Source organism: Globicephala melas, chromosome 9 (genome assembly GCF_963455315.2).
Source record: "Globicephala melas chromosome 9, mGloMel1.2, whole genome shotgun sequence".
Taxonomy (NCBI): Eukaryota; Metazoa; Chordata; class Mammalia; order Artiodactyla; family Delphinidae; genus Globicephala; species Globicephala melas.
The window spans coordinates 61,278,736-61,509,083 of NC_083322.1; the positions used below are offsets into that span (position 1 = coordinate 61,278,736).

Below are 230,348 nucleotides of genomic sequence, written 5' to 3' on the forward strand. Positions count from 1 at the left end.
ACCCTTGGGCACCCACAGTTCAGGGCCAGAAACAGCAAGGAGACACCTCGGATCAAAATCAATAAAAGAGCTCCCTGGGAAGTAGCTGGAGAAGGAAGCCCCAGAGAGCGGATATATAATCCAGCCTCTACTGATGAGGCATTTCTAAAATCGATTGCCTCATCCCTCACTGGCAGAGGTGGCCTCTGTCGGGTTTTAGAGGTTTCCTGGGCACTTCCAATCAGCTCTCTGCTGGGCCACATCATGAAATCACCACCCTAATGCCAAAGCCAGCAGTTATCCAACGCTGAGGTTGTTGCTCCCACCGGGGCGTGGGGAGGTAGGTGGGGCAGGGTTCCTAGCAGTGGAAGGAGGACATCTCAGTGCCCTTGAACATACTGGAAGTGCCACCAGAGTGTCAGGCCATTGGGCCAGCGGGGAAAGGAAGAGATTTGATAGAGAGCCTGAGGGGCCCCGGAATTCCATTGAGAATAATCATGTTCTTCTCCAGGAGGACACAATGACTGTGGCTCCTCTTGAGAACTCTAGAGCCAGCATTTGGGCCTGTTGAGAGCAACAGAGTCCTCAGGTCAGTCTCTTACCGATTAATTATCAGAAGGCAAAGATCCTATTTTCTAAGAGGTTCGTCAGTTGATCAAAGAAGTCTAACTGAGAGCACTGGAGTGGCCCGGGCTGTCTCCAGGGTCTGGCCACCACCTGCCCTCTCCCCTGCTCCACCCCCTGTCTGGTCCATACCTCTCTGCTGCTGCTGGCTTGGTGTTTCTGGTTTCAAGCCTCCCATTGCTTTAGAGTAACTGTGCATTGCTTCTGTTAATTTTGGTATCTACAGATTTGTCCAGCTTCAGAACCCAAACTCTAATGACTGCCCTATATTACTGTGCTAGATTCTATCTCCAAAAGGTGTATTTAATGACTGGTCTAAAACCTCAGCTCTCAGTTTCTAGCAAACACCTTGAAGTAAAAGAAGGCTTGGCCCAGGAGTCAGGCAATGTGGGCTCTAGTCTTGGTTTTCCACTTAACTTATAGGTTTTTTATGTCCCCTGGGTCCCTCAGTCTCATTACCTGGATATGAGCGGATTGGATACAAAGAGCTCTGTGATCCCTTTTGGCTTTCCTGAAGTCAGCTATAGGTCAGCTGCAAGGTAGGGATCCTCCACGGGCCACTGAGAGCACCAAGCCTTCCAGCCCCAGTGCTGGGAATGACCTCAAAAGGGATCCCAGTGGGGTTCCTGGAAAACATTCCAGTTCTTTTAACACAGCTCACTCCATATCCCTCTGGAAAGACTACACAGTGCCTCGTCAAAGTCCTTCCAGTGGAAACTAGCGTGGATCGCTATTGCATTCTCCTTCCCAAGGTCCATTCCCTCTTCCTCTAGTAATGGCACCCTAGCTTTCCCTTAAGGAACTATCTTCTCTCTATTCCCAGTCCTCGAGGGTTGAGCTCCAGGGATAGGCTCATGAAAAGCTGGGCAAATAGCCTATTTTTCACCCCAGTGGTTGACTGATGATTGGACCAAGGACAAAAGGCAGACTCAAATCAAGACTTTGGCTGGAGATGCTGGTGGCCTTTTGGCCTCCTTATGAGAAGAGTCTGTTGGAATGAAGCAACACAGAGGGAATCAGAGCTGGGAGCTGAAGAGGGGATAATTGTTGAGAACATCATCTGAGCCCCTAGATCCAGCCATGCATGAAAGCCTACACCTGGACTTTTTAGTTACCTGAGCGAATAAATCCACCCCCACTTTTTGTTGTTGTTGTTTAAATGAGTTTGAGTCGAATTAGGTGTCAGTAATGTGTTCTTTGAACTTTCTGCTTTTCTCATTCATGCATGCCCCTCTGTCAATGTTGCCAAATCCTAGCCAATTTTTTTTTTTTTTTTTTTTTTTTGCGGTACGCGAGGCTCTCACTGCTGTGGCCTCTCCCGTTGCGGAGCACAGGCTCAGAGGCCATGGCTCACGGGCCCAGCCGCTCCACGGCATGTGGGATCTTCCTGGACCGGGGCACGAACCCGCATCCCCTGCATCGGCAGGCGGACTCTCAACCACTGCGCCACCAGGGAAGCCCCCTAGCCATTTTTGATTAAAAGAAGAGGAAGGGGAGGAAGAGGAGAAAGAAGAAGAAGAAAAGGAGAAAGAAGGAGAAGGATAAGAAGAAGTTGTGAAATCTAAAAGCTGCATGAAAGGCAAGGTCTAATGTAGTGCTGGTAATTAGATAGCATTGTTGCCACCACTCCCTGCCCTGTACCCATCACAAATATCACTCATTTATAAGAATTCTTCTCAATGCAGAATTCTTGACAGCCATTGCCAATCGTTCGGAGTTGCCTCCAACCTGAAATCTATTTTCCAACAAAGCTAAAGAGACCTACATCAGTACACTGGGACTGGGACTGGGAGATGGTTTAAACCAAAGCAGAGGATTAACTACCATGGCCTGTCTGGAGGACACTAGTTGATCACAAAGACAGAAGCAACTTTGATATACTGGCAAAATCCAACAGTGCTAATAGTTAGCCCTGAGCTACTGCCAGGGTCAGCCCTTGGGGAGGGGTCTCAGAGACAAAAGCATAGAGTTTGGTTAATTGGCCCCTGGAGCTGAAGCATGGGCAGGAGAGGTCTGGTGGGTGCCATCTTAACCCAGAGGGCTAGGCAGCCTCACATGGCAGCCTTGGGGGGGGCTCTGCCGTGGCCCACACCCAATGTCAACACATGATGGTGAGCCCCACCTACACGCCAACTGGCAACTCAGGGCTCCCAAGGCTGCCAGTTCTGAGCAGGTAACATTTTCTTGGGCATAAACCTCTGATAACAACAAGTGCTGGTTCTTTCTAAGTTGGCACATTTCTAATTCTGAAGCTGACGGATGCTTTTCTCACTCTCCCAGAACTCAGAATCAACTTGACATTTCTAAAATTACATTTTGAAGGCGATGAATCTATAAAGTGCAAATAGAAACATTCTGGCTCTCTCCCGTAAATGTGAATATTCTTTCTACATTAGCTGGGACAGGGGGAGTGGGGAAGGGAGACTTGCACCTCCGAAGGATGAAAGTGTTCAAGGAGCAGGTGCTCTCTGAATGTCCCTGAGAGTTCAGAGCAGCTTCACAACATGGGATGAAAATTAAGCAGAAGCAAGATTGGGCATGAAGAGGTGAGGCACCTTCGACTTCTAGACGAAGACAGCCCGGCCGCGAGGTGGGTCCCAGAGGAGGCCCCCTGGCTGGGCCGGCACACAGGACACTTAAAAGAGAATCAGGCAGGGCTTCCCTGGTGGCACAGTGGTTGAGAGTCCGCCTGCCAATGCGGGGGACACAGGTTCGTGCCCCGGTCCAGGAAGATCCCACATGCCACGGAGCAGCTGGGCCCGTGAGCCATGGCCGCTGAGCCTGTGCATCCGGAGCCTGTGCTCCGCAATGGGAGAGGCCACAACAGTGAGAGGCCCACGTACCGCTAAAAAAAAGAAAAAAAAAAAAAAGAGAATCAGGCGGCAGCTTCTTCTCCTTAAACTGGAGAGGTGTTCGAAGGGGCTTTGTGTGAGCCACGATGGAAACACACCTATCAAGAGGGATCAAGAGCCTGGCCGAGAGGACTGCAGATGGGACAGGGAATTGAATCTTTTTTTTTTTTTTTAACAAAAATGTAAAAATCCAGGGAGAAAATGCCTTTTTTTTTTTAAATTGTAGCAAAGGCTGTCCAATGACCACAATCCTCTTCTCCCCTTCACCCACAGATCAACCATAAAATGCAACCTGTTAGTATTTAAAGTGATCCATTCAACAGAAAAGAACCCCGCACCCCTTGCCCTCCGCCAACCAAGCTCCCTGGGCCTCCAGCCTGGACAGAGGGAGTCAGGCCCTCCTGCTTCAACGCCTTACAGTGGCTGCTGTGGGTTTTTACAGCTGCAAACAAATGTGACCCAGGATGAAACCACGAGGCCTTAATCAACATTCCACACAGGGCAGCTGCATTCAGCAATCATTAATCCAGTGCTTACAAGGTGCCTCCAGGGTGCTCATTAGTGGGGAGACAGAGAAGATTTGGGGAAATAGAGGCCTTGTTTTCTGGGATTGCAACACCCGGTGGTAGAGGCACAGGCAGACAGCACAGGCCTTCTGAGGAGATGGGAGGCCAGGGACAGAGATGAGAAGCAGTTCTCCAACGGAAAACTACGGGCTACACTTTGAGAGGTCCCTGTGGGGGAGACGGGGTCTGAGGAAGCTCCTGAGGGGTGGGTAGCATCGTGAAGGTGGCTGAGGGCACGGAGCCGGGCCATCCTGGGTAGAGTGTGCAGCAAACGCACAGGCCGAGAGAGAGGGAGGCTTAGGGGCACAGCAAGCCCTCCTGTGGTGTGGGGGCAGGGTAGTGAGCTGGGGCCCTGGGGAGGTACACCGATCTCCTCTAAGACCACGAATACCAGGCTGAGGAATCTGCTAAATGAGATTCTAACGAAAGACACCCCTGTGGAGGGACGTGCTGCTCCGGCCCGGAAGTGAGCTGAGCTGAACAAGCCACATACGCACCGCCGAGTCCCCGGTGCCATCTTACCTGCGTCTCCTTCCGCTCAGAGGAAGGAGCGCCTTCTGCAGGCTGGGCGCCAGGCTGGGCCTCCCCTGAGCTGGGCAGGCCCAGCGTCTCTGTGCACGTGGAGAAGTGGCCCCAGGAGACCCTTTAGGGGCTGGGGACTGAGGCTGCAGGCGCAGCAGACACCTCCCAGCCCAGCTGAGCTCGTAGAACCAAGGCCTTGCTAGTCCGTCATAGACTCCGCCCCGACTCAGTGAAAGGCGTGGAACACGGGCTTCTGCGGATGTGTGTGGCTTCTCAGCCCATTACCGGTGACACGGGCGGGAAGAAGAGGCGGCAGCCCTGGAGTCTCTGACAAAGGTGGACTATCTGAGTCGCTTATGTGTCCGCACGCAGAACTGCCGCCCTCACCCCTGCCCGCGCTGGCAGGAGTCCCCGCCCCTCCCCCACCGCCGGACCTGGGGGATGCATGGGTCACGTCAGCAGCTTCATGCAGGTGGGACCCGTCCTTCTTCCCCGTCCCTCTCCAGCCTCTACTACCACAGCACCTCCCCACTGAGTCCACACGACAGACTCATTTATTAACTTGACTTTGCATGTCAAATATCTTTTCTGTTTAATTAAAAAAAACAGTTAATATCACAAGGGGCTCCAGAAATACATGCTTTTGAATTCCAGCCATGGAGAGGACTAAAGGAGAGCTGGGATCTGCAGGTGTGGCTGCTTTCCGCAGAGGGATTTGTGCAGCCCCGACAAGCTCACTGCCCGAGAGAGAACCCACCGCACAGCAGGCAGGGGCCGTGGGACAGTCTTTGGTCGGCGGGAGCTTCACCCAGAGCTCTCCGGAAAGTGGCTCGGCAGGAAGAGGGTGTCTCCCTACAGCCCCCCGCTAAGGGGGGGCACGGGCAAGGGGGTACAAGAGGAGGCATTTAAGCCTCCCTAGCCTCCCGCTGCCTCTGAGGCTGTAGGCCACCTTATTTAAACCTAACAAAAAGTAGGTTTATGATTTGAACTTGGACCTTGTAGCAGCCCAGTGACACGTCGGCAGCCATGATGCAGTTGTGGGCAGGAAAACGGTGGGCCTGGAAACTGCTCCTAGACCACCCTGTATCGTCAGGTCCACATAGAGAACACACAGGAACCCTTTAGACCAAATAAAAGTAAATAATCATACCAATATAAACAGGGCCTTCGACCCTTTCATTTTATTAAAATGGCACGTAAATATTAAAACAGCATACTGATCGCTTCCTACATCTGCAAGCCCCCCCGGGTGTGCTGATTTGGAGCCGCCTGTGGACTCCTTCCTGGAGGCTGCAGACTCATGCATTCAGCAATTCATGTTCTTTGTCGGTTTTCCCAACAGCATCAGGATTTGATAATGGGTCGAGATCGGCGAAAAGGCTGAACCAGGCAGTCAGGTCCGAGGAGGGCTTAGCAGGCTCTGGGGAGAGAAGAGCAAACATGAGCACACCTACCTTGCTAACTCCCACCTCTGCCAGGCTGCAGGCAGGTGGGCTCAATCTGACAAACCTCATTGCTCTTTGTCGCTAAGCCTTGTTAGGGTATTCCATGCCCCCCGTTGGCCGGCTGGCTGAGCAACATTTTTAAACCACGGTCTTTACACAGTTCAACGCACAGTGATCCTTTGTGTTAACCCACACCTGCACCTCCACCCAGCGATGGCCACTGCCCGCAGAGCTGCCTGAAACCCCAGGCCCCATGCTTCACCACCACCAGGAAATATCAGTCATTTCAGAAATCAGACTGAATGTCTCAAGCAAGGTGCTTCCTGGAGGAATCTTTTCAAATCTGCTGGGTTAAGAGAAACACCGTGTGTTACTCTTTTCAGCCTTCAAAGCAACAGGTCCAGAAGGGGGGAGGGGGGAGGGGGGATGGCACCTAGGCCTGACTGCCCCTCTTCTCTCAAGGTCACTGCCTTCTTTAACCCTCTCCCATCAGAGGAAGGGGGCCTGTGACAGGCCTCCCCTTCCGCACTGGGCTCTAAATTGCCCCCATACCCCTTACACTCCAGCCTCAGTGGAACAGCTTTCAGCTGTCCTTTCACCGAACCACCTGCCCTGACTTCTTGAGTGCCACGATTACAGAGCCTAATTATTTTCCAGATGAGGAGAACATTTTCAAAAGAGTGCCTGATGCAAGTGATTTACAAATAAGTTGGGGGCTCCTCTCTATATAAATCATTCCACATGAGAATCTAAGTTCATTCGCTTGGATGACCCATGCTTTTTTTTCTTTCTACAACGGATGGCAGTATCAAAAGCATAAAGTAAATGTCTCTCTGACAGGTTATCCTTCTAGCTGAGAGCAGCTAGGAATGTGCTTGCCATCTGGGTGAAAAGAGTCTCAAAAACTATTGGTAGCACAAGTTGCTAAAAGTGGTTATATGACAGTGATAGAGAATATTGATGGGATTATACCAACATACACAGGGCTTTTGATCTTTTCACTAAAAAGCACTGAAACATTAAGACAGTATACCGATCACTTTATACTTCTGATTCTCCTCCCTTTGTTTTTCAAAGTCTCTTGTGGATATATTATTTTATAATGAGATAATAATGCATCTATTACAGAGATAAGCTATTGCAAGCAAGACTAGTTAGTAACTGTGCAAGTTATTATTATGTAACATTAATTTCACACTGTGTGCAGTTAGCCCCCAAAACACTTGGGTTATTTTGATATGATAAACTGAGACTTCAGAGATCTCAATACAGCTTGGCGGGAGTGGGGGAGACATCATTTTTTTTTAAAAAAAGAGAGTAATTTCTCTTTCTTTAGTCATGTAGGAGGTCACACAAGGAAACTGTATGGGGCAAGATTGACTTAGGAGGATTAGTGTGTTCTTGATAGAGAATATCAAGATATCTTAGATAGGGAGGGTGGGAGGGAGGGAGGCGCAAGAGGGAAGAGATATGGGGATATATGTATATGTATAACTGATTCACTTTGTTATAAAGCAGAAACTAACACACCACTGTAAAGCAATTATACCCCAATAAAGATGTTAAAAAAATAAAAAGAAAATAAAAAAAGATATCTTAGAGACAGCACCAGTGAAAACACCCTCCCTGCTCACCTCCCCTTCCCAGCACCTTCACATGGTGGGTGTGGCCCTGCTGTGAAGAGCCAGGTAACTATACCTCAGGGGCTTGGGGGTCCTCACACTCCCCAGACCTCCACTGTGGGAGGGAAAACCAGGTGCAACTATTTGCACAACACCTAAAAAACATCAAGGGAATGCTTTCTGATGATAATAAAATTGACACTTCCTTTAACTTCCTGTGGTCAACACAGGGAAAGTGGGTGATGACCAAAGAAAGACAGAGAGCTGCAAATACAGATGAGATCTTCCTCAGGCAGATGTTTTGTCTCAAAAGAACAGATTTCACAAGCTCGAAAGGCCCTCTTTTGACAACTAAGACACCTGGCTCTTCATGAAAAGCACTAACCAAATGCCTTGTCTGGTGGAAGCAATGGTATTTTCAGCTAAGGATCGCCAACCTCAGTGGCCTTTTCTCCCTTACTGTTGTCACCCAATCTTGGGGAGCACCCAGTCACATGGAGATAGATGTTTGAGTCTTCCTCATTAGATTTGATAGAGGGAGTTATGAATTAGGACATTAAGCCAGGAAAAAAGTTAGAATGTTAGTTCCTAGGATCATGCCGAACTCTCCACCCATGCAGCCCCTCCTCTGAACCCAAGGTGCTCACATGGAAATTAGTAAAGAAATAAAGAGAAGGGTGTTAGGCCAGTGAAAGTGAAGGCAACTGTCATTTAAGGGGGGATAGAACACTGTATTACCTTTCACTTCAGGGCTACTGCCATTTGGACTGCTTGCCTTTGGTGCTGCCCATGGAGGAGAAGTAGTATTGACATTGCTCTCTGACCAGCCTAATGTTCAAAACCAGAAGACGTTAGATCTAGGAAAGGGCAGTTACACTGCCCCATCAGTTCCTGGGGCACACACATGGCTCTCAACTCCGATAGCCTTCAAAGAGAGAGAGGAGGGTGGTGTGCAAAGACCCTTCTCCCATGTTCCTCATACCCGGAATATGTTTTAGGGGAGAGTGGATATGTATAATCATGCCCACCTTAAGAGTATGGGAAACTAGGGGAAAGACTGCATTTTGAAAAGCAAATGAGAAACTGCTAAGGCTAAAGCATGTTTGCTTTCAGTTTTATACCCATTTTTCTTACCAAGTGACATCATTTCATGGTCACACCAAAGATTATCAATAGTGTTGCAAGGAAATCAAGTGCCTTGTTTTCCTGTCACAAATGGGGAAAGCTTAAAAAAGTGAATACCATTAAATGTAGCAACAGAACTAGGGAATGGCTGGTCTTCTCTACTTCCAATATGATCCAGTTCATTTATTTTCCGTACAGCTAATTTAAATTGGGAAGTTTAGCTAATACAGAGAAATAAATGGCAGTCCAGTCCAAACATACAAGAGGAAAGAACCTCCCCTTAACTTGATGTCGTACCCTTACAAATGACATTGATCTTGTCTAACCCACTGTTCTGAAAGGCCCCCCTGTGCTCTGCCTGCCCCTAATGATTAAGAGGCATTCAGCAGTCCTGCTTTGGGAGAAGCAAGCCTAGTTTCCCCCCAGTATTTACTGTCTGTGCTGGATGTTTCAGCATGACTCATTTAATTTAGAACTTTACCATATACTTCTTTTGCACGTCTGCTTTAATTCTTCATGTGTTAAGTCCTGTCTTCTCAATGAGACAGGGAACTGTTTCTTCAATGTGCTCCATAACACCTAATGTGGTACAGGTAGGTGTGTGTGGGTTAAGTCCATTGTTGATTCTCATTGTGAAACGTCAGATGAGGCACCACTGTTGGGTCCAAATGGTTAAAACTGTATCCTTTCACTGGGATGCTCTGGTCGCAGTGTTTCCTACAGAAAAGCTTTTGTCTCTGATAAGGCCCCCATGAGACATCACGTTTAGATGGCAGAGTTCAGTTGGGGCAGTGAAACCAAATTCTGAAGCAAGCAAGCCACTCAGTAGATGCCACAAAAATGATAAGATGTAATGCTGTTTGTTTCCCCTACCATTCTAAGATTTGTGATAAGGGACCTAATTATAGAATCATACTATATTGATTAGCTTGTACTTTTGTTTCATCTCCTAGAGTTCTGAGCCCCTTGAAGGCAGGGACCATGTATTATTCATCTTTACATCCTTTAGTGCACTACCTGGCACACGATGGGTGTTGAAATTAAGACAAACTATTGAAGAACTCTTTTAAATCATGAGAAGTACACTTACGAAGCTTTAAGAGATGGCAAAGCAATGCTTGGCGCAGTAGATGCTATAATACTCACTGGTTGATTATTTCATTTTAGGCAAGTAAACACAAACATCTCTATGAAGACTAACCAATGACAAGTGAAACAGGTGGCCCGTGACCTATTTATTGGGCGTAAAATAATGAAAACATAGAGGGTTTAAAAAGTATTGTTATCCATTGGAAAGGTACTTGAACATGTTGTTAACATAATTGACAAACAACGAAAAGCACCAAATTTTAAAGGAACTTTTTGGGAAGATGGAAATGTTCTAACACTAGACTGTGGTGATGGCTGCACAAAAAAAAATTACCAGAAATCCTTGAACTGTTCTCTTACAATGGGTGAATTTCATGGTATGTAAATTATAGTTCAATAAAGCAGTTTTTAAAAATGACCCGTATTGGGCTTCCCTGGTGGCGCAGTGGTTGAGAGTCCGCCTGCCGATGCAGGGGACACGGGTTCGTGCCCCGGTCCGGGAAGATCCCACATGCCGCGGAGCGGCTGGGCCCGTGAGCCATGGCCGCTGAGCCTGTGCGTCCGGAGCCTGTGCTCCACAACGGGAGAGGCCACAACAGTGAGAGGCCCGCGTACCGCAAAAAAAAAAAAAAAAAAAAAGGACCAGTATTTGGTGTAATCCAGGAATAACATAACCTCCCTGTTTCCTAGAAAATTGGCCCATGGGCATTTTCCTTCTACACCCAAATCACATAAATAGTGGTAAACGTAGAAAGTTAAAATTGGAGTTTTGTCATGTGCCAAATAAAGCTCAAAGAGGAAGCATCTAACTGGGTCAGTTTTACCTTTTTCCCTACAATCCTCTTCTGGACACCAAATGTCAAGACCCACCTGTGCTCTGCAGAGCCTGTGTAACTTTTCATCAACGCCTACAGCCTGGCCTCCATCTCTTAGGGCAGTGGTTCTCAAAGTATGGTGCCCATGCCACTGGCAGGGGCATCACCCACTGAATCAGAATTGCTGGGGATGGAGCCCAGGGAAGCACAAATCCTTGGCATCTGTCATGCAGTGTAGTGTGAGAGGCCCTGCCACAGTGGTCTCCAAGGAGCTGCCACGGTCGCCATCTCTGTCAGGATCAGGGTCATCTTGGTTGAAGTCAGAGCCGGGACAAGGAGAGAGACCCTCCTCGGAAACCGAGAGGTCTGCTTTCAGGACCCCGCCTCACAGGTCCTGGAGCTTTAAGCTCCTTGACCTCGTCAAGCTCTCTGAGTTCAGGGAGGCCCACACTTCCAGAAAGATCCTGAACAGATGCAGAGAAAAGGCAGGTGAGGGGTATGGAAGTCCACCGCTCCCGGATCTCTGAATGCTATTTGAAACAGTGGGGACACGAGAAAATTCTTCCCATTTCAAAAATATGCACAACGTTTGTTTTTTAAAGTGGTGGCAGAGAATGCTGGAAAAGCGGTGGTTCAACCACTGTCTTTTTCAGAGTATAAAGTGGAACACTTTCCTACAGGAGGCAGAAATAAAGCCACATACCAAAACGGAGCTCCCCTCACTTGATGTGATGGGCATGTTCCCAAATGGCTATAAACAAATAAAATGACTGTATATCAAGTCATATTTTTAAAGCACCAGAAATACAAGTTGTATTTTTAAGCCTATAATTTAAAGGATTATAATGGCAGACTCCTTTGTAAAGACAATGTCTTCTAATTGGATTCCTTTGTAACTATGGATTTTTGAATATTGCTCATCTAAACGCTCACGAACATGTGGAAGTGATATGTGGAGTGTGACATGTGGAATCTATGGGTTTGGGGGCTTCTCTGCAGCAGAGGACGTGGAGAAAAGGATGAGGGTAAAGACATCCCCCTTTGGGAACTAAGATGATGGGGAAAGTATACCTCAAAGTTTCCCATCACTATTCCCTTGTCCCATAACGTGAAGCAGAAAACAGCAGCCAGTTTGCCAAATCACAATCTCTCCTCAGAACAGCTATTAAGCATAAGTCTAACAATCCAACTATACGCACATGAGGGAAGAAAATGCTACAGTTGTGACACCAGCTCTATACATATATTTTAAGCAAATACTAAACTGAGCTGCAGTTTCACCCTCACTCATAACACTTTGGGAATTATTTAGGGGAGGGGTGCAACTAGGGTAATTATGTATGGAACGCCAAGCCAGACTTCAAAGGTCTTGGCTTCTATCAGGAAAAAAAATGCTATTTAACGAGAACTTACTGTTGCTAATATTCCTGTAATTGCCTTCAACTGTTCTCTAGTTGGTATTAATTAGTTGGCTGAGGCGTTTTTAACAGGAAGGTGTGGCTGGAAAGATGTCTCCCCATCTCAGAGAAATTGTGTCAGGAGATGGGTGGTGAAGAGAGGAGGCAGGAGAAGCTGAGAGCTCTGTGAACAAGATGCCGAGCCTAGCCGTCGGCTCCTGTGATATGTCAACTGTGCTACCCGTTTGCAGGAAACACATATAAAATTTTATTGGAGCAATCCTGCCCCGCTTCACTTACATAAGGGAAAATATAAATCAGCCAGAAATAACACCGGCCAGCTAGAGCAGCAAGTAAAGCCAAAATAATACCACCCAGAGCAGCACTTCACCATGAATGTAATATTTCACTAACTGGGAAAGCAAAAGCCCAGGCTGGGTTGACGAGCACAGCCCAGGGCGCTCTGGGGTGGGGTTGGCCATGAAGGGGAAAGTGGGAAGACCATGGTCTTGGTGGCCAAGCACCAGCCTGCTGTCCACACCTTCTCTGAGCCCCGGTTTCCATACCTGCAAAGGGTGGATAAAAATTCCTGCCTCATTAGGTTGTTGTATGGATAAAATGGGATCCTGGTGGTGAAACAAGGGAATACAGAGGCTGTAAAGAGCAGGCCCTCAATAAATCTAAGTTGAACCTCGATTTCTGAATAAGTCAGCTGACATGAGAACCAACCCCTGAGATTGTCTTAGGACTGTTTTCTTTCCTATTAGTGATTCAATGTCAGTTGATCTCTCCCTTCCTTTTTGCCTGCCATCCATCCATCCATCTACCCATCCATCCAGATGTCTCTGTCGAACATCTCTTCTAGGCACTGAGCTATGATCGGGAAATATGATGGTAAGCAACACAAACATGGGCCCTGCCCATGACGACCTAAAGCAGACAAAAAATTAAATCAATTTTACAATGAGGTGAAATAAGAGGAATGATTAAGTACTGGGTGTAAAGGGAATGGAGAGCAGAAACACCTAATACTGACTGCGGGGGGAGTCCCTGGAGGAAATGACACTGAACAGGAGAACCTGAAGGATGAGAAGTTAGCCAAGCAGAACAAGCAGAACATGCAGGTGGGTGGAGTGCTCCGAGAGGAGGGGAGGGTCAGACTCCTCTGAGGAGTTTAGACCTTATGTGAATGGTGGATAAAACCACAACAGCTTGGCAAGTCGTGAGACCTTTCTGGGGTCCCTTGATTTCCTCATCTATAAAATGACGGTAGAGTAGACGGTCACCAAGGTTCCTTCTGTGGACTAACGGAGGCACTTAAATTCTGCAGATACCCAAGACCTGGGGATGTGCCCAGCAGGCTTAGAAAGTGCTGCTTCTTTGATGGAACAAACAACGCCAATGGCTCATGCTCTGTTCAGGTTATCTTTAAATGCGGCCCAGCAGCCTCTTCTTTCACATTATTCCATTTGAGTCCTGGAAATATGTTAGCCTGGAGCAAGGCTAAGCCAGAAACAGCAAGAGGAGAGTTCTGGTTGAGGAAAGGTGACTCTAAGAGAATGATCACGCTAAGCTTTCCATTACACTGGCTTTAAATGGAAACCCACCCAGATGGCAATAGCACCTCGGAATTAGGTAAAACAAAAGGATATCCAGAAGGAACAAAGGGCTGTATGTTTGTGAGAATCTGGAACAAGACCCCTAACTTTGGTTTGCAGAATCCTAAATTAAAAGATGTCCCGGTGCACTTATTTTGAGGAGATGGTTATCTTTTCAGTATCAGCGTCTGTTTCTAAATTAAATTTTGGATGTTGGTGGGGAATTAAGAAGAATGTTTAATGAGGCCCGTCAGCCTTGCCGGGTCTCTACCTCAGGCAGCCCCTCTGGCTGGCCCTCTTCCTACTCACTTTAAGAGGCCTCAGGAAGGTACAATTTTCTCATCACTGTATGACACAGAAAACCCCAGCCCCTATCATGCTGGCAACTTCAGAAACCCTTAGAAGGTCTAGCTAAAATTAACTCCTTAAAATTTTTAAGCACAACTTGATCCTAAATGTAAGTTCCTTTGTTTTGCTCTCCTAGAGGCTGAAGTAGGTGGGGGAAGGAAGATATCATTGTTCTCTTACTAAATCCCCCTTCCTTTCTACTTCCCCAGAGCAAAGGAGAAGAGTGAGGACACAGGCCAAAGAGGAGAGGAAGGCAGAGGAGAGCAGAGAGATAAGGAGGCGAGAAGACTGAAGAGGTGGAGGAGGGAGGGGGAGGGAGGGGGTTTGGAGTGCGGAAGGGAGCTGAGGTATCAGCAGCTGTGGCCTGGAGCCACCCACCTCTGTCCTCTGAACACTGCCCCTGAGGATACAGCTCTGCCTGGACCTTACAAAGAGCTACAAAGGTGGTGGAGAGACTGAGCTAGACAGCACTACAGTGAATGAGGGGGCGATGGCTAGCACAGGCGAAGATTTTTGTAGACAATCTCGATTTCACATATTCTATTCTGGAATGTCACCCAACTTTTGTGGTTGACACAACCCTGCCTTCCCACACCCACATGCCTCCTGCACGACTGCATGGTTTCCCCCCCGTCCCTGTGCACAGCCAGGATGCCCAGAACCAGGATAACAGTCTTTATAAGCCCTGCTCCTCCAGAAGCACCCAAGGCAAGGCCTGAGGGAGCCCGTCCGGGAATCGCGTTTGCCGTCAGAGACATGGTACTTGGAGGCAACAGAACAGAATGGGGAAAGGCATGGATTCCGGAGTCTGGCGGCTCAGGCCCACAATCCGGCCTGCCTCCTACCAAGAGGTATGATCTCGGGCAAATTACTTACTGCCCTGTTCCTCAGTTTCCCAGGCTGTAAGCTGGAGATGATGCCAGTACCTGCCTGGGAAGGGTGTGGTGAGGATGAAGTAAGTTAACACACGTAAAGCACATGGGAGTGCTTGGCCCACAGCGCATGCCATAGGGAGAGCTGGTTCTTATTATTTTACCACGATAAAGGGCAAAGTCACAGAAGCAAACAGTTTTAGACCACAGCATCTCTGAAGTAGGGGTTAACCCAGGGATAAGAAGATGACATTTGTGGAAAAGTAAAAAGCTCCTTCAGATGACTTGGGTCTCTCCTGATAGATTATTTAGTGAGTCTATCTAATACCTCGTATTACAGATGAGAAGGCAAAGGCCCAGAGAATGAGTAGCCTGACCAATTGCTGCAAAGTGAGTGCAGGGAAAGGAGTTTACAGAAATAAAACCCAGGCTCTGAACCCTCTACCACTGTTTGCCTTGCTGAGCCAATATGCCAATGAGCCTTCCTACTCCACGTTTAGTTTGACTACTTACTTATATCAGTGGTTTATTTGATTTAGTTTTTGAGATGATCTGGATAATCAGGGGAAGTAGTTTCAATATGAGGTGTCAAAAGTTTAATAATTATTTAGATTCTTTTGCAATTCATGTGTATAGATGGGTTTTCTAGACCATGGATGCAATGGAAAAAAATCTAGAGCCAACATCCACCTTTTGCTCTTTTTTTAGGAGGTTGGAGGGAGTCCTGACAAAAGCACAGAATATGGTTAGAACTGGATTACATGATCAATCATCAAAGCAGGGAGCCCACTCTTTATCTGTACACGTGTTTTGAAGGTTTTCTGAATTAGAGGGCATCACTGGGGCAGAATTGTTGGGGCTGCCTGCTGGTAACCTGTAGGTGTATAGAAGCTGAATGGGCTTCCTCTTTAAAACACTGAAGTTCACTTTTCTTTCTGTCATTTTGAGTTCCATAGACATTCAATTTATGGCTGTTGGCATGCAAAGGAAACAGGATAACTCAGAGGTTACAAAAATAACTCCTTTAACATTGATCTTGGTAGAACCCCAGCAGAGGAAAGGAAACTTTTAGCAGCCAGAATGGTCCCTTTATGGTAAATCAGATCATGTCCATCCTCGGTCCAAGATGCTGTGATGGTTCCGAGTTCTTCCAAAGGCTATGAGGCCCTATGTGGCCCTACCCGTCTCCTCTCCAACTGCCTCCCTCTCTCACTCCAACCCCGGTGCTTCTCCTGCAGACCCTCGACCATACCTGATCTACCCTGTTGTTCCCCCAACACTATCTCTGGCTCTACTTTTTCCTTTTCTCCACATCGTTGGTCACTTTCGAAGCTACAATGTAATTTTATTATGTTTACTGTTCATTATCTCCTCTTCATTAGAATGTGAGTTCCAGGAAGGCAGAAGCCTTGTCTGTTTTGTTCTCAGGTGAATCACCAGTGCCTGGCGCCCAGAGGACTCAATAAATATTTGTTGGACAAATGAGAAACTTGCTAAAGTGCTACTGGGGTGGTAACCTCCACTGAGACTCTGTTTGCCTGAGAAATAAATGGCCTCCCTTTGAAGTACCTCTTTCTCTTTCCATAGCGCGAGCTTGCATCTCTCTTGCCGTCAGATCACCTCCCTCCCTCCTTGGACCCAAGTGTGGTCGTGTGCCTTTCTCCTGGCCATAGGGCAAGGCTGAAGTGCAAAGCCCACAGCCACCACACTTGTCCTAGCTCTCAGGCGGAGTTCTGGGGACAGCGCCCTGGGCCTGAGCTAGGATCTTCTTGCTCTACCTGCTCAGGAAGAGGGCATGTGGCTCTGACTGCTCAGTGTCAGCCTGGGGCGCTCACAACAGAGTGACACTTGGCCACACCAGCGAGGGAGAAGCACTGCCACCACTGCTCCTGGGCAGCAGCAGGGGCCCTGGTGTCTCCAAAGCTGGGGGCGCCAGGGGGATTCATCCTCCAGCACATCTGGAGAGTCACCAGCAGCCCCCAGCTCTGAGCTGTGGATCCCACTCCGGCCCCTGACTCTCCCACGCCTTGTTAGTGCCTCTGCCACAGGTGGGTGATGGTGAAACCCAGTCTTTGTCAGCCTTGCTCATCTGAGGTCCCAGCAAAAGAGGTGGTGAAACCCAGGGGTGAAAGTCGGGGCAGAGGTGTAGTTTTGGATTGCAGTTATCCCTCCTATCTCTAACTCCATTACTGAGAATAAATGAGATGGCTACAAAATAGGACTCAATAAGGATGATGAAAGGAATCATGTATTTCATAAAAAAGAGTGAAGACTTTTCTTTTGGTCTTGCCTACCAACTCTTGTCATGTCCGTGATCTCATCTCCAAAGACCTGAGGTGTTTTTTTGTTTTTTTTAATTCAATAGCCCATAATTACTTAATCATTCCAGCTCTGCCACTTGTTCTCAGCTTTACGAGCCAGATAAACACGTTGTTTATTAAAGGAGATAGCCTAAATTCATGGAAAAACCAAAACAATTTGAGAATTTCTTAACAGTGATTCCTGTCTTACAATTAAAGCATGAAAGGAGGAAAAAAAGTGTTGAACTACTAAAATGGTTTCCTTCTCAAGGTTTGTTTAGAAACTCAAACTTCAAAATTTAAATTTCAACCTGAGTGTTAGTTTTTGCACTCGAAATCAATGTGCTCCCCACGTAAGCAATTCTTAACCAGTATGTGGGCTGCTGGTGAGCCTCGGAGTACCTTAAACCCTTACCAATGCTGCCGACCACTTTTGATCAGTGTGAAAACTCTACTTCTGCCGTGGTCGGGCTTCAGGGGACTGTTGGGCCATGTGTTTCAGGCAGAACAGGAACAGCTGAGCTGAGGGCATACTCAGGGTACTGGTAAGCCCGGATGGAGAGGGAAAAAGCACCCAGAAAGCTCCGTGTCTACGGGAACGTGGAGAGTGTTGCCTCATGAGTATGTGGGAGAACTCAGCTAGGGTGAGTGCCAGGAAGAGATAGCAAAGTCAACAAGCCACAACTGTGAAGGCAATCTGATCCCTCAAGTGTGCCATGAAAAAGTCTAAAATCAAAGTAAGACAGTAAGACTGAGAACCACCCCTCTAGCCTTTGATTAATAGGAAATGTTAACAGGAGGAGAAAATTATGAGAAGAAATAGATTTTAAACCCTAATACATATCTTAAAGCTGGAACGTGATTCTGAAATTTGAGCTAAAGAGTCACTGAATATAAAAGGAAAATTTAAAAACAAACAAAAAAGACACCGGCTATATTTTATCTTATAAAACACCAGTTTTATAAGATAAAACCCAGAAAACATTTAAAAAAGATATGAAAAAATAGGCCACTGGATTTCAAAAAACAAAAAATGAACCAACAAAAAACCCCATTTCAATCCCTGTGGTACATACCTTCCAGTGAGGCCTGTAAGTCTTTCATATTTTGATCTAGAAGCTGTGAAGGAAGGAATCCTGAGCCTGTCTGGGGCTTGGGGTCTGGCTCTCCTGGGGCCGCAGTGGGTGCTGGCTCCTTCACCCGACTGTCTCCAAACACAGCAGCCCACTCTTTGCTGAACTCGCCCTCTTCCAGGGAGGAAGCGTTGAAGATTTCACTCAACAGCAGCAGGTCATCTTTGTCAGCACCTTCAGGTTCCAGGGTCCCTGCCATTGGGCCCAGGCAAGCTGATCAAAGCAACAGAACACGAAACATATCACCACCAAGGGCCCAGGCCCTAGGGAATAAATGTAGTGGGGGTTGGGATGGGACAGACCAGGTGATGGCTAGATTTTTTTAAAAGTTAATCAAAATATAAATTAATTCCCTTACAGCCTCTCAAGAAATTTTGGAATTAAATTTCTAGTCCCACTGAAACCAAGCAATACCCTGTGAGGACTTCCTGGGGACAGCCCCACCGCCCATGTCCCCTGCCTCTTGTTCGTATAAAAGCTTTAGTCTCCTAGGCCTTCCCAGAGTTCGAAAGAGTGAATTTAATCAGAGAAGTAAAAAAACAAAAACAAAAACAAAGGAACACAGTCAAACAAGACAAAATAATAATAGCTGAGCCATAAAACAAAGTCAAAGACCTTTAGTTTCTCCTCAAGGGTTATAGATAATATCCTGAGCCATATCCTTGAGTTGTTTTACAGATACTAAAACCCCCACCCAGTGGAGGAAGTTAACTGCATGCTGACCACCAGCATGTAGACAAGTTGGAACCAGAAGGTTGATGACTGAGATTCCTGTAATATCACCTTGTTACCTTACCATCAACCAATCAGAGAAGTGTATGAGTTGATCAGACACCCTGCAAGCCACACCCCTAAGCTTGCCTTGAAAACCCTTTCACTAAAAGCCATCGTGGAGTTCTGGTCTTTTGAGCATGAGCTGCCTGTCCTCCTTGCTTCGCTCTACAATAAATGCTGCACTCTCCTTCACCACAACCTGGTGTCAGTAAATTGGCTTTGCTGCTAGTTGGGCAAGTGGACCCTTGTTTAGTTCTCACTCATTCTCTTTCCTTCAAAGCAAGTCCAGTTTCTGAGCCATTAGAATTGCATTGAAATAGTTTCCACAAAATTCTAGAGTGTTGGTTTCTCCTTAATATAAAAGCACATTTACCACCAATACATTTCTCAGACATGAAACAAAGCCAGGATTGAAGGCATGTTGGAGATCTTAGTTCCTTGTTTGTATAGCTTCCCAAATCTTCCCATACAAGCCCCAAATTCACAACCAACACACCATGTGGCAGCCTGCCCTGCCAACCAGGATGAGAAGGGGAGCCTCACCATGCCCAGACTGACCCAGGGAGATGGGAGCAGAGGTATCAGGAAGTCTAACAATGACCAAGAAAGACATCCTTGCTTCCCGTCTCATTTGCGGCACCCCAAGTGCATAAAACAAAGGAAAAGCGGGTCTGGTTTGCCTGAGGGCAGCGGTGAAAGAATGACAGGAAAACAGGGCAAATCACACACGGAACCACTAGAGAATGAGCTTCACAGACCAAAGACACAGCCCTGGAGGGTTGGAGTGAGCACTGGACCAAAGGAGGAGCCCCTGGACCTTCCTTTACTTGCTGTGTGACTTTGGCAAGACCCTTAACCCCTCTGGGCCTCTGTTTTATCATCTATAAAATTTTATTAATAATGCCCACTTGAATATCATCAGGAAGATCAAAAGAAATACAACTGAAACCTCATTGCCAGTCCAGAAGGAAGACTTTTGAGATTCATTCTTAGAATATGAACAATGACAAACTACTAAATAGTGAGTACAAGTAGAATGGGGGCATTACTATCACAAATCCTATAACCTTTCATTGAGTTTTCTACATATTTTGAAAACCAAGAATTGATGATTTTTTTAAACTCTGGCTTTGTTATGGTGTCTAACTGCCACTTGGAAACTACAAACATTTTTGTTGTTAAGTCATGAACAGAGGGAACAATCATGATTTACATTTTCTCTGAGCTAGATGGTAATGCTGACACTGTCATATTAAGTGAGGTGAACAGGTTTCCCTCAAATATATGAGATAATTTTTAAAAAGCCTTCACATGAATTAGATAAAGCTCTTATATCTCTGTCGGCTTTACTGGATCTATTTTCAACTATACTTTATAGAAAGATCTATGATAGAGGGGATTTTGGATGTGCTGTGCAGACTGGCTATCCATCAGGGAGGGGAGGGGTCCAGGCATGCTCATATCACTGTGGTTTAAAAATAGTGGCGAAATACCACCTTAATTGGACAGCTGTCTAATTTAAGCATTCTTCTTGTTTGTGTTATCACAGAGGTTTGCACTAAGATATAGCCTGTAGGTGTGGTGGTGAGAAGATTGGGAAAATGGCATTTTACTAAACAAGCTTCTGAGACAGTTCTGTAGTGACAGAGTAGTGCAGGAACCACTTAGGCCTGTGCGTGGTAGGGAAGGCAGGGCAGGAGAGGTGAGGCAGCTCACCGCTGTGAACAAAGGAAGGAACCTCAGCTGTGACAGGGTGTGTCCATCAACATGCATTTGGGTGTCCTTCCTCCCTCCCCCTCAGTCTCTCTCAGCATCACCCTTTTTACATCTATTAACTTAACAAATCTCTCTACTTCCTACTTTCAGTTGGGTCCTGAATGCCCAAATCTTTTCTCATGGTTTACTTTCTGGCCTGACTGAAACCAGATGATTGCTGAACCAAACTCCTTTTATTGGAAACAATTCAAGTCGATGTACAGACCCTAGAGAAACAGATGACTTTAAAGGACCATTGAAAATTATGTGCATTCCTCCCAAAGTCACTTTACAGCTCTCCACTGAGTCAAAGCCTGGGGGAGCCTTCGTTGCTTTCATCTAGATGTCAATCCAGGGAAAATCACAACCAACATTAGCAACTACAAATAATAAACCTTGAGAGCCTTTCAAAAATAACCACAGACTGGAAGAGCTCTTTGTGTTTACTGTTTAGGTTTTGTGCGATGGTATTTAGAGTAGACCTCTTTGGGTTTTGCTAACTTAGCATCCCTTTCTTCCTCCTCTTTAGTTTCCCTTCGGGGAGACACCTTCTCCTCTGATCCTGGTGAGATACCACTTAAGATGCCTCACCACCTCATCCCAGGTGGATGTGTGACCTAGGCTGGCCAGAGTCTTTCATTTCTCAGTGCATGGTGACTGGCTCAGGGATGGGCTTCCCTGAGTTTGGAATATGGAAGCTGGAAGGAAAAGGGGCTCTCTTCTTTGGGATTCTAAGTTCTAAAGATGCAGAACTGAAGCTCCCAGTGATGATGGAGCCAAACAGGGAGGAAAGAGTCAGAAACAGAATCCTGACCACACTGTTTAAGCCCTTGGATACAGCCTTGCTTAAAGTCAATCCACCTAAGTTACATGGACCAATATCCATACATTCTTTTATTCTCTTTTAATTTTAAAGCTAAACTATTTAGAGAAGGATTTCTATTACTTCCAACCAAATGATTCCCAACTAATAATCTATCCTATCCAACTCAGATTTAGTGACTGAAATAAGAAAAGGACCCACGGGGAGGATGATACTGTCCAGAGCTAGTTCTGAATTGAGATTTAGTCTAAGGTCTACCATTGAATGTGGTCTATTACTTAGTGTCCTGGTTATTTAACAGTTAAAGCAGGCTGCACTGTGGATATTTTCTCTTTTAAGAAAACTTGTTAGCTGAAAGCAATGACACTGACACTGACTTGAACCTGAAAACAGGGAAACCTCCTAATTATTGCCCTGATAATTAAGATGCTTGAAATTACTGTACATAACTTGTAAGAAGATCACAAGTGAAAAAGGACAGGTTTAGGTCTGTAACCAGACAAGTCAAGACTTGAAAAATAACACTAGTCAGTTGGCTCTTAAGAATCATGCTATCATTTTCTCTGGAAATAATTCAACTCAACTGTGAGAATATGAGGACACACAGAGATACGATAAGCTCTTTGAGAGAAGCCTGGTGAGAGTTACAACTGGAGTCACAGCCTCCACCGTGTACATGAGCAAGCGTTGCTCCTGAGTTACGGAGCCCCACCCTTTGTCTTAAAGAATGAACAAAGAGATTGCAGGGGCCAAATCCACAGATACTCCTTCCAGCCCCTTTCATGCCCTTGCTGGCTCTCAAGTCTCCATGTTTACTTTCCTATCAGTAACCCAACCGCAGATAGTACTACAAAAATAAGGGGCAACACACGTGACATACTCAAATTCTCACTGCTTGGCCTCCAGCTCTACGACCCTTCATGCACTCCCTCATCCTTTGCAAGATTAGCCCTCCCTATGCTCTCCCCATGCTTGTGGGAGCCTGCTCTGCTCCCAGTATTATTCCAACATCAGCATCTGTAATTGTTCATTCTCCAAGGCTTCCTCTCCCTGACCTCAGGTGTGTGCACAGCCAACAATGTCAATCTTCACTTGATGGTGCTGTCTCTCCCCACACACCCCCTGTCAACTCACTGTCCTAGTTTCTTCTTTCTTCTACAGCCACACACTCTACTTTGTCACCACTCTTTTTGGGGCTGTCTGTAATCAATTTCCTGCCCCCACCTACACTGAAGTGGCCCTCTTGAAGGTTAACAGAGAGATCCTCATGGCAGATTCCAAGTCCCCTTTCTCAGGCTTTGACCTCTGTAGCACTTTGCACTAATGCCCGCTCTGGAAATGCTGTCATCTCCTGTGAGTCCCCATCAAGTGGCTCTCTTGGATGTCCTCCTATCTCCTTGATAATACTTTCCCTGCTGCCTCTTCCTATTCTGGTTGCCCTTAAGATTTCTTCCTAAGCCAACATCTCTCTCTTCCCTACATTCTCTACATAGAAGATCTCATTTGTTCTCATGGTTCCAGCATTGCTTGGGAGCATTCTCAAATCTCCATCTCCAACTCCAACTTCTTTCTTGAACTTGGATGACAAATTCCTACCTGGGGGCCCTTAGGGGTTTGCCCATTGGCGAACCTGCTGGCGCTCCATAAAAGGCACCCTCCTGTTGTATACCTTTGCTTAATTCAGCTGTGAGGTTATGACTCCCTTCCTCAAAAACCTTCAATGGCCCCCTCTGACTCCTGAGTGAAGTAACACTCCTTATGGTGGGTTCAGGACCACTACAGTCAAGCTTTAAGGCAGCTCTTTCAGCAGCTAGCCGACACTGCCTTCAGGGAAGCCTACGATTCAGCAAAACTCCTCCGACTGCCATTCCTCAAACATGCTTTCCTGCCTTCCTGCCTGGGAACCTGCTGTTTTCTACCAATGAGATGCCCAAAGAGAAGAGTCATACTCAACTGAAAGGGATCGTATAAATCATCTCCTCTAACTCATTTTACAGATGAGGAAAAATACACCCAGGCTAGGTGACCTCAAGGTCATATACTTTATTAGTTATAAATTATCTGGCTGGAGACCCATGGTCAAATTGTTTTTTCAGTGCACCACACTGCTTTCACTTCAGAGCCTATTAAGGATCTCATATATAAACAAATATTTAAGTTTTGTAAAGTTTGTAGGGTTTCTGAGGTCATATGGCTCCACTGGTAGCTAGGCAAAGCTCACAGCTGCAGGCACCATGGCAGAATGGTCGAGATGACAGAACCACTTAGCACGTTTACCCTGCCCTGCCCTGCCCAAGGATTCAAAAATAAAAACCCTATGCCTCTGGGAAAACATTCCCTAGGAACAATGATTCTGACCCAGTGAGTTTTCATTGAGTGAAAACTGACCTTCAGAGGAAGCTCTCAAGTTCAGACTGAGTGTGGGTGACAGAAACCTAATGTAGGAGCCAGGTGACAGCCCACTCGGGTGATATTTTTGAAATCATACTGAGGTTCATGACCTCAGCAGAAATTAGGAACACAGAAGATGGAAACATAACTACACAGACCCAAAATGAGAGCACAGGAAAACAAGTAGATAAATGTCACAGAAGTTCCCTTCATCTGTGTGTGAAACAGGAAGACACTCTGGTTTGCTCCCTGGTCCCCACTCTCAACATTATGACTAATTGTAAAGGCCACACGCTTGAAACACACATGAAAAACCCCAAACACCAACACTATCCTCACACTTGGGTAGGAAACCACCTTACGAAGCTGTCTAACAAGAAAAATAGTCTTCATTATAAAAGGCTCTGGTAACAAATTGTACTTGTTTGGAATTCAAGAATACTGCTTCTAAAAACTCCCTTCTGGTGAAAAAAGACATGGATAGTAATAGCAGATGGAGGAAAACCCACCCTGCCCACTCTCTGGGACACACACACACACACACACACACACACACACACACACACACCAAACAAAAAACAAAACAAACAACCCCTCCCCCATCAGAGAAAAAAACCCCAACAATGCTAGACCCAGAGTAGGCACTCAAAAAATACTTTTTAGGGCTTCCCTGGTGGCGCAGTGGTTGAGAGTCTGCCTGCCGATGCAGGGGACATGGGTTCGTGCCCCGGTCCGGGAAGATCCCACATGCCGTGGAGCGGCTGGGCCCGTGAGCCATGGCCGCTGAGCCTGTGCGTCTGGAGCCTGTGCTCCGCAACGGGAAAAAGCCACAGCGGTGAGAGGCCCACGTACCACAAAAACAAAACAAAACAAAACAAAACAAAACGAATACTTTTTGATGAGCCTGCTCCTCCATTGTAGCATTAGAGCTTAACAAGCAAGCAGTATTACTGGAAAACTTGATACCTGGAGCAGGGGTAAAGCTACATAGAACACTACAGACTATAAGGTGATCCAATAAGAACAGTATTTGGTTTTAAGGTACACCATTATCTCATGAAAGGAACCAAGCCAGCAGTTTTCTCCCTAGGAGACTGAGGGAGATAGGGAGAAGGGAAAGTTTATGAGAAAAGATAATGAGCTTTGTGTTTGACACATGGCTGTGAGGAAGCAATGGGACCCCTAGTTAGCTACATATATATATATATATATAGGTAAGTACAGGAGACAGTTCTGAATGACTGGGCAGGACCTGGGTGCAGGGACAGAAATGCATATTACTGCTCCAGGCTAAAGCTTCTCACCCAGACATATGGGAGCTAGTGAGTGAGTGTCTCAGTCATTTGCTATTGGCCAGAATTTAGAATCGCAAATCTGGAGATAGAAACCGAGGAAGCAGCCAAAGACAAACATTTCCATTGTAATATGAACAATCAAACCATTTTAAAATTGGTCCAGTTAGTCCTGTCCTAGAGAGGGATATTTTGGATAAGGCCGAGTTAGGAGATTTAGGTGAGCTGAATTCATGTAACTCTCTTCTGCTTTATCCCACCACTTTCTGTTCAGTTATCTGAGAGTTATTTTTCTTGGCCCAACTTTGAGGAACACAAGGCTTTACATGTTATAACTTGTGAATTGAGACTAAGGACTGTCACATGTGGTCACAAGGTGATTTCAGAGCCACTTTCAAGTACCTCAAAATGTCACTCAGTTTCTTTTTCATTTAAAATGTTTGTATAAACTGGCCAAATACTGGTTTTCCATTACCTTATCTATTTAGTAGGAGAAAACACATTTCATTATGACACTGAGTCGGAGTGATTTTCTGGGCCACGGCTCCTGAAGAATTGTGTCCTTGCTGTAGACAGAAGCGGTCTGCTCTCTGATAACACTGTACCAGGGCTTAGCCATGACTTGTCCAACAGAATCACCACTGGGGGTGAACCAGCCTCCAAGCAGCAGGGTGCTAGAGCTTACAGCTCCCCCAGCCCTATAAAGTCAGCCATCCCTGGATTAAGCTCTTTTTATTTGTTGATTGTTTAATGTCTTACATATTATAATCAGTATTTTAATTCAGGATTTGGGCCTTCTGGCAGTTTTCCGAAGGGCACACATTTGGAAGTCAACTAATTAAGAGTATTCTTTTCTTCCATCACCGCAAGTTCTCTGTACACCGAGAGAATATTTTTATACTCGTGGCCATGTTAATTTTTAAGCTGATGCTACCCCTGGGGCTGCGGACGCATAAGAGGCAGATAGAGGGAAAGCACGGCTGGTGACTCGGGGGGGGGGGCTTTGTGGGTTGGCAGAGATAAAGGGAAAGGAGAAATTATGTGACACTGCATTTAACCAAGAAAATTTGTAAATCAATTTTTCTGCCTGAGAACAAGTACACATTTTGAGGAAGAGCACATTCATCTCTTTATCTTCCGAATTAAGTCGAGTGCTCAAAAAAAAAAAAGTATATGAGCCACAATTCTAGGAAACAAAGATTGTAACTACAAACCAATGAGGTGTTTTAAGTAAGGAGAAAGATATCAATCTTATTCCAACATATCTTGGCACATGTGTTAGAAGAAGCTCATGAAAGTAAGCCTGTATCTTGGGCAGTTAGCATTTCTGACTTAATTCTGTGAAGAAAGGCATGGCTACTGGGTTAGTGTTGTACCACTATAACCAAGTTTAAAAAGTCAAAAACCAAAACCAAGAAACTTTTTTTTGGAAGAAGCAGGGAAACACGAGACTATAGACTCAAATGTGCTTGTGTCTGTGTAAAGAAACACTGGAGGGATGCACTAAGGGATGGGAATGTTGGAATAGAGAGGAGAGTGGGCAGCAGCAATGGGAGTGAGAGGTTTGCTTTTGTTTTTTTTACTGTATACGTTTATATCATTTTGATTTTTGCACCAACGTGAATATACCACCTACTCAAAAATTATGTTTATTAAAATAATGAAATTAGATAGGAGATAATAAAAGCAAAGAGCAAACTATATAAATAAGAGGTTGGGAATAGGATAAATCATATTCCTATCAAAATAAATTGAAGCTTATGTATAATTATAAATAATCTGTTAAATGTTAAGACTTGCTAAAACTAGGTGGTGGGTACCTATTACTTGTTACATTATTATCCTTATCTCACCTTTGTAAGACTGAAATATTTTCCCCCTCCAAACAATAATTTGTTTAAAAGCACTTTAATTTCATCAAAATATTCTATCCTTAAGCCAAGGGAGAAACATTCTTATGAAAATATAGGCCATGTGATGGCAATCTGCATTAATTATTTGCTTTTTTACTTTCATACCCTGGTGTGATTTCAGTATTTACAAATAAGTAGACATTCTGATAAATATGCATGGACATTCATGAAATACTGCACAGTGTGTTGCCTAGAATGAAAAATTAGTAAGGAAAGTGGGTTTCTGCCCTCAAGTTTATATGCCTTAGCCTTGGAAACTTTTTTTTTTTTTTTTTAAAGCCTTGGAAACTTAGTGCTAGAGTTGTGATGCCTTTCCAATTTTGAAAAAAACTTTAACCAACGTCCTGTTTTCCAGAGTTTCTCCTCTCACACTCTGGGAATTAAATCCAAATCAAGCAAAGACTGAGTAGAGAAAATCATCAGCCCTAGGTAACTGGGGCTGGCAGGATGACCTTGCCCCACTTCTAGTCCTGTAAGAAACCTGTAAGACCAGGGCAGACGGTATGCCAGCCACCCAGGGCAAGGGATGCTCTAGAATTTGGCTGAGAATCTCAGGGGTAGGATGGAAAGCAAAGGCTATGACCAAGCTGAACACACTCAATTTCTTGGGATTGCTTAAGACTAGGCATGTCTCATCCAAATCCATAGTTCTGGAATCTCTTGTGGGGGGTTATTTAGTAAATGATTTTAGGTCTGGTGAACTTGGGTGTGGGACCTGGCCAGGCAAGCTTTCCCTGTGCATTTAACTAAGGTTCAATGAAGATAAGCACAGTACATCAGCAGGGCAACATTTCTTTCTTTCTTGTTTTTTTAATTAGATTTTTCTTTTTTTTTGAAAATTGCCTAAATGCATAATTTATAATCTATTTATTGATTTTAAAAAATTTATCTATTTTTGGCCACACTATGCGCGGCACGTGGGATCTTAGTTCCCCAACCAGGGATCAAACCCGCAACCCCTGTAGTGGAAGTGCAGAGTCTTAACCACTGGACTGCCAGGGAAGTCCCAGCAGGGCAACATTTCTAGTCCTACCATCTCTGCTTACCGTTTGGAGAGTGTCCCTGTGTCAGAGACGATGAAAGACCCTTTGCATACTTGATCTCCAATCCTGGCAATAACCCAGCAAGACTGTTGCTACTGGCTCCAATTTACAAATGAGAACAACTGAGGCTAAAAGAGTTTAAGTATGAAGCAAGTTACTTAAGGCCATAGAGATCATTTCTAGGAGAACCATATCTAAATTCAGGTCTGTCTGATTCTGAAAGCCATGTTTTTTTTCTACTCCAGCATTCAACCTCTGACATAATAGCTTTTAGCTTTAGTAGTTTGAACATTATGCAATTACACTAAAGATGACAGATCTACACATACTATTTGTGCTTGAGCATATCTGAAGTCACTTATAAAGACAAATGACAGTCACCTAAAAACAATTGCTTGGGAATGCAAAGCTATTCAAAAGATAAAAATTACATTTTCCTGCATGTAACAACAGTATTTAAAATATTAAACAAATTATAACCCCAAAGAAATGCATAAATCTTACCACCTTCCTCGAGTTTCATGTCTAATAGTTCATCTATAGGTTCATTAGAGGAGAAGAAAGAAAAGAAAATTGAGTCATTTTCATCTTGTAAGGAGTTTGAGTCAAATTACTAAAATTGAGTTGTTTTCCTTAATCTAGACTACCTGAGCATGCATTATGTATAGAGCTTTTGTCTAAGGCAGATAAAACACTTTTTCCATCTTCAGCTGTAAATATAACACATGCATTTGGTTATCACCGATTCAGAAAGGTGTGTGTGTTCATATACTAACGCTAAGGTAAATACATGGCTTCAGGAAGAAATAGTATCCACAAACTCACTCACACAGAAGCAGAGGTCCTCAGATGATAATTTACCCAAGCTGCTGGCTCTCAATGAATGCTGAGTTAACAGCCCTGAATCCTTGTTTTGTTTGGTAGAAAACTATATGACACTGATCAACAATTCTCCTTCTACGGACAAATGTGTGACTTAAGTACCAGAAGATCGAGTGACGGTGAGCTAAGGAACCTCAGCCACGTGGGCCTGGCTAAAATAAAAGGGCAGATTACGGGTGAAAGAAGCCAACCTGTAAAGGCGACATTCAGCGTGATTCCAACTATATGACACTCTGGAAAAAGCAAAACTATGGAGACAATAAAAAGATCAGTGGTTGCTAGGAGTTTGGGGGAGGGAAAGTTGAATAGGTGAAGCAACGGGGGATTTTTAGGACAGTGAAAGTACTCTGCATGTGGTGGATACATGGCATTAAACATTTGTGAAAACCTACAGACTGTACAACATCTAATGGAAACTATGGAATTTGAGAGATAATAATATGTCAGTGTTGGTTCACTGATTGTTTACCCTGGCGGGGGATGTTGCTAGCGGGGGTGGCTATGCATGTGCGGGGGGCAGGGCATATATGGGAACTCTTTGTACCTTCTGCCTGATAAAGTGTGTGCGTGTGCGTGTGTACGCACAATATAACGACCTGAAAACCTGGTTTGCTCATAGGTACATTAGACTTTCTACAGGTCCCAGAATAAAGGACAGATCGCACTTCATTATAATGGATTCCATTCTGTGTATATATAAAATAAGGAAATCAACATTTATGATCTCAAAATATTATGCAGCTACCACAAGCAAGTGAACATACGGCACAGAGAGAAAATCTGATCCCCCTGTACTGTCACATGTTGTATAAATAAACGATCTCTATTGATAATTTGAATAGAAATAGAATCAACTGGAGTTTACATTTTTCCCACAAAACTAAAATTTTTCTATTCGATTACTTAGATTCCCACAGGATTCGTGCTGTCAGCCCTGCATGATCCTGAGGCTGGAGGGTGATACAATACACCCTTACAATATTGTAAGAGTCTCTGACAATACAGTCAGAGACTCTTACATGGCCAGCCTGCCTCTCTGGCTTCTTCTACCACTTACTCCCTCCGTCAACCTCTAGGACATTGTTCCTCTGACCTTCCCCCCGGTCCTCCCTGGCTCATAGTCTTTGCCCAGGCTGTTTCTTTTGCTTTGATAGGTCTTGCAGTAGCCTTGACTTAGCCAGTTCCCCGATGCCCTCGAACAGGTGAAGTCACCCTAACACACAGGCCCATCGCCCTTGCAGCCCACACCCAAGTTGGAGTTGCCCAGTTACTTGTGTAATTGTTAGGTTACCACCTGCTTCCCCTTTTGACTGTAAGCCCCATCCTGGAAGGGTCCATCACCATGGGCCCAGAGCCCTGTGCTGTGTCCGCCACAGAGGTGGCTCTCAATTAACATCCGCTGAACAAATGAACAAGTACGTGAGTAAGTGAAGGCATACAAGCACGAAGGGATGACACGAAGCCAAGCTGTAGAGGCAAAAAAGTGGTAGTTTTTTTTTTTTCCCTGTTGAAAGACAGATGGGGGAAAAGCAAAGGAAGCAGTAAATGGGAGAAGAATAAAGTAGGTGATGTGGTTGGCAAAGTAGGAAGGAAGACAGAGTGTGAAGGGAAGAGATGGAAGAGAGGGGGAGTTCTAGGGTATAATCTGCCCCCTCCTGTCTCCTGGAAAGGCTGCCCCAGCAAAGGGCAGAGGCAGATACATTCCGAGAGGGCCAGGCTGAACAGGCGGTTGGGGTAATTTTAGTTCTCTTCCTATTACCTATAAAACTTTCCCCTGCATCTCCAAGAATTTGAGTCCCAGTGAAAGGCTCAGCTTTCCATCCTGAGTTCTGTCACACTTTACCCTACCCCATGCTCCTCATGCGAGAACGCACCAGTGAATGAATGGGCTGTAATAGCAGAAGGCAGGAATAGTTGACAAGCCCTTCAAAGCACACTGTCTGGTCCACCAGTGCTCTGATCCCTCTTCCGACCACACGAGGGTCAGTACGCCAGAGGGATCTGGTGCCACTCAGTACTGAGCAGGCCCAGGAACCACCTGGAAGAGCAGTGTCTGAGCTCTCCCATCTGTTCCCAACCATGACCAATACACACCCCATGACACAGCCAAAATCGAACTCTCCTGATGTCATCATGTAATCTCTTTGCAACCACCTCTACAGCCCAAATGGCAGTTACAACTCGTAATGGTAATAGCAGAAATGTTATCACCTGTTGTAAAAGAAATAGTATCAATAGTGATGCTCCCCTGACAGGCTGCTGCTGAAATGACTAATGATGCTGTTTTCTAGTTCAAAATATACAACCTCTCTCAATAACGCTATAGGGTCAACAGCACTGATATTTGAAAATTTAAAACTTAAATGATAGGAAGCAAATTAATATAGAATTTTCTCAATTGGAAAAAAAGGTCTAGAAGAAGTTTACCGAAAAAGAAAATGAGCTGGCTGTTGTGCAGCAGTATTTCAGAAGCAATTCTAAATAAAAATCGAAACTTACTCTTAAAACTAGAGGATTCCTTGTGCTGGTTTTCATCCTCTAATGAAATTAACCTTAAAATTAAAAAACAAAGTTTAGTAATGTTGTTCTGAAAATGTTATACTTATGATAGAGCCAGATTTTCTGTACAATATCTATTACTGTACGTACACACACACACAATATGAACATACAGTCATTTACATGCTATATATTTTTGGAAGAAGAAATAAATTTGCTGGCTTTCTTCTGTCCCTGTACTAAAACTGGTTAGTAGTATCTTAATGTCTGAATTTAGTTTCATGCCAAGGCACATATTCTGTAAATATCTAGGTGGGCAGTTATGTATAACAAAGATAGATACTTACAGTTATCACTTTAAAAACATAGTTAAAAAACTGATGGACAAGCAGGTGTTTATTCTGATTCGTGGTGTTCCAGGAGAGGATACCTCAGGAGGTTAGCTAAATTACATAAGGCTGAAAGCAGGATCATTCTCAAATCCACAAGACTGTTGCCTACTGAACTCTCACTATTCATGGGTAAGATGATGGCACAGATACATCACCACCCTGAGATTCAGCTGGTGCCTCTGAATCCCCCTCCTAGCAAAGTGGTTCACTTTACCTGCCATTTCTGAACAAAATTCTTATTAAATTTCATTGTCATTTAAACTAGTTACTTTTATACTTTTTGAGCTTTAAAAAAGGAAGTAATAAAAATAATGAAGAAATATGAAATTAATTAAAACTAATCACCCAAAACTAATCTTCGGTAGTTCCTCTCTAAGTAAAAGTTAATGCTTTACTTTGATTGCAGTAACATATATGGTGAAAAAAAGGCACCAGAACTCACTCCAGGCCCTGCCTCTTACTATACTAGGGGCCATGGGCAGTCCCTTAACCTCTCTGAGCCCCACTTCCATTATTAACACAACAGGGAAATGCCTATGTTAATTACATGGAGGGTCATCATGAGAATGAGTTGAGATAACATGAATAAAGCACCTGGCATTGTGTTTCATACACAGTAGGTGCTCACTAAATGGTAGCTAGCATCACCATTACTAACAGTAATAGGTTAAATTGCTTCCCCCTCATATAGTCAATTGTACTAGATTCAGAGCACATTCTATAGTTGTTCCTACAGTGAAAAATTGTCTTTGTTCTGCACTAAAGAAATTTTCTAGTATTTGCTTTAAAATTAAAGAAGGCGGGCTTCCCTGGTGGCGCAGTGGTGAGTCCGCCTGCCGATGCAGGGGACACGGGTTCGTGCCCCGGTCCGGGAGGATCCCATGTGCCGCAGAGCGGCTGGGCCCGTGAGCCATGGCCGCTGAGCCTGCGCGTCCGGAGCCTGTGCTCCGCAACGGGAGAGGCCACAACAGTGAGAGGCCCGCGTACCGCAAAAAAATAAAAAAATAAATTAAGTTAAAGAAGGCTACCCTTGGTGGTAAATACTTCCGTCAGACAAAAAAGATATTTAAAACCTGATTTAGAAACACAGTAAAAATGTAAACCTGTTTTAGCACAAGATTGTCATCTAAACTTTTTTGTGTGGAAAAGGAAGAACAAATGGAGGTAAGGTAATCTACTAGGTTAGCCAGCTCAAGATTAACCCCATTCCCACGGGCTATGACATCTCAACAGAAAAAGACATAAGTTCACATGTAAACCTCCTCCTTGCTGTATGAGTTGAGGAATCATGCAGCATATATGTTGAAAAGTTCATCTCAGTGTTTAAAAATGACTGGAGGAGGCTTCTCTGTAAAGAGGCAAGAAATGATGATGGAGAGTCACTTCCTGCGCTCAAAGCTGCTCTCTGCTTCACAGAGGAGGAAACAGAAAGTCTGCACGTAGAAACAAAATGTCAAGACCCAACACTTGTGTATCATAACACCTGAGTACTACATGTGTTGTGAGGTAAGCTAATAAGTTATTTCCTTCTATGAGAGAAAAGCCGGGGATTTCCTATCTAGGACAGGATCTTGTAACTGATGGTGACAAAAGGAATAGATGGGGTGCAGAAATCCCAGAGAGCAGGAAGCTGGGTCTGAGGCCAGGGAGTACTGGGGACCTTTGCCCTCTCTTGCCCCAGCCAACTCCTCACAAGTTGCCCTTCCTAAGACCCCAGAAAGGGGTCTCTTCTTGGGATAAGTGAGTCCCGGCCTAGCAGGAATATGTGAGGGGAGGAGTTTGGCCTCAATTTTAGTACATCTATTCAGAGAAGTGAGGAAGTAAAGCAGTCACCCTGTGTCAGAAACCCTGGCAGACTCGGTCTGCGAGGATGGCGGTGGCCTTACCTGTGGGAAGAAAGGTTTGCCAAGAGAAGGAGCCGTGACTTACTGACTTGGTTCCTCCACTGAGGCCTCTGCACTTTCCTGCTGGGCAATCTTCTTCCTTTCTTCTTTCTCAACCAGCTTTTTCATAGGGTCTTGTAAGCTCTTGATCAGGATAATAGGAAAGAAAACAAAAGACAATGAAAGGTCAATTAAAAACTCAACTGCCACTGGTCCCAGTAATCAAACCCTGAATTAGAGGTTTGGGGAGGTAACCTTGAACCAAACAAGTGGACAGAAAGGAAATGTTGGATGTTCTCAGACCTATCCAAGAAATACTAGCTTATAAAGGAGAGTTGTTTTGCCACTAGATTTATGTTTTTCCCTTTTGTGATAAGTTATTCAAAAGAAGGCCTTTTGGCTATTGCTAACTTTATGTTCCATCTTTAACATGCAGCTAAGATAAACATTCTGTTCTGCTTGCAGCCCACACACTGACAGAGTAGAAGCTTTCTCTCCCCCAAAGATGAGACAATTTTATTTTTAATTTTGTTTGCTATTTTGCAATATAAAACAGCTTATTTTTTAAAAAACAAGAGGAAACAAACCCTTTTTTTTAAAACCCAAAATGGTGACTTAACAAATTCTGACAAGTTAACTCCCACGAGTGGACAGAGCAGGTGCGTCCAAATCTTTGTAGGTTAAAAACGGGTGAGAGTCTTTTTTTGGCACATAATTTCTTTGAGCGACTGTTCTTAAAGTTTATTAAATATTTAAGGAAAGGTGTTTTGTTTTTTTTTTTAAAAAAAGCAAAAAGTCCCAAGGAACTGTACACCAGTGACAAAGCCTGAAAAAGCAAAACATCCCTGTAACAACTGAATAATGAGTTATATACAAAGATCTCCATTTCTGGCCTAATTATAATACAAACAAAAAAGAAATATCTCAAGATACTTATCCTGCTTATATTCTCAGAACTATTAAAGTCCTCATCCTTTGGGTCTTCACCTCTCTGTTCCTGTCTCCTTCCCATCCTTCACTTTTCTAGTATGACACACACACAGAGGAGGCAATAACTTTTCATATGCCAACTTGGACTGATTACTGATGGCTGACCGGAGGGCTGGTTGAAGATGGTCTGAAGGCTGAGTCTTGGCAGTGGAGCTGTGACTGGTTTTGGTGTCTGCCATGGACACTAGATGGACACTGGTGTCACTCTTCCTGCTAGAATAATTTTCCTATAACACCCAGGCCATCATATTACCCTTTTTCTCAAGAACCCATTGTAGTTTCTTATTTCCTTCCATTTCTAGTCTAAACTTCTCTGACCAATTTAAAAGATCTTCTAAAATGTGACCCTATCCTACTCTTCCAGATGCATTCCCGCTAACCTCACATGTCCTTCCGTTCAATTAGGCTTCTCTCCTCACGGTCTCCTGTGTGCTAGCTGCTCCCTTCCTATCTTTGCTCAGTCTGCTGCTTTAACCTAAAAAGCTCTCTCTACCTATCTGTCTATCCTCAAAGTCCTATCAGTCTCTGCAAAGTCCAGACCAGTTACTACCATTTTTCATAAAGCGTCATTCACTGAGCATGCCAAATTCAAGAACGTCCTTCCATCTCCAAACTGCACTTACAGTTTTATTAGTATTTCATTATACATATCCTGTATTATGTTTTGTCTTTTAAAAATATTTTTTAATTAGAAAAGTAATAAAACCACATGTAGAATGTTTGGGAAGTAAAAATTACTCGTAATTCCATTTCCCTAAAATAGTTATTATTTTTATAATATTTCCTTTCTGTTTTTTTTCTTACTCATACGACTTATACAATTGGAATCCTTGTTTGTAGAGTAGATATTTTTATAGAGCATAGATGCCCTCTTAACCAATTTAAGGTATGTAGATATTTCATAATTAAAACAATTTGAGTGCAGAATATAAAGAAGATTTTATATATCTTAAACATTTAATATTGAATTAAAAAAATATAAATGTTTAATTTATATTGCCAATATTCTAAGGTAGGGCTAAATGTTCTCTTTGAATATATGTCCCCTGATTAGGATTCTGATGCATTTTCTTGCTTAAACCACATCCATAAGGCACTGCCATAGTTTTTAATGATTCCCTATTTCTGGACATTTAGATTAGTACACTCAGTCAGCACATCCCAAGGCCAGGGGCTGTTTTGGGTGCTGGGGATACATGGTGCACAAGACAGACAAAATCATAAGCTAGTGATGGATCCAGGCAGAGAACTGATATAGGGGGATAGAAAGTGATTGGGTCATAAGGTAGCAGGTAGCAGGAATGTCCTCTCTTAGAAGTGATATTTCAACTCAGAGCTAAATGGCAGGAAGGAGCCATCCACGTGCAGCTCAGGAGAACCACGGGCCCCAGGTGCAAAGGCCTAGCGGTAGGAACAGCTTGGCTTGTTTCGGCTGTAGAGTAGTGGGTAACGGGACAAGTCTCATGAGACTGGGATAAAGAGGTTAACAGGGGTCACAAAAGGAGAACGTTCCTTTACCCACATTCCTCAATACTTAACATTTTGCCCCCATTAGTTTCCTTATACTCTTTTGCTCTTTCTGTCTCTCTACTGCATGACAACTAAATGGACTCTGTGATCCTTGGCTGGAGGGGGAAATGCTATGAAGGACAGCATTGGAACAAGTGAAGCAATTGGAATATGGACCATAGTCTTGGTGTTCTTCATATATATGTGTGTGTGTGTGTGTGTGTGTGTGTGTGTGTGTGTGTACACCCAAAGGCATCTGGTAAAAGCTGGGCACGTGTGTGTGTGTGTGTGTGTGTGTGTGTGTGTGCATTTTGGAAATGTGCAACCACAAGGAGTAGTTGAACAGATGTCAAGGACTTTCTCTTTTCAACTGAGCTGCCAATCACGGCACTCACACACACACTCATACACACCCCACTTCCAGCAGTTTTATTCTCTAAAGAGTGGTCCAGCCCTGGTCAAAGTGAAGCCAGGAGAATTTCCAGAGAAGGCTCCGCCGGCTCCAAGTCTTGCTTTTAGATTCTGTGACGCTTCGCTCAGGCCTCCTGGTTTGCTCAGTTATCTTCTCTCTGCATTTCCTTTGTATCAATCAGCAGTGGCAGGGCCAGGACAGCTGCTCTCAGCTGGCCATGTCTAGCTGCCACAGTGCTCGCCTAAGCCCCTGAGATGCCCTTGACAGCTCCATGGTTATCATCCCTTCTGTCTCTAGCCTGACCTCCCCTCAGAACCACACTCCAGCAGCTCTCAGACAACCCCTTTGTGATGTAAACCACTTATTCCTTCTTTTCAACCCCTGCTCCTGTTGGGCCATTAGCAGGCACTCAATTGTTGGCCCCCTGTCACCACCATCACAGTTAAGTCACTATTGTGCTTCACCAACAGAATGGCTGCAGTTCCAATTGCTACTTTATTATTAATAATTCCTGTGACAATCACTCCTTCCTTCCTTCTATTACCATTGTCCTTAAAACAATTTTGTTGTTGCCACTCAAGAGAGGTGCTGTGTATGCACCTGTTGGTTGATAAATTAATGTACATAAGGTTAAACTGCAAAAATTAGAGCTCTTTAGCTCAGGAATTCAAAGGCTAGGGAAATAATGTGAAAAGGCTTATAAAATCATAAGCAAAATTAATACTGAGCACATGGGCTTATTTATTAAATATTAGAATTTTGAACTAAGGGGACTCGTGTGTGTGTGTAGGTTGTGTGTGTGTATCTTTACTGAGATATAATTCACATACCACAGAATTCACTCATTTAAAGTGTACAATTCAATGGTTTACAATATAGTCACAGTTGTGTGATCATTAACACAATCAATTTTAGAACATTTTCCGAAGGCGTCTCTTGAAGCAAGAGAGAGTTTTAGATCAAACTAAGCTATATGTTCCTCTACAGAGCAAGGGAAAAAACCCTGCAACACCACATATGGAACTTGTTTCTTACAAAAGATGGTACACATTGAAGATATAAAGAGGCTTAGAGGAACTCTGAAACATTATGGAGGACAAATCATGTCTGCTTTCCTCCTTCAAGATCAGTTCCCGGGTGTGACTGTCAGATACAGGATATTCTACATGGTGAATCACGACGTTTTCCAAGGTTTGATTATAAAGGCCCAACTGGGGGCAGGCGGGTAGAGGTGAATTCTTCAGATTAAAGTCCAAAACTCAGCTGAAAACGCTTAACCCTGTAGCATCCTTAAAAGTCAGAGGTGACAGCATCTTCTGTGTGACGTGAACATCTGCTCAGGCAAAATGAATCTAAGAAGCCTGGCTGACTGTGCAGACAAGGCAGCCATCAGATGGAAGTAGTTTGAATCACTGGCTGATGGAAGCCATGTTCAAATCCATGTCCAGAAATAAAACGTCAAAGCATTCTGTTTCTAAACCCCAAACCTTCTAGGCCCTTCATTAAAATTGCTTGGGAAAATCACTATGAATTAGAAGCAATACAACATCATATAAGACTGAAAGGTTCTCTGTGAAGGAGGGAATGTTTTTAGACCAAGTAACCTTTCTCTGTTAAGGCTGCACTGACATGCTAATAGTTTCCATCAATGCTTAAATGGTTTCAGGAAGCACACACACAATATGTAAGATCAGCGTGACAGAGGAAACTTACAGACCGAGCTTGCAAAAGTGTCTTAGAAAGGAAACAGCTTAATATAATAAAGGGAGTTACTACTTCCTGTATTAGGAAAATAAAAGCAACAGCAACATTCATCTGAATGAAAGCAAAACTACTCAGCAAAACAAATTTCACAGGCAAAAGAACAGCAATCAGCCCTCATCTAACGACCTAAATTTAATGTTTAACTTTGACAACTGGGTAACGTTTCCTCTAATCTTATTACTTTTAATTTTCTTAGGCTACTTCCCATTAATTACACGATATGTATATAAAGGTGCCAAATAATTGTTTATAAAAGGAAATAAAAGTGCTCAAAATAGCACGGCATGGTTAAAAGATGCTGAACTCAGTTGGGTTTGTGTATATTTGTGATTTTATAATTAGTAGCACATGAGGAATAAAAAGCAGAGGCCATGATGATGTGTATGAGCCACATAATTTATGGACATTTAGCTCACATGTCCTCCCCACCCATGCAGCTATAAATTTATAAAGGCACTGTACAAGGAACACAAATTAATCTAGGACCAGAAGGTACTCTTGAATTCTACTGTAGAACAAAAAAGTTAAACAGTAAAACTACAGAAAAATAAACACAATCTATTCTTTAAAATAAGATGGAGACTTCCCTGGTGGTGCAGTGGTTAAGAATTCGACTCCCAGTGCAGGGGATGCGGCTTCGATCCCTGGTCAGGGAACTAGATCCTACACGCATGCCGCAACTATGAATTCGCATGCCACAACTAAGACCCGGCACAACAACAACAACAACAAAAAAGATGGAAAATTAGTACTGGGAAGGCATCATAGTGTACTAGAAAGAGATGGACTTCGGAAATAGTTCACGTAGTGCTGTGCCCTGGTAAAGGGTCTTCACCCCCGGGAGCCTCTCTTTACCCATCAGAACAAAGGAGACAAGTAAACCATCCTTGGGACATTGTGAGGATTAACTGAGATAATGTCTTTGCAGAGTACCAAGCTCATAGTAAGCACTCAAAACGTACTTTCTTATCAATGACTTTTAAAGATCTAAAAGGAATTAGATGTCTTAAGGGCTCATTTTGTGTTACGTACCGCATTCCATGTTTCATACATCTCTCAAAACCCAGATAAACACTGTCCTTCCGATTTCCTGACATGGACATGGAGATCAGGGGAGGTGAAGTAATTTGCTTAAGGCCATTCAACCATTAACAAGGAGAAGAAACATTTAAATCCAGGTCTTTACAATTCTACAACTAGTTAAGAAACTGTATTGAATAACCAGGCCAAGAATATCTACAGAACTCCCCTTTCATATGAAGTACCAAGGAGATGGAGAGGGCTTCATTTCAAATTCTAAAGGAAGGGCCATGGTATTCGAAGACTGACATATACAGGATGCTTTTCGCCTTCAAGCAAATACTTGGAGGATATGGGGAGGGGGAAGGGTGAGCTGTGACAGGGCGAGAGAGAGGCATGGACACATACACACTACCAAACGTAAGGTAGATAGCTAGTGGGAAGCAGCCGCATAGCACAGGGAGATCAGCTCGGTGCTTTGTGACCACCTAGAGGGGTGGGATAGGGAGGGTGGGAGGGAGGGAGACGCAAGAGGGAAGAGATATGGCAACATATGTATAACTGATTCACTTTGTTATAAAGCAGAAACGAACACACCATTGTAAAGCAATTATACCCCAATAAAGATGTTAAAAATAAATAAATAAATAAAACAGCCAGGACATGGAAAAAAATACTTTAAAGTGCTATTTTTAATTGAAAATTTATAGCTGTACTTTTTTTTTTTTTTTTTTGTGGTATGCGGGCCTCTCACCGCTGTGGCCTCTCCCGCTGCAGAGCACAGGCTCCGGAAGTGCAGGTTCAGCGGCCATGGCTCACGGGCCCAGCCGCTCCACGGCATGCGGGATCCTCCCGGACCGGGGCACGAACCCGTGTCCCCTGCATCGGCAGGCGGACTCCCAACCACTGCGCCACCAGGGAAGCCCTATAGCTGTACTTTTTAAAGGTGGCGATTCTGCTTTCTCTACCCTCCTGCCTCACAGCCAGAACACCACCTGAAAGAAGTGCTACAAGGCAGAGTGAAAGAAGCATAAGCATCCCTGTTTCCAGATCTACCATGTACTGGGCATGTGTCCTTGGGCAAATTACTAGACCTTTCTGAGCTTCAGTTTCCTCATTTGAAACATGGAAACAAGAACAAGTATGCCCACTTCCCCAAGGCTACTTTGAGGATTAACTAAAATATATGCACTTTCTATATGTCAATGCTGAACCTAACGTATTATTCATTATAAGACCCAACCTTGGTACATTAGAGTCCCACGTACCATGACAAATTCTTCTAGACATTATTGCACTTCACCCTTAGCAGAACGCCTGGCATAAAGTAACTACGCACACAATGCTAATATTTTTTCCTTTTCCCTCAAGGAAGAGGTGGAAAATAAGAAGAGGTGGTGAGGAGAGAAGCATCTTACTGTTGTGAACAGGGCCTGGGCTACCAGCTGCCCTGAAGAACCAATGTCAGTCATCAAGGATGAATGGATGACCAGCCACGCTTGGGTGTGTCCCCATCCAATCTGAAATACCTCAGATTTCAGTGGTAGCCACGGTCAGTCTCTCTACCGCTCCTCTCCCAGTGACCTGGATGCAGCCCAGTTTGCTGTTGGCAATGATCTGTCCTTCCGAGCAGCTTGGGGAAAAACATCATTCTGCTAAATGCTGTGTAAAGTAAAGACACTGAGAAAAAACTTGAAAGTCTAAAAGGATATTCTGGATGTTCACCATGAGTAATTGCCATGTTGGGACTGGCAACTAAAATTGCATTGCAGGGATATTTACCCAATTTTCATAAAAACTATTATGGCTTTATTTTCAAAGCAAGTAACTACAGAGCCATGTGGCTTGTCGGTAAATGTTCAAGTGATTAACTGAGAAATGGGGTGGGTGGAAGAAGGCTGTGAGGCATACGAATTTGAGAAAAACAAAATTTAGAAAGAGATGTTTTTTGAACTGTTAGAGCTAAAAGCATTTGAGTCTGTAGAATGATGTTCCATATAACAGTGCTAAGTCCTAGACCCCAGGAGAGAGAGGAGGGAACAGTGGCACATCCATTTCGATGGTTATTTTTGAACATGCACAGTTAGGTTTTCAAATTCAGGTTTCCTTAGAGTTAAAATCTTGGCACAGACCAAGAGCCACTTGCAAAGCCAAAGCGCATTTTTTAGAATTAGCCCTGTTACAGGGGTGGGACACCCTCTTGCTTTTCTGGGGTGCAGGCCGGCCCTGCCCTCTCCTATCCCTGGTGGGAATGACCTGAGCCCAGACCAGGGTCTGCAGGGCAGAAAGGCTGCCAGAGCGTCTGGGGGAGCAGGGAGGGAGGAGGTTGGGTTTCCCTGGGCAAGGTTAGTGAGACCTCCTATTCCACTGCCATAAAGTCTTGCCTGTGCAAAACTAATAACCTAGGGTGAAAATGGTGCCTAAGAAAGTAACTGAAGCTGGGCTCCAGAACCTGACAACCACAACAAAACCTTCTGTATCGATACCGCCAATGGCTGTCTTCTGGATCCACTAACAGAATGTTTAGTAAGTCCATCCCTCCCCATGGAGCACCAAGGCTGCCACAGTCACAACCACCACCACCACATGGCTGGGCAGTGACAGAGCTAGACTCAGAGCCAGATCTGGCTGGCTCCAGGGCTTGTGCTCCCACATGCTTTGATTTATCCCATAACCAGAGTCAAAAACCGGCTTTCCTCCCCACGACACTGCAGTGGGGCACATCACAGGACTACACTCAGCTACTGACCACTGCCATTCAATATAGGTCCTCATCTCTTCACAAATACCAGTGCAGAAGGACATGCCTTCCCTTCAACCAGCTCCCAGGGAGCGTGTCCACGTCTTCAAAGGGCCCAATGCTCACTTCTCTATAAAGACATCCAACTCAGCGCATGTGCCAGCACGTCAGATAGGGGAGAAAAGGCCACTGGTACAAACAGAATTTTAGATTTTCCAATGAAAAGCCACTTGACTCCTGAGGGCTATTTTTTTTTTCTGTTGCCTGTTCTGGATATGTGGAGAAATGTGTAAGTAAGTGACATCCTGAAAGGATGAAGCAAACATGACCACATTTGAAGGCTGGTAATTTAAGACAGGTACTGCTTTCCTATAGACAGCATTTCTTTTAGTTTTCTTCCAAAAAAAAAAAAATGTTTTAAACTCTTAGTCTAAATGACTTTCTCTAAAAAAGCTTTCAAGATAGGGCTAGTCACATTCTGTTCCTATCCCCATGACTTGATAATTTCTACCATGTAAAAGACATTCCCGAATGATGTGGAATCAGTATAAAATTAACACACTAATGATAATTCATGCAAAAGTATATGTTAGTAGCATTGCAATGAACCAATAAATATTTATTGCTTGAAAATATGAGATTAGGGAATTGCTTCTTTTATGGGAAACCACTCAAAAGATAGTCTTTCAACTTTCAACTTGAGCTGTTACAATTATTAGATTAACAATTTTTTTGTTAACTTTAAATTTCAAGGCTAAATTTTCCATAAAGTTAAAATGCTACAAAAATGTATTTATCATGAAATCAGAATGATGAAGGAATATGCCAATAAATGTAGAATCAATATAGTCAGGCCTGAATAAAAACGTAATAGCTGTTGTCACATAAAATAGTACCACAAAATATTCCTAAAATGTCAAAATCGTCACTTGGAAAAATTTCAAGTTGTGTGAGGTGAAGACTCAATTCACTTTTCTAATAAAAATATTATACAAGAAAGAATTACACATATTTTCTAGAGAAAGGCTCATTAGAAATAAAACGAACTTCTGGGACACGAGTTACATCTCTGTAATTCTGCAGCAAAAGACTCTTCCCTCCAAACAGGATGCACTGAGTGTTTAACACATTAATTATCATCCTTCATCAAGCATAAAACTAACAGTCAGGAAATACAGCTGCAATAGCACAATTATCAACACACTCAGACTACGCCCCACAGCAAAGAAAGCAAATGGGTTGCTTTTCATTAACAGAGCTTGGCACACCTCCCCAAAGACAATGTTTTCTTTCCAGCCAGCATCCCAAAAGGCATTTAAGGGGCTATTTGCTTAGGTAAATCCAAAGAACAAGTACACCATGAAAATATTTAATTAAATTTCAAAATATTCATTATTGATATACAGTGCCACTCATATATATACATATGTGTGTACACATATGTATACCTATATGTATTGAAAGATGATTTGATCAAGCCAAAATCTTTTATATAAAAGGCTTGTATTTTTAAAACATTATTAGTGCAAGAGGGTTGGTAAGTAAGGTTATAGTCCATGCTTGACTGTGATATATAAGGTATTCATGGTTTTCGTTCTCATAGTTTGTGGCATACAGTATGATATGCAACGCGCCTCCATCTGTGCAGTAATGGGCTGGGTGATAACAGTGTTCTATGACACGGGTTTGAGTCCATATAAAGAAAGTAATTAGCTACTAGCTTCAGATTCTAATATAACATGTCATCACTGAAAGCCTAGATGAATAGCATTCTAAAGAGATAATAAAAGCATAGTTTATTTGGTTTACTTCTGGACACTTAACATCCTTAACATTATTATAATCTTATTACACCTTAACAGATGTATTATTACTCCTACCGAATTTATATTACAATTGAACTATAAACTGTTCCTTAAACCATAATTTAAGGAAGGCTTGGGGGATGTAAAAGGCAATGGGTAGGGGCTTCCCTGGTGGCGCAGTGGTTGAAGAGTCTGCCTGCCGATGCAGGGGACACGGGTTCATGCCCCGGTCTGGGAAGATCCCACATGCCGCGGAGCGGCTGGGCCCGTGAGCCATGGCCGCTGGGCCTGCGCATCCGGAGCCGGTGCTCCGCAACGGGAGAGGCCACAACAGTGAGACGCCCGCGTACCGAAAAAAAAAAAAAAAAAAGGCAGTGGGTAATCATCTGCCCCAAATATTTGGAATTATATCTGAAGCACTGCCATCAAACTTTCACTAAATTCCCTGCCCAGAAAGCCTCTAGCATAATCAGCTTGGTCCTCTCTGCAGGAAAAACATCACAGCAAAATTTAAGGAGTCATATTTTCCTCAGCACAGAAGGCCAGGGATACACATAGGATTCTTCTATGCTTGTGGCACAACTTCAATTTCATGATTTTATACTGTACTTTATATGCAATTAACTCAAATCTGAACCTCTTTAAAACTGTATCTGAGATAGGCATTATCTCATCTTCCATCTGGCCAACTTGTGTTATGTACAGTTGTCTTTCAAATGACTGATAACCTTTGTATTCATTATAATATAAACTCTGACACACATTTATGCCCTAAAACCTAACACTTGCTGCCTTACCAAAGGTTAATCCATGGGATTCTGCTCAGGCCTGTGTAAGAAATGTGAGTAGTGTGAGTTATAATAATTTTAATCAATCTGCCTTGGTCGGGATAGCTGCTTCCTAAGGCGCCGAAAGCAGCAGTAAATCACAGAGAAGGCATGCAGTCCTTACCAACAGCTGTAACATAGCCAGTGTGATAAGGAAGGCTGCGGGTTCGCTGTGTGCGGAACATCTGGCTGGACCAAGGACGATGCACAAGAAATAAAAGGTCCGTCCCCTCAAGTGCTTATAGTTCAACTGTTTACACTATGCAGCATGTCAGCAAGCACCAGAGAAAGAGTAAGTGACCAGCTGACAAGGGGATCAGGAAAAACAAACTCGATGGCCAGGGGATCTGTCTGGGGTCAGGTCAGGTACATAACAAGGTGAGGGGACTGTCCTGCGTTCCTCTTGGGACCTCCAATTAAAGGGTCATGGTCTTAAAGTGTTTCTGTCTTAGTACTTTTGTAGATGCAGTGACATTATAAGCATCTCAAAATCAAAGAGGTGTTTTAAGGCAAAAGAAAAAAGAAAAATCTTCTTAATGTTTTGTCAAGCAAAGTGACGAGACCTACTTACAAACTGCCTGAAAAATTAAAAGGAAGGTAATTTCAAGGTGAAGGTTAACTAGTTCTTTCCTGGTCTCTTCCTTTCAGAGATACGACCTGGCAACAAAGCACCCTGTGTTCTGTCACCAGTCTGAAAATCCTTTTAGAACCCAAATCCCTTCCATATCTCGATATGTATTCACCCTCAGCAACCATTACAGAGCAAAGTGATTCCACCTTCAGTTGTAATACTGAGAACCTGACATTTTGCATGTATTACTTTTGGGTTGAGAAATCATTGAGTTTAATGTTGCTTCTTCAATTAGAAAATATGACTGCAGTGTTAGGAAAAAATCATATTCTATATTGGATGGTACTCACAGAATAAAATGATATTTGTTAGAAGTAAGGGAAGAAAGGAAAATGCCTTCTTAAGTGAGTATATTTTAAGTTAATAAGTAAAAAGTAATAAAGTGTACTAGACTTACACAACTTTCTCTTTAGCAACGTCAAACAAGTATTTTAAAGGAGCAGGGCCAATCATTAGGCTCAAGTTCACCACAATTCATCTCCCAGTAACAAGTACCAAGGTTAAACCTGTGTTTTTGGATGGCTGTGGCTTATTGTTGTATTGAATACTGATGTGGTAAAAAAGACCCTACTAGGGGGCATAATTCTCTCTTTGACATTTAGAGTCTGTTATAATAATGATGCTTGCTTCAACAGACATTGCTGGTGATAGAAACAAATCTTTACTTTTTATGAGATTTTCTAACGGCCTCTCTAGCTCTCATACCTTTTTTTCTTAATGTAATATTTATTTATTTTAATTTTTTTTACATCTTTATTGGAGTATAATTGCTTTACAATGGTGTGTTAGTTTCTGCTTTATAACAAAGTGAATCAGTTATACATATACATATGTTGCCATATCTCTTCCCTCTTGCGTCTCCCTCCCTCCCACCCTCCCTATCCCACCCCTCCAGGCGGTCACAAAGCACCGAGCTGATCTCCCTGTGCTATGCGGCTGCTTCCCACTAGCTAGCTATTTTACGTTTGGTAGTGTATATATGTCCATGCCTCTCTCTCACTTTGTCACAGCTTACCCTTCCCCGTCCCCATATCCTCAAGTCCATTCTCTAGTAGGTCTGTGTCTTTATTCCTGTCTTACCCCTAGGTTCTTCATGACATTTTTTTTTTCTTAAATTCCATATATATGTGTTAGCATACGGTATTTGTCTTTCTCTTTCTGACTTACTTCACTCTGTATGACAGACTCTAGGTCTATCCACCTCACTACAAATAACTCAATTTCGTTTCTTTTTATGGCTGAGTAATATTCCATTGTATATATGTGCCACATCTTCTTTATCCATTCATCCGATGATGGACACTTAGGTTGTTTCCATCTCTGGGCTATTGTAAATAGAGCTGCAATGAACATTTTGGTACATGACTCTTTTTGCATTATGGTTTTCTCAGGGTATATGCCCAGTAGTGGGATTCCTGGGTCATATGGTAGTTCTATTTGTAGTTTTTTAAGGAACCTCCATACTGTTCTCCACAGTGGCTGTATCAATTCACATTCCCACCAACAGTGCAAGAGGGTTCCCTTTTCTCCACACGCGCTCCAGCATTTATTGTTTCTAGATTTTTGATGATGTCTAGCTCTCATACCTTTAACGTAGTGAATTCATATGGCTGATAACCTTTGAAGCTCTCATGGATGGCTGCCATAGTGTGAGAAGTTTTCTCCCAAAAATGGAGCAGAGTGGTCTGTAAAGAAAGACAGTAAAGCTATTAGCATTTTAAATGCCCAGATCTAATCAGGGGTCCTAGAGAAAGAAGTGTGCCCATCTGTGGCTTTCAAAGTTGTTTTTCTTAAAAAATATTTATTTATTTATTTATTTGGTCGTGCTGGGTCTTAGTTGCAGCATGCGAACTCTTAGTTGCAGCATGTGGGATCCTGTTCCCTGACCAGGGATCGAACCTGGGCCCCCTGAATTGGGAGCACGGAGTCTTAACCACTGGACTACCAGGGAAGTCCCCCTCAAGGTTTTCTGAAACACGATTTTTACTTATCTCTGCAGCCTTGTTTCCTACTATGCCCCTACTTACACCCTGTATTTCAGCCAAACTTAATGGCTCCCTGTTCCCCTACAGCTCATGCTGCTCCACCACCTGGGACATTCTCCTCTCCATTCTCTTTGTACTTGTCCCATCTGATCCATCCTCCAAAACCCAGGGCTAGTCATTAACAATGGACTTCTGTGATTCCCTCAATGGATTCCATTTCTCCCTCTTCAAGCCTCCATTGGATTTTGTACATCTCATTTCACTTAGCACACCCTGCTCTGCCCTTGAGGTAGAGAAAATATAGTCAGACGTTACTGTCTCTGACTTCCTTTCTAAATTTTAAGTTCCTTGAGGACAGGAAATCTGGTTTTATCCACTGTATATTCTCTACAACACCCAGAGTTTGCCTCCCACCCTCAGCTGGTGCTCAATAGTACCGCTGATGGATATGACTGCCATTCTGAAGGAACTGACAGGCAACGAGGAGACAAAAGCAAGTTCATTAAATTATGGCAACCTGGTGAGGAAGTGACCATGCCGTGAGAATTACAGCAACAATGCTAAGGGAGTTCAGAGGAGGCTTACTGAAGGAGGGGACACTCTGGTACCTCAGAGTGGAATTTGGAAAGGCACAAGTGGCGAGGGAGAGCACACAGGCAGAGGGAACCACCTAAATAAATGCAGGGAAGTGGGGAATTACAGTGTATATACAGGGAATAGCTAACATTTGGTATGATTAACTGTAGGATGCTAAAAAAGAGAGATGTGGGAAGTAAATTATGAGAAAGGCAATCTGAACTTCATTATGCCCAAACCATACTTTGGGCTCAAACACCATTTTTCTGTTATCTAAACCTTGTAACATTCTTGGTCCGCTGCATCAAACATCACTTGGTTACCTGGTATGTTGCTAGCATATGAGACAAGAGATTGCATCTGCTCGCTCCCAGAAGATCCACTTTTTGACACACATCCATCTTCAATTTGTCAAAGCTTTTTTTGGCAAGGCGAACTTGTGTTTGCACCTATGAAAGTAAAAGAGAATCTCTGAACCACTCAAACTGTTTGGTTAAAATTTGTCAGTGAGAAAACACCAATAGCGGGATTAACTCTTTCACGTAAGAAAACACCTTTGAAAATTCCAGGCAAGTGAGAAGATGCTACAATATCCATTCTTTACTTCCAAAGGACCTAAACGACAGTACTGTATATCATGATTTTACAGCAGACTTACCATCCTAGTATTTTTCTCAGTCGAATGGTAGAACTCCTCTCCTCTCAAGGCATTCACAAACTGACCATAGTGGGAAGAAGTCTGGAAACACGCAGGGTGGTAAGGGGATAATATTTGCCTTACTGTTTTCCTATGGTTCTTTGAAGCTGAATTCCCCATGTACTCCTCACTCTCCTTCCCCTAATGTTAACATCTTACATAACATGACACATTTGTTAAAAATATGAAATTAACACTGATACAATCCTATTAACTAAACAACAGATGTTATTCAGATTTCACCAGCTTTTCCACTAATGTCCTTTCTTTCTGTTCTGAGATCCAATCTAGGAAATTGTGACACAGCCTAAAAAACTATCCCCACTGATAAACTTTCAACTTTTTATTATTGCATATGTACATCAGCAATCCTCCATCCATCCCTAAGCCATGCAGTAATTCAGGGATGGAGGGAAGGTCAGGAAGATTCAGAAATGTTATTCTACATATTATTTGATAATAATACAGAAAGTTTTAAAATTTAATACAGCTACATTAAAAATAGTGGAATCAAAATTTCCCCTTCCTCTAACCTGAAGCATCACTATATCCTATTTTAACCAGGGAAAGGTAGTCACATGTTAATTTATCTCAGATAATTCATGCAGTTGTAGTTACCAGGTAGGTAACTGGGAGTTGGGAATAATGCTGACTCATTAATGGTAGCTCTTTCATCACAGGATACCTCAGGTGGGTATCTCCAGGGACTCGAGGACAAAGTCTACCTTGATCACCATTATATGATAGGCACCTGGCGACCTGGTACAAACCAGGTGCTGAATATATATTTGGTGACCGAATCAAGAAAACTTCCAGACCATTTCTAAAGGTAAAGTACCTGAGTACCATTTTAAAGTAGAACTTTTAAAGTAGTCTTAAAAGTGATAGTTTTATTTTTTAATAAAAATAAACATGAAGATGATTCGATTTAAAATATATTAATTTTACCACTAATAATTTATATTCACAGCTTTTAAAATTATAGGGTATTATGCAGTAACAGTAGCAATTGACACAATTGTTATCATTTGTAACAATTTAATAATCAAAACAATTCAACAATAGATATAATTTAAAATTAATATTATACAATCGATACAAGTGAACAATTAATACAATTCGCTCATCACATGCCAGCTTTATTCTCTGTTAGCCTCTGTTATCGCGCTCTGATGGCTGAGGGTAAGAGGCTTCATCAGGGGAAGTAACTGACAGGCAGGGCTGGCATTCTAGATTAGCCTGCCTGACTCCAAAGCCACGCTCTTCTGCTGCCCCAAACGACTTCCACTAACCATTGCAAAATCAAGAAGCTCAAAATTATGATTCTACCCAGAAGCACAAGGTTTCCTGTAGGCTTCTATGGAATTGGAAAATAATCAGGCAGTACATTTAATACCATATCGACAGAATTAATACCCTATATGAATAGGGTCTTGTTTCTGTAGCTGTGTAAAGCATTACTTAAGAATTCCTCTGTATTCCTAGGTCTACAGGGCTTGGAAAACCAGCAAATGAAGCCATCCAGCTCCTCTCAAAGCACACCGTAAGCTTAAATAAATCCCCGAACTCGATCATTCCTCACTGTGGAGTGGAGAGACTCTAGGGAAAGCTACTGGGGTGTGCGGACTATAAAAAGAGTTAGGATGTGTTAAGTATCGGTGATTTTCTGCCCTCCTTTGAGAGGAATAGGGATGATACAGGGAGAAGTGGAAGGGAGAAGTGGAAGAGTGCAGGGCAAGAAGTTTAAGCAGCTGAGAGTTTCACTGCAGGTCCCCACTGGTTCACCAGTTGCTCGAGCCAGGAAGAACTCCTCAACTGGGACCCTGAGAGGCATCTGTCTTTACCCTTTCCTTCTGAAGGGGGAGGAGATAAATACACGTGTGAGCTTTCACGTATGCATTCATTCAACACATGCTTAGTGAGCATTAGTGCCCATTATGTGTCAGGACCAGTGCTTGGCACTGGGAGGTCTGTAAAGCAATGAGACACATAGCAGGCGGTCAATAAATACTTAAGAATGAATGCACAGAGGCACAAGGACCCCCTAGTCTTTTAGAGAAGACAGATAAGTTAGCAACTATATTATAATACAATGGGAAAAGCAAAACAACAGAACTAAGAGTGAAGACAGAGGTAGCACAGACAAGGGAATGATTAATGCTGGGGGTGGCATGGGCAGGGGTATTTGATCAATGGCATTAAAACCCCAATTACAGGCTTTCTAGTATCCACACCCTTAGCCCTGTAACTTTGTAGTCTCCTCCCACTCTGACACTGGGCTTGGTATGTGACTTGCTTTGGTCAATGGGCCAAATGTGATGAAACTGGAAGCTTGGGGGAAAAAATGCCAGCATGCTTACACTTTCTCCCTCCCTTATCTGAGACTGCTGTGAGAACATGCCCAGGTCAACCTGAGAATGTGCCTGGGCTGGCCAGTTGGAGAGGTGCTGAGGCTTGTGCATGCAAGAGACATGAGGAGGAGAGCCCAGTGGTCCCAGCAGATCAGCCTTTGGCAAACTGATGCCCAGACATGTGAAGGAGGCCAGCCACGGTCAGCAGAGCCTCTCCCCTCCCCACAGCTCACGGGTGAGCCCAGCAGAGACCAGAACTGATGTGCGAACCCACAGACCTGTGAGCAATAAGGAATGCTTATTGTTTTAAGCCATTGAGTGTTACAGTTGTTTATTTCATAGCATTATTGGGGCCATATACATAACATATAAACGGTAAGTAAGGGGCAATGAAGGCTTCTGAGATGGCGGGATATCTGAGGTGAGTCTTAAGGCATGAATAGGAGTACATAGTAAATACAAGGTAGCTGTGAGGCTGGCCTGCTTATGCGGAGGTTCTAGATTTTTCTAATTAAATACAAATTACTTTTCTGTGGGGATGTGAATTTTGCTTTTTCCTTTACATTAACATAATCAGTTACACACAGATATTCTTTTATCCTAGAAGAAAACTTAATTCCCTTGCTTATAACACAAAACTCATGAATTAACATACATTGAAATGTGCCCTAATTTAATTTTGTTTGAATTTTGTAAAGTAATTTTAGGAACCTAGAAGACGACTTCAGCACTTGACCCAGTGAGTTCTGAAAGGCCATATGCTTTGTGTGTCAACAATGATTATTAAAATACTTAATGCACTGCTGAGTTGCCAAATGTTGAGCCCTTTCCCTGCCAAACAAGGAGGATGTTACACTGTTGGGCATTTTGAATACGGCAAAGTTCATTTAATATTTTGTGCTCCATGTCTGTTCTCTAAAACACATTTCCAGTCTGCAGCCCAAGGACAAAACACCAAGGACACAGGCGCGCACAGGCCACCATCAAGAGTCTAATTTCATATGCTTCCAGATGCACTTAAGTAAAAAATGTTTTGATTATTATTCCTCTCAATCCCAAATAAATTATATTCAATTACAGAAACATCTTGAGGAGCTCCTGTAGTTTTCAAGGTTCTTTAAAAAAATCTTCAAATAAATGTATCTTTTTTTATTTCTTAATTTTACTCCTGTTGCCCCAGCTTTGTTCTCTTATTCTCCAAGCTCTAGGAAATGATCACATATATTTGACCCTCTTTAGCATGGGTCCTGCCTTCCCAAGGCTGCAGAAATTCAATTTACCAGAGAAAGGAGTAATGTCTTGTGTGCCAAAACTACAGGGCACTTCTCTGTACTTACTCGTCATAACCTGAAATTCTACCTCTTAGCCCCAACTTGAATTACATATGATGAAGCCAAAGCTATTCGTACTCAGTACAAGCTGGCTTCTCCGTTCAGTGGGAAAAGTCTTCATATTACTAAACAACCAAATAATTTGAGAGTAGCTTTGCATTTTTTTCCTAGTGTTTTCTTTCCTTTAAAAGTAAAATAAAGCCACACACCCCCCATCTTACTCTTACTTTTACATTGTCTTCTAGAAGATGGATTTGCCTCTCTCCCTCTATCCATTCGCTTAGTAAATATATACTGAGTATCTTCCACGTGCCGATAACAGTGAACAAAATGGAGGCCTCATGATGACAGTCCAGTGGGCATTTTCATAGCAGTGAGCAAATAACTACAAACTGAGTGAGGTGATCAGAAGGAAAGCCACACAGTTCCATAAGAATGATTTACCAAGAAATCTGAACAAGAGTATGTTCTGGGAGGTGGTGCTCAAGCTCTCTTCTGAAGGACTGATCATGGTTAATTGTGCAAGGAAGAGAGAGCTCCAGCAGGGGGAGGAGGATGTGCAAAGGCCCTGGGGTAGAGGGCAATAAGACAGGCCCCAGAAAACTAGTGCAGCTGGATTGCTGAGAGCAAACAGAAAGGCGGTGTGAGATGAGGCAAGAGAGGTGGGCTGGGGCATATGTCAGGGCCTTGGAGGTGTGCTCAGGATTTTAGTTTTTATCCTAGAAGCAGTGGAAAAACATTGGAGTCTTTGAAGCAAGGAAGAGATAGAACCCTATTTTCAGTTTGAAAAGATCACTCATTGCAGTGTGTGGATGGATTGGAGGGAGATGAGAATAGATGAGGATAGATCTAGAGTCAAGGGGAGAGATGATGGTAGCTTTAAACTTGGGTAGTGATGCTAGATATGGAAAAGAATGCTCTGACTGGAGAGATATTTAGTAGGTAAAACAGACTGGACCTGGTGAGGGGTTAGACGTTGGGGGTATAGAGGATGACTCCTATGTATCTGACCACCCCAAGCCCAGTATCACTGTCTAATTTTCCTTTTCCACCAGGTGATTCTACTCATGTCAGTTCTTGTAGACACCTCAGGCCACATCAGTATTCTTGGCTTGCTTTCTCAAGCAGTTCTCAATACTCCTCCCTAATTAACTTATCTATTCACCCCTATCTATGCATCCTGCATTCAGAAAAAAATGTTAAGATCAGAGAATACACGAATTACTTCTTTTGACTTTTAGGAAGGTGCCACAAGAGAAAGTCTAGCCTATCTGAAGTCCCTTGGAAAACAGAAGGTCAGATATTTGGTTTCATTAAAAGAAGATTGTTTTTTCTGAGGCCAACATACTAAGACCTCTAGAGGGACAGATGATCAAACATCTTGCTGAGTCATTTTACTGGACCTGATTTATCCTATACTTATCCACGGACGGCAGGAGCAATTCTGACATTGTATTACGTACAGAAGTAGGTATAAGTGACTGGGTGTGCACCATGCATGTGTGTGGGCAGCCACGTGTAGACTGTAGGAGCTATCTATTTTTGGTCTTCCCTTAACAAAACCCTCACCCTGCTTTCAAAAATGTTCCTTTTCTTTATTCTAATAATGTGGCTTAAATGGGGGTTGTTGGTATGCTCTTTTATAGACCACCCCTCCACTCCTACTGACTGGCCCAGGGATGAGCACCTGAACCCAAGGTGAGTCAGTCACAAGGCACCATGGATGCCTGATTCAGGGAAAGGCACTTGGTTCAAGCTGGACGAATCAGAGCCCTTCCTCAGGATTTTTTAACTTGGAACTAGAGAAAATAAGTCTCAATCCTTTTCTAGGGACTTCCTGCACTAAGGGCAGGAAGTCGTGGCATTTGAATTTCCTGTGGTATGAAGAAAATTGGTCTGAGAGAATAAAGGTGACATATAGAGAAAAGCATAGAAGAGACAGAGTCCTAGTCGCATTCAAATTCCTGGATCCTGCTGCCCTTCCTACGGTCACATGAGATTTCTCCCTTTGCCTCAATTAATTCAAGTTTCTGTTATGCGGAACCAAGCACTAATACAGGCTGCTCACTTTTGCCTTCTTGGAAATTCATATGAAAGGTTCTATGATAAGGATCCTTTTTTAACTTTGATTATTCCAGGGTTTCTAAAATTTATTTAAACAGAGAACCCTTCCCATATTTCATATACCACCTATTACATGCAATACATTTTTTAGGGGGGAAATCCCTGTTTTACAGAAGAAGAAATCACGACTTAGATACTTAACTGATATATAAAAATTAGAATCAAACTCAGGTGTGTTTGGTTCTCTAATTGATGCTCTTTACATTAATCCACGGGACACAGGGTAATTGATCTACCATTGACCATGTAACTCACAGTGTTCCAAGTCTATGACATGCACAATAGGTGCAGGTACCATTTCAGGAATCGACTATGCAGGACTTATCAATTTAGATGTAGGCATAGGGAGACTCCCAAGCCACATAGCCTGAATAGTACTTCTATCAGAAATCTAAGGCTCTTCAGCTCAGACTCCTCAACAAAGTGGAAAGAAACCAGTGCATCAAATTCCCTTAGGTGCACGGTGGTCAGTGGATTCCCTGAATTCTAGAGGAAAAATATGCAGAGAGGGTATCTGTTTCATTCTGTGCCTAGAAGCTGATGCCAGCACTGTTACCACCACTAGCATCACCACCACCACCATCATCATCATTATTTCTTTTTTAAGGTTTAATTAAGTTTTTAGTAGGGTAAACATTAATCTTTTTTAAAAACATTTTTATTGGAGTAAATTGCTTTACAATGGTGTGTTAGTTTCTGTTTTTATAACAAAGTGAATCAGCTATACATATACATATATCCTCATATCTCCTCCCTCTTGCGTCTCCCTCCCACCCTCCCTATTCCACCCCTCTAGGTGGTCACAAAGCACCGAGCTGATCTCCCTGTGCTATGTGGCTGCTTCTCACTAGCTATCGATTTCACATTTGGTAGTGTATATATGTCCATGCCACTCTCTCACTTCACCCCAGCTTACCCTTCATTGCTTTTAATCAGCTTTATTTATGAGGTAAGATTTAATTTTAGGTGTACAACTCGATGAGTTCTTGGACAAATGTGTACAATCATGCAACTACCATCAGAATTATGATATGGAACATTTCTATCGCTCCCTAAAGTTTCCACTGCAGTCAATTCCTTCCCTCAAGTCCCAACCCCTGCCAACTACGAATCTGCTTTCTGTCACTACAGATTAGTCTTTAGTTCTAGAGTTTCATATCAATGTAGTCTAGTTTTTTTTTTTATGACTGGATTCTTTCACTCAGCATAACCCCCTGGAGATCAATGTTGTTACGTGTATTTACAGTGTGCGCTGTCTTATTTCTGAGTAGTATTTAATGGTATTGATACAGCGCAATTTGTATACTCATTTGGGTTGTTTCCAATTTTAGGCTATTTTGAATAAAACATCTGAGCATACGTTTTTGTGTAGACATGCTTTTCATTCCTCTTGGGCAAATATCTAGGAATAGGATTCCTAGATCATACAGTAACTGTAACTTCACTTTTATAAGAAACTGCCAAACTGTTTTCCAAAGTAACTATATCATGTTGCATTTCCTACCAACAATGATCCAAATTCCATGGGTTCCATAGCCTCTTCAACACTTGGTATTTTCAGTCTTTTAAGTTCTATCCATTCTAGTGGATGTGTAGTCATAGTTATTATAATTTTAATTTGCATTTCTCTAATGACTAAAGATGTTGAAATTCTTTTTAAGTCTTATTTGCCACTTATATATCTTTAGTAATGTGCTTATTCAAATCTTTTGCATATTTTTAAAAATTAGGTTTGTCTTTTTATTACTGAGCTATGAGTTCTCTATATGGATAATATAGATCCATTATCAGACATAAGTTTGAAAACATTTCCTTTAAGCCTGAAACTTGCCTTTCATTTTCTTAAAAGTGCCTTTTGAAGATAAAACATTTAAAATTTTGATGACATCTAATTTACCAAATTTTTCTTTTACCTAGTTTCTCTTTTTGTGCCGTTTTTACCAAAACATTCCCTAACTCAAGGTCACAAGGACTTTTTCCTGTGCTTTTTCTTCCAGAAATTTTGTATTTTCAGCTATTACATTTAGATCTATAACCCATTTCAAGTTAGTTTTTGTATGATATGAGGTATGGGTATAGGTTGATATTGTTTTCCCCACATGTGGATATCCAACTGTTCCACGTGTTGAAAAACTGTCCAGCTGCCCATTGTATTGCCTTGGTTGGCACTTTTGGCAAAAATCAACAAGCCATTATATGTGTGCGTCTATTTCTGGACTCCCTATTCTATAATTTTGATGTATATGTTTATCCTTATACTAATACCATGCTGTCTTGATTACTGTAGCATTATAATGAGTCTTTAAGTCAGGTAGTATAAGTCCTACAATTTTTTTCAGAATTGTTTCAGTTATTCTAGGTTCTTCATATTCCTACACATATCTTAGGGCTAGCTTGACAATTTCTTCAAAAAAGGCTTCAGGATGTTGATTAGCACTGCACTGAAGCTACAGATTTACTGGGAATTGACATCTTAACAATATCTTTAGACAAATGAACATAGTACATCTTTTCATTTATTGGATCTTTAACATTCTTTTAACATTTTGTTTTTCAGATGTTAGGGCACAGATTTTGCACGTTTTGTTAAATTTATTGCAAAGTATTTCATATTTTTCATGCTATTCTAATTTCTATAAATTTCAAGTTCTAATTGTTCATTACTAGAAATATGGATTAATTTTTGTAATTTGATCTTATATCCTGTGACCTTGTTAAATTCAGTGATTAGTTTTGAAAGCTTTTTCTGAAAGATTTTTCAGGATTTTCCCTCTCTATGATATATCTATGTAGACAGATCTATGTATATATATATATCATGTTGTCTGAGAATATAGACAGTTTAACTTCTTCCTTTCCATTTGTATGTCTTTATTTACTTTTCTTGCCTTATTGAACTGGACAGGATATTGTTGACTAGAAGTTGATGTGAGCAAACATGCTTGCCTTATTCCTTATATCAGGGGGGAAGTGTTTAGTCTTTTATAATTAAGTATGATGTTAGCTGTATGTTTTTCATATATGCCCATTATCAGTTGAAGATATTCTCTTCTACTCCTATTTTGTTGAGAATTTTTATCAGGAATGGATATTGAATTTTATCAAATGCTTTTTCTGGATCCATTGAGATGATCATATGGTTTGTTTTTGGTCTATTCACCTAGTAAATTACACTGACTGATTTTAAATTGACCTCCATTCCTCGGGTAACCACATTTAGTCAAGATTATATTTATTTCTGTTAATAGTCCTTGTTCTGAAGTCTATTTTGTCTAATGTTAATGTGGCCACTTCAGATTTCTTTTGATCAGAATTTATAGGCCATATATTAATGTATCCGTTTACTTTTAACCTAGCTATATCTTTATATTTAAAGTGAGTACTGAGACTATTCTCAGCTCTGTCTTGCTTTTTTAAAAATCCAATCTCTAACTCACTTTTCTCCATTTTATCTATAGAGAACTATATGAGACTTAAATAATATTACCAGTAAGAGGAATTGGAATTAGTCTGGCGTTAAAGTGAATCCACTCTGCTTCAGGATAATCCCATTTTTTTCCCCAAGTTCCTTAAAAACCACCTATATAGTAATCAATTCTGGATTTGATTAAGAATCAAAGTATATTAAATTTTTGAGTTTTAAAAATTCTCTTTTAAAATAGGACAATATTTGCTTGTTATATTATTTCTGGCATCTCTGATTTCTCAAACATTACTGGCAGTATTTCTGTGCTTGGATACATGAGTTCTTTCTGGGACATAATTTATCTAAGTCTGGTGACTAAGTTATTTAAATAGAACTAATACACATTAGCCCCTTTCATGGACTGAGCCTCAAGTTTTCCTCAAGAGGTCCTTTCTATCCTTTCCAGTTTTAATACCACCTCCCTTAATGGAGGAGAAAGTATAATGGGAGTTTAATAGTTCTGCTTTCTTTGCTTTTGCCATTAAAATTAAATCATCCAAAATTATTTTCTAGCTCTGTCCACAGTAAAGGTCTAAATATAGTGGCTAACTCAGAAGCAATGAGCACCCCTAGCACCCAGATCATGGTCTCTAACTATCATATCTCTCTTTAAGGAATCAGCATTCCTTGTTGAAATGGCTGATTCCAGGGTTAGGGCAGGAAACATATAAGATGACCCTGAAATATTATGCTGTATAAGAAATCAAAGAAGACCACTATCAGGGTCATGTCAAAAGGATTCAGGAGTCAACCTGAAGAGGCTCTCACTAGCTGAAGATGAGACAATTTGAACATCAATAAAGTATTATCAGCAACAATTAAAACACATCCAATATATTTAAATCTCTGAGTTCATAATGATACTTAAAAACAAGGAAATGAACAAATTAACTGAAAACCAAAAAACCTCATTGGGCACCTGTAGAGAATGCCAGTGAACCAACTCAATATTTTGACAAAGAACCAAACATTTATCCTGACTTTCCTATCAAACTGTACTGACCTGGTAGTCGATGAGGGAAAGTTACTCATTATGGAACCATTGAAATTTACTAATGAAGAAGAAATACAGAATATATTAAACCATCTGTTCCTAATAGTGGGTCTATCTTCACACTCACAACAGTTTTGTTGTTATTAGGATGTTTCATAAACCTCAATCATTCCAAGTTTTAGCCTTCCTGATATCACTCTTACTTCTAAGTCCCTTCTTTCCTCCCAAGAAATATTACTGAGTACCTATGGTTCTAGGTGCTGAGCATAAGCAGGAAATAAAGTCTCTACTTTCATGATGGTTACATTCTACTGGGTAAAACTGGACAATAAACAACAAAAGTAAATCTATTGTTTGTTAGATGGTGAAAATAAAGCAACAAAGGAAAGAGATATTTGCAGGGTTTGGGAGGGGTGATAGAGGAGTCTCTTTTAAATGGAATAATCTGGGAAAAGCTTCCTGAGAGGTGATTTTGGACCAGAGATTTGGAGGAATTGAGGAAGCAAACTATGCTGATATGGGGTTGGGGGTGGGGTGGGAGTGGAGCATTCTGAGCAGAAACAATGGTGGACGCAAAGGCACCAAGGCTGCTGTGTGCTTGGCTTGTTCAAGGAACTGTGGTCATAAGTTATATGCTTTAGTTACGTTTAAGGTAGGCTAGGCTAAGCTATGATGTTTGGTAGGTTAGGTGTATCAAATGCATTTTCAACTTATGATATTTTCGACTTATGATGATTTTATTCGGACATAATACCAATGTAAGTTGAGGAAGATCTGTACATGTTTAATGCTGCAGCTGGGATGGTTAATAAGCAGTATTTTGCCAAAAACAAGGAAGATGTGGTTGTCATCTTACTTCATTTCCTCTTAAGCATGCAGTTTGAACTTTAACAATTCAGGATAATAAATAAGTCGTGATAATTTTAACATTTTTCATTATTGCTGAAATTACAGATAAAATTGAATCTTTTAGCTAGCATTCCCTTTACATGAATTAATAAAACTTAATTCAAGACAACAATTTTGGATCCACCTGTGTAATTAGGACAGGCACACATGTGGCTGACAGAATCTCAACTCATTTACACGAACACTTTCATTCAGATACTCATTTTCAGATACTAATAGGAAAAAAAAAGCCAATTTCTTCACTACTCTGCTCTTCACAAGTTCAAGTTTATAACATGTTCTGATCATGAGTATAGAAGTTACCTAGGAGAGTGGAGCACACCAATGCCTCAGGGTGATGTATAAAATATACATTTTATATACAAATGTATAAAATATTGTACTAGGAATGTATAAAGTACTGGATGAATGCTTTCATCAAGTAGTTATCTCAAATAAGATTCAGGAGAAGTAGAGATACATACCACAGTCTACACTCTTTTGAATTTCCAGGGAAGAGAGTTTTAACTCTCCTTTTTTTTATTTCACCTGATCATGTGTTCCAAGTTGGGTAAGGAGAAGAAAAGGGAGTGAACACTTCCGGAGGGCAGTGTTTTACAAATGCTTCTTACTGCAGTTCTTCAAAGTAGGCAAAATTATCCTCATTTGCATAGAAGAAAAAACTGAGGTCCAAAGTAATTTGCCTAAAACCAAGCAGCCAGTAAGTATAGAAAGGTAAGAACATGGCCTCGGTTGGATGCTGTCTTGTCTTGTATAAAATACAGACTCCACACCCATACCCTGCCTGCCAGCCTGCAGCCCATCTGCCTCCTCTCCCACATCACCTCCCAGGCACCATGTCATCTGGGCATACAGAGCTGCCGTTCTCCAGCTACACCAAGACAAACCCACCCGCACCTTCTGCAAGATTCCTCTGCCTGGAAAGCCCTCTTCCCGTTGTTGTGCACATGGCAACTCGTGCTCACATTTATGGTTTCCACTCAAAGGTTTTCTCCTTTGAGAACCTTTTCCTGGAATGCTCCTCAGCTGAGTTAACAGCTTCTTCCTCTCTATAATCAAGGCACTTTGCAAACTGGCTTAGGACCCAAAACTATGGTAATTGCTACCTGCTCCCATGTAGGCCCAGCCACCCTCTGGACTGTAAGCTGCATGAGGGTAGAATTACACTATTCAATTTTATAAGGCTAAGTCTACATGCCTCCAGGTAGCAGGTAAACAAAACAACGAATGAATAAAGGGAGGACATCAGAAGGAGTGAACCATCAGGCCTTGTCCTCCCACTAAGTAATATGTATAACATGTTCTGTTTGCTCAATTACCCTTAGACTTTCCCAGACACCATCCCTCTTCTTCAACCACTATCACCACCACTCACTGATTAGGTATAATACACATGCACATATTCTCATTTGATTCTCACAACACTCCTACACCATAATTTTGTTTCTGTTTCACAGAGAAGGAAGCTGGTTTTCAGAGCCATTAAGTAACTCACCCAAGCTTACTTGTGAGCAGGGGAGGGGCAGGATGTGAAAGTCCATGCTCATTTCACCAAATCACTTTGCTTTCCTAATTGTAGCACATCTCAAACCAGTTAGGTTAACTGTATATTACCCAAAATGCGATGTCAGCACTTCACCTACTACTCTATTTTCCTTGTCAACTCATTACATCAAAATAATCTAGCATGTTAAAAGTTTGTGATTCTGGCTTCTTGTTTTAAAATACAAACCATGACTCACTATGCAATACATTCATTCACATAGGAATCAAAGAGTAAAAGGTTTTCTATTCTCAAGCCCTTGGCAAGTTGAAATAAATATGTTTAAAATGATTCACAATTATGTTATTTGCGACATGCAGATATAGTTCAGATTAGTTAGCTATCACACTGCCCCAAGTGTCTTTTTTTTTGTTTTGTTTTTAACATCTTTATTGGAGTATGACTGCTTTACAATGGTGTGTAGTTTCTGCTGTATAATCCCAAGTGTCTTAATGTTTGCTCAGCTGGTGATTTTTTTTTTCTGTTTTTAACTTAAGAAAGCAATTCTGTCATCAGAAAATTTAACCGACTGGCTTCACTTCCTCTTTCAGGTCATTAGTGGAAGTATTAACTCAGGTCACAAGACAGAACCCAGGACACCCGCCTTATCAATTTCTCTCTAATCTGAGAAGCACACACTTCAGGAGACAGTAAAAGGCTATATTACTGTCTCTTTATCCCACTGATACTTTTGTATTTTATTGAGGTTTTAAACATATGCCATTATTCCTTTTCTTTTCACTACTGTTTTATGGATCATTTATTCATGTCTATGTGCCACCTGAAGGCTGGCAAGTTTGCCTGTGTCTCTTGTCTGCCTAAGCTAAAACCTGCTTGTACTTCATATTACAGTATATTTTTATTATACTTATTGATGATTCTGTAAGTAATCATAACTCAGAAACACAAATCAACTCCTAAATCAATAGGTGAACTGATGTGCTAAGAACCACCTTGTTTGAGGGGTCGTGTTAATTCACTCTGTTGTAGGTCCTGGATAAAGTGAAAAGGGAAAAAGATCAATCCTCTCCCTTTGTAGACATTCTGCTGCCCTTGAGTTCCAAAGTGTGGTGGAGCTGGGAGTTCAGGGCAACCTGGAAAGACCATCTCAAGAACAATACTGTCACTGCTTCCCCAGAACATCGAGGGTGAACCCAGGCTCTGTAACCGGCATACATATCCTTTGTGATCTGCCTCAGATCCTTGCCTCTCTCTCTTTCTCATTCTTTTCTCCAGCAAACCTTCCAAACTGTTCGTTTCTCCCAGTGTGATCTCTCAACTTGTAAAGTGGTTTCATCCTCTTCCCCTTCACATGTTGTTCCCATTGATGTCATATTTCTTCTCCTTTCTTGGCCCTTCACAATCCAGCTTGTGCCACCTCTTCTAGAAAGCACAGCGGGATCCCCAAGTCTGACTGCAGACGCTCCTCTTTTGGGGCCCCAATGGCACCTTATTATACACCTCTACTATCTCACAGGACACATCACATTGCATGGTCATTGTCATTTTAACTGACTATATTCTTCTATATTCTGCAGGGAGCTTGTGGCAGGGACCATATCTTGATTATGTTACCCTGGTACCGATAGTAGGAGCTAAAAATGCTAGTCAAATAAATTGTTTTTAACCTGGTGCATCGTAATATATACCATCACACGCTTTGGGTCTGTGGCTTCTACTTTTATAGTCTGATGACTGACATTCTCTCACTTTGGGGGGGGTGTGTGTGTGTGTGTATTTAAGAAGAAGACATTGTCACAGTAATTGTATGCCAAGAAGGGAGCTGGTCCAGCTCCTTCAATTTCCCATCAGTCTAAATCGTTAAAACATTTTCTGTGTTGAGATTTAACATATTTCTGTAGCATTTCTTTGCTCCTTCCTGCTGGAAATCACCTCGTTCCAATTTTTTCTAGGTCAGCTCTTCTGGAAAACTTGGGTTTTGTGTTCTTTGTACACACCTAATTCATTAGCATTTTGTGTCAGTGGTCAATGCTGATTCCTTTTGTTACAGGTCTGAGAACATCTCAGATTTTCAGTTGTTGGGCAAGTGCTCTTGTGGCTGAGGCTGCCAGCTGTCCATCAGTATGCATGTGCCCTTCTACAGTTTCCAGTCTCCCCTCAAAATAGGTGTGGCCATGGGACAAAGTTCTCTCCAGCAGCATGTGAGCACAGGTAACAGGCACCATCTCCAGGCTTGGCCTAAAGCCTTTCTACATGTGCTCCTGCAGGCTCTGTCTCCTTTTGGGATGACTGGGATGTCCACATCTAGGGGACACTGGAGACATACCTAAGGACTGCAAAGCTGCTGTCAGCCTGGTCCATAAACAACTTGGAGGAAGAGCCATTCCAAAAACCTGGACACCTGCCCAGTACTATTTGGTGAGCAAAAACAAAACCAAAAAATGCTTCTTGGCTTAAGCCATGGAATTACGGAATTTGGGGTGTTTCTCTGTACCACAGCCTAGCCTAGGCTATTCTACCTAATATAGGCACGGCTTTAAGAAAAGGTTAGTTAAATGCCAAGATGCTAGAAACAATGTTGGAAGCAGGTTAAAGTCTATTAGTCCCATAGACAACCGTCAGCTATCCAAAGATATGTTATTTCCATTACTATTTTGATCATCAACAAGAATGTCATCAATAATATCAGGTAATTACTAAAGTGTTCAAAAATTCATTTTAGTGCCACTGAATTTTTAAAGAAATGTTTTAAAGCAACCATGGTGGGGTTGGGGGGAGTGTGCTAAGTGTTGGGGGGGGTGAATTTGAAAACACTGAAATTGCTGGAAAATTCTTCAGTGCTTTTTGTCATTAGAACTGAGAAGCCTTAGATGATGCTCTGGTGAACTTCTGATGCTCTTAGCCCAAGTTACCCAAACTAGCTCCCAAATGCTTAATATATGTTCCTTGGAATGGAAGAAAGTCATTTTTCATATTTTTATATAAAAGAGGTCTCTTGATATTTAGGGCTGGAAGATATTTGCTTGAAATGGTGAGGAAATTAGAAAGTAGGATATGTAAACAAAAAAGACATCCCTCATTAAAATGGTCCTTTTCTTTTTAAAGTGCCTATAAATAATTGTCACTAAAATTCATTTCGGTCTCTGCTTTCTTTCAGGTATGCTCTGTGCTTCTATTCTTCCCTTCCTCTCCCCAAACTCCTTAATTTCAGCTTCTTCTTCTTTTTTTTTTTTTTTACTATTTTACTGAGGTATAGCTGAGAGTGCAAAATATGAAGCTAATACCACCATATACTTTTAAATATGTATATACCCACATGAGTACCACCCAGAACAATATATAGAACATTTTCAGCGCTCCAATAGGCTCCTTTGTGTTCCACTTTGGGCGATACCTCCTCAAAAATAGAATATTTTGACCTCTATCACCATGGATTAGTTTCGCCTGATTTTGAACTTCACATAAAGGCAAGCATATACTACATATTCTGTAATGTCTAGTTTCTTTCACTCAACTTCATGCTCAGGAGATACATCCATATGTTGCAATCTAGTAATAGTTAATTCTTTTTCATTGCTCTGTAGTATCCTAGTGAATGAATAACACCACAATTTATCCATCTTACTGCTGATGGACATTTGGTTTGTTTTCCCTTTGGGGCTATTATGAATAACACTGCTATGAACATTTTTGTATATGCATTTTACATGAACACTCATTTTCCTTGGGTGTTTGCCCAGAAGTATACTATTTTTAGTAGATAACGCCAAATAGTTTTACAAAGTGCTTCTATCAGTTAACACTTCCACCACCATGTATAATAGTTCCAGTTGCTTCCTATCCTCATTAATATTTGTGACTGTCAGTCCTTCTAATTTTAGCCACTTGGGTTTTTTTTTTTTAATTTATTTATTGAATTTATTTGTTTCTGGCTGCGTTGCATCTTCATTGCTGCACGCGGGGCTTTCTCTAGTTGCGGTGAGCGGGGGCTACTCTTTCTTGTGGTGCACGGGCTTCTCATTAGGTGGCTTCTCTTGTTGCCGAGTACAGGCTCTAGGCGCGCGAGCTTCAGTAGTTGTGGCACTCGGGCTCAGTAGTTGTGGCTCACGGGCTCTAGAGCGCAGGCTCAGTAGTTGTGACACACGGGCTTAGCTGCTCCGTGGCATGTGGGATCTTCCCAGACCAGGGCTTGAATCCGTGTCCCCTGCATTGGCAGGAGGATTCTTAACCACTGTGCACCAGGGAAGCCCCATTTGGTGGATTTTTATTTTCACTTCCCTGAGGGTTAATAATGTAAATACCTTTGCATATTTGTATTGGTAATTTTGATAACTTCAAGTGCCTTTTCAGATTTTTTGCCCATTTTCAACTAGGTAGTTAATATTTTTCTTTTTGACTTGTATAACTTCTTTATATAACTTCTTTAAGTCCCTTTTTGGATATATGTATTGCAAATATCTTCTTCAGTCTTTATTTTTTCTCAATGGTATCTTTTAATGCATAGACTTTTTAAATTTTGATGAGGTGCAATTTATTATTTTCTTTTGTGGTTAAGTGCTTTCTGCATCCTGTTTCAAAACTCTTTGCCTCCCCCAAGGTCATTCAGATATTTACCTAGGTTTTGTTCTGAAATAGTTTTTTATTTTTGGACTTTAAGTCTATGATCTCTCATTAATTTTTGTGATATGATATGAAGTAGGGGTCAGGTTTATTGTTTTCTATATGGATAGCTAACTGTCTCAGCACCGTTTATTAAAAAGCCCATTATTTCCTCTAATTAATTGCAGTAATGCTTTTGACATAAATCAGGTGACCATATATGTGTGCATTTTTTATGGACGATTTAGTCTGTTCCATTGGTCTACTGAATTATTCTTTAGTCAAAACCATACTGTCTAATTACTTTAGCTTTATAATAAGTCTTAATATCTAGAAATGTAAGTCTTCCAGCTTTGTTCTTGTTTTTTAAGATCACCTTGGCTATTCTATGTCTTTTGTATTTCTATATAAGTTTATAATCGTTCTGTGAATTTCCTATTGGGATTGGGATTGGTGTTGCAATTAAGATCAATTTGGAGAGTTAATGACATCTTAACAATGTAGAGTCTTCTGATCCATAAACATGGCATATCCCTCCCTTAATTTAAGTCTGCTTTAACTTTTCTAAGCAATGTTTTATAGTTTTAGTAAGGTAGTCTTGAATATCTTTGGTTAGATGTATTCTTAGGATTTTGTCATTTTCAGTTTTTAAATGTGGCTAAGAAAATAAGACAGTGCTTAATCAAGAAATGTGAGGCATTACTAGTATTCACATCACCTTGCTTAAGAGGTAAAAAGAGCACAACTCAAAGGCAAAATAAATATATAAGTATAGTGAAAACTACCTAGAAGATTAAATGTTAAAGTCTCATTTTCTAAGAGTTGAACATATCTGAGCGTAGCTATTACTGAAGCAATGTTCTTTGAACCTACTTCTCTATTATCTAAATTAAAGTTACCACTAGCTACTTGCATAGCTTATGTTAGAAAAATTTAATGCTCCAGTCAAATTTCTTTCATTTGTTTTGCTGTGCTATTCCCTTCTTCACCCTCTTCTGGGCTTTCAAACATCTTACAACTCTGCCAGGAAAATCCTTGCTCTCTCCTTCCCCTTTTCACCTGGCTACTAACTATACTAACAGTCTTCAGCTTAAATCATAATATCTCTAAGAAGCCTATCCTGACCCACCAGACAAAATTAGGCATCCCTGCTATGTGCCTCAACAAAATCCTTCAGATCCTCTATCCTAGCACGAGGCTCTGCATTTTGACTGTTTGATTATTGTCTGTCTCCCCTACTACACTATGAATTCTATGAAGACAAGGGTAGCAACAGCCTTATTCACATTTTATCTTTAGAGCCTTGAAGATAAAAGTACCTGGCATATATTAATTGCTTGATAAATACTTGAAGGAATTACCATGAAATTGGGCAGAGCAGAAGAATGGACTCTTTTCTTTTCCTCCTTGAAAACTGGAGTAAATAGAGACCAACCACTAGGCTGTCCCAAAGTGAAATCATTAACAAAATTCTCATTGTCCCTGAAATTTTGGTATGGTTATTATACTTCTTCCTAATTTTTATTGTTGGTAAAACATAAAGTAATGAAAAAATGAATTAAAGGATTACATTGAAAGAAGACCATTCTTCCAGAATAACCAGCAGATGTAGTATTCAGGATTTATCCTATTTTTTTTTTTTTTTAAACATCTTTATTGGAGCATAATTGCTTTACAATGGTATGTTAGTTTCAGCTTCACAACAAAATGAATCAGTTATATATATACATATGTTCCCATATCTCTTCCCGCTTGCGTCACCCTCCCTCCCACCCTCCCTATCCCACCCCTCCAGGCGGTCACACAGCACCGAGCTGATCTCCCTGTGCTATGCGGCTGCTTCCCACTAGCTATCTACCTTACGTTTGGTAGTGTATACATGTCCATGCCTCTTTATTGCTTTGTCACCGTTTACCCTTCCCCCTCCCCATAGCCTCAAGTCCGTTCTCTAGTAAGTCTGTGTCTTTATTCCTGTTTCACCCCTAGGTTTTTCATGACATTTTTTTTTTCTTAAATTCCATATATATGTGTTAGCATACGGTATTTGTCTCTCTCTTTCTGACTTACTTCACTCTGTATGACAGACTCTAGGTCTATCCACCTCATTACAAATAGCTCAATTTCGTCTCTTTTTATGGCTGAGTAATATTCCATTGTATATATGTGCCACATCTTCTTTATCCATTCATCCGATGATGGACACTTAGGTTGTTTCCATCTCTGGGCTATTGTAAATAGAGCTGCAATGAACATTTTGGTACATGACTCTTTTTGAATTATGGTTTTCTCAGGGTATATGCCCAATAGTGGGATTGCTGGGTCATATGGTAGTTCTATTTGTAGCTTTTTAAGGAACCTCCATACTGTTCTCCACAGTGGCTGTATCAATTTACATTCCCACCAACAGTGTAAGAGGATTCCCTTTTCTCCACACCCTCTCCAGCATTTATTGTTTCTAGATTTTTTGATGATGGCCATTCTGACTGGTGTGAGATGATATCTCATTGTAGTTTTGATTTGCATTTCTCTAATGATTAGTGATGTTGAGCATTCTTTCATGTGTTTGTTGGCAGTCTGTATATCTTCTTTGGAGAAATGTCTATTTAGGTCTTCTGCCCATTTTTGGATTGGGTTGTTTGTTCTTTTGTTATTAAGCTGCATGAGCTGCTTATAAATTTTGGAGATTAATCCTTTGTCAGTTGCTTCATTTGCAAATATTTTCTCCCATTCTGAGTGTTGTCTTTTGGTCTTCTTTATGGTTTCCTTTGCTGCGCAAAAGCTTTTAAGTTTCATTAGGTCCCATTTGTTTACTTTTGTTTTTATTTCCATTTCTCTAGGAGGTGGGTCAAAAAGGATCTTGCTGTGATTTATGTCATAGAGTGTTCTGCCTATGTTTTCCTCTAAGAGTTTGATAGTTTCTGGCCTTACATTTAGGTCTTTAATCCATTTTGAGCTTATTTTTGTGTATGGTGTTAGGGAGTGATCTAATCTCATACTTTTACATGTAGCTGTCCAGTTTTCCCAGCACCACTTATTGAAGAGGCTGTCCTTTCTCCACTGTACATTCCTGCCTCCTTTGTCAAAGATAAGGTGACCATATGTGCGTGGGTTTATCTCTGGGCTTTCTATCCTGTTCCATTGATCTATATTTCTGTTTTTGTGCCAGTACCATACTGTCTTGATTACTGTAGCTTTGTAGTATAGTCTGAAGTCAGGAAGCCTGATTCCTCCAGCTCCATTTTTCGTTCTCAAAATTGCTTTGGCTATTCGGGGTCTTTTGTGTTTCCATACAAATTGTGAGATTTTTTGTTCTAGTTCTGTGAAAAATGCCAGTGGTAGTTTCATAGGGATTGCATTGAATCTGTAGATTGCTTTGGGTAGTAGAGTCATTTTCACAATGTTGATTCTTCCAATCCAAGAACATGGTATATCTCTCCATCTATTTGTATCATTTTTAATTTCTTTCATCAGTGTCTTATAATTTTCTGCATACAGGTCTTTTGTCTCCTTAGGTAGGTTTATTCCTAGGTATTTTATTCTTTTTGTTGCAATGGTAAATGGGAGTGTTTTCTTGATTTCACTTTCAGATTTTTCATCCTTAGTGTATAGGAATGCCAGAGATTTCTGTGCATTAATTTTGTATCCTGCTACTTTACCAAATTCATTGATTAGCTCTAGTAGTTTTCTGGTAGCATCTTTAGGGTTCTGTATGTATAGTATCATGTCATCTGCAAACAGTGACAGCTTTACTTCTTCTTTTCCGATTTGGATTCCTTTTATTTCCTTTTCTTCTCTGATTGCTGTGGCTAAAACTTCCAAAACTATGTTGAATAAGAGTGGTGAGAGTGGGCAACCTTGTCTTGTTCCTGATCTTAGTGGAAATGCTTTCAGTTTTTCACCATTGAGGACGATGTTGGCTGTGGGTTTGTCATATATGGCCTTTATTATGTTGAGGAAAGTTCCCTCTATGCCTACTTTCTGCAGGGTTTTTATCATAAATGGGTGTTGAATTTTGTCAAAAGCTTTCTCTGCATCTATTGAGATGATCATATGGTTTTTCTCCTTCAATTTGTTAATATGGTGTATCACGTTGATTGATTTGCGTATATTGAAGAATCCTTGCATTCCTGGAATAAACCCCACTTGATCATGGTGTATGATCCGTTTAATGTGCTGTTGGATTCTGTTTGCTAGTATTTTGTTGAGGATCTTTGCATCTATGTTCATCAGTGATATTGGCCTGTAGTTTTCTTTCTTTGTGACATCCTTGTCTGGTTTTGGTATCAGGGTGATGGTGGCCTCGTAGAATGAGTTGGGGAGTGTTCCTCCCTCTGCTATATTTTGGAAGAGTCTGAGAAGGATAGGTGATAGCTCTTCTCTAAATGTTTGATAGAATTCGCCTGTGAAGCCATCTGGTCCTGGGCTTTTGCTTGTTGGAAGATTTTTAATCACAGTTTCAATTTCAGTGCTTGTGATTGGTCTGTTCATATTTTCTATTTCTTCCTGATTCAGTCTTGGCAGGTTGTGCCTTTCTAAGAATTTGTCCATTTCTTCCAGGTTGTCCATTTTATTGGCATAGAGTTGCTTGTAGTAATCTCTCATGATCTTTTGTATTTCTGCAGTGTCAGTCGTTACTTCTCCTTTTTCATTTCTAATTCTATTGATTTGAGTCTTCTCCCTTTTTTTCTTGATGAGTCTGGCTAATGGTTTATCAATTTTGTTTATCCTTTCAAAAAACCAGCTTTTAGTTTTATTGATCTTTGCTATCGTTTCCTTCATTTCTTTTTCATTTATTTCTGATCTGATTTTTATGATTTCTTTCCTCCTGCTAACTTTGGGGTTTTTTTGTTCTTCTTTCTCTAATTGCTTTAGGTGCAAGTTTAGGTTGTTTATTCGAGATGTTTCCTGTTTCTTAAGGTAAGATTGTATTGCTATAAACTTCCCTCTTAGAACTGCTTTTGCTGCATCCCATAGATTTTGAGTCGTCGTGTCTCCATTGTCATTTGTTTCTAGGTATTTTTTGATTTCCCCTTTGATTTCTTCAGTGATCACTTCGTTATTAAGTAGTGTATTGTTTAGCCTCCATGTGTTTGTATTTTTTACAGATCTTCTCCTGTGATTGATATCGAGTCTCATAGCGTTGTGGTCGGAAAAGATACTTGATAGAATTTCAATTTTCTTAAATTTACCAAGGCTTGATTTGTGACCCAAGATATGATCTATCCTGGAGAATGTTCCATGAGCAGTTGAGAAAAATGTGTATTCTGTTGTTTTTGGATGGAATGTCCTATAAATATCAATTAACTCCATCTCATTTAATGTATCATTTAAAGCTTGTGTTTCCTTATTTATTTTCATTTTGGATGATCTGTCCATTGGTGAAAGTGGGGTGTTAAAGTCCCCTACTATGAATGTGTTACTGTCGATTTCCCCTTTTATGGTTGTCAGTATTTGCCTTATGTATTGAGGTGCACCTATGTTGGGTGCATAAATATTTACAATTGTTATATCTTCCTCTTGGATCGATCCCTTGATCATTATGTAGTGTCCTTCTTTGTCTCTTCTAATAGTCTTTGTTTTAGAGTCTATTTTGTCTGATATGAGAATTGCTACTCCAGCTTTCTTTTGGTTTCCATTTGCATGAAATACCTTTTTCCATCCCCTTACTTTCAGTCTGTATGTGTCTCTAGGTCTGAAGTGGGTCTCTTGTAGACAGCAAATATATGGGTCTTGTTTTTGTATCCATTCAGCCAATCTGTGTCTTTTGGTGGGAGCATTTAGTCCATTTACATTTAAGGTAATTATCGATATGTGTGTTCCCATTCCCATTTTCTTAATTGTTTTGGGTTTGTTATTGTAGGTCTTTTCCTTCTTTTGTGTTTCTTGCCTAGAGAAGTTCCTTTAGCAGTTGTTGTAGAGCTGGTTTGGTGGTGCTGAACTCTCTCAGCTTTTGCTTGTCTCTAAAGGTTTTAATTTCTCCATCAAATCTGAATGAGATCCTTGCTGGGTAGAGTAATCTTGGTTGCAGGTTTTTCTCCTTCAACACTTTAAATATGTCCTGCCACTCCCTTCTGGCTTGCAGAGTTTCTGCTGAAAGATCAGCTGTTAACCTTATGGGGATTCCCTTGTGTGTTATTTGTTGTTTTTCCCTTGCTGCTTTTAATATGTTTTCTTTGTATTTAACTTTTGACAGTTTGATTAATATGTGTCTTGGCGTATTTCTCCTTGGATTTATCCTGTATGGGACTCTCTGTGCTTCCTGGACTTGATTAACTATTTCCTTTCCCATATTAGGGAAGTTTTCAACTATAATCTCTTCAAATATTTTCTCAGTCCCTTTCTTTTTCTCTTCTTCTTCTGGAACCCCTATAATTCGAATGTTGGTACGTTTAATGTTGTCCCAGAGGTCTCTGAGACTGTCCTCAGTTCTTTTCATTCTTTTTTCTTTATTCTGCTCTGCAGTAGTTATTTCCACTATTTTATCTTCCAGGTCACTTATCCGTTCTTCTGCCTCAGTTATTCTGCTATTGATCCCATCTAGAGTACTTTTAATTTCATTTATTGTGTTGTTCATCGTTGCTTGTTTCATCTTTAGTTCTTCTAGGTCCTTGTTAACTGATTCTTGCATTTTGTCCATTCTATTGTCCATTCTATCTCCAAGATTTCGGATCAACCTTACTATCATTATTCTGAATTCTTTTTCAGGTAGACTGCCTATTTCCTCTTCATTTGTTAGGTCTGATGGGTTTTTATCTTGCTCCTTCATCTGCAGTGTGTTTTTCTGTCTTTTCATTTTGCTTATCTTACTGTGTTTGGGGTCTCCTTTTTTGCAGGCTGAAGGTTCGTAGTTCCTGTTGTTTTTTGTGTCTGTCCCCAGTGGCTAAGGTTGGTTCAGTGGGTTGTGTAGGCTTCCTGGTGGAGGGTACTAGTGCCTGTGTTCTGGTGGATGAGGCTAGATCTTGTCTTTCTGGTGTGCAGGTCCACGTCTGGTGGTGTGTTTTGGGGTGTCTGTAGACTTATTATGATTTTGGGCCGCCTCTCTGCTAATGGGTGGGGTTGTGTTCCTGTCTTCCTAGTTGTTTGGCATAGGATGTCCAGCACTGTAGCTTGCTGGTCGTTGAGTGAAGCTGGGTGCTGGCATTGAGATGGAGATCTCTCGGAAATTTTTGCTGTTTGATATTATGTGCAGCTGGGAGGTCTCTTGTGGATCAGTGTCCTGAAGTTGGCTCTCCCACCTCAGAGGCACAGCACTGACTCCTGGCTGCAGCCCCAAGAGCCTTTCATCCACAGGGCTCCTTAATTTGGGATGATTGGTTGTCTATTCAGGTATTCCACAGATGCAGGGTATATCAAGTTGATTGTGGAGCTTTAATCCGCTGCTTCTGAGGCTGCTGGGAGAGATTTCCCTTTCTCTTCTTTGTTCTCACAGCTCCCAGGGGCTCAGCTTTGGATTTAGCCCCGCCTGTGCGTGTAGGTCGCCGGAGGGCGTCTGTTCTTTGCTCAGACAGGACGGGGTTAAAGGAGCCGCTGATTCGGAGGCTCTGGCTCACTCAGGCCCGGGGGTAGGGCGGATTTATCCTATTTTTAGAAATGTTTTATCTTTAAAAATATTATTTTTGTTTGGTGTGTTATGACTCAATTTTTTTACTTTGTGTTATATAGCTCCTTTTGAGAGAAACCCACTGTCACCGCAAGGTTGGCAAGGTAAATGAGAGTCCCTACAAGGGAGATCATATCTCTGGATGGTTTATCCCTGCCTGCGTCACCACTCATGTCTTCAAGAAATAGCCCCCCAAATAACAACAGTGGCATGTACAGGGACTTGCAGTGACATTTCCCTAATTTTCCAATGTGCACTGAAGATACACTAGACCCTCTAACCATAGCTTTCCTAAAACCTTGAAAGGGGAAACAGAGAAAAGAAGCTACAACTGAACAGACTGATTTAAAAGATTGAGTTTGGTTTTTTCAGCTCTTGGTCTCCTATGGGGAATTAAGGAAGATCAGTTTAGCAGCCATCAAACAGAGACTGAATAAAGGAGGCAAGAATATACAGTGGAGAAAAGACAGCCTCTTCAATAAGTGGTGCTGGGAAAACTGGACAGCTACATGTAAAAGAATGAAATTAGAACACTCCCTGACACCATACACAAAAATAAACTCAAAATGGATTAAAGACCTAAATGTAAGGCCAGACACCATCAAACTCTTAGAGGAAAACATAGGCAGAACACTCTATGACATACATCACAGCAAGATCCTTTTTGACCCACCTCTTAGAGAAATGGAAATAAAAACAAAAATAAACAAGTGGGACCTAATGAAACTTAAAAGCTTTTGCACAGCAAAGGAGACCATAAACAAGACCAAAAGACAACCCTCAGAATGGGAGAAAATATTTGCAAATGAAGCAACTGAAAAGGATTAATCTCCAAAATTTACAAGCAGCTCATGCAGCTCAATATCAAAAAAACAAATAACCCAATCCAAAAATGGGCAGAAGACCTAAATAGACATTTCTCCAAAGAAGATATATAGATTGCCAACAAACACATGAAAGAATGCTCAACATCACTAATCATTAGAGAAATGCAAATCAAAACTACAATGAGATATCATCTCACACCGGTCAGAATGGCCATCATCAAAAATCTACAAACAATAAATGCTGGAGAGGGTGTGGAGAAAAGGGACCCCTCTTGCACTGTCGGTGGGAATGTAAATTGATACACCCATTGTGGAGAACAGTATGGAGGTTCCTTAAAAAACTACAAATAGAACTACCATACGACCCAGCAATCCCACTACAGGGCATATACTCTGAGAAAACCATAATTCAGAATGAGTCATGTACTACAATGTTCACTGCAGCTCTATTTACAATAGCCAGGACATGCAAAGAACCTAAGTGTCCATCGACAGATGAATGGATAAAGATGTGGCCCATATATATAATGGAATATTACTCAGCCATAAAAAGAAACAAAATTGAGTTATTTGTAGTGAGGTGGATGGACTTGGAGTCTGTCATACAGAGTGAGGCAAGTCAGAAAGAGAAAAACAAATACCGTATGCTAACACATATATATGGAATCTGAGGGAAAAAAAAGTCATGAAGAACCTAGGGGTAAGACGGGAATAAAGACACAGACCTACTAGAGAATGGACTTGAGGATATGGGGAGGGAGAAGGGTAAGCTGTGACAAAGTGAGAGAGTGGCATGGACATATATACACTACCAAATGTAAAATAGATAGCTAGTGGGAAGCAGCCTCATAGCAGAGGGAGATCAGCTCGGTGCTTTGTGACCACCTAGACGGGTGGGATAGGGAGCGTGGGAGGGAGGGAGATGCAAGAGGGAAGAGATATGGGAACATATGCATATGTATAACTGATTCACTTTGTTACAAAGCAGAAACTAACACACCATTGTAAAGCAATTATACCCCAATAAAGATGTTAAAAAAAAAACTGCAAACAGTAAATGCTGGAGAGGGTGCGGAGAAAAGCGAACCCTCTTGCACTATTGGTGGGAATGTAAATTGATACAGCCACTATGGAGAACAGGATGGAGGTTCCTTAAAAAACTAAAAATAGAATTACCATATGACCCAGGAATCCCACTACTGGGCATATACCCTGAGAAAACCAGAATTCAAAAAGAGTCATGTACGAAAATGTTCATTGCAGCTCTATTTACAATAGCCAGGACACGGAAGCAACCTAAGTGTCCATCGACAGATGAATGGATAAAGAAGATGTGGCACATGTATACAATGGAATATTACTCAGCCATAAAAAGAAACAAAATTGAGTTATTCGTAGTGAGGTGGATGGAGCAAGAGTCTGTCATACAGAGTGAAGTAAGTCAGAAAGAAAAAAACACATACCGTATGCTAACACATATGTATGGAATCTAAAAAAAAAAGAAATGGTCATGAAGATTCTAGGGACAAGACGGGAATAAAGACGCAGACCTACTAGAGAATGGACTTGAGGACATGGGGAGGGGGAAGGGTAAGCTGGGACAAAGTGAGAGAGTGGCATGGACATATATATACTACCAAATGTAAAACAGATAGCTAGTGGGAAGCAGCCACATAGCACAGAGAGATCAGCTCGGTGCTTTGTGACCACCTAGAGGGGTGGGATAGGGAGGGTGGGAGGGAGATGCAGGAGGGAGGAGATATGGGGATATATGTATATGTATAGCTGATTCACTTTGTTATAAAGCAGAAACTAACACACCACTGTAAAGCAATTATACTCCAATAAAGATGTTTAAAAAATGAAACAAAACATAGACTGAATCTAAATTTCCCTGTGCTCCTAAAAGTCCTTACCCAAGAAAGTGAAGATTATATCTTGACTGTTTAGCATCATTCTGAAAACCCTCTTCCCTGTATATTTGTTCCCTTAAAGGCTATTCTACCCTCCTCTTCCCTCCCTTCCCCCTCATTTATAGCATCTACAGCTGTGGTTCTACCCTGCAGCTTGAACAGCATAGCCATATCAGAATACAGCCCAACGAAAGATACACACATACTGATGTGTGTGTTGGGGGGTGGAGTTTGTAGAGGGGGGTAGTTTTGGTAGAATTCTATGTATTCAGTTAACAAATAGTTATTAAAACTCCTGGTAGGGCTTCCCTGGTGGCGCAGTGGTTGAGAGTCCGCCTGCCCATGCAGGGGACACGGGTTCGTGCCCCGGTCCGGGAAGATCCCACATGCCGCGGAGTGGCTGGGCCCGTGAGCCATGGCCGCTGAGCCTGCGCGTCCGGAGCCTGTGCTCCGCGGCGGGAGAGGCCACGGTGGTGAGAGGCCCGCGTACCGCAAAGGAAAAAAAAACCCAAAAAACTCCTGTCAGTGTGGTGAAGTGGAAAGGGCATCTGATAGGTCTGAATTCTATGCATGGATCAGAAACTTCCTAGCTTTACAACACTGGGCAAGTTATTTAACATTTCTGAGATCCTGCTATTAGAGGTAAAGAATAATGAGATAAATAACAGAGAGAATGGATATCAGATCTTTCTTTAAAACTGTGATACATAATGCTGTTATTAGGAGTTACGTGTAAGGTCCTGTGTTTAGCACAATGGAGGTCCACTATGTATCTGCTCACTTTGTGTCTCTGTGTCACATTTTGGTAATTCTCACAATATTTCAAACTTTTTCATTGTTATTGTATCTGTTATGGTGATCTGTGATCAGTGATCTTTGATGTTACTACTACGATTTGCTGAAAGCTCAGATGATAGTAAGCATTTTTTTAACAATAATGTATTTTTTAGTTAAGATATGCACATTGTTTCTTTAGACATCATGCTATTGCACACTTAACAGACTACAGTATGGCAGAAACATAACTTTTACATGCACTGAGAAACCAAAAAAATGCATGCAACTAACTTTACTGCAATATTCGCTTTATTGCTGTGGTCTGGAACTGAACTCGCAATATCTCTGAGGGTCTGCCTGTACATTAAGGCCTGGTGCCATTTCTAGGCTCCAAGAGGACTAGAGAAAGGGCACGCATGCTGCCTTGAGCTCCAGCTGTACCTTTTATCGGTAAGATGCAATGTGCTCAATGGTGAAAGGGCTCCACTCTACTTTGAAATAATAGCTGAATTTATATCATGGTTTGTTTGGTTAAGAGGTGAAATAGAGCAGAAAAAAGGAAATTTGCTTTAATCATGCTCCTTGGGGGAATATATCACAATATAAAACTCACACGATAGCTTTCTCTCTTCCCAGGCTACTGATAAATAATGCCTTTAGAATACATTTAGGTTTGGAGAAATAAATCATACTTGAATATATTTAAAACCTAATGACCTACTGTGGATTAAATACCTATTGTGCGTTAAACATACACCCAGGAGTACAAAGAAGATAAAGTTACCTCGGAGGCAGAGGAGAGAGACCTACAAACCATCTGTAACATTATTTTAAACTAAATATGTTTAACATTTGGAAGAAAATGAAAAGAAAAAGACATAAATGAAAATAGTTCTATCCTTCTTCGGTTAAAAAAATAGAAAAAGCTCAAATTCAAACAATACTATGAGGCAGTTAAAATTGGTATTTTAAATAAAACTCAACTTTAACCCTAATCTTTTAAGAATTATAACTGAATATATGCATGTACCTAATGTCAAAAACACAGAGCAGACTTATGAAACTCTGAATCAAATGATCTATCATGCATCTATCTATTCATTGATGAATGATTATGCTTATGTAATGGTTCCCAAAATGTACTTTCTGCAGCAGCAACATCAGGACCACCTGCGAGCTTATTAGAAATGTAATTCTTGGGCTCGATTAGTGGACATTTGGTCCTGTCCAAAATGTGCATTGAGACATTTGGTCAACACCAAAAGGTCCTTGACACTTGGTCCTCCCCAGAATCCATGAGCTTATTTGGTCCATGCCAAATGGTCCTTGATATTTGTTCCTTTCAAAATTGTTCATGCTTAGAAAATGTCGTGGGGTTCAAATAACCCATAATGTTTGCTTATACTTTTGATTTATAGGATTAATACATAAAAAACACTATCGCATGTTTTATTGGTCCAAAAATTGTGCTGTGGCTGTATTAACAGTAATAACCCTTCTTGCCTCAGTAGCCTAGCTGGTAATAGAACATGGAATTAGATAGACGGGTCAAGGTTCAAATTTTGCAGAAGAGTGGGATTTATATTAACTATGCCTACAGAGGAAGAGTCCTACAGTTAGAGAAACACAGAGGACAAGTGGAGGGTGAGATCTCATGATGCATGGTGCATTAATATGTCACTGGGCATTTGGCGGAATGTGGCTGGGTTGTTCTATAAGTGTGAAGTTTGAAAGGAGGAGCTTGGTTAAGCCACTATGTAAAATGGGGATCGAATGTGGTGATGTAAACACTTTACAGAGTATCTTGCTTGTTTGGAAGGAATGAGAATATATGTGGCTCTCCTACCACATAGTGGTCAGGTGTAAAAGCCACCATGAGGGGGGATACCAGGCATTTAATTAGCCCCACTACAACTATCCCATTGCCCAGGATTAATGGGCAATGTTTCCCTTGAATCAAGGTCATATAGAGGTACGATCTTGGTAGAGAGCAAGAAGCATCTGACACTATTTGGAGAGATTTTAGTTGGTGTGACTCTCATAACTTACCTGCCAATCAGCATGGAGCACCACACCTTGGGCTGATGCCTGTCTACTGGCTAACCCAGCCAGGCTGAACTGGGTACTGAAGCCGTAAGACATTAGTAAGTTTTCCCCTATCATTAAACCAGTGACCACTGCTCAGAAGTCTACAAAAGAAAAAAAAAAAAAAAAAACTTCTTCTGTTGCTTGGCAATGTGACATCTTTATTTGAAAATTCTCAGCAGAATATTATACTCACAAAAAGAAAAGCCAATGCTACATAATAATGGCTTTTGTTACCATCTCCATTCCTTTAACAGAGATAGGAGTAAAAGGTACTGGTGCTGTGAAGAGAGGAGAATCTGCATGGACAAGTGGTCAGGATTTGGATAATGTAATCATTCAAGATGGGACAGGAAAACATCAACACCACTTTGGTGATGTTGAAGGGGAAGTAAGGAAAACCCTGAATAGGTTAAAATGACACACAGAGAAGAACCAAATGCAACACCATCACAGCTACTTTGAAGAATTCTCTGTGATATTCATGATAAAGAAGTCTTGTTAATGCTACCAGTAAGAAACTCATTAACGAGGCAAGTAAATAAACAGAACTCAAAACAGACATCAGCCTCCAAACCCAACTTCACTGCATGTAAATGAAATTCCAGAGGAGTATAAAGTGATCAGATGGGGCGAATCAGTTCTTATGCACAATTCCATTGCTCGAGATGATGACAGAATCCTATTTACACAACTCATGATAATATTTGATATTTAAGTGCCAGAACCACAATGTTCAGTGACAGCACCTTCAAGATGGCACCAACATCATTCAATTGTCTACTGTGCACAGTGTGCTATTGGGTTATATTATGCTGTTGATTTATGTACTAACAATGAAAAGGCAAGAGACACTTACAGATATACATGAGGAAGTACCTGCATTTGCATGAAAGAGAAATCCTGACATTAACCCTTCACTGTGCATGATAGATTTCGAGTTTGCAAATATGAATGCAATTTGACTACTACTATCAAGTGCACGAATAAAAGGATGCTTATTTCACTTTTCACAATCTTGAAAAATACCTTCTCTGAGTCTAACGCATGATATGCGACAATGAAAGGTAACACCTGTCTAAGCGTGCACCATTTGGGCCTTTGAAAAACTTAAATGAAACTTTTGAGTACATTGTGGAGAATGCAAAGAAAATTTAGATGACCTAATGGCTTAAGCTGAGAGAGTGTACGTCTGTGGAAGGCTTGGCAGCGGCAGAGTAAGACCAGACGCTCCAAGATTTCCACCAGAAACTTGGAATGTTTACACATCAGTATTGAACGGTGATCACAGGACAAACAATGCAGCAGAAGGCTAGCACTGTAAATTTCAAAAGCCGACAGTAGTATATTGTCCTTCAATTTGGAGCCTCATTCAAGTGTTAAGAGACAGACAGGAAAGCGATGAACAAGCTATCACCCAGGTTTTTGGTGATCACACTCAAATATGGCCACCAACTTCACCATGATACCAATAAAACCAAATGCATATAACTGAAATTGTTAACAGATAAGGTCAATTATCAGGTTCACATATACTTGAGAGCACTTGCTCATCAACTTAAGAGTAAGCCTGCCAAACATCACGACGAGGAAGAATAAGAATAAATGTGAATTTATTACACATTTCATCATGAATTACAATAAAAATAATGTAAATACAATTTTAACAAAGTTGAGTATTTGTATTATTTAATGAATCACGGCCCAAATGTCTCCCTGGATGTTTTGGACAGGAACAAATACCAAGGACCTTTTGGCATGGACCAAATGTCTCAATAGACGTTTTGGATGGAACCAAATGTCCCGCAAGGCTCCGGTCCCACCCAGACCTACTGAATCAGAAAACACGATGGGGTTTGGCTATATGTTTTAACAAGTCTTCCAGGTGATTGATTGTGCTGCATGTTAATGTTTGAGAACCAGCCTCCTGGAGTGAAAAGGTTAACAGCATGCTCTTTGAAGTCAGAGAAATTTGGGTTCAAATACTGCACTTAGACTTACTGTCTCTGTGACTTGGAACAAGTCATTTAACCCAAGCATCAATTTCCGATTTAGTAAACACGGTGGCAAAGTAGAGACATGGTACCTTTCAGGGCTATTGTTAGGATTAAATGAGGAAATATATACAGATGAGATCTATAGTGTATGTACCTCAAATACACGGTGCTTGCTGCAGAGTAAGCACTCAGTAACTGACGTCTGTTATTTTTCCAGGCATGGAAGACCTTGTGTTCAATATTGCAGGAAACACTGTGCTAATCAGACACGGCTTCTTTCTTCAGTCTGGAAAAGGAGCTACAGTAGCTTACAAATAATCATGATACAAAGTAGAAAGTGTTAGTTGGCAATTGAGTGGGTCCCTCACCATGGTGCCAGGCAGTTTCTTATATTAAAGACACCCTAATGGAACTTGATGGAATTGGGATTCGAAAACTAATATCTAAAACGTTCCTGAGATGTTTTGTTATTTACATGAAAAGAAAACTTTTTGAGGCATCATTTCCTCTTATAATTACCAAACTGCTTTCATAAGTACAAAATAAATAGAATACCTAATTCCTATAATACTTTTGAGGAAAAGGTATTCATGTATAAGAGAGTATAAAAAAAACTGACAATTTCATAACACACAATGACATGTTTATTTGGTTTCTAAGTCTCATCATTTCTACCCTGGAACTCTCTCATCTATTTCCTCCTTTCCACTCTTGTAGCAACCCACACAGACCTACCAAAATAATCTTCCCCCAAAACTACTTTACCACAATCACCTCCTTGCTTAGGAACCTTCATAATGACATCATTTTCATGACGTCAGATACAAAGTTACAGAGTCAAGATTCAAACCTGAACAACTATATCCTATCACCTTTTGGAATCACCATCACTGATACTATTTTTAATAGTGAGTGTGGGGTAAGGGTGGTAGCCTGGCAGCGATTTTTGGTAGAAGTAGTTCAGGGATTATAAATATAGGAGGGCAGGAGGTGGCTGGGCCTTAAGAACCATTTTGGGGGTGAAGAAGTTTTTTTAAATGTGGAAATACCACAGTTACTGGCAACCCAAGGGGTCAGGGCAGGGAAGCCTCCGGGGAGAGGAAGAGAGAGCCTTTTAGGATGTGGCTCACCAGGGCTGGGAAGAAGGCAGCATTCAGGGCAGAACTCAGGGGAAGCAAGTCTATGGTTTGACAGGAACATCACCTGTGTTCCATCTCTCAGTTGTACAAAGAGGAGGGAAAGACCCGCCCCGGAAAGGCCAAGGGACTAAGCCGAACTTTTAGAACAGCGGATGCAGAAGCCATGCTTCCCAGTGAACCAGCCTTGATAACCGGGGAGAGGAGAGAGTTAAAGCAGAAACCAAGGTAGGAAAAAACGAGGGAGGCACCCCTCTTTGAGGAAGTCTTCATCGATTCAGATGCCACCCTCCTGTGGGCCTTCAAGTGAAATAGGATCCTCCTGAGCTTTCATAATATCCAGTGATCATCTCATATAGCACTTATGTTGCAAGCATTTGCTTACACATTTGTCTCCCCCACTAAACACTAAACTCCTCGAGAGCTAGTTTCTGTATTATTTGACTGTATCCCTAACCCTTAGCCCAGAGCCTGGCACAAAGCAGGTGCCCTGAGTAAAATGCCAGTGAGTGCATGAATGAATGAATGAATGAAATGAGGGCAGAGCTCTGGAAGGACGCTTATAACTCATGTAGTCCGAGCCTATTGTTTTGCAGAGAGGTTAAAGGGCTTGCAAGGCCCTTTAGTGCTAGAGGTGCGGGGTTTAGTGCTAGAGTTGTTCCCGGAACCCAGAACATGCGGCCACCCTTCCTCCTCCTTGTCCTGCTGGGATCATGGAGACAGCTCTCACAGACGTTCTAATGTTTGTTGGCTCCTTGTTGGGAATGCACAATACATTTTCCCATGGAGACAGGTTTTTTCCTTTTCTTCTTTTTTTTTTTAATGGTGGTTCAGTTCCCAGGCCAGGACACAAAAGCCTATTTACCCTATAGCTCAGCTCAACTATAAAACCAGCGGTAGCTTTGAGGCCTCACTGAACCCCCAGCTCCGAGCCCACAGTCTGGGGGGCAGGTGGGCAGCTGGCTCTGTAGGGGGGAAGGCAGAGCTCCCTTGAGCAGACCAGGAGCCTGGGGTGGGGGCTAGGCAGGGGGGCTGGGCAGGGGGCCCGGGCAGCAGCTGCATTAGGCTAGGCAGCCTCTGAATGCCTTGGTGGTTCTTAAGTGGATTGTTTGTAAGTTGGGAACTGTCTGTACTTAGAAAGGCAGATTTCAAGAGGTAGGGGATCCTATTTCACTTGAAGGCCCACAGTAATGAGGGTTCTTTATTCGTAATGAAGTAGCCACTAATTGGAGGGACAGGCTCAGGAGGCCTGCCGGAATTTTGTACTCCTGGACCAGAACTGAGTAATATTATGCAGTAGCCTGGCAACTCCTCACTTCTGCATAAAATTCATATAAAAATCTACCATGAAGTGCCTATTTGACATTCACTGTGTTTATTATTAATAATGATAATAACAGGGTGGCTTATATACAGTATTAAGCTGAGAAAGTGAATGAATTCTCACTTTCCTCAAGTTTTCCCCTTCCGGCCAGATTAGGAACATTTGGAAAATCCTTACACTCAGAGTGGGCTGAAAACTTTCATAGTTACCCTGAGGAGACATGGCTCCAGTTTCTAAGGGCTCGTCCAAGAGATGATCTCTTTCCTTCCTTCAACTCCTCAGAGGCAGAAACCTTCCATAAACTCATGAATGTTGTAAAAGCAAATGTACAAAAAAAAAGCAAATGTACAAAAAAAAAATAGTGTCAATGGAACTGAAAAAGTTACAGTAGGTGAATCAATTATAACAAGGTAATAGTGTTAGCCTTTCTGGACTTAATGAAATGTAATCAACTCCACTGGAATGTTCTGGTGCCCCCTGGAGGATCCTAAAACCTACCAAAACTTGTTATTTAGTACCTTTCTTCAGAGGCCTTAGAAAATCCTACAGAGGCAATGTGTTTCTTCTCCCAGGCTCAGATCAACTTAACCTGACTCAATCACACACAGGGGGACAGAGCAGGAACTAAACCTAACATTTAAAAGGTTTTACCCATCGTAAGTTTATCATTAGACTGCAGGTTTTTGGATCAACGACAGAATCTATTTTTGGTTTGTAAAGTTTATAAATCTGACAATGCAAAGTTCACAGCTACACGTGCAATCTCTCAGTTCTTCTGGGCTGACTGTTTAGTGAACAAGGAAGTTTGCTTCTGTGAACCTTGCTTTGTTTTGCACAGGCATTCTGGAAAGTTAAACATTTAGCTTCTAAAATTTTACTGCACTGGCGTTCCTCAAGGACATGACTCCAGTATGATTATGACTACATAGCCATCAGAGTTGTTTATTCCATAGCCACAGAGCAGTCAGCAGATGTGAGGAACCATTGTCTGACTTCAGTAAGCTCCAATAATAATAAGCTCCAATAATCTAACAGGATTATAGCTGCCCATCTGCCCTCCCCACATCCAATTTATATGAGAGTGACTGAAGTTACTATCTTGGTGCATAATGTGACTGATACCCGCCAGCCTTAGATCATTACATCTGAAAGACACAGACCAGGTTTCACTAAATTTGCAAAGACTCATGCTGGTACTTTATTGTGACTAATACAATAATGGTTACAATAAAAATACAATATTATACGTAGAATTAATATAAACTTCTGCTGTCACTTTTTTCAGTGCCATTCCATCATACTATACTGAATGCTTAATTTCTTAATTTGAATATTATATAGGAGTGTATGTATTCAAACCATGAAATCATCAAATGTAATTTCAGACTTTCAGAAAAGCTGCAAGAATTCTTTGTATTCCTAGATACACTTCACCTAGATTCTCATAATGCCAACATTTACTACAGTCTTTTCTTTTTCTAAATGCACGTGAACACACATATTTTTTTCCCAAACTGTTTAAGTTGTGAATATAATGTTCTTTTATTCCTAAATATTTCCATGTGTATGTCCTTAAAATAAGGAATCCTCTTATGTAAACAGTATAATTGTCAAAATCAGAAAATTAACATTGAAATAATGTTATCTAATCTACAAAACCTCACTGAGATTTTATCAACTGTCCCACTAATATTTCTTATAGCAAAAGAAAATCTAGAATTACACACTGCATTCAGTTGTTATGATTTTTCAGTCTCCTTTAATCTGACGGTTCCTGAGTTCGTTCTTGTACAGGCCAGGTATTTTACAGACTGTCCCACATTTCGGATTGTCCTTTGTGTCGTCATGGTTAGATTAACGTTATGTGCTTCTGGCAGCATAATATAAATGGGATTCTGGCTTTTTCTCTACAAAACATACTTGGAAACACATACTATTGATCGGTCCCATTAATAGTAGTGTTAACTTTAATCTTTTGGTTAAGGTGCTATTGGCAGGTTTCTCCACTTAGAGTTACCATTTTACCCTTTGTGAATAAAAAGCAGCTTGCAGGGATAAACTTGAAGACGATGTAAATATTCTGTTCTCAAACTTTCATCTATTAGTTTTAGCATTCATGGATGATTCTCTCCTGTATCAATTATATTTATGATGGCTTGGCAAAAGGTGATTTTCTAATTCCACCATTCCTTCTACATTTATTAGTGCATTTTCTACTAAAGTTTTCCCTTCTTCCTTATTTATTTGTTTACTTGTTTGTTTATATCAGTGTAGCTCATGGATCCTTACTTTATTCAATAGTATTAAACTTACTATTATTATTTATTTAAATTAGTTTAATGATTACATCATCCCAGATTGGCCAATGGGAGTCCCTTAAAGCTGGTTCCTCTGTCATTCTGACATGTCCCTATCATTCTTTAAACACATTCTTACTTTGGGGCATAACAAGGTGTTCTAGTTCTTTACCTGCCCCAATCCTGAATTCAGCCATTTCTCCACGGAGCTCTATATACCTCATTCCCTACTTTCTTTTAGTGGAGAATTTGGGTATATAGAAACCTAGATCTTGGCTGTAGGTATGCTCACTGCTACTGGAGTGAAATTGCTTCAAGGCCTTCTCAGAGGACAGAGCTGGGGAATGTTTATACATACATATAAACAAATATGTGCATATACACATGCACTCATGTGTACAATACACATTATAATCCATGCAGACTTATATCCAGTTACATACATATGTATGTGTATATGTATGTTCATGTATGTGTTAGAACCCATGAGTTCACACGTATACCTCCAATTTCAGTCCAATAATGCAGAGTTCATTCTATTTTTTTCTTTTACCCTGATTGTAGCTTCCTTCTCTCGAAGTGCAAAACCTGACTGCTCAATCCTAGAACATACAAAAAATGACTTCAGAATTGCTAACCTACGCTTCTGCAGAAAGAGAGGTCTGCTAACCAGAGTTCAACATTTACTTAGAGTTATTATGTTTTTAGCCTGAGAGCATGTTGTCATACTACTGCATTCAAAGCTACTTGGGTTTGCTTCCCCCCACCTTCTTCAGTGTGATTATATTATTTATATGAAATATAATTTTTTTCTTATCCTCTGTTTGATCAAATCTATTTTTATCTTTCAGAGATGTTTTACAGTTCTCCTTATAAAGACGTTACATATTTCATGTTAAATTTATTCTTAAATATTTTATCTTCTTTATTGCTATTGTAAATACTTTTCTCTACCTTTGTATATTCTTTTATAGCTTGCTGATTTCTGAAATCTCTTATTTATTTATTTTTAAATATAAATTTATTTATTTATTTATTTTTGGCTGCATTGGGTCTTTGTTGCTGCGTGCTTTCTCTAGTTGCGGCGAGCCGGGGCTACTCTTCGTTGTGGTGAGCAGGCTTCTTATTGCGGTGGCTTCTCTTGTTGCAGAGCACAGGCTCTAGGCGCGCAGGCTTGAGTAGTTGTGGCACGCGGGCTTCAGTAGCGTGGCTCGTGGGCTCTAGAGCTCAGGCTCAGTAGTTGTGGCGCACGGGCTTAGTTGCTCTGCGGCATGTGGGATCTTCCTGGACCAGGGCTCGAACCCATGTCCCCTGCATTAGCAGGCAGATTCTTAACCACTGCGCCACCAGGGAAGCCCATGAAATCTCTTACTATTTTGTTTGGTTTTACCATTGGTTTTTTAGGGTTTCCTAGGTCCATAATTATATCATCTTCAAATACAGATAGTTTCACTTTTCCAATTCTTATGTTGCTAATTGGTTTCTCATGCCTACTTGTACCAGCTAATATTTCTAGTACATTGTTGAATGGTAGTAAGACAATTGGTAACCTTGTTTTGCATCCAGTCTTAGTGGAAATAGTGCTAGTGTTTCTGCATTAAGCTGGCTTTAAAACTAATGCATGTTTGTACTTGATCATAAAACTATATGTTTTCAGAAAATATCCATCAATTCCTTTTCCTTGAGTGACTTTAACAGGAATGAGTGTTGAATATTGTAAAAGATTTTCAGAATCTATAATTATATGATTTTCTTCTTCAGATCTATTAACCAGGCCATTAAATTAATTGATTTCCTCATAATGAGCCATCCTTGTATTCCTGGGATAAATCCCACCTGGTCATGGTGTATTATTTTATTCATGTAGTATCAGATTCTATTCTCTAATATTTTATTTAGAAATTTTACATTAATATTCATAAGTGATACTGATCTATAATTTTTTGTACTGTTTCTATCAGGTTTAGTTATTGAAATTATACTTGCATAGTAAAAACAATTCAGAAAATTTCCTTCATTTACAATACTCTTGAACAATTTATGGAGCACTTATGGACTATTTGGTCTTTGAAGGTTTGGCATAATTTCCCTGTAAAATCTTCTGGTCCTGGTGCTTTTCTTGTGGGGTAGTTCCTTGATAACTTTTTCTATTTCTTCTAAGGAATTTTTCTGTATAAGCTATATCAAATGAGATCAATTTTGGTAAACTAATTTCCTAGGAAATCATCCATTTCACTTAGGTTTTCAACTTTGCAGAAAGGTCTGAAACTCAGTTCTTATATTTCTAAATTCTTCTTATTCCAATAATTATCTCCCTTTGTGTATGTGTGCATTCTCCCTTTTTTCTTGACTTAGCTAGTGGCTTATCTAATTAATTTATTCATTAGATTTACTGTTTTTCTGTTCTCTACCTCAATTTCTATGTTATCTTTATGATTTCCTTCCTTTTGCTTTATTCTAGTTTACTTCTTATTCGTTTTCTAGCTTTGTAAATTGAGAATTTATTTATTGCCATCTTTAACTTTTATTCAGTGTTTAAGGCTTTGAATATTTCTTTGATCATTGCTTTATATGTATCCCACAGATTCTGGTATGTGGTATTTTTCATTATTATTTTCCAGAAATTTAATTTACATAGGATCTTTTTTTGGTGAATGTTTCCTGTGCACTTAAGAAGAAGGTGTATTTTCTATTGTCTGAGTATAAACTGTAATATATGTCCTTATTGATTATGCTGTTTAAATCTTCAGTATCTTTACTTTTTTTTTACTTGATTTGTCTTACGCTGAGAGTACTATGTTAAATTTTTTTATTAGTAGGTGTTTTTTATTCTGTGTATCCCTTTCACGTCTTGTAAATTTCGCTTTATAAAAGTGGCTGCTGAATAATTTAGTACATAATCTAAATGACATAAATGTTTTATCTCCATTGTGAATTGTGGCTTTTAGCATTAAAAAGTGGGGTTTTTTTACACATAAAAGGCTTTTAAAACTTATACTTATATCAATATTGCTATATCTGCTTTCTTATTATTTCCACTTGCTTGATATATCTTTGCTTACCCCTTTACTTTTAGCCTTTCTTAATAATTTTATTTTGGATACAGCATATAGTCGAGTCTTGGTGTGTCCCATGGAAAATCTTTTCTTTTTTTAGGTGAGTTAAGCCTATTTACATTTATTGATAAGGCTGATATGTTTGGCCTCAACTCTGTCATGTTTTGGTTCATGATTAGTATGGGAATTACATTCTATGTTTTATTTCTCTATTGTTTTATTAGTCCTTTAATTTGATTTTTTTTTTTTTGAGTTTAGTGGCCCTATTCTGTATGCTTCTGTAATGGTGAATACATGACATTAAACATTTGTTAAAGCCCATATAATCTGTAACACAAAGGGCTAACTCTAATGTAAACTATAGACTTTGGTTGATAATGTGTCAATGTTGGTTCATTGATTATAACAACTATATCACACTGATATGGGATATTGATGGTGAGGGAGGGGTATGTGAAAACTATGTATTTTTGGTTCAATTTTGCTGTGAACATACACATGGGCATTTTAAAAAGTATGTACCTGGGACTTCCCTGGTGGCGCAGTGGTTAAGAATCTGCCTGCCAATGCAGGGGACATGGGTTCGAGCCCTGGTCCGGGAAGATCCCACATGTCACAGTGCAACTAAGCCTGTGTGCCACAACTACTGAGCCTGCGCTCTAGAGCCCGCGAGCCACAACTACTGAGCCTGAGTGTCACAACTACTGAGGCCGCACACCTAGAGCTGATGCTCCACAACAAGAGAAGCCACCACAATGAGAAGCCTGCACACCGCAACAAAGAGTAGCCCCCGTTCGCTGCAACTAGAGAAAGCCCGTGTGCAGCAACGAAGACCCAACACAGCCAAAAATAGGTTAATTAATTAATCAATTAAAAAGTATGTACCTGTGGGAAGGGTGAAAACAACAAAGATGGTAAAGATGAAAAAAATGATAAAAACTATGTTTCAGATTCCTTAAAAAATTATATGTCTACCATTTGCCAACCACATTAAAAGAAAAGAAGAACAAAAACAAAGTCTTCCTACTCAAATTGAGCATGAACCAACACTGTAGAGAGATTTATAACTGAAGGCCACTGTCACTTCACCAGCCAACTGAGTGGCATTTCACACTGAAAAGCTAGAGAGTTGTGTCCACTTGGCACATGGTGGCAGATATGTTCCAATCCAGTCTTTCTCTACATTGGGCTCTAAAAAACATTCCTTTACAGTCTATCGCAGTATTTAAATACGGTTTTAAGTTGTACCAAACATCAACTGTGTTCTCCATTAGGTGTTGGGAAAGAGTAAAGTCATGATAATAAAGGCATTTGAACCATTGTTCATGCTTCTTGAGTAAACCCAGTCCTTACTTTACCAGCTCAGAACTGAGAAGCTGTGCTCTTTAAGGAATCAATGTGAGGAGTGCAACTCTCAATGCCACGTCTCTCATTTTTTCCTCCTCTTGGCTTTTTGCTACTAAAATCAATTAACTTTATACTAGAAAGAAAGCATCATTTTGTCTTATTCCAGGGGAATCCTCCCCCCCCCCCAGTTAGTTTAATAGATATGCCATTGAACATTACGGAGAAAATGTCATGAAAAAACCACAACTGTGCTTGCCCCCATTTGACAAAGCTTCATCTCAGATGATTTACTAATGAGTCAGTTAAATCCAGCTTTTCAACAGTGCCATACTTCCTTTCAGAACTTTTCCTTTTTGGTTGCTTGTGTGAAACCCAGGCCCAGCAAATATACATCACAGCCCCCTTCCACCCACCCGGCATGGGTGGGTAATGTCCCGAGCACTATTCACTATTATTTATAAAGTCAGTTGTTCTGAGTTAATACAGCAATATTTTTGTCTCAAATTTTACTTTACTAGGAATTTTTTTGGAGCTATTGATCCATGTGTGTGAAGAAGCAGATATAGTGCAATACAATGGTAACAACGAATGCAAATTCAATAAATATAAACTGCAACATATGAAGACCCTGAAGATACAGTTTAGTTGAGATAAACCACTACCATCTTTTCCTTGATGTACAATGCAATTATGTCCTGATAAACTCAATGTAAGTTGAAAATATCCTAAATCGACAATGCATTCAATACACTTAACCTAGCCTACCTTAACAGCTTAGCCTAGTCTACCTTAAACATGCTCAGAACACGTACATTAGGCTACCATTGGGCAAACTCATCTAACACAAAGCCTATTTTATAATAAAGTGTAAAATATCTCATGTAATTTATTGAATACTGTATTGCAAATGAAAAACAGAATGGTTATATGGGTCCAGTATGGTTATAAGTGTCGCGGTTGCTAACCCTCGTGATCCTGTGGCTGTCTGGGAGCTGTGGCTGCTGCCCTGCCCAGCATCATGAGGGAGGATCATACTGCCCATCGCTAGGCCAGGAAATATCAAAATTCAAAATCTGAACGTGGTTTCTACCGAATCCCTATTGCTTTTGCAGCATTGTAAAGCTGAAAAATCCTAAGTTGAACTATTGTAAGCTGGAGACAGTAGTGAGAAAGTAAAGGGATTCCTGTAAAAACCATGTTGATTAATTTCAATGTCATAATAATACTACATCTCAAATTGGTGAAATGTTAGTGGACCAAATTTTTTACCCTCTCAAATGACTAAATTGCCTATAGTCAATTAAAGGGACCGTTCGGGGGAACACACTGTTCTTTGGGAACGAAGCAGAAGACCAGTCTGTGTGTGGTTCCTCAGAAAGGCCTCTGGCAGTGAGCACAAGAGGTAGGCAGGATTCAGAACAATGACCAAAAAGAAACCACAGAATTTAAGGACAGAAGCAGAGATGGATTTATATGAAACTAAGTAAGCTTGAGTGAGTGTCCCTTTGAAGACCTTACACCTAATTTTGTGGGAGGTTTTCCTATAGAGAATTCCAAATAGTATATAAGCCTGGGCTTGTAAAACCTGGACCTGCCCTGAGTGGAAGGTCCTTAGAAATCACTAAGATGGACTGTCTGATTTTGCAGATGAAGAAACTGAGGGTCAGAAAGGACAACTTGATGAGGTCAAAAAGTGGATGTCAATCATTAATTAAAAGTCAGCCTTCTTTGCACAGGGAACTTTACCTAATGCACTGTCATAACCTAAATGGGAGGGAAGTCCAGAAAGGAGGGTATATCTGTATGTGTAAGGCTGATTCATTTCGTTGTGCAGTGGAGGCTAACACATTGTAAAGCAACCATACTCCAATAAAAATTAAAAAAAAAAAAAAAGTCAGCCTTCCTGTGTTCCCTGTAGAAAGGACTGCATTGTACTACATACACTGCAATAACTACCCCGGCCAGGCCCATAGGTTCCTTCCCAGGGAAACTGCCCCACTCACAGCCTCTGCTGAAGGAGCAACCCCAGCCTGTTTCCTGAGGAGAAGTAGCTTTGTGGTTTACCCTGTGACCCTGCCCCTCACCCCCACCTCCAGGCCATCAACACAGGTGATTGGCCCTGGGGTTGACACCTGACCCAAGGGAGTCATTCCATCTGGGTCAATAACCTGGGAGGTCATCTGGTATAAAAAGCTCTGCTCAAACACAAAAGACTTTGATGAACTAGCCCAGTCAAATTCTCTCTCCTGGAAATCTGAACTGGGGAATATGGAAAGAGACAGACAATTAGCAGTAGACCCAGAGAGTGGCTGTGCGGTCAGCTAGGAAGCTGTGAGCTCTGTCTGCTGAGGGAGAGATGAGATAAGCCAGTTTTCAAACCCCGAGGGACCCTCTGGTTCTAGAGTCTTTGAGGTGTAGTTGCATTGCTCTTCCTGAAAGCCCTGGCATGGTGGCTCCGGTGGCTGCTTTCTTTCCAGCTTGGTCCTCATAACCCCTAACCCCATGCTGACCACCACCCCTGGGAGAGCACCAGATCCTTGAGCAAAGTGCTGATTCAGCAAATACTCAACTCCCATGTTTTTGAAAACCTTGATGGCAAAAAGTGGGAAATGACATTCAAAGTGAGGTCTGAATTCATCTTTGAGGAGAAATTGCTCCTTTGTCCTTGAGGAAAGCACTTTAGTAGGTCTTTGATTATTCAGAAGCAAGAGCATATTCTGGAAAGGAAGCAGAAGGGAGAGAGAAGGAGCTAAAGTACTCTGCGTTATAAAGTAAGTGCTAATCTTCCTGGTGGATGGATTACGTCTCTAACACAGCTTCCCCTTAAGCAAGTAAGACTTTTCTCTGAGAACCTCAGCGGGAGGCAAGATGGGGCCCTGGCGCTCCCAAGTGGGAGAGTGAAGCTGTCTCTGTGACATGGGGTCCCACTGGGTCTGTCCTGGCGCTCCCAAGTGGGAGAGTGAAGCTATCTCTGTGACATGGGGTCCCGCTGGGTCTGGAGGAGAGGCATCCTCCTGAAGTGGACTCTGAAGGTACCTGGTGGATGAATTCCATCAGGAGTCACACATCTGCATTATAATTCTCTTCTGTTACAGGACGACAAGGGAGGACCTGCAGAAAGTGCCTGGCAGACTAGAGGCTGACAGCTGACTAAGGACACAAGTGTCAGCCACAGCAGATTGGAGGAACACAGCATTCCTATGGAATTCCCGAGGATGCTTGGGCTGGGACTCCTGGGAAAGTCCTGCACCTCCAGGAAAAATGGGAAAAGGGTTTGGAGCACCATTATTGGACTGCTAAAGTGAAGCGTGACCACTATACTTGGGAAGTGAATGAGACATCTGGGTTTCACATGGTTTCAAAGAACCTCATGAACATGGTAAGTAATTAAAATCACCATTTAGTGTCATCTATAAAAACAAAGGAAGAGTTTTTAGGTATGAATAAATGCATGTATATATAAAGAATAAGTATATGCATATCCTTTTTTTTTTAAACAAGCATCAGAGAATTGATTCAAACAGAATTAAACAATTAGGAAACATTAATTCACACCCTAGAGGTAGGATAGCCTCCAAAATTGGCTCTGGAAGTCCTAAAGGACTGAAATTCTTTCCAATTTCCTGTGTTACCATTCTCAGCCTATTGCCTTTAAGGGTGCCAGTAGCTGGGGCACCCTTCATGGTCCCAAGAAGGCTGAGGCAGTTCCAGGGGCCACATCCAGACATGACAATATCCAGGTAAGCACAAGGAGTGGTCTTTTATTTTTTGGCCACACCACACAGTTTGAGGGATTTTAGTTGCTCAGCCAGGGATTGAACCTTGGCCTTCGACAATGAAAGCAGAGTCCTAACCCCTGGACCGCCAGGGAATTCCCAGGAGTGATCTTTTTCTGAGTATCCTTCTTAGCAGCAAGGATATTTTTCACAGAAGCCTTCTTACCAACCTGATCAACTTCCTCTCACTAGCCAGAATTGGGTAGGCTACAAATTCTTAAAAACCATTTAGTGTCTGGGCTTCCCTGGTGGCGTAGTGCTTGAGAGTCCGCCTGCCGATGCAGGGGACACGGGTTCGTGCCCCGGTCCGGGAAGATCCCACATTCCGCGGAGCGGCTAGGCCCGTGAGCCATGGCCGCTGAGCCTGTGTGTCTGGAGCCTGTGCTCCGCAACAGGAAAGGCCACAACAATGAGAGGCCTGCGTACCACAAAACAAAAAAAAAAACCCATTTAGTGTCAAAGAGAGTGAAATTATCAAGACTGTCTTCGACCAGTGGTTCCCAAGCTTGTGCATACAACAGAATCACCTGGAGGAGCTTATTAAAACACAGGTTGCTGGGCCCCACCCCCAGAATTTCCGATTCAACAGGTCAGAGGTAGGGCTCAAGAATTTGCATTTCTAACAAGTTGCTAGGTGATGCTGATACAGCTGTTTGGGGACCACACTTTGAGAACTACTGTCTTAAAACCAACCATTTGGAGTAAAATGGATGTTGGGGCATCAACCAAAAATGTCTGCCAAAAGAGATAACTTTGTCAGAAGACTATTTTGTATATTCTGGAATGAAATATTTCTAAGAATTTTCTTTTGAAAACTGAAGTTTCCGTAAGTTATGTATGTGACAAACAATACTGATTGTGGTCTACCACAAGCCAAAATATGGAAGTAGAACACAAGCTAATGGCCTATGGCAGAAAATGTGGTTTGAGCAAATGTCACCCATTGCCACAAACATCCACCCATCCTGCCCTGCACACTGTGCTACCCCACACCCCTTCCCTTGCATACTTCTATTCTCTTTTCCAAGGCTGAGCCTGTAGCAGTATCAACCGCCTACTGGCTGAATTGACACTGATTTCAGTTTTTCTCTTGGCAGAGGAGACAATACGAGCAAAGGAATGAGAATAAGAAACAGCTCATTGTTTGGAGGAAACTAAGCACCTTGGTGTTTTTGCAGCATAAGATGTGAGGCTGGAATTGGTGTGAGGTAAGGCCCTAGATTGGGACGAGAGCAAAACCACAGTGGGCTTTGTGGGATGTTGAGGAGCTTGAACTCAATACTATGGCCTCAGCAGCCACTGAGCAAAGACGTGATGTGGTTGGATTTGGTTTTGTTTAGATCACACTGGGTAGTGTGGAAGGCAGACGTGAAGCAGGGAGGCATGGTAAAAACTAGTAGTCCAGGAGAGCTCGAAGGAGAGCCAAAATGGTAGGCTTACAGAAAACATGGATCTGGGAAATATTTAGAAGGTCAAAATCTACAAATCTGGTGATCTGTTAGCCATAGAAAGTACAAGAAAATGAGGCATTCAGATATTCCTTAGGTTTTTAACCTCAGTGAGAATAAAGAAGTGAGCTGTTATGGGTAAGGTGATGGGGTAGTGATACAGGGGAACAAGGAGATGAAATCAGTTTTAGATGCCCTGTATTTATGTTCTGGCCCATCTCCTCATGAACGTATAGATGCTCGACTGGTAGTTAGGCATATTAGGATGGGTTTGAGAGAGAGGGCTAGATGAGAGAGAAAGATATCAGAGTCACCTGTAGTTGAATCAGGAGCACAAATAGATCACCCAGGAAAATCATGAAGGTTAAAAAGAATATTTAGCCAAAAACAGGACCCTGAAAAGGCCAACATTAACATGGTAGGCAAAGGAGGAGAGAGCAATGAAAGAGAGCAAAGGGAGGAGGAAGGCTAGGGTATAGAGTTTCAGAAAGCCAAGGTCATAGCGTTTGAGGCAGGAAGGAGTAGTCAACATTGTAAAATACTGTAGAGAAGAGGGTCCTTAAGATAAGGCCTGAAAACTGTTTATAGGATTTGGAATGGGGAAGTCATAAGAGATTTCAGGAGAGCAGCTGGGCTGAATTACAAGGCAGTGAAAAAGTGGAGACTTTTGTTCTTGTTGTTGAGGGTTTTGATGGGAAGGGCATGGTAAGAAAGCAGATAGCACTCACTGAAGTAGGGGGCATGGTCATAAATTGAGGAGGGTTATGAAGGTTTGGGATAGTCAGGAGAGGAAACTGTTCTTTAGGTGTTCTGGGAGGGTTGGCACTGTACTTGGGGCTTTTTCATTTTTCAGAGCATTTTGGTAACCACAAACCCAGGAAATAATATATATTTTAAATGAGTGTGCCACTGGGTCTCAGGATTTGTGTAATGCTTAAAGGAATAGATATAGGTGCATGTGGCAGAGTGCATTTTGCAAAAATGGCCACAGTACTATTTCCAGTCACACATGGAAGAGGCTTTGTAACTAACTGCCTTAATGAATAGAAGGCAGAAGTGACGCTGTATGACTTCTAAGGCAAAAGGCAATGCAGCTTCCAGCTGGCTCTTTATCTGGGGATGCTACCATGCTGTGAGGAAGGCCCAAACCGCCCACTTGTCTGATGCTTGATGCTGGTTGCTGGCTGGGTTCTAAGGGCAAGCATCCTGAGAAAAAGAGCTAGTCCAAAGCTGCATTGTCCTTTGCCTTGGAAGTCACAAGGGTCATTTCTGTCCCCTGTCTGAATTCCTGACCCACATAATCTGTGAGCATGATAAATGGATGTTTTATTCTACTAAGTTTTGGAGTAATTTACTCAGCCATAGTAACTGGAACAGCATCCAAATATCCAATCAAGTAAACATGACTATTAGGGAAGAACAAGATATCCTTGTATCCCAGACACAGTCATAAGACATATTGAAAGTTATTATTCTGATCTCTCTTGAATACAAGATATTTTTATTCACTTCCCAGACTTCAGCTTAAATGTACCCTAAATGTCTATGTCCAAGCCACAACTTTATCCCTAAAGTGGCCTTTATTCAAATACTTTCCTAACTCTAATTTTTTTAAACTATTTCTGTATTTAGGATAATTAATATTTTATCACATCTAAATAGCTTCCCAGTGTGCTAGCTTATTTTCAAAAGTAATTTTTTGAGTCTCGATACTACCCTTTTCTACCCCTGAGCAATAATGTAGACACACACACACACACACACACACACACACACACACACACACACACACACACACACACACACACACACACACACACACACACACACACACACACCACTTATTTTTAAAACAAGCCTTTCCAAATGTCACCAGGCATCAAGAAAGGTACAATACCTCTACCTCTGCCACAGAGGAAACCATAAAAAATACTGTTTATTCCAAGAAGCACAATTCTGAAATAATACAGGTCAAACTGTGAGGAATTATCTGTAAAGTTTCTAGAATGATAAATCATAAGTATTCTTCAATGTCTCTAATCCACAGAATCTTAAAAAAACAGATGTTGAAATTGTTTTGCCTAAATAACAGAGCTGAAGTATTTTTCAGATCATTAAAGAGTAAAATAATTAAAATCCTCTTAGTAATTTCTAAGAAATAGTTACGCAACATCTAAGAAAGCACGTATACATAAAACTGTATTTTAAAACACTAATCATGGTTTCTGTTTAATTTCTATTTTCCATATTTTAGAGCTCAAATGCAGAAAATGGAGATAATAATACTCTTTAGTTCTTGGGATATTATTTCTTTTCTGTTTTAGATTTTGAGCACATTGACAATTAAAGGGGGAAAAGTACAAGGTTTCCTTATTATCCCAATGAGTAAATACTAAGTATATCAACAGTGCACTCTTCTCTGCCCCACACCGACCTTGACGTCACCAGAAACTTCCTACCTCCAAAATCACCAATCAAATACCATCCTCTTTGATCACAGCTTCCCATCTTCAAGACTCACTTTCTCAGGAACACCCCAGTATAATAGCTAATAGCCAGGGCTTCATTCTCATTGATGCTTCAGATCCACTGACCTCTGCCCTCACTTTCCTCTTTGCCTAGCTTGGATTGTATGGGCATCATCTCAAACACTCTTTGGCTACTTTGGCACTTCTTGTTTCTACTCATGTCATAACTTCCTAGAGAACTCCAACCATGGGAGGAACCAACTATGAGTGGAACTGATCTCCTATCTTCTCCATGTCTGTGCCTGCAGCAACATGTGTGCTGCTGAAGAAAAATCAACCACTGGGGCACAGAGGTATTATCTTGTAACTGCATGAGTAACAATATAGGTATCTCACGCGGTGCCTGTGTGTGAATTAGAACAAGACATCCCTTCCTCAAGACACTTGGCTTCTCTGTCAGAAAGCTGTGGTGGTATCTTGATTTTGCAAGAACAAGGTAATTTACTGGCATCTGCCAGAAACTTGCCATAACAAATATATAAATTTATGATGTTTATGATGTGAACAGTTCCCCTCTGAGGTATGGCAACCTTGTGCAATGCCTGCACAGCTGTACACAGTGGCCCTGATGACTACCCTCATTCAGGCACTCATGCCAGTAAATGTTTCTTTAGTGAAATATATCATGCCTTTGCCTGTCTTAAACCCAACTCTTCTTTTTTCCCTTTATTCTCAGGGGATATCTATTCCTGATACTTCAAGGAAACTGGAGCTACCGTATGGGAACTCCCTAATTTTCCTATTATCATATCCACAATCTTTCCATCATTTACACCCACCCTTTCCCTCTTTCATCTTCCTACCAAGACCAGTCCCTTTGTGTGGGCTCTGTATTCCAATCCTGTCGATTCTTTCATGGAATATGTCACGATTTTAAATTCCATATTCCTCTATATGAAATAGTTACTGCATGCCAATCTCCCTATTAGATCCACCCCCAGGGCAGGGATCATGTCTGTGTGGCTCAGCACTGGATCCCTAGGGCTGTGTACAGAGTAGGGGCTCAAAAGATTTGCCGAATGGGCGAATGCTAACACCTAGAGGCACCTGCTAACTGAAGTATTGCTCTTCCTCTTTCATTACAATGGATTGAATGACAGTATTAATGTAAGCTTGTGAAGAGTAAGGCAAGCCAGTTTGTCCAATTTATGTAAAATAGTACCATGTCATGAGATGGCCAGATAGCCACGAAATGGCTTGGGGGAATGTTACATGTTGATATCTACATGTTTATACCTATTACTTACATAAATCTATGATTTGTTTTTCTTGAAATTGCTATCTCTTATTAAGCTGTGTGCCCTCAAGGTTGCCTAACATCAGTGTGGGAGGAAACTGACACATGTTTGGAGAATGAGTTACACCAAGTGGAGGATGAAAACTTCTAAAGCAGAGAACAAAGAAACCTGGGGATTATTTTGCAACAATGAGGAAGGTGCTGTAAGGTGCTGACTTGGAGGAGAGCTGCTGGATTAAAGTATCCTGCAGAAGTACAGCGCAAACCTAGCCCATGACTTCCAACCGAGGTTTAGTGGTGGAAAGACAGGCAGGAAAAATCTTAGAAGCAGACACACTGCTGGTTTTGAGCATGCATGTGTTGCGTGTGTGCTCTTACACACAGACACACGACACACAGAGACACACACAAACACACACACCATCTCTCCAAAACATGGCAGTATCTCTAGCTTTCCTGTATGAGGGTAGTCATTATAATGCTTGTTTTTTCTTGTTATCTTCCCTAGACGTAAGCAGAGCCTTAGTATCCAGCAGTAACTTCAAGCTTATTTCCTGCTGTCTTCCGGCCAGAAAGCTTGGCTGGTATGACTGGTCTCGAAACCAGCTCTCTACTAAGTCAAGCTCGGGCTGAAAGGGACACTAGATTTGGAGTCAGCAGGAAGGTAGGTCTATGCCCAGTTGTGTCAGGCTCTCTGATGTGACCACGTGTGAACCAAACTCTGGAAATCTCTGCTTCCCTCCTTACAATGCCTCTCTCATAGCACACAGGCTGTGACTTAAAAAGTGGAAGATGAAGAAAATGGAATGCTCAGAGTGTGAGTAGTTATTATTAGAGATCCTTCCTGCATCTGGCTTATGCAATTTTAACTATGATAGAAATACATTTAGTTTAGAATAAAGCGGCAAGTTCTTCCAAATTAGATGGAACTTCATGTCCCCATGAAGTTCTGGGACGATAGGAATCTAGGGAAATGCCGTACATGGACTCTACTACTCATCTGAACACTAAGCCATCACACATATTCTCTCTCTCTGATGAGTGTATGTTTTATCTCCCCGACTAAACTGTATAACTGTTCCAACAGGGTCACTCAATAATTGGTCAGTGAAATCACTGAAGGAAGATCAAAGAATGAAAAGTAAGCCTAGAGTTTCTGCTGACATATAGTCAGTTGATTTATCTTTGAAGTGAGTGCTTTCTTTGTAAGTGTAACTTTTTGCTCCAGAATCAAAGCGAAATGGTAAAAAAAAAACACACAAATATTGCCACAGAGAAGGGAAACATCTAGGCACCCATGCTGAAATGAATCTTAAAACATCTCCTTTTAAAAACCTGATTCCTTCCTTGAATCAACATTCCCATTAATTTTGTAGCTTCTGTTCTTCATAGAATGGTCAGTCTGTCCCTCTGGGAGACTTTTTCTAGGAGATTGGTGGGAAGGGTACCAGAATTCTGACCAGTGTTTCAAGGAAAAACTCTGCCTTTAGAGAGGGAAGGCCATATGACGTGAAAAGGACAAGGTAGGGCTTGCTGGTCTGATTCACAGGAAGATGATGAGTAACAGCAATGTTGTCAAGTGCTTTTGAGAAAAAGAATTATTCTCTAAATGACAAGGGATTCTCAACTAATGCACAAACAGGTATATAAAAATGCTTGACAGAATACATGAAAAAGGAACATGATTTCTAATTGAAGCAGAGGTTGGAAAAAAACAGTAAAGGATACCAATTGGAGTCACAAATCTAACACAAGTTCCTCATAGAGTGTACTGGGCCCGATCTAGAGGAAACATGCACATCTCATTATTAAGTGGAAACGATGCAGCCAGATAAGGTTAATGGAGTACTTACCTCTTCGGCTTAAATGTTAAAGGCTTTCCAGATCTCTTCACTAGAAAAACTGCAACTCTCATGTGGACAGATACACACTTAGATCTAAAGGGGACACAGCAAGATCATCCATTGGCTCCCACATCTAAAACATCCAAACACGTCTACCTCTTACTGCTTTAAAATCTACAGAAAGGGGGGATGCTTCTCAGCTCCCTTAGGACTCTCCCTACACGAATAATTTCTTCAGGATCTTTATCACCAAGTAGTGCTGCAACCTGGTCTGATAATACAGCCTGAAGAGCTTCAGTTTTACTCTGAGGGAGTGTGGGCCAGCACTGGGTAGACAAAGTGGGCACAGTCATGGAGAACACAGAGGGTTGGGAGACTAACAGATAACCACAGGAGATCCTTAAGCAGAGACGCAGCATGACAAGACCGCTGTTCAGAGAAGCTATAATTTCGGTTCAGTGTGTGTGTGTGTGTGTGTGTGTGTGTGTGTGTGAGAGAGAGAGAGAGAGAGACAGACAGACAGACAGACAGACAGATACATCTGTTAGGAGATCTTTCATTAAAGCCCCAGGTGATGAAAGTCCAAGACTGGGTGGCCACAATGAGAAGCAAGAGGAAGGGACCAATGCAAGGAGACTTTTGACGGGATTCTAAGCAGGATATGATGGCTGACAGGACAAAGGGGATGACACTTGGGAATGAGTCAGGTTTTGAGTTTGGGGCCTAGAAGACTCTGGTAGGGCCAGTCAACAAATGTGGTGAGTTGTAAAAAAATAAAAAACAAAAGGCCTGTCTGGGGAGGAGACTGGAAGTCGAGAGCCGGCAATGTCATGTTGAGTAGTTGGGACACTGTAGTGTGGCCTGTGAGGAGACCTGAGTGTTTCCCCGAAGTTCTCATATATCTTAAGTGAGAAATCAGGCTTCAACAGAGAGAGATCTTGCAGTCCACACTGAGATTGTGGAACTGAAGTCATGAGAGCTGGTCAGGTTGCTTAAAGAATGTGAGCAGGGTGAACAGAGGACCTGATGAAGATTTTGAGGAATTGCCCTGTTAGTCAGTTCGAGACAGAAAAGGCACCAGTCAGTGGGATGAGGGAAGGAGAAAGGAAATGTACCAGAAGCAGCAGAAGAGTGAATAGCTGAGAAGTTAATCATTTCTCCTCTATTTCCGAGACTTTGGGTGTAGTTCCCTGCACTGGTTTGAATCATGTGTGTGTCCACTTTTCTTCCCGACTGTCTGGAAACCTCTTCAGGGTAGGGACCCTGCAACCCTACTCTGTCCCCAGTGTCTATCTGATACACCTCCTCGATAGAGAAGCAGCTACAGAGAAAGCCAAGTGTCAGGGAACAGGTGGAAAGGTAGTAACACTGCTTATTTTGTGTGTGCTTGATTCCCTGGCAACAAGAAAGCAAACAGTGATGAGCTATCGCTTCACATCTACAAGTCCTGCTCTGGACTTGCTCTCCCCTGATCCAGTCTCCCCGATCCTCCCTCCTTTACAAACCCTTCTACCCTGTCCTCTGCTGTTCTAGTCAAGGCAGAAAGAACTCCTTCCCATCTCCTTACCTCTTAATGTTTTAAGGGGAGGCACACAAAAACATCTCATTACAGATTCAGGCTGTATCCTACCCCAAAAGGTAAAGTGGGGTTTTTAATACTGGCCATTTCACAGAATTGTTGAGAAGCCTAGTAAAGTAATGCATGCAAAATTTCTTGGCCCAGGGCCTGGCCCAGGATGTGTTAACCATCACTCCCCTCACAGCTCATCTTGCATATCTAGCACCGAGCACAGTCATGGCTCAAAAAACAAACAAATAGTTTAAGCTCAGTTATATGAAGCCGCCATCACTCATCACAAAGGCCTCATGTTTGGGTGACGGTAAGCCACCCATACACATTCAAAAACAAGCTCTTCCTAACTACAGATTTCTCTTTTATAAAGAAGATACATGCTTTTATTTGCAGTCAGAAACAGATATTCAGTGTTTTGACAAAAATGTTACAAAACCAGAATGAAGTAGAAATAAGGTTAGAAATATTTTAATCCAATCTGACCCTCCCACCATACTCTGTAGATAAAAATAAATTAAGAAAGCAGGGCAAGTGAAAAGGATTTGCTAAATATTTGAGATAAAGCACAGTGTCGTGTTTGGAGGTGACATGGAGGTAAGTCTCTTTAACGTCTTTGAGAGCCTTTAGCATATCTGAAGGAAAGAAAAATACATCAGAACAAGTACAAAATACTACATTAGAACCATTACAAAGGAGCATATTAACCTAAAAGTGAATTCCTGGAAGTTCTGGGTTTTAAGCCAGGCTTAGGGAAGGGAGTGTCCATAAATTGACAGGAAGGAAGTCAAGGAAGAGACTTTCTCTTTGGATGATACAACGAGGAAGGGCAGGGAAGTAGGATGCTGCACTTGCCATGTGAAGGTTGATAAATACAAAAGGGGTTTTGAGGAGAATCAGAGAGATGAAACTGATGAGGTATAATGTAAAAGGTTCTGAAAGAACACATGGATACAGGAAACTGGATTTAATACAGTTGTCTACTTAAGGCCATTTTAGATTCTTGGACGTAATGCAAGAGTTTCACGAAGATTTAAGCCACAGTTGGGAATACTGGTTGAGTTTCAGCTGGAGATGCTGGGCCCCTCTGCTATGTGTCCAGTTAACCAGTATACCTTCATGGTTTGTCACGCTTTTCTACTTTCTCACTGTTAATTGTTATTTTTCAGGAAATCTGCTGATAGCATTGGCTTCTACTTTTGTAACTGCAGATTTCTTCTGACCTAAGGTGCAGTGTTTCATGTCTGATTTCTTTTTATCACTGTTCCTTTCTATCAATGCAAAAAATCACAAATTTCCTTCACTTTCATGGTCAGTGAGTATAGTGGATGAAAGCCTACATAGTGTATGTTCCAGTTGTGGGAAATTAATCTTTTTTGGAAATAGTCAGTGTGCTATTCTGTTTGCCTGTCCATGTACCTGACCTTCTCCATTGTCAGCCTGGGGCACAGATCTGCCTGAGATCTGTGGGAGGCTGTTCATTTGGACTGTTACCAGAGAAATACAGAGAGAAAGTGGTACTTTCCAGCTCCTGACAGACCAAATGAGGTTTTCAAGTCTGCAGCAAGATAACAAGTTTGAAATTCACTTTGCTAGGCAATAAAGCACTACACAGTTTTTCTCTCCCACTTTAGTAGGTGGACTTGATCATATTTTTCTTGTGGTTGGAAGGGAGAAAGCCTGCCCATCCTCTCTGGCTGGGCGGTCCATCAGGGAAGTGTGCAGTGACACAGGGGGCCCAACTTTGTTCCAGGGAGGGAAAGCACTGAGGGAAAAACTAAAGGTAGAATGTGGTCTGCCCCACCACCTGCTTGGGAATTTGCAAGACGGTTACCTCTCAAGCCTGTCTGTAATCTAAATAAGGTCAGCTGCATCAAAGTAAAGCAATGAATGCAGTTGACAATGGAGGGCTGAATTCAGCTCCCTAGTATCTCCCTGGGCTCTCAGGGTGTGGAAAAGAAGAAATCCAGAGGATCTCACATGCCCTGTGGAAGGAAAAGGAAGGTGGTTAAGGGAGCTGATTAGCGTTCTTTCCGGGGAGTGTTCTTGGCTCCAACGGGGGCCAAACTGGAGCCTAACGTAGCCTGAGTTGCCATTAGCGTGATTCATCAGGGGAAGGTGGCTAAGGCTCCTGGAACGTTGCCAGAGCAGAGGAAAGAGACCAGGCGTTAACCCAGCCACGGGCTTCAAGGACACCATCTCCCTTGGCCCCTCCAGGACACAGTCAGCCAATGCCCTCCAGGGCAGGATAAGGGGAGGGGGTGAACTTCTAAAAGAGCATCCCAAAAGGGACTATTTCAACCAGTGCTAACAGGAAGCAGAATTTTGAACGGACTCAACATTTAAACTGAAGCAAGAGAGGCTATTTAACCTCATTTAACTGACAAATCCAGAAGTCCCCACCACACATGCTCAGAAAGAAGCTGCTTTGGGTCTAGAAAATAAGATGTATGGATACATGTGACAACCCCTTCCCGCCTGGCCTTGCCACATTCAGTGTGACAATGAGGAAGTTACTTAACCTCCTTAAACTTCAGAATCCTCATCCACGAAGAGGGGATCATAGTATCTACCCTCTAGAGAATTCTGGTGAGCATATTCATATAAAATACTTAGAATAGTAGCTGGCACAAGATAAACGTTTAATAATATATTTGCTAATTTTGTCATCATTTCTACCGATACATTCAACTTCAAAGTTTCTGTTGTCCTATTCAAGAGTGTCTGCGCGTCTGTCAAGAAATGTCAAAGCACTCTGTTCCTGAAGTTCTTCATTTTTGATTTCACAGCCTCTAACGCATCCCCACAAGCACAGGATGTCATTCTGGGACAAACGAGAAATTCTGTTTTCACACCATCCGTGACTCTTTCTCAACATCTTGGTACTCACTGCAGGAAGTAACTCAAAGCCAGGACGTCATTGCTCATGAACAATGTTAGCTGTAACAAACCACAGAGGCAAACGACGGCAGTGTTGCAGGACCCGGTGCCGGACACTTCTCTGTCTCAGGCTGATCTAGTCCTAAGAGGACAGACCAGCTACAGGCAATAGTCAAGCCACGTGAGCGAGGAAGGATGCAGAGGGGGAGGATTTATTTGTGATGCTGCAGGCTTTTTTTTTTTTTTTTTTTTTTTTAACGTGCATATCGGGACACTAACAGTGCCAGATTGCTCCTGGAAAATTCCCTGTATTTAACGTGTGTAAATTAATTCTCGGAACTGTTTGCTACATGCTCGCAAAGCAGCATGATCCTGAGTAATCAACTCTAGATATTAACTAACCTGAGGCTCCGTCCCAGCTCTTTCAGTTTTCTGAGTCAACCAGAAGAGCATTAAGGAAAGTTTAGTTGAAACCGGAGAGAGATTTAATTAGCAAGGTTAATATTTTTTTCTTCTTAATTTTTATTTATTTATTTATGGCTGCGTTGGGTCTTTGTTGCTGTGTGCGGGCTTTCATTGTGGCGGCTTCTCTTTTCACAGACCACAGGCCCTAGGCACGTGGGCTTCGGTAGTTGTGGCCCACGGGCTCCAGAGCGCAGGCTCAGTAGTTGTGGCGCACGGGCCTAGATGCTCCGTGGCACGTGGGATCTTCCCGGACCAGGGCCCGAACCCGTGTCCCCTGCATTGGCAGGCGGACTCTCAACCACTGCGCCACCAGGGAAGCCCAGCAAGGTTAATACTGATTGTAGATGAGCAAAGTAAGTGTATTTGAGTGTCTGTGATATACAAATCTCTAGGCTCTAGGGTTTAAGCAAACATTTATGATGAGTACCAAAAAGCACCATAATGCTTAGGATAGTAGAATTTGGGGGGTTTCATTTAAGTGACTTTTCCATATAATTCAACTTTATTTTTTAAAACAACTTTAAAAGTAAGAAATCTTCATACATTCGACACCTGTCTTCAGGGATATCTTGTCTTGTTAAACAGAGCAAAATCACCTTTTTTGATGGGTCACTCATCATTGGAGCATCAGTTATTCCACAGTGGTGTGCTGGGAAAATATGTCTCAAGGTGTGATCCATGGACCCCAGGCAAGGAAATCACCTTGGAAGCTCATTAAAAATCAGACTCAGGACTTCCCTGGTGGCTCAGTGGTTAAGAGTCTGCCTGCCAATGTAGAGGACATGGGTTCGATCCCTGGTCCAGGAAGGTCCCACATGCTGCGGAGCAACAAAGCCCATGTGCCACAACTACTGAGCCTGAGCTCTAGAGCCCGCAAGCCACAACTACTGAGCCCGTGCACCACAACTACTGAAGCCTGTGCGCCTACAGCCTGTGCTCCACGACAAGAGAAGCCATCGCAATGAGAAGCCCGCACACCGCAAGGAAGATCATCCCCCGCTCACTGCAACTAGAGAAAGCCCGCGTGCAGCAACGAAGACCCAACGCAGCCAAAAAAAATCAGACTCTTGGGTCCCACTTCCAGCTTCCTGAATCAGAATCCCTAGGTGGGACCCAGGATTCTCCATGTCCAATTCACTTCTCAGAGGATTCTTATACACAACACAGGCCAGAGAGGCCCTAACTCAGGGTTAGCTGGGTATGTAGGAAAATGTCCTTTACTGAAAATGTGGCAGGAGGCCACCTATTTTTCTGTGCCTATTTGTTGTGGCGTCTCTGTTACTCTTCTCTTATGAGTACTAATCTTTCTGTAGTGTACTGGCTTTAAACCTACAAGCTGATACACGGGATCCTTGGCTGGCTGCTGGCCTTTGTGATGTCAGCTTTCCATCCTTGAGCCTTATACCATGTGTTCAGGCTTGGGGGCTCTAGAAAGTATACTGCTGTGGGATTCAGGCGCCTGGCCCCAAGGAACCCATGTGGAGACACCAGCCATTTTACTGAAAATTGCACTCACAGGATAAGACGAAACGGGAGAAACGCTAAAAGCCAAACACAGAACATGACTAGATGTTCAGAAGGCAGAAAGATTGATGGGCTGCCTTGGTGAGAAGTAAAAAAAAAATCTGAACAACTCCTTAAGGGTACTGGTAAAAATGAGCCCTTGGGATCAGAGAAAATGAGAACAGAAGATGTGGAACGTGCTGGAAGAGGTAGCTGCTACTTTAATGTGAGGCTGGGTCTCTTCCACCACAGAAACATTTTCTCCCACAGCGACTAAGCACTACATAGGGATCCATTTATCGGATTTGGGAGGAACTCAAGGCAGAGGTGGTGGGAAGATCACTGACTGTGGAGTCAGAGGACTTGGGTCGAATACTGACTCACATATGTGGCTACGGGCAAGTCAGTCAGACCCATGGCGCCTCAGTGGTCTTAGCTGTGAAACAGGACAAAGAATCCATGCCCTCACTGAAGAGTTGTGTAGCTCCAATGAAGTAATGAATATGAAACAGCTTTGTAAACTGAAGACACCTTACAAATATTTAATCAGAAATATCCTGCACTGTATACATATTTAAGTTGCTGCTACATCTTATCTGTAAGACAGAATGCTAAGAAAAACCCTAGGCTGGGAAAAAATTCAAATATGTTAATTATCTTAACATAAATAAACCTATCATATTGTCCAATATGGAGCTTAAATATCTGCTGTGCTTTTGTATCATGAAAACGATAGCTTTAAACAAGAAATGAACAGTACTTTGACTTTTGCACAACTCATATTTAACATTCTCTTGAAATTGGTTGTTCTCATTTTCTTGATTGAAGAATAAGTGAAAAAGTCAATCAAGTCTTCATTTCATTTTCAAAACCCTCTTTCCTAACATCAATTTCTTAATGTCTACTTTACTTACATGATTTATTAGCTGAAATTGCAAAATGGTGGGGGAAATGGGAACATGCCAGGGAGAGAAGAGTGACAAGTAGGTCGATACAGTATACAAGAGGTTTGCCCAAACCTAAAATACACTACGGATGGGAAAGAGGGAGGCTAACTTAGGAAACCTAACCATTGTCTGGCTTCACATCACTACTTTTAGTTGTTATCTTTTCATTATAAAGTGGAAGATGTGCAAACATTTTTTTAAGGCAAAGCTAGTTCTTTCAGCAGAGAATTAAAATTAAAAGCAGACGGAGGCCCGGATAATAAGTAGCAATAAATGCTTTTGCTGACATAGCTTCAATTTACAAATCACTGGCTTTTCCTGGCAGGGCTTGGGGAAGGAGGGTGAGGAAGTATCGCCTACACAGCCTGGATGAGGAAGATATGGAAAGCTTTAAAATTAAAGATGTGTTTCAACTTCTTATTCTAAAACACTTGATTTATGGTGACCATGATAAAATTCCAGTGAAACCTGAGTATGCTCTGCAGCCTCTGGAAACCCTGGGAGTGACTATGTCCTTACGCCTTCCCTGTTGTATCTGATTTTGACCTGTATACTTTGTGAGTGGGAGCCCAGTCCATAATGTGTGCACAAAAATATGTGTGGTTTAGAATCTGCATGTATTTCCATCTTTTTCTACACTTGAGCAGCAGAACACCCTTGTGAGAATATGAAAAATAAACTAGGAATAAATAAATAATAGGAAGCCAAAGGGATGTAGGTTGACTTATGGCAATTGATTTTACTTCTTAAGAAATTTTAATGACAAACATAAATACTCTTGGTTTAGTTTCTAAAACCTGGAAGACTACCAGTAAAAAGGAACTGATAAAATTGCTAGATTTAGAGAAGAGAGTGGAGAGGCGCTATAGGGAAAATTTTTCTCTGAGCCTGTTAAGTAGCATGAATGAGAATTAGAAGTGGATGACGAACACAGAACAAGTCATTGAAGGCAGCAGAAAACCCCCAAGGTAAGAGATCAAATATCAACCTATAGATGCTGCAACCCAACTCAAAGGCCCCAGCATGGGTGGAAAATGTGAAGACAATCCCCTCTGAAATAGCGGTCCTCTCCCCCTTTGATTCATCTTTGGGAAAGGATTTTCTCTAAATTCTCACTTGGTGCAAAACACAGAATTCATTCCTTCTAGGACGCAATTGAGGGGGGATGGAAAAAGTTATTTTTCTACTTCTTCACCTTTTCCCAGTCCCTTGAGGAGAAGCATAACTGCGTATTCCAGTTCTCTTAGAACAGTGAAGGCTTTTAAAGGAAACTTTCTCATCTTTCTTGATTTTGGTGGTTTTCCCTCGGGCGTTGTTTCTGATCCTTTTATTCCTTGGTGACTTGGCCACCTCACATGACTCTCCCTGCTGACGGCTTTCGAAAATGACTTCACCCTCCAACCTCCTCCATCTGGCTGCCTGTATGATATCACCTTTGGAACTCAGCTTCCCATCTTTGCCTCTAATGCCTGTCTTCTCTCTTCCCTTTATTATTATTAAAAACAAACCAAAAAAACCCTCCTCATTTTTGTCAAATTAGGAGAGTTTTCTGTCATTATCCCTTTCCTTCTACCAAATCTTATCTGTTCCCACTCTAATCTCATTTATTCTCATTATTTTTTATACATATTCTTTTAAGGATAACACATGCACATGGCACAAAATTTAAAAGGCACAAAAAGGAATATAGTAAAACTCCAACCTCATTCTCATTTCTGCTTAACTCCTCTCAACCCCTCTCTAATCTAGTCCCCTGCCCCAGAAAAAATTACTATTGCCAGGTTCTCCTGTATCTTTCTTTCCCTAATTTAAGACAAAAAAAAAAAAAAATGGAAAGGGAACAAGATTCTAAATGTAATATATTTTACTCCACTAACTTCTTTTCAGCTTTCTGTCTATTTGAGAAATTTCTTCATTTATTTCCCATGCACTCATCTATGGGCTTTCCATATGGTTCTTCCTCCCTAGATGTGGGTATTTTTCAAGTCTCTGCCTGGACCTCTCAGAACATGAACTAATACCCATGAACTATTTTTGCTCATAAGAATGCAGAGTCCCATCTCTACAGGCCCAGGGGAAAAAAAAAAAGATTTAAAAGAACAAAGCAGAAAAAAAAAAAACAAAACCCATCCCTCAATTTGTTTATATAATTAATCTATCTTGAGTAGTATCCCTTATTCCAATGTCAGCCGTCACCAGAAGAACCACAGTAAGGAATCAGCATCTAAATGACAATGGTTGTCTCAGAATCACAGCTGGGGAGTGAATTTAAATAGATGGATGGACAGATAGATGGGTAGTTGGATAGAAAGAGCCAATCAACTGTGAAGTGTTACCAAGCCCTAAAATCATATTTCATTTGATGAGAACAACAGAAGCCTGATTAATGCATGTGGGAATTTCATTTCAAAGTTATACCAATGGCCTTTCAAGGGCCCGCTTCTTCTTAGGGCTCCCTGAGTCCATGTAAAATTGGCCAGTGTAAGATTTTAGGGCTCCTAAATATGAGTTTCATTTATCTTGTGTAATGATTAAGTGTGGGATAATTGCTGAATAGGAAACAGAATTTTTTCACTTGGGATAATACTCTTATACCCGGAACTGTCCTGAAAAGTTTTATGCCTGAAGGGTAAGCACATACACTTTGAGGCTTTCTGTTTAAGGTTTTACTTTTACTAAAAACTCATTAAAGGAGGCAAAGGGAAGCCTTCTGAGAGGAGTGAGCTGAATCACGCACGCTTTAGTGAGCAGAGCTACTATGCCCAGGTCATACACTGGGTCACATGAGGGCCTCCCTGGCTAATTTCCCTCCGAGATTAAAATTACATCTGTTCCCTAGAAATCAAGGAATCATCAAATACCTTTTTTTTTTCTTTTAAAATCTCAGAACTGTGAATGGAAAATACCAGTTTTCTACTGACTCATTCTTTTGATTGCTCCAACACTGAGGTGTGGATGGACTTGGACTTGAGATGAAGGAGATTCTGAGTTTTACTGACAGACAGGAAAACCTGTGAAACCACTGACAGTCTATGACTCCATTATGGGGCCAATACTGCTCGGATAAATCTTGTCAGGAATGCTTTATTAGGGGTTCACAAAAATAATTCAATCGTTTAAAAAGTGGTATTCAAATTCTTTCAATATACCTTGATGACAAACTAACACAGAACCCAGGTGTTTTCGTAAAGCGATTGTGATTCAGAGCTTTCTTTCTGAAATATGAACCCTCCATAGCCAATTTATAAATCCAGTTAGATGTAAAAGTGACAGTTTAGACAACCATCAAATCATTATTTTTTTCTGTCACTGAAAAGTCTGGTTGGAAAGAAGAATGTATTTGAAGAAAATTCCTCTTAACTCTAATAAAAGTAACTTACAGCGCTATAAAGCTATTGGCATTCAGGCAATAGTAGATACATTGCTCCTGTTTGAAATTAAATAAAATCCACATTCTATTTTGTGTGTCTAAGTAAACCACCATTTTGTAAAATAAGAATAATAGCATAGTGGAATAGATCCCTAAAGCATAAACATTTAAAAAGAGGGTGTTAAGTTAACCCACCAGGGTGCAACTGTCTTCTTTTATACTAAATTCTGGAAGATGGTAAAAATTGCAACCAAGTTACCATGAGGGAATAAGAGAACTAGCTGGGAAAGATGATATTTGAGCTGTTAACCAAAAGGAACAGGGTAATCTAGAGGGATATACTGACATGACAGACTTGGAGACAAACTATAGAGACAGTAAGTAGTATATCATACTACTTGAATACAGTAATTTTCCATTAAACCATAATCTAAAATGACATCTTCTCCAGGAGCTACCAAAAGGAGACAGAGGCAGATGGAATAGTCTGTGGTTTCAAGAAGGGGGGAGGGTGTCATGGGCACCAGCCACCCCCCCGAACCTGAAGCCAAAAACACAATGTGATGAAACATGGAAATAATGAATTCATCCGAGAGATTCTAGCTGCTGAGGCACTGAGAAAGCCATGGTTATAAGGTTTCGATCTGGAACCTGATGGTTCTACTCAGTAAAATCTGTATGTTTTGTATATTATCATGCATGAAATTCTACAGACCAGGCTTGCATATGCCATCCAAGACATGTAAGTCTTAGGAAGAAAAGCCAGACGATCTTGCAAAAGGAAAACTATCTTTGGACTGGATCAGTTCACACTTTGACAATGAACTTTTGCCCAGAGTCCATTCTGAAACTTGAAAGTTAAGCAAGCTTTTCCTTCAAACAGTTAGAGAAATGCCATATGCAAAGATTTTATACTTCTCTCAAGACAGAGGGAAAAAATCTACTTTAAGCTGACACGTTAGCTTTTACGGTATTACATACGTTTATTTTTTTAAGAGTCCAAATATTTACCATTCTTATAGAAATTAGACAATATGAATTATGAATTATTTTTTAAAATAAGTGTATTATTATTATTATTTTGGCTGCACTGGGTCTTCATTGCTGTGCGAGGGCTTTCTCTAGTTGCAGCGAATGGGGGTTACTCTTCATTGTGGTGCGCAGGCCTCTCATTGTGGTGGCTTCTCTTGTTGTGGAGAACAGGCTCTAGGCGCACAGCCTTCAGTAGTTGTGGCACGGGGGCTCAGTAGTTGTGGCTCACGGGCTTAGTTGCTCCGCGGCATATGGGATCTTCCCAGACCAGGGATCGAACCCATGTCCCCTGCATTGGCAGGAGGATTCTTAACCACTGCGCCACCAAGGAAGTCCCTGAATTATGAATTAGGAATGTGCAGATAGTATCTTCCAAGATGATAACATCAAAATCAAATGACTCCTTGCTTGCATAGCCTGAGTCTCAATTTTATTCAATGGCAGGATTAAATAAAACACTAAAGAGAGATTATAACACTAAAAAGAAACTATATTTGTTTATTATGTATTTGGAATTAAAAGCAGGGTCTTGAAGAGTTATTTGTACACCAATGTTCGTAGCAGCCTTATTTACAATAGCCAAGGGATGGAAGCAACCCAAATGTGTCCATTGATAGATAAACAGATAAATAAAATGTGGTGTATACATACAATAGATTATTCAACCTTAAAAAGGAAGGAAACCCTGCCACATGCTACGACATGGATGAACCTTGAGGACATTATGCTAAGTGAAATAAGCCAGTCATAGAGAAATACTGCATGATTCCACTTATATGAGGTAATCTAAAGTAGTCAAATTCCTAAAAACAGAAAGTAGAATGATAGTTACCAGTGGCCGGGGGAGGGGAAAATGGAGGGTGGTTGTTTAATGGGTATAGAGTTTCAGGTTTTCAAGATGAAAAAGTTCTGGAGATCTGTGTACAACAATATGAATATACTTAACACTACTGAACTGGACACTTAAAAATGGTTAAGATGGTTCATTTTATGATAAAAACCCATCTTCAACATGTACTGGAGGTGCTTATAAATTAGAGGACAGCAAACACTTTTCTGTAAAGGGGCAGAACAAAAATATTTTGGCTTTGCAGACCATAGTCTCTGTGCTTAACTACACGACTCTGCCATGGAATGGTGAAAGCCACAGAAAACAAGTAAATGAATGGGCATGGTTGTGTTAACACTAAAAACCTTACAAAATCAGGCAGCTGGCCTGCGGGCCACAGGTTTCTGACCCTCGCGAAAGCATGAATATCTAAATAAGAGACAAATATTAACACTTTGTAAACGCCAAGCGCTCCTCTACCCAAGAATTAGGAGTGAAACATTCTTGTTTTCCAGAGTCCAAGATTAGAGCAACAGCAAAAGGCCCAAGCAAATGCAACAAGACCATAACTTGCTTGTAGTAGGAAAACACTACACAAAAGGACACGTTAGGGCTTCCCTGGTGGTGCAGTGGTTGAGAGTCCACCTGCCAATGCAGGGGACACGGGTTCGTGCCCCGAACCGGGAAGATCCCACATGCTGCAGAGCAGCTGGGCCCGTGAGCCATGGTCGCTGAGCCTGCGCGTCCGGAGCCTGTGCTCCGCAACGGGAGAGGCCACAACAGTGAGAGGCCCGCGTACCGCAAAAAAAAAAAAAAAAAAAGGACACGTTAGCCCTGCTCAAGTGTATATACTTCTTTACTGATGAGCTTAATGATTTTAGAGCTTAACGATTTAGAGGAAAACTACAAATATTACAGCTGGAAGAGAGCTTGGGGATCATCTAGTACCTACCCTCTCCTTGAGTGGAGGAGAAACTGCAACCGGCTTATTACCCCAATCGGAGCTGTCACAGCTGGTGTAGGCAGGGCTGGGAACAGAGCACACCGCCACCCCACTCTGAGGTCATGCTTCTTCCTCCTCTCTATTTCCAGTCACTAGCAGAAGCCAGCCAGCCATCAGCTCTGCAGGAATTAGCTGTTTCATGCATGCTTTTCCACATGGTCTTGGCTTAACCCTGAAACTAATTTTTGCTCTTCACCAAGTTCAGTGGAGAAAATCAATAAAGACATACAAGGCCGCAAAGGCCTCATCTCATGAAATTCAGAAATGAAAGCGAGGGCATAATGATCTGTTCCCTTCCCCGTCGTGCCATGTGAAAATAGCATGTTTTTTTTTTGGCATTTAGGTAGTATAAAGAAACAGCAACCCAAGGGTGGAGGCTAGCAGCTAGATTCAATCTTCTTGGGGACCACAAAAAACAGGCACCCTAGTTAAACAACCAAAACAAATAACAAGCACACATCAAATACCAACAAATGAAGATGGAGGGTTGTGAAACAGATACGCTAGTGTGTGTTAGTTTTACAAAAGGAACTTTCACCTCATCAAAGGACTCAAGCCAGTGCAGAGAATTTTAGAACCAGAAAAGACAGAGAGATAAGGGGTCAAATCCTCCCTCCGCTTTTATGTATGAATTGGGCAAAGCCCTGGGAGTCAAGGTACTGCCTTCACAGATACTTACTGCTGGTCTACTGTATGGACCAAATCCTGACATTTTCCACACTCGCTCAACACAACTTGCTGGGTGGAGCCCCGCCCCGCCCTTGGCCCTGAACAGAGGCAGAACACTGGGTTAAGCCTGAAAGCTGGATGGCTCAGGCAAAAAGGAAAGGCCTTTATTGCAGTACAGGGAGATGGCTGAGCAGTGACACGCCTGCGTTACTTGGCATCTCCAGATCCCATGGGACCTGCCCTCAATTGCTAAAAGAGCCCGACCTCTGACAAAGACCAATGATTTCAGCAGTAATTAATGATACTGTCAAATTAATTAACCCAAGTCTTTGTCCACAGGAAAAAAAAACTCTCTGATGTCAATACTGCTGTTTACTAGTCCTTGATCAAGCTCCACAGACCCAAACCTTCAGTGGGGACACAGGGACACCACTGACAGATGACTCTAATATGTCCGCACCTATTAAGCCACCACCATTTGTTAACAAACCTTCTCACGGTAACATACCCTTCGATAATATGTCTAGCGAATTCACAGCTCTCCAAAATCTAGCATTCTTTTAAATAGATACAAGCCTGAGAACACCAGTGGATCTTTCACATTCCCTACAATACCTTTTTGATACCCTTTTGAATTATGGTGATGAAACACAAGACAAATGCTGTAGGATTTCATTAAGCCACTTAATAAATGGCCCTCATTAAAACGCCAGTTCCCTTGTCCTTGTCTATAAGGACTCCAACTAATCCAAATGCCCACATATACATTTCCATATTATCACTTTAGAGGATTCAGAAATATTTTCTTACACCTAGCACAGCTTTTGTTCCATTTAGAATAATTACCCTCTATCCCATTTCTGATTTTCAAGAAAAACAAGACACTTAACTGACCCCAGGAGGACCCTCTCAAGGGCATCAGGCTGCAAAAGCCCGTCTGTGAGCTCACAACTTAAGCTGATGTAATCTGCTACAAGAAGCTGACTTCTATTTTTAAGTTATACCCTTTTACTCTGCCTTCAAAGGGCACATATATCACACGTTGTAACTGCTCATAAAATACTTTGTGGCCTCCTCTCCCATCCATTTCCCTCCTGGGGTGCATCACACTGTCAGGAGCGTTTCCAATGGCAACAGCAGCCCAGCCCTGCCCATTTAAATGCATCCACCATTTCCCATTATTTGGTCTTCAGGAGAAGAGCTACACACGGCCCCACTCTCCAGGTGTCTTGTTTACCATGGTAATTTTGACAAGGAACAGATGACTAGCAGGGTCCTTCTTGAGGGCTGAGATCAAGCTTTCCCACCTCTTTGTATTTCCATCCCCAAAGATAGGCACTTAATAAATGCTTAGATTCCATATATATGGAATCTAAGAAAAAAAAATGTCATGAAGAACCTAGGGGTAAGATGGGAATAAAGACACAGACCTACTAGAGCATGGACTTGAGGATATGGGGAGGGGGAAGGGTAAGCTGGGACAAAGTGAGAGAGTGGCATGGACTTATATACACTGCCAAATGTAACACAGTTAGCTAGTGGGAAGCAGCCGCGTAGCACAGGGAGATCAGCTCGGTGCTTTGTGACCACCTAGAGGGGTGGGAGGGAGGGAGACGCAAGAGGGAAGAGATATGGGAACATATGTATATGTATAACTGATTCACTTTGTTATAAAGCAGAAACTAACACACCACTGTAAAGCAATTATACTTCAATAAAGATGTTTAAAAAATAAAAAAGAAAAGAAATGCTTACTAATCTTGCCACCGAGAGCTCTGTCATCGGGCCCATGTGCTCAAAGGGTGCCAGAATGAAACCAGATCATTTGCTTTGTTTAATTTTAAGTTTTTCATTCATCATTTCGGTCATGCTCACTGCGTGTTATTTAAAAAGTTGCTTAGCATCTTGAAAACACTAGGAAAAATGCCTTGGTTGTAAGTGAAAGTACATTTGATCTTGCTCTTCATTTATTTATACTTATTCTGCTCATTTCTAAAAACGAATGAAGAGCTCTGTAATTAACGTGGTGCTGTTACTGAGTCTGGCGGAGGTCAGAACAGGACATTTATTTCTCTCCGGTCCACTTCCCTCTTCACTCCCTGGGTATCCCTGTCTCGTCTGTGGCTCGCCCAGCCTCAAGGCTTGGGCCCTTCCAATCCCTTCTCCCCACTGAAATCTGAGCGAGCTTGTGAGAACACAGATTGGATCACTCCCTTCCCCTTCTCAACACCCTTCATTCCCCTCAGCCCTCAGGGAGATGTCCCTTCAGCTGTGGTCTGCTTATCTGCCCCCCACCCCCTTTGCCTTTCACACTCTGGTTGCAGGGATCTAAAAGGAGCTAATCTCATCCTGTTTGCCTTCACCTAAAGGCCTTTGTCCACGTTGCTTCCTCAGACTGGCACTCTGCTCTGCTGTCCCTAGTCCCTCCACCCTGCTCCTTCCCTCTCATCCTTCAGGGCTAGTTTAGATGCCACTTCCTCCAGGAAGCCCGCCCTGGGTGTTCCTGTGGCACCATGTGCTACCTGAGACAACGGTTCACCTTACCACACCGTGTTTACTTGCTCTGTCTCCAAGTGACTGCCCGGGACAGCAGGGCAGCCTCTGTGTCTGCTCACTCACTACTGTATCCCGCTGCAGGTGGCCTGGCACAAGGTGGGCTTCAATATCATTTGCTGGATGAATGAATAAATGAATAAGTGCACACTAAAGGTTGCAACCAGCCCGGGGCGGGGCGTCACACTTGCCAAGTATGAATTAGAATGTTGTTTCCTCAGAAAGTATGAACCCAAAGAACAGAATTTAGTTCAGGATTCATCAGTTAGAATGTGAGGGAGGCAGCTGGCTCTGAGGAGACTAAATTCCCCCTCCCACGGTGACTCCAAAGGAGCTGGACCACTCTCCCAGAGGACTCAGAAAACACATTTCAGTAACACTTTCCTGAGAGATAAATGGAGACTCTGTTTAAAATGGAATCCCATTGGGACAAAACACTAAAGCTGACTCAAAGTTGAGATTCATGCTATGAACTCCATGCAAATAGCAACCTCCACAATTTAAATTCATTCCAAAGAGGGCAGCAAGCCACAAACTAATAATGCTACTTCTTACCTGCAAAACCGTATATATCAATTTCCCAAACATTGTAAGGTCAGTTGCATGTGGCGGGAAAGCTCTACAGGTGTGAGAAGGCATGAATCTGGCACTCAAATGCCATGGCTCGCTTCTGGCCATCTGATATGGGTGCTAACTTGGACCAGGTGCTGGGCTTGCCCTGGGATTGTGGCAGTAAAGAGAACTAACCGTGTCCCTGTCCTTGTGGAGAGTCTAGTCTAATCAAATATACACTTGAATACAGACTTCTTTTAAAAAATTATTTCTCTAAATTCTAAGTACACCATGTTCAGCTATTAAATTAAATCCAGCACACATGGGATTGTGGAGTAAGGCATTGCTTCAGCTACTTCTGCATGGCAAAGGATTTTTTTTATTTTTAAAAAACCCATATTTTCCAAAATCGACAGATTGATGACACTACAGAGTGGGTAATGTTTCAACATTCAAACCGAATGACAAAGGGCTTGGTTTATTTCATCCTTACACAGCTAGTAACCACCCTTCAAAACAAAACCAAATAAACACAATTTCATGTGAAATTCTCCTGCCTTCCAAAATAATTTTATGTTTACTTTATTACCTAGCACATAGAAAGTGCACAATAAATGTTTGTTGAATGAATAAATCACAGGAGAGTTGTTACTATGAAAATGCTTTCGTCGATTTTAGGTATGTTCTTTAATTCCCTTCCTTTTCTCTCTTAAAGAAAAAATTATGCATATTTTCTAGGATTCTGACTTTCATTTCCCTGTCTGATCTTGTGCTAGTTACTTAGGTATCGTTTTCCTCCTCTGTAAAATGAAATCTGTGTCTTGGTTATTGTGAGGCTTAAATGAGGTAACAGATAGAGAGTGACTGGCATCACACCCTGCAGATAATGTTGGGTTTTTTGTTTCCTTTTTCCTTTTTTAACCTTTCCACTCCATCCTCCTCCAACCCCCAAATAAAGTGTCAAAGACAAACCAAATTAACCAGCCTGATTAAAAAGTCAGGAAATTTCAAATGTAGCCTGGGCTTGCCAACATCTAGCGATCAACCTTTGAAAAGTTTTATTTACTATTTTGGGGCCTAAGGTTTTCTCTTTTATAGAATGAGTGAGTTTCACTAGCTCATCTTTAAGGAACTTCTCAGTTCCGATTTTCCACGAGCTCAGAAACCTGCCTTACTAAGGAATTGGATATTGCTAACACACTAATGCCATCTACGATCAGAAAGAAAATGGACTCTGAGTCCCTTCATAGAGATGGATTCTAAATTACAAACCAAAGTAAAACTTGCCTTTTAAAAGAATTTGTGTCAATCTAATACCTGGGTCAACAATTGGTGACCCTATTATTAAGCAACAGAAGGTCCCTCTTTTCCCCCTCTCCACACATTCCCCCCATCCTCCCACATCCCACACATCTAACCTCCTGCACACCAGCAGGGTTTCCCATTCACAGCTCTGCAATGATGTACTTAGAAATCTAGGTATTTTAAGCAATACCACAATTACAAATGGATCATTTGAAATGAGTTAGACAATTGACACAATATTATGTCAAACCTAACATTTGCTTGATTTTTTTGGTCTTTCATACCCTGAAATATATCCAAGTCGACCAAACAAAGACCTACCAAGGTTATACACACACACACACACAAATCTCGCTGCATTTTCATAAATATTCAGTGTATGACTGCCACCTAGTGGTGCAATGTATCCTCGCAGGACCAAATCTCCAAACAGCTAAATGAACACGGACACTTAAACACACAATGAAACATTGTTCCTCTGCTGCTCACCAGTCATTTCAGGGAAATTTAAGAGCATATCCATCTCCTCAGCTATCTATTTTGCCCATACAAATAGCTGAAGGGTCTGCTGCAGATGGAGTCAATGCCACATTATTTAATCCTACAACTAAACGCAACAAAGGTGCATTATTACTCTATTAATTTTAATATTCATTAGCAATTAAAAAGGATTTCCCCAATAGTCTGTTCTTACCTTCCGGTTTCATTTGGTCTAATCTTGATTTTTAGTTATGCATGAAGAAGCATCTACAAGTGACAGCCTTACAAAAAGTGCACATTACATGAAAATCTGACTTTAATTAAAACCAGTTACTAAATCCCAGCAATTTCCAGCTGTCTCTTCTATCTTATCCTTAGAGAATTATAGATCACATTAATTGGTATTCTGTCACGTAAAGAGACACCAGCAATGATTAATTGCATCCTTGGTGCTTTTGATTTACATCTTCTTTACTAGAGGGATTCAAATCACATCTCATTACCTTCCAGCAGGTACCCCTTTTGTTAACCCTCATGAAATCTCCTACCTTCCTGAACTTCTCCATTTGCTTGTAGAGGTCTGGATCAAGCTCCTGGGACACGTCCTTCATCCATAATAACGCCCCTCTGTATTCAGTCCGGCACTGCTCCATGCGGTTCACGGTCAGCCAAGTGTCCGAGATGGCCCGATGCCGGAAAGTCTCCACTTCTTGGTGAAAGCGACACAAAGGATTTCGCAAGGCCAACCTAGACAAGAGGGTAAAGCCACAATAGTGAAACTAAGAGGGCCAGCAATCTGAATCCTTGATAGTTTACCAGTCTTAAACTCATGAGCCTAGAATAGTGCCTGAAACATGGCCAAGGCTGCAGAAATACTTGCTGAACTATAACTGAAAAGTATGTGAGCTGATGAGTCAACCAGAGATGATTATCCATGTGCTGATCCCTTAGATTACTGTTACTTAACTATCACTGGGGAGTCTCTCCATCAGTATTGTTGGGGGTGGCCTCATGCCCGGGCAGAGTACTTCTTTAAAGCTGGAACCAATCTTGTGTTAACGGAGGAAGGTCAAGGCATGACTATTTCCCATTTCTTGGCCACTCCCTGCCCTCTGCCTCCCTGAAGCCTGGCTCTTTGGGAAGGCATGGATGTGTGCAGGATGAGGTCTCCCTGTCTAGGCCATTCTGGATTACTCTCCAAAGGCCAGGGCATCTGCTGCTTGCTTCAATAGTCACAGAGAATGAAGTACGAACAGAAGCATCTTTAAATGGTCTAGGAAGTGGGAGAAGTACATTTACTGAGGGTCTACTGTGTTAGGCACTTTCAGATAGGTTATGTGATTTGATTCTTATTTAAAAACAAAAAACAAACTTAAGGATACTACACCAGAAATGAATGTATATTATACAACGAAGTGGGTATAAAATAATTATAATACTGGTCATAACATACCATTATTTATTCAGCAAAAATTGTTTGATGCATATCAAACTTTGGATAAAATATTTATTTGGGAGGGGAAGGAGGATAGTGCTTCTTTCATCTTCCTCCCCCAAATGAGTAATGTCAGATGAATTATACTCTTAAAATACAGTAGTCTCCATGAAGCTGTGGGGCATAGGTTCAAAAAATAAAAGATTAGAATTTACGTCTCAATTTAAGTGCAAACTTGTTAAGGTGAAGGGAAAAATGGTGTCAGTGAGCTGAAGTCAGCTCTTGGCAGCTCCATCAATGTCTGAAGACATATGCAGAGCGCTCTAAGATTATAGATGGGGCAATAAACTGTTTAAAAGAAAAAAATTCTTTTTACTATTTTCTCTGGTTTTCCTCTTATCTGTAAAGCATCATTGTTAAATATTCAGCACTTCTCTAAAAATAGCTTGCTCACATCATCCTACCTAGATGTTGCAGGCTGTTTTCAAAAACATATTGTTGTGCCATAAAGTAAGCTTGTGTTTTATCACCATTGGATTAAATTTAATACTCACTTTTCATCAAACTGAATGGGCTGTTGTGGCAATGACTACCAAATAAGTCAGTAAAACAAATGCTGGTATGAAGGTTTATAAAATTGGAGACTTCTATTTAAAGAAAGAGTCCTCAGCTGTTCCTCTAAGAATCCTGTTCATTTCTGGTCTCCTTTATCTCTTCTTTTAGAGTTTGCCAATTTTTCTAAACTGGCTGAAACAGAGTCTTGTGAATAAAATATTCTTGATTTCTTTGACTGTTATAAAGTTAGAAACCTTTGAAGATATAATGACATGATGATAGGTGTTCAGATCTTGAAGAAAAGAAAGAGGCATATAAAGTCACCTCATTTTTTTCTGTAACTTGTTTCATATAAAATCAGAAAGGTGAAAACCCATTCACTTGTGGTATAAGGGACTGAGTCTAGACCAAGAAAAAATCCAATAACCGGAAACATCAAACTTCAGTGAAAGACTGGCCCACGTTTCCATTCACTAAAATCTACCCAATGGGAATAATTAATAAAGCACCTAAAGGTCTAATCCAAAGACGTTTTATTCTTTAGTAGGAAAAGGTAGAAGTGGACACTAGCGGACAGAGGGCTTGGGTTAAACGTATCATGGCATGCCCAGATAATGGAATAATATGCTATGGACGTTTTTAAAAAGGTATACATGGACATAAAAAAAGTTAGGATTATTTGAACAAAAAATCAATTGGCTAAATAATCAGTATGCAATACTATTCAAAAATTGTATGGTATGCTGCTGTTTATATTAAAAATATATTCTGGCAAATCCCAAATTATGTCCATTCGAGGTTTGAGAATTCAACTTTATGGGAGTTTTATGTAATCTTCTTACTTTCCTCATGTGCAGAGAGGTAGTTTGGATTTCATGTGCCTCATGAGCAGTTGAGTACCATGGAATCAGAGTCATCTTGAAGGAGGCCACCTTCCAAATTGCAAGCTGTCCAAGCTACATTAATTTATGGATACAGGGCAGTTTGCTGGTTTACAGTATCATTTACATTGTTTTGGTTGATTTCTTTTACTGTTTTTGTCTGTATCCAAAGGTTAGACTATATAAACTTAAGGTACCATATGTTCTGTGAGATAACTTTGTACAAAACTATGCAAGTGTATAACTGGATAGCAACATTATAAAATAATTATATGATCAGTAACAGTAACTCTTGTGGTGATTGTGTCCAAGGATTTGGCTTGTTTCCCATAAATGGATGGTAATCTTGGCATGAAGGTATGTATAAGAATTTTTCCCACTGAAATTAGTGATAATTATATGTATAATTTAAGAAATATATAATGCTTATATATTTATAAATAAATATATAAGAATTTATGAAAGATTTTTCAAGAATCAATGATCCTTGTAAGACTGGGGCAAGCGTATATGCATTGAAAGTATCTATCAAGGGGTTAAAAGCAAGTCAATCTCTATTAGCAAAATTTGGGTTGTTTTTAATTTTCTCCTTTTGGTCTGTTCCTGTTTTAAAATTTTTCTAGAATGAGTATGTATTATTTTTGCAAGGAAAACAGTTATAAATAAGATTAAAAGGTGCAATTAAAGATTATAAACCAACGCTTCTCTTGGAAAACTGGGGTAGAGAACTATTGGAAATTGTTGCATTCAACTATGAAAGTTGGGGTCCAAATGTCATTAGAGTGAACCAGAATGCTCAGGAGGGGGAACCACTGAAAAATGCACACGTTTGGTTCTCTTTCTTTCCACCCCACCTTTCTTGGATCTTCATAGGAACACCTGTATAACAGGTGGTGGCCTGCTTTTGGCCCACTGGGAGAGAAAGCAGTGAGGAAAAATTAACAGCAGAAGAAAATGTTGGACAGTTTGGGCGAGTGAAATTTTTGTGGCCCGAATATTTTTGGAGACTACCTACAAGCCTTATTTAGGTATGAAGTCTGCCTAATATTAGTGACTGACATTTTGGGGGGCTTGTTAGTTACTGGGGAAGGAGGAGGAGAGAAGGAATGTCACCTTCTCAGATACAAAGTGTGACTCTGTGCAGTGGCTCCTGTTTATTCTACATGGACCGTGAACGTAAGTTATGGCAGTGTTAAAAAAGAAATCACTGATCTATTACAATTTTCTCTTCACCAGAGCTTCTCAAAGTTGAGTGTGCATGGAAAACAACTGGGGACCCATTAAAATGCAGATTTGGATTCAGTAATTCTGGGGTGGGGCCTGGATTCTGCATTGCTAACAAACTCTCAGGTGAGGCTTTTGATGCTGCTGATCTAGGGTCTGAGCAGAACCGCGGAGGGCATCTTGAACAGCACCCCTCTCAAGCTAACTGCCCCCAGAGGGCACTCGGGGAACCCTTCTGCCTGGTCTCATTAGGCTCTTGCTTTAGTCAGCTGCTGGAAGGGGATTGGATGGATTGCTATGAAGAACACTGAAGGTCAAATATAAGCCTAGGATAGCACTCACAGTGACTGGTGTATAACTATAGACCAGAAGAAACAGAAAAACATTTTTTAAAAGTTAATAGGGAAGGAAAAAGATTATACATGTTATCTGAATCAGAGTTAAGTACGAACAGACTAACAACTGTGAACAGAGGAGCTCCTCAATCACAGGCAAGAGTCTTCTAAAGCCCAGTAGGAGGTTCCCTTCATGAATGAGTGGGTCCCAGGTTCTCAGGAGACCTCCCCCAACAACAGAGCCCCAGTGCAGGCCACACACCTTTGCTGGGAAGAAAAGCAGAGGGCCTTTCCTGTCGCTTGCATCATTTTTCCTGCTCTGGTTTTATCCTGGAAGCCTTGGGATCGGAGAAATTTTCCCAGTTCGTTTTCTTCTTGAGACAAGACTGATGGAGAAAAGACCAAAAGGAGTCATGAACAATGAACATTTTTATGACAGAGAGGAGAGAGACAAATCACAAGGTCCTCTCTCTTCTAGAGGCAAAAACGAGATGAAATTAAATCCAAGTGGAAGGCTACAAGGTAAGCCTCCACCGCATTTAACTTTCATGCTGTTCTTCCATTTACGAAACGAGAGATCAAATTCACTTGAGTGCATCTGTCAGTGCGTTTGGTGCTCTGTAATCAGAACCAGAAAATGACCTCTGTACTGAAAAGCGAGCTGATAATGTGCTGCTTCGAGCTGAAATAAAAGAGTTGGGTCTGTCAAGTATGACTGTGGGAATCTTTTGTGGCGGCCTATAATGTAGGGCCAGTTTCCCCCTATTATTCCCTCTTCCTGACTTTTTGATCCCTGCTTTCTGAGTTACATTCCACTTGATTGTAAAGCAATTCAAATACCTTATCCATGGCATAGGTCTTGGCTGGAGCAGGGGGTGGAGGTTGAGGGTATGTAGGTAATCAAGTTGGTGACTTGGTGGATTTTTAAAATGCAGGGCTGGAACACAATCTGAATTGCTAATGCCTAATCTTGACCTTACTCTTTGTTCTTATTTTATAAAATTGAGGTATAACTGACATACAACATTGCATTAGTTCCAGGCGTACAACATAATGATTCAATATTTGCATATATTTGGCCTTATTTTTTAAAGACAACCTCAGAGGGTGCTATTGGTGAGAAAGTGACTGGTACAAGCTCTCCACAGACTGATTTGGCAGTAAATATTAAAAAGTCAGAATTGTACACATCTTTTGACGTTGTACTTCTGTTAGGAGTAAACTACGTCCTGAGGAAGTAGTAAAAATGGGCACAAAGATGTATATACAGATATAATCATAGCCTAGTTATTTATAGTAACAAAACATTCTCTTTCCCTACCTTGGGGACTGATTTGATCAATGCAGTGCATCCACACAATGGATGCATGGGCTGCTAGGCAGCTACTGGTCCGAATACACATTCACCAACAGCTGAGCCACAGGCAAGCAGTGACATGGAGCTTCCCAGAATGGTTTTTCTCTGAACACAGACTTTGCTAGGGACACACTTTGAACACTACTCTTATTTCACATTTCTGTACTGACGCATTTACCAATCATTTGTCTCTAAAAATGCTTTCTAAATGCTACCAGGATTCTTGTCTGCTTTAATGAACAATCCAGACTTCTTTCAGAATGCATCCCATTCCTGACACTATCCCCCCAACAACAGCTGTAAAACATTAGCCAGGAACCAAGAATCCAAAAGTGAAGGTTAAAGCTACGACTGCTTCCTTATTAATTTGTGACTAGCTTACACTCAACATTCCACGGAGAAGAGGCTTTAGAATCCATTCTTCCTGATGGTCAGTGACTACCCTCCTTCCTCTTCTGTTTCTCAAAATCAAGTTCATTGGTTAAAGCCTAGCTCAAAAGCTACTTCCTCTGTGAAGCAGGTGATCCCTCTTTCTCTGTGACAGCAGCGCCCTCTCGGCACCAGGTACTGGGGTGTCCGTGGGTGGGCAACGTGTCTATCTTTCCCGTGAGAACCTAAGCTTTCTCAGGACAGGGACCTCATCCAAACTATGGATTCCCAAGACTGAGCATAGAGTCTTATTCAGTGCACTAATGAAATGCTTGTGAAATTGAACTAACTATAACTTCTGCCTTGTTATCGCTGTATACTCCACTCTAAATATTTATCTGATACTTATGTCCTGGTTCTAGGTAATTTTTTTAAATTCCTATAATTATATGAAGGTTTGTTGTTTTTTAATACCTTCCATTCTTCCTCCTCTCCACTTACTAATATGGGACTCAACTGCACAATAAGGAAAAATTTCACACTTTTGTTTATAACAGTATGAGGCTACTGTCACCTTTTTTACCTTGAAACCTCAAGTCACGTACAAATGAACACATGAACTTAAGGCTAGGAAGAAACCAATTCATGGTACCTGAATGACTACAAGGGTGGTGAAATGTACTCTTTCCTAAATAAACCTAAGTAGACTGAAGCACTTGAGAATCCATTTTTGGTTATTTTACACACTTGAGGATTAAACTTGGACTGGAAAGGCACGCTTCATTTTAAGAGCTGGAATCTGGTAATGGGCAGCGCTCCTCAGAGGGTGGTGGAAAAAGTTTGAGTGGCATCAGGCTACAGGTTAGATGACTTAGTGATGACTGTGTCATCTTCCAAGAAGGAATGTTCATTCCTTAATTTTAATTTTAAAACTCAAATACTGAAATAAATTTATAGAAGTTTAAAATTCAGGTGCAATACAGGTATCAGATAACTCAAATGTTTCTACTTACAAGGTTTCACTCAACTGGGACTTAATTCAGAGACAAATAAAAATCTTTTCATGTTTAACTCCTAATTAGATTTTCAGATGTGCCCTGATAAGGGAACCAAAGAACTACAAAACCAATTAGCTTGGCAGCATTAATTCACTTAGCACCAATTTATGGATGATCTCATATGTACTAGGCACTGTTCTTGACACTGGGAATAAAGAGATGGACAAGACACATGAGGACCCTGCTCTGATGCAGTTTATGTTCAAGTGGCAGCAGACAGAAAATAAAAAATACAAAACTCAAAACAAACTCAAAACACAAGAAGAAAAATACCAGATTGGGGGCGGGAGGGTGGCGAGTAAGAGAGAGTGATTGGTAGCTGCTTTGGGCTGGGTGGTCAGGGAAGGCATCTCTGAGCAGATGACCATTAAGCTGAGCTCTGAAGGATACAGGGCCACTAGAGACAATGAGGGCAGGGACATCCCAGATGGAGGAAACAGTGAGTGCAAAAGGCCTCAGGTCACATCGTGGGTAAGAGCAAAAGTGGCTGGAGAGGTGAACTGGGTCAGATTGTGTAGGAATTTGTAAGCCATGGAGTAGAAGTATACATCTTACTTTCAGTACTTATTGGAGGCTTTTCAGCAGAGAAGCAATATGATCCAATGTACATTTTAATTTATTTTTAAAAATAAATTTATTTTATTTTATTTATTTAGTTTTGGCTGCTTTGGGTCTTCCTTGCTGTGCGTGGGCTTTCTCTAGTTGCGGTGAGCGGGGGCTACTCTTCGTTGTGGTGACTTCTCTTGTTGCAGAGCACGGGCTCTAGAGCACAGGCTCAGTAGTTGTGGCGCACGGGCTTAGCTGCTCCGTGACATGTGGGATCTTCCTGGACCAGGGCTCGAACCCACGTCCCCTGCATTGGCAGGCGGATTCTTAACCACTGTGCCACCAAGGAAGCCCCAATGTACATTTTTAAGAAACCTTTATTTTGAAATAATTTTAGGCTGATAGAAAAAATTGTAAATAGGATACAGAGTTCCTGTGTACCCTTCTTCCCCTAATGTTACATAACCATGGTAGAATGATCAAAATTAGGAAAAAAACATTGGTACAATACCACTACCTAAACCACAATCTTATTGAATTTTCCTAGTTTTCCCATTAATGTCCTTTTTCTTTTCCAGGATCCCACATTGAGTTGTCAAGCCTCTTTAGTCTCCTTCAACCTGTGACAGTTCCTCAGGCTATTTTGTCTTTTATGACCTTGCCGCCCTTTAAGAGTACTGCTCAGGAATTTTGTGGACTGTCCCTCAACTTGGGTTTGTCTACTTTCTCATGATTAGACTGGGGTTACAGACTTGGGGGAAGGAAACCGCAGAGGTGGAGTGCCCTTCTTAGTGTTTCATATCAGGGCTACCGGAGATCAACACACATTATTACTGACGGTGTTAACCTCCATCATTTGGTTCATGTCATGTCTACTGGATTTCCCCACTGTAAAATTATGATTTTTTCCTTTTGTAATTATTAAAAATTTGGGGGGTAAATACAGAAGACTATGTAAAGGTCCAGTTTCTCCTCAAACTTTCACTCACTAATTAAAACATCTTTCAGTTAATCTTGACTGCCACAATTCTTACTGTGGTATTTACCTAATGGTGATGCTGTGGTTCCCTCATTCTTTCTAGATTTATTAATTGCAATTATTTTATAAGCAAGAACTGTCTCTTCTCCCCCATTTGTTCTTTTTTGTTTTCTTAGAAATAATAGCAGCATTTAATAATGTGAATGGATATAAGCTTAACACAAAAGTCAGATATATTTTTATTCTCCAGCAGCAAAAATATAGAAAACATAATTAAAGAGGGGATTCCACGTAGAACTGTATCAAAGAAATATTACGTGCATAAGAATAAATCCAAAAAATGATACCCAATACCTGTAAAGGAAAAATTCTAAAACTCTGTGAAGCAGTATTCAAGAGTACCCAACTAAAAAGATATAAACTATGTTTCTGGATAGGAAGACTTAATATCATGAAAATATCAGTTTGTTTTTTTGTTTATTTCCATACACACTTAATGGACATTTATCTTACTTCATGGGCTCTAACCTAATACAATCAGTTATTTACTTTGTTGCTCAAATTGTCCCAGCTTTGACCACTGGGAGCTCCGGGAGATTGCTGACTACGCTCTGACTGCAGTGCAGATGGTGGGCTGGAGAAGGAAAAAGTGGAGGCAGGGAGATCAGTTAGGAATCTGATGCAGCAAACCAAGTAAGAGTGCTGATGGTGGCCTGAACTAAGGCGGTGGCTGTGAAGAGGTACAGCAGGGAGAATCTGAAAGCAAAGTAGGTGACAAAATGGACCAGCATTTGTGGCTGACTGGATATGGTACAGAGGAATATTGGGGGCAGTGTGTCATGTGTCTGGATTCCTCATAGCCACGACTATGGAGTTCTAGCCCTGGAGAAGTCTTAGCTCAAACACTTAGTAAATAGCAACACAGGTAATTTACAAAATTCTGCCTCTAAGTCCTAGGATTTTGTACTTCCGAAAAACAGTCTTCATAAAAGTTTACTAATGAAGGAAAATGCCCAACTGTTAATTTGTGATTACTGGAAAGGGGTTTGGCAGTAGTCAGAAACAAACTTCTCAGAGTTTAGTCTCAGAAATACAGAAATTGTACTCTTAAATGACCTACAAATGGAAGTTTAAAAACATACTAACGTACAACTTGATATTTAGTATTTCAGAGACAACTTTGTTGGTAATTATTTTAAGATGGGATGACGATAGGAAAATCTTGTTCCCTAAAAAACTCAATATCTGACATAGAAAACGTTCAGGAAGAAGCGCTGTCAACAAAATATAGTCAATGAATTAACTGTTGCCTTCTTTCTCCATTTGGTCATTTTAAAATTGGACATAAGAGAGCCTGGGCAATCAAATAAAAACAATGCCAAATCCCAAGATATAAAACTGAAAAAACTTTTTTATAATTAGGAAAATAAATGGCACGTACTTATCCATGGTAGACTCAATGTAAAATTCTTCTGTTATGGTATTTGCATTGAAAAACAGCCTATGTAAAGAATTTCTGATAAAATGATTAAAGACCCCACCCCACCAATTAAAGAGCAAAGACAGACACTCCTAAACAGTAGTTTCCTTGTCTTGCTTCCTAAACATATAAAATTATATATTAAGGCAAAATATCCAATTTCTTACTGTCTATTTGGTCAATATTCACACTTATGGCATACTTACAACAGATTCTCTTTTGATAGAGTACAATTGCTTTAGACAAGTCCAGACAGGTTCTCTGAATCGAGTGAAACAGCTATAATAAAAATACAAACAAAATGCTAAACAAAACAGACAGCAGTGAAATAAAAAACAAATTATATTGAATATAACCATAGCATTTGATTTGCCCACTAAAAACAAGATCGTATGCCTAAATGAGCTTGGTGTTACGTGGTGTACTGAACAGAAAATGTGACCAAAGCTTTTTAATATGCCCCTATTTTTCTATATTTATTAGAATTCATCAGCTCTGCGATCTACATTGAGATCTGCAGAAGGATGATTTCCTCCAGACATTGAAATAATAGCTGAAAACCAGAAATCCTAAGTGAGGGGCCCAATTAGAGGACTTGGTAAACCAGAGACCCAATATTCCTTCATAATCGAATTTATTTCTTTTACCACTTACTGTCTTTTTTTTCAGATGGAAGATCTGTCAATTAAGCATCTTATTTAAAACACAACATTAGCTTACTTTGTGATCCTAATGCATTTTATGGCAGGCTTAAACAACTCTATAAAAACAAACAAATATCAATCAGCTGAATGTTCTGTCTGCTTTGAAGAGATCTGGTAAAACCGAGTTTAGCTAGCAGCTCCTATCACTCATTATCTTCCCAATTATTTCATAAAATATACAGAGAAGAAACCTAATGTCATGCTATGGCCATAACAGAGAAAATTAAGGGAAAAGCAGGTGGGCTGTATGGAGAAGAATCTCACTAGATTTTAACTTACGGTGGTTCTGGTCTTTGCTTCAGAAATGGAGACAGTTCAAGAGAAGACAGAACAATTGTAAACCAACTATACTCCAATAAAAATTTAAAAAGAAAAACAGAAGACAGAGCAGAGACTTCACACTTTCTCCATCCTCTGTCCACCGACTCAGAGACCAGGGCTGCTATCAATTAGAAAACCTGGCAGACAAACATTATGCCTCTGAGGAGCCATCCAGGGAAGCAGGGCAAGGGATTCTTCTCTCTTCCCTGGCTTACTGGCCATGGTGATGTAGCAATTATGCGCTAGTACTACAAAGCACTTCACGGTTGGGTCAAAACAGAAGATCGGCTTCATGATATAAATGATCAAATGTTCTAATAAAAATGAATGCATGCATATATACTTGAAAGATTAAAAACCATTCCTACGAATGCTTAATATGATAAATCTTGGTCATGTAAAGTATAAATTTTACTAAATCTCATGTCATTACACTTCCTCCTCTACCTATTTAGGGAAAAAACAAAAACCCTTTACCATAAAACAAAACAGAAAATCAGCAGTCTGAGTATGTTCCTTAACAAATGCTTGATAACAGTATTCTGGGTCACAAACTATCAACACATTCCTGAACATAGGAGCAAGGACGTTAAAAAAAGTATGTTCAAGGGCTATTCTGCTGTTACTATTCACTTTTTAAAAACTGAAGTATAAATTAAATGCAATAAAATGCACACCTCTGGAGAGTTCAGTTCTGTGAGTTTGACAATTGTATACACTCTTGTAATCATACCCAAAGTAAGATAAGAAACATTTCCACTATCTAGTCAGTCTGCTCTGCTGTGGCAACCACTAAAAGACTTCTGTCACCACAGGTTAGTTTTGTCAGTTCTTGTACTTAAGAGCTGTTTTTCAGAAAATGATTTCATTAACAAGCAATTCTGACAAATATTTAAACTTAGTGAACATTTCTACCTGAGCTTCCCAACAGACTGTAATAGAATCTGACCATCATTACAGCTTGGCATACAAGCTTTCTTTGCCAGCAGAATACAAGTTCTTGTTTCATCAGCTAGTCTTCTATGGATAACTTAGTTGAAAAGCACATCAAAATGGTCTGCACATTGTTTTCACATGCTTTATTGGTGGAATCCATTCTCCTTCTCTATAAACATCAACATCAGTATTAAAACATTCCTGCAACAGAAATCTTTATCATGTGTAAAATGATTAGTCACAGTTAAGTACTTTGGATGCTATGTGCCTAGGACAGCAGGTATTTTGATTAAAGTACAGTTGGTTCAGTGAAAACGCTTCTGCAAGAACCTAAATATAAACATAAAATTACTGTATTGTGTTTCACGTGCTAGAAAATAACATATTCAATTACTTTTTGAGTAATGCTTGTATTTACTAGGTTGTTAAGAGGAAAAAAAGATAAATCTAGAAGATGTGAAAAGCATATGCAACTTACAATCATTTCAATTCTATTTAGAATACTAAAATCAGAATAGAGGCTTCCTGGCTCTACTTTTCTCCATTGAAGCAATCTCTGCTAGAACAGCTCTGTCAAACCCAGCTTCTGTTAGAACAATTCCACTGACAGAAGAAAGGGTTGGGAACTCATCTTAACTGCATTAACATGTACACTTATACAGTTAATACTTACTGAATGTGTACTGAGTGTCATGGAATCTGACCCCCTGGTGAAGGGAAGGCAGGCAAACAAACAGACACTTGAGATAATTCCATGAGAGATGAGTACTATGAATAGTGGCCCTGGGTCTGGTTCTACCGTCAGATGCACAGAATGAATCTTATCCCTCTTCCACATGACAGGCCTTCCCAGAGAACTGACAATTAACATATTTCCCCTCAACCTCTCTGTTCCAGAAAAACCATGGCTTGCACCACCCTGGTCACCCTTCTCAGAAAGCTTTATGAAATCTCGAGCTTTTGATTTTTGTCTCATTAAGTGTTCAGCTCAGTAACTTTAGCTTATGTATTAAATTTAGATATCATTCTGAATTCTTATCAGACCACGTGACATGTTATCTCTCTCTGTGCCCTGTCATTCACAGTGTTGAATGTTGTATGTTGAACACATACAGTGCTAAGTACGCTTTTTAAATTTTGGGTTTTTTAAAATTAATTTTTCTTGGAGTATAGTTGATTTACAATGTTGTGTTAGTTTTCTGCTGTACAGCAAGTGCTTTTTAAATTCTGATCTAAAGTACTGGCAGAATGTCCAGCAATCAGGGAATTAGTGGGCCTTTAACCAGTTGTACTAGTATTCAAGGATCATTCAGATATGAATTCAGCTTACTGTATTATTAACTAGTTTAATTAAATATTGGTTAATTCAATTCTAGAATTTTCCAGGATTCAATACAAGCTTATTAGACTCACTTTCCAGGATCTTTTGCCGTCATCCTGTTTTCTTTTTTTTTCTAAATGTAAACATTTGCCTGACCCTAGTGTTGCTATCACTGGCAATGGCTCTTTGAGTGCATTAATGTTTTTCAACAAACATTTATTGAGAATTTACCACATTCCATGCATTCCAACGAAGTGCTTGAAAAACAAATTAACTGAGGCATACTGGGGGTTACAGGAGAATTTGTGGGTTTTTAAAAAATATGCTGGGATTGAGTTAATCTGATCCTAGATTTTCCTTATGAACTAGCTTTTTGCAGTATGTTTTCAAATACAAAGCACACCTATGCTTGCCCCCGTGAATACATTCTCAGACCCTGAGCCTAGCAAGGTGGCTGTGCTGGGGCTGAGGGCAATGAAGCGCTCACCTCCAGCTTGGCATCCAGGTCTGCGTCGGAGGCAACGACGTGTTCGTCTTCCTTCTTCCCTGTGGCTTTAATAAAGGCCTGCTTCGTTTCCCAATACTTCTGCTGCATCTTATTTACAACTGATTTATCTTGAGCATATCGATCATGTAAGTCCCAGGGATAACTGCTAAAAGGCATTCGAAGAGCCATTTTACTCACGACTTTCAAAAAAGTTAAGATATTATAGTGTGAACAAATGTATCCAAACATTTACAACATTAATAAACATATAAGTACTTTCTTACATGGTTATTACACCAAAAGGTTAATCAAGTCTAACTTATACCAAAACCTTAAAAGTTAGTGAGGAAATTAAGAAACTTTTGCAGGAAATTGAGAAACTAAACCTTGAGGAGTTTAGATATCCAAAGACTGGACACACTCCTTTCAGAAGTAGACAAAGTGAGGCCAAGTCAGGCAAGGTGACTGCCTCAAGCACCCCAGTGAGTCAGAGATAAAGCCGAACACCAATGTTCTCTCCAGCCCAGCATTACAGCCAACAATGAAGTGATGGCAGAAAAGTAGAGATAAGGGGCTGAAAAACAGCATACATCAAATCTGTATCACAGAGGTACCTAACACAGTCAAACTCATAGAATCAGAGAATAGAATGGTGGTTTCCAGAGGTTGAGGAGGAAATGGGAAATTACTAATCGACGGGCATAGAGTTTCAACGGTGCAAGGTGAATAAGTTCTAGAGATCTGCTGTACAACACTGTGCCTAGAGTTCACAGCACTGTATTCTACACTTAAAAGTTTGTTAAAAGGGTAGATCTCATGTTTAGTATTCTTACTACAGTCAAATAAAATTTTGAAAAATAAAAAAGTATTAAAAAATTGATTATGGGTTTCTCATACTAAAACTTTAAATTCTTAAACATAAATGCTTAAAATACTGATAGGAAGCCATTCTTCAGGAACAGCACAGTGAAGATCATATCAAAAAGTATGTAAGGAAGAAATTGGAAAAAAAATCAATTCAGAATGAAATGGAGTTCTGTAAAAGTGACCAGGGTACCCAAATATTGACAGAAAGTTTGCCACTGGTGTTCCATCCCTCCTTGCTTTGTCTACGCCTCCCTCCTGTCTAAGGTTACCGTCCAAAAGCTCACACAGGACCCCCAGGCATCTCCCTCTGCAGACATGTAACTTCTTCCACCCCATCCCATTAGCACTCAAAATGTGCCAGACTTGTGTCCTAAAACAGAAATTGCTTTATACTACTATACCAAAATATGTATCTCAAAACTCGATGATTTACACTCTCCTGCCAGATAACATTTACAAGTTTCAATTCACACATTTGTTCTTAAAAAATCAGTTTCAGATGACTTCCTTAGCAATGGTTATCTTTGGAAAGAGGAGAAGGATTATGGTTTACTTCATGTCTTTCTGCATCATTTCAAAGCTTGGAATAAGTCCAGATATTTCATGTACAGGCATGATGACTGTACTTAATAATATTGTATTCAACACTGGAAATAGGCTAGGAGAGAAGCATTACTCTTCATGTGCACTCATCACACACAAAAAGTGGTAACTATAAAAGGAGATGATATGTTGGGACTTCCCTGGTGGGGAAGTGGTTAAGACTCTGTGCTCCCAATGCAGGGGGCCCAGGTTCGATCCCTGGTCAGGGAACTAGATCCCACATGCATGCCACAACTAAGAGTTTGCATGCCACAACTAAGGAGCCCGTGTGCTACCCACCTGCTGCAACTAAAGACCCAGAGCAACCAAATAAATTAATTAAATTTTAAAAGATGGTATGTTAACTAGCTTGACTGTAGTAATCATTTCACTATGCATATCAAATTATATTGCACACCTTAAGTATATATAATTTTTATTTAAAACATATAAATAAAAACCATTTTGTTATGAGCTTAAATCAGAGAAAATAAGATGAAAATATGTATAGCTTTTATGTAAAAGATAATCCCTCTACACAGTATGTGCATTAAAAGATGGTAAGAATATACTCCCCCAAACTGTGGCTATTTCAGGGGAAAGGAATTTTAAGAGCGGGGACTAGGATGGATTTCTTTCTATTGAGGTTTTTGTTTTTGTTTTTTTTTGCGGTACGCGGGCCTCTCACTGCTGTGGCCTCTCCCGTTGCGGAGCACAGGCTCCGGACGCGCAGGCTCAGCGGCCATGGCTCACGGGCCCAGCCGCTCCGCGGCATGTGGGATCTTCCCGCACCAGGGCACGAACCCGTGTCCCCTGCATTGGCAGGCGGACTCTCAACCACTGCGCCACCAGGGAAGCCCAGTTTTGTTTTTTTTTTGGTTAAAGGTCATGGATTAACAACAAAAAAATTCTATTTCGAGGGGGAAAAAACGACTTTAGAGGTCATTTAGTGAACATGCCTCACCCGTTATTTAACAAATGAGGAATCTTAGGTTTCAAAACGTTAAGAATCTTGCCCAAAATCACACAGGATTAAAATCCAAGGCTCTAAATCCCAGCGTAGTGCGCATTTCAATGTTCTCTGCAGCCCTTGTATTTCAGCAGCAAGAAATGAAGTGGCACAGTAATGGGAGAAGGACTATGGGGAAGGGCTCATCTCCTGGGACTCTCCAATCTCTCCTAGGTGGATGACAACTACCTACTTCCCTGAGCCTGCTGCCAGGATATGACAGCCATTACGAGGGTCACAGGATGAAGCCATCCTTTTGTCTTAATGAGGCAAGCTGGAACAATTAAAAAAATAGTCTGACAACACTTACAGAGCTGTCAGATGGGGATACTCAGGGAAACTAAATCCCTTAGCTATTTATTAATTACCTTTTAAAGCTCATTACATTTTAAGACATGCAAAGTACTTTTAAAGTTTGACATTTGATATTACAGAGGACTTGGACCTGACTGCTTCTCTACTGAGAGAGGAGGGATTAAGAAGTATATTCCTTGGGGTGGTAACCGTAGCGCAGCGGTTAAGAATCCGCCTGCCAATGCAGGGGACACAGGTTTGAGCCCTGGTCCAGGAAGATGCCACACGTCGCAGAGCAACTAAGCCCATGCGCCACAACTACTGAGTCTGCGCTCTAGAGCCCATGAGCCGCAACTACTGAAGCCCGCGCACCTAGATTCCATGCTCCGCAACAAGAGAAGCCACCGCAATGAGAAGCCCACGCACCGCAACGAAGAGTAGCCCCCGCTCGCCACAACTAGAGAAAGCCTGCACGCAGCAACAAAGACCCAACTCAGCCAAAAATAAATAAGTAAATAAATAAATTTATTTTAAAAAGTATATTCCTTATTATAATCAATTGTACCTTTGAAAAATGAAAATATGCAATGCACTTTTTCATGATGCAAATTAAAGAAGGTAAAAAACGACAAAGATCTGCTTGCCCAGTGGATCAAGGTTTCAGAAGGGTTCAGAAACACTGCTTGTAACAGAACTGGAATTTATAACTGGTTTAACATGCTGTTAGATGCTTTATAGGCATGTGAAAGGCAGTGATAACACTGTCATGTAATTACCACATCTATTTTATTCAGCATCATCTACTTCCAACCATGACTGGCTCCTGAATGTTCATGAAGGTTGAAGTCATGACTATATATTAATGAGTCTGAGTTATTTTTATTGTTATTTTATAGCCGCCCTATATAAAATTCCCTTATAACCCTAATACTTGAAGTTGTAAATAAGACAGATTAAAAAATGTATCAACTCATTACACTGAAAAAAACGGTGGTAAGAAAAGCCATTGTTAGATTCTCAGGAGAAAGTTACACATAAATGAATTTCTTAGAGAATATTTTTGATTATTGGTTTTCATATTACATTTAGTAGGGATACTGAAAACTTGACTATACTCAACATTGGGTATAGGCTAACATGTTATTTACTGCTATTGTGACTCTTGATTTTTCCATTCAGTAGACATTTATTGAGCATATACTACATGCTTTCTTCTTTCATTAGCCTCTCCCAGTTCAGAAGAGACAACAAATTACTTACCATTTGTGTCCTGACATGTTTCCTTCTTCTTCCTTTTCTACTGTTGATGATTTGGGGAGAAGGGACAGGGAAAAAGCATGAGAGGATAAGTTATATTATAACCTGAAATAAAACAAATATGTTTAACAGTTACACACTATATTATAATTATACATTAATTTGACACATATAAAGTTTTTCAATCTAAGCCATTTCTAGTTGTATCTTGGGGGCCAAACATTATTACACAGTATCACTGTACCCCAATGTCTAGAGTAGTTTAGTTAAGTAACACTGGAAGAAATATCCTCAATGAAGTTTAAGAAGTGAACAGGCAAGTTGAATGAAAAAAGCAGGTTGCAAAAGACTACATAAAATATGAGACCGTAACATTCCAAACAATACTCTATATTGTTGAAATATACAAACATTATAGAGTGAAGGTATAAAGAATTGCATATGAAGGACGAACACTAAATTCCAAACAGCAGTTACCACTGCAGTGGGGATGGGGAATATTATTTGAGAGGAGTATACAGGGACTTTGTACCCATAATATTTTCTTTGATAAGCTAGGTGGTGAGTATACTGCATCTGTCTGTCTCTTTACAGATTTTAAATCTTTCATAATCAGTATTTCTAGAAGGTAAACGAACACATTGCAAAAACAAAAACAAACAAAAAGAATTGATAACCCAGAATAAGATACCAAGAAGGGTACAAAGGAGGAAAATGAGATTATTTCAGTTTTGACCAACCAAGTACTGTATTTTCATCTCATTAGTAAATATGGGAGTCACTTGATGCCTTTGCCCCTCACTCCACTTGCCCCCCTCGTGGGAGCTAGCCAACCGCAGGGAGGGGCAGAGACAGCCAGCCCAGCCACACTTGCCTACCAGTTACTGGAAAGAACGGAGAGTTCGCTACCTAAAGGAATGGCCTCTGACCAGACACAGACTGCTGGCCACTGGAGTGAATGCTCAGAGTGTGAATGCTCTGTCTACTTCAACAACATAAACCCAATCGTTCTCCCTCTGCCTCAGAAAGGGTCCTAACAACCAGGATCCCTAAAATGATCAGAGTTTCCAAGGCTTTTTTTTTTTTTAATTTATTTATTTGGGTGCACCGGGTCTTAGTTGCAGCACATGGGATCTTTGCTGCCGCATGCAGGATCTTCATTTGCGTCATGCAGGTTCTTTAGTTGCAGCATGTGGGATCTAGATCGTTCCCTGACCAGGGATTGAACCTGGGTCCCCTGCATTGGGAGCGCGCAGTCTTAGCCACTGGACCACCAGGGAAGTCTCTCCAAGGCTTTTAAAAAATGTTTTGAGGGAACGCAATTGAGGTGTTGATAGTCCAGGCTTCAGGTATGGGGACAGGAAAGAGGAAGGACATTTTCTTAGAGTGTCCGGATGCCTCTGAAATGACAGCATCCCGTAACCAGCATCTCTCTTCTTCCTGGAGAGCATCCATGTGCTTTTTGGCCATTTGCATATCTTCTTTGGAGAAATGTCTATTCAAGTCCTTTGCCTATTTTTTTAATTGGGTAATTTTTTTGTTATTGTATTATAGGAGTTCTTTATGTATTCTGGATACTAACCCCTTCTTTGATATATGGTTTGCAAATATTTTCTCCCATTTGGTAGGTTGCCTTTTCACTGTTGATTGTTCTGTTTGCTGCAATTTTTTGATTAATTTTTGATTATTAATATATTTAACAATGAGTTCTTTATAGTATAATAGATAATAAAAATCACTAAACAAACTGCCCTTCTCCTGAACTTTCAGGCTAGTCCCAGATTATGATGCCATACAGCAGTGTTCCTCACGGTATTGCTTACAAGTCAGTTACGCAGGAATCTTCTGGGGTGTTAATATGAAGATTCCTGGGCCCCATCCCTTACCTACTGAACTAGAATTTCTGGAAATGGGTTTGGGAATCTGCATTTGTAACAGGTTTTGCAAGTGATTCTTAAGCACATTAAAGTTTGAGAACCACAGCTAAATGGCACAAAGGAAAAATCCTCTCTTGAAATAGATCATTCTTGAACAAACTTCTGGATTATATAAGGCACTTGAATAAAGGAATCACGGGTGGCAAAATCAGGTCAGCCTACAGGGGATATCTGAACGTCTCATGAGATGGCAGTTGCAGCCAGCACTTGCATCTCTTTTAATGTATGTTTCAGTCCCATACACCAGGGACAATTAATAAACATTTTAAGATTTACTGACAAAATCCATCTCATCTGGTCTATCACCTTCTAAATCCACAGTATCAAAAGAACTACTTAAAAAAATTGTTATAATTCTCATCTGTTCATTCATTTCATTTCAACAGTTTGATTTATCAAACAGGCATCGAGCATTTAATTAACATGTGGCAGGCACTGTCCCTGGCCTCAAGGAACTTATAGTCTAGATCAGCTCTGTCCAACAGAAATATACTATGAGCTACACAAGTAATTTTAAATGATCTAATAACCATATTAAAAAAGTAAAAAAAAAAAACCCACACATATATGGTCAATTAATTCATGACAAAGGAGCCAGGAATATACAATGGGGAAAGGACAGTCTCTTCAATAAATAGTGTTGGAAAAACTGGACAGCTACATGTAAAAGAACAAAACTAGACTAGTGTCTCACACCATGCACAAAAATAAATTCAAAATGGATTAAAGAATTAAATGTAAGACCTGAAACCATAAAACTCCTAGAAGAAAACATAGCCAGTAATCTCCTTGACATAGGTCTTGGCAATAACTTTTTGAATCTGACAACAAAAGCAAAAATAAGTAAGTGGGACATCATACTAAAAGGCTTCTACTTTCTGTCTAGCAAAGGAAACCATCAACAAAATGTAAGGCAACCTACTGAATGGGAGAAAATATTTGCAAGTCATATATCTGATATGGGGTTAATATCCAAAATATATAAAGAACTCATACAACTCAATTAGCAAAAGCAATCTGATTAAAAGATGGGCAGTAGATCTGAATAGACATTCTTCTCAAGAAGACATAGAGATGGACAACAGGTACATGAAAATATGCTTAACATTACTAATCATCAGGGAAATGCAAATCAAAACCACAATGAGATATCACCTCAAACCTTTTAGAATGGCTATTAACAAAGACAAGAAATAACAAGCATTGGAGAGGATGTGGAGAAAAGAGAACCCTTGTGCACCGTTGGTGGGAATGTAAATTGGCATAGCAACTATGGAAAACAGTATGGAGATTCCTCAAAAGATTAAAAATAGAACTACCATGTGATCTAGCAGTTCTACTTCTGGTTATTTACCTAAAAAAAATGAAAACACTAACTCAAAAAGATATTCACACCCCCATGTTCACTGAAGTCTTATTTACAATAGCTAACACATGGAAACAACTTAAGTGTCCACTGATGGATGAATGGATAAAGAAATTGTTGCCTCTGTGTGTGTGTGTGTATACACACATACTTATGATGGTATATTATTCAGCCATAAAAAAGAAGGAAACCTTGCCATTCGCAACAACATAAATGTACTTTGAGGGCATTATGCTAAGTGAAATAAGTCAGGTAGAGAAAGACAAATATCTTCTGATCTCTCTTATATGTGGAATCAAAAACAAAGAAACAAAACAAAAAAACAAGCTCATAGATACAGAGAACATATTGGTGGTCACCAGAGGTGGGTGGTGAGTGGCTGGAGAAATGGGTGAAAGGAGTCAAAAGGTTAAAAAACACGGGCAAGTATACAAATAGACACCTTACCATACAAGATATACAAATGGGAAAAAAATCATATACAAAGACCCTGATAATAAGGAGATTATAAGAAAATAACAGATATGAGAAATCCTACACATTGATTAGAATGGTTACATTCCAAACAAACAAACAAAGCTGAAAATACCAGTCCTAGCAGGAATGTAGAATAACAGGAAAACTCATTCATTTAAAAAAAAAAGTAAAAAGTAAAAAAATTTAAATATATTTTATTTAACCCAATATATCTAAAATATTATTTCAACAGGCAATCAATTAAAAAATTACTAACTATACTTTGCATTCATGATTTTGTATCAAGTCTGAAAACTGGTATGTATTTTACACTTATAGTACATCTCAGTTGAGACCAGCCACATTAAATGCTCAAAGGCTAGATGTGGTTATTGGCTATAATATCGGGCAGTGCAGGCTGAGCAGGAAAGACAGACGTATATAAACATAATTTCTAGATCCAAGAGACTCTTGACATTTGCAAGAGACATATAAAAAGATCTTCATGTATCCCCAAATTTGTAAACTCTGCTGTAAAAATATCATTTTCCCTTTAAAATACAATGAAGTATATGTTTAGCTAATACTTCAATTCACGATTCTGCAGAGGAAGCTCTTTCTCCACTTCTGCCACAAAGCACTTATGAAAGAAGCCCAAAATGAATGGTATCAGGTCTCAAGGTTGTTAATAGCACAGAGAAGACTTCCTAAAGTTCTACTTGTGGTCACCTTACCTTAGGAGACAGGCAAGGAAGAGCAAGTATCAAGTTGCTCACGGACTGTGAATTCCATGATAAGAAAAAGAAAAGCACCAATATTGTTAAATTCAGCATGACTTGACCACATGAATGCTTGTGTTTCACTAAATTCTGTCTCCCCGGGGACAAAGCAGATGAGGCAATAATATTTAAGACCTACTCAAAGAAGTACGGGGTCTTCCCTGGTGGCGCAGTGGTTGAGAGTCCGCCTGCCGATGTGGGGGACACGGGTTCGTGCCCCGGTCCGGGAAGATCCCACATGCCGCGGAGCGGCTGGGCCCGTGAGCCATGGCCGCTGAGCCTGCGCATCCGGAGCCTGTGCTCCGCAACGGGAGAGGCCACAACAGTGAGAGGCCTGCGTACTGGAAAAAAAAAAAAAAAAAATAGTACAGGCCCAAGAGTTAATAGATCAATGAAAAGTTAGTTCCTAATTTTGATGTCGCAACCCTGAGAGTGGGAGGATGAGTGAGTGAGGAAAAGGTTCTGTGTCTAAGACAAGTAATAAAGGGGAAAGATGTCTCCCTACTCAGAGGTGGGACTGCTGCTGAGGCCAGCAGCATCTTCTTGGGTGACATAAGACAACCGACCTAATCCTCTTAGACTTTCCCAGGCTGCACTGTGATGGAATTATAATACTTCCACCTCAGGATCCGAGGCCAGGCATTAAAACCAGGAGCTGTTCTCTGACACACACATGTGGCTGCGAGACCATCTCGCCACATGGGGAAAACTGGGAGAAGTGGGAGCAGGGATACTTTGTTCAGATTTTCTACAGGGGTTCTGTGCAGTCATTATGTTCATTCTCCTCTATGCTTTTCTTCATGCTTGGTATGTTGAGTCTTCAATTTTATCCACCCATGTGGACAGACCACAACTGTCTCACTTGTTTTTATTTCCAATAGCCATTGAAAAGCCATTTTGAACACACTGGTTGGCCAATACCTAAGCAAAAGTTTTTTCCAAATACCCCAAGGTTCATAGAACACTAAAGCAAGCCTGGTTTAAACAAAGTTTGATGCATTGCTACAAAGTGGATTCAGTCTGTCCATGGCTGCCTCCAACCCTGATACTGGATTTTCCTCCTTGGAAATGTAACATGGCAGAGTATTTTCATTCCATACAGGCTGCCTTCAGCTGCACTGAACATTTGTTCCAGCCCAGAACACTTCTCTATGAGTTTATGGAGTTAGCTGATAGCACCTCTGATTACATTTGAATTATGCAAAGAGTCTAAAATTCTTGAGCCAACGCTTACGCAGAGTAAAGGTAAGATGAGTAGTTATATTTCACCATATCAATATTCTCAACCCACAAAAATATTACAGTAAGCTTCCTCTTGACTCACATTTCCTAAGTGTGTCCTGTTTCTTATGCAGTTTCATGCCTCAAATTAATTATCTTTCCAACTTTAGCAGTAGGTTTTTCTCTTCTCTCAGTGAGCAGGTTTTCTATTAGTTGGAGTACTAGCTGAGACTGAGTCCAGAATCCCTTTTTCCTATATCTGTACTGAGCATATGGTGGATTCTCTTGAATTGCAGATCAGAGCCACAGCCAAATTTGTCATTTGTCTAATTTATTCAAAATCTCTATTTTCTAACTAAAAATTGTCACCATCTTAGAGCACTTCAGTTCTGTTGTGCACACCAGCATTTAGCTTTCTTTGGGAAGTGGGCCATTTTTCCCCCCAAAAGAAACACACTTTTCAAGAGAACAGAACAGAGTCTTACGGTGATGTGGGTGCATGGGGGTATGTTTGAATCATCCCATAGTAAAATCACTCATTCCCAAACACCAGCTTCACGGCACCACATGTCACTGAATCGAAGGTGCAAATCTGTTCACATTCCAACCTTCCTGAAACCAGGATGTGTTGTATAATCGATACCTTGTCAACTGTTTGGCAGTCATTTTTCCTTCTTCATGGAACATAAAATGGTAAAAGAGCTTATAAGCAATAGTTTCTTATATTTGATCAAATACAGAGTAATTCTTTAAAACTAAACCTCTATAAAATTACACATCACTATTTGCCATAGACTTTTGGGGCTATTTGTATATAAGTGAACAGGAGAATCTGAAGTCAGGGGATGCCAAGTGCTGCCTGTGATGGGGAAGAAGTGCCATGGATGAGGAAGGTGCCCAGGGTTAGACGAACAAAGAAGTCAGGGCACCGAGCTGGCTTCCTACATAGCCTCTGGGCTGGGATTCTAAGAATCAGTAGTTGCTGGTCAGGGGAAGGGCAGGAGTGTGTGTGGATATGTAGGGAGGGTATTATACCAGGCAGAGGGAAAGCAATGAACAAATTGCTTCCACAGTAGAACTGCATGGTGTGTGTGTGCAACCAACTGTAAGCAGTTATGCATTCCTAGAACTTGAAGAACAGGAGCTGTGACCGGGGACACATGGGGACCAGTCTCTCCTGGAGGGTAGACATTTGATGCTGTCTATTTCAAATGCAGTGGTCACTTTCTATGTCCTGTCTTTGCTACATTTCCTAATTGACTTTCCGTAACAAATGTTGGATGCCTTTGGCAGATCTCTTGGGTTTAGCTTCCAATTGCAGGATACGAATTTGTATAATTTTCTCCTCATTCCATCTTTCCGTTTTCTCAGAGATCAACTTCATCTAGAAATATTACCAGTTTTCAACAGTTGGTTTTGTTTCTCTGATGCATAACCTCAGAACTAATACAAGCTGTATAATTTAAGAGCCTAGAGGAAGTTGAGAAAACAATGGAATGAAGCCCCTTCCTTTTAAATTGGGGAACCTGTGATCCAGAGAGAGCAAAGCAAATCAGCTTCAGAGCCAGGGCTCAGATACAGGCTCCTGACGACTTGCCAAATGAAGAAACACACATTTGTCAGAGGTTCTAGGTGCCACATTAAAAAACAATTTATGTTTGTACTTTTTATTTTGTTCAATGTATTTTCATCTTTTTTTCCCATAAGTTTACCTCTAGTCACTTTCTCTTATGTCTACAATGATTTTTATAATTTCCCATGTAGAGAAGGAAAAGTGTTTTAAATATAAATATTTAAATGGTTTCAGTAGAAATGGGGAGGAAAAACTAAAACAATTCCTCCAGGCATAATTAACTATATTTATTTTTATTATTATTTCAATCTTGATGCATCAAACTGTGTTCACACATAGTTGATAAAGAGAGATCCCTGTGGAAGGTGGGAAGTTGAATTATCTTCTATCCTTTCAAAAGCTAAACATTAATTAACGTAATGTGATTTTGACTAGCTTTTATGGGTGTTTTTCTATGTCTCAGATATCACAGCCTTCCTTTTCAGATTTTGATAGGGTTATGACTACTTGAGCATTCCATATAACTTTAAATGGATTCTGTTTCTAGCTGAGTTTGGGTCTCCTGCAAATGATTTTTGACATTTCATAAATTCACAAGCAAATGTGAAACACCATCATGATTTAATTTTATGAGTCATGCTTTAATTTTGTGAGTCAGCAAGTCCTACAGGAGGAAAGCAGAATTCTAACCTTATTCAAGGCAGCTAAAAGATAGATGATAGATGAGTTTTTATTTAAACCCTACACATGCAAGTTTGCATTTTCTGTTAATGAATTGGGGCTTAGGATATTTTAAAAATATTTTTAAATGATCGCTCACATTTCAAAACAGCTCAAGTATTATATACAGGCATTAATTAAGCTTAATAACTCCCTAACTCTATTAAAATCACATCCTGAAGTAAATATTTTTAACGCCAGTATAACTTGTCTCCCAATATGCTGCTCAATATAAAATCCGGGAAACCCACGACCATGCCACAAATCTGTCCCTCCTCCAAGTCACTTCACTATCTGGCCTCACTTGGCTCATCTGTAAAATAGTAGACTAGGCTAGCTGACATCTAGGATGCCCTCAGTCACAAAACCATGAAGCTGATTTTAATTATTTTCAGAGATATTTACATCTAAGAGAAAGCTTAGAGATAATGAACACAACATCTTCCTTTTTAAAGATAAGGAAATTGGGTTTCTAGAAAGAGAGACTTTTCCAAGATCAGCTTAAAGATCAAGTTTAGGAGGAGGAATTCTGGGACTGAAACACTCATCAGCTGATTAGCAACCTGGTGCTTTCCTGAGTCTCTTCCTCTCTTCCAAGAGATGTCTCTCAAAGGAAAATATCAAATATAGTATCCCATATTTGAAGAAACGTTAAAAAAAAGCCAATGTATTCTCTAAAAAGCTTTCATCCTTAACATTAATATTAGTTAAAAATATTATGTCCCCACAAAACAAACTAAAATCAAAATAAACCGCAAACTCAAATTGCTCACAAGGGGCACAATCTAGGTCTTGCTCTTCTTTCTCTTGCTTACAGCCCTGCTTGCAAAGGAGGAGTAAGGGTGAATTTTGTGCTGCAACAAAACTCATGATGGTAGTAATGACGAGGCTAGCATTGAACACAACAAACCTCAAGGAAATCTAAAAGAGCAAATAATACGAAATGGATTAGAAGACTGGAAACAGATAGGAACAAATAGGGTATCTTTGCTAAAGAAAGGATTTTAAAAAACCCTTGCTGTATAAATTATATTCACCCTTGATTTTATTTAGGTTGGTTTATGTAACTTTCAAATGTCAATTCAAATTTAGCATACGTATGGATTTTAATCTCTGGTACTTACAGTGGCTTTTTCTCTAAAAGCTTAATGTCACAAGGTGAAGAATGAAGGAACACCCTAGTCAGACAAAGGTCTCAATCAACTTCTGTCAAGAAATACTAGAGGCTTCAACTGCCAGCATAGAACATTATTAAATGATGGGAATACATGTTTTCCTTAAATTAAATTTTAAAACTGCATTTTATAATTGGGATAAATTTTTTTTATGAAAGATTAATCTGAGATAAACTAACTTTCTCATCCGAGACTGTGGTGTCCAGTACATCGGCCACTTGAAATATGGCTAGTTTGAAATATTTCAAACACACATGGCTATTGAGCAACTTGAAATATGGCTAGTTTGAAATCAGATATGCTTTCAAGTAAAACACACTATAATCTGCAGACTTAGTAACCCCCCAAAAGTAAAATGTCTATTAAGAAATTTGTATTTTATACTCATTTATATTTTATGTTGATAAAATTATATGTATTTTATATTGATATATATGTATATTTAAATTTTATATAACTAAATAGCTATATTATATATAAATATATATTTACATATTATATGTTATATTTAATTATGTTCATACTTATTTATATTTTATATATGTATTTTTATATTTTATGTTGAATAATATTTTGGATATACTGGGTTACATAAGTATATCATCTAATGCCCCCTGCTTCTTTTCAGTTGTTTCAATATGCCTCCTAGAATGTTTTAAATTACACATGTGGCTGCCCTTATATTTTTATTGGACAGCCTTGGTCTAAGGCATTAAACAAAGCAGCAAACAGCTAAAAATTAATTCCGTAACTCAGGTCATCAATCTTCTGTACAAATATAAATACCTTTAAACAGTTTTCTCCCCAGAATCTCTGACAATTATCCTGTCAGAGATGTCATTACAAAAATAAAATCTTATTTATATACATGTGTATGTATATATACAAAGACCATATATGTGTATATATACGTGTAGATATAATCTTTTAAAATGAACTACAAAATGGCTACAATTCACATTTTCATAATAAGTTGCTTTAAAAAGGTCCAACTCTATATGCAAAATATACTGCTTTAAATCAGATTCACAGGAATGATTATGTGAAGTGGATGAACTACCTTTAGGCCATCAAAAGTGAGAATATAAGGACAATCAATCTCTCTCTCTCTCTCTCTCTATATATATATATACACACACACACATACGCACATATATAAATACCTACAAATATAAAATGCATACCTATATTTATAAATGAAATATACATAACTCATATATAAATATGAATGGTTAATAATATTACAAGTGTGAAGGAAGAAGAAGAATGTGAATGTAGTGACGACACCTATATGAAATTACACATAAGCATAATGTCAACAATCAGAACAACTGGGGAGATACTACTGTTTACAAAGTTCTCTTTCTTTAAGGTTAAATTCATAATTGAAAGCCTCTTAAAGAGATGATCAAGTAATTTCTTAGGCCTCCCCAGGATCACTCAGAGATAGGAGAGAACTTACAGATCATTCAGTCCAATCTTCCCCTTTCATAGATGAGCCAACTGAGGCCCAGGATTGAAGGAAATTTCCCAAGGCACAGAGTAAGCTTTTTTCATTAGTTTTAAATTACTGAAACACACATACACCAGTACGTGGTTTATAAAATATCTATGCTGTGCACAGGTCCTGTAAACAAACCCACACAGCTCCTTTCTCTGGAAACGGCACGGATTCAAGGACTTTCCTTGGTAAAGTAGTGGCCCCTAAATCATGTTGGAGTTTGGGCTGGTTTAAGAGCAAGGCATGAAGGCAGCCCAGGCAGGGGAGGGAGATGCAAGAGGAGGACCTTTAAATAAAAGTCAGCAGCAAAGGGAAGCAGGCAGAAAGAGAGAGCTTTGCATTTTCACGTACCCCAATTAACAGAGCCACCCTTGGGTCATCTACTTGGTGTTATTTGAGAACTAATAAAAGATCCCTTTTCCAGGTTCTTGCTACTTTCTTAGGGAAGACATTTACTGGAATAAACAGCAGCAATAGTGCTGTTATTATTAATAGTGAATAAATTATTAACCATTATTAATAGCAAATAAGGTACAAGACCAATTATTTTGGTGGGAATCAGGAAAGACAGGTCCATTGGACATATACCTGGTAAGGCACGTAGAATAACCAGGTAGAACCACCAGGAAGTAGCTCAAAGGCACAGAGCTTCAGGTCAGGAGTGCAAAGAGAGAGAAGCAGGAAACAGAAAGAGGCAAGTGGTTTGGTACCAACGCAAAGTTTACGTACTTCACAATGTTGCCCATGCTGCCTACGGCAACACAGAGGAAAGAGTATTAGATACAAGGATACTCAACTCCTGGCCTTCAGGGAGCAGCAGGTAGAAGGAAAATCCCCAGGGTGGTGATGACCAGCCTCCCTCCTCATGCTCTATGCGGAATCACGGCCCTGGGCATTGTGCTGGGCCCCTTCTCTCATGGCTTCCACTCTTCATCACCACTACTCAGTTCTTTGGAACCATCCAGCACCATGACTATAACCACTGCTGTTCCTTTCCCTTCAGAAGGGACAGGTCTTACCCTTTTGCCCCTTCCCACCTTGGTCCATCTATTATCCCTTCTCTTTCAAGTTAATCAACCTCTCTTTCTGCCGTCAACCCATATCCTCCAACCTGTTTCTTCCTCCAGTTACCATCCTCTTCCTTCTCTTCACAAAGTTCTTCTACGCTCACACAGTCTGGTTCCTTTCTCCACCACACCAGAGAAAGGTTTTCACCAGGAGCCCAACTCAAGTTCTCCTCTCGCTTGACCTTTGACTAAGCTCCCCTCCTTGACTTCTCAGAAAACACTCTCTACACTTTGGTAATTTTTCAGTTTCCTTTGTTAGCTCCTTTTCCTCTGTGTGCAGTGATATCTTGAATATCATTGCTCTACAAGGTTCCAACCTTAGCCGTCTTCTATTACACTTTACTTGCTCCCTCTAGGTGATTTAATCCACTTCTGTGGCTTCAACCAACAGCTGTATGCCAACAACTTCCAGAATTAAACACCTCTCCAGAGACTACAGTAGGGGGATCAAAATGTGGATTTGGTGCTCTGGAGAGGTATTTAACTCTCCATTTTCCTATGGTCATCTTCACCTGGATGTCCGATAGGCACTTCAAATTCAGGACCTCTAAAACTAAAATTATCTCTCTCCATCTCCACCCCCAAATGTTTCTTTTTTCTGTGGTCCCTATGTTAATTACCAGCACAAAATCTACTGAGTGGCCCAATTTGGAAACTTGACTTCTTTCTCGTCTTTAGCTGCTGGTCTCCAAGTTCTCTCCATTCTACCTCCTAAAAGGCTACTAAATACATCTTCTCCTTTCTAGATTCACAGCCAGGGCTTAGTCTAGGCCTTCAGAGGCAAAACCATCCCTGTATGTGCTCACTCCAATCTTTTACACCATGGTCTGAACTATTTCTATAATATGCAAATCTAATCACACCATCCTCCTACTTAAAACGCTTTAATTGCCTTCTCTTGTCCCTAGAGAAAGTCCAAACTTTGTAGCAAAAAAACCAAGCACCTTCACATTCTGGCCCCTTCCCCAAAATGTTCACCTCGCACAGAACTATTCCTTCCGGTCATTTCAGAATGCTAGAACTTTCCTGAATACACTATCTCATTTCAAGGCTTTGCAAAGTTTCCCTCCATTTGAAGTGACCTCCCCTCCTTTGTCCAATTGGCCAAACTTAACATCTTATTTCAAGACTCTCAAATGTCACCTCCTCCGTGAAGTCTTCCCCAACCCAACACCTGCCCTCCTGCTCCACACTGATGCTAGTGGTGCCTTGCACTCCCATTATTCTCCTGTGATGAGCTGATTACATCTGCATGCCCCACACTAGCCTGGAAGTCCCTTGAAGGCAGGGACCCTAACTGGTTCATCTTTGCCTCCTTACACCAAGCACAGAACCTGAAACACAATAGGCCTTTAGTAAATATGTGCTGGACAAAGGGCAATAATTTTGTGCTACCATTTATGGGGCACTTTACATGTGTGAAGCACTTGGAGTTAATGCCCACACCAGAAGGGGATACAACCCCATTTTGCAAGTGAGAAAAAAAGCTTAGAAAGGTGAAATAATTTGCCCAAAGTCAACAGCTAGTAAATTCAAGGCTGCTTTTGACCTCTGAACTCCTGTTTCTAAGCACTCCACTCTACTCCTGGACCAAAGGGACTGGATACTGGGCTTGGTTTCTATAAAAACAATCTCTCCTAATCACAGGCTCAGGCTGTGTTAGCCCCAAATCCATTACCACCATGGTGCTTGTGCACAACAAAACCTTGCTGAAGACTCCTGGCGGCTATCAGGGTTCCTACCCATAAGAAGAGGGGGGCACCATTTATCACAATTAGCTCCTTGGTCCCTGGCTTAGGATGCGCTACCCCAGAAACATGCAGAGAAGGCTGGATTTCCCCCACGTATCATTAGGTTTCCATGCCCTACCCTGGGAACAGAGAAGTGGGTGGGTGTGAGTGATCATGATGACGGATTTTAATGCGTGCTCTGGGAAAATAGCTGCAAAACTTTACAGTCACTCGTTGTACAAATACACCACAGAATGAGAGGAACTTCCCACTCTCAAGTCTAGGCTCTCAGGGCTAGCAATATACCATTATCTCTATATTCATTGGTCCATCACTGAATATATATACCTCGTGTTTCCCACCCACAGTCATGCATTCAGTTGTCTTCTTCAGTCACCCTCTTTTAATTCTATGTAATTTCTGTTAAACGTATTCTAAAATTGACCTCTTTAATTTCCTCTAATTCTAATGTCTTTTTAATGTCAGTCCCTTATTTTCTACTAATACCTCTACCGCCTCTCCACGACTATAGAGCACATAATTGAAATCAGTCCTGTGCTTACGTTGATTAATACATTTAAGCCTCTCAATTCACAGGTGATCAAACTTGCCCAAGGTCACTCAGCTAATGAGGGATACACATGCACACTGGGCTCCAGGCATGAGGACTATTTGCCAGTATTCTTTCCCTCTGTATACCTGGGTACTGTGTGGTGAACTCTCTCTCTCCACTCCCAACCTTTTCTGACCTGCCAAATTCCTACTGGCCCTTTAAGGCTTAACTCAAGGGTCACCTCCTCCACAAATCTCAGGTTTTCTCTGCTCTCTCTCCTGTCAGTTGGGTACCTCTGCCCTGGGCTTCATTCCCTCCCCACTTTTCCTGAAATGTAATTGTCACCTGACCCCTTGATCTCCCTCACTAGGCTGCAGGCTCCTCCAGAGCAGTGTAGAGTCTGGGTCTTGTCTTGGGATTCCCAGTTCTGGAACAATGCATGGCATATAACACACACATAACAAATGCTTGCTGAAAACTCAGTAGTGACCCCACTCCTCTGATTTGGCCAAAGTCCTGATGAACGACATCATCTGACTTAGGAGGAGAGACTTCCTATCATGAGCAATGCCATTTTCTCAGCTTTCCATGAACTCATTCTCTCCCTAGGTTTACACTGAGACAAGTAATTACCATTAGTTGAGGAATTACTACTTCTCAGACTGACATGAATGCTTCGTGCACAGTATGCTTATTCTGACAACACTGTCCAGTGGACATCATCCTCGTTTTATGGATGAAGCTCAAAATCAGTTACTTATCCTAAGTAACTGGCCTACAGTCACAGAGAAGAAAGGCTTTGTTTTAAAAGAATATATAGGGCTTCCCTGGTGGTGCAGTGGTTGAGAGTCCGCCTGCTGATGCAGGGGACACGGGTTTGTGCCCCGGTCCGGGAAGATCCCACATGCCGCAGAGCAGCTGGGCCCGTGAGCCATGGCCACTGAGCCTGCGCGTCCGGAGCTTGTGCTCCGCAACGGGAGAGGCCACAACAGTGAGAGGCCCTCGTACTGCAAAAAAAAAAAAAAAAAAAGCTTAAGTAACTTGCTCAAGGTCACATGGCTAATTAAGTGTTGCAGCTGGGGTTCCAATTCTGCTCTATTGGGATCCAAAACCTGTCCTCTGCCCAGCCACCATGGCATTAAATATGATGGTGGTATAAAACGTGACAGCTTGAGGAAAAAAATGTTCCTCCTGTAGGTATCGGTATTGGAGTTAAGGGCTTTGCTGAGGCAGATTCTGGATGGGGGTGAGGATGGGCATGAGGTTAATTAATTAGTGATCTATGTTGACTCATGGACAAAAACATACAGATAGCATCCTTGTCCATGGTTCCCATAAATCTGATAGTGCAGATGGAATAAAAAGGACATTAGTAGCCGGCGCACTGATCCTAAACGTTGCCACCTACCCTCAGGCTTCTAGATGTGGGGCTCAACCAATAAAGAGGAAAAATCCTTCCTGATCCTTGTGGCCTATTAACTTCACCGCCTTCTCCTGTATGAGGTTTCTATAACTTAAAAGTTCACACCAATACAGGTTTACCCTGCCTTGTCATTTCACAGTTGCCACACTTCTCTTCCTCTGATAAAACTGCCTGCACCTGAAAAAAAAATGTACTGTTTAGTCAAATACACTGAAAATGCAGCAGTTTTGAAGGTTTTCTTTTGAGTAACAAAATTGTCCATATTTTTTCATAAGGTTGATGCGGAGAGAAATGCATGGTAATAAAGATGCTCAGAGAAAGCAGTCAGATAGGGTCTCAGGTGGACCAAATGAAGCAAAGACAGCTATAAAATAAACTTGCTCTCTAGGCATTTACCATCCAGTGTCTTTAGCATGTAATGCCCTATGGATGGAGTGTCCAAGGTCAGTTTTTTTAGCCTTGGGTCTCTCTACTATTACAATGAGTACTCAGTAGCTTAACTGTCATTTTCTAAAGATTCATCTTTAATGACAGTACAACTCTTTACCTATGTAATGCAAAAAAGATCCAATTAGAAAGCTACATCTCCTTAAATTAAATATATACATGGCAGTCTGAAACCAAACAATGATAATCGAAATATTAAGGATTATAAACTGATTTTGCCCCTATGGTATTCTCTACACACGATGTTTCAAAATAAAGACTGCAACCTAAAACAACAAAAACAAAAAGAATGGTTTGAAAATTCACTCAAAAGTAAAAAATGTGTGTTTTAAACAGAAGGTAAGAAATTGAGTCTGGAGCACAGATTTCAAACTAATAAGCGTTCCCTATTTCATTCCCCCACCCCAAGAACAGTTCAGATCTCAGAAAAACTAAAGGTCCACAGAAACCAACCTGATATTTTTCTGGTGAGGCTTTACTGAAATGTTTAGACATGAACATGTTTGCAATGAGTCATAATTTATAGGACCTTAATGGCCAATGCCTTATGTGCGTTTCTTCCTACATTCAATAGCATTTTCAAACCAGCTGGTGGTACATTTTCCAGGCCCTGATAATTTGTATAAAGTTACCAGATCTCAGTTACTAAGGCTGCCACCCAGCACCCTTTCTCGTGATAATTTTTTATGCTATCTAAACAGAAGAGAACCTGATTCCCTTTTTGAACTAGAACTCTCCCCCAACCAGCCAGTTAATGCCTTTCGCCAGAGAAAGGGCGCACGCACTATTTTTAAGACCCCCAAAGAGAAGTTGAGGGGCCTTCGGGGCACTCCAAGTAAAAAGGCAATGGGAAACGTTAATGGGGAGCCGCTCTGGGCAAAGGCAGACGCAGTAACAGGATATGTTCCTTTCTAGAGGAAGCAGGAGCTGCGATAGCCGCGAGGCAGGAAAGGCGGTGTCAGCAGCACCTAAAGGAAACGGGCGCGCCAGGGTTGGCCAGGACCTGGCCTGCGTAGGGACTCTCGCTCCAGTCGGGTCCGAGGTTGGTGAGCACTTCGCCCGCGGGAGATCAAGCTCAGGCCTCCCGGTACTAGTGGTTATAAAGAGTACCCATCTGCTCCCTGCCACCTCCGCCAAAGACGGGCTAAAGGAAGAGAAAAAGCAAACACCAGGAGCCGCGGCAGGTGAACTCGTCAACAAGTCAGCCCCGGACGCAAGTCCCTGTCCAAGAAGGACCTCGGGGTCCTGGGGCCGGAGGCGTTGGGAAGGCGAGGCACTGCGTGGGTGGGGTGGGTGGGTGGGCGGGGAAGGGGGTGCTGCAAACGCCGGGTCCAGAGATGGGGCTGGAGCGCGGAACGTTTCCCTCCGCGCCCCACCGGGGCTGACGCGCGCTCTCGAGGCGCGCACGCATCCTCCAGACCTTCCCAGGCCCCAGGGCGGCGGCGGGGAAGGGGAAGGGGCTGCGGCGGTTCTTGCACAGGGACAGGGGGGCAGGAGGAGGCGACCTGCTTGTCACCGGCGCCCGCGGAGGGCTGGCAGCCCCAGGCCCCCGACCGCCCCGGCTGCCGGGCGTCTCCCAATGCAGCCTGCAGCCCGCCCAGCTCGCCCTCGCCACGGCCCCGTAGGGCAGGTACCTCGGAGCCTCGGCCCCTAGGAGCCTCCCGGCCGCGATCCGAGCGTCCCTCCAGCTCCCTCATCCGACGTCGGCGTCAGCAGAAGGCGAGGGAAGGGGGCGGGGGTAGCGCAGGAACCGGCCCTTCCTGCGGCGGTCGCCGCCAGCCGGAATAGCAGCCGGCGGAACCCGTGAGCGCCGCAGCGCAGCGCAGTGGCCGGGGGGAGCGGGCGCCTTCGCCTCTCCGAGAGCGCCAGGGGCCGGGGCCCCGCCGTCGTCTCCCCTCCCCGCTTCTCCCCTCCGAAGAATCCCCGGCGGGCGACCCCTCCCAGCAAGACCCAGGGACCCAGAGGAGGGAGAGGGCGATGGCCTCACCTTGTTTGGGGCGGGTCCGGGATTGGGGGAGTGAGTCTCCCTCTCTCTATTCCCTGGGGTCTTTCCTCGACCCCCATCTCCTAGGGTACACCCCGCTCGGATCTGCCGCCCAGGGTGACCCCGCCCCTGCTCTCCCGCAGGTGTGCCACGTGTCCAAATCATTTGCGTCACAATGACCTGGCCTACAGGTGGGAGCAGCAGCGAACGCCCCGGGGTGCCCACTGTGCTGTGCTTAGCGCGTGCTGCTTGCTTCCACTGCAGACTGCCGTGGCTTTAGAGGACAGGAGACTTCATGACTTCAATGCCAAGGAAAGTTACAGAGCACTGTACCTGGGAATCAAGTTTGGGCTTAAAGTAAAGAGGCTCTGTGGAAAAAAAAAAAAAAACTGTATACGTATTTTTCATTCCCATATATTCATATATCTTTTATACTTAAGTTACTGACGCTTATAGTAATTTCATCTTCTCTTATTCTTTGTTATCAGGAAAGAACCAAACACTTCTTTTTTGAGTACCCTGCAGTGATCACATGAAGAAATGGTGTTGGAATAGTTCCTTCTTAAAATCATCTACGTTGAAAAGCAGTCGCAATGTGCTATGACTCATCCCTGATTGTGTTATATATTTATTAAAAAGTTCATTGAATAGTCACTGATTGAAACAATTTAACAGGGTGGAACGAAAGATGATTATTGAGTAATGATACAAACAAGTCTGAAATTCACAGGTGACAAGAATGGGCTGCTTGTTCTGTGCCAGGCATATGCTGTATACTTTACATTTAATCCTTACAGCAACCCAGTCCTGTGGGTAGAGTATTATCCCTATTTTACAGATGAAAACACTGCCCAGAGTACCATAAAGGCATTCAGCCAATAGGATGTTGAGCAGAAGTTTGACTCCAGGGTTGTCTGAACCAAGAGATTTAGTTTAATCTCAAGGTAGAAAGGTGTCTGACCAAGATGCAAAGTGAAAAAGTATAGGAGAAGATGTTGACATTTTTATAGAAAGGTAATAAGATGGTACAGCTCCAGGAATTTATATAACTTTTAAAGTTGACATTATTCTTTGGATATATTCTTTGAGGCTTCTGTTTGTCTCAGATGGATTTGAGCCTGTCCCAGTAGGGCACAAAATATGGAGCTGAGCAAATATCAAGGCCTTGAGAAATGGTTATGAATAAACAAATACTGATGAATAGGATCTACAAAATAGCAAATTGATAAAAACCTGAGATTCAGGAGAAATTTGGGGAGAGAAAAACATTGCTCCTATATATTTGACATTTATAAGAAACATTCATATGAATCTGTGGACAACACAAGCCAAATGATTATCCTGTTGTAAAAAGGAAAAACATGCTTTTAAAATGAGAAAAAAAAAAAGCCTTCCTTGCAAAAGAGAGATGATTAAGATATTTTGTTTTAAAATATTTGATTCCAAGTACCAATAACTTATGTGTTAAAACCTAGTTTAGGGAGTTTAAAAGAAACATTATTTTTAACAGAATGAAGTGCTATTTCTATCATAGTAGGTGCTCAATAAATGTTGGCTGAATGTATCAATCAGTAATCACAGCATTGAGAGAGAAATAAATCACAACATTTCCTGATTCTAATGTTCTCCTTTCCACCAATGGTGATTTACTAGTTACATGAAAACGTGTTAGAAACCCTATTTATCAAAGGCTGGCTTTGTGGCAGATACTTACATTTGTTAATGAGCCAAATCTAGATATCTAGAGCCAGTAGAATGGCAGGTTGCTTGTGTGTTCAAAGTATCTCCTCAAGATGCAGATAATTAGAACACAGGCACTGGGGAAAGTGAGCAAGAAAGCTGATTTATGGAACTAATTACTCAGGTTTCCTTTTACCTTACAAAAGGTCAAGGTGGAAACCTGGACCATGAGTCTAATAACCTATCATGGAGGCTAAAAGCGGTTTCTAAAACAATGTCTAAAAGTGAACAGACATGTGATACTGTCTAGTCAACGTGGCACTGAGATTCCTTGGGCTCCTACAGTTTAAGATAAAGCTTTAAATGACTTTTCATCATTATTTGTGTTGTCCTAACATTTGGGATAATACTTGAGGGAGGAAATGATAAACTGGTGCTCATCGTACATCGCCACAGTGAGTACTTTTCCTTCCCACTTAAAAAACTGCTCCATCTATATAACACTTTCATTGTTTCCGGGTATCAAGTTGTTGTTTGAATCTTGCAGAGCACCCACAATGTGCAAGTGAGAACCGGAAACAATTTCTAAGAAGAGAACGGTTATTGAATGATGGAATCTTAAATTGTGAAAGAAATAATGTGCATTTTCCAGAGTGTAACAGGATCACAAAGAAACTTTTCCACAGAAAAAATCCGTACATATTCAATGAGTTTTTTGAGGGCTTCCCAGTTTCCAGATGTGTTAACAGGACCACATGAATTAGGAATTGTGTTAGGCTGCCATTAACAGAGACCCAGAATAACAGTGGTTTAAATGAGATAGAGATTATTTTCTCTCACTTTAAAAGAATTGGAAAGTAGGCTGTCCAAAGCTGTGTGGCCTCTACTAGGTCCTCGGGGTGTTGCCCTCCTTTCCTTCTATTCCACCATTCATAGCAAAGCAATATTGCTTAAAGGTATATCCATTCTAGGATGTGGAGAAATGGGAAACTTCATATATTGCTGGTGGGAATATAGAAGGATGCAGACAATTTGAAAAATGGTCTCGCAGTTCCTCAAATGACTAGAGTCACCATACGACCCAGCAATTCCACCCCTACATGTATATCCAAGAGAAATGATGACCTATGCCCACACAAAAACTTGCACATATAGCAACATTATTCAAAACAGTCAAAAGGCGAAAACAATCCAACTGTCGTCTATCAGTGGATGAATGAATAAACAAAATATAGTGCAGTGGAATATTATTGGGCCATGAAAAGGAATGAAATACTGTTACATGCTGTGACTTGGATGAACCTTGAAAATATGCTAAGTGAAAGAAGTCAGCCACAAAAGTCCATGTATTATATGATCCCATTCATATGAAAATCTAGGATAGGGAAACCTACAGAGACAGAAAGTAGACTGGTGTTTGCTTAGGACTGGAGAGAAAAAGAAAACATACATATCAACTTATATACATGCATTAAAATGTAAATATGGATATATATAGACACAAATTATTCATCTATATATAATACAAAATATTTTAGTGCACTGTTGATATTTTTAACGTTCTGAATGCTCCTTAGGCTCTCAGCCAATAAGAGCAAGTGAGGCAGAATGCCCTTGTGCCTCTTGGTGAATGGCCACCATAATGCAAATATGTGCTCTACCATTCATCCAGGCAGATATTTACTGTTTTCTACAGCTCTGAAATCCTTTTATTTTCTGACTCATCTTTGACAGCATCATCTATACTCTTGGTACCTGTCCAAGAGTAAGCTGCTGAGATAGAGCTTAAGCTATTATTATTACCAATGTGTTTAATAAGAGCTATACATGCGAATCTCTTGAAAGCTCAGTTCATTAATAAGAAAAACGCTTTTTCTTCAGAGTTGCTAGGAGATTAAACTTAAGATAATCTTTAAAGTAAATTTTGGAAAAAATGACATTTTAAAAATTATTATTAAATTTGTTGTCTGATTTTTATTGGTGATAGAAATTTAAAGAAGGGTTAAGCTACATTTTATGGGCAAAAATAAAGTTATTTACTGTATTGTGTAATACAGATATTAGATGTACTCAAGAATATGTACTAAATATCTTGACCAATTTTGGTTTAATTCTTGTGATCAGTTGTGCTCTCTACATAGCAAAACAAAGCTTCTATTATACTCTCAGCAGGTTTAGTTATATCTTTATGCAAATTTGTGTGCGCATGTGAAAATAGAACAAATGTTTAATTAAAAGCATTAGCTTTTGTTAATTAATAACTTCCTTTCCCTTCAAAATTAAAGCTACAATGAAGAGAGGAGGCTTATTTTACACTAAGGAGAAAGGCAATTCTTTTCATTGCCACACCAGCTTGGATTTATGTATAAATAATACAACTTCCCACACCTCCACCCCAGTATCATTCACTGGAACTTCTGCAAGAAAAATGCTGGTGATGGCATCAAAAAGGGACACCTCATTCACTGCAGGTGGAGAATTTCATTTTATCATGTGCCATCCAGTATAATCCTGCTTCTCACTAGGAACTGTGCTGGGATTTGGGCAAACCTTAGCCCAGAGTTCATAGCCGTGCCTTGGTCTTCGCAGATTTAGGGCTAATGACCCCCTCAAAGGGTCACTGTCTAATAAAGAACAGGACTTAACTGAAAGATTAGGATGGAACTCTCTAGGTCTTTGGTATCTCTCTTTCTCTGTGCACAGGTGGGAACCTAGTTCCCCAACCGGGGATCGAACCTGCATCCCCTGCATTGGAAGGCAGATTCTTTACCACTGGACCACCAGGGAAATCCCATTGATCATCTCTTTATATACCTTTTTGCTATTTTGGTGAGGTGCCTGTTCAGAATTTTTGCCCATTTATTAACTGGGTTGTTCATTTTCTTATTGTTGCATTTTAAGATTTCTTTATATAATTTAAATAACAGTCTTTATCAGATGTATTTTTGAAAATATTTTCTTCCAGTTTGTGGCTTGTCTCCTCATTCTCTTGATAGTGTCTTTGGCAGAGTAGAAGTTTTTAATTTTAATGAAATCCAATTTACCCATTTTTTCCCATGGATTATGCCTTTGTAGTTGTATCTAAGAAGTCATCACCAAACTCAAAGTTATCTAAACTTTCTCCTATGTTATCTTCTAGAAATTTTATAGCTTTCTGCTTTACATTTAGGTTTATGATCCATTTTGAGTTAATTTTTGCAAAAGGTACAAAGTCTGTGTCTAGATGCACATTTTGGCCTATGGATGTCCAGTTGTTCCAGCAATCATTTCTTGAAAAGACTCTCCTTTCTCCATTGAACTGCCTTTATTTATCTGTCAAAGATCAGATAACTATAAGTGCAAGTGTCTATTTCTGGACTTTGTTCCATTGATCTGTCTATTCTTTTGCCAGTACCACATTGTCTTAATCACTGTAGCTTTATAGTAAGTCTTGAAGTCAGGTAATGTCAGTCCTTCAAATTTGTTCTTCTTTTTCTTTGATCCTCTCCAACAATATTGTTGGAAAAAATCAACCTAGAGTTACCAGTGAAAAAATATTAAAAAGCAAAGTCAACTTTTTCGGATGTACAAAGCTAAAAGTTTCATCACCAACATACCTACATCTCAAGAAATTCATTAATGATTTTGAATCAATTTTATTATATAATCACATTGTATGTATTTCAAAGTTGCAGTCTTTATTTGTCATGCAGGTGTTTGGTCTGCAGACTCTACTTGTTTGGAATCCGAATCCCATGATCCTTTGTATTAACACCAAAGACTATCACAGTCCTGTGACTCACAGATTGAGAATCATTGTTTTAGAATATAAACTTCATGAGATATTAAGATATAATTCAACATCATAGGGGAGATGGATTAATTAGGATAAACGCTGGGCTATAATAATATTTAAAGAATATAGTGGCTTAAACAATATTGAACCTTATTTCCTTCTCATAAAACAATCCACTCAGGTGGACCAGGTCAGTACAGCAGATCAGGTGGTCAGGGATTCAGGCTCTTTGTTATCCTCAAAGTATTGCCCTCACTGCATGGCCAAAGAAGCTGCACCCTGTGGGAAAGGGGGAAGGCAAGGGTGAGGGTGTGTTTCCTTCAAGGGCATGACCCAAGTTACACAAAAGTTTTTCAGTCACATCCTATTGGCCAGAACCTGGTCACATGGCCATGCCTTGTTGTAAAGGAAGCTAGAAAATATAGTCTTCAGCTGGGCAAGAAAAGAAGAATAAATATTTGAGAAATGATTAACAGTCTCTGCCAAAGCAAGTTAGTGATGGAGTTAAAAGTAGAAGGGGAAAAGTGCATCTGATTGGGAATTAGGAAATAGGGGTTATAGTCCTAATTCAGCCTTACTCCATTATTAACCCAAATGTTTGGCCCATGCTTCACCTGAATTACCCTTACTATCTGCACAGAGAAACTAAGTCCACGCACCACAGTTACTGAGCTCGCTTACCTCTAGAGAGTCCACGTGCTGCAAACTACAGAGCCCACGCACTCTGGAGCCCTTGCACCACAACTACAGAGCCCACACTACCTGGATCCTGCACGCCACAACTAGAGAGAGAAAACCCACACATCACAACTAGAGAGAAGCCCGCACGCCCCAACGAAAGATCCCCCATGCCTCAATGAAGATCCTGCATGCCACAACGAAGACCAGACGCAGCCAAAAAATAAAATAAATAAATAAAATATTAAAAAAAAAGATCAACATCATACCTCCCTAAGAAACTGCAAATTAAAACGAGACACCACTGCACACCTACTAGAAACCAAAACACTAAAAAATACCAAACAGTGGTGAGAATGTGGAGCAAAAGGAACTCTTATTCATTGCTGGTGCAAATGGAAAACGATACAGACACTTTGGAAGATAGTCTGGCAGTTTCTTATAAAACTAAATATGCTCTTACCATATGAACCTGCAATTGCACTTCTTAGTATTTATGCAAATGGGTTGAATACATGTCATGAACCTCCACATGAACGTTTATGGCAGCTTTATTCACAATCGTCCAAAATTGGGAGAAACCAAGATGTCTTTTTTTTTAACATCTTTACTGGAGTATAATTGCTTTACAATGGTGTGTTAGTTTCTGCTTTATAACAAAGTAAATCAGTTATACATATACATATGTTCCCATATCTCTTCCCTCTTGAGTCTCGCTCCCTCCCACCCTCCCTATCCCACCCCTCTAGGTGGTCCCAAAGTACCGAGCTGATCTACCTGTGCTTATGCAGCTGCTTCCCACTAGCTATCTATTTTATATTTGGTAGTGTATATATGTCCATTACACTCTCACTTAGTCCCAGCTTACCCTTCCCCCTCCCTGTATCCTCAAGTCCATTCTCTGTAGGTCTGTGTCTTTATCCCCGTCTTACCCCTAGGTTCTTCATGACCTTTTCTTTTTTTTTCTTAAATTCCATATATATGGGTTAGCATATGGTATTTGTTTTTCTCTTTCTGATTTACTTCACTCTGTATGACAGATTCTAGGTCCATCCACCTCACTACAAATGACTCAATTTTGTTTCTTTTTATGGCTGAGTAATATTCCATTGTATATATGTGCCACATCTTCTTTATCCATTCATCCAATGATGGACACTTAGGTTGCTTCCATCTCCTGGCTATTGTAAATAGAGCTGCAGTGAACATTTTGGTACATAACTCTTTTTGAATTATGGTTTTCTCAGGGTATATGCCCAGTAGTGGGTTTGCTGGGTCATATGGTAGCTCTATTTTTAGCTTTTTAAGGAACCTCCATACTGTTTTCCATAGTGGCTGTATCAATTTACATTCCCACCAACAGTGCAAGAGGCTTCCCTTTTCTCCACACCCTCTCCAGCATTTATTGTTTGTAGATTTTTTGATGATGGCCATTCTGACTGGTATGAGATGATATCTCACTGTAGTTTTGATTTGCATTTCTCTAATGATTAATGATGTTGAGCATTCTTTCATGTGTTTGTTGGCAATCTGTGTGTCTTCTTCGGAGAAATGTCTACTTAGGTCTTCTGCCCATTTTTGGATTGGGTTGTTTTGTTATTGAGCTGCATGAGCTGCTTGTAAATTTTGGAGATTAATCCTTTGTCAGTTGCTTCATTTATTTTCTCTTCATTTATTTTTATTTATTTTCATTTATTTTCTCTTCATTTCTCTTCATTTATTTTCTAATATTTGCTTCAAATATTTTCTCCCATTCTGAGTGTTGTGTTTTGGTCTTGTTTATGGTTTCCTTTTCTGTGCAAAAGCTTTTAAGTTTCATTAGGTCCCATTTGTTTATTTTTGTTTTTATTTCCATTTCTCTAGGAGGTGGGTCAAAAAGGATCTTGCTGTGATTTATGTCATAGAGTGTTCTGCCTATGTTTTCCTCTAAGAGAAAACCCTAAGGGTTTGATAGTTTCTGGCCTTACATCTAGATCTTTAATCCATTTTGAGCTTATTTTTGTGTACGGTGTTAGGGAGTGTTCTAATCTCATACATTTACATGTAGCTGTCCAGTTTTCCCAGCACCACTTATTGAAGAGGCTGTCTTTTCTCCACTGTATATTCTTGCCTCCTTTATCAAAGATAAGGTGACCATATGTGCGTGGGTTTATCTCTGGGCTTTCTATCCTGTTCCATTGATCTATCTTTCTGTTTTTGTGCCAGTACCATACTGTCTTGATTACTGTAGCTTTGTAGTATAGTCTGAAGTCAGGGAGCCTGATTCTTCCAGCTCCATTTTTCGTTCTCAACATTGCTGTATTTTAATAGGTGAGTAGATAAACAAACTGTGGTACCTCCATACAGTGGAATGTTAATCAGTGTTAAAAAAGAAATTTGCTATTAAAAGACATGGAGGAACCTTAAAAACATACTTCTAAGTGAAAGAAACTAGTCTGAAAAGGCCACATACTGTATGACTCCAATTATATGACATTCTGGAAAAGGCAATACAATGGAGACAGAAAAAAAAAAATCAGTTGTCAGCGGCTTGGGTGGAGGGAAGGAAGGATAAATATTTTTTCCCTAATATCCAGTATTTCAGTGACATTATCTGTTTTACTTATTTCAGGTAGGAGAATACATCTGATCTCCATTACTCTGTCTTGATCAGAAGTAGAAGTTCTTCCATTAATAAGTTAACAGTAACTTTGTATTATGTATTTTCTTGGTCAATATTATGTGTATTACTACTATTTTGTGGGGGAGAGTCTAGGAATTCTTTAATATTGAAGAAGGGTCCTCATGAACACTCCAACTGAAAAGTGGGCAAAGGCCAGGGACAGACAATTCATAAAAGAAGAAATTATAATAGTAAAAAATTTAAAAAGCCATTTTTCAATTAAAAAAAACTTTCAACTTAAAAGATTTTTGTTTATCATACTGGCAAACATGAAAAATATAATTTTCAGTGTCGATGAAGATATGGACAATGCCATACTCTCATAAACTGAGGATAAAAACAAAATTTTTGCCAGTATTATTGAGAAATAATTGATATACATCACTGTATAAATTTAAAGTATACAGCTTGATGGTTTGATTTACATATATTGTGAAATGATTACCACAATAGGTTTAGTTGACATCCATCCTCTCATATAGGTAAAATAAAAACTAAAAAAATTCTCTTTGTGATGAGAACTCTTAGACTCTATTCTCTTAACAACTTTCCTATATATCATAGAGCAATCTTAGCTATAGTCATCATGTTGTATATTACATCCCTAGTACTTACCTATCTTATAACTGAAAGTTAGTACCTTTTGATCACCCTCCTCCAATTTCTCCTCTTCCCACCCTTTGCTTACAGTAACCACAAGTCTAATCTCTTTTTCTGTGAGTTTGGTGGTTTTGGTTTTTTGATTTTTTTTAGATTCCACATGTAAGTGAGATCATATAGTACTTGTCTTTCTCTGACTTATTTCACTTAGCATAATGTTGTCATGGTCCATCCATGCTGTTGAAAATGGTAGGGTTTCCTTGTTTTTTTATAGCTGAATAATATTTATATATATATTAAATATATATATATATATCACAACTTTTTAATACACGCATCCACTGATGGACACTTAGGTTAGAAACAAAAATTTTACACACCTTTATGGAGGGCAATTTGGCAATGCATGCAAAATGTTAATTGTACATGCCTACGATGTCACACTTCCACTTTTAGGATATTTTCCCACAGAAATTATTAGGTGAGTGTACAAAAGTGAACATTTGAAGATGAGCATCACAACACTGTTTATAATACTAAAACTTTGAAAACAGTAAATTGTCCTTCTAAAGGAAGGGCTAGTTAACTACGTTATGGTATATTTACATATTGGAACTCTGACAGCTGTTAAAAAAAATGAGGTCAAGATGTTTTCTTTCTTTTTTTTTTTTTGAGAGAAAATAGCAGCTTGCACATCATGTGAAATATGATTCTATTTAAGTAAATATTTTATATATAACATTAAAAGCACAGGCTTTTAATGATATTCACTAAAATGTTAAGAGGCTGTCTCTAGGGAGTCATCTCTTTTGGCTGATGTTGGAGGAGGGGAAAAGTTGCATTTTCACTTATACTGTGTGGTATTGCTTGGATTTTTTTACAGTGTACATATAGAATTTTATAATTTGCAAAAATAAGATTTAAATTTTAACGCTAGAAATAAATAGAAGAGATCCTCACCTTTGAAGATGTTTGGAAATACTGGTTATATGATTTCTAAAATTCCTCATTGGTTTAATATTCTATGCTTCTAACCTCTAGACTAACCTTTAAGATTCCTCCCAGTGCTAACAGTCTGTGGCTTCCTCCCGCTTGCTGCTGCTGTCAAGACAAATGTGAATTGCTTAAGTAAAGCTGAGGCACTCCCTGATGGTGAGAGCCTTACACTGGCTCAAGTTCTACTTAGTTTTCCTCATATTTCAAGTGATTCTATTCCTGGATGACGATCTTGAGCTGGTTATGGGAACGTGCAGAAAGGCCTTGGGGGTGGAAAAGCTAGATATGGTTCTAAGAAGGTAGTTCAGATTTGAGTGGGAAGGGGATCATGAATTTACCTTTCATATCTATCTAGAGTTTTCTATTTTACTCTTAGGTTCAGGATATCACTAGTAGGATGGCTTATTATTTGTTTAAGAAGAATTTATTATCCCCAATTTGGTGACTCAGCCATGTTTTCCTCTCAGAGCTCTTCCTCTTATGTGTTCAGGCAAGCTGAAAAGCCTTAAAATTATTTTGAATTCCTCTCTCGTAGTTTACCTCATATACTCAACTAGCCATTAAATTCTGTTTCACCGTAAGTTTATGATTCACTACAAGAAACTACAGTTTCTTTTCTGGCGTCTCTCAGCTTTTCTGTCCTTTGTTCTCAGTCTTATTTCCATTTCCATTGTCTTTCCAACCCTGGCTGTTTCTTACCTGGAACTTAAAACTTCTTTCCAGCTAGAATTGTGTATTTACATCAATATTAAGCCAGTTTAGATTGCTGCAATATAAGTATTTTAAGTACTTAGTTTTGTACCTGCTTTATGCTAAGAATTGCATATGTGTGTATATGATTGTGTGGGTGTTGTGGGCGATGATGGAAGGGGGGTGTAAAGTACTAGAAGACAGAACCAATGCCTTAGAATTACTCTTTAAGTATGAGGTTAGTTAAACTCTGCTATGATTCCCTGGCTTCAGTTGCAACTACAAAATCTTCCAAAGATTACATCAAAATCAAATGCCTGATCAAGAAATTCAAAACCTTCATCAGTCCTAATTCACCTTCCTCAGCTTCCGACACTGATTTCTGCTTGTCCTCTCTTGTTCACCAGCCCCCACGGCCATCCCCCCGCCCCTGGACTCATTCACACAAGAATGATCACCGTCCGCAACTGCCAAGGCCAAGCTCTCACTGAAGGTGTCCTTCAACTCCAAGTTTAAGGTTCCCCAGCACCTTCTGGCCCTTCTCTTATCATGACCACAACTGCTGCCACAAGGTTTTCTGTAACTCCCAAATGCCTGTTAGAGTTCTCATTAAAGGCTTGCTGAAACAATCTTAATCGAAAGCTTTCTCAATCAGGAAAATAAGGACTACTGGACTTACAATCCACACCCAGCTCAGTTTGTATTTCCCACAAGAGATGTACATAGGTAATTAGGTCTTTGAAGGCAAGAACTCTGACTTCTTCATCTTGTGTGTCCCCTCCACATCTACCAGAGTGCTTTAGATGTACAATCTTAGATGTTTAATGAAAGTTTGTTGAATTAATGAATGAATCGTTTGTATATAACTAGGCCCTCTGAGGGTGGCTGTCAGTTATTTCTCTTGGCTTTGTGTTGGTAAGGTCTCTCCATTAATTCTTAGCCATTTTTTTAAACCTAAATTTGACATTCAAAACTATTATTATTAGTGGGAAGCAGCCGCATAGCACAGGGAGATCAGCTCAGTACTTTGGGACCACCTAGAGGGGTGGGATAGGGAGGGTGGGAGGGAGATGCAAGAGGGAGGAGATATGGGGATATCTGTATATGTATAGCTGATTCACTTTGTTATACAGCAGAAACTAACACACCATTGTAAAGCAATTATACTCCAATAAAGATGTTTAAAAAAACCCCAAAAACTATTATTATGTAATACTGATATGGCTTGATATTCTTTGTTATAGTTTCTTCCACACTTATTTTATCCTAAAAATCATGTAAGCACTTTTTCTATAGACTATAAATGTGTGTTTCCTTCCAAATTTGTATACATGTTGAAATCTAATCCCCAAATGCGAAGGTATTTTGAGGTAGAGACTTTGGGAGGTGATTAGGTCATGAGGGCAGAGCTCTCATGAGTAGGATTGGTGCCCTCATAAAAGAAATCCCAGAGAGCTCCTTCCCTCTGTGAAAACACAGCAAGAAGAGGACCATCAATGAACCAGAGAGTTGGCTCTAACCAGACAATGAATGTGCCAGTATCTTGATCTTGGACTTCCCAGCCTCCAGAACTATGAGAAATTTCTGTTATTTACAAGCCACTCAGTCTACAGTATTCTGTTATAGCATCCCAAAGCGACTAAGACAGCTTGTGAAACATGAGCATTCTCCAGCCCTTTTGGCCCTTTTCCCTACAGAATCAGAAAATTCTGTGGAAGGTCCTGAGAATCTGTATTTTTAACACCCAACCCAGGTGATTCTTATGGCCAGAGAAATTTGGAAATCCTGTTCTATTGAGAAACTTAGTAAGTATTAGTTGAGGTTAATGGTTATCTTTGATCTTTATGCCAAATACAATTCCATGAGTATTAACTTAACATCAGAATGCCTGAACTCCAACCTTGTTAATTACTGTCTGAGTGATTTGGGGCTAGTCCATTGTTTCTCAAACTTGTCTGCAAATTAGAATCACAGGGTCTCTTTAAAAAATTCCAAGACCCAGGCCACAGCCAAGACCAATTAAATCTCATTCTCTAGGGCTGTGACACAGGCATCAGTATTTTCTGACGTTCCCCAGGTGACTGATTTCAACATGCAAACAAACCTGGGAATCGCTGGACTAATTTACTCTCTAAGCCCGTTTCTTCATGAGTAAAATGTGGACAGTAACTTCCATTCTAAAATGTTACTCTAATTAGTGCATGTGAATATACTTTATAAATGATAAAACTTTATATAAACCTAATTATATTTTAGGCTTTAAAATATTTTGAATAAAAATAAACAAATATGCAGATAATAATTTTAACATTTTCTATATATTTATTTTTTAATGTTTATCATTGTGATTGTCAGTTCAACAGTTTAGCATGGTAGATTCAGCTTGCAAAGGAAACCATCATTCAGAAATTTAGGTACATTTCCTTCAGGTGGCAGTAGTTTATTTGTGGCCCAAGTTTAAAGCAGTGGTTCTCAGCTCTTACAGTGTATCAAAGTGCTCCTTGGCTGGGGTTTATCCCCAAAGATTCTGACTCAGTAGGTCTGGAGTGGGACTCCAGCAACTATAAGTTTATAAAGATCAACATGTCATTCTGTTGCCCTGTTGCTAACCGTGGTGAGTTTGCTATTTATGTTTAAGCCTTCTGCTTTAACCACAAGATTTAGTCATAAATGTTCTACTTTTCTCAGGTCAGAAATACCTCTTCATTATGTAAAGCAGAAAACAATATTAGAAGAGTTTAAAAAATGTTTGAAGCCATGTGGGTACCATTCCTTATTACCACTACCATTCAATCTTTATTCTAATATAATCTTACAATTTTTATTCTAATATGAAATGGCCTTCTTGATATATACTCAACCTTCCCAATGACTATGACCACTCTCTGCATTTCTAAAAATTCAAATGAGAATGTGTACTTCCTCTGTTGGCCTGGAATCTGTCTCTCTAGGGTAGTGATTTTTCAACTTCATAGTGCATGAGTAGCACCTGAGAGGCTCATTTACAATGTACCCTCCATCCCAGACCTGGTGGATTAACCTTTGGGTTGAGGCCCAAGATTTTGGATTCTAAGCTATCTCCCTAGGTTATTCCAATGCACACTAAACTTTGAGAACCATTGGCTCTATGGAACAAAGAGGCTGGGATAGCTTTGGTAAGGTACAGACACTAAGGGAGGGCTCACAGGATCCAGACACAAAACTCTGTAAGGAACTCTGTGTTCCATTCTCTCCTCCCTCCTGTGCAAATAGTGGTAAGTAACTACGTTTTTACTCAGTGACCATGAGAAGAGTTACTAAGAATTGGTTGGTGTTAGTTCACAACCTCAGGAGCTCCCCGGGTGAAATTTGAAACTGACCCACACCCCGACCCCATCCTCACCCCCATGCAGAGAGAAAGGAGAGACTAAAGAAAAAGGCAGGTGACGCTACATTGGTAGGTGGCAGTTAATAAGCAAGGGAACTTACGTACAAGGCTAGTCTTGGGCGGCTGCAAGATGAGCAGATGTCCTCATTTGCCCACTAGAATCTTAGGAGTACATACAGAGTACATAATGGTGTTCTGTCGCATATACTGTCCAGATGGTCTCAATAACACATAGCTCTCTCAATGCTCTGTCCTTGAAATGGCTCCCACTGTGAGAATGGTGGGCGGAATGTAAATTCCAAGGACAGGGGAGGGTGTAAGAAGCCTCCAATTGCCCAGGTTCAGCTCTTGGTTAACTGGTGGTCACATCCTCTGGTTGACCTTTTCCAACAGTTGGTAGGCTTGGAGCAGTAAGGCCTATTAACTTTTGTTGCCAATCCCAGCATGCAGCCTGGGTCAGAGAAGACGCAGTAAATACTTATTGGTTTACAATGAGGAAATACTCCTTTCCCTGCTCTTTCTGTTTTCCTTTCCTTTTTCAACCTGACCTTTTCCCACCTTTGTCTTTTTTCCCTGGTTTGTTGGTTTGTGGTCCATTCTTGAAGAAACATCCATCTAGAACAGATCTAGACACAAAAAGAAAAAAAAAAGCCTCTGTATCAGAAATCACATCGATAACAATTAAATCACCCAGTTCATCTTTAAATTGCACCATTAGCACATTTGGTAATTCACTTGGGTTAATTATTTTTACTGTTATATATAATTGTACTTGGCCCATCTTTCATTTCATGACTATGCTTTTATTTATTTACTTTCATTTACCAGCACTTTAATACATCCTGAAGTTTCATCTGCCTATGATTTCAGGTAAACTGTTCTTTCTGCAAAACATACAGTAAGTGATTTCTACTAAAATATGTTAGATTGGTAGGAACATATGATACGGATGGGTCACTGAATTTTCATATTCTATATTTGATGTCTTAAAGAAACTTGAGAATTAATCATTTTTTATGTTAAATCAGTATTGAATAAGCATTAGACTCAGCAGTATTTGAAGCCAGTATAATCTTAAGACTAGACTTAAAAAAAAAGTTAGATTAGGATAAGAGCAGGCAAATTGATTATTCTTTTCCCAAATCCTTTGCTTAAAACTCCAATTATATATACAGCTCTCTGCCCTCTCCCCACCATTCCCTGTTTCCGTAGACAAGTTGTGTTCTTTATTGTGGTTTGGAAAGATCTAACAATAATGGCTAGATCAGTACTGTTTAAATAAGAGCTATAATCGTATCCACACCATCTCTATGTTTGTTTAAGCTCTGTTACTTCTCATATAAATTATGGCAATTGCCACTCATCCCAGAACTACCCTCCCAACCCATTCTCTAGCCTGAGACTAACTAGGGTAATCTTTCTAAAGTACACATTTTGTTATTTCTCTCTTTTGCTTAAATTCTTCTGTTGGTCTCCTGTGCTCTGTTCTCTGTTGTTCTGGCCACCCACAATGACTTCTTTATACATGGAAATGAAATGAGATTCTTAAATTTAATACTAGAGGGCACATATGCCTGTCCTTCCTGGGGCGTGGCAGCTAAAAGAGGAGAAGCTCAAGAGCTGTCAATGGCCTTGTTCTTCACCAGGTACAGGAACCCATGGGGAGAAGCAGATATGAAAGACAGGGAGCAAGCTGCTGGTGCTATTAGAAGCCCTGGTTCAAGTTGTCCCTAATCCTTGGCTGTACCCCTTTCCTTCTAGAAGTTGGTTGTTCCACCCTTCCTTGTCATATGAGATACCCCAGTACATTCCTATAATGTCCCTCCTTTTACCTAAGTCAGTTAGAAGTAGGTTTTTGTCACTTGCAAACAAAAGAGTTTTGGTTAGAAGAGCTTGTAAGGAAACACACAACTGCTCCTGATACATGGCAAGCACTCTGTTAGCCGTTGTCACTATGATTTGCCTGATTATCAGGGTCATCCCTGTAACATAAGGATGCATATCTGCCCCTTAGCTTATATTAATGCAGAATTGGCACTTAAGTAATGATTGGTAATCAACATTAGTGCAATTGAAGAAAAAAAAAAAAAGAATAGCTTGTAAGGTCCTGCATGATACGGCCCCAGCTTATCCATTCAGTCTCCATATAAATCTTAGGAAGATGCTCAGCTGCAAGTAACAGAACACAGACAAATAGACTCAAATGATAAAGGCATTTTGTTTTCTCTTGTACCAAGAAGTGTAGACAAAGATAGTTCCAGGGACGGTTTATCAGCTCAGCTAAATGATAATGCCTTAGCTCTTCACAACTCTTTGGGTCTTTCCTTGATCACAGGATGGCTGTAGCAGCTCCACACAGTCTTTAAGACCTATGTGAGCATCCTAGATAAGGAAGCAGAGGACAACAGCTTTCTCCTTGGGAGGGTCTGTTTTTAGCCTGGAAAGGAAGTCTCAGCGGACTTCTTAGATCTCATTGGCCAGAACTGGGTCACATGCCCAACCCTAGACTCATGATTGTGAAGCGAAAATTACCTTGACTCATTCTCTAACTGTCCTTAAATCCCTGGATCTGTGCCAATTATCTGAGGCTCTGTTAGCAGAGAATGGAAAGTGGGGCTGTAGCATAGTAAGAAACCATGTCTCCCACACATATATTTCCACTATCCTCCCTGTCCTTCTACTACCACCAGCACCACCACCCCAATTCTAAGAGCCAGTCTTACAGAACTGCCTTCAGTACTCCAAAATGCTATGCTCTCTGTGGTGTCTGGGTCTTTGCACATAATTTTGCTTTGCCCAGAACACACTCTCTTTCCTTCATGTACTAACATCTTGGTCTGCATGGCTCCTACTTCTTCCTTTAGGCCTCAGTTTACATATCATTTCCTTTGGAAAGTCTTCCTTGACCCCCAACACCCCCGATACTCCAGCACCCTCTTGTTAGTCCTGTCTTAGACCCTGCCAAACTACAGATCTTCCTCGACTTATGATGGGTCTTGATGGGGTTGTGTCCCGATGAACCCACTGTAAGCTGAAAGTATTGTAAGTCGAAAATGCATTGAATACACCTAAACTACCGAATATCATAGCTTAGCCTAGCTTACCTGAAACGTGCTCAGAATGCTTGCATTAGTCTACAGTTGGGCAAAATCATCTAACACAAAGCCTATTTGATAACAGTGTCTTGAATAACTCATGTAACTTATTGAATACTATACTGAAAGTAAAAAACACAATGGTTGTCTGGGTTAGAATGGTTGTGATTGCGTGACTGACTGGGAGATGCCCGATGTCGTGAGAAAGTATCATACATCATACCGAACATCGCCAGCACAGGAACAGATCAAAATTCAAAATTCGAAGCATGGTTTCTACTGAATGTGTATCACTTTTGCACCATCATAAAGTTGAACTAATGTAAGTTGGGGACCATCTGTATATTGTAATTTTATGTCTACTTATTTATAATCCCTACTAGACTGTAACTTTTTTTAAAATAAATTTATTTATTTATTTATTTGGTTGTGCTGGGTCTTCATTTCTGTACGAGGGCTTTCTCTAGTTGCGGCGAGCGGGGGCCACTCTTCAACGCGGTGCACGGGCCTCTCACTGTCGCGGCCTCTCTTGTTGCGGATCACAGGCTCCAGACGCGCAGGCTCAGTAGCTGTGGCTCACGGGCCCAGTTGCTCCGCGGCATGTGGGATCTTCCCAGAGAAGGGCTCGAGCACGTGTCCCCTGCATTGGCAGGAAGATTCTCAACCACTGCACCACCAGGAAAGCCCTAGACTGTAATCTTTTAATGGCTTATTGGCTGAGTCTTATTTCTCTATGACCTCACCTAGAACCTGTACCTAGGAGGTGATCAATAGATACTTGTAGAAGTAAATGAAGCAATTTTGGGGTGCACTCAAAAACATATGTTAAGGGCTTCCCTGGTGGCGCAGTGGTTGAGAATCCGCCTGCCAATGCAGGGGACACGGGTTCGTGCCCCGGGAAGATCCCACATGCCATGGAGCGGCTGGGCCCGTGAGACATGGCCCCTGAGCCTGCGCGTCCAGAGCCTGTGCTCCGCAACAGGAGAGGCCACAACAGTGAGAGGCCCGCGTACCGCAAAAAAAAAAAAAAAAGTTAAAACCACTTAAAAAAAGTAATAGGGACATAGATATTAATTTACTTCTGATTTTTCTTAAAGGGAATAGACAAAAGAGTGGTTTGTTAAAAAAAAATTCCTTAAAGACATTTAGATTTAAAAGTCTTAGCTTTGGTGGCTTCCAAAGAAAGAGAATGGCAAAAGATGATTTCTAGTTCAGGCAGGGTGATACTTATTTTGCTTGTCTCACACAAAAGCTAAAGATTCTAAGAGTTTTTGAATGTTTTTTAAATAGTTTTCCAAGCGGGCATATTTTTGCATATGCATTCATAACATAGAAACTAAATGTAGCTAAATGAATTTACTTGAATTTTATAAGATGCTATCTTACTCTGCAACTACTTGCTACCATTAGGAAAAAGCAATAATGTGACATGACAAGACACTTTCAATTTCTTTTGTAAGCAGGTAAGTTTAAATAAGGAATGAATGAATGAATGAATGAAATAAAGTGGGAAAAAATATGACCAAGTTTGATTACTATAATAAAGCAGCACCTTGAAAATTTGGCACTTTGAAGTTAAATATTGAGCTTGTAAACTTATATGAGGTAGTGAAACATTCATTCACAATATTTTTTAAAAGAGAATTTACCAGGCACAGTGAGTTGGGGCCTCTTCGGATTTTAAACATAGTATTGCCACTTTTGGGTGTCATACTGTGACATTTTTCTGGGTGACACCCCAAAAGCTGTCCATTTGGAATGGGGCCCAAAGTGGGAGGGGGCTGTCCAGCCTGTCCTAGCAGCAAGGCAAGCATCTCTGCCTTGGCTCTTGTGAGCTAGTGAATCCAGTGCTGCTGGAATAGTCTGTGGCCCATGCAAAAGCTGTATGGAGCCCAGGACAAGCCCCAGCAAGACCACCACAGAGGAGACCTTTTGTGTTCAGGAAAATGCAAAGGCTACTTTTATCAAGTGACTCTTCATTGAGAAATGAGTCCTGGCTTACTGCTAGTTTCATGTAGAGACTGAATCACTCAACCATCTGGCATAAGATGGCCATGATACCTCAATACCTGACATGAAATAGTGTTGTCTCAGACACTTAGCATAATAGCCAGGCATTCCCAGAAGTAATCCACATCAAGTGGGTTGAGATGGAAGAGAAACCTATGAGGCTGTCTATGAGAAGCCTGAAGACACAGGTAAACTGTATGAGCAGGTAGTTGCACTTCTACATTACTCTTTCTTCCTCATGACTCCTGGGGAGTTTCCTATGACTAGTGGACCAGGGACAGAGTAACTTGAACCTGGTGTACAGATGGCTTTGCATGATACGCTGGCACCAGACAGATGAGAGGAAGTGCTGCTGTTCCTCAGGGTGGCCTTGAACTACATTTGAGAAGGGAAATGCTTACAATAGTTAAATTTTGAGCAGTAATTTTATGTTCACTTTGTCTAGAAGGAAACATTTTATTGTCTACTTTGCCTAAGGTCAGGATCTACACTGATTCTTAAGCACAGAGGTGCTCAGAGGTGAGCACAGAGGTGATATTCAAGACCTGTAACAAGAAAGGCAATTGGAATCTATCACTGAAACTGGGGCTGAAGACCCCCTGTTGTGCCAGATGTTAACCCTTTTATTGCTGAATTGCAGGGAGTCAGAGATGTCTCTGAGGAAAGAACTAGATTGACTTGGGCAATGGTGGATATACTGGGGCAGGGGGCTTGGGACAGTGGCAATATTTTAGAAATGCTTACGGTTGAATGAGTACACACTGGGTAATTTTGTTGTTCTCGTCTCACTAGATGGTGGGACTTAGAAGGATCAAGACTGGAGAACTGATGACAAGAAGGTTTTAGGGGAGGATGGATGGACCTTTCAGAATGGGCCCATAGTGTGAGAACATCTGTGTTCATGTGAATGCTCACTAGGAGGCCTGCATTATTAAGAGGTTCTTAATAACCAGGAGAACAAAATGACTCCTTCTATGGGAGCCAGTCATCCTCCTTCTCCAGCTAGTCTATTGGTTCATGGCTATAACAGCTATGATGGCCAGCATGGAGGTAATGCTTGGAGTCAACAACATAAATTTCCTTTCAACAAAACTGATTCATATACTGTTAGCAACAGTGACTAGCAATGTGCTTCTAGGGGACCTGATCTACTATCCTGTGGCAGATAAATTATTTTGAGTTGGAAATGCCCTTTCATCATGGAGGAGCAGCATTTATCATCACTGGAATAGTCTTTCTGGATTTGGATTCTCTTTCCCTGCTTACATGCCTCTAAAGCATCACAGGATTCCATACATGGCTTCTGACCAATGAACTCACTGCATCACAAAACAAGCAAGGCAATAGGCTACTAACTGCCTGGCCTTAACTGTATAGATATCCAATCACCCTGATGAAGCTAGACTTCATTGGAAACTTAGCCACAACACTATCTAAGAAGTAGTCCCTTGTGACATTGGTGTGCTCTGATGTAGGATGTAGAACGTGAGCAGAACCAGTGACCAATATGTTTGATATTCTTTTCATAGCCAGAACGCAACCTAGGACCTAGGGGTGAAGACACCTCTTATACTACAGCTACTCTTTCACCTTCAGAGTTTTGGCTTTAATTCTTTAAAATTATTTCTTTAACTCTTTAGTGTAAGGAAATCAGTATTCATTGAAGGGATGCTTCATCTAAGGGTTAAAAAAAGTGTAGGTTTTATTGAATTGGGAGCTGAAACTACCACCTAGATATGTTAGATTCTTTGTGCTATCAGGGCAAGGATCCTTGGCAAGCTGTGGTGTTGGCTGAAAGCCAGGAGAACCTGGAACCAGTTGAGAAGAAATCTATCTTATAAGTCAGCAGCATTCTTGTGCATGCCCACAGAATGGGGGACTTGCACCAGTATTTGCTTGCTAAGTGTGCTATTTATTCTCGTGTTTCCTTTTAAAATGATAATTAAAATAATTATTTTTTTCTTTTCTTTCCTCTTTCTTCCAGGGGTATATGTTATCTAAGTAGTGGTTGAATTTATCATGTAGTCTATAGGCTGTAGAATACTGAGATGGGATTGTGACAGAACTGAAGAGGAATGGACACAAGCCAGAGGTCCTGGGCTCCACAGCCAATATCTCACCTCTATGTGCAGTGGCTGTAAATGACTGTGGTTGTCTCCCATTGCTGTTGTGTGAGAATTGGTTGGATCGTGTGTTATGAGTGGGTTTTTTTGTTTGTTTGTTTGTTTTGGATATAGGAAAAAAAGGTATGTATTAGAGAGAAAGAGAGAGACAGAGACAGAGAGAATGAATGAATGAATGTCTGTGTGTGTGTGTGTGTGTGTGTGTGTGTGTGTGTTCTGGGCAGCCAGAGGGTGGATTGTAGCAGATGGCTTTGGGGTAGCTGTATGGTCAACTGTGATTTCTCCTTTCTCAGAGAGATTATTTCTTTGCATATAGACATAGGCCCAGGAGATTTTATCTGTGCTATGTGATTCTGTCTACCTAGTCATAGATGTTTGTCTGGGAGTTTCCACTTGATTATGTTTGGCATCTCGATGATTAACATTTGGAATGGTGAGACAGAGAGTTGGAAAGCCATTTGATCCCAGTCACATTAGTGGCAAATTCTAGAGAGAGATCTATAAACTCATTGATGCCCTGGAAGCTCACCAATTCCTGTCCTTTTAAGCCTTTGTCCTTTACCCCTTCGTTGGATTTCATGAAATGCTCTGAAACCCCTCCCATAATCTTCCTTTGTTGTCTAAGTTAGCCAGTGTTGTTTTACGTTCTTCACAACCAAAGAATACTAGTTAGATAATACAGAAATAAAAGACTACCTATGTATGGGGTGGTCCTAGATGTGGTTGCTTAATTTTAATAAAAAATCAATTATTTGTGAAGAAAAAAACTATAAGAAGAAAGGAAGACTTCCAAGCAAATCTCTTTCTTCATGGGGTTACACTGACCTCTCTCTTCCCTTAATTCTGCGATGGAAAAAACTCAGCATTAATTATTGGAAAAATTGTATTTATTTTTCTAAAGTTAAAATTTGGATGTACAGAGGAGATGGCATGGGGAGGAATGAAAAACAGCATCTAGTGTAGCTGGTTTAGTGAGAGAACTGGGTCAGATGGACAAGAAGTAAAGATACAAAAACTTGGAGTAAAGGCAAACAGAGGATCAAAACAAGTGTAAATACATAAGCCGGATGAAGTCCTCCAGTGCTAGCTTCCTCATACCTGTACCATTTTACTAATCCCACTGCCACTGGGACACAAGTAGATGTTCTGGTGGTAGTGGATCCAGGCTATAAAGAAACTTGCCAAATAAATAGAATTATAAATTGGTGGCTTTAGGTATATCATTAATGTCACCTTCTCCCTGTTTATTTTCATTCACTGGTCTTTCCAGCTTTCTCCTCACGGAAATCTAATATCCTCTATTATATATTAATGAAGTAGTTCTCAAACTTTAGCAATCCTAACAATTACCTAGGGGGTGCTTGTTAAAATGCATATTCTGGGCTTGCCCCTCAGGGGTCCTAATTTATTAGGTTCAAGGTAGGACGCAGGAAGCCCTATTTTTTATAAGAACCAGGATTTTCAAATGCAATTAGTCATTGGTTGAGTGACCATGTGTAAATTATTTTCCAAACCAGAACAGTTTTGAGAGTGAAGTGAGTTGCTACTAATAATTATTCTGGTAGGACAAGTGCAAACCAGCACTGTCTCATGGAAACCATGACATGGCCAGTAATTGATCACATTTGAGAAACACTGCTACGTGAAATTAAATTTCAGTCATAGCAACTCAGACAATTCACACTTAAACTAATTGTGGTTATAAAAGTCCTTGTTATATATGAGAAATTTTAGGCCTTAAGGAAAGGCAGATGGAAGTCCCTTTATTTTTCAGGTGGGAGATCGCCTGCCTGCTGTACCCCCAAAATTAATATAACCTTTGATTGGCTTGTTTTGCCAATGATTTTTGAGACAGTTCAAGCACTTTTAAATCACACAAAAAATCTCCTTTATTCTTCCCTCCTTTCATTCCTCCCTCCCTGCCTTCCTTCCCTCATCAATTTTTTTTTTTTGGTGGTACGTGGGCCTCTCACTGTTGTGGCCTCTCCCGTTGCGGAGCACAGGCTCCGGACGCACAGGCTCAGTGGCCATGGCCCACGGGCCTAGCCGCTCCGCGGCATGAGGGATCTTCCTGGACAGGGGCACGAACCCGTATCCCCTGCATCGGCAGGAGGACTCTCAACCACTGCGCCACCAGGGAAGCCCCCTCACCAATTTTTTAAATCAAATATCCATTGAGGAATCCAGAAGACTGAGAAAGAGTCTGGGAGAATGCACCATGGACCCTCATTCCTCTTACTTTTCATAAAATGCAGAGACAGCCCAGCTCTTGAAACTGGTGCAATTTACTACTGTTTTGGATAGATGTTTAGCCAAGCATAATTAAAAATACAACAGAACCATGTATTTTACTTTAAAGCTAGTTTAGTAATTCAACCAGAAACACCTTAACCTTGAATGTTTAAAGGACGAGTTACCTCAAAGTATTTTTAAGCGATGTTAGACTGTAAATATGAAAATTTGTCTCTTTTGTCTGGCATGATGGTCATTGTGTTTAGAGTTATTCTTGTGGGTGAAGATTAGGTTTCACTTTGTTCTTTTCCAGTTAATTTTGGGTTTGCATTGTAGAAAACAGATCAACTGTGTCAGAAAGTAAGCACCTGCTGGGGAGGAGGAGGGCATTAACTATTTCAGGCACTAATAAGAAATGGTACTTGATGCAGAAGTAAATCAGTCAATTACATTCACGGTGACAAGAACAAAATTAATGTTTCTTTAAAAGTTCCTGACCTTTTGAATTATTTTGCCCATAGAAAATGATCCACCTCCCCAATTTTTAAAGCTAAGAGTTGTAGTGAGCTTGGAAGAACTTTATGATTATTTTTTCTCTCCTTTATCAAAATAGAAAAGGGATTTACTTAGGAAGATAAAATCATCGTTATTTGATCTTTGTTAAGGCTGTGTCATCTTATAGATGTTTTTAGAGACTTGGAACATGAAGCGCTTTGATAGAGAGATACATATTTTTCTAAAAGTTATTTTTTTCTTTGACCTTTCATTTTTCATATATAATTACTGAAAACACAATTTAAAAATCACAAGGTGAAATTCTTAATTTAGACTTAGCTTTCCTTAAGGAATTCAACAAGAAGCAAATGTCAACTCTAAATAACCCCTTTTTAAGGCATAGGCCATACTATTGTGTGTGTATTGTCTATAAAATAAATGTCATGTTCAGCTTCTGTTAACCCACATTATGCCAGGAAATTTCCTAATGGCTCTTTCAGACATTTTTTTCTTTCTGTAAATCTATTACTGTGAAACTAGTTCCTTCCTGACTTCCTATTATGTTTCTCTGCTATTGCATTACTGGTGTTTATTGTGTTGGAATAATGTCTTTATAAATTAATTTTGTCTTTTTGTCTTAATTTTTTTCAATGCTCTTGGTTTTTTTCAACTTACATTAGCATTTTTATTATTAATTCCTTTTTGAAGAGGCATTCATACTTAAATGAGATTTATTCTGTTTGCAAAATTTAATTAAAATTTCCTTCTTCCTCAATACATTAAACCTGTAATTGTTCTTGGATTTAATATTTTCTATTATTTCAAGTCAATAGTGGAGAATGAAAACATTCATACATTGACCCAAATGATTTTTCTCTATTCTCCTATCTTTCTAGCAGCTACTTGAACATTTTTTATCAACTTTGAGATCCCTTGAATATAAAAACATATTCTTCTATTTCCTCTATGTACAGAAAGTTTTTCTATAGTTCTTCATCTGTAAACTTACACATTCCACAGTTGTGTTATTTGTCTTCTCTGTGTCCATTCATTCAGCCAGACATTCATTGAGCACATATTAATAAGATACTGTTAGGTTATGTTTATTTGTTATTGTTTCTTTCCAATTGCAATTTTTTGGATTATATTTCTAATGCTGCTCACAAAAAGTATGCTGAAAGCAAACTCTCTTACTCTGATTTATTCTCTTATATAGTTAATTAAAGTGTAGTGTGTTTATAGGTTTAAGAGCCATGACTACTAAACAGATACACTAGTAGTTATGATAATTCTAAAACTGCCCAGTGAAATCATATAGATATATAGTGATGGTCTTTCTGCACATATAAAATTTCACTGTGATTTGCAAAAATTACAGAAAACTTGATGACCTTTACTGACAATAATTTTAGTTAAAATTGCAAATTAAACACAAATTAATAAAAGCCGTAACTTAGTATCATTTACTATGATAGATTAAAAAAAAAAGCTAGATAAAGATGAAAAATTCTTGGCAGTCATGTTGAAATTATTCCATTCACTAAAAATTAACCTTTTTCAAATTAAGTTTTGTTTTTAGATCTTTACAGGTTATTCTATGAGCAAAGAATCAGGAGAAATGGCAAATAACTTTAAAATGGACAGTTTGCTCAGCTGATTTAATTAATTGAAAGCCATTGCTATTAGCCAACTCTTTCCAGCCAGGCTTGGTAGAGCAGAAGGTACCTTATAGAGCAACTAAACTTTTTTTATAGAGCGACTTTTATTGGGCCCTTTTAATAAAGTCTATTTCGTTAGTTTAATTTCTATTAGAGGGAAAACACACACACATACATACATACACTAAAAGGTCACAATTAATTTCAAAATCTTGGGGTACAGGAACATCTAAACAAAATTCTAGTTCAGTTCAGCATCCCCCATTGAGCAGATATTTACAGAATACCTGCTCTGATCTGGGCAGAATGCTGGGGAATCATGATGACTCACCTGAATCCTAACTAAGGATTAGGCCTTATTTATGCTAGATTTAAAGTGTGTGACGCTCATTGGAAATACATGAAATCCTGTTGCCAGCTGAATAGGATGAGATACAATTCTGAACAGTGTTTAAACATTTGATGGTCTGTGTTTCAGCATGCTCATTTCCTAAAACCTAGAGATGTGGCACAATGCAAGAGAAGCCCCAAGCTCTGCTCCTGCATCCCACCTTCTGCTCAGTTGGATCTCTTGCCAACCCTTCTTCTACTAGGAAGTTTCTCCTCAAAGTCTCCAACTACTGTCTCAACTAGGTTCATTCATCTTTGTAGTCACCGATGTTCCTAGGACTTAATATTTTATCTTTCAAAGTATACCTTCTTTCTGAGATTTATTTTTCACTTGCATTTCCTGCCTTTATTGTTGAAAGCATCTACAAAATTTATAGGTTAGATTTTTTTTTTTCTTGAGTTAGTTTTTTTCTCCCCAGAAGCTACAAGTTATAAAGTCACTTGCAACTGAGGCTAAATCATTTTTGTTTCTAATCCAACACCTAAAATAGTATTCTAGCTCCCTACAGACTGTTGGTGTTAGTTTTCTTAGTTTGATCCATGTGGCTTTGAAGATTTTAAAGTGCCTGTGAATGTAAAAGTACCTAATATGAGCAGGATTAAACAAAATGTCCTATGTGTACTTACCGAGTGTGATGCTTAATGGTCTTACTCGGGAAGAATCACGGCATCTATAGCTCAACATCTTGTAGAATTTAGACTGTATTTAGGAAAGGCCACTTCTCACCAAATGGAGTTTAAAAATGTTGACAGGTGTCCCATTCTGAATCAGGTAGTGTAATATTTTGAGCTTTTTTTCTGGAAAAAATTGGACAAAAACATGACCTGATGTATATATCTGTCATTTTTACTCAAACGTGTTTTATTATGAAGTGACCTATTAGAATTTTTATATATCTACTCTTGAGATATTTGCTATTGATCCATTTCCATTGGCATTATGAGTGGATGAACGTCTATACATGTGGACCTCGATGCAGAGCAGAACAAGCAGCAAGCGTTTTGATTGTAGCACCCATTATAGAATTTTCTCTTAATGAGGCTTATTTCTAGTTGGATATATTGGGATTATATTTGATGCTTGCTAAGTACACGGTAAATGATCATTTGAAAGAATGTGTGAATGAATGAACAAATGGACTTGAAAGTAGAAAAATAAAGCAAATTCTATGCTCTGCCTTTAAGAACACTTTGCAGAGGTAGATAACTTAAATTACCCTCAGGAGTTGAATCTAGTATGGACAGGGATAAGACTTAATCAAAGCCAGAACAATGTATCTAGGGTGGGGGTGAGGTAATGAGAAATGTACAGTAAGTTATTGGGGACTTACTACATACCCACATTATGCTACAAACTTCCATAGATGTTATCCTCTTTAAATCACAAAATAATACTATAAACAAGGTATTGTCTATAGGATTGTCTACAATCCTACAGACAAGTCTTGTTTTACAAGGGAGGATGGAGAGGCTCCAAAAGTTAGGTCACTACCCAAGATTATACAGCCTACAAGTGGTGCAACCTGGATTAAACTTCCAACACCACAACTAGTGATCTTATGACAGTGGCCTTGTCTGGATTATAATATTTTTCTGCTGAAACAAATGGAATCCCTACAGCTATAAGGTGAGTTCAGGCATGAGAAGGAATGAAAAAAGAAATATTGCATAAGATTTCATTCATCAGGGAACTATAGGGATTTAGGAACACAAATTAGCCTAAAAGATATGAATTGCAGACTAATTCATCTCATGTAAGTATTAATTTATGACTTATTTATTCATCCAATAAATACTGATTTGTTATCCTCCAGCTGCTCACACCTGGCATGGGTCTTGGGTACCTCTCTGGTAGGATGTTGCATTTTATTTGGCTCTCCAAAGTGAAACCTATGTTTGCAGGTTCTGTCCTTGAATCCACCCACCAAAACTCAGATGGTAATTTGCCTCTTTATTGTAGCCAGGGGCTCCCAGTTAGTGAGAGAGGCTGATATAAAGGGGAGTGAAGAGCCAAAGGAGGTAATTTGTCTCCATTTCTGCTGATAAGGCCGGGAAAGCAAGTTTTCCTGAGGCTACGATAATCTGGAAAGCTGTCTCACTTATTACCCACAGCATCTGGAAGCTCTGTGGCTAAACTGCAAAGATAAGCTGATAAGTGTATTTTGCCCAATAACAGACACTGAACTATCTAATCTTCCTTTAGTATTAGAAGGTGGTCTGGGAACACCAGGTGTTAGAAACAGGTTTTATTGTCACTTGTCTGACGAGTTGCATGTGCACAAAGTGTACAGATGAAAAAACTAAACCAGATTAAAAATTAACCAGTTAATTGTGAGTATAACAGAGATAAAGTGAGTTTTGAAAATGCCAAAGTGCTATATTTGTTATTATGAGTCCTTTATGATGAACTTCAGTGGACTGGTTATGTCACAGTAGGTATTAAAATCTCACGAAGATTTTCTTATGGACAGCCAGGTGGTATAAGGTAATACTTCTCTAACTTTAATATTCATATGAGTCCCCTGGGGATCTTGTTAAAATCCAGGTTCTGATTCAACAGATCTGGGATGAGGCTTGAGGTTTTGTGTTTCTACAGAACTCTCAGATGATATCGATGCTGCTGGTTCATGGACCACATTTTGAATAGCATGGGTGTAAAACTGAGGGCATTATCATCCCTCAATTCATGAGAATTTATGAAACTTTTGTCCTAAAAATACATATATATATAATACTTATTATGTACACTATGTTGTATATTAGTATATATTTATAATATGTAAGTATAAATATATATTATATATATAAAATATATATTTAAAAATATGTAATGTAGCTGGTGCAGGACTCATGGTATAACAGTAAATCATCAAATCATCTTTATTTTCATCTTTCCTGCCCCAGTAATCACTGGGTGCTCCTGGATGAAAATTTCTCCAGACCCCATGACTTTTCTGCTCATGTTTAAGTAATAGATCATCTTCCTGTCAATTAAGATCACGAACAAGGCTCAATTCAGTAATTAGATTTGGAGGCCCAAGATATTAACTAAGCTCTGACCTTAATTTAACAGGCAAACCTCCCTCGGCCCAGCAAGAGCCCGCTTCCCTGGTAAGTCTGCTCTGGAAAGAGGCCCTCATTAGCCTTTATTTACTCATCTTGGGCCTTTAGGTTTAAAGCTGATTCTTTCCTCCTGGGGCACTTTTGTGGAGTCTTCATGATTATGTTTGCTGGTGACCTCCCTCCTGCAGTTCCCTTGTTGCTGGCTGACAGAGCCACTTGGATTCCAGGTGGCCACTTGCATCTCTTGCTTTGGACCTGAGGAATCTGGCCTCACCTCCAGCCTCTTGCTGGACCCCTATTGGGCCAGATTCTCTCTCATCAGCTGCCTACCTCTGGTCCACAGGAAACACTCTCATGTCCTATATCCTGAAAACCTCTGGCAATGCAGATGGACCTGCCCCCAGAGCAGTTAGTCAACCATCCGTGGTCCTCTAGATTTCCTGGACAGAAGGCAGATGGCAGGCCTGGAGTCCCCAAAGTGCAGGGATGTACCACTCAGGGTCACCGAGGGGACCCATCTGAGTCCTTCTCAACAGAGTGAGGTGGTAAAGCCTATTAACTAGGCAACAGCTCTTTCCAAAGTGCTCTCTCTTCACAAATATCCCTCCTCCTTCCCTTTCTCAATCCTCTCATATTCTCAAAGTGGGTCACAGGGTTCAGAAGTTATGGCATGGATTCTCAGAAATTTCCTTTGAAATTCTTTATATGGCAGTTTGGTACCTCACTTTTAAATCACTCTTGTTATTGTAATGGAATGTCAACAACCTAAGTTTAGCAAGCACAACATACCATGTAGTAGGTGTGATACACTTCCCCATTTGACAGGTGAAGAAACTGAAGCATAGAGAGATTAAGTAAAAAATGCTGTATGTGAAACTAAAAATTTTTGCTCCTAAGTTTGTAACCTTAACTGCTATGCTGGGCCTGTAGTAGAAAATTTCCAAATATTTGAAGGCAATATAATGATACATCCAAAAGAGAATATTAAGAAGCAAGTGGTATGTCAGACCTGCAGAGTAAAATCTTTGGATAACATTTTTGGTTTTAGGTCTTATTTATTATTGCCTTAAAAGAGACATCCTTGGACTGCATTTCCCAAAGTGTGTTCCATAAAACATTAGGCCCATGGTTCCTTGAATCATTCAACACATTTACTGCATGCTACATAGGGAATTCTGTTCCTCTTGGGGACTTACAGCCTATTACCATGTTTCTAAGAAATCGGTAGAAAAGAAAAGTATGATTTAACCCCAAATTATTTGATATTGGATTTTTTTGTTTGACTTAAAAATTTTTTGTTGTAATACCAGTAACGTTCTTTGGAAGGTCCAAAGAATTGGCTCTTGGGAATTTTGTAATGGATTCATTGATTACTTCAGAGATGAGTGAAGGTGCATCTACTAATTATATTTTCTTTTTCCTTTGGCTGTAAAGAATGTTTAGTTTACAATCACCTTTTGCAGTAATTTGACAGACTTCCAAAAGCACATTTTAAACCAAACTTGGAACTAACCCCCTTTATAAATAACACTGAAAATAAAGCAGGAGTGTGTTAACATCAGTTTATGTAAGATGTAAGGTTTGGTGCAGTGGTCCTCAACCTTGTCTGCATATTAGAATCACCTGGGAAGCTTTTAAATATTTGAGGCTCAGGCCACTCTGGGTCAATTAAAGCAGGATGTCTGGAGGTAGGATCCAAGTACATATCTTAAGGTAGGCTCTGATTTGACCTTCCCACAGTCCATGTGAAAAATAACCTAGATACTTAGGTGAATTCAAACTACCTCTCTGAAAAGGAGATCAAATTATCTACCACCAACAGATTTAGTCTGCTGAAATAACATGGTTAAAACATGTAAGATTTTCTTTCTTAAAAAAAACAAAACTAAACTAAATGCATACTACTTAACATTTCTACATCATGGCAATTATCTAGGATATTCCTTATTGAGGCTTTGTAATCTATGACCTTTTGTGTAAGACCCCTCTCCTCATTTGGCTCTCATTTGTCAATTTTATATTTCCAAACTGCACTCTACTGAAAATAAGGAAATTAGATCAATATAGTTATGTTAATGGAAGTAATACGCAACTCATTCGAAAGAGCATGGCAATATATATTTTCCTAAGTTCTACATTACTCAACTCATTGACCAGAAATGTGTTAATGATATAACGCTGTTGTTTTGAATGTCCGAGAGCTCCTGTGATGGCACCTCAGAGATAAAAAGCTACTTAATGTGCATGACACTGGAATGAATGACTGCACTGAATATATTTAAATTATCTTTAATGTCCTGTTTTTAGCAGCAAGTTTTATCCAAACTCATTAACTATTATTCCTCGGAAATAAATCAACTATGCATTTTTGTTCATCGCAGCTCCCACAATTCCTTGTTATTTTGTTTGAATAGTGAGCATAATTTTGTTTGCCAAATAAAAGAAAAACAAAATCATAGAGCTATATATCATCAAAAAGTCTACAAATAATAAATGCTGGAGAGGGTGTAGAGAAGAGGGAACCCTCCTACACTGTTGGTGGGAATGTAAATTGGTGCTGCCACTATGGAGAACAGTATGGAGGTTCCTCAAAAAACTAAAAATAGAGCTACCACATGATCCAGTAATCTCACTCCTGTGCATATATCCCCAAAAGATGAAAACTCTAATTTGAAAAGATACATGTACCCCAATGTTCATAGCAGCACTATTTACAATAGCCAAGATATGGAAGCAAACTAAATGTCAATCAACAGATGAATGGATAAAGAAGATGTGGCACATATATACAATGGAATATTACCCAGCCATAAAAAGAATGAAATAATGCCATTTGCAGCAACATGGATGGATCTAGAGATTATCATACTAAGTGAAGTCAGACAGAGAAAGATAAACATCATATGATATCATTTATATGTGGAATCTAAAAAAATGATACAAATGAACTTATTTGCAAAACAGAAACAGACTCACAGACATAGGAAACAAATTTATGGTTATCAAATGGGAAAGTGGGGGGGGGGTGGAAGGGACAAATTAGGAGTATGGGATTAACAGATACAAACTGCTATACATAAAATAGATAAGCAGCAAGGATTTACTGTATAACCCAGGGAACTATAGTCAATATCTTGTAACAGGCTGTAAAGGAAAATAATCTGAAAAAAATATATAACTGAATCACTTTGCTGTATATCTGAAACTAACACAATATTGTAAATCAACTATTCTTTTTCTTTTGTATTCCAAACTGTATTTATTATAATGGGTCAGAGAAGAAAAAAATACACCAAACAATTAATAATTGGCTGCCATTTTGTCTTACCTATTCACAAGCAACATAATAATCTTAACCGCACAATGATAGTAGAAGAAAATATAAATAGTGACTACAAAATTATATCCAAACACCACTTTGAAATCATTTTTCTTCAACAGAATCCCCCAAGGAACATTTAACTCTGCTATTAATGTACATAAAATGCTGCTGACATACTGCAAAATTCAGGCTAATTTAATACAGCCTGATGAGCCTTACTTCATGTTAAGATGATGTAATAATATGTTGCTAAATGAGTCTCCTCATATTACCTTCACAGCAATGGCATAACTGATGAGCCATTAAAAGGAAACTGGTGTAGCAGTATTACTGGAAACATTGATAGATCACTCTGCAATTGAACTTTTTTTGGTTCAACACAGAGCATAGAAGCCAACATCTTTATTAACAATAGGTATGGGGGGGAGGGATAAATTGGGAGATTGGGATTGACGTATACACACTACTATATATAAAATAGATACCCAATAAGGACCTACTGTATAGCACAGGGGACTCTACTCAGTGTAAATCAACTATTCTTCAATTAAGAAAATAATTTAAAAACTCCTAGAGCTCTAAGAAACACAATGCCAGAATTATGTGATTTAATAAGAAAAAACCAGGAGTAAATTCTTGGGATTTTCTTCCATAAAAACTCCATTGCACACATTTCTTTGCTTTCCCCTTTGGTCCTTGCCCTTGTCACGTATTGTTTCTTGGTTCTATTTTTAGTGGGGAAAACAATAATGATGGTTTCTATGTAATGAGGAACTTCCAAGATAACTTTAGGGAATAAAAAACTATTAGATGATTTCGCCCTGAGAAGGCAGTAGAAGTTGAGCAAATGGGAAGGAGGCGATAGAAATGTGAAAGAATTGCTTGTTGGGATATTTGAATGAAGGTGAGGATGCAGAAGGAGTCTTGCTGGAGAGAAAATGGATTTGTGTAAATGGAAGACTACTTGCTGTTCTACGGAGAGATGTCAAAGGATTAGCAACAAGAGACATTAACATTTAATCTTTTTTATACTTATCAAAAAAATAGAGAAACTAAGGAATAAAGTAATCCTGGGTACACATATATGGTGAAAAAGTCATCTGCAAATTTCAGAAATATGAACTGCCTTCTACGGACTACTATTTAAATGTCACCTGCCTAAAATAATACATTTTAATTGGACTTTGATTGGCAAGTTCTTCACTACTTCCTTTCCTTTTGTGAAGATGTGTTTCAACTGGTAATACCCAAGAGTGCGTGGCATTTTAAAAAAGGAAACGGTGAATAAACACTATTACCTGGATCTGAGCTTCCTGACACAGACAACTGTTTCGATATAATTCTTCTTAGTTGTAGATTACTAGCCTGAAGGGCGTCGTTAAACTGGTTTCAGTTTTTTTAAAAAAATAAAAGTACAGGTAACAGCACTAGAAACGGAATTTGAAGATGCTAGACTGAGTCCTAAAAAAAATTACTCTATGAATGCTAGGAACTAACTGGAGCCTCAGTTTTATCAGCTGTCCAGGCGAGATGCCATTTAATGTCTCTGAGGTCCAACATTATATGAATTGTATAAATTAGCCTAGAGCTAGGTAGAGCATAACTTGCTTAAACCAATGGTGACATCTGGTGGCTGGATGTGCTAATGACGGTTTCAGCTGCCTTCCAGCTTCCCGAGGGCTTGGTAAAGCTGTTTTTTAAAAATGGCTGCCTTTTCCATCTGATAATGTTCTGAGGGCCAGTTGTAAGTGTTACTGTTCAGATTTGGTCTCTCTAACTTATTGTTTATAATATGAGTTAAAATAATTATGATTAAGTAGGTGAATGAACAATGTGTTTTTTTTTAGTGAATTTGATATTTTTTTCTTTTAAATAAAAAAAGCTCTAACTTCCTCTGGCTCTGGAGCTACCTTTCTGAAGCAGATTATGTTGCTGCCATGTAATTGCTTGCAGTGCAGGCTGTTAAAAGATAAACTGAGGCATATTAAAATTTTTAAGAGTTTATCTGAGGAAAAATAGATTCGAATTGATAGTCAGGTTTCTGCAGGGATAAACAGTAAATATTCCTGGTGTTACGGAACAACCTCTTGGATACAAAAGGCGTCCCAAAGAACGTGCAAAAGATACTACCCTCCCAATCCAGAGCCACTCCTGAAGATAACCATAAAAAAGACAATTCCCCTGAGAGCTGGCAACAGTCTGTGGGATCCTAGCAACCCACATTTTTGTCTGCCTGTATTTTGGGGGCCCCCAACCTGACAGCTACCAACTCTAGTTCTCGGGACACAAAATGGGTCAGACAAGAAGGCAATAGTTGTCTGCGGAAGAGACGGGATCCACAACCAACGGGTACCCGAAAGCAAATTCACAAGTCCCAATTCAAAATGTAATTCTTAATTTTTTTTTTCCTGTCAATCTGCATTTGGGAAGGAAGGGACAACGTGAAATTTTACCTTCCTCTCTCCACCAGGCACCACAGATAGAGAGATCTGAAGAGCTGACTTTGGTGAGAATTCTCACCCCTTGCTCACTTCTGCCAGTCTTCCCAGGATTCTGTGTGCAGGTTCTGCAGCGAGTGGGGTGTCCCAGCGGCTCTTACTCTGGTCATGAGAAACTGCTGAGGAGGAAAAATAATTTTCGCTCTACCCATTATGGTGAGTGCTTGGCTGAGACCCTTTTTCTCCAGGGCACCCCGTAGTAATGGATAAGCTTATCCAGGGTTAAAGTTCTCCACTGTGGCCAATTCAAGATTATTTTCGGTAAGGTTAACTTGCTTGTTCAGCCTTGAAGCAAAATTTTGTTCCCCTGAGGCCTCACACTGGACCTAGTCCGGCTTAAGTTGGACCGGGACCCGGTCTGGTTTCCAGGTCGGACCCAGGCTGACCCCAGACACGGTCTGGTTTCCAAGTCGGACCCAGGCTGACCCCAGACACGGTCTGGTTTCTAAGTCGGAAGCCGTTGGACTCCAGCCGGCTTCCGGACCCAGCCCGGAAAAAGAGCCGCTCAAAGAAAGTTTGAAAGCTCGCGACACGAAAGCTGCTGAGGTAGGAATGAGGAGGGCTTCACCCACCACCAGTAAGAAAGCGGCGAGCTCAAGGGGCTCACAGGCACAGTCACCTGCTTGCTTCTTGCTCCAGAGGGTCCTCGGGGGTCTCCTCTGGTACCCTCTTCTGAAACCAGGACTGTTAAAAGATAAACTGAGGCATATTAAGCATGCTGAGAGTTTTTTTTTTTTTTTTTGCGGTACGCAGGCCTCTCACTGTCGTGGCCTCTCCCGTTGCGGAGTACGGGCTCCGGACGCGCAGGCTCAGCGGCCATGGCTCACGGGCCTAGCCGCTCCGCGGCACGTGGGATCCTCCCGGACCGGGGCTGCATTGGCAGGCGGACTCTCAACCACTGCGCCACCAGGGAAGCCCGTAACATGCTGAGAGGTTTTTTGAGCAAAAATCGATTTGAATCAGGCAGCATTCCATCTAGCGGATAGAAGGGGGCTCCGAGGATCTATACAAAATGAGATTTTTATAAGCAGAATGGAGCAGGAACAAGGACATTTACTAGGCAACAAAGTGGTTGGTCATTGCAAGGTCACTTCCCTTTAAGGGATGGCAGGGGTCTGTCAGGCAGATTACCTACTCAGTGCTGATAGGTGATTCCTGATTGACTGGTTTTAGACTCCATTTCTGGGAGAACTGAAACTGTAATTAATTTATGTTTTGGTTTGGCGATGTGGGGTTTAACGTAAGTGACTGCATTTGGGGCCTGTTGTGTTGTTTTTACAAGACTTAAATTTAAAAATAAATTAACTTATTTATTCTCTCAGTGTGAACCAGGAGGGATTAAGAAATAAAAGCACATCCCTTGACTACTGAAGCCTCTGGTTTAGAACCTGTGCAACTGACAACACAGTGGACTGGATTTGGCCTCCCTTTTGAAATATAGACAGCAGCAGGGTAAGTCTTGATTTTCACTTTGTCATTATTTCCTGGTTTGCCTTTCATGGTGGTGAGGTCCTTACCCCTGCCTTCTGAATCCCGACTCCTCTCAGGCAACCCTTAGCTTCTACACATGGTTGAATGAATGAGCACTTACTTAGGCTTACTATTTTTCCCTACATTTAATATTCACAACTTGTGATTTGTAAAATCTTGATATTCCCTTTAGTGCAGAGTGATAGCACCTCCAGCTTAGTCCTTTTCCAAACTATCTGGCTGACTTAGAATTCCCACATTTCCCAGTCTCTGCCATAGTGCTGAATTTTATCTTTTTTCATAGCATTTAACATTATTTGCAATGATTATCTTTATTAATCTGTCTATAGCTATTTTTCTCCCTATGATGTACGATGAGAAACCTAAGTGTCAGCACATTTAAGACAATTTCCCTGAAACCCGAGTAAGGGGCAAAGTGAGGAACCTAACCCAGGCTTTTAGACTTCCTAGTTTGGGGTCTTTACCATACACCCAAACTGCCTTAATTCCTGGAAGGGTGAGACTCTCCTTATCCAACTTTCTGGACAAGAAAGTGGATCCAACCAGAGAGAATGTGGAGAGGGATGCCTCTCTCTGCTTTGTATCCTTGTCCACTATGACTTATCAGTCAGGAAGTGGAGTCAAAGGCAGGTACATACTCAATTTAGTTTCCCCAGAAACACTGACAGGTGGTGCAAACAAATCTGAATTATTTATAAATGACTGTAGGAAAATATTAACTTTGGGAACTCTTACCATTTTATGCTTGATTCATTTATAGTCTACTATTTAGAGCTGCGGTTGGCTTTACTATCATTTATTCTTTCGTACATTGAGTCAGTGAGCCTTGATTCAGCAGCTACTACGAGGATAAACCAGATTAGGTTATCTTCTTAAGCATTTAAGAGTCAAAGTAAATTTGATTGACTTACAGTTGTATTTTAAATATATTGCCCCCTCATTCATGTTCCCCTATATACGCTAGAGGGAGGATGAATTCTGGAACACACAACAGTGACATAGAGGATGGTCTGTTATATCTCTCCCCATATTCTAGGGTATGTATATGCCAGCACCTAATAGTCCTTGTCACATGGCAGATGGTCAATATATACTTGTTAACCGACTATCTGAATGAATATGATGATACCACCTTTCTGCTTGAAATCCTCTAAGGGCCTCCTATTGTACATACAGTGAAGTTCTTTCTTTGACTCTGACCTTCAAGCCCTGCTTACCTTTCTAACCTCACTTATGCAGCCCCATCTACAATAGTCTTTTTACACTCTCTCCTATCCAAGGACTTTGGCACATGTTTTCCCTCTGCCTGGAACGCTTTCTTCTGTTCTTCTTCAGGTCCCAGGTCAAATGGCCTTCCTTGACCTCACTATTTAAGCATGCTCCCTTACCTTTCTCCATTTCAGCAACTTGTTTGTAACCTTTGGAGCATTTATTTCAATTTTCAATTTTCACCTCTTTCACTGTTATTCCTAGGTCTAAAACCCCATCATCTCAGGCCTGGACTATTCCTGCCCTCCTACATTTTGTCCTCCACGTCGCAACCAGAGTGAATTTTTAAAATAAATAAGATAGATCATCCTAGTTACAATCCTGGCTCTGCTCTATACAAGCATGTGTGACGAAATGTGATGAAATGTCTCTGGGCCTCCGTTTCCTTATTTGTAAAATAGGGTTAGTACAGTTGACCCTTGAACAACACAGGTTTGAACTGTGAGGGTCTACTTACATGCAGATTTTTTTCAATAAATAAATTTAACAGCTGGTTGAATCTGCAGATGTGGAACCTTGGATATGGAGGGCTGACCGTGAAGTTACACGTGGATTTTTGATTGCGTGGGGCATCTGCACTCCTAGCCCCTGCGTTGTTCAAGAGTCAACTGTAGCAACACCTCTTTCATAAGCTTGTTGAATGATTAAATGAGTACATATTTGTAAAGCACTTAGAACAGTGCAAGTTCATAGTCAGTGCTATATTTTAGCTTTTAACATATAATAACTGAAACTCCCGTTACTTCTCATTATACTCTAAGTAAAATCCAGACTTCTTAACCACAAGTCTCTGAGGCTCTACATTATCTTGTTTTCTTGCTTCTCTCTTCAAACTGACTGCTTACGACTCTTCTCCTTGCTCCCTCTTCACCCACATTGACCTTTTCTTCCAGGCTTCTGGTCTTAAAACCTGCTTTACTAAAGCTGAGAATGCTCATCCTCTAGATCTTAGTGTAGTTCGCTCCTCACCAGTTCAGGCTCTTCTGAGAAACCTTTCCTGAACACCTTATCCCTCCCCCTCCCCCTCACGTTCTTTATTTCTGCATCCCTATTGTCTTTTCCTTAACAGTTGTCATAACCTGCAATTATCTTATATCAATATATTGATCTATGTACTTGTTTTTTCCAGTCTCCCACACTCTCAAGTTATCTCTATGATATCAAGCGCTTTGTCTGCCTGGTTTACCTTTGTATCCCCAGGATATAAAACAGTGCCTATATAAAACAGTGCCTGGCATCTAGTAGGTGCTCCATAAATATTTGTTGGATAAATTGCAAAACAGTCTTACAAGTGTACTTTACCATTGGTGGAATTATTGCCATTTCTACCATTTCATACTTCTTGGTTAAGACATAAAATCTATGGTATAATTTAATCTCCTTAAATCAACTATAAGCATTTGGCTGGGATTAAGCAAATTCCAAATTTACATGATTAGAGTACAAGGAATTGTTTTGACCTCTCATAATTGTATGTTTCAAAGCTTTTTTTTGTGTTTTCAGTGCCCGGAGTTATTTAAATAGGTCTGCATTGTGATATTTTTTAGTCAATACCATTTTTATTAAATCTTTTTGTAAAAATGCTGTCTCTGATCTTTCCTGATAGATGGAATTTAAATTCTTTGGAATAGTTGAAGAAGATAAAGAAAGAAGGCAATAAGGCTGCGGTGTTCTCTCGAGACTCCATAGCCTAATGTGCTTTGAGGAATGTATATTCTGATTCATGGCACATTTACCAGTTTGGTAAAAATGGAGTATAGTGATAGCTCACTGCAGTGTTATATACAAAGTATAATTGAGAGCTCTAAGAAAACCATTAGAAATCCAACTGAGGATTTCTTGTGCGTCTAAAACTGAGAATAGGAAATCTGCTTTGCCCTGATACCCTCCCTCACTTCCCTCATTTCTGGGGTCTTATAGACACCTAATCAAGTAAGCTGGCCTAACAAGAAGGAAGCATTGCAAAAAAGCAAAGGAGTTCAGTCTGTCTTCTATGCCTAATAGAACAATCTGCCATTATTAAACAACTAAAGAAATTTAAATAAAAGCAGATGATTATTCAATGTGCAGATCATTCAAGATATAGGTGAATATCAGAGAATGAGAGAAATTCCATTTAGAATCTTTGACGTCCCTTTCTAAGATCTGCAAATGTAGCAAACATATGAGTCCTTAAAGATAGAATGTAACTTCAGCCCATCCCTCAGTTCTTTCCTGGGCCCACCTTGTCTTCAACATCAGTTCCTGGAATCTCAAAGAGGGAGTGAAGCTCACCACTTGGTAGAAGATGAAAGGTGGAAATCTGATGGTTTGTTTTTAGGTAGTGTCATAGTGTTCTTGCTTCAAAGTGTTCCTTCAGATGGGTCTCATCATATTATCTTGGCATCGAAATGGCTGCATCAAAGCGGCTTCATGAACAGATCATACACTTAAAATGGAAGACAGGCACATTACCTCAACACGAGTAGTTGTTACACTATCTGCCTTTCTGAATATGCTTCACTGACATCCACACTAATTAAATGAAGTCGATTAGAACTCAGCAATGACGTAATTCCATGTCTAGCACGTCAAGAGCTGTTTGTTTATACCAGTTATCAGAATAGGGTTACCAAACTGTAGAAGTAATTTAGGTGGCACTTTCTAAACAATGTAGATCAATTTAAAGTGGATTCACTGTGGTAAGTGACTCATGGTGGAATAGTGAGATCAAACCTATAATAATGTTTATAAAAGGAAGAGAATGTGAGAAGAGTGAAATATCTTAAGTTATAAAAATTCTTCAGACGAATAGATTTAGTTAACTATTTATTGAGTGCCTACTATGTACCAGGCAGTGGGGGTACAGCAGTGGACAAAATGGACCAAAAAATTCCCTGCCTTCATGGAGCTGTCATTTGTGAGGGAAGGTGAATAAAAATATTAAAAGTTAAATGTGTACTATGTCAGAAAGTGATAAGTGCTATGAAGAAAAATATCACAAGAAAGGGGAACATTTCACTTCTAATCTGTCACCAAATTCTGATGGTTTTACTTTCGAAATATATTCAGAAACCAACCACTTCCACCACTTCCACTACTCAGCTCAAGCTGCCGGTGTATCGAGGGCAGAATAATGCAGTAGCCTCCGGATTGGCCATCCTGCTTTAACTTGGCCCCTTTCCACTTATTCTTTTTTTTTTGGCTGCACCATGCGGCAGGAGGGACCTTAATTCTCAGACCAGAGATCAAACCCTGCACCCCCTACTTTGGAAGCATGGAGCCTTAACCACGGGACTACCAGGAAGTCCCCCTTTCCATTTATTCTTAATACAGCTCCCAGAGTCATCCTGCTAAAAAGAAGTCAGGCAGTTTCACTTGTCTCTAAACTCTCCAGTGGTCACCCAGAGAAAAGCTCAAGTCTTTAATATGGGCTTGGCCAAAAAGGTCGTTCGGTTTTTCCATAAGATTTTATGGAAAAACCCAAACGAACTTTTTGGCCAACCCAATAGTAGCCTCAAGGCCCGGCATTATCTGGCCTTTGTTTGCCCTTTGTTCTCATCTCTTATAGCCCTGCTGGCCTGATTGCTTTTCCTTGAATACTGGGTATCTCTTGCCTCAGGGCCTTTGCTCTTGCCCTTCCTTTGCCTAGAAATCATCTCTTTTACTCTTCGCTTTGCCATCATGTGCTTTCGAATCAACTCTGGCATCTGCCTGGGGCTGTGCTGATGGTTATTTCACAAAGCAGAAAAAGCAGGGAGTTTGACCCTGATTATTACCTTTCACCTGTTTTGCTTGCCACACTATCAACACCTGTGCCTCATTAAAAGGGTGATAGCACGTGTTACCTCTTGTCTGTTCATCCCTCCCATGCAGTTACTCAACTACCAATTTTCTCATTTCACCCTCACCCTGTTCATTGGACCTATGCTCTTATCTTCCTGGATTATGCCCTTGGTCCATTAGCACTAGGACACTGCCTGTCTGTCCTGGTGATGTATGTTTGAACTGCCTTGGGAATGCACCTTCCTTCTGACTTAGATCCAGGGAACTTTTCTAGCTGAAGGCTGTCACCAGCCTCATCCATGCCTCCTCATAGCAGGCAGAGTTTGGACATCATGAGCTTAAGAAGGCAACTTCCATTTTAATGTGAGTAATAAATAGAAAAATGTTGTCTGACAAAATTTTACCTTAGAGCTGATAATGGCCCTTAGGGTGGAGTGGAAGTTCTTTATGCAGCTCTTTACTGAAGAGGAGGGAATGTTATTTTTATTGGCTATTTAGATTATTAATCATACCATCAATTGGTAGAGTTATTAATAGGTGTGCTCTCTGCAGAGATCTGTACTTTTCTTGTCTATCCTTGCTCCACATTGCAGCAGTGATAAATCCTGTTATCTTTCATGCTTTTTGGTCTTTTCATGTTGCTTGTCTTTGGGTGGTAAGATTAAAGATTCAGGTATGGCCTTGGAGGAGGGAAGAGAACATAGTCCAACTAGCTTTCCAGAGTCTTCTGCTAACAGACAGCAGAATATATGTATGTGTGTGTGTGTGTGTGTATACACACACGTTTTAAAATATATACAGTATTTAAATGAGACTATAGACTCTCTCTCTCTCTCTCTCGTGCTCGCGCTCTCTCTCTCTCTCTCTCTCTCTCTCTCTCTCTCTATATATATATATATATATATATATATATAGACTCTGGTTGGGGTGATTTGATTCTTCCTGGTTCCCCATAATTTATAACATAGCATCTCAATTCCTGTTTTATTTCTAACAGTCAGTATTCCAGTTATCTACTACTGTATAACAAACCATCCAAAACCTTAGTGCCATAAAGCTAAAACCAGTTTTTTACATACATGAAATTTGTTGTTAGGAGTTTGCACAGCACACAGTAGGGATGGCTTGTCTCTGTTCTATAATGTCTGAGACCCTAGCTGGGAAGAAATGAGTGGCTGGGGGGTGACTGAATGGCTGGGGGCTGGGAATCATCTGGAGGCTTCTTCCTCCACATGTTGGTACCTGGTTTGGGATGATTTGAAGGCTGGACACAGCTGGGACACTGTGAACTGGTGTTTCTACCTGTGTCCTTTCCATGTGGCTTGGGCTCCCAACAATATGATATTCTTTACACATTAAAGTGTTGTTTAGTAGTGTCTAAAATAGAGCTGCCCAGTGATGAAAGTAGCTTTCACAAATTTCATGTTCCAAAATCTTTTAGGCCCTTATTCAAGAAATTGTTACTCATTTTTTTTTTTTTTTGCTGTACGCGGGCCTCTCACTGTTGTGGCCTTTCCCCTTTCCCGTTGCGGAGCGCAGGCTCAGCGGCCATGGCTCACAGGCCCAGCCGCTCCGCGGCACGTGGGATCTTCCCAGACCGGGGCACGAACCCGTGTCCCCTGCATCGGCAGGCGGACTCTCAACCACTGCGCCACCAGGGAAGCCCAAGAAATTGTTACTCTTATTTCACAGTTCCAGTAGGGGTGCACCTCATGTAACTTGGCCTATAGAAGATTATAAGCAGCCAATGAGACAGTCAAGGGTGACTGCCAGAGTCAGGTGAACGGATAGGGCAGTCACTGTCAGATTGGTATCGGGATACAGATTCAGTTTTAATCCTTTAGCGGAGGTATGTAAATCTTCATTGCAACTCAGAAAGAGCAACAGTGGGGACCACCGAGTGTAAGAATCACTAGATCAACATGAGTCACTAGCCCTTTAAGACAATATAGTGTGGGAAGGGACCAATTTTATGTACTAGTTAAGGACAGGTTTTGTAGCAAAGCACTTGGGTTCACATTCCTAGCTCTATTTCTTAACAGGTGTGCTGCCTTGGTTCTGTAAAAGGTACTTATCAGATCCATATCATAGACTTATTTTGGAGGAAAGGGGAGATTAAGTGAGGTAATGTCTTTAAAGCAGAGTGTGGATGGTAAAAACTGATAAACAATCGTACCATCTCTGACAGCCCCACTGATGACCCTGAATCATTAAGAGAAGGGCACATTATAGTAAGTGTGCTCATTTATTGAAACTAGAAAATGTATCATAAATATTATAAAGATTAAAATTATAAAGATCATAAAGTAAAACATCAGGATCAGACAATGTCCTGACAGGAAAGAACCCATTCAAATTGGATAATTTGAAGAGAGTTTTGCAGATATGTGAGCAGGGTATAGGGAAACCACTGGATACAGAGAACAGGGTGGAAAAGTATTATCACTCCGAGGTCTTGGGGGAGGGGATGGGGTTACCAGGACTTAGACACAGTGAGGATGAGAAGAGCGTTGCTGAGACCCTTGGTGGAAGGATGCAGCTTGCCTGTGGGGACCCCTTAGGGAGGAAGGTGGAAGGAAGATACCCTGACCTCACTCTTTCTCTAATCTGCTGGAAGCCAGTGGGTAAGGAAGGCAGTCTGCTCGTGAGGGCCATGCAAGTTAGCCTTCTGGGACTGGGAACAGAGTGAACCAACAATAAATAGCGTTTTTCATCTTCCGGACAAGGCAAAGATGAAGAGATCAACTATGTGTAGTTTGTAAAACATAGAACTTCAGCAAAGGAGATTAATGGAGCTTCCCTCTCTCCCTCTGTCTGTTTTGGTGTTCTGTGGGTGAGGCACAGGGTGATTTAAGATGCATTTAGCATTTAGTAGTTTTCCAGCAGGCTGTTTAATGCAGACATTCTTGTTCCTACATTGCCATCCTCACTCAGCAGGCCTGTTAGGGGATGAGAACTATGTTAGAAGCTGTGGGAAAAACAAGCTAAGGGGGAAACTCGATCCTTATCTTGCAAGAATTTATATGTAGTTAGGGAGATAGGACAAGCCCATGATAGCTAGCAATTCAAGATGATGTATCACTATACATGCCTCAGGAGTTCGAAGAGGGACGTCATTGAGGTCTTGGAAAGGTTCTTGACTGGGACAGTGCAGGGGAGCTGTACTTTGAAGGTGGGTGAGATAGAAAGGAAAGCATTCTGTGTGACCAGAATAAATGAAGGAGTGATATTTGGGCTCCAATAGCACCAGCCAGAACAAGTATTACCCTGTAAGCAAGGTGGAACCAGTCTGAGAGTTTTAGAGGATCTCAAATCTGGTTTAGGGGAAAATGTAGTATATTAAGTCACTGGGGAATAAGGTAGGTTTACTTTTTTGCTTGTTGCCTTAATAAATCTGGAAGGAACGTCCTGGAAGAAATAATAACAATTTCTAATGTTGACTTTCTTGATTAACATAGAGTCTTTCAATGTGACCAGGTAAATCCAGTAATTTTTGTCACAGTTTTTCTAACTGCTGAATTGCAAGGAAGTGCTGACTTAGAATCTTGAAATAATGAGGTTATTAGATTTACATGAATTAATATGGTTGCAGGAATTTGATTTATACATCTTCCTGAGACTGAATAGTTAATTAACTGACGACTAAAATAACTTTATAGATTTATCTATGAAGAATGCGTTTCTAAATACTATAAGGCTTATTTATTTAACCCACTTTTGAGCTTCATGTAAATGAAATCACACAGTATGTACTCTTATGTGTCTGTTTTCTTTCAATAATACAGTTTTGAGATTCATCCACATTGATGTGTACTGTGGTTCATTAATTATCATTGCAGTATAATATTCCGTAATCTATTCTGTTGTTGATGGGCACTTAAAAAAATTTTGGAGTTGTTATGTAGTACTGATGTTGTAAAACGTTCTCGTACATGTACATTTTGTTGGGTATATATTAAGGAGTTTAACACTAGGTCATAGGATATTTATATCTTGAACTTTACTAGTAATGTTAAATTATTTTCCACTTATACTAATTTATACTATGATCAGCAGTGTTTGACAGTTTTCATTGGTCAGCATCCTCATAAGCAGTTGATATTATCAGATTTTTAAAAATTTTTAGCCATTCCAGTGGCAGCTCAGTCATACTGTATTGTAGATTTACTTTACATTTCCAAGGTTACATAATGAGGTAAGGCTATTTCCCTATATTTAGTTTTATTCATTGGATTTTCTGTGCTGTAAAGTGCCTGTTTAAGTCTTTTGCACATTTTTTAAATGGGTTGTCATTTTCTTATTGATTTGTAAAAGTTTTTAATATATGAGTCCTACATTGATTGATTATAAGTACTACAATTAGTGTTTCCTTCACCCTGTGGCTTGCCTGTCACTCGTTTAATGGTGTTTTTAGGTGAACTGAAGTTCAGTTTTATTAATAACTGAAGCTCTTAATTCAATACAATCTAATTTACTAAGATTTTTGGTGGCTTTTCTCTCTTTTTTCCTTTCATTCTTTCTTTCCTTTGTTTAATAAATCATATTCTATCTCAAAAGTCATGAAGATATTCTATATTATCATCTAAATGCTTTATTATTTTGCCTTTTACACTTAGGTCTATAATAGATTTGAGATTGACTTTTTGTGTGGTGTGAGATGGGTTCCAATTTCATTTTTTCCCATATGTTTACCCAGTTGTAGAAACACCATTTATGAAAAACATGGTCATTCTCACAGCTCTGCAATGTCACTTTTGTCATAAAGAGGTTTTATGTGTACGGGTCTATTTGTGTTCTCTCTGTTCTTTTTCATCGGTTGTTTTGAATAATCTTTCACCCGTATCATAATCCTTTCATTACCTTAGTTTTATGTTAAGCTTTGATATCCAGCAGCAAAAATCCTCCCACCTTGTTCTTTCCTTTTGGAATGTCTAGAATATAGACAATTCTTAGACCTTTGCCTTTTCTTATAAATCTTAGAATCATCTTGTCAAACCACACACACACACACACACACACACACACACACACACAGACACACACACACACTATCGGTTGGTATTGTGATTGAGATTGTGTTGAGCCTATAGATCACTTTGAGGAGAACTAAGTCCTTCTAACATTGATTCTTCCAGTCTCTGAATATGGTAGACATTCCTATTTCTTTAGGTCTGCTTTCATTTTGCTCAACAAAGTTTAAGAGATTTCCATATCTTTTATTAGTTTTATTCCTTAGGTACTTAATATTTTTGTTGCTATTTTCAACCATATTTAAAGAATTGTTTAAAATAAATATTTTTAGTGAAGTATGACATCCAAACAGAAAAATGCAGAAAACACAAGTATTGCAACTGAATGAATTATCACAAAAACATACCCTGGTTATTACTACTTAAATCAAGAAATAGAACATTGCCCATGCCTCAGAAGCCATCCTCATGCCCTTCCCAGTTAGGATATCTTCTCTCTTCCGCAACGGTATCCTTTAATCTGATTTCTAACACTACAGATAAGTTTTGTATGTTTGAATTTTATATAATTTTGAACACATTATACATTAGTCTTTATTTGGCTTTGCCTCAACAATATGTTTTTGATATTCATCCATGTTCTTGCATGTAGCAATAGCTTATTCATTTTCATTGTAGTTCTGATTTACCCGACCTAATGACTATTCGGTCAACAACTCATTATAATGGCTTTTGAAAATTTATTCCACTTTTTTGGAATGACTTTTTATTTAGTAAAATGACTTTTTCAACCCTAAAGCATACTCAATTAATATGCTATAGGAAGTGGTGTTTTAACATTTGATTTCAGGCAGACATATTCACCAAAATTCTTGAACAATTGTTCCTAGTCAAAGAATATCATATGGAACAAATTCTAATTGTGTGTCACATCTGAATGAACCCAAAATGTGTTGTTTTTATTATTTTTTAAAAAATTATTTATTTATTTTTGGCTGGATTGGGTCTTTGTTGCTGTGCACGGGCTTTCTCTAGTTGCGGAGAGAGGGGGCTACTCTTCGTTGCCGTGCGTAGGCTTCTCATTGCCGTGGCTTCTCTTTTTGCTCTAGAGCACAGGCTCAGGAGTTGTGGCTCACGCGCTTAGCTGCTCTGCGGCATGTGGGATCTTCCCGGACCAGGACTCGAACCCGTGTCCCCTGCATTGGCAGGCGGATTCTTAACCACTGCGCCACCAGGGAAGCCCCAAAATGTGTTGTTTTCAATGGATACAAGAGAGAGGCAGCAGTGTTATCTCCCATGACTCTTCAGACTGCTGTGTTTCTACTTGCTTCCAAGAAATCTCATGTTTAGCCTTTATTTTGCCCTCTATTTTGTTTTACTATGCTGTTACTTTGTTTATAAGTGCAGTTTGAGTGCAAAAACCATAACCCCCAAAATGCTGAATAGTTGTTATAAAAAATGGTGCAGAATACCATGATATCACTTATATGTGGAATCTAAAATATGATACAAATGAACTTATTTACAAAACAGGAACAGACTCACAGACGTAGAAAACCAAACTTATGGTTACTGAAGGGGGAAGGGGGGAGGGGAGGGATAAATTAGAAGTTTGGGATTATCAGATACAAACTACTATATATAAAATATATAAACAACAATGTCCTACTGTATAGCACAGGGAACTATATTCAATATCTTATAATAAACCATAATGCGAAAGAATATGAGAAAGAATATATATATCTGACTCACTTTGCTATACACCAGAAACTAACACAACATTGTAAATCAACTATACTTCATTAAGTAAATAAGTAAACACATAAATAAATAAAGGTGCAGAAAGAAGAAAAAAGAATGAATACAATAAATCTTATATCACGTTATATTTTATGTGCAAACTGCTTTTTAACTATTGTTTTTCACTTATATAAACTTGTTTTTGTTGTTCATTTGGTACATATTCTATCTGTGAATATTGTTTGGGTCTTTATGATTGGAATAAAATGCATTAGTTTTTTCCATTAACACTAACAAAAATACTTTTCATTGAATGTTTTTGCTTTAGTAGCTGTGACATTGTGATTTATAAGAAATATGTATTTGGTCTTCTTCCACTGTTCTTGGCACATAGGTTTTAAAACTGTGGGAACTTCCTAAGTGATGAGAGCCATAAAGGTGTCTTTCACTATGTTAATGAGGTAACTTTTGGATCTCACCTAAGGATGGGGTCTGGATGTCAGGAGAACCAACTATGTTATTGGAGGATTGGAACGTTCCAACCCACTGAGGAGGGGAGAGGGGCTGGAAGTTGACTAGATGGCCAATGGCCAATTATTTAATCAGTCATGCCTATGTAATGAAGTCTCCATAACAACCTAAAAACAGGATTGGGAAAGCTGCTGATATGGTGAACACGAGGACGTTGGGGGAGACTGGCACTCTGAGAGGGCATGGAAGCTCTGCACCCTTTCCCCATGCCTATCCTATGCACTTCTTGCATTTGGCTGTTCTTGAGTTATATCCTTTTATAATAAACTGGTAATCTAGTAAGTAAAATGTTTCTCTGAGTTCTGTAAGCCACTCTAGTAACTTAACCAAACCTAAGGAGGGGATTGCTGAAGCCTCCAATCTATAGCTAGTCAGTCAGAAGCACAGGTGATAACTGAGGCTGGAGAGGGATGCAGTCTTGTAGGACTGAGACTTTAACTTGTGGGATACAATGCTGTCTCTAGGTTGGTAGTGTCAGAATTGAGTTGAATTGTAAAACACTCAGCTGGCACTGAGAATTGCTTGGTGATGTGGGGAAACCCCCTCCACACACTGGAATTAGTGATCAGAGTAATTAGTAGCAGTGTTTTCAGGAATGAATTAAAGTCATTGAACAAAGGATAGGTATATTTCATTGTATGACTATCCCATTTGTCCATTATATTACTGATGGATTTTTTTTTTTTTTACTATTTTCCTATTTCTGGTAATTAAGAATGTTCCAGAAAAGAGGGGATATATGTGTATGTATAGCTGAATCACTTTGCTGTACAGTAGAAACTAACACAACATTGTAAGGAAACTGTACTCCAAACAAATTTTTTTAAGAAAAGAATGTTTCTATAAATATCCTGTACAAGTTGTTTGGTATGTATGTGCTCAGATTTCTGTTGGGTGTAAACTTAGGAGTGGTTTTTCTGCGTTACACATATATGTGCAACTTTAATAGATAATGCCAAAGAGTTTTCAAAACTGCTTCTGCCAAATTAGATTTCTACAGCCAGTGTATGAGAGTTAGGGTTGCTCTAATCTTTGTAAGCACTTAGTATTGTCAGTCTTTTGAATATTATCCATTCTGTCGGCTGTGATTGATACTCTGTTTAACTGGTATTTCCCTGATTATTAGAAAGTTGAGCATATTTTCATAGGTCTACTGGCTATTTGGGTATTCTCTTTTGGTAAGTGTCTGTTCAAGTCATTTGCCCATTTGTCTGACAGGTATATTGACTTGTAGGCATTCCTTATGCATTCTGGATACCAGCCCTTTGTCTGTTGCTGGTGTTACAAATATGTTCTCTTATCATGTGTCTTGCCTTTTTACTCTTATTAGTGGTGTCTTTTGATGAGCAGAAATGGTTAATTTTTTTGAAGTCCAGTGTATCAATCTTCCCTTTATGATTAGTGTTTTTTGTGTTGTTAAATAAATCTTCACCTACCTCAAGGTCACAAAAGTTCTTTTCCTATGTTATCTTTGACATGCTTGATTGTTTCACCTTTCACATGTAGATCTACAATCCACCTGGAATTGATTTTTTGGTATGATGTGAAGTAAGGGTCAAGTTTCATTGCTTTTCATATGGATATCCAATTGACTCAGTACCATCTTTTGAAAATATGACCCTTTTCTTCTGCCCTACAGTGCCACATTTGTCATAAATCACGTGACCATATATGCGTGCTTTTTTTTTTTTTCTGGGCTCTCTACCCCTCCATTGATCTATATGTCTACTATTGTATCAGTAGCACATTGGCTTAATTCTTATAGCTTTCTAAAAAGCCCTGATAATTGGTAGAGTAAATCCTCCAATTTTGTCTTCTTTATGCTTACCTTGTTTATTTTTGGTCTGTTGCATTTTATAAAAACTTGAGTGTCAGGTGGTCATTACACACACACACTCTTCTAGAATTTTGATTGGAATTGCATTGAAAATATGGTTTAATTTGGGGAGAATAGATACGGTACATCCTTTTATTTATTTAGATCTTTAATTTCTTTCAATAATATTTTTTTGTATAGAAGTCTTATGTATCTTAAAAAAATTTTATTTCTAAGTATTTGAATTGTAGATGTTACTGTAGATGATGTTGTTTCAAAAACTTCGTTTTCCAGTGTTTCATGCTGGCACAGAGAAATACAACTAATTTTGGTCTGATAACCAGTGACCTTGCTAAATTCACTTATTAATTCTAATAACTCATTTGTAGACTCTTAATTCTCTACATTGTCAATTTTATTGTCTATGAATAATGACATTTTTATTTCTTTGGGATTCCCCTTTTTCTAAGGGTGGAGACTTTTGAGGTCGCAGCCTAAAGTAGAGGGTACTTTACCACGTTTCCCAACCTTGGACTCTTACTGTTGTCTTCCTGGTCCTCTAACTGTGGGGATTGCTGCTATTAATGTATAGTTGTGCAGCTCAGAATCTCAGCTACCCCCTCCAGATAGATAAATGTTAACAGGCAAAAGCAGCCCACCAACTCTGGGTTCTCTCCCCTTTGGCCTGGGTGTTCCTCACTCTCTTGTTAGCTCTTTGATGCTTTTAAGAAGCTGTTCTAAAAACAGCATTTCCCAATTTGTCCTCAGTGAAAAGATTAGTATTCATTACCAAGTCTGCTATTATTAAAAGCAAAGGTTTCTTAGATGTTTTTCCACGGCAGCCTTGGGAGAGAAAGGGTGCTGAGCCTGAGGACTAAATTCTGATGTCTATCTGGCAGAAAAGTGATGAGTCATGGGTGAAGGGAGCTGACAGAGCCAGGTCAGAATGACCTGCTTGCTTTGGCTGTACTCTGGGGTTGCAGTGATCATGGATAAAGCCAAAATTGTAGAACTCTGTGTACTGGGGATGGGTGTAAGGAATACTCCTGGGTGCACGTGGAAACTTCTTTCTTTCTATGCTAAACACAGTGACTGGAGTTTACCCAAAGCTGCTTCTCTCTCAAGCATCCATTTTCATTTTTAATTCCTGAGACTACAATGGCACATGGGGATCAGTTCAAGGAAGTAAAATTGAGTTCTAAATTGTATAGTTCAGACAAGTAGGTATGATAGAGAAGGCATTTTACATGTCCAGAGACCAGGACACCATTTATTGAGTAGGCTTATTTTAGAGCATTTGCCAAGTCAGATTCACAAATAGTTGGTACACAGAAGTGGCTCTGTTTTATAGAGACCTTACTTGAAATGGTATTCATTATAGAGGATCTTAACCATAGTAATTCTGGGCTGGGATCTCCTCGTATAACATGCATTTCCATAAGATTCCATCTGAAAACTGATATAAAACCCTGTGCTAAGTAGCCTGCCTTAGACATCATCAAAAACTCTACAAATAGTAAATACTGGAGAGGGTGTGGAGAAAAGGGAACCCTCCTACACTGTTGGTGGGAATGTAAATTGGTACAGCCACCCTGGAGAACAGTATAGAGGTTCCTTAAAAAACTGAAAATAGAGCTAACATATAATCCTGCAATCCCACTACTAGGCATATATCCCAAGAAAACCATAATTCAGAAAGATACATGCACCCCAGTGTTCATAGCAGCTCTATTTACAGTAGCCAAGACGTGGAAGTGTCCTAAATGTCTATCGACAGATGAACGCATAAAGAAGATGTGGTACATATATACAAGGGAATATTACTCAGCCATAAAAAAGAATGAAATAATGCCATTTGCAGTACCATGAACGGACCTACAGATTATACTAAGTGAAGTCAGACAGAGAAAGACAAACATCACATGATATCACTTATATGTAGAATCTAAAAAATGATACAAATGAACTTATTTCCGAAACAGAAAGAGACTCACAGACATAGGAAACAAATTTATGGTTACCAAAGGGGAAGAGAGTGTGGGGGGAGGGATAAATTAGGAGGTTGGGATTAACATATATACACTACTATATATAAAATAGATAACCAACAAGGACCTACTGTATATCACAGGGAACTATGCTCAATATTTTGTAATAACCTATAAGGGAAGAGAATTTGAAGAAGAATATATTAAAAAAAAAAGTAGCCTGCCCTAGCAGAGGGCTGAACCAGGATGTTTACCATGACTGAGCCTTCTTGAAATATTCTTCCCCTTGCCTTTCACTTTTTCCCTGAAAATAGAGGATTAAAATACTCTGTTTAATTTGGAAGAATTACCTCTTTAAACTTTTTTTCTGCAAAAAAAAGGAAAAAAAAAATCCTTCACTGCTGATAGAGCTGAAGGATCAGCAATCAATTTACATTTTCACATGAAAATGGCTGAAGGCCTCTGGGAATCTCTGGTTCCAACATTCGTCCAGTTTTAGTTGATTCAGGGACACCTAAACGCTGGAGTCAGCTTTTCCCTTTCTTTGCTCTTTAAGAGTCTGGGACTTTGTGCATTCTTCATTAGCTGTTATGAAAATGTAGTTTTTAACTATATAAGCATTTCCCACAAAGTGGTGTTTTACAGCCTTATTAGAGGCAGCATTTTAAGACAAATGAATATTTTCAATAAAACTTAACCTGCTGTAAAGTTAGAAACAGTCTGGCTTAGGTTATTGCTAATCCCACATGACAAAAACATCTGGATGAACTGCCATAGCTAATATTTTCCAAGTGAGATCCAAGCTAAAGATTGTCCACCCTATTAGGACTCTTTTGATAGAACCTACCCTTTGTAACCAAATACTAGGAATGAATCTTTAATAGTTATCAATACAACATAAAGTAGTACATCAGAATGCAGAAAAATCAGGGTATAAGGACAATTTTAATAAAATTGTAATAAGAGGGGTAAAAATATAATAAGAGGGAATACCTAACAACAACAGCAATAACCACAAATGCCTCAGACAAACAAATCATTCCTGCACATACCTATGAAAGTATTCCCTTCATTCCCCCATCCGCAGAAATTAATTTAATTGAGTGGGGAAAATCTTGAATGTAATTGATCTTGTATACTGCACTCTATTGCTTATGAAAGCCGCCTCTGTTTTATGTGGTGGTGAATACACATAAATAATAAAAGAGCTCAGAGGAAAACAGAATGCATTTATATTTTTAGTTGGTTTAAAAAGGTTTACAAATTTTGTGACCTTGAAAAATAAAAAATATTCTACAACCACATTTATGCTATTGACTTGATATTTCAATATAAATTGAATAAATCCTGGATATATTTTTTGCTTGCTATTAATTCTCGCAGAGTATTCCCAAATAAACGTTCTCAACAGGGAAGACTGAATGATATCATCAGAAGGAAGAAAGACATGATTCTCAGATGAAAGTGCCTTAAATGGCAATGAAAACAATAAAAAGCATTGGCATAGCACCGTGAGAATCAAACTTTAGAGAGATGTGAATAAGGCACAAAGAGTTGGTAAAAAAAATCCTAAATTACAGTTTCTTTAGAATAACACCTTGTGCAGTGTCAACATATGACAGGTATTACTGTTGTGTTATAATGAAATACCTTGAGGCAAAATGTTGGGATTACATTCATTTTAATTGAAACCAGAATTTTAAGATTTATAGCCCCTGTAACATATAGAGACATACTTCTGCTACACATGATTAAATCAGCTCCGTTTGGAGGCAAGGAAATGGAGGATGACAAGGATTGGAAACTCAGGCACTAAGTAAGGAAAATAGGAAAACAAAGAACTCCAAGGCTCATGTAACTAATACTTTTTTTGAAGTATAAACGATTACTTTAGACACTAAGACAACTATTATTTCCATTACTTTACACTGTCTTCCAACTATTTCTTGGCTAGTGCTGGGCAAAGTAAAATTTGGACACCCAAATGGGCTTTCTTCCATCACCGTGAAATCCTCACAAACTTGCTTGAAGGATGCCTTAATATGTATAACTAGAAGAGGGGATGGCTCCACAGCAGTCGCTAGGGATACTGAGATGATGAAAGCGCAGTTCTTTTCTTCAAGGTTACCATGACTTGTTGGCAAATAATTGTAAACACACTGGACACTCATTACAAAAGAGTTTTGTACAAAACAGAGACATAGGGGAATAGGGAAGGAGTAAGATGGAGGTGGGTGTAGGGAAGGCGTAGAGCGAGCCCAGAAAGAGGTGCCCTTGAGCTAAATACCTAAGGATAAGCAGGAGTTCACCAGGCAGGGAGGGAAGAGAAGACACTCTGAGAGGCAAGTGCACAGACCTGGAGGTGCTTAACAGATCAGAGCTGCACATAGAGCACAAGGGATGTTACTGGGAATGACTGGTGAGAGGGGTGGAGAAAATGCTCACTGAGGATGACAGACTGAGGATTTGGATGTTGTTCTGTGGTCCAGGGGGGCACATGTAAGCATTCTGAATAGAAGCATAAACTGATTCCATTCGCTCTTTAGAAAGACCATTCTCTCTACCCTGTTGAGAGCTGATTGCAGGAAGCAAGACTAGAGGAACGAGGGTTGACTGGGAGGCCATTGCCAGAAACCAGTATCTGGATCAGGACAGAGTTGTGGTACAGAAAGATGTGATGATAACTACCAAATTTCAGACTAGAGTTATGGTGGTTTAATTTACTAGGATAGGGAATAGAGGTTTAGCAAGGAACGTAATTAGTTGAGCTTTGGACTTGCTGTGTTTGTCATCCTGGGTATTATCTCAGTTGATTAATGATAGTGTAGAAGACAGGTAGAGGGTGGAATGGCTTGACATTGACTTCAAAGGCAGATGGATATACAGCTAGGTAGGCTGGCAAAGTACCTCTCTGGAAGGTATTCATCCCCTGTATCTGATGTTTAGGAGAAGGAGTGGAACCCTTCCACTCTGTGGCCAGTGCCAGTCCCAGCTCCTAGCACTGCAATGAATGTGGCTTTTAAAAGAAAAGTATCCTTGGAAGTTTAATGGGCTGCCAGTCACTCTCAACCTCATGTTACATAGAGCAATTAGTAATTAGCTGAGCTGATCTCAGATTTGGAAGAAATGGGAGGAACTAATTGGGGAATATGGGGGAAACTGCAGTTTCTGGATGGTGGCAACTAGGCAGCTGGGGGTGCATGAAGCCACACAAATTAGGAGATAAGGGTAAATAAAAGTCAAGTTCCAGGAGGAACAAGTCCAGATAGGGAGGTGGGAGAGACCAATTATAACACATGGAAATTTTTTTTAGCGGGTCCTCTTTGCTCTAATACTCCTAATCTCTAACAATTGGAGTACAATCGAAGGAACCTAACATTTATGTCCTAAGTGCTTTTAATTTAAGGTAGATAAGACCATATCTGTGAACCCATTTTACAGATGAAAAACCTGAGGCTCGGAGAGTTAAATAACCTGCTAAGTGGCAGAGCCAGGTATCTCTGCCTAAAGGTCCACATACTCTTTCTACTCTATCATATTGGATCCTGAGATGAGAGAGGAAAAGAAAATTAATAGGATGAGCATGGGTGTTAAAGGGAAAGAGTGGGTAATATTATTTAAATGTATTTGATGGATATAAGTCCTTGGAAAAGATCCCATAACTTCTTGTTGCAATGCCTGTATTCAGGCTTCTTCCCAGATCCTCAGATCTCAAACCAGGGCTCTGATGGTTGCATTTAAAATAACCCAAACCTCACAGAAACAGAAATATAGATCAATGGAACAGGATAGAAAGCCCAGAGGTAAACCCACACAAATATGGTCACCTTATCTTTTTTTTTTTTTTTTTTGCGGTACACGGGCCTCTCACTGTTGTGGCCTATCCCGTTGCGGAGCACAGGCTCCGGATGCGCAGGCTCAGTGTCCATGGCTCACAGGCCCAGCCGCACCACGGCATGTGGGATCCTCCTGGACTGGGGCACGAACCCGCGTCCCCTGCATCGGCAGGCAGACTCTGAACCACTGCGCCACCAGGGAAGCCCTGGTCACCTTATCTTTGATAAAGGAGGCAAGAATATACACTGGAGAAAAGACAGCCTCTTCAACAAGTGATGCTGGGAACACTGGACAGCTATATGTAAAAGAATGAAGTTAGAACACTCCCTAACACCATACACAAAAATAAACTGAAAATGGATTAAAGACCTAAATGTAAGGCCAGACACCATCGAACTCTTAGAGGAAAACATAGGCAGAACACTCTATGACATAAATCACAGCAAGGTGCTTTTTGACCCACCTCCTAGAGAAATGGAAATAAAAACAAAAATAAACAAATGGGACCTAATGAAACTTAAAAGCTTTTGCACAGCAAAGGAAAACATAAACAGACGAAAAGACAACCCTCAGAATGGGAGAAAATATTTGCAAATGAAGCAACTGACAAAGATTTAATCTCCAAAATTTACAAGCAGCTCATGCAGCTCAATATCAAAAAAACAAACAACCCAATCCAAAAATGGGCAGAAGACCTAAATAGACATTTCTCCAAAGAAGATATACAGATTGCCAACAAACACATGAAAGAATGCTCAACATCATTAATCATTAGAGAAATGCAAATCAAAACTACAATGAGGTATCATCTCACACTGGTCAGAATGACCATCATCAAAATATCTAAAAACAATAAATGCTGGAGAGGGTGTGGAGAAAAGGGAATCCTCTTGCACTGTTGGTGGGAATGTAAATTGATACAGCCACTATGGAGAACAGTATGGAGGTTCCTTAAAAAGCTAAAAATAGAACTACCATATGACCCAGCAAACCCACTACTGGGCATATACCCTGAGAAAACCATAATTCAAAAAGAGTCATGTACCAAAATGTTCATTGCAGCTCTATTTACAATAGCCAGGACATGGAGGCAACCTAAGTGTCCATCGACAGATGAATTGATAAAGAAGATGTGGCACATATATACAATGGAATATTACTCAGCCATAAAAAGGAATGAAACTGAGTTATTTGTAGTGAGGTGGATGGATCTAGAGACTGTCATTCAGAGCGAAGTAAGTCAGAAAGAGAAAAACAAATACCGTACACTAACACATATATATGGAATCTGAAAAAAAAAAAAGGTCATGAAGAACCTAGGGGCAAGACTGGAATAAAGACACAGACCTACTAGAGAATGGACTTGAGGATACAGGGAGGGGGAAGGGTAAGCTGGGACAAAGTGAGAGATTGGCATGGACATATATACAATACCAAATGTAAAATAGATAGCTAGTGGGAAGCAGCCACATAGCACAGGGAGATCAGCTTGGTGCTTTGTGACCACCTAGAGGGGTGGGTTAGGGAGGGGGGGAGGGAGACGCAAGAGGGAGGAGATATGGGGACAAATGTATAACTGATTTACTTTGTTATAAAGCAGAAACTAACACACCATTGTAAAGCAATTATACTCCAATAAAGATGTTAAAAATATATATATACGCAACATAGTCTAACGATTTAGGCTGTAAATCATGCCTTTATAACAATAATAAAAATACTTTAATATATTGAAAAAAAATAAGCCAAACCTGAAAATCATTATTTTACTTCCTTAAGATGTCAGTTAATCACTGGTTATAAGCTAACCATCCAGTGGCTTTGCTTCCCAAATTATCTAACATTGTGGGAACATATTGACAGCACTATGTTTTAAGAGTATGTAGACTAGATGGTTTATAATTTTAAATGTACTTAAATTTCATGATATCATTCAGTCTTCACATCAGTCCTACAAAGTGACAGTGTTTTTTTGTTTTTTGTTTTTAATATGAGTCGAGGAAATGGAAGATCAGAGAGGTTAAGTGACTTACTCAGACCCACACAGCTAGGAAGAGTTGGTGCCAGTACTAGAAAAAGCATGTCTTTTGACTTATTAGCAATATTCTTTCTACAAACCCACACAGATGTGGTGGTGTGTGCTCGTAGATTTAGAGAGAGAGAGAAGGAAGGGGAGGGAGAGGATATATAATAGAGAAAAGGAATGCAAAGCAAGATTCAATAAAAATCCAGGGAACTGAAAATTTCTTTGCTTTCAAACGCATCATTTATGTCTTTCAGACATTCATTCTTTTGTTTTGTCCAACGTTTTTCAAAGATCCTTAGGGTCTCAAGATTTCAATGAAGCGCCACTGATGTAGCCACACAGGCTGAAGGGTCCTGGAGGCTGGGGAGTTAATAGAGCTTAGGAGTTCACTGCACTGCAGTCAAACACAGAACCAGAGTTAGAGTTTTCTTGCAGGTAATGAGCTGAGCTTGCTGCATGGTCTAAAACAGACCCACCATAGGATGCTACTTGATGCAAATGACAGTAACTGTGAATGGCATACATGCGAGGCTGACTCTAGGGGGCAGAACTCTTAACATCCCTTGGATTAAATTCCTTCTCCCCATCAGCTTTAGTGGGTACCTGTCCAAGTGCCTGAGTTTTCAAAGTGCAACACTTGATCTTTACCAAGTAATTCAGCCATCAGACCCTTCCGGGGCTTTCCTTTAGCACTTCCACACTTCTCAGGAAATACTGATTTCTGCTGATTGAACTGTCATTGACCAAGGATTAAGTGGTCGTTGTTCTATCTTTGGAGAGAAGGAAAGCTGGCACCCTGGTATATCTACAAAGCTCAATGACACCTTTCCCCTGGTTGTCTTGCCTACCACGGCTGCTGTTGAAAGCAGGCTAATTAGTTAGTTCCTTCCAGAAATATCCATTTAAATCTGTACTAGCCACTTTAAAATATCTTCATGATATAGCTTTCAAGGTGCAGAGAGAACACTGATCCTAGTGTCTCTTTCCCCTTGAATGCCATGGTTTAAAAAATAAAAACTGTTTCGGTGAAATATACAAAGTAAATTAAAAAAATCTGTCAAGGTATTAAATGCATAAGTAATAGCAAAATAGTTAAAACTCTGCACTTGCATTAGACGCAGGGTCATTACTTTTGATGAATATTTTCCCTTTTAAGAGGCATAGCTAATATAAGTAAGTAGACCAAAGAGGGTATTTAAAATATATCCATATATTGCCTTTTGTTAAGATCTCTAACCCTGGAAAATCATGTCCATAATCGTAGCTCATTATCTTAATTAGATCTGTCCTACATTATCTCACAGTTTATTCTCTTTACTTCATAGGTGATCAGCCTTCTGAAAAGAATGTGAGCAGAATTTGCTGATTTTTATTGTGATAGTGACTGTCTTCTCTTTCAAACTCTATTTAGATCTTTGCGCTGTTATAATGGTGATGCTATATTTAATTAAAAATTACATTAGAAAGATATTAATATTCATTCTGATGAATGAACACAGGATTAACTCAAGAATTAAAATCTCAGTAATGGCTAATGAGGTGAACTCTGCTGCGCTGTCCATAAAAACAGAGATGAACCATAAAAATGACTAAAAATCTGAAGCTTTCCTGTCTATTGTCATGCTTTGTGTACAGGGAGCAGCTCTCTTCAGTACCAATTCATTTCCAAGTGTGCTTGCCTAGGAGTGTGACAGCACCTGATGTACTTGACCCACAACCCTGCCCTGAGGCTCCATGCCCTTAAGGGATCAAGATCCCATTGCCGGAAAGCTATACCTTCTCTCTTCCTTGATCCCTCTCATTCTGCATAGCACAGGGAGATCAGCTTGGTGCTTTGTGACCGCCTGGAGGGGTGGAATAGGGAGGGTGGGAGGGAGGGAGAAGCAAGAGGGAAGAGATATGGGAACATATGTATATGTATAACTGATTCACTTTGTTATAAAGCAGAAACTAACACACCATTGTAAAGCAATTATACTCCAATAAAGATGTTAAAAAAAGAAAGAAAGAAAAAAAAACGTAAGGGGTAGCTATGTTTCTAACAGCTTGTCAGTTAAAATGGGTTTATAATCCTTTGAGGTAGGAAATATGTACTGAACTTTCAATTTTCTGGCTTGTAATATAGATTCTGGAGAAAAACTACAGTTGAGGAGCACAGAATTGTAACTATGCAAATAGGAAGGGAAAATTGTAAATAAGTTTAGCAACTGTTTGTGAGGACAGTTCTAGAAGCATTAAGAGCATAAAATGTTGAGGCAAGTATAGACATTGCTTGGCAAATTCTGGGACCCTCTGGGGCAGGTTGGTTCTGTAGGGAGGGAGAATCACGTGACAGGGCAGATAATTAGGACCACGGAAATTCACTGTGGGAGAGGGCTCGGGCACTATACTCACAGGCAGAGCTCAAGTCCCAGCAGAGCAGGACGGGGCCTCAGTGAGAGTATCACGGCTGAGAGACCAAAAGTCTTTATTGGCTATTGTTGGTGCTTTTCCAGATAACTGTTTCATGGCAAAAGTGGTGGGTAAAAAAATGGAGAACAAAACCAAATTTTGTTGTATCCTAAAGGTATCCTTGGAAGAAAGGATAGTGCAGTGTGGTAGAAAGAGCTCTGAGCTGAATCAGAAGTAATTTCTATTCCTCCTTTGCCTCTGAGAAATTAATCGAATTACATAACCTTTTTGGGCCTCAGATTTCTTCTCTCTGAAATTAGGTTGGAGTAAACAATAATCACTAAAATCCTTCCAACTTTAGAGTTCTGGGAAACTTATGGAGAGTCCAAGTTTCTCCCATACATACGGTATCATGATAAAAGCAATAACCCAGATGTGGTGGATTGATTGCAAAAACGGTGTCCGTCATTTCCCTGTCAGCATCTGCCTCCCTCTCAATGACTTTGCAGATTTTCCCATCAAGAGGTGGAGTCTATACCCACACCCCTTAATATGACCCAGCCTTGTGATTTGCTTTGACTTACAATATGGGGTGGAATTGATGGTGTTCCAGGTCCAAGCCGAGGCCTCAAGAAGTTCTGTGCTGTGTTGCTCTTTCTCTTTCTTTCTCCCGGACCCCTGCCTTCACCTATGGGGACAAGCCTGGGTGAATTCACTGGAGGTATGTGAGAAACATTTGGAGGAAAGCTGAACCGTTTCAGCCAAGGCCACCTGGTTCAGCAAGTCCCCAGCTGACCTGATCATTGACCACAGACACATGAGTGAGCCCAGATGAGATAAACCAAGCCCAGCCCAGGTCACCAGAGCTGTGACTCCTAGACTTGTGAGAAATAATAAATGGTTCTTATATTATGCCCATACGTTTGGGGTATTTTTATACAATAAAAGCTAACTGCTACGTGAGACTTCTCTGGCTCTACCCTCCACTCATTCACCCAAGAATTCATTTCCTGGTAAAGTCCTCCCTCTCTGGCCCTGACTATTTCTTGGGGCCCTTAGGCAGTGTTTTCATAAGTGCTCATGAAAATCTGGTGGTCAGCCAGATAGCACCCGCTGGGTCCTACTACCAGGTCTGTGGGACACTGCTGTTCCACCTGGCATGTTGACACTGCACTGATAGCAGCTATTGCTCCATCTTTCTACTACTAGCTGGTACTCTGGCCTCAACAAGTGTTTCAAGGTGCCAAAGCTTTGTCCAGGGAAGAATGACAAAGTTACAGAAATGCCTTGTTTGTTCTGTTCTCTGTTGCGTGGTTACATACAATACACCAGATATCTTGAAGAAGTTTAAATAAATCTTAGGTTTTATTTATAGCCCCTTGTCTTCCTAGGGCTTAGAGACTGGACCAGAGAAAGAAATGTGTGAAGATGCCATGTTACGCCCAGCACATTTCTCCCCTTCAGTGATTAAAGCTTTGGTGTTGGGTGAACTTTGACGTGCCCAACTCTTTCCTTCTTAAGGATGAAAGTTTTCCTAGGAGGCTCCTTTGTACCCCCAGTAAATACACTTCTGGAAGTTTGCCACACCATTATATGAGATATACCCAGATGTGTTCAAATTCTGGCCCGGGATGAAGCTAGGATATCCCATGGTGATTGTTTTGAAATCTGCTTCTTGTATCCAGAGAGAGGAACACTGGGAGCCAAGAGGCAGTTACTTAAGTGTCGCTTACGTATCAGCTGTTTCTCATTGCAATGTGCATCTTCATTTGCGCGTAATATTTTCAGTTAGTTCACTTTTACCCAAACACTGACAGAATCTTTTCAGACCCATTCTTCTCCATTTATTCACACCAAAAAGTTTAGTCATCAGCATAGCCCCTGCTAAAAATTTTGCGGGGAGAATGAGGATGAGGTTTATATTGCATAATATATTAGTTAATCTAATCTAGGCTATGCTGTGGTAACAAATAAACCCTTGAATCCTAGTGACTCTACACAAATAATACATATTTCTGTCATGCATAATCTGATACCCTCCATTTTTTCCAGCTTTATTGAGATATAACTGACATACAACATTGTGTGAATTTAAAGTGTATGTGTTAATTTGATATACTTATGTGTTGGAAAATGATTACTACCATGATATTAGCTAACACCTTTGTCATGTATGACTACCATTTCCTTTTTGTAGTGAGAGCATTTCAGATTTACTCTTCCAGCAACTTTCAAGGACATAATACAGTGTTACTAACTGTAATCACTATACCCCTTCTCCATCTTGTAGCTACACTGTCTGGATTACATAGCCTCCCAGGTCACCAGAGCAGGGAAAAGGAAAGAACAGGAGAATATTTAGGTGGAAAGTTACATATCTCTTTTGCTCACCTTCCACTGGCATGATCTGATTGCACGATCCCACTTAGGTTTATGGGGCTTGGAAATGTAGAGAAACACGTTAATATTAGGTAGGCTCTTATAGTCTCTCCACTGTCTTCCCTTCTAGTCATCAAGTCTCCAATTACTCCCTTATTCACACACACAGGCCATCTCAAGCCAGCCTTAGGAGAGACATCCCGAAGTCCAATCCAGTCATTACATCAAGTTCTATGGAATACATGGGCCTCTTCATGAGGACTATGTGAAGCTCTTTGTGATCAGGTGATCTACAAACTGAAAGGAAAATTATATAGACTTCCCACCTCTACTGGATATATATTCGTGGAAAGGGGCAGGATAACTACAGTACACATTCCTACTTGGAAAGGGGATGATTGAGGACACACAGCAATGATGAAATCCCACTGGGAAGACTTGGTGAAGGCTTCTCTCACCTGGGGTGGTGTGTTCCTGGATTAGGCCTTGGTTCTGAGGCTTGAGAGCAGTTCTTTCATCTGTTGTACTCCATGGCTGCAAGCTGTGCCCTCTGAGATGTTCCTTCGTTTCCATTAGTCTCTTTAACACCTCTGAAGTGGGTGTTGGGGAACATGATCTCCTTGGTAGCTGCACAGTTTTCTCAGCAACCTTCTTTCTCATGGAACACTGGGGACCCAAGAGTTGCAAGTCTCAAAATGTCAATAGTTTTTTAAGTGCAGACTCATGGTTTATTTGGCAATGCATTTCCCTCCCAGACATAGTAGGCTTCTGATGTATTTGCTTCCAACAAGGTCTATGTGACAGTAATCACACCTAAAGTTCTTTTCTAGACAAAGTTCTACAATCTGCTTTGTTTCATTGCTTCACACTTCCATGCATTTCTCTGTCAACTTTATGGTGGCTATCTTGAAGATGTCTGGATAGTAGGTGGGAAATTCACACACTTAACTTGATCTTTGTCTTGAGTCATTTCATCTGACAGGAAAGATTCACTGTGATTTTTGTTGCAGTCTTTGGAGATTCCCAGTTTTAATTTCTGAGCTCTAGAAGTAGTCACTTTTTCTTTTTGCAAGTCCCTAAATTTCTGAGCTATTCCCATTCCTTTCATTTCTGTTTGAGCTTACTTCATCCTTGTAAACTTTTGTCAAATATAGCTAAAATTTGCTTTCAGCATTCTTCCCCTAAACCAGTGGGCTCAGAAGCATATTGTCTGCTTCCCAAATTACCACAGGAAATAATTTTACCAAATGCTTTCCCACTGTGTAAAATGGATCAAACACTGGATACGTCACTGCCTTCTGTCTAATTACTAAGCCATTGCTACATATTTTAGGTTTCTTTGTTATCACTGGTACAATTTCTAAATTTGTTAGGATAGACTAGAATATGCTGTGGAAACAGATATCCTCATCCCAACATAGTTGTTGAACACCATGAAGTTTTCTTTCTCTTCACGCAAAATCTCGAGGGTCCTGTCTTATTTCACTATAAGCCATGGTTATAAGCTACCATCAGATCAGAAGGGTATAAATTGTGAGGAAAATGAAAATGGAAGTTCAGAGTGACATTTTGTTTAGCAAAATTGGATTATATGTCAGTATTATTGTTAGGTATATTTACTTGTATGTTTATTCAATGTGATTAAGAAAATTTATAGTGCCTGAATCATTGGTTTCCCTCCCTTGAGAGAGCAATGGGTAAGGATAGGGAGAGGAAAGTATTTTCTTACATTTACCAGAGTGAAAATTAGCAGAACGTTTGTGCTAGTGGACATTTAAAATAATATCTCCTCTAAGTTATAATCATATTTAAATTTTTTGCATAGGTAACTAAATAACTTGCACTTTCTTCTGGTGGCTTATTAGTGGAAAATAAACACAGATACTTTTATTTGTTTTATAGTTTGTAGCAGTACTTTCAGCAGTCTTGAGAGGTAGGCATGGCATAGCTGGTATATTTATTATCTTCACTTAATGATGTGGAAACAGAGGCACCTGCCACAGTTCGTGGCACATTAAGGGTCTTAAAGAAATATTCTTCAATGAATGAACAAGTGAACAAAAGGTTGAATGAGTAAATGAGACAGGTTAAATGACTACTTCTAGGTTGGTTAGTACTTGACACAATCTAACCAAGTTTTCTTTTTTTTAAAAAATCTTTACTGGAGTATAATTGCTTTACAATGTTGTGTTAGTTTCTGCTGTATAACAAAGTGAATCAACTATATGTATACATATATCCCCATATCCCCTCCCTCTTGCATCTCCCTCCTACCCTCCCTGTCCCATCCCTCTAGGGGGTCACAAAGCACCGAGCTGATCTCCTGTACTATGCACCTGCTTCCCACTAGCTATCTATTTTACATTTGGTAGTGTATATATGTCCATGCCACTCTCTCACTTTGTCCCAGCTTACCCTTCTCCCTCCCCATGTCCTCAAGTCCATTCTCTACGTCTGCATCTTTATTCCTGTCCTGCCCCTAGGTTCTTCAGAACCACTTTTTTTTTTTTTTTAGATTCCAAATATATGTGTTAGCATACGGTATTTGTTTTTCTCTTTCTGACTTACTTAACTCTGTATGACAGTCTCTAGGTCCATCCACCTCACTACAAATAACTGAATTTCATTTCATTTTATGGCTGAGTAATATTCCATTGTATATATGTGCCACATGTTCTTTATCCATTCATCTGTTGATTGACACTTAGCTTGCTTCCATGTCCTGGCTATTGTAAATAGAGCTGCAATGAACATTGTGGTACATGACTCTTTTTGAATTATGGTTTTCTCAAGGTATATGCCCAGTAGTGGGATTGCTGGGTCATATGGTAGTTCTATTTTTAGTTTTTTAAGGAACCTCCATAGGGTTCTCCACAGTGGTTGTATCAATTTACATTCCCACCAACAGTGCAAGAGGGGTCCCTTTTCTCCACACCCTCTCCAGCATTCATTGTTTTTAGATTTTTTGATGATGGCCATTCTGACCGGTGTGAGATGATATCTCATTGTAGTTTTGATTTGCATTTCCCTAATGATTAGTGATGTTGAGCATCCTTTCATGTGTTTGTTGGCAATCTGTATATCTTCTTTGGAGAAATGTCTGTTTAGGTCTTCTGCCCATTTTTGGATTGGGTTGTTTGTTTTTTTTGATATTGAGCTTCATGAGCTGCTTGCTAATTTTGGAGATTAAATCTTTGTCAGTTGCTTCATTTGCAAATATTTTCTCCCATTCTGAGGGTTGTCTTTTTGTCTTGTTTATGTTTTCCTTTGCTGTGCAAAAGCTTTGAAGTTTCATTAGGTCCCATTTGTTTATTTTTGTTTTTCTTTCCATTACTCTAGGAGGTGGGTCAAAAAACATCTTGCTGTGATTTATGTCAAAGAGTGTTCTTCCTTTGTTTTCCTCTAAAAATTTTATAGTGTCTGGCCTTACATTTAGGTCTTTAATCCATTTTGAGTTTATGTTTGTATATGGTGTTAGGGAGTATTCTAATTTCATTCTTTTACATGTAGCTGTCCAGTTTTCCCAGCACCACTTATTGAAGAGACTGTCTTTTCTCCATTGCATACCCTTGCCTCCTTTGTCATAGATTAGTTGGCCATAGGTGTGGTGGGTTTATCTCTGGGCTTTCTATCTTGTTCCATTGATCTATGTTTCTGTTTTTGTGCCAGTACCATATTGTCTTGATTACTGTAGCTTTGTAGTATAGTCTGAAGTCAGGGAGCCTGATTCCTCCAGCTCCGTTTTTTTCCCCTCAAGACTGCTTTTGAAATTCAGGGTCTTTTGTGTCTCCATACAAATTTTAAGACTTTTTGTTCTAGTTCCGTAAAAAATGCCATTGGTAATTTGATAAGGATTGCATTGAATCTGTAGATTGCTTTGGGAAATATAGTCATTTTCACAATATTGATTCTTCCAACCCAAGAACATGGTGTATCTCTCCATCTGTTGGTATCATCTTTAATTTCTTTCATCAGTGTCTTATAGTTTTCTGCGTACAGGTCTTTTGTCTCCCTGGGTAGGTTTATTCCTAGGTATTCTATTCTTTTTGTTGCAGTGGTAGATGGGAGTGTTTCCTTAATTTTCAGATTTTTCATCATTAGTGTAGAGGAATGCAAGAGATTTCTGTGCATTAATTTTGTATCCTGCAACTTTACCAAATTCATTGATTAGCTCTAGTAGTTTTCTGGTGGCATTTTTAGGATTCTCTATGTATAGTATGATGTCATCTGCAAACAGTGACAGTTTTACTTTTTCTTTTCCAATTTGTATTCCTTTTATTTTATTTGTTCTTCTCTGATTGCCGTGGCTAGAACTTCCAAAACTGTGTTGAATAATAGTGGTGAGAGTGGACATCCTTGTCTTGTTCCTGATCTTAGGGGAAATGCTTTCAGTTTTACCCCATTGAGAATGATGTTTGCTGTGGGTTTGTCATATATGGCCTTTATTATGTTAAGATAGGTTCCCTCTATGCCCACTTTCTTGAGAGTTTTTATCATAAATGGGTGTTGAGTTTAGTCAAAAGCTTTTTCTGTATCTGTTGAGATGATCATATGGTTTTTATCCTTCAATTTGTTAATATGGTGTATCACATTGATTGATTTGCATATATTAAAGAATCCTTGCATCCCTGGGATAAATCCCACTTGATCATGGTGTATGATCCATTTAATGTGTTGTTGGATTGTGTTTGCTAGTATTGTGTTGAGGATTTTTGTATCTATATTCATCAGTGATATTGGTCTGTCATTTTCTTTTTTTGTAGTATCTTTGTCTGGTTTTGGTATCAGGGTGATGGTGGCCTCATAGAATGAGTTTTGGAGTGTTCCTCCCTCTGCAATTTTTTGAAAGAGTTTGAGAAGGATGGGTGTTTACTGTTCTCTAAATGTTTGATAGAATTCACCTGTGAAGCCATCTGGTCCTGGACTTTTGTTTGTTGGAAGATTTTTAATCAGTTTCAATTTCATTACTTGTGATTGGTCTGTTCATATTTTCTATTTCTTCCTGGTTCAGTCTTGGAAGGTTATATCTTTCTAAGAATTTGTCCATTTCTTCCAGGTTGTCCATGTTATTGGCATATAGTTGCTTGTAGTAGTGTCTCATTATACTTTGTATTTCTGCAATGTCAGTTGTTACTTCTCCTTTTTCATTTCTAATTCTGTTGATGTGAGTCTTCTCCCTTTTTTTCTTGATGAGTCTGGCTAATGGTTTATCAATTTTGTTTATCTTCTCAAAGAACCAGCTTTTAGTTTTATTGATCTTTGCTACTGTGTTCTTTGTTTCTATTTCATTTAATTCTGCTCTGATCTTTATGATTTCTTTCCTTCTGCTAACTTTGGGTTTTCTTTGTTGTTCTTTCTCTAGTTCCTTTAGGTGTAAGGTTACATTGTTTATTTGAGATTTTTCTTGTTTCTTGAGGTAGGCTTGTATAGCCATAAGCTTCCCTCTTAGAACTGCTTTTGCTGCCTCCCATAAATTTTGGATCGTCGTGTTTTCATTGTCACTTGTCTCTAGGTATTTTTTGATTTCCTCTTTGATTTCTTCAGTGATCTCTTGGTTATTTAGTAATTTATTGTTTAGCCTCCATGTGTTTGTGTTTTTTACGTTTTTTTCCTTGTAATTCATTTCTAATCTCATAGCATTGTGGTCAGAAAAGATGCTGGATATGATTTCAATTTTCTTAAATTTACTGAGGCTTGATTTGTGACCCAAGATGTGATCTATTCTGGAGAATGTTCCGTGCCCAGTTGAGAAGAAAGTGTAATCTGCTGTTTTGGGATGGAATGTCCTATAAATATCAATTAAATCTATCTGGTCTATTGTGTCATTTAAAGCTTCTGTTTCCTTTTTTATTTTCATTTTGGATGATCTGTCCATTGGTGTAAGTGAGTTGTTAAAGTCCCCCACTATTATTGTGTTACTGTCGATTTCCTCTTTTATAGCTGTTAGCAGTTGCCTTATGTATTGAGGTGCACCTATGTTGGGTGCATATGTATTTATAATTGTTATATCTTCTTCTTGGATTGATCCCTTGATCATTATGTTCATTCTTGTTCATTCTTGTTTGTTCATTCTTATCTCTTGTAACATTCTTTATTTTAAAGTCTGTCTTATCTGATATAGGTATTGCTACTCCAGCTTTCTTTTGATTTCCATTTGCATGGAATATCTTTTTCCATCCCCTCACTTTCAGTCTGTATGTGTTTTAGGTCTGAAGTGGGTCTCTTGTAGACAGCATATAGATGGGTCTTGTTTTTGTATCTGTTCAGCAAGCCTGTGTCTTTTGGTTGGAGCATTTAATCCATTCACATTTGAGGTAATTATCGATATGTATGTTCCTATGACCATTTTCTTAATTGTTTTGGGTTTGTTTTTGTAGATCCTTTTCTTCTCTTGTGTTTCCCACTCAGAGAAGTTCGTTTAGCACTTTTGTCGAGCTGGTTTGGTGGTGCTGAATTCTCTTAGCTTTTGCTTGTCTGTAAAGCTTTTGATTTCTCCATCGAATCTGAATGAGATTATTGCCGGATAGAGTAATCTTGGTTGTAGGTTCTTCCCTTTCATCACTTTAAATATATCATGCCACTGCCTTCTGGCTTGTAGAGTTTGTGCTGAGAAATTAGCTGTTAACCTTATGGGGGTTCCCTTGTATGTTATTTGTCATTTTTCCCTTGCTGTTTTCAATAATTTTTATTTGTCTTTAATTTTTGCCAATTTGATTAGTATGTGTCTCGGTGTGTTTCTGCTTGGGTTTATCCTGTATGGGACTCTCTGCGCTTCCTGAACTTGGGTGGCTATTTCCTTTTCCATGTTAGGGAAGTTTTCAACTATAATCTCTTCAAATATTTTCTCGGGTCCTTTCTCTCTCTCTTCTCCTTCTGGGAACCCTATAATGTGAATATTGTTGCATTTAATGTTTCCCAGAAGTCTCTTAGGCTGTCTTCAGTTCTTTTCATTCTTGTTTCTTTATTCTGTTCCACAGCAGTGAATTCCACCATTCTGTCTTCCAGGTCACTTATCCATTTTTCTGCCTCAGTTATTCTGCTATTGATTCCTTCTAATGTCGTTTTCATTTCAGTTATTGTTTTGTTCATCTCTTTTTGTTTATTCTCTAATTCTTCTAGGTCTTTGTTAAACATTTCTTGCATCTTCTTGATCTTTGCCTCCATTGTTTTCCCGAGGTCCTAGATCATCTTCACTGTCAATATTCTGAATTCTTTTTCTGGAATGTTGCCTATCTCCACTTCATTTAGTTGTTTTTCTGGGGTTTTATCTTGTTCCTTCATCTGGTACATGGCTCTCTGCCTTTTCACCTTGTCTATGTTTCTGTGAATGTGATTTTTGTTCCACGGGCTGCAGCATTGTAGTTCTTCTTGCTTCTGCTGTCTGCCCTCTGGTGGATGAGGCTATCTAAGAGGCTTGTGTAAGTTTCCTGATGGGAGGGACTGGTGGGTGGGTAGAGCTGACTGTTGCTCTGGTGGGCAGAGCTCAGTAAAACTTTAATCCACTTGACTGTTGATGGGTGGGGCTGGGTTCCCTCCCTGTTAGTTGTTTGGCCTGAGGCAACCCAACACTGGAGCCTACCTGGGCTCTTTGGTGGGGCTAATGACAGACTCTGGGAGGGCTCAAGCCGAGGAGTACTTCCCAGAACTTCTGCTGCCAGGGTCCTTGTCCCCACGGTGAGCCACAGCCACCCCCCACCTCTGCAGGAGACCCTCTAACACTAGCAGGTAGGTCTGGTTCAGTCTCCTATGGGGGTCACTGCTCCTTCCCTGGGTCCTGATGCGCACACTACTTTGTGTGTGCCCTCCAAGAGTGGAGTCTCTGTTTCCCCCAATCATGTCGAAGTCTTGTAATCAAATCCCACTAGGCTTCAAAGTCTGATTCTCTAGGAATTCCTCCTCCCGTTGCTGGACCCACAGGTTGGGAAGCCTGATGTGGGGCTCAGAACCTTCACTCCAATGGGTGGACTTCTGTGGTATAAGTGTTCTCCAGTCTGTGAGTCACCCACCCATCAGTTATGGGATTTGATTTTACTGTGATTCCGCCCCTCCTACCATTTCACTGTGACTTCTCCTTTGTCTTTGGATGTGGGGTATCATTTTTGGTGAATTGCAGTGTCTTCCTGTCAGTGATTGTCCAGCAGCTAGTTGTGATTCTGGTGTTCTCACAATAGGGAGTCTCTTTCTTCTCATTTTGCTTAACTTACTGTGTTTGGGCTCTCCTTTTCACAGGCTGCAGGTTCGTAGTTCCCGTTGTTTTTGGTGTCTGCCCCCAGTGGATAAGGTTGGTTCAGGGGGGTGTGTAGGCTTCCTTGTGGAGGGGAATGGTGCCTGTGTTCTGGTGGATGAGGCTGGGTCTTGTCTTTCTGGTGGGCAGGATCATGTCCGGTGGTGCATTTTGGGGTGTCTGTGACCGTATTATGATTTTAGGCAGCCTCTCTGCTAATGGGCGGGGTTGTGTTTCTATCTTGCTAGTTGTTTGGCATAGGGTGTCTAGCACTGTAGTTTGCACGTCGTTGAGTGCATCTGGGTCTTAGCCTTGAGATGGAGATCTCTGGGAGAACTTTTGCCATTTGATATTACATGGAGCTGGGAGGTGTCTGGTGAACCAGTGTCAGCTCTTCCACCTCAGAGGCACAGGCCTGACACCTGGCTGGAGCACCAAGACACTGGCAGCCAGATGGCTCAGAAGAAAAGGGAGAAAAAAAAGGAAGGAAGGAAAGGAGGGAGGGAGGGAGGGAGGGAGGGAGGGAGGAAGGAAGGAAGGAAGGAAGGAAGGAAGGAAGGAAGGAAGAAAATATAAAATAAACTAAAGCTATTAAAATAAAAAAAATTATTTAAAAAAGTTAAAAAGTAAAAAAAAAAAAAAAAAAAAAAAGGAAAAGGACAGACAGAAACCTGGGACAAATGGTAAAAGCAAAGCTATCCAGACAAAATCACACAAAGAAGCATACCCATACACACTCACAAAAAGAGAAAAAGTAAAAAATATATATCTTTTGGGAAGTCTGAAGTCTTCTGCCAGCGTTCAGTAGGTGTTCTGTAGGAGTTGTTCCACATGTAGATGTATTTCTGATGTGTTTGTGGCGAGGAAGGTGATCTCCACATCTTACTCCTCCACCATCTTGAAGGTCTCTAACCAAGTTTTCTAACGTTCTGTTAATCCTGACTCAAAGCTTCAGAATGCGGGTTTACACTTCTGCTATAAATATTTTCTTTGGAGTTTTGCTGATGAATTGAAGTTTCATAACAAAAAGAAAGCAGATGGCTCTTAGGAAGGGCTTATATTTGCCCTTTGAACTGTGTTTCTGTTTTGCTTGTTTATGCAGAGTGTGCACGAAGGTTGCCAGAGCCTTAATTTCAAACTGCATCATTTAATAAAATACAATAAGGAGAATTAAGAAGAAAGGCTGCAGGGGAACATCCTGCTTATTATCTCTGAAATGAGAGAGCTGTTTTTTCTTGCATCAGTTGCCAGTGATGGGTCTTTTGTTTCCTTTCATCCGGGCACAGTTGTGATATTCAATAAGAGGAGTGTGAAGTGCCACTTTAAGGCCAAACATTCAATTCCTCCTAATTCACAAGGGAGAGAAGGATCCAGTTGTGCAGCTGGGAGGTGATGTTTCTTCCCAGCAGCTGTCACTGAAGAGACACGTGCAGACCATAGAAGTCATTTGTCACAGAACCCATCCAGAATTTGCTATGTGCATCTCTCTTGCTAACGTGACATGAAATAGTGAAGCTTTCAAAATCAAGTATGGAGACTTTGCTGTGTTGACATGGGCAAAATTAAATGGAGAGCTGAGGCAATTATGTGGATAAATCAGGCCAAAAATATCCAACCATTGGGAGTAAAGTTCCTTTAGCTCGAATTATTCAGAGTGACTGTCCATGTTCATCAGTTTATCAGGATAATGAATTTTATCCTATACTTTACTTTGTCACTACAGATATATCTTTAGTCTATGAATTTGAATGACTTTGTGATATTTTATTTCACTGGAATTTATAATAGGAGTTGAATGAGCAAGCACTATGTTAAAAGATTGCTGCTGCAGCTATGATAACAGTCCAAGAGAATTTAAACTTCATTATTCAATAGCCAGCAGATATGGCTATTGGAATGGGGGGGTAGAGAGGGAGGTGTGAAATCTGTTGAGAATCAAATGCTTGTAACTAATCTGTCTCTCCCATTTAACATTCCATTTTCCTAAAATATCTCGGTCCATAGCTCCTGGCTGCTTTTCTGGTCATTTGACAACTGGCTAAATGAGTCTGAAAATTTCATCAGGTTTCATATAAATAATAATATATTATTATATTATACACACAAGTGTATCCATTTGTGTATTTTTAATATCCCG

The 230,348-nt window shown here is 40.4% G+C and overlaps 1 protein-coding gene and 1 long non-coding RNA gene across 27 annotated transcripts; one reads left to right on the plus strand and one right to left on the minus strand.

The window, feature by feature from the left end:
- Positions 1-5,690: 5,690 nt before the first annotated feature.
- ICA1 (islet cell autoantigen 1) lies at positions 5,691-156,584 on the minus strand. Of its 26 annotated transcripts, none has more exons than XM_070046361.1 (15): positions 156,451-156,554; positions 154,002-154,193; positions 138,519-138,620; positions 134,507-134,672; positions 130,944-131,016; positions 125,211-125,334; positions 121,067-121,265; positions 48,517-48,642; positions 47,219-47,317; positions 33,981-34,078; positions 31,660-31,712; positions 28,783-28,815; positions 18,231-18,500; positions 8,349-8,438; positions 5,691-5,963 (listed from the first exon to the last, which is right to left on the minus strand). In XM_070046361.1, exons 3-15 carry the CDS (start codon positions 138,533-138,535, stop codon positions 5,842-5,844), a joined length of 1,470 nt encoding a protein of 489 aa, XP_069902462.1. In that variant the 5' UTR covers positions 138,536-138,620; positions 154,002-154,193; positions 156,451-156,554; the 3' UTR covers positions 5,691-5,841. The 26 variants fall into 26 exon arrangements, with proteins under 26 accessions (XP_069902462.1, XP_069902456.1, XP_069902453.1 ...); XM_070046355.1 differs by lacking the exon at positions 154,002-154,193 and adding an exon at positions 143,193-143,394 and having other exon boundaries at positions 138,519-138,558; positions 156,451-156,552; XM_070046352.1 differs by lacking the exons at positions 154,002-154,193; positions 156,451-156,554 and adding exons at positions 143,193-143,394; positions 156,098-156,287 and having other exon boundaries at positions 138,519-138,555.
- Positions 155,449-157,101, plus strand: LOC132597788 (uncharacterized). Its single transcript, XR_009565101.1, has 2 exons — positions 155,449-155,647; positions 156,591-157,101. It is a non-coding gene; the product is annotated as an uncharacterized lncRNA (long non-coding RNA).
- Positions 157,102-230,348: the final 73,247 nt, after the last annotated feature.

Coding starts and splice junctions, on each gene's coding strand:
- ICA1 (XM_060304663.2), bottom strand. CDS start 156,160: ATGAGGGAGCTGGAGGGACGCTCGGATCGCGGCCGGGAGGCTCCTAGG. Junction 48,643..121,066: donor AAATGGAGAAGTTCAGGAAG/GTAGGAGATTTC, acceptor TTACTTTCATAG/GTGCAAACACAAGTTCGCCT. Junction 31,713..33,980: donor TCAGTGGAGGAACCAAGTCA/GTAAGTCACGGC, acceptor TTTAATTTTAAG/GTTAATTTCATTAGAGGATG.